The sequence below is a fragment of the Schistocerca piceifrons genome, chromosome 4, assembly GCF_021461385.2.
Source record: "Schistocerca piceifrons isolate TAMUIC-IGC-003096 chromosome 4, iqSchPice1.1, whole genome shotgun sequence".
Classification (NCBI taxonomy): domain Eukaryota; kingdom Metazoa; phylum Arthropoda; class Insecta; order Orthoptera; family Acrididae; genus Schistocerca; species Schistocerca piceifrons.
Window position 1 is genome coordinate 241,295,594 of NC_060141.1, and position 236,956 is coordinate 241,532,549.

General features: G+C 42.2%; 1 protein-coding gene across 1 annotated transcript; it reads right to left on the reverse strand.

Moving 5' to 3' along the window:
- Nucleotides 1-415: 415 nt before the first annotated feature.
- Nucleotides 416-129,845, reverse strand: LOC124795509. The gene is made up of 8 exons (XM_047259572.1): nt 129,549-129,845; nt 106,959-107,073; nt 74,587-74,754; nt 18,837-18,911; nt 8,967-9,171; nt 7,378-7,574; nt 974-1,143; nt 416-741 (listed from the first exon to the last, which is right to left on the reverse strand). The coding sequence occupies exons 1-8, from the start codon at nt 129,609-129,611 to the stop codon at nt 472-474; spliced, it is 1,263 nt and encodes a 420-aa protein (XP_047115528.1). The 5' UTR covers nt 129,612-129,845; the 3' UTR covers nt 416-471.
- Between the last annotated feature and the right edge of the window lie 107,111 nt (nt 129,846-236,956).

The following is a 236,956-nucleotide window of genomic DNA, read 5'->3' on the forward strand; positions in this document are numbered from 1 at the left end:
GTGTTTTAGCTCTGAAATCTGATTACTAAGTTGGTCCATCTGCTCTTTCACCCTGTCCATTTTACTATAGTTTCCTGTTCTTATATCAGTTAATTGATCATTAATGGCACTAAATTTGCTATTGCTATCTGTCTTTATTTCCTCTAGTTTTGCCAAAATTAACTGCAAAATATCAGTTTTTACTCTTTATTAACTGACTACGATTTCACTCACCTCAGGCATGTCCTGGCTCGGTTCTACACTTTCACTTCTATTTTATACCTTCCCTCGTCTCTATTCATTTTATTAACAAGCACATGAGTCCAGAAACAAATTAGCTTCACAGATTGTTTGTACTTATCTTTCCTTTTTGATGTCCCTGGTTGTAGTTGCATAACTGAGAAGAGAAACACAATTTTTTGTTACTGAAGCAGCTTTAATGTTTTTTAAAAAATTTTACATTGTTACAAAATGAACAACTTTGCCATCTTTCTAGTGGCTCTTTTGTTTTGATTTCAGATTGTGGTTACCACTCCTTTTAAAACTGGTAGATCTGATGTATATATTCCAAAATACTGTAGCAGCCAAGAAGCAGATTGTCATTATTATGGCTACATATTCAGTTCTGTTAGTGAAATGATTGCCACAAATTGTGTACCAAGAGACACCATTGGCTGGTAACTTTCCTCCAGGTAAGCAGTGGAAGTCAAAATATGCTTCATCATAATTGCTGGCACAGAGATACCGCTTTTTCTGCAAGACCTGTCAATGCAAGATCCAATTATTTCCTTAATCATTTCACATGAAATATTTGATTCTAGTTTTTAATTATCATAATCTCTTGGTGATTTGGAGATCTTAGATTTTAAAACTGCTATACATTTCTAATAAATATAACAATTCACTTTAATTTTAACTAATGTACAATTTTTTGACATTTTCTTTTTGGAATAGTATCCACAAATAAAGACAGTTTGATAGTTTTCTCGCTTACTAGTCCAAAAGCTGTCTGTACTGGAACTGTTTCATCACAAGGTCCAACACGTTCATGGAATCCTGTTGAAATCTCATTTTCTGGGTGGCCAAAAAGGACCATTCCCAAAAAGAGAGAGTAATGGGCCACTAGGTGTGCAAGAATTAATTTGTTCCAGCTGCAATCAGTTCCTGAAAGTTGTTTTTAATTGACAGTCAACATTAACAGGTTGATGATTTCAGTTTATTATACATTTGGATATCAGGAAATTTTGCAATTTACACCAATTCATATTATTCATTCACTTATCAATGCACTGTATGTCATACAACATACCACAGAACAGAACACTAAGGGATGAGCAATAAGAAAAGATATATATTGGAAACTATGTCATTATAAATTTGTCTTTTATTTACTCATACATATCATGTTCTATAAATCTCATTTTGAAGGAGAGCCTTCTGTGAGATTACACTAACTGTTGTAATGGATAGGCAGGTTATCCAGTTTTGGGAGTTGCAAGCAATTAAAATGGCACTTAAATTGCTTCAAATGTGTTTCTGTAAGTGTAAAAATTACAGTGTTTGAAACTTCCTGACAGATTAAAACTGTGTCCTGGACTGGGACTAAAAACTGGGGCTTTTGCTTCTGGCAGGTAAGTCCTTTACCAACTGAATTGTAGAAGCATGAGTCATAACCTACCTTCACAGATTTACCCTCACCAGTACCATTATTCTGTCTTCTAAACTTCTGAGAAATTCTCCTACATACATTACAACTGTACAATTTTTATACAGGACATGTCACAATTAGTTGTGGCCACTTGCAGCTTCAAGATGAGAAGGGTGCTAATGCAAGTGCAAGATCTTATGACAATTAATTGTGATAACTGATGTGGGTGAAAGTGTATGAGGCAGAAAGTGGGGGGAGCACCAGTGATAAGTCAGGGGATGGAAAAATGTTTGTGAACTGGTCCTGTGCATAGCTTAAGCTCCTAGAAGAAAGTGTGCTATAGAGAAATTCGTTAGCCGCAGCTGTGGTATAACATTCAGTAATTTGATTATGAACACTAAATTCCAGGGCTTTGAATACAATGGATGAGATACAGACTAGTTGGTAGTCAAAAGGTGACTATACATTTCTATTTATAGGGATAGGTTATGGCACCAAAAGATGAATGTTTGGCAGATAATTCAGAACTACACTTTGGAGGTAGAATCTTCTCATTGGGGGATTTAGGGAAAGAGGGAGTACTGAAAAAAAACTGACCTAAAAGAGGTTTATGTACAAGAAAGAGAGTTTTTGTGCTAACATAAACATTTTCTGTAAGTGTGAGACATTTTCACTTTGCCCTAGAATTACTGTGACCACTGTGGGCTGTTTCTAAAGACTTGGATCTGGTTATTCATGATCTACTGCTCAAGGAGTTTTACAAACAAGGTATCCATAGAGTACCTTCGTATTGGTTTAAGTCATATCTTTAGAAATACATCATGAAAACAGAAATTACTTTTCAGGATGTAGTAAAATTAGTTATAGAATACCTCAAGACACTATGTTACCCATCTGTTACACTTGTATCTCAGAAATGATTTACCGCACCACTTGGCTGCACCAGTGTAGATGATACTAGTCTTTTGAAGCTGATTTACAGCAGAAAGTATCAGTGACCAAAGAAAAAGAAAGAAGTTATAGAGACAACTGCATGATAGAAATGAAAATAAAACAGTATGGATAAACTTTAAAGATAGAAAAAAGCTGGAAATAACATAGTTTTTATGAGCATTAGTGAATGATTATTTAGGATGGGAATAGAATGTCTGGCTACTGAGAAAAGTTTTCAGAATGCTGAGAAGCTACTGCAACATTGAAATAGTGCTGTGCGCTTATTACAGAAATGTGCACAGCCAGTTACAGAATTGTGTGAAGTTCCGAGGAAATGCAAGTTTATCAAATTGATCATTAAAATTAAAAAATAGCAATGAACATAATGAGAGAGTTTACCAATAAGGATAGTGCAGGAACAGTATTAAGAATTTAAAATTATAACCCTTCTAGGACTATACATGTAAGAATGTATGTGTATTACCTGAAATCACTCTGTTAGTTTACTGCATTAAACAATAAACTTCACAATTATGGAAATATAAGTATGAATGATTTTCATAATAGGACCTTGCACCTGAAAAGTGTATGTTACAAAAAAAGGTAAAGTCTGTGACTGGACTATTGGTCTTATCACATATAGAGTACAGGCTTTCATCACAGCAAAACTAGGAGGGGGGGGGGGGGGGGTACCTGGTCCATCATCCCAGCTGATTTTTACTCCCAGGATAGGCCCCCAATACTCATTTGACAGCAGGCTGAATGGACGTGGGCGCATCGTGAAGGGAATGGAATGAGGAAAAATCTACAACCCTATCTGGGAATATACTTGGGTCCTCCAGGGCCAGCATCTAGTCATCTGCTCATTTTATACCCGTGGCAAGGCCACCCATATGATAGTATTTTGTTGGGGCGGGAGGGGGGGGGGGGGAACAAATGGTGACTTGTAAGTTCAGTTCTGACCCTATTAAGAACCTGCATAACACTATCTTTTAAATTATTTTCTTGAAAGAAAAACACCTGACTACACTATATTTTTCCTGTCCCACAATAGCAAGGGGATGGAGATTTGGGGGGGGGGGGGGGGGGGGCAGCCCTCCTTGACCCTGGGTATGAGTGCCCTGGTCCACAGTCACAAAAAGTATTTTATTTCAGCCAGAAATAATTTTCAATGTCTTGCATGCAGAAATAAAGGACATAAAACTATTAAGTTTATTGCATATGATGATGGAAAATCCTTGTTGGAATGTAAATAATGGAAGGAGTAGGAGTAACAACTCACCATTTACTGGGTGGTTATAATTAAAGTGCAACTACTCACTGTGGTCCTGTGTGGGCTGTAACATCTCATCAATGTCCCTTGTGCTCTTTCTGAACAAATTGTGTGTTCTGTTTAATAATAAAATCAACTTTTTGCCTTTTCTACATGTTTGACTCTTCTTGCTCGTGTCTCATTCCTAATCCATTAAATATGGATAGAATTCTGTATGTCGTTCTTGCATTCACAGTGGCAAATTCAGATCAGATGGTCAAACTTGGAACTAATTTATTTCCTGTGTAAATGGGTTCTGCATTAGAATATCTACCAAATTTTGTTGCCATACAATAATTACAGCTCACAATGAATGTCTGTGATTAGTTGCACTTTAATTATAAGCACCCAGTAGTTAAGATGTTATCATCAATAGGTACATAAAAAAGACTGAGAATACTTTGAAGAAGAAGAACTTCTTAGCTGAGATTGCTTTAAAAACATGATTGTAGGTATCAGTTTTGGTAAAACTAAATTACCATCTTCAGATGTGTAATAAAATTATAAGAAGCGATGCAAATTGTTATACAACTAATGCTTCATTAACCTGTAGATTATTTTTTCGTTCTTTTCTTTTCTTATGTATAAGCTATATGTAAACTGAATGAGCTATAGACACCGCCAAAGGGAAATTAATGAGTTGTTTTGTGGCAAGGACAATGTTTTGATACATTGTTAAATACATGTGTGAAACAAAGTAAGAAATATGCTCTTCAGTTTATTAATTCATGTATCTTTACCCTTATGATTTGGGAAGTGGTAGCATACGGATGTCTGCTTGAGTCTGTTGTAGCAGCATTGTTAAAAATGTGTATTTTCACCGTTCTTTAAAAGTGTTATAAAAAGTTATTAGAAAAGAAATATTTATTCACATGGTTATGAGGTCAACTCTTATCTGTTCATCATTTCACTCACCGCCGAGATCCTGCATCAAGAGGTTCAGTACAGACAAGAATAATTTATGCTTTATCCAGAGGAGCGTTCCTGCATTGACATTGTTACAATCAGGACTAAACACAATGGAATTAACATGAAGATCGACAAGTTCAATGGTTTCGGTGATTATTTGGTACCGTGTACTACTGGAAGCAGCAATAAGTAATGCAAATTACGTTTATTGACCTTGAATGTAATGATATTAAAGGTCTGTTGATATTGATATCAGTTAAAGTTCACCCAAGATTGTTGACAGATTCATGAATTACCATCAAATTTCTTTTCAACTATTCTTTACAATCAATATTTTCAATTATTCAGGCAATTATTAATCAATTTCCATTGCCACATACCTATTCAATAGCAACCGTTTAAAGGCTAGAGCTGAGTGAAATATGAACATACCTTTCAATTGTTGAGATAAAAATTTTTGAGGTTAATGATTCATATTATTGTTATAAGGAGCTGATGAAACTTTCATTGTATTTGTTACGTGTCTGTGAGATTGGGAATGATAAAAACACTGAAAAGCAAATTAAAATTAAATTGAGTCAACAAACAAGAAGAGCCAGGAATGCTGGCTTCAGCGGTAAAGGTAGGAAGCTGCTATGCTCTATGCTTATATGGCCACGCTTGGCACCTTCACTTTGGCAGTAGATAGTCTCTTTTCCTTCCAATTAATGTCCTTTATAGGAAGAGCATTTCTACAGAAAGGACAAAAAATTGTACGAAGTCGTCATTAAAGTGCAAGATAAGTCATTTAAATTCTATAAGACTGTGTCAGATAATAGTCAGGTTCATTAGTGAATACACAGCTAAATCTACTTTAATTGGAAAGTAGCAATACAGACAAAATTTCGTGTTTGAAAGAATTTTGTTCATAATTTTGTTAAAAGCTATTTACAATGGATTCAAATGAAATTGCCATTATTGGACATTTATTACAAAATGCAATATGCCAAGAGGTCGGAAATCCGAACTTGGCAACAGTTGAAGGTAACACGTCAACTCGTGAGCTGGCCAACGGCAACCAATACAGTGAGGTTGGCTTCCCAATATTAATAAATGATGACACTGGTAATGTAACTAATCATGATGTCACTTTTATTATGCTCGATGAGACACTTTCTCAGTTCTCATTGGGAAATATTTTTTCAAATAGTGAAACTGAAATGCGGAACAGCAAAAATTCCTTTGATTACTTGCTGGCGACATCGTGAATGCAAGAACAGGAAACGGTTCATAGAAATAATGTAAATACTAGTGAGATGCACAGTTTGACAAAACTCATGCAACAAATAACACAACTTGAGGGTATGACACAGCAGTTCACAAAACATCAGGAAAATATAAGGCAACAGTTTACTCAGCAAAATCAGGCATCTAACAATTTCAAGAATAATATTAGTCAACAGTTCAGTGAGATGAGAAAACTATATGCACTGAATTATCAGACAAACTATCCGGGAAGTTGACAGAACTAGATGAACAACTAAAACAAGAAATAATTACCGACATATCCTGCAAAATAAGTATGTTAGCGGAAAGAGTATCATCCATAGACGATAAACAGGAACAACTTACAGGTGAGTTACAAAACCTTAGTGAAGCATATTTCCAAATTCAGGAGACGCAGCCCCAAGTGGACATGTCGGTAAAAAATGTGACGAACGCAGTCAGCAAACTGCAAGCTGTGGATAAAAACTTACCTACTGAAGTACCAAAATTAAGTCTAAGAGTGGACCAGTTAAGTTTAGAGCCAAAATTTGCCATAAAACAAAGAGATAAGATATGTGCAGCTATAAAGGAAATAACTGAAAAAGCTGAAGCTGGGATGCTGGATAAGGGCAGCACCCTTGCTGAAAATATAGTGTCAGGGTGAAAAATTTCTATAGATGCAGTAGAAGAAGCTCTAAAAGAGAAGGAAAGTCAATTTCTAGCTAAAATAGATTCAGGTTTAAAGGAAGCAGAGGAAAGGTTACAAGGTGATATTGCTAAAACTACTGACATTCCATAACAACATTTGACAGAAAGCAAACCCATGTTTTTAGAGGAGTTAGATACTTTCACTGGTTACCCACAACACATGGCTAGCCTGCTGAAGGAAAATAGTGAAGGTTGCAGAATGCATCAACACTTGCTGGCGGCTGTAACTGTCGAGCAAGGCAGTTGCCATGCACTACGCTACAAGCGAACATAAACAGGCTTGTCACTGACAGTGCGGCGTTTGTCAACATTACTTGCAGATGAAGGATTACTTAGGTATCAACAATTTCTGGTATTTACCACTGAAGAGAACAAACCCCTGGCCTTTATCAGAGCATTTTGAAATGTTTTACCTCGTACCTAGACCGAATCCGAGAAAATTGGATTTGTTGTTGGATGCACACAGGGAAAAGTTCTACTATGGGCTATGGACATGGCACTGCATTGAACAGTTTGAGAGAATCTTTCAGGATAAATATCAACCTGAGGCAAAGCAAGTGGTCTGGTCAAAATGATAAACAAATGACACACAACAATTTTGTGAGAAAAATATACACAAAAAGTAGATTTTATAAGAGCTTACCTTGCATTTGTGGCTTTGGACTCCTCTCAGATGTCCATATAATTGCCAAGAAGACAGTGAAGATGATAAAGAATGTGACTTCACTGTGAATTTTTGCAATATCATGCAAAGGGTGATACAGAGGAAGGAATAGCAGGACTCCACCTGGAGTACCCAACAAAGCTGCCAGAGCGCAGTTTTTAATCTCTTGAAGGAAACTAGAAGGAGAAAGCAGATCTTTGGGTATGTTTAATTTCTTTCTAATTAGCTATCTTAAAATAAATCTCTTTCCTCCCCCCCCCCGCTTTCTCTCTCTCTCTCTCTCTCTCTCACACACACACACACACACACACACACACACACACGCACAGACCTCTTTTAGAACAAATTAAATTTTTTTCTGATGAATTATAGTTTTTGTTCATTAAATGTTTTCCTTGTAAACTCGTGATGTAAAATTGTTGTATTTTATGTAATGCTGCATAATTATATACGAGGGCTATCCACAAAGTACATTACGTTTTGGAATTAAAAATAAATAAAGTATTGGAATTTTTTTTTATTATATACAGATGAAAGCCACACTTAAATACTACTTTTCTACATAGTTGCCATTTAAATTAAGGCACTTATCATAGCGATGGACGAGCTTAGAAATTCCTTCATCGTAAATTCAGCCGCCTGCGCCTTCAACCACGTGGTTACCTCTTCTTGAAGCTGTGCGTCGTCATCAAAATGCTGCATAGCCAACCACTTCTTCATTGCTGGGAATAAGTGGAAGTCGCTCAGTGCCAGGTCGGGACTGTACGCCAGATGAGGAAACAACTCCCACTTAAAAGATTCGAGAACTTCACGAGTGGCATTTGCCATGTGGGCCCGGGCGTTGTCGTGAATCAGCAAGATGTTTGAGCCCAACTTTCCCCTGCACTTGTTTTGTATTGCTCTTCTGAGGTTGTGCAGAGTTTGGCAATACCTTTGAGAGTTTATTGTAGTGCCTCTTTCCAGGAAATCCACCAAAATCACACCTTTTCTGTCCCAAAAGAGGTAACCACGTGGTTGAAGGCGCAGGCGGCCGAATTTTACGACTAAGGAATTTCCAAGCACGTCCATCACTACGATAAGTGCCTTAATTTAAATGGCAACTATGTAGAAAAGTAATATTTAAGTGTGGCTTTCATCTGTATATAGTAAAAAAAATTTCCAATACTTTATTTATTTTTAATTCCAAAACGTAATGTACTTTGTGGATAGCCCTCGTACATGCAAATTAGAGTACACAATCTATTCTGCTAAATAATGTCAAATCCTTTTATTTTATATAATCATTATTAAAACATAAATTAGTGTATAGACTCATGGCAGAACATATCTGATATTAATGTCAAATTTTAAACTGGCTTTGGCTTGTCCTAGGTCTGTATAAGATATCACAGGACTAAATGTAAATAAAAAGTAAATATTCCTTGGAGGCTGAAAAGTATTTTTTACTGAAACTGGCAGCAGATATTCTAAATTATAGTAGTGGGTTTACTATCTACAATTAAAAATAAAAATTTGTCCAGAAGTGCAGTGTACCTTCACATGCAGCAGAATTGATAAGAAACACATACCTGCCAGGTTTCCACCTCGCATCACGCCAGGTAGTGATCCAGAAACAAAAGCTGGCAGCAAATGTTGCATGAAAATAATATGAATTCCAAGGGACCCAATAATGGCGATCAGCAATGTTTGGGTCTGTGTCATGCCATGACCAGTGGATAAATTTGACTGACACTATATCATACGGTATGTCAATTAATACAACCAGGAGTCCAGCTGCAAACAACATGATTTTAAGTTACCTGCATATTTATATCATTCAAACTGTAGTTAATTGTTGTTGTTCTTGCTATTTTATTATATTGTTGCACTAAATACTAAAGTCCTATAAATCAAATGGTTTTAATTACTATTCTTAATTACTATAACAATATATAACTAAACTGCTTTTACAAATAAAGAAATAAAATGAAAAAAGCCCCAAACCTTTACTGGATTACTGGCCAGGTGAGTACATGAGGAGACAGACTGAAGAGTGCCATTCATATCGAGTATTGTGTTATTCATGTCCATCTACTATTGCATATTTTACTTGGAGTGACGTGGCCTGATTGAACAGATAGTTCCTTTTTTCTGTTGTTAAATTACATTTTGAAAGTACTGACCTCATAAATCACAATTGTTTGTGACATCTAATATTGCAAAAAGGATGTATCACAATAACTCAGATTGTGCATCCCTGATTTAGGAAAAGATTATAATCAGTATTTTATCAAAATACATTAAAGAAAATTTCTCTTGTGTTTCTAAGCAGATCATGAGACAATAATAGCATATTGACCCTGATCCTGAACAAAGTCATAAATAGGCTCAGAATTACCAATTAGCACGCCCAGCCATTGTTGTTCATACACTACTTTATGATTCAATAGCTTAATACCATTTGCAATGACAATTTATAAAAGTCAACTATCACAAAAAACAGCACCTGCAAACTCATCTTTTGTTTGTCTGTAGTGGGAGCTGATTTCTGGCTTAAAATGTCAAAAATAGAAACACTTGTAGTTAATTAATGACAAACAAGGAAACAAAAAAGAATGGTCATGGCTGGAAGATCAGGAGGTTATAACTGGAACTATTCACATCATACAGACATGTATGTGGATGTTGTCAGGCTTGAACACCCTGTCAGATAGAGAAGTAGTTATGTATGGAGATATTAAATGTTATTACTATATAGCTAAGTTATAAATTTGATGAACAACAAGTTCTGGCACATTTGTAGGATAATGAGGGGAAAAAAAACATTTCCACCAAGATGACTTGCATGAAAAATAACGAAAATTGCGAGTAGCATATGAAATATCATCCATTCATTCCAATGGGACATAGTACAGCACCATAGAGTTGTAATGCATGTGATAAACACATTCTTCATTTCAGGTAAGAATGTTAAAGGATACTTGTACAATGTAAATTCACAATTGCACCTGTAAAAGTGGTGGAGGTAAGGAAATATTTACAAATACTCACAAGTTAAAATATTCTGGAATGACTTGCACATATGTTGTGGCAGGGCAGTGGAGAGAGGTTAGATTAATTACATGAACCAGCAAGTAATAGCATCACTCTGTCTGTATTAAACACGATGGGACAGGAAAAGCTGATTTATGTGGTGATGCAGTAGTATTACATATACCTTGCACTTCACAGTGATTTGCATAAGACAGATGTAAACCTATATATGACTGCAAAAGTCATTAATACTATAAAAATCCAAAATATTAAAATCTACACACATAATTTATCAAATAGTGTTGGAAAACCTAGGACAAATTACAGTAGTTGCAACAACAGTTGGCTTGACACTTCTCATATTACTTTGTACCTTTAATGACTACAGTGAGGTATGTGTAGGGATATATTAAATCTTTCATTTACCTGGTAGGAAAAAATTTCACATTGGGAGGAACATGGGGCAGCATGCAGTTTTGGCTTGTGTGGGGTCACCCTGGTATGGTCCCTTCCTCAAACCTATGAACTGACTGGCCGAATCAGTTATAGGGGTGGCTAAAATTTGATGTGGATTCTGAACTCTGCTGCAACTCTGCATTTTTCACATTAAAAAATCACTTGCAGAGATGAAAGAAGTGATAAGTGGCAGAAGAAATTCTAGGACAGACTGGGGATCAAATCCCATACCTTTGGATATGTAGTCTGACAGTTGCCCACCAAGTCAATGAGACATAAGTGTATTGTTTTTATAAGTCTATATAGATTAAATTATAGTCTAGCAGCTATGGAAGTACATGGATAGAAAGAACAAATGCTGATGCATGGGAGGAACATGTAACAGGAGAAAGGTATTACTAGTTTTTCAGCTAAAACTTTTTTTTTTTAGTTTAAGTAGACAGTCTCACAGAACATATCGACACAGACATCCAAACACACACTGACTTGTGGCCCTGGTGAAGCTGACTCATTACGAGAGGTTACTCCTGCTGACAACAATGGAAAGAGGGGAAAAGCATGTGGCTGAGGAACAGACAATTGGAGGGAAAAAAGTCAATATAGTGACGGAAACTGCTGCCTCTCAGTGGTAGTAGCAAGAGGACGACTTAAGAAACAGGAAAGCAGTCAGGTGGAAAATGACAGGATGGAGAAATGAGGGAAAGGGCAAGGGAGATAAAAGGGAATGAGCAGAGGTTTAGACCAAGGGGATCATGACAAAGGAGGGTATGCAGAAAGCACAGATTCTACACATATATTCAGAGAGGTTGCTAGTATGGGAGAGGATCCAAATGTTTTGGGATGCCTATTTACATAGATAGACAGCTTTTTCATTTGTCCATTACTCATCTTGCTCAATAAATACCACCAAGAAGAAGATCTACATCTACATCTGCATCTACATCTACACTACACTATGTGATCAAAAGTATCCAGACACCTGGCTGAAAATGACTTACGAGTTTGTGGCGCCCTCCATTGGTAATGCTGGAATTCAGCATGGTATTGGCCCACCCTTAGCATTGATAACAGCTTCCACTCTTGTAGTCATATGTTCAGACAGGGCTGGAGGGTTTCTTGGGGAATGGCAGCCCATTTTTCACGGAGTGCTGCACTGAGCTGAGGTATCGATGTCGCTTAGTGAGGCCTGGCATGAAGTCAACATTCTAAAACATCCCAGAGGTGTTCTATAGAATTCATGTCAGGATTCTGTGCAGCTCAGCCCATTATGGGGATGTTATTGTCATGTAACCACTCCGCCATAGGCCATGCCTTATGAACAGGTACTCGATCGTCTTGAAAGATGCAATCACCATCCTCAAATTGCTCTTCAGCAGTGGGAAGCAAGAAGGTGCTTAAAACATCAATGTAGGCCTGTGCTGTGATAGTGCCATGCAAAACAAAAAGGGATGCAAGCCCCCTCCATGAAAAACACGACCAAACCATAACACCACAACCTCTGAATTTTACTGTTGACCCCACACACACTGGCAGATGACGTTCACAGGGCATTCGCCATACACGCACCCTGCCATTGGATTGCCATGATTTGTCACTCCACACAACATTTTTCCACTGTTAAATCACCCAATCTTTACAATCCTTACACCAAGTGAGGTGTCGTTTGGCATTTACCAGTGTGGTGCGTTGCTTATGACCAGCCGCTCGACCGTGAAATCCAAGTTTTCTCACCTCCCGTCTAACTGTCATAGTACTTGCAGTGGATCCTGATGCAGTTTGGAATTCCTATGTGATGGTCTGGATAGATATCTACCTATTACACAATATGACCCTCTTCATCTGTTGGTGGTCTCTGTCAGTCAACAGACGATGTCGGCCTGTACAGTTTTGTGCTGTATGTGTCCATTCACTTTTCCACTTCACTATCATGTTGGAAACAGTGGACCTAGGGATGTTTAGGAGTGTGGAAATCTCACGTACAGATGTATGACACAAGTGACACACAATCACCTGACCATGTTCAAAGTCTGTGAGTTCCGCAGAGCACCCCATTCTGCTCTCTCACGATGTCTAATGACTACTGAGGTTGCTGCTAAGGAGTACCTGGCAGTAGGTGGCAGCACAATGCACCTAATATGAAAAACGTATGTCTTGGGGGTGTCTGGATACTTTTGATGACATAGTGTATAATCTGAAAACCACTGTGAAGTATATGGCAGAGGGGATGTCTCACTGTATCACGTATTAGGGCTTCTTCCTGTTCTGTTCATGTATTGAGCATGGGAAGGATGATTGTCTGAATGCCTCTATGCATGCTGTAATTATTCTAATATTATCCTTATGATCCATATGTGAGCAATACATTGGGGGTTGTAGGATATTAACAGAATCATGATTTAAAGCCAGTTCTTGAAACTTTGTTAGTAGACTTCCTTGGGATTGTTTACATTGATCTTTAAGAGCCTGTTAGCTTTTTTTTTTCAGCATCTCTGTAACACTTTCCCATGAGTCAAACAAACCTGTTACCATTCATGCTGCCCTTCTCTGTATACTCTCAATATTGCCTGTTAATCCTATTTGGTGTAGGTTCCACACACTTGAGCAATATTCTAGAATGGGTCACATTGGTGATTTTCAAGCAATCTCCTTTGTAGACTACACTTTCCCAGTATTCTACCAATAAACAGAAGCCTACCACCTGCATTACCAATCACTGAACCTATGTGATCATTCCATTTCAAATCTCCACAAAGTGTTGCATCCAGGTATTTGTATGAATTGGCTGATTCCAGCTGTGACTCACTGATATTATAGTCATAGGATGTTACATGTTTTTGTTTTGTGAAGTGCACAATTTTACATTTCTGATCATTTGAAGCAAGTTGCCAATGTTTGCACCACTATGAAATCTTATCAAGGACTGACTCAATGTTTATGCAGCTTCCTTCAGACAGTATTTTATTACAGATGGGTGTGACTTGTGCTTCCTTCCAACTAATGGGCATTGGTTTTTGTTCAAGAGATCTACATTAGATTATAGATAGAATAGGGACTAAGTCAACTGCAAATACATATAGAATCTGACAGGGATGCCATCACACCCTGCAGCTTTGTCCTTTTAATCATTTCAGCTGTTGCTAAATACTACTGACATCAATACTGATTTCGCTCATTTTTCCATTGCTACGAGGATTAAATTGGAGCAATTCTCTTGGATTTTCCTTTGTAAAGAAACATTTGAAAAGAGAGCTAAGCATCTCAGCTTTTGCTTTGATACCCTCAGTTTAAGTTCTTGTCTTATCTGATGCTCGGACACCAACTTTAGAGCCACTAACAGCCTTTACATATGACCAGAAATTCTTTGCCTTTTGTGGAAGATCATTTGACAATATTCTGCTACAGTAGTCATTGAAGGCTTCACACATTGCTCTCTTGACTGCCAAATGCATTTTATATGGCGTCTCTCTATCTACATTACTATGCTTTGTTTTACACTTATATGCAGTACTCTGTTTCTTTAGAAGTTTTTTTTTAAGTGACTGTATACCATGGAGGTTCCCTCCTATTAGGAATTGTTCTATGGGGTATATATCTGTCCAGTGCATGGTCAACTATAGTTCCTCTAGAAGCTCTTTCCCTGAGCTGAAAGTACCAACTTCCTCATTCAGAGAAGTCACTACTGATTTTTTTATCTAATTTATTGAATATATAAATCTTTCTGCTTGTTTTAGTTGTCTAGGCACTATGGTAAGCATTGTTGCCACAAACATGTCATGGTCACTGATACTAGTTTTGATATGGATGTCCTAAAAGAGATCAGGTCTATTTGTTGCCATTAGATCCAATTTATTCCCAAAATGAGTGGGGTACTGAACTATCTGTTCTGAATAGCTTTCAGAGAAGGCATTTACTAATGTTTTATAGAATCTCTTACCAAGCTCACAACTAACAAAACTATAATTTTTCCAATTGCTGGTTGGATGATTAAAGTCTCCAATGATGATTGTGGTATGACTGGGAAACTTATGTATAAGTAAACTGAGGCCTTCTCTAAAGCTTTTGGTTACATCAGAAGATGAGTCTGGTGAATAATAGAAGGATCCAATTACCATTTTATGCCCATCCCTGATATTGAGTCTTGCCCAAACTTTCTCAAGTGCAATTTCAATTTCTATTTTGGTTGATTTATGTTTCATGTCTACTGTGCCAAACACACTACCTCCATTTTCCATTAGCCTATCCTTTCAATATACAATTAAATTTTCCCCAAAAATCTCACTGCTATTAATTTCAGGTTTCAACCAGCTTTCTGTACCTAGTATTATATGAGCTTCACGGTGTTTCAGGAGCACTTCAAATTCTTTCACTTTGCTGTGAATGCTCTGGCAGTTAACCTCTAGGATTTTAACATTCTCACCTGCAGCAGGCATTTCTTTCAATTTTACACTAATCTGGGTTTCCTACAACTATCATTATGTGGAGTGGATGGAGAGCTGATAATAAAAAAAAATCATTGTGTGTACCCCACACTGTCAACTACATGGGTAACAGCCTCTGATGTATAGTGTGCATCTGACCCACTTAAGGGGCCCTACAGTTCTCAACTCTACGGTACAAGTCCAGGAAGTTGCAGCGTAGCTTGCCAAAAAACCTTCAAAGTCCCTGGTTCAATCTTTCCACTTGACTCAGCACCAAGGTATTTGTCAAAACACAAACAAACAATAGGAACTTAATCTGTACACTGCATTATCAATAAATGACCAGTATGCTGCTTATGCCAGCATAATTTAACTCAGTAAATTAGGAAGGTAGATGCTAGTCTGAGAAAAGCTGCTGCTTCTTCTTCATTTGTATTGGATGACCACTGCTTATTTCCTTCTGCTAGCTTAATATTTACTTGACTACATTGGTGGTTTATTTTTTATCTGATTCTTTTTAGAAAATAGTTCTCAACATATATAAATATATAAGTCTGTGTATTGCCATGCACATATGTGATGAACACTTCGACTTGCCATTTAGATAATAGAAATATTCAGTGTTGATTGTAGATAATCAGATAATTTGTGTGATTCCCTAATGAGGAATATTTGTAATCTTTTTTTGTCTGAACTGGTATGGTATCCTCATTTTGTGCATAAGAAGGAAATTGTTGAATATCTTTGTGCTGGAGTACAGAACTCTGCTATGAACCCTAAACATGGAAGCAGAATATATATGATAATCATTTTTGTGTCTTGTAAAGTGACTGTGCAAATCACAGTTCAGCTCAAACTGATTTTCATTTTGAGTATCAAGAAGCATTACATAGTAGATGGAAATGTACTGGGAAGCAAGCATAAAAATTCCAATATGCTTATATCTTTCTCCATATGAGTACTTTATTTACTTTAACTGCACTGCCTCAGAAAATAATCCCATAAAGCAGCAGGGAGCGATAGGATGTGAAACAAGCCAATAGTCTTGTTTTTAGAATAAAGCAATGAAAAATACTTTGAAGATTAAAACATAATGAACGAAACTTCTTGATTAGTTTATATACAGGGTGTCACACAAAGGAATTTATAACTTTAATGACTGAGGAGGTATTAATGATAACCTGATCTAATTGTGATTATATGGTGCTCTCATGGCTAGTGTGTGTAGTCGTGTAAATATCAAGATGGCTGTAAATGTGTCCTTGGAGCAAAGAAAGTTGATTTTAAAGTGTTGTTGGAAATGTGAAAACATGAAAGAAGTGCAGAGACAATGGCAGACAGAGTCTGATACTACACCACCATCACATGTAACAATAATGAAACTGTGCAACAAATTTGAGAGGAAGGGACAGTGTGGCAGAAAGAAATCAGTAGTGGATGAAGGAGGAGTGGATGCAGTGGTACAAAGTTTCACAAATCCCATAAGAAGTCCACACAGAAAGCTGCACTTGAATCAGGTGTAAGCAAATTAAGTCCTCACTGCATTTTAAAGCAAGCAGTGTGGAAACCTTATATTCCCAGGTTGCTTCACATGATAAATGAGAGTGATCTGAATAGGTGCCTCAAATTTTGTGAATGAATTTGCAATATTGAACATGGTTCAGTCTGATGAGGTGGCATTTAAACTGAATGGAACCATCGATCACCATAGCTGTATGTACTGGGCAAAAAATAACCCACATATTACAGGAGAATGAGCTGTTAATTTTCAAGTGATAGATGTGGAGTACCTTATCATGTTGCAGGAATGAATTGTACTTTTTTTTTTTTTTCATCAAGGTGGTGCACCATCATGTTAACATCATGACGTGTGGCAACTCCTCAATGAAACATCTGTTGAGAAGTGGATAATCCTATGAGGAAGTATTGAGTTTCCACGCAGATCTCCTGAGCTACTGCTGCTAGACTTAATTCTGTGCAGAACTCCGAAGGACACTATCTACACCATAAAGCCACAAATGTGTGTAAATTCCTAAGGGGCCAAACTGCTGAGGTCATTGGTCCCTAGACTTACATATTATTTAAACTAACTTATACTAAGAACAACACACACACCCATGGCTGAGGGAGGAGGGGCTGCAAAATCTATGACATGGTGCCTCAAACTGCTCAGATACTCCATGTGGCATACACAAAGCCACATTTGCAGTATGATTTGAGAGAGGTGATTGTGAGTGCCTGTGTATCCATTCCAGTGGCAACCACAACACTTGTGTATTGATCTGTTCCACAGCATTGCAGATGCTATACTGCTGTCAATGGAGAAAATTTTGAACATCTTCAACAGGAAAACGTTATCAGTAATGTTGTGACCATATGTGTGACTTACAACTTCAAAGTTTTATTTTAGTTATTAAAGTCCAAACAGTGTAAACTCCTTTGAGGGACACCCTGTGTTTGCTGACTGTGTGGATTGCATGGATTTTACACACAGTTTCATTCAGTGTATGACTGTTAATGTCTACTTCTGGCGCTAGTACATGTTTCTTGTTTGTTTGAAACTGCATAATATGTGTCTTTGTGATATTAAGACAGTAGACATGTTCTGTAATCATCAGAGCTGTATCTGGGAAGACTGAGATTGGACCTTTGATTAGTACATTTGTGTCATCAACAACCATTAGTTTTCAGTCCACCCATTAAAGCCATAGGAAGATCATTTATGTAGATTAAGAACAAATACAGACCCAGTGCTGCCACATGTTACATTTCCACATTCTGAGGTTAAGTTCATGTCTGTAACACAGTCTGTCAATGTGAATCTCTCCTCTGCCAATGTGAATCTCTCCTTGTCAAGTGTCTCTCCCACAAGAAACATTACCTGAGATGGAGCATTTCAGTCTCCAAATGAAGTAATTTTACTCACACAGCATTTTCATTGCCATAGGTGGCTGCCTGTTTCCCTATACAGAAGAGCTGTGCCTGCTTGTTGTTTATGACTAGCCATGCTCCTCTCTCCCCCATCTGCCCATCACTTATCTCCCTCTTTTCATCAATGTGCATTAATAGTTTTCTAAACAAAGTGAAAGTTTTATGAGCTTCATGAAATGCGAAAAATTGGACATATTAAACAAAACGTACATTTTGTAAGTACAGTTTATTCTACTTAACTTCCCAAAAGTGAAATTTAATAAGATATGCATGTAAACATATGATTACTTAGAAGTATTCAGTCTGAGAAATTGTTTTTAGGATTCTGTCACAGACACAAGTCATTGATGTGGAGAGATTATTTTAATACCCACAAGGTGACGTTTTCATAAATAAAAATTTGGTGGGTTACTTTGTAATTCCATCTTTGCTATGTTGTATTATTTGCACCATTTGTTTTCAATAATATCCAAAGAAGTTGCAAGAAAGTATATGATTGTAATTCCTAGAATATTGCAGAAAACAGTAAAGGACAGGCACAATAAACTGTAACTAGCAGCATTTCAGTGATGTAACCATGGCATTTATGTACCATTGATGTTGACACATAATACACATTACCTGCAAATGGCTCAGCCCAGCGATGTAAATTCATATGAGAGACGGCTACTACCGCATTGTAGATAAATACTGGGTCTGGAAAAAGAGAATGAAATATAATACATGAGGCAAAGATAACAAAACCTAAAATATACATTTACAGATTAAACAGATATTTAATGTAGATAACAATTTGACACCAAACATATTGTGAAAGAGTGTATGTAAGATGTGGGGGATAAATTAATAGTTGTCTCACGTTTTTACAGTTAATTCTGTCAAAGAGGTAATGAATGCAATTAAATATATCACAACATTCCATTTAAAAATGCATATTTATTGTGTTAATGGATATTTTAGAATTTTATAAGTGTTACTGTACTAACATAGCAAATTACTTGTCCCATTGCGTAATATCATTTGCCAGGAACATAACTTCAGTAGCAAGAACTACACTCCTGGAAATTGAAATAAGAACACAGTGAATTCGTTGTCCCAGGAAGGGGAAACTTTATTGACACATTCCTGGGGTCAGATACATCACATGATCACACTGACAGAACCACAGGCACATAGACACAGGCAACAGAGCATGCACAATGTCGGCACTAGTACAGTGTATATCCACCTTTCGCAGCAATGCAGGCTGCTATTCTCCCATGGAGACGATCGTAGAGATGCTGGATGTAGTCCTGTGGAACGGCTTGCCATGCCATTTCCACCTGGCGCCTCAGTTGGACCAGCGTTCGTGCTGGACGTGCAGACCGCGTGAGACGACGCTTCATCCAGTCCCAAACATGCTCAATGGGGGACAGATCCGGAGATCTTGCTGGCCAGGGTAGTTGACTTACACCTTCTAGAGCACGTTGGGTGGCACGGGATACATGCGGACCTGCATTGTCCTGTTGGAACAGCAAGTTCCCTTGCCGGTCTAGGAATGGTAGAACGATGGGTTCGATGACGGTTTGGATGTACCGTGCACTATTCAGTGTCCCCTCGACGATCACCAGTGGTGTACAGCCAGTGTAGGAGATCGCTCCCCACACCATGATGCCGGGTGTTGGCCCTGTGTGCCTCGGTCATATGCAGTCCTGATTGTGGCGCACACCTGCACGGCGCCAAACATGCATACGACCATCATTGGCACCAAGGCAGAAGCGACTCTCATCGCTGAAGACGACACGTCTCCATTCGTCCCTCCATTCATGCCTGTCGCGACACCACTGGAGGCGGGCTGCACGATGTTGGGGTGTGAGTGGAAGATGGCCTAACGGTGTGCGGGACCGTAGCCCAGCTTCATGGAGACGGTTGCGAATGGTCCTCGCCGATACCCCAGGAGCAACAGTGTCCCTAATTTGCTGGGAAGTGGCGGTGCGGTCCCCTACGGCACTGCGTAGGATCCTACGGTCTTGGCGTGCATCCGTGCGTCGCTGCGGTCCGGTCCCAGGTCGACGGGCACGTGCACCTTCCGCCGACCACTGGCGACAACATCGATGTACTGTGGAGACCTCACGCCCCACGTGTTGAGCAATTCGGCGGTACGTCCACCCGGCCTCCCACATGCCCACTATACGCCCTCGCTCAAAGTCCGTCAACTGCACATACGGTTCACGTCCACGCTGTCGCGGCATGCTACCAGTGTTAAAGACTGCGATGGAGCTCCGTATGCCACGGCAAACTGGCTGACACTGTCGGCGGCGGTGCACAAATGCTGCGCAGCTAGCGCCATTCGACGGCCAACACCGCGGTTCCTGGTGTGTCCGCTGTGCCGTGCGTGTGATCATTGCTTAACTAACAGCAACATTAAGCAATTTAATGCAGTGGGTCATGAGCTTTGCATATGATGTTTTTTTATTGGTAACTGAAAGATAAATGTTATTAGGCAGAAATCAGATGTAAGGTGACACATGCAGACTTTGAACTAATGGGTTTGCATGTGATAGTTTTCCCAGTGCTACAGTGGTAACATCACAGTTCACTTTTTAACACAATTACTTTATATTTTCCAGAAATAATGCTGTTTATGTAATTCCTTTTTGTTTCACTGAAACTGAAAATTGTATACACTGCCATGAGCTGTGGCATATTTAATGTGGGGAAGCAGTTAGCACTGCTGGCTAGCATGCTGTGGGTCACCAGGTCCAATCAGACCACTGGGAAATATTTGCTGTTAGTATTTATCATTTCTGGAAGCTTCTCAAAATTTCTTGTGTGTGCAATATTTGTATATTATCCATACTATTGATGGGTTGGAATGATGTTGGCACACAAAAGATTCTAATAGCATTTACCGGTGATGGTACAGGTAACAGGACCCACAGAACTCATCTCCTCAAAAAAGATACAACCTTACGATAAATGATGCCACCAACCCATATGCCACAGTCACCTTCACAGAATGAAGTGGTACTGGTTGATGTGTGTGCTGATTTTCCGTTGCCCATATTCTGCAATTCTGTGCATTGTCATGTCCTTGGAGTTGGAAATGGGATTCAACTGTTCCATTTTCGATGGCCATTCAAGTGATTCAAATGGCTGTGAGCACTATGGGACTTAACTTCTGAGGACATCAGTCCCCTAGAACTTAGAACTACTTAAACCTAACTAACCTAAGGTCATCGCACACATCCATGCCCGAGGCAGGATTCGAACCTGCGACCGTACCAGTCGCGTGGTTCCAGACTGTAGTGCCTAGAACAGCTCGGCCACTCTGGCCAACCAATGGCCATTCACTGTCCACTTCCATGCAAGCAAGAAATTCCAGAGCACACATTTGTCTTCCTGGTGGGACAGCAAAAAAGCAACTCCTGAACAAGTGTGATTTTATGTGGATAGCAAATGCAGGATGTTTCACAGGATTTTATGTACCTTGCTCACAGGTTGTCAGTGGCTTGGAGCAGGTATGGCTGGGTGCCATTGTTATGATGCAATTTCCAATTTCTGGTGGTTGCTGGGCTCACCTGGCTGACCCTTCTCTTCAGGATTCTTAACACTTCTAGGCAAAATACAACATTCACTGTCTGTCCCTGAGGCACAAATTCATAGTAACACACCCCCTTGGCACTGAAGAAAACGATGAGCATTGTTTTCATTCCGGATTTGCTCATTTGAGCCTTTTGTGAGTGAGGTGATGCTGAACTGTGCAATTTGGAACTTTGCTGCTTTGTTTCTCCGTCTTATTCAGATGTCGAAATTTCGTCTCCCATGATTACATTGTCCAAAAAGCTGAGGTCTTTTTCGATGCATGGCAGAAGATTTTCGCAAGCAGACACTCGCCTCTGCTTTTGGCCATCTCCCAAGGCTTTCACGACGAGATTAGTGCATATCTTTCGCATCACCATATCTTCAGTGACAATGGTGTGCACCGTCATCTTGTCAAGGCCAGTTGCATCTGTGACCATGCACAGACATTATCGATGGTCTGAATTCAGCACTTCTTGCGTACATTGTACATTGTCGTCCGTTATTGACGTCAATGACTGTCCAATGGGGGCTCGTTGTCCACACTCTCTCACCCATTTCTGTAGAGCATGTGCTGCTGTAAAACTGCAGTTCGTGACATGCGTTCATCCTTGGAAACTTGGTGAATAGAGACTAACGTCTCCATAACTGAGTTTTCCAGTCAAAAATAAAGTTCGATGGTGTACCACTGTTGAATCGTTCATTGCCTTTTGCACTTGCATCTATTCATTCAATAGCATTCCACCAAAAACTTGATCTTTCCTGAACGAATGCTCGCAGGCGACTTGCACTGGGTCGTGTTGTTGGTCACACCCGCACCATCCAGCATGTGAAATGGGAGCACGCGGCGACATACAGTTATGTCAGGAAAAACAATTTCCTGATACTTTTTTACAGACTTTGTATGCTGATCCAGTTACTGTTATCTAAGAGATGAAGGTTTTCTCCAGCCCACAGCAAATGGGCCAGTCTTTCCCTAATCGTCCTCAATGGGAGCAGGAAATGGCCAACGAAAATGCCTACATTCTGCTCCTGATTAGCTGAAAGGGATAAATGTTAAATAATTTATTGGAGCGGTTTGGAGCCAATGAAACTGAGGAATTGGTCAGCTTCCATCATGAAGTGTAGAAGTCGTGTGTCATCTGCGGCAGTGGTGATGTTTTCGTAATGTATTTCAGAAGTCGGGAGAATGCGATCTTTGCGATCTACCGAGTGTGTTTCTGTGCGTGGGCCATTCCAATTTTCTAGGGGATGTTGCGAGACCTCAAATTAAGTTGAGGCCCCAAGTAGCTAGCTGGACTGGGGTGTTAGCGTACGAGACGGATTAGGCAAGATTTTCATTAGAATTTTTTTCCGAGGAATTTTAAGTGTGGTGTTTTTGTGTGATTCTTAGCGTACTTGTATTTAACTGTATTTCTGTTTTGTTGTGGAGATTATGGGCGGAAGTAAGATGCGGTATATGAGGTGATAGCTGTGTTTACATTCCAGTTCAGTGGTCAGATCTCGGAATCTGCCTTAGAGTTACTGGGCTCCTAAGTAGTGAGAATCATCCCCCTGTCTCACAGGTCAAAACGAGGCCGGTAAACATTGTTTAAAGTGACTGGATAGTGTGACAGTGCAGAGAGTTAATCCAGAACCGCCAATATGAGTAGCAGTGCGTCACGAAATTTGTCTCGTATGTGTGGATTCTTCCCGCGCCTATCGACTTTGACACAACGGAAGCTCTGAGGACAGAGGGAAAGAACGTTCTTCCATCAGCCGGTCCTTTCTTTTAGATGAGTAGCGCCGTGAAGATCATTTCTCCCTGAATCGACTTAGTACTTCTCTCTTAGTCATCTGATCACCGGCTGTAATATTCGCCATTCTTCTTTACCTTTGTGTTACAAAAGCTTCTATTCTCTTTTTGTCTATACCATGTAATGTCCATGTTTCACTTTCGTATGATACTACACTTCATACAAATACATTTAGAAAAGAATTCCTAAAATTTATATTTGTTATTAGTATGAGATGTGGCTATAAAATAACGGGACTATTGCTGTAAAACTTATTATTTAAAAACTTACACTTTAGTTATTGTCATTCTCGATATACACCCTTTCTCTATCCCTACGGATTTTCCATTGACGGAAACAGTGCTGGAAGGCTTCCTCTGTGAGCTCCTTGACCACACGTACCGTTTTTTTTTTTCTTTCACTACATCAACGGACTGAAATCTTGCCCCTTTTCATGCAGATTTGATGCAGGGGAATCGATAAAAGTCATATGGTGCGAAGTCAGGCGAATAAGGTGGGTTGTCTAACACTGGGACGCCGTACTTCGCTTGAAACCTTTTAACTGACAAGCAGTATGAGCTGGTGTGTTGTCTTGATGCGGAACCCATGACTTGTTTTTCCACAACTGGTGTCGTTTTTTCCTCACAGAATTGAGTAAGAACCTCAAGGTAGTAGTTTTGATTAATAGTTTCACCTCCAGCAACCCAGTGAAGATACACAATTCCAGGAATAACGAAAAAAAAATCATCACTCCCTTGCATTTTGATCCGCTCATTCAAGCTTTTCTCGCTCTCGTTGAAGTTGGGCCCTTGCAATACATGGACTGGCGCTTAGTTTCTGGATCACAAGGGAAATACCAAGATTCGTCACATGTTGTCACCCTTTCCAAGAAATTAGGATCATTTTCAGTGGTATTCAAAATGTAGGTACAAACATTTTCACGAGCATCTGTTTGTTCTATCGTGAGGTTCCCGGCACCAGTTTCAAGCACACTTTTCTCATGTTAAATTGATTACGTAAAATTTGCCTTAAGCATTCTTGGTCAATTCATATAGTTCCAACAATTGATCGAATGTTCAACCGACAATCAGACTGAATCAGATTACCAACTTTTTCGATATTTTCATCCATTTTTGATGTTGAAGGGCGTACTGGGAATGAGTCATTTTCGACGTCTTCTCGGTCATCTTGGAAACTCTTGAACCTCTCAAAAACTCATTTATGTGATAAACAGTCTTCACCACACACTTCTTCTAGTAAAAGATTGCTTTCAGTAGAATTTTTTTCCAAGTTCCATGTGAAATTTCATAATAATTCGTTGCTCTATTGTTACACTTATAACAAACAACAAATCTTAAGGTAAACATAGGGCACGGGCACACTGATTTGTCTACAGACAGCATAGATGCCGCATTCAACTAAGAAGGCTTCACAGCTACTGGTCGTTCGTCTTTAGCGCAGGAGTACCTACTCTAGGACAGCATCAATCCAGTTATTTTACAGCCTCGTCTCGTATATTTTCTTATCAGAAATTTTTATGCTAATGCAACTCTACATTTTATATAGTTTTTACCTTATCTCAGTTATTTTGTTCCCCAAATTACAAAAGTCGTCCACTGCCCTCAGATCCTCATTTCCAAATCGAATTTCTTTGGCGTCATCTGATCTGAGTACGCTCCATATGTGCATGACTGTGGGAAAGATAGCTGCTGCGTATAGGAAGGTTTAAGAGACCCTTCGAGAAAAGAGAAGGAGATATAGGAGTATGAAGAGATCGGATGCTAGCCAGTACTAAGCAAAGGAGTGATTTTTTGAAACTTGTATTATGTGAAACGGAAGCATGCGACCTTATAAATGTGTATACAGCATGATTCCATGATGATGATACAGACTTTCAGGGATGATGGAGAATGGTAAATGTATCAATTTGAGGTAAACGATCCTGGCCCGGAAACGACCGAGTCGAAAGTTGTAAGCGAAACTCGTTCTGATACCTGCGACTGAGGAACTCTTCTACTGCAAGCTCTTCGCTTTCCATGTTTTTGGAGGAGGTAGTATGGACCAAAACAAGAAGAAATTCTACAGTGAACATGAACTCTAAAATACATACATCAAGAGCTATGAGCACTTGTTCAGTAGAAGAGATGTGTTTCACAGTAGCAAACATGAACAAGTGCTCTTAATATATGGGCCAACGGCCTTGCAGCAGTGGTAACACCGGTTCCCGTCAGATCACCGAAGTTAAGCGCTGTCGAGCTGGGCTAGCACTTGGATGGTGACAGTCCGGTCTGCCGAGCGCCGTTGGCAAGCGGGGTGCACTCAGGCATTGTCAGGTAATCTGAGGAGCTACTTGATTGAGAAGTAGCAGCTCCGGTCTCGTAAACTGACACACGGTCGAGAGAGCGGTGTGCTGACCACATGGCCCTGCTAACCCGCATACAGTGACGCCTGTGGTCTGCGAATGACACGGCGGCCGGTCGGTACCATTGGGCCTTCCAAGGCCTGTTCGGACGGAGTTTAGTTCTTAATATATGGGCTTTAGAGCTCACGTCTACTGGACAGTTTTTTTCTTGTTTCTGTCCATAGCCATACTACATCCTCACAAAATATGGGCTGGTCAGTGTGGTCGAGCGGCTCTAGGCGCTTCAGTCCGGAACTGCGCGACCGCTACGGTCGCAGGTTCGAATCCTGCCTCGGGCATGTCCTTAGGTTAATTCTAAGTTCTAGGGGACTGATGACCTCAGATGTTAAGTCTCATAGTGTTCAGAGCCATTTGAACCATTTGAACAAAAGATGGAAATCAAAGAGCTTGCACTAGAAGAGGTCCACTGCCAGAGATATCAGAACGATTTTCGCACATAACATTCGACTCGGCCGTTTCCGGACCATCCATCGTCCCTTACCTCAAATTGATACATTTACTTGTCTCCATCATCCCTGAATAGTTGTAACATCATTTCAGAATCATCCTTATTACGTTATGGTCGTGTATTTGCCTCTTTCGGCAATTTACCACCATCTGCAGATGTGATAATTAAACCACAAACAGTTTCGCACTGATATATAAACTCAAGTTATATGATTTATTTATACACATTCCGAACATCATGAAATGCTATAAACAAAATAAAATAGCAAAATAAAATATACATCATATCGTAGCATGTGATGTAATTACCCAGATTCCAAAAACAGGCAAGTTCTGACAGTTGTGAATATTACTGAGTTATCTGTTTAATAACTGATGGTTGCAAAATACTAACATGAATTATCTGCGAAAGATGGAATGGCTAGTAGAACCCGACTTGGGGAACGATTAATTTTGGCTCCAGAGAACTATTAGAACATACGGCACAACACTGTCCCAAGAAGATAGTTTTAAAAAAGGCAAACCTAAATCTATAGTATTTGTAGATATAGAGAATGTTGAGTGGATTACACTCTCTGAAATTATGAAGGTATTAGGGATAAATGCAGGGAGGGTAAGTTAATTACAATGTGTACAGAAACCAGACAGCAGTTATAAGAATTGAAGGACATGGAAAGGGAAGCAGTAATTGAGAAGAGTGTGAGCCATTGTTAGACTATCCCCGATATTATTCAATCTGCACGGAGCAAGCAGTAAAGGAAACCAAGGAGGCAAAAGAAATTGAAGTTGTATAAATATGCGCCCCTGGCCACCAAACTCCCCGGATTAAAGCCCTATCGAGAATCTGTGGGTCCTCTTCGATCGGGCCATGTGCGCCCTGGGTCCTCAACCTAGCACGGTTTGCCACGCTACTGGAGTCGACGCGGCACCACGAACCCATCGATACTTTCCAGAACCTCATCGACTGTCTTCCTGCACGTCTCGCAGTGCTCCGCGTTGCATAACATGGTTATTCAGGCTTCTGACGGATAGTCACGTTTATGTGACTGGACAGTGTATAAATAAATGTTTAGTATATAAAGCGTAAAGGTTGTTACCAAAAATCTCTAAAAGTATTTGACCAATTTACTTAAAATTTTTACGGGACACATTAGTAAGCATTCATGTGGACATAGGACATAGATTTCTTTAAACTACAATGTATACGTTTTCAGTTAAAACAGATTGTGAGATGGAAAATGCCGTGCTCTGCTCTGAGTAAGTGCGGTTTTGTTTTAATTTTCGCAATCAATTTTAACTACGACAGTTTAGAAAATAATTTTACCTGCCAGGGCAACCGAGCGCGCTAACGCGCTGCTTCCTGGACTCGGGTAAGCGCGCCGGCCCCGGGTCGAATCCGCTCGGCGGATTAACGACGAGGGCCGGTGTGCCGGCCAGCCTGGATGTGGTTTTTAAGCGGTTTTTCACATCCCGCTAGGTGAATATCGGGCTGGTCCCCACGTTCCGCCTCAGTTACACGCGTCGCAGACATTTGAAACTCGTCCGCACTATTTCACGATTTACACTAGATGCAGACAGTTGGGGTACACTGATTCCGTTCTGGGGGTATGAGGTGGTGGCAGGAAGGGCTTCCGGCCATCCCTAACACTAACACTGCCAAATCCGTTGTAACCACGCTGACCCTGCGATCGCAGTGGGACTATGGCGTCAGTGAAAGAAAGAAAGAAAGTTTAGAAAATAATTTTCTCCCGTACATATTCTTTCTCATCATCATCATCATCATCATATTATTGTTATTATTATTTGCGTCGAGACCCTATAGGATCATGCAAAGAATTTTGTCTCATTTGAGCATTCTTTCTGATCTTCCACGTTCTGTCATTTTTTTCTCTGTGCGGTCTCTTTCTATCCTCAGCCCACGTTGCCCCTGGTTTCTTTGTGACTTATTTCTCTTACGTAACATTCCACTTCTATGTCTTGTCTGATATTTTTCTGTGTTGAACTTTATTGGATCGATTTCTGCTTTTTCTAAGTCCAGTTTGACTTGAGTGATTCGTGGTATTGTTGACCAGACCCCTATGTCAGAATTCTGGTGGCTTCCTTTTCTCACATCTGCTGCTAGTTTTGACATCTTCTCTGTCGTTTTCCTAGAGTGTAATGTGTACACCTTTTCTGCCAGCTTTGAACCGAGAATTTTTCTCATAATTTTGCGTTCTTCCTTCATTATGCTTTCCATGTCTCTTTTCGTATTGAATGTTAGTGTTTCACTTGCATACAATATTTGAGGCTTGGTTACTGTATTGTAGTGTGTGGTATTTGTTTGAGTGCGCCTGCATTTCTTATATTTGTCTTGTGTTCTCCTGTAATCTCTCTTAATTTTTTGTGGACGAGTCTTCTATGAGATCTTTTCTCCTTATGTAGATTCGAGGATTTCACCTAGATATTGGAAATGTGTAACTCTGTTTATCTTGCTAGAATTTATATCCAATTTTTGTATGTTTCATTTTGAGCAGGAGAATTCAGACTTCCGGAAAGAGATTTGCAGGCCAACTTTTCCTGCACATTCATTTAGTATTACTATTTGTTTGGTCACTGTTCCTTTGTTATCTGAGAGCATAGCCAGGTCGTCTTCGAAAGCTAGTCTTGATACCTATCTTGTCCCGGGATCGTCCTAGTCGTTTTGGTTTCGAGTGTCCTTGGATTTTCAGCTATTTTTCCCATTCTCTTATTACTTTGTCCATGACTAGGTTGAACAATAGTGGGGATAATCCGTCGCCTTGGCGCACTGCAGCTTTGATCATGAGGGTGTCGGAGTTTTTACCTATGAATTTAACTTTTGGTGTTGTGCCGGCGTTGCCTGTCTGATTAGTCATAGTGGTTTTGGATCGATTCCCTGGTCTTCTAAGATGATGAATAGGGATTTTCGGTCAAAAGAATCATATGCTTTCTTGAATTCTGTGAAAGTGCAAATGATTGGAGTATTCCTTTTGGCCTTTTATTTTAGAAATGTTTTCAGATTGAAGATTTGTTCTGTACATGAATGACCGAGGTGAAAGTCTGCCTGGTATTCACCAGTTTTGTATTCTAACTGTTCTTGTGTTCTCTGGAGTAAGCACGCTGGCAAAATTTTGTAGGCGACATGTAGCAGGGAGATTCCTATGTAGTTTCTCATATTCTCCCTGTCTCCTTTCTTGTGCGGCGGGTGGATAAGCGCACGTTTCCAGTCGTCAGGTTTTTTCTGTTTGCCTGATGGGTGTGATTATTTGTGTAAGTTCCTGTAAAGACTTTGGTCCGAGATTCTTTAGTAGTTCTGCAAGGATGCCGTCTTCATTGGATGTCTTGTTGTTTTTAATTTAAGTATGTGTTTGTGGATCCATTTACATGTTTAGGGGAGTGATATGGGTAAGTGGAGGAGCAATCTTACGTTGGCAATCTTGTTTCAGATTCAGGGTATTTAAGGAGATCAGAGAAACAACGTAGCAGTTCTTGACAGTTCTCTTGATTATTTAGTACTACTTTTCCATCCGATTTTCTGATGCATAAGTTTTGAGGTGTGTACCCGTGGACATTCCTTGCCAAAGTCCGGCAAAATCCTGTTGTGGTTGTGAAAATTTTTCTCTGTAGCATCTTATTTTCTCTTGGTCTGCGAAAAGAGTTTCGTCGGTTTTCTGGACTCGTTAAGACGAACAGATTTACTGGAGATTTTTTACTGTTGTATTCCTGGAAGGCTTCTTTGCATCTTTCTAGTGCATTTTTACATTCTGAGTCCCACCATGGGTGTTCAGTGTTCTTTTTCCGTGGTATCGGTTATTTTGCTTTTCGTGTGATATTTATATACGAAAGTTGTATACGCGACAATGTGCAGTTTTGTTTACTTTCTCGCAGTCGGTTTTCACAGAAAACAAAAAAGCTGTATTGATACACACACCAAAAAAAGTTTTTCGTCACCTAGACTCCGAGAGTTCCGGAACCTATACAGAAAATTGGAATAGAGATCAACATAAACAATCATTTCAGCCCTTCTTATTGCTCATGAAAACCTTGCATTTCATGTTGTACCGCCATACAGAGAGACCTGCAGAGGTGGTGGTCCAGATTGCTTTACACACCAGTAACTGCAATACCCAGTAGCTTGTCCTCTTGCATTGATGCATGCCTGTATTCGTCGTCGCATACTATCCACAAGTTCATCAAGGCAATGTTGGTCCAGATTGTCCCACTCCTCAACGACGATTCGTCGTGGATCCCCTTTTAAATCTGTCCCAGACATGTTCGATAGGGTTCATGTCTGGAGAACATGCTGGCCACTCTAGTCGAACGATGTCGTTACAATGAAGGAAGTCATTCACAAGATGTACACGATGGCGGCGCGAACGGTCGTCCATGAAGACGAATGCCTCGCCAATATGCTACCGATATGGTTGACTATCGGTCGGAGGATGGCATTCACGTATCGTACATCCGTTACGGCGCCTTCCATGACCACCAGCGGCGTACGTCGGCCCCACATAATGCCACCCAAAAACAGCAGGGAACCTCCACCTTGCTGCACTCGCTGGACAGTGTGTTTAAGGCGTTCAGCCTGACGGGGTTGCCTTCAAACATGTCTCCGACGATTGTCTGGTTCAAGGTATATGTGACACTCATCGGTGAAGAGAACGTGATGCAAATCCTGAGAGGTCCATCTGAATCGCGCTGCATGGTGTCATGGTTGCAAGGAGGAACTTCGCCATGGAGGTAAGGAGTGAAGTTGCGCATCATGCAGCCTATCGCACACAGTTTGTGTCGTAACACGACGTCCTATGGCAGCACGGAAAGCATTATACAATATGGTGGCATTGCTGTCAGGGTTCCTCCTAGCAAATAATCCATAGATAGCGGTCCTTCACTGGAGTAGCAGCCCTTGGGCGGCCTGAGCGAGGCATGTCATCGACAGTTCCTGTCTCTCTGTATCTCCTCCACGTCCGAACAACATCGCTTCGGTTAACTCTGAGACGCCTGGACACTTCCCTTGTTGAGAGCCCTTCCTGGCACAAAGTAACAATGCGGACGCGATCGAACCGCGGTATTGACCGTCTAGGCATGGTTGAGAGGCGTGTACCTCCTTTCTGGTGGAGTGACTGGAGCTGATCGGCTGTCGGACCCCTCTGTCTAATAGGCGCTGCTGATGCATGGTTGTTTACATCTTTGGGTGGGTTTAGTGACATCTCTGAACAGTGAAAAGGACTGTGCCTGTGATACAATATCCACAGTCAACGTCTACCTTCAGTTCTGGGAACTGGGATGATGCAAATTTTTTGTTGTTGTGTGTAGCTTATCATGTTACGATTAGAATATTGTTATGGAATCTGAATTTGCAATTCCAATAAACAAAGCTCAAGGTCAGAGAGAGGGGTATGAGGAGATGGACAGAGAGAGGGGGAGGAGGAGATGGAGAGAGAGTGGGAGAGGTGGTGGTGGACAGAGAGAGAATGGGGGGGGGGAGGAGATCAGGACATATATATGATATATCCATTTCCCATACATATTTAGCAATTGCTAAGCATTGCCAGTTTCGCTAGTACAAAAATATATTTAGAGCAATGAAATCGTCAGGCTAGAGTATCCGGCACAGAGATGGAACCTGTGAAATGTCAGTGGCTTTCACGGCACAAAGCTGTTTGCTGTACGGCGAAAGGCCGGCCGGGGTGGCCGAGCGGTTCTAGGAGCTACAGTCTGGAACTGCGCGACCGCTACGGTCGCAGTTTCGAATCCTGCCTCGAGCATGGATGTGTGTGAGTGTGATGTCCTTAGGTTTAAGTAGTTCTATGTTCTAGGGGACTGATGACCTCAGAAGTTAAGTCCCATAGTGCTCAGAGCCATATGAACCATTTTGTACGACGAAAACAGCAACGTATGTGGAACAGGCCTGACTGCATGTCATGTTTGCCCGGAGCTGCGCTAACCCTGAGACGTTGCCATAGAAACGTGCATTACTTGGCAAAAGGAATGGGCGATCATTTGACGAAAGAAAGGGGACGGACATTGACACAGTGTATTCCAGAGTTCTTTCATTTGGTGCAGAGAAGCAGGTAAGTTGTATTAAAACTCATAGATATTTGTCAATTGTTATTCCAAAAATGCTTTGGGATTATCTGATGTTGCTTTGGTGGGTTGAATAACGCACCACCTAAAATAATGCGCCTTTTGTCAACAACAAAGTGCTTTGCCGAGGTATGACATTCTCAGACAACTGTGGATTGCCCTTCTGAGGATTTGAATGAAAGTGTGCGTAGATCAGGTGTAGTGGAATTTATGCCGAAGTTCATATAATTCATGCTGATCGTACAACATCTACCTATTGGCTGATGCAGCACTAACGTATGGAGAACGTCACTAAACGCACGGAGTGGCAGAACTGATGGATGATGATGATGTTTGGTTTGTGGGGCGCTCAACTGTGCGGCCATCAGCGTCCGTACAAATTCCCAATCTGTACGTAGTCCAATCTAGCCACTTTCGCGAGTGATGATGGAATGATGAGGACAACACAAACTCCCAGTCCCTGGGCAGAGAAAATTCCCAACCCGGCCGGGAATCGAACCCGGAACCCCGTGATCCGGAGGTAGCAACGCTAGCCACTAGTCCATGAGCTGCGGACGACTTGAGCGAGATCTACCATTCTGCATTCAAAAAACCACAGTTTTATCTGAAGGAAAAGAAAAAAAGCGAAGTTAAGAGCTGCACCTCGGTAGTTTGTAAGGTTATAAAAACATGCTTCTTTTATGGCCACATAGTGACTATTTGTCAAAGCGAAAATGATTACCAGCACATTTAACGTATCAGAAAGTGTCTGATGTGAAAGGGATGGCTTACCCTATGTAGGCCTATGAGATTCGAGGAAACGAAGCTACCGTGAGACCGTGGAGGCTGGCTGTTTGAACTTCCGTCACTCGGTGCTCAACTAGAGGAAGTTGTAGACAGACTGAAGTGGCAGAAGGCCTAGCCTTCGAAATCTCGGTTTGTGGCAGCGCTAGAGCTATATGTTTGAGATTTAACCGATGCCATTGATGGACAGTCTTTTGATTAGGAATGTTATGCTACCGAGCCTCCTTCCCTTTCAGGTCAGGTACTGGTCATGAAATTTTCTCCCTCCGCCAGGACTGGAAGACGCACCACAACGAAAGGAGTCGCACGAGTGGACTTTACTGACCACGACTACCGGAATGGTCGCCATTAACGCAGCAGGAATGTGCAACAAAGCCTAAAGGTACACCATTAATGGATCAATAATTGTTTTGGAATGTTTGAGGTAAACCAACCCGGCGTCCAGTCGTTAATCACATAACACGAACAAACAACGTGCAAGCGGGGCACGCGGCGACAGCGGGGTTCTGTACACCGCTTGTTTACAGTTACTACGGATGCCGTTACAGGTCCATTAATCACTGATGTTCACCCGTCGTGCAGGCAAGGCCGGTACAGCATGAAATGGTGACCGGTGCCCCAATAATACAATTACCGCTCACAGATGAACTCAGTTCTTTTAGCCACTGTTCGAGCCATTTTTCACATGTAGTGAACACACACACACACACACACACACACACACACACACACACACACACACACACAGACTTTTATACTGCAACACTGCAAGGGTCACCGTCTAAGTTTTTTCCTACCGGCCACTATATGACAATAGTGAAATATGAGGCGGCTTCTGTTTTAAAATGTGTCATTTGTATTCGCCGAAACAATGGCAGTCCAGAAATTGCCCGAGTACTAATCGCACGCTATAAGACAGTCCTTTTGCGGAGAATGCTGGGAGCAAAAGCTTGCGATCGGATAGTTGCACACTGGCTGCTGGGACAAGGACCTAGGCACGATTTTATGAAAATGGGGGCGGGGGGTCCGATTTATTAAAGAGGACCTTAAAAAGACATATGTTTATCATATATTCTGAAAATTTCTGTAAATAACGATAAACCATTCTACCCGACAATGATGTCCGAGTTTTCACAAAGCGTAGATATAATCCCTTTACTTAGGAGTGCTGTATGTTGGGAAACCACTAAGAAGCAGTCACGCTTCAACCTCCCTTCACTCTTTAAGGTCATTTCACACTCATCTTCTTTCAGTCTGGATTTAAACTGAAGAAGTGATCAGAAACGGACGAGCGCAAATTTTTTGAAACACCGTATTATCGATAGGGCTTTTGGAATAGAGAGATCTTCGTTCGACAGATAAGCTAGAACAATTGTTGGTAGCGAAAATGGGAAGGATCCAGAATTATTCAACCTTACATTTTCCCAATTTGCGTTATTTAAGTATGCATCTCCCTCTTCTTGCAATATAAGAATTATAATTTTCTTCATTAAAGAAGAATTTATATTATTATTTATTTATCATATGGCTTTTAGTGCTGGGAGTCTCCAAAGAGATGTTCGACTCGCCTTCGATGGAGCTCTTTTCATTTAAGCAGAGGCGCTGCATCTTTAAGGAAATTGGAATCTTTCAGGAATTGGCTGTGGCCTATAGTAAAGGAGCAACCCTGGCATTTGCCTAAACAAGTAATGGGAAAGAACAGAAAACCATTTTCAAGGTTGCTGGCGGATGGATTCAAACCAACGCGTTTCCAGAATTCAGGGACTGCTAGCTCAGCGACCCAGCACGCAGACCTACCTAAAGTCGGTAGAGAATTGGGAAAATCTGGTTGTTGTACATCGCTTTAAAATAAAAAAGTGCATCACAACAAAAGATTGAATTCTGACATTGCATGTTTCTCCTTTAATTGTGCGTGTTCAGTCATTTGATACTGCATGCAAATTTTAAAATATCGTTGTGCGTAGAACTACTGGCTTCATTTATTACAGTATTAGGAAGTAAACGGATTTTCGACGAAATGGGTAGGGAGGGATGCAGAGCGCAAACGGCTCGGACGAATTCAAGCAGCCCGCCGAAAAAATCTTTTAGAAGCGAACGAACTGTAGGATGTGCTGTCATCCCTCACCCCTTCCGCTCTCCGCAATCTCATCCCAGTCGTTCCGTATCGGAACTGGTTATCGTAATTCAATACCGCCCAGGTGACCAGACTGGGCGATATTTTTGTTGATCAGCGCTATTTTTGGGCGACTCAGACAAATCCAAGAGGATTTTCATGCACTGATTTTAATTTAAAGTTTTTTGTAATTGTATTTACTGCTCCGCTGCCTTGTGAATATACTGAAATATTGCAACCCCAAAGTTCTACCAGCCTCGAAATAACGTATCAAGTGCTAAAATTTAACTGCTACAGATGGATAATTGCGCTATTATAGCAGTGCATACATATTTTTAATTTAACATAACGCTAGCGGATGAATCAAAATCGATTTTCCTCGTCTTTCTTGTTACAAACTTACTCATAATTAGAAACTACCACAACAGCACACAGAACAAAAAGTGAAAGGCGGCACTTACATTAAATTCAACTGCAAGTAAGAAGTGAACTGGTTAACAAAACAACTGACAACTGAGCTAGTTTAAATCTATCGATGGCCTTGCTGACTATCGATAGTGCGCATCCCTTTTTCGCCACGTGACTGAAAACCGTAGTAGCATCCACTTTCACTACACAGCGACTAGGTTGTAGTAATAGGGAATATCTGGAGCCCCTGGACCCATCTTCCCCCCCCCCCCCCCCCCCCCCCCCACCCATTGGCTACGGCCTTGGCTGGGACAGACCCCCTACAGATCAGAAACGGAGCAAGTATGTGTCGATTGTTGTATGTTGCGTACTTCGCACATTAAAGCGCTGTTGTTACACCACTGCTAATGGACTTCCTGCGTTCCCACTGTAGTTGCACGAATATGAGGAGTGTTAAATGTGGTACTGCGGTCGCATCATGCTCGTCGACTCGTTCTTTCTTACAAAACATGCAGGAGATGTAAGGCTACTCGTGACTTATTGTTAGTATGGAAGATGACTAACCGATCTTGCTGCTGTAAAGTAGCACTGACATGGCGAAATGATCGATTACTGGGATCAGATGGCCTTTAACGAATCTGTGTTTCGTGAGACTGTGGAGGATGTAAGACGAAAATTAACTGATGCTATGTACACAACTGCAAACGTGTTGCATTACATTAGGAATGATTATTTGAATAAGTTTCATGCTATAGTCTATGATTCAGACGAAAAAACATATAAATTTCGTCCAGTACAAACAAAATTATTTTATTCTTGTTTATTATGCCTTCACCATGAGAAAACATACGCGCTGCGAAAACTGGGCCAGAGCGACTTCACTGTCATATCCCCGAGACAGAAAGGAGCGCTCTTTCGGTGTTCATTTGGTTATGGCAACTTGTGTTTACGGGCTAACAGCGAGTTGTGTAGTTTATCATTCATTTCTGTAATTTATTTTAATAATTGATGACGATTTAGAGATTGCACCTCATCTCCATGTCTGGTACTGTTGTTACAGACATGGTAAGGTCTCGAAAGTGTATGTGTCAACGTAAGTTTTGGTCGTTGTCTGTATAGATATTAAGTATTGCCATAAATTTTCAGCAGTCTTCAAAGATTTTTTATCTATGTAAGTGCATGTATAAATTAGAATAATATTCACTGTTGACCCATCAGTCGTTATATCGGTATATAATAATCGTCATGCCGATTGGTTGCGTATGTCATTTAGCCAGATCGGGCATGTTATGATATTTCAGTTCGCATTTGAAAATGGCTATGAAGCCGAAATCATGATTGTGTGAAATAATGGCAGCATTTTTTTTTCGAAACGGTTGCATATGTAGCAGGAACACCGTGAGTCTGCGGTTATGCTTGCGACCTCGTGTACTCGCTCTGCTTTCGGAACAGATGGAGCACACTTGTACAGTCCGCACAGAGTACGGTGGCCGATGCGCGTGACCAATTTTCGTCCAAAGAGCAGGGCGAGTTCATTCGTTTGTTTGGAACGGGAAGCCTTCAGTGTGTTCCAGCTTTCGGCCGGTCGGCGATGACAAAATCGAGAACAGGCCCTGCAGTCTTTCTCAAATGATTTTACAGAAACTATTCGGTAAAAATATCGTTTTTGCGTTACTTATAGCTTTATGTGTCAGGTTCAATGTGAGGTGTTATCATTTCGTTAATGGTTATAGTTATTGTGATATTCACGTGGAAGTAAGACACTGCTCGAAATTCGAAAAAAATGTTTGAAATAAAAAATAGTGGTGGATAATTTTGCGTTTGGTGTATGTTACACAATGTGTTGAAATTTAGCTAACATACTGAATTTTTCTTAGAGTTGGGTGGAAGTCTCTATCTGTCGAGAAAATTGACCTGTTGTAGCACACTCATTTGCCATCACGCCGCGCCAGCAATGAAGCCAGAGTGAAATATTCACAACATTCCTAATATTTCATAAACGGTGGCAGATATCGAAATGAGATTTTAGCAAATGACAACACGCAAACAGGAGAGTATTTTTCCATATGGTTATTATGCAAAACTTACAACTTTGCTTCCGCCCTTTTTCTCCCCAACATTTGAGGCTTTAATGAAACAAATTGGTTACACATGTATCATTCAAAGTATTTTCCATCGCTGGCCACTACTTTCTCCCGTATTTCGGGCAGTGTACGAATCCCGCGTCGAAAAAATTGTTCATCTTTTGAAGCGATCCACGAATCGATCCAATTTGTGACTTCTTCATAAGATCGGAAGTGTTGGTCAGCCAGGCCATGCGCCATTGGTCTAAACAGATAATAGTCAGAGAGAGCTGTCTGCAGAATACGACGGGTGGGTTAGGACTTCCCATTTTAACGTTGCCAAGTACGTTTTGACCTCTTTTGCAACGTGGGGTCGAGCATTGTCGTGCTGCAAAATCACTTTATCGTGCCTCTCGCTGTATTGCGGCTGTTTGTCTTTTAATGCTCTGCTCAAACGCATTAATTGCGTTCGATAACGAGCACCTGTGATTGTTTCACTTGGTTTTAACACGTCATAGTGCACGACGCCGAGCTGGTCCCACCAAATGCAGAGCGTGATCTTGGAGCCGTGAATATTCGGTTTGGCCGTCGGCGTGGAAGCATGGCCGGGATATGCCCATGATTTTTTGCGTTCAGGGTTATCGTAATGAACCCAATTTTCGTCCCCGGTCACAATACGATGCAGAAATCCCTTCCGTTTTTGCCTCTGAAACAACTGTTCACAAACACACAAACGCCGTTAAACGTCTCTTGGTTTCAGCTCACACGGGACCCAAGTTTCTGCTTTCTGAATCACGCCCATAGCCTTGAGACGTTTTGAAATGGCTTGCTGTGTCACTTTCTCTTGAGTTTGACGCGAGTCTTCACTCGGCAACGCCTCTAATTCTGCATCTTCGAAAACATTCTCTCTTCCACCACTATGCCGTTCTACGACGTTAAAATCACCGTTCTTGAAGCCGGCCGAAGTGGCCGAGCGGTTCTAGGCGCTACAGTCTGGAACCGCGCGACCACTACGGTCGCAGGTTCAAATCCTGCCTCGGGCATGGATGTGTGTGATTTCCCTAGGTTAGTTAGGTTTAAGTAGTTCTAAGTTCTAGGGGACTGATGACCTCAGAAGTTAAGTCCCATAGTGCTCAGAGCCATTTTTTGTAATTTTTAAAGTCTATTGATATCTGGTGAAACGAGGAATGCTACGGGCTTTGTACCAACGTAAGTGAAAACTTACACCTTTGATTTGTACCGAGGACGAGCTTTTTGTATGCTACTGACCTTACTTTTCCTCTGTTCCTCACTTAATAAACCACTGTTTCAGAATTCTCTCTCAACCGCACATGTTAGTGCGGCGAGACTGTGTAAACTCCGCTGTGTTATGGCAAAAGAAGCAAATTTTAACGTGGCAACAAGAGAAACGTGTAAGTTTTACTTAAATTTTCGCCACTCATGACGCTTCTCTGAAAGTTACAAATGTTACAATGGCCGGGCGAAAATAAATCGCTGCAGTTTGAGCGGAATTCGTTGTTGATACTAACCAAAGAAGAGGCGACGGATCTTTTTGAATGGTCACCATGCAAGTGTGGGCGTGGAGGGGCTCCACTTTAAATTTAGAAAGAAATGTGAGCTCAGGTTTCAGTTTAAAATGGCGTTTCCTCACCAGCTTCGGCATTTCCCCTACAGAACCTGCCGGTAACCCACACTACTGTCGGCTCCCTACGCATGTCCTGCTGACTGCCCATCTATCGGCCATTGTATTCCGCATGGGCTCTACCCGACAACAGACTCTGCTGACGAGTGGGCTGCGGCGGAAACTGATGAGTCGAATCTACGGGCACACGGAGACGGCGAGTTTGGAGATGACGTCACAGACTCGCTTGCTAGTTTAAAGCGAATTTAAGGAGCTCATTTCTGATCTCTGCAAGCCACGCCACCTCGCAAGGAAGCCAGTTTATAGTTTATGAAAGAGCGATCGGGAGCCGCAAAAAGGGTCAGGTACACCCTCTTCGCTTATTTATCTGAACGATAATAATAATCAAAGCGCACAAAGGCCCATACGAATCAACACTATTTTCGCAAGGGCTACTTTATTGCTACGGTGCAACGGGCGTAAACATTCCTTAGCGACTCAAAGTCGCACGTTTAAGTGTGCGATTAGTAATCTGCTTAGACTGATCTTTTAAAGAAGCAGTTTTGCGGAACACATTGAAAATTCATGTGAAAGTTTTCGTTGAATCATTTTTTACGATCTTCGCAAAGGTCTAACTTCATAAGAATACATCGAATCGCTTCGTTCAGTTTTCGGGAACCAATGACACCCAGAAAAGACTGTTTACAATCGGCTTACAAAACTTCAGCATGGACATGTTTCCATCACGAAGAATTTCGTGAAGGTTGACCAAAGTCGATTGTTGTTCCATAAACGTCGAACGTCGATGCTGTGCGCTACATGATAACGAAGTGTCGACATGTGGCTTTGTTTGAGACAGAGGCATCCTTAGACATTTCGAAGACTGCAGTACATTCTGCATTAACACTTAGCAATGATAAAGATCTGTTCCTGATGGATTCCACACAATTTTACTGAAAATCACAAGCAGTTACGTATCAGTGATGCAGGAGTTGTCAGTAGGGCCATACACTGACCAAACAGATTAACAAGTTCAGTATATCACCGATTATTGCGCAATGAATTACCAGCTGTACTGCAGCCTTGCCAAAAGACAAGGCCGGGTATCACTCCACTTTCTACTGAATGTGCGACAGTACCTCACCGCAACATTTCATGGGTTATGGTTTGGTCGAGGCGATCCTGTAACGTGGCTTCCCCGTCCAACAGACCGGAATCCGTTGGATTCCTGGTTATTGGGACATTTGAACTGAGGTAAAAAAGTCATGGGATACCTCCTAATATCGTCTCGGACATCCTTTTGCACGGCGTAGTTCAGCAACTCTATGTGGCATGGACTCAACAAGACGTTGGCAGAAATATCGAGACATGCTGTCTCCATAGCCGGCCATAATTGCGAAAGTGTTACCGGCGCAGTTCGTGCACGAACTGACCTCTCGATTTTGTCCCATAAATATTTGATAAGATTCATGTCGGGCGATTTGGGTGGTCAAATCATTTGCTCATGTTGTCCAGATAGTTCTTCAAAGCAATCGCGAACAATTGTGACCCAGTGACATGACACACTGTCATCCATAAAAATTCCGTCTTTGTTTGGGAACATTAAGTACATGATCTCAGTTGGTTCATTTGGATCAGAGGGGACAGTCCATTCCATGTAAACACAGCCCACACCATTATGAAGCCGTACCAACTTTCACAGTGTGTTGTTGACAACCTGGGTCCATGACTTCGTAGACTCTGAGCCACATTCGAACCCTATCATCAGCTCTTATCAACTGTAATCGGAAGTCATCTGATGAGGCCACAGTTCTCCAGTCGTCTAGGATCCAACTGATATCGTCACGAGCCCATAAGAGGCACTGTGGGCGACGTCGTGCTCTTAACAAAGGCACTCGCGTCGGTCGTCTGCTGCCATAGTTCGTTAACGCCAAATTTCGTAGGCTGTCCTTGTGTTTATTTCACGCGGTGTTGCTTGTCTGTTAGCACTGACAACTCTACGCAAACGTCGCTGCTATCGATCGTTAAGTCAAGGCCGTCGGCTACGACATTATCCGTGCTGAGTGGTAATGCCTTAAATTTGGTTTTCTGTGCACACTCTTGACAGTTTGGCTCTCAGAATATTGAATTCGCTAATGATTTCCGAAATGGAATGCCGCATGCGTCTAGCTCCAACCACCATTCCGCGTTGTGCGGCCTTAATCACGTCAGAAACATTTTCACATGAACCACCTGAGTACAAATGACAGTTCTGCCAATGGACTGCCATTTTATACCTTGTGTATAGTATCGCATGTATTCGACACTACCTCCGTTTGTATATGTGCATATCGCTTTCCCATGTGCAAAGGCATTGGCGAACGAGCAATACATTGACAATGTGCAGAAGTTACAGGAACATATGGCCGACACATGTGACACAGCGAATGGAGCCAGGTGTATCTGAAAGCGTGCGTGAATCACTGCTAAGAAGAGCTAAAAGAAGTGTTAGAATGTGTGATAATCACATGGAGCAGTACTACAGATAGAGTCTGCTGCTAGGTAAGACAGATGAGAATCAGAGGACAGATTGTCCCGTATATCAACAGGTATTGCTCTCTACACATATAATTTTGGTAACTTTTCTTCTAATTTTGACCAATACTGTCTCCTGTAGGAAAATATGAGACATCCTGTATAACACAGTAACAGGACAAAACGTGGGTGTAGCCTATTCATACGGATCGGAAGGTAAGCGGCAAACAACAGACGGGGTGTTGCAAGACGACAGATTCCAACAAAAGAAGTCCTTTCATGAAGCATTTTCAAGAAAATGATCGTTTATGTCTTTGGTTACATTGCCATATGGCGATAAGTGTTTTAGAGGATCGCAGAACAGATAACTTTGAATTGTGTGTTACAAGTTGTAAGTAGGCTGTTTATGTTTTCTTATTGGCAACGTTACATAGCGCTCTGTATGAAAATCACTGGGTGTGCTGTGTGCAATCTGTGGCTAGTTTGCATTGTTGTCTGCCATTGTAGTGTTGGGCAGCGGCAGCTGGATGTGAACAGCGCGTAGCGTTGCGCAGTTGGAGGTGAGCCGCCAGCAGTGGTGGATGTGGAGAGAGAAATGGCGGAGTTTTGATATTTGTAAGAATGGATGTTATGAACTCCTATATATTATGACTTTTGATGACTATTAAGGTAAATACATTGTTTGTTCTCTATCAAAATCTTTCATTTGCTAACTATGCCTATCAGTAGTTAGTGCCTTCCGTAGTTTGAATCTTTTATTTAGCTGGCAGTAGTGGCGCTTGCTGTATTGCAGTAGTTCGAGTAACCAAGATTTTTGTGAGGTAAGCGGTTTGTGAAATGCATAGGTTAATGTTAGTCAGGGCCATTTTTTTTGTAGGGATTTTTGGAAGTCAGATTGCGTTGCGCTAAAAAAATTGTGTCAGTCTAAGCACAGTCGTATATAAATTTTTAAAAAGGGGACGTTTCATATGTCGACCCTTAGCCTAGGATACCTCACTGGAATCTTCTGATTTTTTTCTTGTAGTTTGTGTAATTAGTGTAGCTATTGTTTATTGCTAGCGCGTAATTATAGAGAGAATTTCCTTTGTAGTTGCAGTCTTTCATTTGTTGTACAGTAAAACAGGTGTGGCACGCATGTAGATTTGCACCAAGTATTTCGCAGCTGCAATTAACTAGATATTATTTTCAGTACTATGTTAATGTGTTCTCTTATTTTTGCTCTTCAAATTGTGCTTTTCTGTGTTGTCGTGTGAAATATTGTAACAATAGTGGCCTGTGAAAAACGTAATACTAAGCTCCAAAGTAAACTGAGAAATGACAGTGAAGACGAAAGCAGTGTGTTAGCGCCACCGTGTAATGAATTAACTTATGTTCAAAGTAGTAATTTGGTAATTGTGCATAGGGAAATGGAGCGGGCGGCAAATAATGGCGTAGACAGTGAAACAATTAGTGAACAGGAAAGCATTATCGATCGATCGGTCGGCAACAGCTCGCCTCAGGAGTCCGAAATGACAGGACACTATCTCGCAAATACTGTAGATTCAGGTTTTGGGTCCTCACCGTTTTCTCAAATAAATCAAGACACATTTTCTGCTTGTCAAAATGTGAATGTTGCCGGTGCAAATTCACTGCCGAAAAGCACTGAGGAACATGTTTCAGACACCAGTGCATTGTTATTACAATTAATGCAACGAATGGGACAAAAGCTTCAAAAGTTAGACACAATGCAACAACACCAGAGACAAACACAGCAACAGTTAGACACAGTGGAACAAAATCTTAAAAAGTTAGACACAATGGAACAAAATCTTCAAAAGTTAGACACAATGGAACAACACCAGAGACAAACACAGCAACAGTTAGACACAGTGGAACAAAATCTTAAAAAGTTAGACACAATGGAACAAAATCTTCAAAAGTTAGACACCACGCTTGAACAAACACGTGAAGATTTAACTACTGAGTTACATAACATTGAATTGAAATGTCAAAAAGACTGTAATGATGTAAAAACACAAATTTGTGAGCATTTTCAACCTATTTTTTCGCGGCATGAAAATACAGGGCGTTTCAAAAAGAAAGAGCAGATTTCAAACATTTATTTCTCAAAAACTACAAATGATAGAAACACAATTCCAACGGTCCTTCACTCAATATGAGTACCAAATGTTACACAACAAATATCAAAACTGTACCTCAATATGAGCACCATTTGTTACACGACAAATATCAAACCGGTATCTCATTTCTTGCCACACACGACGCAACTGGTCTTTAGTTACCGAATTCACGGCCGCAACAATTCGATGTCGTACCTCTTGAAGAGTAGCGGGCATAGGTGGGACATAAACACAGTCCTTTATGTACCCCCACAAATAAAAATCGCAGGGAGTAAGGTCTGGTGACCTGGGAGGCCACAGACGATGACATTGATCTTGTGCTCCTGCTCTTCCAATCCACCGTCCTGGAATGGTGTTATTTAGGTACCGTCGTACAGGTTCAGAGAAGTGTGGTGGGGCGCCATCTTGCATGAAGATGAAGTGATTTGAATCTTCCTGAAGTTGAGGAAATAGCCAGTTTTCTAACATGTCCAGGTAAATGGTTCCTGTGATAGTTTTCTCCATGAAAAAGAAAGGTCCATAAACTTTGTTTACCGAAATTGCACAAAAGACGTTAACCTTTGGTGAGTCTCTTTCATGTTGAATAACGTCCCTCGGAGTTTCACTCGCCCAAATTCGTACGTTATGCCGATTAACTTTACCAGAAATGTGAAACGTTGATTCATCTGAAAAAATTAATCGTTCGGCAAAATTGTCCTCTTCCATGTCCTGTAGAATTGCAGTTGAAAATTCGAACCTTTTGTTGTGGTCGTCAGGACGCAATGCTTGCAATAACTGCAGTTTGTACGGCTTCATGTGCAGACGGTTACTCAGAACGCGCCATACCGTTGTTTTAGACATGTTTAGTTCGTGACTTGCCCGTGCCGTGGATTTTCTAGGGCTCCTTTCGTAAGCTGCACGGACACGCTCGACATTTTCATCCGATGTGCGTGGACGACCCGTGCTTTTTCGCTTGCAGATGCAACCATCTTCTACGAATCTGTGATGCCACTCATAAATTTGCTTATGACGAGGCGGCTGTTTGTTGAATTGACGGCGGAATGCACGTTGCACACCAACAATGGACTCTAACTTTGCAAATTGCAGCACACAAAATGATCGTTCCTGTGGTGTCGTCGCCATTTTCCTACAAACAAACGCCAGCGCCACTGCGGATTTGCATGGAACTTCTGCGCGGACCATTGAAAAACTTTGAACCTTTCTCTGACAAGAAACGTTTGAATTGTGTTTCTATCATTTGTAGTTTTTGAGAAATAAATGTTTGAAATCTGCTCTTTCTTTTTGAAACGCCCTGTACATTACAGAATCACGAAGCAGCCATAAAAGAACTGCAAACTATTGTTCATGAAAATCATGAGACCTTGCAAGCTAAAATTGACTCAGTTGCATCTACCGATTTGGTTACGCAACTTGCAAAATCTCAGGAAAACTTAAAGGACACAGTAGATACTCTGAAAATTGGTTCAGAAAGACACATGGAGGAAATTAGTTCATTATCAGAGAAAGTAGTTGAACTTTCGGATCAGCTAAATAATTTATCTACGAAGGTAGATGATAATCTGAATAACACAAAACCGGTAGTCTTTAATGACACAGAAGAGTGCGAACAAATTAGAAAATTCAAACAAAATCAAAATCAAATCAATACACAGTACAAAAGAGAAATCCGTGAAGTACAAGATCAGCTGACACAGGTAATACAAGAATTACGTATTTCAGAGGACACTTGCGCCTCAATACGGGAAGAGGGACATAGAAATACGGAACAGCCACAAAATAATAACACAGGGCATTTCGGAAGTTATGAAAGAAATTGGCAATGTGCACCGAATTTTGAGATTGAACCGCCGACACGACGTAACAATGACCGACATGCGACTCGCCGACATGATGATTTTGACTATAAGCTGTTCATTACTACACGTAAATTCAAAACGTTTAAGAATTCTGGCAACGACATTCATCCACAAGCGTGGCTCCATCAATTCTCTCATTGTTTTCCTCCCAACTGGTCATTAGAGCACAGATTAGAATTTATGTGTGGCTATTTAGAGAATGAACCAGCTGTAAGAAAGCGATCGGTCATTCACGATTGTCACAGTGAAGGAGAATTTTATCATGCCTTCCTCTCAGCATATTGGTCTCAAGCTACACAAGACCGAGTAAAACATAGCATCATAATGATGAAACATTTCGAACAATCTGAATTTTCCAGTCTTGTGAAATATTTTGAAGACATGTTGCACAAGAATCAGTACCTTTCAAACCCATACAGCCCCTCAGAACTCATCCGCATTTGCTTAATCAAATTGCCTGAACATTTACGACATATTATTTTAGCAGGATGTTGCAAAGACGACATTGAAGCTTTTCAGGGACTGTTACAAGAATTAGAAATTGACACAGACAGTCACGGGATGCGAAAACAGGAAAACAATCACTACAGGTCACATCCGTCACAATTCCGTGACGACAGAAACAATAATTGGACGCGACAAGTCTATTCTTACAACGCAAATCGTGACCAAAACAGACACCACCCATATGACAACCACTGGCAGAGTAATAATAGTTACAGAGAAAGATCGCATTTCCGTAGTAATGACTATCACAGAGACAATCAGAGAATCAGACTATATGGGAACCAAAATAATTATTATCAAGGGAGACAGAATAACTTTAGAAGCAATGGTCCAGCGCGCAGTTACGACTCCACCACGTGACCGACAAGAAAGAAACTATGGAATCTACCGACATGACGACAGACGATATGATCGTAACGACAGACCTGAACTGCATCAGAACTGGCGGGATTTAAACAGGGCAGGGCCCTCTCGTCATGGTGAATTTGTAGAAGTTAGGTCTCCTAATCCCAATAACGGCGCGCGCCAACAAAGAGACAGACAATGACTCGCACAGCAGGCAGCCGCGTGCGCCCGCTGGCTCCGAGAAAAATAACGTAAGCCTTGAGAAAAATTTTAGCATTCTTTACCGATGTATACAACATGATAATTGCTTTGAAGTTGAAACTCTGTGCACTAGGAAGAGTAAAGGTTTACACCACATTTCACATGTAAAACCGTTTATTGAAAGATAATCTGCTTTTTAACTTTGTCTTTGCCATAAAACTTTTCACTTCACATTTCTAGTATGCTTTGTCAGACTTAAGAAACTGTTAACATGCAACAATGTTTGAAGTTAAATATCCAGTCAAGAATCAAGAGAACTTATTTAAACAGAAATTACGAATGCATTGTTATTGTGAACAGACGACACAGTGTTATTGTGTGTGTGCATTCTTGCTTGTTTGTTGCACGATTACGTAACGACTATAAGGCTCACATACTTAGAACATTTACCAGTACTGCTAATGAGATATTAATGCAACATTTTGGTTTACTTGAAAATACATTCTGGATTTAAAGTACTTTCTGTGAGATACCAGATGACACAGTGGTTAGTTTATGTGACAGCTACACGATTTTATCACGATGCTACTAATGAGTGACAATATACAATGTTGCTTTTGCAGTGTTCCTGTTTTATTTCTGCACGGTTTTTCTGTATTATTCTGGAAAGTAAAACATGTTTTAGTAGTAACGTTTGTGGTATAGCTGTAGCACAACAATACGTTACATTATAGTACTTTCTTGATCACGGTAAGGTACGTAATAACTACGATATCTATACGCAAAGATTTTCACTTTCGTTTATGATGAGGTAAGTATATTGACTTCAGTAGAACTTTGCTTACAGAGGACGATAACTACGACACTTCCACAGAATTATCTTACAGCAAGACGCACATTTAGCGCTACATGAGACGCATTTGAGAGATTAATTTTGTACTTAAGCCATTTATTTTTGAAAAAAGAGACAGCATTGGTCGTATATTTTTTACTATTGCAAAATCGATTTTCTGTCACTGAGTGACCATCTTCAGTGCTAGAAGTTAAAAATTTTTCACATTACGATCAGAGAGTACAACATAGAAAATCACAATTACATCTGCATATGAACATAACACTTGTTAGAAACAAACCTATATTGTATAACTTAAATTGGGATGCACTGTTGTCACTAAACTTACGGCAATCACATAGACTGAGGTCGCTGTTTACCTGCACTTGTTCAGCAGACCTCGGTGTGACGGGGCTTGACACGCCCTCTATGTGACATGTGTCACGTGAAGACATAGTGTTATTGGTTTTGCGAATTATTAACACTAAATAACTCTTGTACTTTTGTGAATGGTGTAGTAATTCAAATTTAAAATGTGCGTACAACACATAGCAGACGCAGGAGAATATCTAAAATACATTGGCATATTGTTTTTTATAAACTATAAAACATAAAATAGATCGATGATAAGTTGTTAGAGTGCAGAACATATACAAAGCAAAAGATAATGCCAAAGAATAATAAATGAACAACATAAAAAGAGGCGCAACACAGGTCTTTCTTAAAAAACGTAACACCCACCATCTGGCGTGGGAAGTCAAAAGTACAACGTTCGTAATTTATGTAACAAATGTTAATACCAAGGAGTCAATATATAAAAAATAATAACGTTAATACCAAGGAGTCAAGTACATAAAAAAATAATCACAGTACGAAACTGCCGTTACTTAATAATTAAAATGCCGTGCAAATGTAAGATGCGAACATGTAGTATACATCAATCATCGAGAAACCATCATGAGGAAGGACAAGTAATAGTGTCACTTATACCAAAATGTACATTGTACTTTAGAGAAATTAAACATAGACTATGCACGATATCCAGCACTTATTAAAATAGCAAAAGAATTGTTAACATACATTAAAAATAATTACGTAAAGTGATAACCGGTTTGTATTACTTTGTGTCAACGCCTACGAGATGTCGACTGTCGTAAAATTATGTTCAGTAGGCGTCCATAAGTTCTGTAAATTACAGAACAAAAAAGAAAGAAGCATCATTTAAAAAACCGAAATTAGTAATGTTATTAAAACAAACTGAAAACATGTGTGTCAATGTGTTGAGATAGTTGAAATAGCGGCCATTGTACGTGTTCTCGTAGCGACTATGACTGAGGCGTTGTATATGAGGGATAACAAGCAGCTGACTATGAATTGCAAATTGTGATAAATGACCACAAGTGTGTAGACGACACGCTATTGCTTATTAATGGTAGTCAATCTGATATTGACGAAGTCGTCAGTACATTTAATAGCTTACACAACAAAATTGCTTTCACAGTTGAAAAAGAACAGAATGGAGTCATTAATTTTTTAGACCTAACCATTGGAAGGGTAAATGGAAAACATACATTTGACATTTACAGAAAATCAACATTCACAGATATCATCTTAGATTATCGTTCACAACACCCAGACCAACACAAAAAAGCGTTCTTCCACTTTGCATTTCATCGTATGTTCCGATTGCCATTATCTAAGGAAAACCATGAGAAAGAGTTAAACATAGTTAAACAAATTGCAAGAAATAATAATTACCCGATGAAATATGTCATGAACATTTATGAGATGACATCCAAAAAATATAGTAAAGACAATTTAAGGCGGAATGAGACAAGCAAAACTAGAAATCAAAAATTTATCACAGTGTCTTTCTATGGTCCCATTAGCAATAAAATTGCCAGTGTATTCAAGAAGAGAAATATTAATGTAGGTTTCTCGATGGCGAACAGACTGGGCGTGCTTTTAAGGAATAACATTCATGAGCGCAAAGTCTTACATGAATCAGGTGTTTACAAACTTGTGTGTGCCACGTGTAATGCAAGTTACATAGGGCAAACAGGACGAAAATTAGAAACAAGGTTCCGTGAGCACGTTGCACTTGAGAGGAAAGATATTGCTGAAAAATCGAATTTCGCAGCCCATCTGGTAGCAACTGGTCACACAACTCCAGATTTGACATCGCAATTGAAATTGTTGCACAAGGGTAAAAAAGGTCGCCTTCTCGACCTTATGGAAGAGATGGAGATCTTTTGTTATAATAAAGCTCCAGATATCACGCTGCTCAACGAGCAAACGATATCGAGAAGCACACATTTTTGGGAATGCTTCTCCGATTTACTATGAAATAAATTCAACTTGTGGTCATTTATCACAATTTGCAATTCATAGTCAGCTGCTTGTTATCCCTCATATACAACGCCTCAGTCATAGTCGCTACGAGAACACGTACAATGGCCGCTATTTCAACTATCTCAACACATTGACACACATGTTTTCAGTTTGTTTTAATAACATTACTAATTTCGGTTTTTTAAATGATGCTTCTTTCTTTTTTGTTCTGTAATTTACAGAACTTATGGACGCCTACTGAACATAATTTTACGACAGTCGACATCTCGTAGGCGTTGACACAAAGTAATACAAACCGGTTATCACTTTACGTAATTATTTTTAATGTATGTTAACAATTCTTTTGCTATTTTAATAAGTGCTGGATATCGTGCATAGTCTATGTTTAATTTCTCTAAAGTACAATGTACATTTTGGTATAAGTGACACTATTACTTGTCCTTCCTCATGATGGTTTCTCGATGATTGATGTATACTACATGTTCGCATCTTACATTTGCACGGCATTTTAATTATTAAGTAACGGCAGTTTCGTACTGTGATTATTTTTTTATGTACTTGACTCCTTGGTATTAACGTTATTATTTTTTATATATTGGCTCCTTGGTATTAACGTTTGTTACATAAATTACGAACGTTGTACTTTTGACTTCCCACGCCAGATGGTGGGTGTTACGTTTTTTAAGAAAGACCTGTGTTGTGCCTCTTTTTATGTTGTTCATTTATTATTCTTTGGCATTATCTTTTGCTTTGTATATGTTCTGCACTCTAACAACTTATCATCGATCTATTTTATGTTTTATAGTTTATAAAAAACAATATGCCAATGTATTTTAGATATTATCCTGCGTCTGCTATGTGTTGTACGCACATTTTAAATTTGAATTACTACACCATTCACAAAAGTACAAGAGTTATTTAGTGTTAATAATTCGCAAAACCAAAAACACTATGTCTTTACGTGACACATGTCACATAGAGGGCGTGTCAAGCCCCGTCACACCGAGGTCTGCTGAACAAGTGCAGGTAAACAGCGACCTCAGTCTATGTGATTGCCGTAAGTTTAGTGACAGCAGTGCATCCCAATTTAAGTTATACAATATAGGTTTGTTTCTAACAAGTGTTATGTTCATATGCAGATGTAATTGTGATTTTCTATGTTGTACTCTCTGATCGTAATGTGAAAAAATTTTTAACTTCTAGCACTGAAGATGGTCACTCAGTGAAGGAAATCGATTTTGCAATAGTAAAAAATATACGACCAATGCTGTCTCTTTTTTCAAGTGTACCTGTTACCTGGTCGTAGTGCACAAGACAACATGGAGTCGCCAATTAATAAAATTTTGCGTAGCTGGGCTTGTGCAGCGTATTTTAAATACAAGAAGTTAAAAATCAAGCTGGCGATCACAAGTCAACATATCCAGTTCAACAAAGAGTGTGTTAAGAAAAATGTTACCCCACGGTATGTACAGAGTTATTTTAATATACGACGACAAATGTGCGCAGTGACAATGAAAAAATGCGAACTGGTTTTGATGAGAAGTGAAATTAGGAAACTGTTTTTTAAAAAAAGTGTTATTAATTCACAACTGTTCGAAGCACACGCCAAGTTGGGTGAACTTGTCTCTCCTTTGATTTTAGATTTGCTACTCTCAAGAGTAAATGAGATTGTGTATAATGTAGTTAGTAAAGTAAGAGCTAAACATGTCAAAAAAATAGCTAAACTAATGGGACAAGGGAAAGGACAAATGTTAAATGGCGAACATAAATATAACTTCTATCCTAGAGTTAAAAATTTAACGGATATAGTATTTAATCAGGAAGAAAAGCAACTTTTGAATAAAGGTTTAAAGTACAACATACATAAACAATTAGATAGGAGGGCAATTAAGAATACACTAGTGCAGGTAAAATTTGGGATGGATAGTTGTAAAATAAATAAGGTAGAACAGAATAAAATGGCTGTAGCGGTAGAAAAGCTATTAAAGAACGAGGTAGAAAAAGAAAATAACCAAAATAGGAGGGACCATTTGACAGTGAAAAGTTTGAATAATAAATTACAAGAAAGTAATGCAATTGTCACAAAGGCAGACAAAGGGAATTCTGTTATTATTGTTACAAAAGAAATGTATGTAGAAAAAACTTTACAATTTTTTCAAAAAAAGGTATTACATCAATTGCGAGAGACCCAACGAATGAGAGCCAAAGAAAGTTAAATGAAAAACTTAAATCACTTTCAAATATAATAACCCCTCGTGAGATACAGTATCTCAAGATAATGAATCCAAAAATTCCTAAGTTACGATCACAATTCAAGGTTCATAAGCAATCTAATCCCGTTAGACCAATAGTTGATGGGAGAGGGGGCCCGTTGGTGAATGTTGCGAAAAAATGTCTAACTATTTTGAATAAGCATTATAAATTTGTGCAACAGTTCTCGGTTAGAAATAGTACCCAATTAGTAGAGAAAATAAAAGATATACCTATTACAGACATTATGACATTTCTTTCGCTGGACATTGTCAATTTATATACGAATATCCCGATTGATGAAACAATACAAATTATTGTCGCTAATTTCAGAAACCACAGTAATATGTCCAGCGTGGAAATAAACGAGCTCATAGAATTATTAACATTCTGCTTAAAATATAACTACTTCACATTTAACGATAAAGTTTATGTCCAAAAAGACGGACTCAGCGTGGGAAACTCTGTATCAGGGATTATGGCAGATATCTTTATTAACTATCTTGAATTGAAATTACTAAAAGATTTTCCAACAGTAGCTAAAAAGATCGTATACTACTATAGATATGTAGATGACACGCTATTGCTTATTAATGGTAGTCAATCTGATATTGACGAAGTCGTCAGTACATTTAATAACTTACACAACAAAATTGCTTTCACAGTTGAAAAAGAACAGAATGGAGTCATTAATTTTTTAGACCTAACCATTGGAAGGGAAAATGGAAAACATACATTTGACATTTACAGAAAATCAACATTCACAGACATCATCTTAGATTATCGTTCACAACACCCAGACCAACACAAAAAAGCGTTCTTCCACTTTGCATTTCATCGTATGTTCCGATTACCATTATCTAAGGAAAACCATGAGAAAGAGTTAAACATAGTTAAACAAATTGCAAGAAATAATAATTACCCGATGAAATATGTCATGAACATTTATGAGATGACATCCAAAAAATATAGTAAAGACAATTTAAGGCGGAATGAGACAAGCGAAACTAGAAATCAAAAATTTATCACAGTGTCTTTCTATGGTCCCATTAGCAATAAAATTGCCAGTGTATTCAAGAAGAGAAATATTAATGTAGGTTTCTCGATGGCGAACAGACTGGGCGTGCTTTTAAGGAATAACATTCATGAGCGCAAAGTCTTACATGAATCAGGTGTTTACAAACTTGTGTGTGCCACGTGTAATGCAAGTTACATAGGGCAAACAGGACGAAAATTAGAAACAAGGTTCTGTGAGCACGTTGCACTTGAGAGGAAAGATATTGCTGAAAAATCGAATTTCGCAGCCCATCTGGTAGCAACTGGTCATACAACTCCAGATTTGACATCGCAATTGAAATTGTTGCACAAGGGTAAAAAAGGTCGCCTTCTCGACCTTATGGAAGAGATGGAGATCTTTTGTCATAATAAAGCTCCAGATATCACGCTGCTCAACGAGCAAACGATATCGAGAAGCACACATTTTTGGGAATGCTTCTCCGATTTACTATGAAATAAATTCAACTTGTGGTCATTTATCACAATTTGCAATTCATAGTCAGCTGCTTGTTATCCCTTATATACAACGCCTCAGTCATAGTCGCTACGAGAACACGTACAATGGCCGCTATTTCAACTATCTCAACACATTGACACACATGTTTTCAGTTTGTTTTAATAACATTACTAATTTCGGTTTTTTAAATGATGCTTCTTTCTTTTTTGTTCTGTAATTTACAGAACTTATGGACGCCTACTGAACATAATTTTACGACAGTCGACATCTCGTAGGCGTTGACACAAAGTAATACAAACCGGTTATCACTTTACGTAATTATTTTTAATGTATGTTAACAATTCTTTTGCTATTTTAATAAGTGCTGGATATCGTGCATAGTCTATGTTTAATTTCTCTAAAGTACAATGTACATTTTGGTATAAGTGACACTATTACTTGTCCTTCCTCATGATGGTTTCTCGATGATTGATGTATACTACTTGTTCACATCTTACATTTGCATGGCATTTTAATTATTAAGTAATGGCAGTTTCGTACTGTGATTATTTTTTTATATACTTGACTCCTTGGTATTAACGTTATTATTTTTTATATATTGGCTCCTTGGTATTAACGTTTGTTACATAAATTACGAACGTTGTACTTTTGACTTCCCACGCCAGATGGTGGGTGTTACGTTTTTTAAGAAAGACCTGTGTTGCGCCTCTTTTTATGTTGTTCATTTATTATTCTTTGGCATTATCTTTTGCTTTGTATATGTTCTGCACTCTAACAACTTATCATCGATCTATTTTATGTTTTATAGTTTATAAAAAACAATATGCCAATGTATTTTAGATATTATCCTGCGTCTGCTATGTGTTGTACGCACATTTTAAATTTGAATTACTACACCATTCACAAAAGTACAAGAGTTATTTAGTGTTAATAATTCGCAAAACCAAAAACACTATGTCTTTACGTGACACATGTCACATAGAGGGCGTGTCAAGCCCCGTCACACCGAGGTCTGCTGAACAAGTGCAGGTAAACAGCGACCTCAGTCTATGTGATTGCCGTAAGTTTAGTGACAGCAGTGCATCCCAATTTAAGTTATACAATATAGGTTTGTTTCTAACAAGTGTTATGTTCATATGCAGATGTAATTGTGATTTTCTATGTTGTACTCTCTGATCGTAATGTGAAAAAATTTTTAACTTCTAGCACTGAAGATGGTCACTCAGTGAAGGAAATCGATTTTGCAATAGTAAAAAATATACGACCAATGCTGTCTCTTTTTTCAAGTGTACCTGTTACCTGGTCGTAGTGCACAAGACAACATGGAGTCGCCAATTAATAAAATTTTGCGTAGCTGGGCTTGTGCAGCGTATTTTAAATACAAGAAGTTAAAAATCAAGCTGGCGATCACAAGTCAACGTATCCAGTTCAACAAAGAGTGTGTTAAGAAAAATGTTACCCCACGGTATGTACAGAGTTATTTTAATATACGACGACAAATGTGCGCAGTGACAATGAAAAAATGCGAACTGGTTTTGATGAGAAGTGAAATTAGGAAACTGTTTTTTAAAAAAAGTGTTATTAATTCACAACTGTTCGAAGCACACGCCAAGTTGGGTGAACTTGTCTCTCCTTTGATTTTAGATTTGCTACTCTCAAGAGTAAATGAGATTGTGTATAATGTAGTTAGTAAAGTAAGAGCTAAACATGTCAAAAAAATAGCTAAACTAATGGGACAAGGGAAAGGACAAATGTTAAATGGCGAACATAAATATAACTTCTATCCTAGAGTTAAAAATTTAACGGATATAGTATTTAATCAGGAAGAAAAGCAACTTTTGAATAAAGGTTTAAAGTACAACATACATAAACAATTAGATAGGAGGGCAATTAAGAATACACTAGTGCAGGTAAAATTTGGGATGGATAGTTGTAAAATAAATAAGGTAGAACAGAATAAAATGGCTGTAGCGGTAGAAAAGCTATTAAAGAACGAGGTAGAAAAAGAAAATAACCAAAATAGGAGGGACCATTTGACAGTGAAAAGTTTGAATAATAAATTACAAGAAAGTAATGCAATTGTCACAAAGGCAGACAAAGGGAATTCTGTTATTATTGTTACAAAAGAAATGTATGTAGAAAAAACTTTACAATTTTTTCAAAAAAAGGTATTACATCAATTGCGAGAGACCCAACGAATGAGAGCCAAAGAAAGTTAAATGAAAAACTTAAATCACTTTCAAATATAATAACCCCTCGTGAGATACAGTATCTCAAGATAATGAATCCAAAAATTCCTAAGTTACGATCACAATTCAAGGTTCATAAGCAATCTAATCCCGTTAGACCAATAGTTGATGGGAGAGGGGGCCCGTTGGTGAATGTTGCGAAAAAATGTCTAACTATTTTGAATAAGCATTATAAATTTGTGCAACAGTTCTCGGTTAGAAATAGTACCCAATTAGTAGAGAAAATAAAAGATATACCTATTACAGACATTATGACATTTCTTTCGCTGGACATTGTCAATTTATATACGAATATCCCGATTGATGAAACAATACAAATTATTGTCGCTAATTTCAGAAACCACAGTAATATGTCCAGCGTGGAAATAAACGAGCTCATAGAATTATTAACATTCTGCTTAAAATATAACTACTTCACATTTAACGATAAAGTTTATGTCCAAAAAGACGGACTCAGCGTGGGAAACTCTGTATCAGGGATTATGGCAGATATCTTTATTAACTATCTTGAATTGAAATTACTAAAAGATTTTCCAACAGTAGCTAAAAAGATCGTATACTACTATAGATATGTAGATGACACGCTATTGCTTATTAATGGTAGTCAATCTGATATTGACGAAGTCGTCAGTACATTTAATAACTTACACAACAAAATTGCTTTCACAGTTGAAAAAGAACAGAATGGAGTCATTAATTTTTTAGACCTAACCATTGGAAGGGAAAATGGAAAACATACATTTGACATTTACAGAAAATCAACATTCACAGATATCATCTTAGATTATCGTTCACAACACCCAGACCAACACAAAAAAGCGTTCTTCCACTTTGCATTTCATCGTATGTTCCGATTACCATTATCTAAGGAAAACCATGAGAAAGAGTTAAACATAGTTAAACAAATTGCAAGAAATAATAATTACCCGATGAAATATGTCATGAACATTTATGAGATGACATCCAAAAAATATAGTAAAGACAATTTAAGGCGGAATGAGACAAGCGAAACTAGAAATCAAAAATTTATCACAGTGTCTTTCTATGGTCCCATTAGCAATAAAATTGCCAGTGTATTCAAGAAGAGAAATATTAATGTAGGTTTCTCAATGGCGAACAGACTGGGCGTGCTTTTAAGGAATAACATTCATGAGCGCAAAGTCTTACATGAATCAGGTGTTTACAAACTTGTGTGTGCCACGTGTAATGCAAGTTACATAGGGCAAACAGGACGAAAATTAGAAACAAGGTTCCGTGAGCACGTTGCACTTGAGAGGAAAGATATTGCTGAAAAATCGAATTTCGCAGCCCATCTGGTAGCAACTGGTCATACAACTCCAGATTTGACATCGCAATTGAAATTGTTGCACAAGGGTAAAAAAGGTCGCCTTCTCGACCTTATGGAAGAGATGGAGATCTTTTGTCATAATAAAGCTCCAGATATCACGCTGCTCAACGAGCAAACGATATCGAGAAGCACACATTTTTGGGAATGCTTCTCCGATTTACTATGAAATAAATTCAACTTGTGGTCATTTATCACAATTTGCAATTCATAGTCAGCTGCTTGTTATCCCTTATATACAACGCCTCAGTCATAGTCACTACGAGAACACGTACAATGGCCGCTATTTCAACTATCTCAACACATTGACACACATGTTTTCAGTTTGTTTTAATAACATTACTAATTTCGGTTTTTTAAATGATGCTTCTTTCTTTTTTGTTCTGTAATTTACAGAACTTATGGACGCCTACTGAACATAATTTTACGACAGTCGACATCTCGTAGGCGTTGACACAAAGTAATACAAACCGGTTATCACTTTACGTAATTATTTTTAATGTATGTTAACAATTTTTTTGCTATTTTAATAAGTGTTGGATATCGTGCATAGTCTATGTTTAATTTCTCTAAAGTACAATGTACATTTTGGTATAAGTGACACTATTACTTGTCCTTCCTCGTGATGGTTTCTCGATGATTGATGTATACTACTTGTTCGCATCTTACATTTGCACGGCATTTTAATTATTAAGTAACAGCAGTTTCGTACTGTGATTATTTTTTTATATACTTGACTCCTTGGTATTAACGTTATTATTTTTTATATATTGACTCCTTGGTGTTAACGTTTGTTACATAAATTACGAACGTTGTACTTTTGACTTCCCACGCCAGATGGTGGGTATTACGTTTTTTAAGAAAGACCTGTGTTGCGCCTCTTTTTATGTTGTTCATTTATTATTCTTTGGCATTATCTTTTGCTTTGTATATGTTCTGCACTCTAACAACTTATCATTGATCTATTTTATGTTTTATAGTTTATAAAAAACAATATGCCAATGTATTTTAGGTATTATCCTGCGTCTGCTATGTGTTGTACGCACATTTTAAATTTGAATTACTACACCATTCACAAAAGTACAAGAGTTATTTAGTGTTAATAATTCGCAAAACCAATAACACTATGTCTTCACGTGACACATGTCACATAGAGGGCGTGTCAAGACCCGTCACACCGAGGTCTGCTGAACAAGTGCAGGTAAACAGCGACCTCAGTCTATGTGATCGCCGTAAGTTTAGTGACAACAGTGCATCCCAATTTAAGTTATACAATATAGGTTTGTTTCTAACAAGTGTTATGTTCATATGCAGATGTAATTGTGATTTTCTATGTTGTACTCTCTGATCGTAATGTGAAAAAATTTTTAACTTCTAGCACTGAAGATGGTCACTCAGTGACAGAAAATCGATTTTGCAATAGTAAAGAATATACGACCAATGCTGTCTCTTTTTTCAAGTATACCTGTTACCTGGTCGTAGTGCACAAGACAACATGGAGTCGCCAATTAATAATTTATTTTTGAATTACAAAGAAAGTTTTCCATGATACATTTCATTCCATTGTTGTAATCTGTAACACCTGAGGGTATAATTACATTAATCCTCAGGGGGGTACACGCCTACTTTGTGTACCATGTGTTTGGCAAGCACAAGGAGCCCTAGGTAATATGGTATTTGCTTAAACAACTTTACACATCAGTACCATGTTTTGCTAACACATAATTACACAGCTACCTGATAATTTAACTGAGAGAGACAAACATTTTTTTTACTACATCAGTGACAGATGCTTACGTAATTACACAGTTGAATAACTTCACACTTCCGAAATTATATTTTTGTCTGTACTTTGTGAACTCTTTATATTTTTTCAGAACCATTGTGATACTATAAGAGATTTGAATGATGTATTTGGTGTGAGATCATGATTTTTAAGGTACGTTTGAGGTAGATGACACTATTGAAATGAGCAGAGAATATTTTTTAGGGTTTGAAATTATTGCAGAAAGCTATGACGTTTTCGAGATTTGACTGAGGTGTTATGATGTTATTTTTACGACAACAATGTGTATTATGCTGTTGAGGTATGTTTATGATCAATAAGCTGATGCTATATAAGGAATGTGATTACGTGTTTATATGTATATGAATAATGAATAGAAGTTAGGGACTCTGGTTTGTGAAAAAGGATGTTGGAAACCGAGAATCGTACTTTAAGATTTATGAAATGTATGTAAATGCGTGAGTGTATTACAATACCGACGAAAATTTCTTGGACACTGTTATATCAATAGGATTTTGTTTCTACACATTTGTAACGCAAATTCTCAACCTGTGATTTTTTTTTTATATGAGACTGCCACTGTAGCGGAAACTGCTGTCGTAAATATTTCAGTAAGAAAGGTAAGCGACCTTGACATAATGCGTTTTGGATGCCCAGCTGAGAGGTAGTCGTCTGACAAAAGAAAGCCATTAGGTGCAAAAAAAAAAGAGGCCATTATCCTCGCTATTGACATTTCTTTGTCGAAAGCATCGCAAATACGACACGCTCAAACTTGAAAACATATGATAACACTGTGGCGCTCTTAATTTATTATTTTTACTGAAACGACTAATGAAATGACGAGAAATATTTTATGTCTATACACCTGATTATGACTGCTGTCTGTCTAGTTGAGAGATTTTCTGTGCTACCTTATGAAATGCCATATGGCTAATGAATGATGTTTCATGCCTTCGTTTGTACATATTTGCTCATTTTGTTTAATATCAAGTTTCTAGCTGTGGCAGCTATAGCGTCCCCAGTGCTATATTACGAAAATACTTAAAACAGTATTTATAAATTTAATAATATATTATTATCATGTAGCCATAAAATAATAATTTATCTGTCCAAGTTTCAAATGCAAAGAAATAATTTATGACAAAATGATCTAAGAAGGTGACAAGATACACTCTTTGGTTAATTTTTTAGTCGTCATTACTTCTTCTCTTGTCTTTATTGTGTAGCGACGGACATCTTGCGAGTGCTGGCAAATGTAAGCATATTTGTATGAGTTAAGCATATAATATACTGATTTAATATTATTGTGCACTTTTAATTTGTAAGGGGTAATCCCGATTTCATGTCCGCCTTCCTTGAATTAACCTACATTCAAGTAATTTACAGTTCAACAATCGATGCAGCCAACGACGCCATTACGTGGCGATATTAACTTATGAAAAATTACCGGAAGCTGAAAACTCGCCCGCTATTAGCATAATATTAATTTTTCTCCACAGCCGCCCGACGTTGCAGAAAATACTTAGCTTTAAGATTCTTATTTTCAGTACCATAGCCGAGAGCCAGAGCCAGGACTCCGACTACAATACAAAGGTTAACGGAGGTAAGAAACATACTCTCGCGCGTGTGTGGGCCGCAATTTTAATTAATAACTAAAGATTTCTTGCTTTAAAGTGAACTGACTAGCCGAGGAAATTAATATGAAAAGTTTATTACATTGTTCAACTTAAATATCATTTTTATTAAGGCCCACCACGTAAGTCGGCAACAATCAAAAAATAATAATAACAATAATATATATATTAAATTACGACGGCCGACGGACGCGAGACAGCATTGGTTAAAATAAAATTTAATAGATGTACTAATATAAATATTTTATGCCTACAGATCCAGTAAATAATCACTTTGTGATGTACTTAAAAAAAAAACAAAAAACGAAGGAGTACAAAAACATTTCACAGGAATTGCATACAGAATTTACTTTTCAAGTACTTGGTAATTTATTTCGTAGAATAAGTTGTGGTGCACCACTTTAATTACATAGACATTAAGCTGTGATTATACATTTCCCTTATCTGCACTGTTGTCTTTACTGTAATATTTTTCTGCTTGAGCGTTGTCATGTTTAGATATAATTTATTGCTTTTGCTTCTGCTGTTTGCCAGGCATAGTGCTACTAAATTTCACTTTACATTACTCTGTTAAGCCAGTTTTACTACTGATTTATTTTTCTTGTTTGCTGCTCATTGCGTAATATTAGTTGTAATATTGCTGCTTGCTTGGCCAATTAGAATATTTTGTCATTGCTGTTTGTGTTAATTGTTTTGTACTGCTGCATTGCCTCGTCCCTTAGTTTAGCATCTGAGCTCAGTAGATTTAAGTTAGCTTAAGAGGGGATAGCCTATAACAGAATGAGTTGCGATGAATTTGAAGAAAGGCACTGAGAGGCTATACGAGAAAAATACAGAAAGCAGGTATAGAGAGGACTTTTGGAAATAATGAAGAACGTAGGGAGATCTCCGAGAAGTAAAGAAAGTTTTGTTTGCAAAATACTGCAGTAAAACAAACCCTGTCCTTTCCTTGTGTTATCCCACTATGTGTTTGTGTACCCTTGTGTATTTATGTTTTTCCTGTCTTTATATGTTTATCTGATAAGACTTATGTTGTAGAATTTTTCTAATACTCAGCTACATGAACTATGATGAGGAATACTGTTATCCTCAAATATAATTTGCATTAATAATTTGTTATTTACTTTGTAAACATGTTAGACATTATTAATTCTGTTCTGTTTTAATGCTCATGTGTGAAGTTGATGTGTCAATAATTATCCTGATCTCTTATGTATTTACTTATGTCATAATTCCTGTAACACTGATGTATATGTTTATTTCTATTATTTTGTAAAGCTTGTATTACTACAAATGTTATCTGTATTATTATGTTCTTTAATGATGTATTTTGTACCTTTGTTATTGTATTTTTATGTTATACAATTGTAATTGACACCAGTTCATCAGATTAAGTAACTTGTAAGTTACATTTCACTGCACACATTTCTGTTGGTCATAGTATATGGACAATATGTGAGAAGTAGGGACTGTTAGTGTTTGCACATATGTTAATAATTCAGCAAGGGACTGGATAACAGCATTGCTGGTTCTAAGGACAATTCCAAAAACTTTGTGAGTGCACAAGTGGTGGTTTATGGACTTGCTATATACTCCGCAAGACTCTTCTATGATGACTGTGCACCTGCACAGTCGCAACAGATGGCTGCTGGCCGTCTCTACAAGAACTACAGTGGGTCTGCATCTTTGATGGCCCACCAATACCATTATTTCTACAAGGACTGCACTGGGTCTGCACCTCTGGTGGCCCACCAATACCGTAATCTCTACCAGGGCTACAGTGGGTCTGCTCTGTGATGACCTACCTACCAATATTCTTCAAAACTTCGACTGACTCTGCGGTGGGTTTGCTCTGTTGCGGCCCATTACCTGTCTGCATGTCAAGAGGCAGCACTGTCTTTTCGTTGGAAGGACAACACTACTTCTTCAAGATTGCATGGAAATCCACTACTTCTGTGTGCATTTTCTTTTACTGCTCAGACTTTGAGAAAAACACTGCAATGTTACTGTGATGAATGATCAGGACTGTCTTTATGGACTGTGAAAAAATTTTAGCTTTTGACCAACATTGTATCAATAAGTGTGTGCCTTTGATTTCTTTCTTATTGTAATTATGAAAAATTTTATCAAATCATTATTGGCCACTGCCCAAAACAATTTGTAAAATTTTTTGTGGGGAGCATGGGAGCTATGTAAGTAGGCTCTTTATGTTTTCTTATTGGCAACGTTACATAGCGCTCTGTATGAAAATCACTGGGTGTGCTGTGTGCAATCTGTGGCTAGTTTGCATTGTTGTCTGCCATTGTAGTGTTGGGCAGCGGCAGCTGGATGTGAACAGCGCGTAGTGTTGCGCAGTTGGAGGTGAGCCGCCAGCAGTGGTGGATGTGGAGAGAGAAATGGCGGAGTTTTGATATTTGTAAGAATGGATGTTATGAACTCCTATACATTATGACTTTTGATGACTATTAAGGTAAATACATTGTTTGTTCTGTATCAAAATCTTTCATTTGCTAACTATGCCTATCAGTAGTTAGTGCCTTCCATAGTTTGAATCTTTTATTTAGCTGGCAGTAGTGGCGCTTGCTGTATTGCAGTAGTTCGAGTAACCAAGATTTTTGTGAGGTAAGCGGTTTGTGAAACGCATAGGTTAATGTTAGTCAGGGCCATTTTTTTTGTAGGGATTTTTGGAAGTCAGATTGCGTTGCGCTAAAAAAATTGTGTCAGTTTAAGCACAGTCGTATATAAATTTTTAAAAAGGGGATGTTTCAAAGTCACAGAAGTAATCAGTAAAAAGAGCCGAAAACGTGGCATCATTCTTCACCATGAAAATGCCAGTTGCCTCACGTACCGTAATGCAGTAGATTATTTGACGAGAAAAAACGTGGAATTAATGTCGTTTTGCCTGCTGTTTCCTGGTTCATCATATAACGCCTTCTTTTTGTTCCCTTATACCAAACAAAACAGAAAATGTGGACAGCTGTTTTGGTCACCTAAAGAGGCTGTTTTGAGGTACTTACATCATAGCGAAAAAAAATCTTTTTGGGGTTGCTTCGAACGGAAAACAATTAATACAAAAAAGTTTTTGTTTCGTTGCTTTTGTAAAAACTTGAAAGGCAGTTCTTGCACGCATTCAAAAATTCTTCTATTGGATGCAAGGAGTTGTCAAAATGTTCAAATCTGTGTGAATTCCTGAGGGACCAAAATGCTGAGGTCATCGGTCCGTAGACTTACACACTACTTAAACTAGCTTAAACTAACTTATGCTAAGAACAACACATACACGCATGCCTGAGGGAGGACTCGAACCTCCGGCGGGACGGGCCGCGCAATCTATGACATGCCGCCTCAAACCAAGCGGAAGGAGTTGTCAAGCAGACGATTAAAATTTGTTTCTAAAGTTAAATTGTATTAGCTGTTACCGTCTTCACATTACTGAGTAAGTGATTACGGACTTTGTTGGCTGAATGTGTCACTCCTATATGTACCACGCTGAAATCAAGTGATGGATTTTCATTTCTTCTTCTAGTATTATATACTATGTGATCAAACGTATCCGGCCACGTCTACGTAACGCGGAATTGAGCACCAGATGTCACGAGACGCAGCCCGCTACCATAAAAGGATGCGGGGATTATTGTGCTGTCAGTAGGAAACAATAACAGCGAAATGGGTCGGTCAGGAGAGCTCACTGAATCCAGTCATTGGATGTCACCTGAGTAACAAATCTGGCACGGATATTTCAACCCTTTTAAAGTTGCCCAAGTTGGCTGTTGGTGATGCGACTGTGAAGTGAAAACGCGAAGGAAGTTGCGTGCCGTCTTATGTAGTGGCAACACTGAAGTACAGAAGAGGTGGTATTTTACGGTATGGGGGTGTTTCTAAAGGTCAGGGTCTGGTCCCCTTCTTGTGCTTAAGAAAACTCTAAATGCGGAAAGATATGAAGTCATTTCAGCATTATGAACTGCACATGGTGGAGGAACAGTTCGGAGACGATGATTGTTTGCTCCTGCGTGACATGACCCTGTCATAAAGCAGCATCTGTAAGGCAATAATTTGTGGACAATAAACGTTCTTTAAATGGACGAACCTGCCCTTCTCTCCAGACCTGTGTGTGCTGCATCGCTGTCTTCTCTGGCTTCGCCTATTGAGGAGGAATGGGCTGTCACTTCTCCACAGACATTCAGATACCTTACTAAAAGTGTCCCCGGCAAAGTTCAAGGCGCTATAAAGGCCAAGAGTGGACAGGCAATATATTAAAGTTCACTGTTGGTGCCCAGATACTTTTGATTAGATTGAGGCATGTTACTGCTGTTTCCGAAATGCTGTTGATTGCTGACAACAAATTCTGTAACGGAATTAATGTTCCATGACGCTGGTGTATGCCCAACTGTTTGAGGAACTGTCTACAAGAACAAGAAGTTCTAGAGTGGACACCTAATATTATTATAGCTAAACGTCGCAGTGAAACGAATAGTTCCTTCTTCAACGAAAGGTTCCAACAGAATACAACATTAGTTGAGTGAAAACATAAGTTAATCAAGCTTTTATTTTTCACTTCCAAATTATGCTGTTATCTGTAAAGCATAAGTTCAAGAACTTAGAAGCTTAAGAAGAAGCATGTGACATGTATTTTGGGTTCTAATCAACCATCCAAGAATTTAGAATATTCTTTTCCATTTACTGATTTGCGCTCATACATTGTATCCAATTTTAGGATCAGGTCTTGTGTACAGAATTGCATGTTATTAATTTTATCTATGTTCAGCGACAGTTCCTGGAAAAGAAGCAGTTAATAATTTTTTCACAATTCAAATGTACAAATTGCTCCGTTTTGCTTGATTACAATCCTTGCGTAGTCATGAAAAATACCTACTGTAGCCTTTGGGATATTTATTGGCCGATCTTTTGTTCAGGGTGTTAAAAATGTACTCCACATTTTGAGAGGTGTAATGTCGACTAAAACAGGAAAAAAATGTCGAACAAACATGGGCTCTAAAATGCTATGAGCACCTGTTCATCTTCGCTACTGTCACATCTTTTCTACCGCAAGCTCTTCGCTATTACGAACAATCTACAGAATGCAGTAAACAAATGACAGCACATCATTCTGCTATCGTGAAACAGCAGAGCTCCTAACGTAATATGCTTGCTATTACATACGATCTGCACTTCCGACCCATCGCTATAGGAGATGGTCAGTATCGACAGAAACTTAAACGCTAACCTTCCTTTTTTTCTTGACGACCAAGACACGTTGATTTATTCACAGATATGTGATAGGTCTAAAATAGTAAACAACTGAAACTGTTGGTTAATGATATACTTCCAGGATATCAGCCTAGTTTTATTTCAATTTTTCTAAATTATTTCGAAGACGACCCGACCGTCTTCTTCAAATTGTTCAAATGCCTCTAAGCACTATGGGACTTAACATCTGAGGTCATCAGTCCCCTAGACTTAGAACTACTTAAACCTAACTAACCTAGGGGCATCACACACATCCATGCTCGTGGCAGGATTCAAACCTGCGACCATAGCAGCAGCGCGGTTCCGGACTGAAGCGCCTAGAACCGCTCGGCTACAGCGGCCGGCCGTCTTCAAGTGTTCGGAGTTAAGTTGTTTGTGTTCTTACTGCCAGCGCTCCAACCACCAAAACTCACAACACCTGAAGAAGACGAGTGGGTTGGTCGTCTAAACATTGTGCGAAAACGGAAATACAAAGTCGATTGAACTCTCAGAGGTAAATCAGTAATCAATCAACCACAACGAGGAAATCTGAATGATCGCAGAAGTTTTGTATTTTTCTTTTTCGAAAAGAAAACGAGACCCACAGAAGATGACACATAAGTATCGCAACATGTTTTAAGGAAGAAAATTCATAGCACGGCATGTTTCTGTCCGACGTCGTAGGGAATCATGCACTCTGTGAAACACTCCAGGTTGGTCATGGATGCACTGGGAGACACTGATGAGTGGTTCGTCTAGTGTTTGCACATTATTATTGTTGCTTGGATACACCAAAGATTTCAAGTATCTCCACAAAAAAAAATCCAAGGGACTGAGATCGGGAGAGCGAGCTGGCCAACGTACTGGACCTTCCCGACCAATCCAACACAGATCAAATGTCTGTGCGAGACGTTCTCGGACATTTCGGAGAATATGGGTTGGTGTGCCATCATGCATGAACCACATCGCCAGCCAATGTACGTCCTGTAGTTGGACAGGCAGGTCCGTTTGACGTGAACTGACGATATTGTGCATCAGTCAACGTGGTTGGTAGTATGTAAGGTCCCATTAGTTTATCGCTAATAACTGCTGCCCATACATTACTTGAAAATCGGCGCTAATGCCTTGCTTCTTCAACTGCATGCGGATTTACAGCAACCCACTCATGTTGGACGTGGAAATTGTCAGTCTCATCTTGCTTGAAACGAGCCTTATCTGTGAACAGATCTTTGTTGTGAAAAGTGTATTTTCACCACAACTTTGCAAAAGCCATGGGAAGAACTGCATTCTGGACGGTTGATCTTGTGGCTGCAAGGCCTGAACACGCTGTACGTGATACGGGTATAGCAACTGTACATGGCAGGATCGCCCTAGTTAGGGGATGTCTACCTCCGATAGATACTGAAATTCGACGTACACTAGTTCAAGGATCCTCTTCCTCTCGTTGCAATACCCTCTCCTCCATAACTGGAGTACGAATGGTGGTCTGCAATGACCCGCCGTTCTTGGAGCTATAGAACCAGAGTCTGCTGATAGCTGGAAAACACGACTGAGCAGCTGTGCTGGTGGTAACATGCGTACTGGATATTTTTCAGCTGCCCTTTGCTAGACCGTAATAGAAAGTCATGTCTGTCATTATCCGTGTGGAAAAATAGGCTACCTTTTTGCTAGTAAGTGCAAAGATAAAACTACAGCGTAAAAACATTTCACAAATTTAACAAAGCACAAACTGGTTCCGTTAGAACTAATGATGCGCTGCACTTACTCAGTACTGTGAATACGGTTTATAGCTAGTAACAACACTAACAGGCGTTACCGCATGCTGAATACATGGATAATAACAAAGGAATGTGTCTTTATTTGTTTACCGCATTCTGTAAGTCGTTCGTAATAGCAAAGAGTTTGCAGAAGAAGAGATGTGTTTCACAGCAGCGAAGGTGAACAAGAATTTATATCTCCTTAAGTATGCATTTTGCAGTTCATGTGTACTGGACATTTTTGTCTTGTTTTGGTCCGTATTACCAACTCTCAAAATATGTAATACTTTTTTTTAACACTGTTTATAACAACAACGGCAGTAGATTCAATACCGATCTCTGTGGTACAACTGTAGTGAGCATTCTCCATTCGGAAGGTACCGTTCAAGTTATACTCTCTTGGTGTCATGATCTGATACTCTGCATTCCTTTAGTAAGACTGGATGAAAACCTGTTACGAACAAGATCTCTGATACAATAATATCAGAACGCTGTAGGAGAAGACTGTGAACTGCACACCTACACTTTCTGGTATTTGCACCGACTTGTCTGTACAGAGAGTGTTTCTACAGACGAACAGTTGCGCGTGAAAGAATAGCCGACTGAAAAATTTCTCTGAGTTACTGTCTGCGTTCGGTCTGAACGGAATCTGGCGGCGCTTGAACTGACGTGGACCAGATGTGCAAACCAAATGAATTGCTTTAGTACTATGGATGTGGCACGAAATGTTTATGGGATGATGCGGCTCAACAATGCAGGTGATATCACATAAGAAAATTTGAGATCACCAAAGCTTCTGCCATTTTCCAAGTACCTCAACGTCACCATAAGTCTTTCATAAGCACTTATCGATTTTCTCATTATCTATATACACTCCTGGAAATTGAAATAAGAACACCGTGAATTCATTGTCCCAGGAAGGGGAAACTTTATTGACACATTCCTGGGGTCAGATACATCACATGATCACACTGACAGAACCACAGGCACATAGACACAGGCAACAGAGCATGCACAATGTCGGCACTAGTACAGTGTATATCCACCTTTCGCAGCAATGCAGGCTGCTATTCTCCCATGGAGACGATCGTAGAGATGCTGGATGTAGTCCTGTGGAACGGCTTGCCATGCCATTTCCACCTGGCGCCTCAGTTGGACCAGCGTTCGTGCTGGACGTGCAGACCGCGTGAGATGACGCTTCATCCAGTCCCAAACATGCTCAATGGGGGACAGATCCGGAGGTCTTGCTGGCCAGGGTAGTTGACTCACACCTTCTAGAGCACGTTGGGTGGCACGGGATACATGCGGACGTGCATTGTCCTGTTGGAACAGCAAGTTCCCTTGCCAGTCTAGGAATGGTAGAACGATGGGTTCGATGACGGTTTGGATGTACCGTGCACTATTCAGTGTCCCCTCGACGATCACCAGTGGTGTACGGCCAGTGTAGGAGATCGCTCCCCACACCATGATGCCGGGTGTTGGCCCTGTGTGCCTCGGTCGTATGCAGTCCTGATTGTGGCGCTCACCTGCACGGCGCCAAACACGCATACGACATCATTGGCACCAAGGCAGAAGCGACTCTCATCGCTGAAGACGACACGTCTCCATTCGTCCCTCCATTCACGCCTGTCGCGACACCACTGGAGGCGGGCTGCACGATTTTGGGGCGTGAGCGGAAGACGGCCTAACGGTGTGCGGGACCTAGCCCAGCTTCATGGAGACGGTTGCGAATGGTCCTCGCCGATACCCCAGGAGCAACAGTGTCCCTAATTTGCTGGGAAGTGGCGGTGCGGTCCCCTACGGCACTGCGTAGGATCCTACGGTCTTGGCGTGCATCCGTGCGTCGCTGCGGTCCGGTCCCAGGTCGACGGGCACGTGCACCTTCCACCGACCACTGGCGACAACATCGATGTGCTGTGGAGACCTCACGCCCCACGTGTTGAGCAATTCGGCGGTACGTCCACCCGGCCTCCCGCATGCCCACCATACGCCCTCGCTCAAAGTCCGTCAACTGCACATACGGTTCACGTCCACGCTGTCGCGGCATGCTACCAGTGTTAAAGACTGCGATGGAGCTCCGTATGCCACGGCAAACTGGCTGACACTGACGGCGGCGGTGCACAAATGCTGCGCAACTAGCGCCATTCGACGGCCAACACCGCGGTTCCTGGTGCGTCCGCTGTGCCGTGCGTGTGATCATTGCTTGTACAGCCCTCTCGCAGTGTCCGGAGCAAGTATGGTGGGTCTGACACACCGGTGTCAATGTGTTCTTTTTTCCATTTCCAGGAGTGTATTTAATCTTAATGGGTTAGGGCCTTCAGACCCACTATTACATCGGACAAGCGTTTCACAAATACAACATTTTTACCACATAGTTATCTAAGAAATAAATGTAATTTTAATACGACGGATAGTAATAAATGATTTGAGTGTATTAGAGACAATCTCTATAAACAGTACTGACTAAGAACTCTTAAAGTTAATACTGGAATTACAACAACTACTGCTGCTGCCACTAATAATAATAATAATAATAATAATCCGTAATTATTGATACATGTTCAATTACCCGAAAGTTCCTAAATGCAATATAACATATACCGTACAGTTAAAACGAAGTCACGCTTGATCAAGGTCCGCGTCACTTTCCATTTTTGACCAGACATAACGTCTGAGAAAAGAAAGGAAGAATAATAATGACAATGATAATAATAACGATAGTGGCAGATATAAAAAGTATCGATAGGCGCAGAAAATTGTTATTTTCTGATATAACGAGTTTCGGCGAAGGGAAATTTATGTAGACTGCACCAGCTAAGAGCACTAGATAATTGGGAAGATCTGGTTGGAAAAAGGGATGTAGCTGGATAACGAGTGTGTGCAGGTACAAAGGTAGACATTACTGTGGCTTAGGTAGATGTGGCATTAACTGTCTTTTGAAACTGGAGATGTAACATAGTTTTTTTTAAAACAATGAGGGAGATTTTTTTAGAGTCGGATCCTTGTTGCAGAAAAGGACTTTGAGAAAGTGGCTGCTTGATGGAATTTGCTCTGTGGGGAACGGGTGTTTCTTCCATGTTGTTCAGACAAGAGTGTTAAGGCCGAAGAGAGAGATGATGGTGTGTGTACGATGATAAGATAGTAGAGGAGACAGAGTGTATGGAAATCTCTGCTTTTGTGTGCTTACAACCGGGATAATTGTATGTATGATGGTGAAATGTGATCAAAACAGTCTAATGTTGCAGATATATCGAACACACGACTTTACAACCTTTTATAGGAGCCGTGAGCTTCCATGGACAGATCTAGCAGGGTAACATCGCTGTAATAAATAACTGAAAGTATAAGCGATTGTACAAATTTCTTTTTCAGCTCAAAAGAGAAGAGCTTTCTATATTTTTGTAGGGCATGGAGAGACGCAGATGCCTTCTTGCACATTGCAGTTATGATCTCAGTCCAATTTAGTTTCTCATCTATTATTACTCTTAGACTCTTTGCTGAGCGAGAGAAGTTGATGTCTATCCCATTTAGGATTAAAGATTGCAGGGATTCCCGATATTTAGGGCTAATGAGCCTACAATGACCAACCAGTAGGTCTTGAGTTTCGGATGGGTCGAGCTTTAACCCTATATTCTGTGCCCGTTTTGATAGTATACACAGGTCAATGCTGCAATTCTCAGAAGGCGTCCTGAAGTTTATTGGTTTTGCACTTACATACGACTGGAGGTCATCAGCATACATTTGGTGATTGCAACAGGACAGAATTTATGACACATCATTGATACACAAAGAAAAGAGTATAGGACGTAATGCTGAACAGTGGGGAACGCCTGATACTGTCTCCTTTGTGACTTTATGGTACCAGACACCAGATGTGATGCATTGCTGTTGACACGTCAGATACGAGTGGAGCCATTTTGTTGCACGTGATGAGAAATTTGAGCTACTGAGTTAGGCAAATAAAATGTCGAAGTCTACAGTGTTGAAGGATTTTCTGAAATCTAAGAAATTATGACAGTCGCCTACTGTCCATCCATGACAAACTTCAGGTCATCTTTTACCTTTAATAAGGTAGGTGTTGAGCTGCAATGTTTATGACAACATGATTGGTGTTCGTCTAGTAGGTTGTCTGCAGCTGGTTACCTGGACGTGGACTATATATTCCAAGTCCTTCTGTAAGGCGGCTTAATTATTCATGTAGCGCCACCCTACATAATTTTATTCATATTTCTATGCTCCCACAGTACTCTCCAGGTCTCTTAACATTATGAATGGGTAACCGAGATGTTCTTTTGGTAATACGTATAACTAATATCGTGTAGGGCCCCCGCGAGCACGCAGAACTGCCACAACACGACATGGCATGGACTCGACTAATGTCTGAATTAGTGCTGGAGGGAACTGACACCATGAATCCTGCAGGGCTGTCTATAAATCCGTAAGAGTACGAGGGGGTGGAGATCTGTTCTGAGCAGCACGTTGCAAGGCAACCCAGATATTCTTAATTATGTTCATGTCTGGGAAATTTGGTGGCCAGCGGGACTCTTTAAACTCAGAAGAGTGTTCGTCGAGCCACTCTGTAGCAATTCTGGATGTGTGGGGTGTCGCATTGTCCTGCTGGAATTTCGAAAGTTCGTCGGAATGCACAATGGACATGAATGGATGCAGGTGATCAGACCGGATGCTTACGTACGTGTCACCTGTCAGAGTCGTATTTAGATGTATCAGGGGTCTCCAACTGCACAGGCCCCACACCATTACAGAGCCTCCACCAGCTTGAACAGTCCCCTGCTGACATGCAGGGTCCATGGCTTCATGAGGTTCTCTCCGTACCCGTACGCGTCCATCCGCTCGATACAATCTGAAATGAGACTCGTCCGACCAGGCAACATGCTTCCAGTCATCAACAGTCCAATGTCGGTGCTGACGGGCCCAGGCGAGGCGTAAAGCTTTGTGTCGTACAGTCATCAAGGGTACACGAGTGGGCCTTCGGCTCCGAAAAGCCATATCGATGATTTTTTCCTTGAATGGTTCGCACGCTGACACTTGTTGAGGCCCAGCATTGAAAGCTGCAACAATTTGCGGAAGGGTTGCATTTCTGTCATGTTGAACGATTCTCTTCAGTTGTCGTAGATCCCGTTCTTGCAGGATCTGTTTCCGGCCACAGTGATGTCGGAGATGTGATATTTTACCGGATTCCTGATATTCACGGTACACTCGTGAAATTGTCGCGCGGGAAAGCTCCTACTTCATCGGTACCTCGGAGTGGCTGTGTTCCATCGCTCGTGCGTGAATTATAACACCATGTCCAACTCACTTAAATCTTGATAAACTATCATTGCAGCAGCAGTAACCGATCTAACAACTGCGCCAGACACTTGTCTTATATAGGCATAGTCGACTGGAGCGCTGTATTCTGCCTGTTTACATATTCCTATATTTGATTACGCATGCCTATACCAGTTTGTTTGGCGCTTCAATGTATGAGTCGGGGTGTAGTATTTGTTAACTTCGCGGAGTTAGTCGTTGTGGTAATTGATGACGGGAGTTAGTTGTTTGATTTGCAGGATGCGTTTTGCATTTTTGTACGGTGTTTGCTCTTCTGATTTCACTTTTTATCAGCACTTTCTGATATGCTTTTGGCTTGGACATTGACAATATTTATTACGTGATCCCAGAATTGGTATCAAGATTTAAGTTAAACATAAAAGTTTCTTTAACTTTTCACTCATGGTCATCTTGTTGAAGGTTTTCCCATCTGAACGCACATTAAGGAAGTTAAATAGCATTTTTCAATAGCGCACATTTTCATTCAAGAGTTAGGTGTCTCTCTTAACAAGTATGTGGTGCTGCGTGGTGGTTGACCTGTGTATTTCACGCATGGTTATTAATCTGTGAAGGTGGGCCTAACCCCGTTAAATTCAGGTGGACTATTTCATTACCTTCTGAAAAGTAAATTTGCATGATTGCATAGGGAGCTACACTCCGTTTTCTAATCAAAGGGACTTTAACTTCGTATCTCAGGGCTATAATTTTGCATCTGAGGGGTATGCACTACTACGACCACAACCACTCCACCTCACGCTTGGAGAGTGTGTGTGTGGCAATGTTACTTTTTAGGTACTGGCTTAACTATTCCTTTTTCTCAGGCCTCAGGGAAAACACTACACCGTCATTTCTCCTTGTATGAGGTGTAACATACTGCAACCACACAAAGAATGTTTATTTGCTCTAGGTAGTTAAAGAAATATTCTTTTTCAGTTTTAGACCCTTCTAAAGCTTAACGCGCGACAGCGTTACACGGTTTAGAAACCGCTCTTTTGTCCATATTATCTGCACTGGTCTTTTTCATTTTACTAGGTAGAATAGTTATAAACAAATTCACTTAATTTGGCCATACTCTATGTTCGCGGTCTACTGATTCAGGACTGTGCTAAAGCTGCATTGTGGTTGGAAGGTGTAAATGCGAATTGAATGCTCCAGACCAGATATGCAGACGATCGTTGAGAACTGGTCTGCTCCGACAGACCTGAGCTTGTGAAGGGCGGCTTAGACAGTAGCAGGTAATCAGCGGAGCAGAGCACGGGCAGTGGGCTTGGCTACTTACAGAGCAGGATGATGTGGAGGGGCAGGCGGCGGCCGAGGAAGATGACGAGCGCCTGCGCGTGCCAGAAGTTGTCCACGTCCTCCAGGCTGTACGACATCGCCTCCACCACCAGGCCGTGCAGGGCAGCCGCCAGCCACACGTACGGCAGCCGGCCGCCGTTCCTCAGAGCTGCAATCACAGACGCCCGCTTACTCACTACGAACTACTCTCAAAGGTATGACTGCATGGTGCCGGTTCTTTCGGACACGTCCGAAACAACACACCATGCGGAACCCGCAGCTGTGATACATGCTATGTACACTACTAGCCATTAAAATTGCTACACCAAGAAGAAATGCAGATGATAAACGGGTATTCATTGGACAAATATATTATACTAGAACTGACGTGTGATTACATTTTCACGCAATTTGGGTGCATAGATCCTGAGAAATCAGTACCCAGAACAACCACCTCTGGCCGTAATAACGGCCTTGATTCGCCTGGGCATTGAGTCAAACAGAGCTTGGATGGCGTGTACAGGTACAGCTGCCCATGCAGCTTCAACACGATACCACAGTTCATCAAGAGTAGTGACTGGCGTATTGTGACGAGCCAGTTGCTCGGCCACCATTGACCAGACGTTTTCAGTTGGTGAGAGATCTGGAGAATGTGCTGGCCAGGGCAGCAGTCGAACATTTTCTGTATCCAGAAAGGCCCGTACAGGACCTGCAACATGCGGTCGTGCATTATCCTGCTGAAATGTAGGGTTTCGTAGGGATCGAATGAAGAGTAGAGCCACGGGTCGTAACACATCTGAAATGTAACGTCCACTGTTCAATGTGCCGTCAATGCGAACAAGAGGTGACCGAGACGTGTAACCAATGGCACCCCATACCATCACGCCGGGTGATATGCCAGTATGGCGATGACGAATACACGCTTCCAATGTGCGTTCACCGCGATGTCGCCAAACACGGATGCGACCATCATGATGCTGTAAACAGAACCTAGATTCATCCGAAAAAATGACGTTTTGCCATTCGTGCACCCAGGTTCGTCGTTGAGTACACCATCGCAGGCGCTCCTGTCTGTGATGCAGCGTCAAGGGTAACCGCAGCTGTGGTCTCCGAGCTGATAGTCCATGCTGCTGCAAACGTCGTCGAACTGTTCGTGCAGATGGTTGTTGTCCTGCAAACGTCCCCATCTGTTGACTCAGGGATCGAGACGTGGCTGCACGATCCGTTACAGCCATGGGGATAAGATGCCTGTCGTCTCGACTGTTAGTGATACGAGGCCGTTGGGATCCAGCACGATGTTCCGTATTACGCACCTGAACCTACCAATTCCATATTCTGCTGACAGTCATTGGATCTCGACCAACGCGAGCAGCAATGTCACGATACGATAAACCGAAATAGCGATAGGCTACAATCCGACCTTTATGAAAGTCGGAAACGTGATGGTACGCATTTCTCCTCCTTATACGAGGCATCACAACAACGTTTCACCAGGCAACGCCGGTCAGCTGCTGTTTGTGTATGAGAAATCGGTTGGAAACTTTCCTCACGTCAGCAAGTTGTAGGTGTCGCCACCGGCGCCAACTTTGTGTGAATGCTCTGAAAAGCTAATCATTTGTATATCGCAGCATGTTCTTCCTGTCGGTTAAATTTCGCGTCTGTAGCACGTCATCTTCGTGGTGTAGCAATTTTAATGGCCAATAGTGTAAATTGAGGGTGGAGAGGGGAGAAAGGAAACGAAAAGGAATGAACCATTGATGTCAGCTACACCGGGATTTCATGAGGAATCGGCGGCGACGAGCGAAAATGCTTGCCAGACAAGATTCGAACTCAGAATTTCCGGCTTACAAGGCAATTGCCTTAACCAATTCACCATTCAGACACACGGTTTACCGCAATTGTGCGGACTATCTCAGCGCACCTCCCGGCCAATCCGCATTTCCACCCAATCCCGCCTATCCACAGTCCTTGTCCGTGTCCTCCATGTTCGCTACTTTGAGACTCCCGCAGGAGGTTGCACGTAACGGTGCATCGGCACTGAAGGTGGTGGATTCATTGATCGTCGAGGCGAATCAATTATATGAATGTATGGTTTCTGCTCTTTGGACTTTCCTGAGACAGCAGACACCACACATTTATATAATTGATTCGCCTTGAAGGGCCATGTTCGGATGAACAGACACCACGCACTCATATAACTGATTCGCCCTGATGGGTAATAAACACCACATTCAGTGCAGATGCATGATTACGTTTCACCTCCTGCAGGAATCTCACAGTAGCGATCATGAAGCACATTGACGGGGATTGCGGATAAGTGGCGCTATGTGGGAACGTGTGATGTCCAGAATGCGCGCCGAGATAGTTTGCACAATTGCGATAAAAACTGGTGTGTGTGGCACAGTGGTTAATGAGACAGCCTACTCAGCAGGAGATCAAGGGTTTGAGACCCGGTCCGGTACTCATTTTCACTCGTCGCTAACAATTCCAGATGAAGTCTCGATTCAGATTACATCAATAGTTCCTTCCCTTTCCTTTCCTTTCTCTGCCTCCCCCTCCCCTTCTACACGCTCAGTTTACATAATACTCTCAAAGAATCAGGTCGGCTCCAGAGAAACGCACCCGCATGGAGCACAGGGCCGGTTTAAGACCAAGCCGGAACTGTAGCACTGATGAAGTGTTGGGCGATTATTCAGAAATATGTACTCATATTTTTAAACGTGTTAATCCACGATCTATGTAATATACGAACATAACGTTTAATAAAATTTCATTGCACTAACAGAAGCACTAACAAAAGCTACAAGCTTATAGCTTTGAACTATTAACTCGTCTATATTATAAACAGTACTCATGACTCTAACAGTACCCCTCACTGTTGACTCTACTAGCTTCATTCAAATAACGAGGAGAATAACTATTTACGAAAAGTAAGACCAAACATCAGAAAACTGAAATATACACATCAAAAAACGTTTTGGATCACCTCGGTTCCCAGAGTCCCAGAACCTGTACGGAAAATTGGAATAGAGATCAACATAAACACCATTTCCGCGCTTTTTATTGCTCATGAAAATCACACATTACGTGTTGTACCACCATACAGAGAGACCTTCAGAGGTGGTGGTCCAGATTGCTGTACACACCGGTACCTCTAATACCCAGTAGCACGTCCTCTTGCATTGATGCATGCCTGTATTCGTCGTGACATATTATCCACAAGTTCATCAAGGCACTGTTGATCCAGATTGCCCCGCTCCTCAACGGCGATTCGGCGTAGATCCCTCCGAGTGCTTGGTGGGTCACGTCGTCCATGTCTGGAGAACATGCTGACCACTCTAGTTGAGCGATGTCGTTATCCTGAAGGAAGTTATTCACAAGATGTGCACGATGGGGGAGTGAATTGCCGTCCATGAAGACGAATGCCTCGCCAATATGCTGCCGATATGGTTGCTCTATCGGTCGGAGGATGGCATTCACGTATCGTGCAGCCGTTACAGCGCCTTCAATGACCATCAGCAGCGTACGTCGGCCCCACATAATGCCACCCCAAAACAGCAGGGAACCTCCACCTTGCTGCACTCGCTGGACAGTGTGCCTAAGGCGTTCATCCCGACCGTGTTGCTTCCCAACATGCTCCGACCATTGTCTGGTTGAAGGCATATGCGACACTCATCGGTGAAGAGAACGTGATGCCAATCCTGAGCGGGGCATTCGGCATGTTGTTGGGCCCATCTGTACCTCGCTGCATCGTGTTGTGGTTGCAAAGATCGACCTCGCCATGGCTCTCGAGAGAGACGTTGCGCATCATGCAGCCTATTGCGCACAGTTTGATTTGTAACACGACGTCCTGTGACTGCACGAAAAGCATTATTCAACATGGTGGCGTTGCTGTCAGGGTTCCTCCGAGCCATAATCCGTTGGTAGCGGTTATCCACTGCAGTAGTAGCCCTTTGGCGGCCTGAGCGAAGCATGTTATTGACAATTCCTGTCTCTCTGTATCTCCTCCATGTCCGAACACCATCGCTTCGGTTCACTCCGAGACGCCTTGACATTTCCCTTGTTGAGAGCCCTTCCTGGCACAAATTAACAATGCGGAAGCGATCGAACCTCGGTATTGATCGTCTAGGCGTGGTTGAACTACAGACAATACGAGCCGTGTACCTCCTGGCGGAATGACTGGAACTGATCGGCTGTGGGACCCCCTCCGTCTAATAGGCGCTGCTCATGTATGGTTGTTTACATCTTTGGGCGGGCTTAGTGACATCTCTGAACAGTCCAAGGGACTGTGTTTGCGATACAATATCCACAGTCAACGTTCTGGGAATTGGGGTGATGCAAATCTTTTTTTGAAGTGTGTAAAGTTTTTGGAGCATTACTTACTTAGGTTGTGAATTCACCGCAACTGACCAAGTGAGCTTTGTGTTGTCGCTCTTCTTTCTACTAAGTTGGGAGTGTATGGTTACCATTTTGTAGGTTTTTATACATTTGTAAGACCACATATATTATAAATTATTACACTTCATGTTAAAAAGTATAAATTGGAGAGTTTTACTATGAACGGAGCAAAATTTCCCGTCTTACCGGCGGTTTGAGAACATTTTTCTACGCAATAGATCTAAATGTAGTGAAAAAGAAATGGGTTGTTTTTCCTTCAGAAGAAGAACTACACAGATATTCCTCCGAAACGGAAATAAATTTCTGAATCTTGTTCCAATGTTCAACATTAAAAGAAGAAACTATTTATTTCCATTTAAGGTAATTCCTGAGATCTTTAAAGATTTTAGGGTAAGCAGAAACAACTAGATCTATTGCATTACTCTAGTTTCAATAAAAACGTGTTATCTATTAAAATCAGAGGAAAGCATGAAAGTACGTGTAAAATATCTGTGATTAGCTACGTTTTAAGATGATAGTGTACAAATTATTTCATTTTCTGTCGGAGAAAGTGAAACAGAAATACAAAAAAAAAATATTTTCTAATGCTATACTGACTTGTTAATCATAAGACACTGTTAAGCTGCCTAAGTTGTACACTATACGTGAAGAGAACTCACCAGCAAGTACTTAAATTTTAGAATATTTGACTTGATTCTAGTTGAAAATTAATAAAGACAGTCAACATTTTTATGTATGCAACGGAAAAGGAAAATATTTTGTGAGTGATACGAAAGAGAAATTACGGAGTGATTTGTGTTCACTTACTGATGGCAGCACTAATTTGAACTGAAATATGCGTCACTCATACCATACTAGTTAAAAATATTTGCATCAAGCTGTGAGCTATATGAAATTTATTATTTGTTTATGTGCAAGTAATTTACTAAATTTTTTCTTATTGTATTAGGGGGTTGGAAAGTAACGTCGCTTTTATAGATTAAATTTAAACAGGTAAACTGTTAACAAGTTTTGATTTTTAGTCAGTGATGTAATCACCCTGATTATGAACAACCTCGTACTACAGTGTGCAAATTTTCACTGATAGGTTGATAAAAATCAACTGGTTTTTGAGAAAAAATCTTAGAGATGGCATTTTGGACATCATGCAAATTTTCATATTTTTTCCACTTAGAAAATGTTGTAGCGATCGGAATAAATGTAAATCCGATGGCGCAATATCTGGAATATATGGGGGGTGAGGCGATACCTGCCACCCCAGTTTTCCAGAGTTCGTCTTGCACAGAGAGGCCTTGCATTATCGTGTTGCAGAATCTCACCTTTTCTGTTGACAATCACGGTGCACTTTTCAAGTAGAGATTAATTTACTCAGTCCACTTGTTCAGAGTTAAGATCTGCATTACGATACATCCATCAGTGGCCATTTTGATCGACTCTCAGCGCCAGAGGCCCATCACGAGGAGAAATTCGGACCTCATAGAGAGAGGGCCAGAGATGCATTCTGCAGACACGAAGAGGATAGCCTGGCGGATGGCGTAGCCTTGCTTAAGAAAGGACACTTTGCGAAGAGGCTGGCGCACAATGCGAACGTAGAGATAACTTAGGGGCCGCTGCAAGTAGTGGTATGGAGCGGATATACAAAGCGCCAAGAATTCGAACAGGGAGTATTGTGAAACTAAAGAACTGCAGAAGAAGTCAGTCTGCTTAAAGAAAGGTTTTATGGACACTAAGAAGGTTACTACATAAATCACGAAGGCCAGAAGATTCGTAGGCGAACTATTCGACCAAATCTGAACGTGTTCCGAAGCAGCATAGGGTGATTATGTATTTTCAGCCCTCCTGTTTCACACCCACCTGTGGCGTGATCACGAGAGATTGTGACATTGAGGTATGCGTGAATAAAAAGTGGCAAAGGATTCCTGTAAGAGCACCCCACCACCCTGTTCGACAGCACCCTTGGTGGCACCCATCCAACTTTATTGAGAATTTTACTAAGTTTACCTATACCGAGGCACCCTGTGAAATAGTCCGAGCCACCTGCTCGTAGGCAATCCTTCAATACACCTCCAATCCCAGATGCCTGCTTGTAGGCGCCTAGGACTACTTCAGAGGTTGTCTGAGCACAATTACAATTTTAAAACTCTCAAGAAACGTGGTGGGTGCCAGCGTGGGTGTTGTCATACTGGGGCAGTGTCTTAGATGGACCCTGTGTAGTTTTTCACATATGTGTCAGTGTCACACCCCCTTGTGATAACGCCTCAGAAGGGTGCAAAACAGGAAGACTGGAAATGTATAAACATTCTTTGCTGCTTCTGATCATATTCAAATTTTGTCTAATGGTTTTTAGCGATCTGTAGTGGTTTCAACCTGCAAATGAGAGCAAAAATTGCGGTCGCACTGCGCTCCAAAGTGGTGCGAGTACATTCAGTGGGAATGCAGCCTCACAATGTCATTAGAGAAAGGTAGAAACGTGTGGAAGGTGCCAGCACTGTTGTAGATAGTCAAGAACATGTCAGCAGTGTCATAGGTTGTCAAGAACATCGTCCTCTTGCTCATCGCACTGTGAACTGTTGTTTTCGACCAGGAAATCTATTGGAATCAATATCCCGAGGGAAGGAGTTGTTTCATTGATAACCTTTATGCCTCCCCCCCCCCCCCCCCCCCCCCACACACACACACTCCTGGCCTTTTCGTGTCGATTTCGAGTGGCGCTGTGTCTGAAATATTTTCCTCCGTCACCTATCAGAAAAGCATGTAATTGCAACGATGGGCGTCACGATTGTTCACATAGGCGTCATTAGACGGAGTTATGACGACCTTCACATCGTCTGACACGTTCACGGTGGCGTTGGGCAGAATTGTGATGAAATTTGGTGCCAATGTGATGTCATTCATTTACATCTCCAGTGAATTGTTTTCGCACGTGTCGACACCTTGCTGTTTGAAGCGACGTCGAGCATGAGGGTGACATCGCAGGGCGCCACGCTTTTGCACCATTACAGAGGAAGTTTGCGTCCAACTTTGAGCCAAATTTCAAGCTTCTGCATCGCAATGGGAGACAATTGCGGGGTTTCGAAAAAGTGATCTTTTAATTGTTTTGTGCAGTACAGTTGACGTCTGTTACAATATCGACTGGCGCTCGGTTAAAGGCGACACGCAAACACCGGGTCAGTTCTTTACTTTAAAAAAAAAAATAATTTTATGGCTCCTTACTTTTCTCATTTCTTTGGAAGAGTAAATTAAAGTTAAGGATTAAGGACACTTTGTTCCTAATGCGATGTTTATGAATTTTACAATTTTTTAAAAATTGTTATTTCACAAATGGGTTCGTAAGAGTAGGTCTGCTGTACGGAATCAAAAACAGCACCTATTGCTCTTTCATTTTTGATCGTCACCAACTTTGCATTAGTTATGAGAAAAGCACAAAATTTATGTAATAACATATTCTTTTCCTTCATTTTTACGCACATAGACAGTGTGAATGTTCAAAAATTATGCCGGCCGGTGTGGCCGAGCGGTTCTAGGCGCTACAGTCTGGAACCGCGCGACCGATACGGTCGCAGGTTCGAATCCTGCCTCGGGCATGGATGTGTGTGATGTCCTTAGGTTAGTTAGGTTTAAGTAGTTCTTAGTTCTAGGGGACTGATGACCTCAGATGTTAAGTCCCGTAGTGCTCAGAGCCATTTTTCCAAAATTATGTTGACAACGGTGATACATTCAATTTTTTCGTTAGGCATTTTTACAAATTCAAATAATGTACGGGAATGTAGCTGAGTGACGTCGTCGACAATCGACAATACTTCGACAGTTGCACACCCTGTCATTTTGAAGTCAGGAATGCAGCAAGGAAGAGCTGTGCAAGGGAATTTAAAACTTCGATTCGTAGAGTATATCCAGTAAGATAACACACACGGGCACACAGGAACGCACGCACGGTCGCGTCTACACACACCGACACACACGCACACACACACATACATACACACACACACACACACACACACACACACACACACACACACGCGCGCGCGCGCGCGCGCGCACACACACTGTAAGCACTAGCACCACCTCAGAAACAAAAGTGTGAAATCTCATAAATTACCGGAAGTGAGTATTAAAAAGCACAGTGTGAGGTAGCATTGACTCTGTCCTTCCGTTATCTGGCAAGGGAGAAAGCAGGGTTCCACTCTTAAATTCTTTGTGGAATCCTGCTCTCTCTCTTGTCAAAAAACAGAGGGATAGATTTAAAGCTACGTCACCTGGGGCTTCTTAACATTCACTATCGATAATTTCTGACATCGCTCACCTTTCGCTGTGTGGTAGCACTAATGTTTACAAGTGTGTATGTTGTGTGTGTGTGTGTGTGTGTGTGTGTGTGTGTGTGTGTATGTGTGTGTGTGTGTGTGTGTGTGTGTGTTTGTGTGTGTGTGTGTGTGTGCGTGCGTGTGCTCGTGTTTGTGTTATCTTTCTGGATATGATCTGTGAATCGCGGTTTTAAATTCCCTTGCACAGCGCTTCCTTGCAGCATTCGTGGCTTGAAAATGACAGGGTGTGCAACTGTCGAAGTATTGGCGATTCTGTAAGACGTCACTCAGCTACATTCGTGTATGCTATGTGAATATTTTATACACTGGGAGAAACTCAAGTTTCGCATTTTTACATATTTCACTATAATTACATGTTCTATCTACATATTTTAACTTTATGGCACATAGTATTGCATATTACTTACGCTTTTTTACTATCCTTCTGTTTCCCCGTACCTTCCCTTAGAAAAATATCAGAATCCGACGTACCATAATGGTTGAAGACAGGAAGTAAATTATGTTTAAAAATTACGTTATGGGGCAATAAAAAGTGGTTCATTGCACTATGAGTTAGATTATAAAGGGCGCGCTTTGCTTCATTTTCTAAAATTTGGAATTTAATTTCTCAGAAGCAAAGCAGATACACTGAGGTGACGAATGTCACGGGGTAGCAATGTACACATATACTGATGGCGGTAGACGGGTTGCAAAACCGTAGCTCGGTCTGATGAGTCTCGATTTCAGTTAGTAAGAGCTGATGACAACGTTCGAATGTGCCGCAGACCTCCGAAGTCATGGACCCAAGTGGTCAACGGGGCACTATGCAAGCTGGTGGTGGCTGTATAATTGTGTGGACTGGATTATCTGGTCCAAGTGAACCGATCATTGACTGGAAATAGTTATGTTCGGCTACTTGGAAACCATTTACAGCCATTCATGCACTTCATTTGATAACGACGGAATTCTTATGGGATCACAATGCACCTTATCACCGAGCCACAATTGTTCGCGTTGGTCTGAAGAAAACTCTAGACAGTTCGAGTGAATGATTTAGCCACCCAGATCATCTGACTTGAATCCCATTGAACATTTATGGGAGATAATCGAGAGGTCAGTTCGTGCACAAAATCCTTCGCCGGCAACACTTTCGCAATATGTACGGCTGTAGAGGCAGCATGGATCAGTACCTCTGCACGGGACTTCCCAGGACTTGTTGAGTCCATGCCACGTTGAGTTTGTGCGCTACGCCGGGCAAAAAGAGGTCCGACGCGATATTAGGAGGTATGTCATGACTTTTGTCACTTCAGTGCGTACTAACAATAGGGTGCGTGGCCATTGCTCTGTGTACTAAAGGGCTTCATGTGCTGTCGAGATTAGGGGCGGCATAAACAGAAGACTAGTAGACCAAAGTTTCCCCACTAATAGTGATTACCACCGATTCAGAATTAAGGAGTGCATGTGCCCCGAAAAGTAACCCAACTAGTACTTCTTTAAAGATTATGATCGTTTGTGTTCATAAGGCCTCTTCATGTATCAGAGTTATCATCCAAATTAAGATCCTGTGTTATGACGGATGACCCTTTCTCAACTGACAGACAGGTTGTTCCATGTTGAGTGTGCTACAAGCAGGTCGGTTGCTCTTTGAAGTCTCAACTTCAGCAGTGCAGTGATGGGCACTCCAAGAAAAGTTGTGCAATCGTCTGAAAAGCAAATGTTATTGACACAGGTGCGAAAGACTCCAGACTCCAAAAATCAGTATTACGATGATATATGTTGCGCTATTGTTATTGATAATATTCCATGGTAGAAACTTCTAGCCCCTGAATATCGCGCGTTTGTACAAAAAAAAAAAAAAAAACCGCAGCCAAAAGGTTCCTGAAGAATCTACATCAAGGAAAAACTATTTAGTTTTTTGTTACTATGTGGCTCTGAAAAGTGTGCAGCGTAAGTAACAAAATTAATTTTTTTAAAAATTTAATCGTATGGCTAGGGCCCCCAGTCGGGCAGACAGTTCGACAGGTACCGGTCTTTCAATTTGACGCCACTTCAGGGACCTGCAGTCGATGAGGATGATAGGATGTGATGAGGACAACACAAAACCCAGGCCCTGGGCGGAGAAAATTGCCCGACCCAGCTGGGAATCAAACCCGGGCACATAGGATTGACCATCCGTCACGCTGACCATTCAGCTACCGGAGGCGTACACAAAATGAAACGATCGTGTGGCATTCATGGCCGGGAGGCCCCAACCGCGGAAGTTCGGCCGCCGAGTTGCAAGTCTTAGTTTAGGTGACGCCAAAATGAGGACTACTTACGTTTCGGTGATGCTGATTAGGACAACACAGCACCCAGTCCACGAGCAGAGAAAATCTCCAACCCGACTGGGAATAAACCAGGGCCCGCTGCATGGTAGGCATACACGTTACCACTTGGCTAAGCAGGCGGACACTGCAGCGTAAGTAACCACTACATACACTATCTGATCAAAAGTTTTCGGACACCATTAAGTAATTCGAAATACACTCCTGGAAATGGAAAAAAGAACACATTGACACCGGTGTGTCAGACCCACCATACTTGCTCCGGACACTGCGAGAGGGCTGTACAAGCAATGATCACACGCACGGCACAGCGGACACACCAGGAACCGCGGTGTTGGCCGTCGAATGGCGCTAGCTGCGCAGCATTTGTGCACCGCCGCCGTCAGTGTCAGCCAGTTTGCCGTGGCATACGGAGCTCCATCGCAGTCTTTAACACTGGTAGCATGCCGCGACAGCGTGGACGTGAACCGTATGTGCAGTTGACGGACTTTGAGCGAGGGCGTATAGTGGGCATGCGGGAGGCCGGGTGGACGTACCGCCGAATTGCTCAACACGTGGGGCGTGAGGTCTCCACAGTACATCGATGTTGTCGCCAGTGGTCGGCGGAAGGTGCACGTGCCCGTCGACCTGGGACCGGACCGCAGCGACGCACGGATGCACGCCAAGACCGTAGGATCCTACGCAGTGCCGTAGGGGACCGCACCGCCACTTCCCAGCAAATTAGGGACACTGTTGCTCCTGGGGTATCGGCGAGGACCATCCGCAACCGTCTCCATGAAGCTGGGCTACGGTCCCGCACACCGTTAGGCCGTCTTCCGCTCACGCCCCAACGTCGTGCAGCCCGCCTCCAGTGGTGTCGCGACAGGCGTGAATGGAGGGACGAATGGAGACGTGTCGTCTTCAGCGATGAGAGTCGCTTCTGCCTTGGTGCCAATGAAGGTCGTATGCGTGTTTGGCGCCGTGCAGGTGAGCGCCACAATCAGGACTGCATACGACCGAGGCACACAGGGCCAACACCCGGCATCATGGTGTGGGGAGCGATCTCCTACACTGGCCGTACACCACTGGTGATCGTCGAGGGGACACTGAATAGTGCACGGTACATCCAAACCGTCATCGAACCCATCGTTCTACCATTCCTAGACCGGCAAGGGAACTTGCTGTTCCAACAGGACAATGCACGTCCACATGTATCCCGTGCCACCCAACGTGCTCTAGAAGGTGTAAGTCAACTACCCTGGCCAGCAAGATCTCCGGATCTGTCCCCCATTGAGCATGTTTGGGACTGGATGAAGCGTCGTCTCACGCGGTCTGCACGTCCAGCACGAACGCTGGTCCAACTGAGGCGCCAGGTGGAAATGGCATGGCAAGCCGTTCCACAGGACTACATCCAGCATCTCTACGATCGTCTCCATGGGAGAATAGCAGCCTGCATTGCTGCGAAAGGTGGATATACACTGTACTAGTGCCGACATTGTGCATGCTCTGTTGCCTGTGTCTATGTGCCTGTGGTTCTGTCAGTGTGATCATGTGATGTATCTGACCCCAGGAATGTGTCAATAAAGTTTCCCCTTCCTGGGACAATGAATTCACGGTGTTCTTATTTCAATTTCCAGGAGTGTAGATCACTAGATATCACGACAGGTGGGCCTGTCGGTATACGAGCGGGCGGGCAGTATTGTATTGACATTAGAGACTCTGCAACGGCGTAATATGCCGGCCAGGAGAGCTCATCGACTTCGAAAGTGGACTTGCAATTGTGTGGTGTGTACTGAGTAACAAACACATCAGGGACGTTTCAGTCCTTCTAAAGCTGCCAAAGTGGACTTTGCGTGATGTGATTGTGAAGTGAAAACGCGAAGACACACACTACAGCTATTCAAGATCAAGTGGATCTCATGAACCGATGGACAGGGACCGTTGAGCATTGCAAAGGATGGTTGTAAAAGTCGGATGAAATCAGCGGAAGAAATCACTCATTGGTTCCAAAGTGCTGTCAGCAATCAGGCTAGCACAATGACTGTACGTATAAAGTTAAAAAGAACGTTTTACAACGGTCGAGCAGTTGCTCATAAGCCACACATTTCTGCAGTCAGTGCTAACCGACATTTAGAGTGGTATAAAGAGCACTGCCACTGGGCAGTGGATGATTGGGAAAGTGAGATTTACAGTGATGAATGACGCTATAGGCTGTGCCAATCCGACGGAAGGGTTTGAATTTAGCAAGTGGTTAGGGAATGGTTCCTGGCACCATGTGTAGTATCGACGGCGAAGTACGGAGGAAATGATGTTACGGTAAGGAGGTGTTTCTAATAGTCAGGATGTGGACTCCTTATTGCGCTTAAGAGCACACTAAATACGGAAGCATATCAACACATTTTCCAACAGTGTATAATACGTAGAGCAGAGGAACAGGTCGGAGCTTGCTTGTAGTACGTTGGTGCACAAGTTCGTAGCGTTTTTGTTTTTCGTTCTGATATTCGAGTTGCTATGCTTCCTTTTAGCGAGTGTCAGTTTTTTATTTGTAGTTCATTTTTGCTATCTGAGTTTACAGCTTGTCATTTTGTCATTTGGAGATAGTGAATGGGGTTGTGGAGGCACCTGGTTGCTATTTTTTATTTTTAGTTCATTTTTTATTTTTAGTTCATTGTTCAAAATGGTTCAAATGGCTCTAAGCACCATGGGACATCTGAGGTCATCACTCCCCTAGAACTTAGAACTACTTAAACCTAACTAACGTAAGGACATCACACACATCCATGCCCGAGGCAGGGTTCGAACCTGCGACCGTAGCCGCAGCGCGGTTCCGGACTGAAGCGCCTAGAACCGCTTGGTCACAATGGCCGGCTAGTTCATTGTTGCTGTCTGAGTTTACAGATTGTCATTTTGTCATTTGGAGATAGTGAGTGGAGCTGTGGAGGCGCCCGGAAACATTTGCGTCTTGTTTGGGGATAATGCCATCGGACAGAGCACGGCAAGAGAATGGTTTTGTCGTTTTAAAGATGATCTTTTTGACATTAGTGGCTCTCCACGTTCAGGAAGACCTCTGGGGTTTGATAAAGGTCGTTTAAACTCGTTAATCCCCAACGATCCACGTCGGTGTACCCGAGAACTGGCAGACGTGATGAACTGTGATCATTCCACTATCGTGTGACATTTGCGTACAATTCGGGAAGGTTAAAAAATATAAGCCAAAATTCACAAAAATTGATGAGTGGCCATATGTGCATCTCTGCTTGTTCGTCATCAGTTGTCTAGTGAACAACACCGACCATTCCTATCCTGTACCTTTACTAGTGACGAAAAATGGTGTCTTTACGCTAACGTACGGAAAAAAGGAATGGTTGAGCCCAAACAAAGCAGTAACTCACCGTACAAAGACCTGCGTGCATCTGCAAATCTGCTATGTATCTGGTGCAACAGCGACGGTGTGGTGAATCACGAACTGCTTCCCCGATGTGTAACCATCACTGATGACATGTATCGTCAACAACTGCGATGTCCTGCAGATGCAATTCGAGAATAACGACCAGGAAGACTGTGTGAAGTAATGCTACTCCACGATAACGCCTGCCCGCATTCTGCTAGTCTGGTAACACTATACAGGAGTTGGGTTGGGAAGTCATTCGGCGCGCACATTATTCACCTTATCTTGCGCCTTCGCAGCTTCCTCTCTCTGTCGAACAGTACTCAAGGAACTTCCTTTCCGGATGAAAACGCGCTCTGAACATGGCTCGACGAGTTCTTCGCCACAAAATCACATGATTTCTACAGTCGCTAAATCAAAAAAGTCACCTCAGCATTGATAAACTTTTGTAAACTGTGAAGGGAAGTATAGTACTGGTGACTAAAGTCTCAGTTATGGGTATCTATGATGTTTATTAAATTTATGGAGAAACGCTACGAACTTACTCACTAACCTAATATTAGCACCACAAAACACCGTGTCACAAAGCGGCATCTGTGTGGCAATGGTTTGTGGACAATAACTTTTCTGAAATGGACTGTCTTGCCCAGAGTCCATACCTCAATCCAATGGAAAACCCTCGCAATGGTTTAGAACGTCGACTTGGGTCCAGGCCCTAGCATTCAACACCACATCCTTCTCTGGTTTTGTATCTTGAGAAAGAATGGCTGTCGTTCCTCCACAGACAATCAGATACCTCACTGAAAGTGTCCCAAACAGAGTTCAAGCTGTGGTAAAGGCGAAGTGTGGACGCACTTCATCTTGATATCTAATAATAAGTGTTCAGACACTTTACGCCGTGTACGACTTCGTACGCAAGGGTAAGGAGAACTGTGCTACAGAGCAGTGCGGCAACTGTAGTCATAGGAAAGTCGGGCAGGAGCAGAAATTATTAGCGAACAAGTCAACATGCAAAACAGAAGATTTACGTAACTTGTATTTCTCCAAGCATATGAAAATTCAATACAAATAATGCAGCAAGTCCAGTTTGTACAATAAGAACGAGGCTGAGGCTGAGGCTCTCTGAACTGAAGCACGAATGATGGTGTCGGGAGCCGCGGCTCGGTGGCTTCTGCGTAGTGCCCCATGGCGAAGCGGCTTCGAGTGCGAGTGGCTGTGTAGCTACAAAAAATGGTTCAAATCGCTCTGAGCACTATGGGACTTAACATCTGAGGTCATCAGTCCCCTAGAACTTAGAACTACTTAAACCTAACTAACCTAGGTACATCACACACATCCATGCCCGAAGCAGGATTCGAACCTGCGACCGTAGCGGTCGCGCGGTTCCAGATTGAAGCGCCTAGAACCGCTCGGCCACTCCGGCGGGCTGTGTAGCTACAGCCAGCCATCATACATTGTGGTTGCAGAGGGCACTCGTAGTATAAAGACGCTGGAGGAGTGGCGCAGCAGGCGTGCTCTGTTGGGTCCCCCGGATCCGGCGTGACAACTATTGGCGTCTGATGGAAACTTGCAATTCTGTTGCCAGCTTTGACACCTGTGGGGTGGTATCGATACATGATACCACACTTTGATCAGTTAGTGTATCGAAAACTGTCGACGAAACATCAGATGTGTGTGGACTTATGACTGGCGATCTCATTGTTGGCAAGCTTGGCAGAGTAGAAGCTCAAAACACTTATTGATTTTCTGCAAGCTGTTGAAACACACAAATCATTGAACAGTTACTCATTTTGTTAATGATGCTGTTAAAAGTCAACTGAGGGATTTCAAGACGAAAAAGTTATTGTCTTGTGTTTGAATGCGGTAGCCTGCATGCTGAAGGCGGCAGGCAACTGCCCTGTGGGTATTCTATGCTTATTTAATCCACTTCACCTGTCTGGACCAAGCTCTTCAACGTGGAAAAAGTGAGAGGGCGCTGTCTATAAGTAAATAAGCAATTTCATGGACCAAGAAATTGTTTCTTATAGGCCCACATCGTATGTCGCTCTATAGAGAGCTGCTGCTGAAACTACACTACCGGCCATTAAAATTGCTACACCAAGAAGAAATGCAGATGATAAACGGGTATTTGTTGGACAAATATAGTATATTAGAACTGACATGTGATTACATTTTCACGCAGTTTGGGTGCATAGATCCTGAGAAATCAGTACCCAGAACAACCACCTCTGGCCGTAATAACGGCCTTGATACGCCTGGGCATTGAGTCAAACAGAGCTTGGATGGCGTGTACAGGTACAGCCGCCCATGCAGCTTCAACACGATACCACAGTTCATCAAGAGTAGTGACTGGCGTGTTGTGACGAGCCCGTTGCTCGGCTACCATTGACCAGACGTTTTCAATTGGTGAGAGATCTGGAGAATGTGATGGCCAGGGCAGCAGTAGAACATTTTATGTATCCAGAAAGGCTCGTACAGGACCTGCAACATGCGGTCGTGCATTATCCTGCTGGAATGTAGGGTTTCGCAGGGATCGAATGAAGGGTAGAGCCACGGGTCGTAACACATCTGAAATGTAACGTCCACTGTTCAAAGTGCCGTCAATGCGAACAAGAGGTGACCGAGACGTGTAACCAATGGCACCCCATACCATCACGCCGGTGATACGCCAGTATGGCGATGACGAATACACGCTTCCAATGTGTGCTCACCGCGATGTCGCCAAACACGGATACGACCATCATGATGCTGTAAACAGAACCTGGATTCGTCCGAAAAAGTGACGTTTTGCCATTCGTGCACCCAGGTTCGTGTAATTGTGGGAGGGGACCTCAACTCGAAGCATAGGGCCTTTGGCTGCCGCGCCGAGAACAGTAGTGGTGTGAGGTTGCATAGACTCGTTGAGGGGCGTGCCGCCCTCAGCGTCATCGCACCCGACGAGCCTACGCACATCCACGCAGACACGACAAGCAATCCTGACATCCTGGATATTTTTGTCGTAAAAAACTTCGCTCTCGATGCGACGGTCACTGTGCACCACGATCTGAACTCCGATCATAATCCGGTCGTTCTGGACATAGCCAGTGTCGAAGACGATGCCGGGAGGATGGCAAGAACAGAAGTAATTACAAACTGGGAGCGATATAAATACCTGGTGGGTGAGCACGTGGAGGAAATCCCGCAGATGGAGACAACAGAAGAAATAGACGACGCGATAGCGAATTTCACAGACGTCCTCCACGCCTGTGCTCGCGCTACAAGCGTCAGGCTCACCACAGAGCCAGGCGCCAGGGACCTGCCCCTTGACATCTGGGACCTCATAGTCACCAAACGCAGGCTGCGTAAGCAGTGGCAGCGTCACCGCGACCCCGCTGTCCGCCGCCTGCTGAGGAGGCTTGAGGACCAGGTGAAACTCCGACTGCAGGAACACAGGAGCCGCTGCTGGGAGGAGATGTTACAAACCGCCGAAACAGAGAACAGCAAACGCAAGATCTTGCAAATAGCTCGGCAGCGGAAAGCCCCCACCAGAGGGCACAGGCCACTCCACGGCGAAAACGTTCTAGCTTATGAAGACCAAGAAAAGGCGGAAATAATGGCAAAATCACTAGAATCACAATTCCGAACTAACGTCATCGATGATGACGAGAGTGAGAGGCAGGAAAGAATAGTCATCGGACGAGTGACTCAGATAAGAAATTCGCGCCCAAACACATAATTCGTGCCCGTTAACGAGCCGACAATAAGTGCACTCATCAAGCGACAGGGAAACCACAAGGCTCCTGGTCCTGACCGCATCCGCACCCCACTCCTAAAGCACCTTCCGCCTCCCGCCATAACATTTCTGGCAAGCGTCTTCAACTCACCTACTTCCCCTCAGCGTGGAAAACTGCTAAGGTAATCACCCTCCCCAAGCCTAACAAAAACCTTCTCCTACCCGAAAGTTACAGACCAATTTCCTTACTCACTGGCATGAGTAAAATCCTTGAGCTGCTAATACTCACAACCCTCCAGCAATTCCTTACTGACAACAACGTCCTGTTGCCTGAACAGTTTGGATTCCGCGCTGAGCACTCCACAGTCCAACAATGCCTGCGCTTGGTAGAGCACGCTTGTCTAGCCAGGGCAAAGAGAGAATCCACAGGAACAGTATTCCTGGACATAGAGAAAGCATTCGACGGAGTCTGGCACGATGGCCTAATATTCAAACTAGATCACATAGGGTGCCCAGGACATATCATAAAGATCATTGACTCATTTCTTGCGGAGCGTCACTTCTTCGTAAGAAATGGGACAGGATCGAGCCAGATGCGACCGATTGCGGCCGGAGTTCCGCAAGGTTCGGTTTTAGGTCCCGTCCTATACTCCATTTACACGAACGACATACCTAAGCAGGTCGGCGGAGAGATCGCTCTCTACGCCGATGACACTGCTATCTACAGGAGTAGCCGCAACCTTGACTTCATACGACGAAAGCTGCAAGCCCACCTCGACTGCATAACGCAGTGGTGCAATTTATGGAAAATTAAAATCAATCCGAGTAAAACCCAGGCCATATACTTCACAACCAGGCTAAAACTCCCAGACCAACAACTAACAATTGGTGGTCGGGACCTAGCCTGGCGAAATTGTATCACCTACCTCGGGATGGAGATCGACAACCGCCTCACATGGAGACAACACATAAAGAAAGCGGCAAACAAGGGGTGCGCGCTCCTGTCCTAGCTATACCCTCTTCTGAAGGGTGAAGGACTCACCTTGAAATGCAGAATGCTTCTCTTGCGCCAACTCATGCTTCCGGTCATCCTGTATGGTTCGGAAGTGTGGTCAATGGCGTCAGACACCTCACTTTCAAGACTACAACAGCTACATAATAAAACCTACCGGGTAATCACAGGTGCTGACAGATACGTCCGCAACACACAAATCAGAGATTTCCTAGAACACCCCACCATCTATTCCCTCATAAAGGAAAAATCTGCCAAACTTTATGAGAGGACACAAACATCGCCCCATCACCTCATTCGAAACTTAGGCTGCGATCATCCAGACCTTCAACATAAGAGACCTAAACTAACCCTTACGCGCCACTTTAGGGACATTTAAAACACACAAACACACACACAAAACAAACATTTACTCAAAAACACGCACACAAACCAAACCACCATCTTCATGAACCCCCTAGCGCATTCCTAGAAGTCAGACGGGCACAGCCCAGTGGTACTTCAGTACAAGAGTGCAAACAGAAGGCCTGTCCCAGGTTCGTTGTTGAGTAACCATCGCACGCGCAGCCATGGTCTCCGAGCTGATAGTCCATGCTGCTGAAAAACGTCGTCGAACTGTTCGTGCAGATGGTTGTTGTCTTGCAAAAGTCTCCATCTGTTGACTCAGGGATCGAGACGTGGCTGCACAATCCGTTGCAGCTGCGCGGATAAGATGCCCGTCATCTCGACTGCTAGTGATACGAGGCCGTTGGGATCCAGTACGGCGTTCCGTATTACCCACCTGAACCCACCGATTCCATATTCTGCTAACAGTCATTGGATCTCGACCAACGCGAGCAGCAATGTCGCGATATGATAAACCGCAATCGCGATAGGCTACAATCCGACCTTTATCAAAGTCGGAAACGTGATGGTACGCATTTCTCCTCCTTACACGAGGCATCACAAGAACGTTTCACCAGGCAACGCCGGTCAACTGCTGCTTGTGTATGAGAAATCGGTTGGAAACTTTCCTCATGCCAGCACGTTGTAGGTGTCGCCACCGGTGCCAACCTTTTGTGAATGCTCTGAAAAACTAATCATTTGCATATCACAGCATCCTCTTCCTGTCGGTTAAATATCGCATCTGTAGCACATCTTCTTGGGGTAGCAATTTTAATGGCCAGTAGTGTAGCATTGGTGCCTGAGCCAGTTCTAACAAAGTAGGTACATGGACTGAAGGTGTCGGTTTTTATAATGAATATTGTCAAGCCATGAAACCTACGATTGATTCTTTTACGAGAGGATCTTTAGTTTCAATATGAGTTGCATAAATTTTGATGAATTTATCAAGTTGCCTCTGCATAAAAACACTGCTGGAAAAAAAATTAGTACACACTTTTAGCTGTTTCCAATTCAAATAGATTTTTTGTTGCTACAGTGCATATGGAGTTGATGAAATGATTACATTTACAGATCAATAGCACAAGCTGTTCTGAGGTACCAGGCATCGACCCATGCTGAAATACCTATATTAGTACGTGATGTAGCCTCAACAGGTGTCAATGCAGACGATTACACAGATGGAAAATTCTGTCCTGGGATACGTTATTCCACGCTGCTCGACCTTTCATGCAGTTGTGTAAGAGTTGGTGGTTGAAGAGGCGCAAGACTCACTTCTCGCCCCATCATGTCCCACACGTGCTCAATTGGAGACAAGTCCAGAGACTGTGCTCACCAGGGAAGTTGCTGCACGTCTTGTGCAAACGGCCATCACTTAGAGGGTAGACGCAGTTGGCGCTCTAGCAGTTATGCCATTACGCTGCGTGTTGGTGGACGACGTTGAAACCAGTATCAGTATATCCTCTATTCCCCAGCAGGCATATGCCATCATCGGATCGGAATCGATGCGTCTTTCAAGGTATTCTAATTTCTCTTTCCGCCAGACTAGTGAGAAAATTTTGAGAATGCTAAATCTAAGTTGACTGGGTTGAGAGGTAATATTGGGTAGAGGGTACTGAATACATTTGACATTATTTTGGCAAAAAGTCCAGGCTGCTCAACTTTTGTTACCACCTGCAATATTCCCAAAGATAGAGAAGAGGACGCTTCAGCAAACATCTCTCCAGGGATACGAGGGCTATTCGGAAAGTAGGGTCCGATACGGCGCGAAATGGAAACCACAGTGGAAATTCTATGAAGCTCTGCACAGATGCGTTGGGCAGTGTCTCTAGTATGCCCATCGATCGCATCACTTTGCTCTTATCAGTTCTGAGATTTCAGTGAGAACGTAAAGATGGCTAGAATGCTGTGTCTCCTGCCAATCATGAATGCCTGGAGAAAGATTTCTCCTGAAGCTAATCAACCCACATAAAATAATTGTCATGCGTTTCGTTCTACCCGACAATTCTTGCCCGCACTCTGCAGGGGCAATGAAGATGCTACTGCAGAGTTTTCGATGGTAAGTGTTTGATCACCCACAATACAGCCCATAATTGGATTTGCCTGAGGTTAATCTCTGCTCACATGAACCGCTGGCAATGAAGACAACCTTTTGGCACAAACAACGAGCTATAGACCAGCGTAGAGAATTGGCGGAAAGCACAGGCGACTGCCTTTTATGAGGATGGTATTGGAAAGTTGGTACAACGCTACGACAGATGTATTAGTCAGAACAACGTCTATGTAGATAAGTAGCTGGAAGTTGTAGCAAACTGTTGCAAATAAAACATTTTTATTTTTACAGTGGTTTCCATTTCGCGACCGATCGGACCTTACTTTCCGAATAGCTCTCGTATTTCATGCCTGTGCTGTGAAGAGATCATTTTCTCCTTCAGAAACATTCTTTCTGATTGGGGACATACTACGAATACAGAGAATTTCGAACAATACTTGGTTGTTCCTTTTGCTTCAGAATGAAATGTACGGTAGGGTACCTTAGTTATTTCAGTGAAGCTGGACATTTTAGTAAACAAGAGTGAACGAAAATAATTTTATTTTACTACCGCACTGTAGACTTTCAAAATAAAAAACAAAACAGTTAATGTAAAGTGTAACTTCTTAATATCCTATTCGTGTTCCTGATAAGTTTTGGTGCACATTAATTAAAATAACGAAGTAGGTTATGGTGTTATTCAGAAGTTGACTTCAACTGAAGTAATTCTTTTATGGCAATACTTTATAAAACATTGTCGTGTTATTACAAACACACTCCGTCCCACAGGAAAGGCGACTGACGTGAAATAAAATATAAGTCGTTGTTAATTTTTAGTTTAATTGAAATTTTTTATTCAAATTAGGGTCCTTGTCGGTCAATACACAACTCTAAGCGCTGGAAAAATGTTCTAAACTATTGTGATACTCAAGCTTTGAAACTACCTGCAGTACCATAGTCATAGCCTTCTGGAGATCTGAAACCGTACCGAAACGCTCCCTTTTCACTCCATTTATCAGTTTTGGAAATTTCCAGAAGCCGCCTGGAGACAATCAGGAGAATGCGGAGGGTCTTCAAGTACCACGGTATATTTTTGAGCCAAGAAATCGCATACGATCTTGCTTTTGTGCGCCATTGCAATGTCGTACAACTAACACCACTCTTCTTTATTCTTTTATTCAAGTAGAACACGAACAGTCCTGTCTCATAAACAATTTAAAACAACCAGGTAATAATCCGCACTCATCATTTGACCTTCTGAGGCGAATCATTTATGGATAATTCCTTTTGAATCAAAGAAAAGAATGAGTATTGTCTTGACACGGCTTTCCATTCCGAGTTTTGGTCCTTTGTAAGTGGCTCGTACTGAAAATGCCATGTTTCATCACTTGTTACGAAGCAAGATATGTAGTTAGGTCCCTACCGTCTGATCTTTTCATGTTTTTGCAGTGTTCCGCTTTGCAATTTTTTTGATCGTCATTTAGTGACTGGGGCACAAATTTCAGTTAGAATGCGACGCACAATTGTTTTAGGAATAGCGTTGTGCTCCTCAGTTAACCTTGTAGATGCACACGAAGAATTTTAGCCACTTTTTGAACATTTTCTTCTACTCGAACTGTCGATGATGCTCCTCGACGTGGATCATCTTCTATGATCTCTTGAACAGTACGAAACGTTGGATATCACTTAAAATCGTTTTTACGACTCATGCCTCCCTACGATAAAAAGACTTTGTCATTTCAAAAGCGTTCATAGCACTTTTATCCGATTTAAAACAAAACTTAATGTTTGCACATTTCTCCATTGGTCCATTCACAACCGAAGTACAAAATCTCTGTTAAAGTTTCGATTATTACGAGCAGTCTTTGATGCCAGCGCTGCTAAATTTGCACATTTCTCCATTGGTCCACTCACAACCGAAGTACAAAACATCTGTTAAAGTTTCGGGCATTACGAGCAGACTTTGATGCCAGCGCTGTTAAATTTAAGATGAAAGATAGTCGAAACACCACGGTGGTTAAGTCATGCATCAGTTCACTGATGGCGTTAGTAGTTAGGCGACTATGAAACTGTTACCTTTCCTGTGGAACAGATTGTGTATATTACACACTTTCATTACATAAATGCCGGCCGGAGTGGCCGTGCGGTTCTAGGCGCTACAGTCTGGAGCCGAGCGACCGTTACGGTCGCAGATTCGAATCCTGCCTCGGGCATGGATGTGTGTGATGTCCTTAGATTAGTTAGGTTTAATTAGTTCTAAGTTCTAGGCGACTTATGACCCCAGAAGTTAAGTCGCATAGTGCTCAGAGCCATTTGAAACATTTGAACCATTACATAAACATGTACAAATTTTGCGTGTTGATATCACATAAAAATCCACGCTCTAGTTATGAGTGTACCGTTGTGGGAGTACAGTATGTGTCAGAGTCTACTGTGTCTGTGTACTCCCAGACGATAGACTCATGACCACTGGAAAATGCCATTTGCCGCGAACTGTTGTGGTGATCGAAAGCAGACGTGCATCTGGTTCTGTTACACTGACGGAAAAAAGTCGCAGTACCAAAAAGGAATTTTGTGTCGTAAACGAAAGTTGTTGGCGTGTTTCTACATCTCAAGGAGATGATATTTATTCAGATTTCGTGCCAACTGCATAAGAGTGGCGCAGGTAGCGGCCCTATACGGATGCAAATCAGTTTGCTTTAAATACACGCTGTAACGTTCGTGAGCGTTTGTTACCTTTGACAGTGGACGCGGTGAGTTAATGTTAGTCAAGAATACCTTTAAGGCGCCAAAGACGACATTGTCAACAACTCACTGAGTTTGAACGAGGTCGTGTAATAGGGCTACAAGAAAGTGGTTGTTCCTTCTATGATACTGCAGAAAGACCAGGAAGGAATTTAGCCATTCAACATGACTGCACCGCAGTGGTCACGAGAATGTACGATCGCAAGAAGACCGGGCTCCGAGTGGTCAGGGGGAGCAGCCGACGGGGAAGAGCGCCGTGTTCAGCGTATGGCTATGGCTCATTGTAGGGTATCTGCAGCAGCATTCTGAGCGGTAGTTGGCAGCTCCGAGTCAGACGCCATTCCACCGATCTCCAAACTATCACCAGTGATGTCAAACAAGGGCCCATTGGAGGCCAGAGTGGAGGTCGTTTGTGGTTTTTGATGACAGCTGGTTCTGCCTCGGTGCCAATGATGGCCGTGTGTTGGTTAGAAGGAGGCCAGTCGAATATCTGCACCTAACCTGTCGCGTGCTAGGCACACTGGACCTACACCTCGAGTCAGGGCGTGATTTATTATGACAGAAGAAGCACTCTCGCTGTTATCCCACGCACTCTGACTTCAAAATTGTGCACCAGTCTGGTGATTCGACGTATTGTACTGCCATTCATGAACAGCATTCTACTGCGTGTTTTCCAACAGGACAACGGTCTCCTACATACCATCGTTGTAACTCTACACGATCTACAGAGTGTCGACATCTTGCCTTGGCCTGCTCGATCTCCAGATATGTCTCCAGTGGAGCTCAAAAGGAACATCATCGTACGACAATTCCAACGCCATTCACAACCAGCATTAACCGTCCTTGGGGAAGTGGAGCAGGTATGAAACTCTATCCCACAAACTGACATCCAGCACCAGTACAACACAATGCACGAACGGTTGCATGCTTGCATTCAACATTCAGGCGGTTACACGGCTTATTAATGTACCACCATCTCACATTCGCAATGAGTTACCTCGCGCTTACATTAATCTGTGACTTTGCAATATTAGTCACTTAAATACATTACCTAGAGAAATGTATTTCCGAAATACTCTACATGAACAATTTTTTGGTGTTGTGATTTTTTTTCCATCAATGTGCTTGATTCCATGTAACTACTGCAGTTGCAGGCCATATACTATAGCGTTCCATGTGCTGGGCAAGAAGTTAACGAGGCAGTTATCCTTACAGCAAATGACATTAATGAATGGAATTATGCAAATTAATCCATCTATATGTTGATTTCGTCAATACAATCAGGAATCCAGGCGTTGACATTGAAAAGCATGTAACTCAAAAAATTGAAAATCAATTTTTTTTTGCTCATAAGATATTAAGAATCCAGGTCAGAAACATCTTGAAGCCAGTCAGCTTCTAAACTAAACTAAACTCCTCCCGAACAGGCCATGAAGGCACAACGGTACCGACCGGCCGCCGTGTCATCCTCAGCCCATAGGCGTCACTGGATGCACATCGCATTTCCGGCCGTATTTCAGTTTCCGAGACCGGAGCCGCTACTTCTCAATCAAGTAGCTCCTCAGTTTACCAACAGTGCTCGGCAGACCGGATGGTCACCCATCCAAGCACTAGCCCAGCCCGACAGAGCTCAACTTCGGTGATCTAACGGGAACCGGTGTTACCACTGCGGCTAGGCCGTTGCCCAGTCAGCTACTAGATGGAATAATTTATATCGGCAGCTGTCCATGATTTGCATTTGGGCAAGTGTGAGGTCATTGGCACAGAGGAGGCAGTTAAGTTCATGTCACAGAACAAAATTCTGGCAGTGTGAAATCTTTACGTTTTTCATTACTTAGCTCTCGGCTGTGTTTTGATAATTTGATTTCGTAGACACTTCTTATTATCATGTAAAGTAACTGTCTCTTTGTGGCTATGATCCTCAAGAAATGGTGGTTTCTTGTCTTTTGCAAGGCTGCATACAAGTGTCAGTACAAGACTCGAGACGTAAAAGAATTCGAAAAACAGGAATTGTAGAGTCAGTTTTTGAGAGAAACACTGGAAAATCACGGTAATTTTCTTTTTGGGCTAATACACCACGTGGCAACGAAGAGCAAACGGCCGCTCGCTGATGAAATCAATCTCAACTTTCTAGAATACAGATGTCAGTCAACTGTACTTGTAAGTAGGCTGTTTAGGCTCTGTATGGAAATCACTGGCTGTGCTGTGTGCAGTCTGTGGCTGGTTTGCATTGTTGTTGGCTATTGTAGTGTTGGGCAGTTGGCTGTTAACAGCGCGTAGCGTTGCGCAGTTGGAGGTGAGCCGCCAGCAGTGGTGGATGTGGGGAGAGAGATGTCGGGGTTTTGGACAGAGATAGTAAATTTGTAAGACTGAATGCCATGAACTGATATATATATCAGGGCCATTCTTTTGTAGGGATTTTTGAAAGTCAGATTGCGTTGCGCCAAAAATATAGTGTGTCAGTTTAAGCACAGTCATATATAATTTTTCTAAGGGGACGTTTCATACTTTACCAAGAAACTTGGTTTCCTTCATAATGCTTTACATGTTTTAGGATCCTCTAATGATGCCTCTCATAAATCCAGATAGAGAGCTGCCAACCGATCGGAAGTTTGATGAAAATAAAGAAAGAAGGTAGTCCTTTTCATTCGACGGGCTGGAAACATGGGAGGAGATAAAGATTAAGAAAAGAGAAAATTCGTCGCGCTACATCATTAATATCGGACTTTTTTAACTTCACAAGAACATCGCTTAGAGCGCCTAAGAAAAAAGATTTATTGCTCGTTTTTTTAATTTTGGATGAAAAATCACGCATTTTACAGAAACCTTTGCGCTTCACTTTAGCAAGCATACCTTGCTCGCACCATTTAACGTTTTACTGTCGACATCATGCTGTCATTTAACTGATATTACTTGTGTTCCATTGTTTCACAGGCGTTTTGTATGTTCCTCTATCAGTTTATACAAATAAAAATACACAACTCACAACCGTTTTTCGCTTCTTCTATAAAATCTATATTTTATGTCTTACATGATTTGCGCTATGACGCCTCAATTACATTCATCAAAAAAAGTTTTACATCACCCCAGTTTCCAGAACTCCTGAAGATAGACTTTGACTGTGGATATTGTTTCACAGACACAGTCCCTTTGACTGTTCAGAGATGTCACTAAACCCGCCCAAAAATGTAAACAACCATGCAAGAGCAGCGCCTATTAGATGGAGGGGGTCCGACAGCCGATCAGTTCCAGTCATTCTGCCAGGAAGGAGGTACGCGGCTCGTGTTGCCTGTAGTTCAACATGCCTAGACGATCAATACCACGGTTCGATGGCGTCCGCATTGTTACTTTGTGCTAGGAAGGGCTCTCAACAAGAGAAATGTTCAGGCGTCTCGGAGTGAACCTACGCGTTGTTGTTTGGACATGGAGGAGATACAGAGAGACAGGAATTGTCAATAACATGCTTCGCTCAGGCCGCCAAAGGGCTACTACTGCAGTGGATGACCGCTACCTACGGATTAAGGCTCGGAGGAACCCTGACAGCAACGCCACCATGTTGAATAATGCTTTTCGTGTAGCCATAGGGCGTCGTGTTACGTATCAAACTCTGCGCAAGAGATTGCATGATGCTCAACTTCACTCCCAACGTCCATGGCGAGGTCCATCTTTGCAACCACAAAATGTTTCAAATGACTCTAAGCACTATGGGACTTAACATCTGAGGTCATCAGTCCCCTAGACTCAGAACTGCTTAAACGTAACTTACCTAAGGACATCACACACATCCATGCCCGAGGCAGGATTCGAACCTGCGACCGCAGCAGCAGCGCGGTTCCGGTGTGAAGCGCCTAGAACCACTCGCCCACAGGGGCCGGCGTTTTGCAACCACGACACCATGCACGGTACAGATGGGCCCAACAACATGCTGAATGGACCGGCATCACGTTCTCTTTACCGATGAGTGTCGCATATGCCTTAAACCAGACAATCGCCGGCGACGTGTTTGGAGGCAAAGCGGTCAGGCAGTACGCCTTAGTAGTTCTGAGTCTAGGGGACTGATGAGCTCAGATGTTAAGTCCCATAGTGCTTAGAGTCATTTGAAACATTTTGTGGTTGCAAAGATGGACCTCGCCATGGACGTTGGGAGTGAAGTTGAGCATTATGCAATCTCTTGCGCAGAGTTTGATACGTAACACGACGCCCTATGGCTACACGAAAAGCATTATTCAACATGGTGGCGTTGCTGTCAGGGTTCCTCCGAGTCATAATCCGTAGGTAGCGGTCATCCACTGCAGTAGTAGCCCATGGACGGCCGGAACCAGGCATGTCATCGACACTTCCTGTCTCCAGCGAGTGCAAGAAGGTGGAGGTTCCCTGCTGTTTTGGCATAGTACTATGTGGGGCCGACGTACGCCGCTGGTGGTCACGGAAGGCGTCGTAATGGCATTAATATACGTGAAAGCCATCCTCCGATCGATAGTGCAACCATATCGGCAGCATATTGGCGAGGCATTCTTCTTCATGGACGACAATTCGCGACCCCATCGTGCACATCTTGTGAATAACTTCCTTCAGGATAACGACATCGCTCGACTAGAGTGGCCAGCATGTTCTCCAGACATGAACCCTGTCGAACATGCCTGCGATAGATTGAAAAGGGCTGTTTATGGACGACGTGACCCACCAACCACTCTGAGGGGTCGACACCGAATCGCCGTTGAGGAGTGGGACAATCTGGACCAACAGTGCCTTGATGAACTTGTGGATAGTATGCCACGACGAATACAGGGATGCATCAATGCAAGAGGACGTGCTACTGGTTATTAAAGGTATCGGTGTGTACAGCGATCTGGACCACTAACTCTGAAGGTCGCGCTTTATGGTGATACAACATGCAATGTGTGGTTTCCATGAGCAATAAAAAGGGTGGAAATGATGTTTATGTTGATCTCTATTCCAATTTTCTATACAGGTTACGGAACTCTCGGAACCGAGGTGATGCAAAACTTTTTTTGATGTGTGTACATACAGAACAAATGTTTTTAAATCAGGCGTTTGAGAAAATGCATACTAGGAATATGTGATTTACAGTTCATGTACTGATCAATATACGCAGCTAGGAAGTATGAAAACCAGTTTGACATATTACATTTCTCCCGTTCTGTATATCCCAGTTAATAGGGAACTTAATGAAGAGTCATTATATTAGTAGGAAATGGAATAGCTCCTATATCGAACCCTGTGGAAGACCATCATAATTTGTCTCCACTCAGAAGAAGTTTTACCAAGAAAATGGCAACTGGTATCTAACGTAAACCTTTGCTTCCAGTAAGTTAAATGTGAAATAAATAACTCATTGTTTGCGCAGTCACTGGATAAAAATATGGAAACACAGCGGGAAATGCGTGATTGAGTACAAATGAAAGTGCTAGCCAAGTCTGCCAGGTGGCGCTGTTGTATTTGACCACGAACGGCGCCTGTGTAGTGCACTCAATAAGTTGTAAGCTTCAGTCGTGTTCAGAACAGTGTTGTGTATAGTTGTGATTGTATTATGTCGGAGACAAGTGAATGCGAGCGTGAGCAAATTGCTGGCTGTCATGTAGTGGCAGCTTCCGCAACCAATACAGCTGACGTGTTTGGTGTTTCAAAGGCTACCGTATCGAAGATTTATACGGCATGCAGGGAGGGCAGATAAACATCATCCGCTAAGTCTCAACACGGACGAAAGCGTGTATGGAGCGATCGTGACAGACGGTCATTGAAGAAGATTGTGACGAAAAATAACAAGGCGAAAGATGCAAAACTCACTGCAGAACTCAATGTGACATTCGCGAACCCTGTCAGTACCAAAATAATACGAAGAAAGCTCCATAAGCGGGGATTTTCAAGGCGAGCTTGAATTCCCAGACCACTCATCAGTGATGCAAATGCCCACAACAGGAAAGCGTGGTGCTGAAGACAAAAACCTGGACTAGGGGGCAATGGAAATAAGTCACTGGGTCGGCTGAGTCCACTTTTCACATAGTTGTCAAGTTCTGGCTGAGTTTAAGTGTAGTGTAGAGTGAAACATTGCGAATGTTCGGTGATGATTTGGGTAGCCAATTACTGCTGAGGATTCATAGGACCACTTTGGGTCATCAGGTCCATCCGATGGTAAAACGTTTGTTCCCCTGTGGCGATGCTGTGTTCCAAGATGACAGGGCTCCTGTTGACACAGTTCGTATCGTCCAGGACTGGGTTTGTGAGCGCGAATATGAATTGTCGCATATCTCCAGGTCAAAACAGTCACAAGATCTCAATATTTGGAAAGAAGGGTGTGTGGTTACTATCCACCTCCAACATCGTTATTTGAACTTGCTACTATTTTGTAGGAAAAATGATGTAACATCCTTTGAAAAGCATACAAGGTCTTTATTTATCGATTTTTTGTTTATCCATTCCGAGATCACTAGAAACTGTTTTGAATGCTAACAGTTTTCCTACACCGTATGAGACAAGTTAATGTTTTGTGTTTTTGGTGTTTCCATATTTTTGTCCACCCCTTGTACCTTGGAGGCTCTAAAATGTAAGATCTTCCCAAAGTTAGGATCAAAGCAGGTCGCTAAAACTCATGCAAAAGTCTAACGGAGACGTTCGAAGAACTTGAATCTGAATCTTTGGAAGAAAGGCGATGTTGTTCTCACGAACCACTGTCTGGTAAATTTAGAGAAACAGTATTCAGAGATGACTGAGCGACGTGTGTAGTGTACGGGTAGTGAGAATGAGACGAGGGAAACTAGTCCGCGTGTTGAGGCATACGGACAGGCATTTTTCCCTACTTCACTGGAAGGGGACACAAACTGAGATGACCAAGGTCATGTGATAGCAATATGCACATATACAGATGGTGTATCACATACACAAGATATAAAAGGGCAGTGCATTGGTGAAGCTGTCATTTGTACTGAGCTGATCCATGCGAAAAGGTTTCCGACGTGATTGTGGTCGTTCAATGGGAATTAACATACTTTTAACGCGGAACTATACTTGGAGCTAGGCGTATGAGACATTCCATTTCGTAAATCGTTAGGGAATTCAATTTTACGAGATCAACTGTGTCAAGAGTGTGCCGAGAATACCAAATATCAGGCATTACCTCTCACCACGGACAACGCAGTGGCCGAGAGCCTTCACTTAGCGACCGAGAGCAACCGCGTTCACATAGACTTTTCAACGCTAACAGACAAATAAAACCGCGTGAAATAAGCGCAGAAATCAATGTGGGACATACGATGAACGTATCCGTTAGGATAATGCGGCCGAATTTGGCGTTAATGGGCTATGGCAGCGGACGACCGACGTGAGTGCCTGCAGCGCCGTTCCTGGGCTCGTGACCATGTCGATTGAACCCTAGACGACTGGAAAAGCGTGGCCTGGTCAGATGTGTCCCGACTTCAGTTGGTAAGAGTTGATCGCAGGGTTCGAGTATGCCGCAGACCCCACAAAACCAAGGACCCAAGTTTCCAATAAGGCACTGTGCATGTTGGTGGTGGCTTCATGATGGTGTGGGCTGTGCTTACCTGGAATGGGATGAGCCCTGTGGTCCAACTGAACCGATAATTGACTGAAAATGTTTATGTTCGGCTACTTGGAGACAATTTGCGGCCATTCATGGGCTTCATGTTCCCAAACAATTATGAATTTTTTATGGATGATAATGTGCCACCTCACGGGGCCATAATTCTTTCTGTTTGGTTTGAAGAACATTCTGGACAATTCGAGCGAATGATTTGGCCACCCAGATCGTCTGACCTTTATGGGACATAATCAAGAGGTTAGTTCGTGCAAAAAATAGTGCACCGGCAGCAATTTCACACTTATGAACGGCTAGAGAGCCAGCATGGCTCAATATTTCTGCAGGGTACCTTGTTGAGACCGTATCACGTAGAGTTGACGCCGGGCAAAAGGAGGTCCGACACAATATTAGGAGGTACCCATGACTTTTGTCATGTCAGTGTATAGTCGCTAATGCTGGCACTAAGTCGTCTCCATCGCTCTATGTAGAGTGACTTAAGGAGTGTACTATTTATATCTACTTGTCGGTATTTGTGAAACTTACCGTGCACCAGGGTGATGAGTCCGCCGAGGATGTAAGACAGCTGAGAGAGCACGTACGTCGGCTGCGCCCTCCACATCGCCACTGGGTCATTCACCTTCACGAACCAGTCCCAGAACTGGAAAACACCAAGACAAAACTTAAAGCTTCTAAATCTTTCTTTTCATCCTCCTCAGTCTGATAACTTGTCTCATGTTGGTCCACTACGAGTTCCTATTCGGTGCCAGCCTCTTCATCTCAGAGAAGCCCTTGCATCCCATGTCCTCAATTATTTGTTGGATATATTCCAATCTTTGTCATCCCCTACATGTTTTGCCCTCACGTACCGAGGAAATTATTCCCCGACGTCTTAACGAGGGTCCTATTGTCCTGACCTTCTTCTCGTTTTGACTTGTTTAGCCTCTCTGCCTGTACCTTCCTCCCCCAGATTCTGTCCATCTCCTCCCCTATCTCTCGCCATCTCTTCCTCCTGCTATCTGTACCTATCTCTTCCTTTTTCCCCCTCGCTATCTGTCCATTTCCTCGTCCTCCCTTCTCTCTCCACGGTATCATACTCATCTCAATGGGAGGCTATAGTATTTCGTCCCAGATTGTAACTAATATGTGTTCCAAATTTGATTGAAATATTTACAGGGGTTTAACGATGAGCCTTTTACACATGGCTTTGCTCGCATTCGCAATTGTCAAATATATTTCACTTATATTTACTGTATTTCACACATATTTGTAGACAAATTTCACCAGTATGTCTACCGAATTTCTGTATCTACATCTACATCATATTCCGCAAGCCACCTAACGGTGTATGGCGGAGGGTACTTTTTCTATCACTAAATGAGCCCTCAGACCCTGTTCCACTCGCGAATAGCGCGTGGGAAGAATGATTGTCGGTAAGCCTCTGAATTGGGTCTAATTTCTCAAATTTTCTCCTCGAGGTCATTACGCGAGACGTTTGTGTTGGGAAGTAATATATTGTCCAGCTTCTCCCGGAAAGTGCTTTCTCGAAACTTTAATAGTAAATCTCTCCGTGATGAACAACGCCTCTCTTGTAACGTCTGCCAATGAAGTTTGTTGAGCATCTCCGTAATGCTCTCGTGCCGACTAAACGATCCTGTGACGAAACGTGCCGCTCTTCGTTGGATCTTCCCTATTTCTTCTATCACTCCTATCTGCTAGGGATCACAGGTAGATGAACAATACTCAAGAATCGGTCGAACCAGCGCCTTATAAGCCACTTCCTTCGTGGATGAGTTACATTTCCTTAAAATTCTTCCTGTGAATCTGAGTCGGGCATCTGATTTTTCCACTATTTGTTTTATGTGGTCATTCCACTTAAGGTCGCTCTGGATAGTTACTCGTAGATATTTTACGGCAGATACTGTTTCCAGCGGTTTGTCATCAACAGAGTAGCTGTACAGCAGTGGAATTCTTTTCCTATACGTGCGCAATATATTATATGTGGTTCTGGGTCAACTGGGAGATTCTGCACCATTCATCAGTTCTCTGGAGGTCATCCTTCAAATCTTTACTACACTACTGGCCATTAAAATTGCTACACCACGAAGATGACGTGCTACAGACGCGAAATTTAACCGACAGGAAGAAGATGCTGTGATATGCAAATGATTAGCTTTTCAGAGCATTCACACACAGTTGACCCGCGTTGCCAGGTGAAACGTTGTTGTGATGCCTCGTGTAAGGAGGAAAAATGCGTACCATCGCGTTTCCGACTTTGATAAAGGTCGGTTATAGCCTATCGCGATTGCGGTTTATCGTATCGCGACATTGCTGCTCGCGTTGGTCGAGATCCAATGACTGTTAGCAGGATATGGAATCGGTGGGTGCTGGATCCCAGCGCCCTCGTATCACTAGCAGTCGAGATAACAGGCATCTTATCCGCATGACTGTAACGGATCGTGCAGCCACGTCTCGATCCCTGAGTCAACAGGTGGGGACGTTTGCAAGACAACAACCATCTGCACGAACAGTTCGACGACGTTTGCAGCAGCATGGACTATCAGCTCGGAGACCTTTGGCTGCGGTTACCCTTGACGCTGCATCACAGACAGGAGCGTCTGCGATGGTGTACTCAACGACGAACCTGGGTGCACGAATGGCAAAACGTCATTTTTTCGGATGAATCCAGGTTCTGTTTACAGCATCATGATGGTCGCATCCGTGTTTGGCGACATCGCGGTGAACGCACATTGGAAGCGTGTATTCGTCATGGTCATACTGGCATATCACCCGCCGTGATGGTATGGGGTGCCATTGGTTACACGTCTCGGTCACCTCTTGTTCGCACTGACGGCACTTTGAACAGTGGACGCTACATTTCAGATGTGTTACGACCCGCGGCTCTACCCTTCATTCGATCCCTGCGAAACCCTACATTTCAGCAGGATAATGCACGACCGCACGTCGCAGGTCCTGTACGTGCCTTTCTGGATACAGAAAATGTTCGACTGCTGCCCTGGCCAGCACATTCTCCAGATCTCTCACCAACTGAAAACGTCTGCTCAATGGTGGCCGAGCAACTGGCTCGTCACAATACGCCAGTCACTACTCTTGATGAACTGTGGTATTGTGTTGAAGCTGCATGGGCAGCTATACCTGTATACGCCATCCAAGCTCTGTTTGACTCAATGCCCAGGCGTATCAAGGCCGCTATTAAGGCCAGAGGTGGTTGTTCTTGGTACTGATTTCTCAGGATCTATGCACCCAAATGGCGTGAAAATGTAATCACATGTCAGTTCTAGTGTAATATATTTGTCCACTGAATACCCGTTTATCATCTGCATTTCTTCTTGGTGTAGCAATTTTAATGGCCAGTAGTGTATCTTCTGGCCTTGCTACTTTGTTATAGACAACCGCACCATATGAGACCAGCCATAGAGTGCATCCGACGCTTTCTACTAGATCATTTATGTGTATTGTAAACAGTAACGGTCCTATCACACTTCCTTGAGTCACTCCGAAAATTACCTTTACATCTGTCGATTTTGTTTCGTTAAGAGCGACATGTTTAGTTCTGTGTGCAAGGAGGTCTCGAATCCAGTCGCAAACTGTTCGGATATTCGATAAGCTCTTTTTTTTTTTTTACACTAAACGGCGGTATGGGACGGTGTCGAATGCGTTCCTGAAGCCAAGGAACATGGCATCAACCTGAGCACTGTTGTCTACGACGCTTTGGATCTCATGGAGGAATAAAGCGAGCTGAGTTTCGCGGGCTCTCTGGTTTGCGGAATCCATGTTGATTTTTATAGAGGAGATTTTCCTTCTCCAATAACGTTGTAATTCTTGAGCATAAAACATGTACCGTAATTATACAACAGGTTAACGTCAACAATATAGCTCTGTAATTGTGTGCATCTGTCCTACAGCCCTTCTTAAAAACGGGAATAGCCAGCGCTCTCTTCCATTCGCTAGGTACCTTTCGATGCTCAAGCGATCTACGATAAATTACTGCTAGAAGGGGAGCAAGTTGTTTCGCATAGTCTTTGTAGATTTTTATAGGTATGTCATATGGGTCTGACGTCTTTCTACTACAAAGCGATTGTAGTCATTTTTCTGTTCCGCGATTGGTTATCTCAATATGTGCCACTTCGACGGTCGTAAGACGATGGAAAGGAAGGACCGTGTTACAATTTTCCGCTGTGTAACAATTTCGGAAGGCCGAATTCAGATTTCGGCCTTCTTTCTCTTATCTTCCGTATCAGTGCCAGTATGGCCACTGAGCGAATGAATAGATGATTTTGACCCACATAGTGCTTCTACATAATACGAAAATCTCTTAGGGTTTTTGCTCAGATCGGTTGACAAAGATTTACTTTCAAAGTCACTGAACGCTTCTCTCATTGCTCTCATTACGCTCATTTTCGCCTCGTTCAGCTTTTGTTTGTCAGCTAGGTTTTTACTTCCCTTGAATTTGAGATAAAGATCTCTTTGTTTACGTATTGATTTTCTAACGCTGCTATTAAACCACGATGGGCCTGTCCCATCCCTTAAGACCTTACTTCGAACATACTTGTCTAGGGCATATTGCACGATTCCTTTGAATTCTTTCCATTCGTTTTCCACATCTTCGTCCTCATCACTGAATGTTTGATGCTGACAGCTCATATACTCTGAAATTTGTATCCTGTCACTCTTGCTAAGCAAAAATATCTCCCTACCTTTCTTAACATTCTTTGTCAGAACCGTTGCCATAGAAGCTATCACAGCCTTATGGTCACTGATACCTTCCCCTGCTTTAACCGATTCGATAAGTCTAAGGTCTAAGACGTTACCCTCACGAGTTGGTTCTCTACCTACCTGCTCAAAGTAATTTTCGGACAAGACATCCAGACCAATGTCACGCGAATCCCTGTCTCTGGCACCAGTTTTGATAGCGTGACACTCTCAATTTATACTTGGCAAGTTGAAGTCATCCATTATTGCAACAGAAAATTACTAACGATATACAGCAAGTTCTATCTGAAGCACTCTCTCAAGAGGGTTCCTGACACATGCGGTCTATAAAAGCATCCTCTTACCATTTTTGACCGATCTTTGATACCAGATTAATTCACAATCGGAATCCATGTTAACCTCGCTAAATTTTATCGAATGCTTTGCTGCAATAAACGAAGCGCCGCCACGGACGACTAACCTATCCTCACGATAAATATTCCAATATGAACATAGGATCTCGTTGTTATTAATGTCTGCTTTCAACCAACTTTCTGTACCTAATACTATCTGTGCATTACAACCTACAGTAAGCGATACTAACTCTGGGACCTTTACTTGGATGCTCCTGCTGTTTACTAAACTCATATTAACCAATCTATTGGTTATGAACTGTAGATTAAAACTGTAGAAACTGCAAGAATGTGGGAATTTAAGGAGATGGGACCCGGATAAACTGACTAAACCAGAAGTTGTACAGAGTTTCAGGGAGAACATAAGGGAATAATTAACAGGAATGGGGGAAAGAAATACAGTAGAAGAAGAATGGGTAGCTTTGAGGGATGAAGTAGTGAAGGCAGCAGAGGATCAAGTAGGTAAAAAGACGAGGGCTAGTAGAAATCCTTGGGTAACGGAAGAGTTACTGAATGTAATTGATGAAAGGAGAAAATATAAAAGCACAGTAAATGAAGCAGGCAAAAAGGAATACAAACGCCTCAAAAATGAGATAGACAGAAAGTGCAAAATGGCTAAGCAGGGATGGCTAGAGGACAAATGTAAGGATGTAGAGGCTTATTTTACTGCTTACAGGAAAAGTAAAGAGATCTTTGGAGAAAAGAGAACCACTTGTATGAATATCAAGAGCTCAGATGGAAATCCAGTTCTAAGCAAAGAAGGGAAAGCAGAAAGGTGGAAGGAATACATAGAGGGTCTATACAAGGGAGATGTACTTAAGGACAATATTATGGAAATGGATGAGGATGTAGGTGAAGATGAAATGGGAAATATGATACTGCGTGAAGAGTTTGACAGAGCACTGAAAGACCTAAGTCGAAACAAAGCCCCGGGAATAGACAATATTCCATCACAACTACTGACAGCCTTGGGAGAGCAAGTCGTGACAAAACTCTACCATCTGTATGAGACAGGCGAAATACTCTCAGGCTTCAAGAAGAATATAATAATTCCAATCCCAAGGAAATCAGGTGTTTACAGATGTGAAAATTACCGAACTATCAGTTTAGTAAGTCACGGGTGCAATATTAGCGCGAATTCTTTACAGACGAATGGAAAATTGGTAGAGGCTGATCTCGTCGAAGATCAGTTTGGATTCCGTAGAAATGTTGGAACACGTGAGGCAATACTGACCCTACGACTTATCTTAGAAGATAGATTCAGGAAAGGCAAACCTACGTTTCTAGCATTTGTAGACTTAGAGAAAGCTTTTGACAATGTTGACTGGAATGCTCTCTTTTAAATTCTGAAGGTGCCAGGGGTAAAATACAGGGAGCTAAAGGCTATTTACAATTTGTACAGAAACCAGATGGCAGTTATAAGAGTCGAGGTACATGAAAGGGAAGCAGTGGTTTGGAAGCGAGTGAGACAGGGTTGTAACTTGTCCCCGATGTTATTCAATCTCTGTATTGAGCAAGCAGTAAAGGAAACAAAAGAAAAATTCGGAGTAGGTATTAAAATCCATGGAGAAGAAATAAAAATGTTGAGGTTCGCCGATGACATTGTAATTCTGTCAGAGACAGCAAAGGCCTTGGGAGAGCAGTTGAACGGAATGGACAGTATCTTGAAAGGAGGATATAAGATGAACATCAACAAAAGCAAAACGAGGGTAATGGAATGTAGTCGAATTAAGTCGGGTGATGCTGAGGGAATTAGATTAGGAAATGAAACACTTAAAATAGTAAAGGAGTTTTGCTATTTGGGGAGCAAAATAACTGATGATGTTCGAAGTAGAGAGGATATAAAATGTAGACTGGCAATGGCAAGGAAAGCGTTTCTGAAGAAGAGAAATTTGTTAACATCGAGTATAGATTTAAGTGTCAGGAAGTCGTTTCTGAAAGTATTTGTTTGGAGTGTAGCCATGTATGGAAGTGAAACATGGACGATATAGTTTGGACAAGGAGAGAATAGAAGCTTTCGAAATGTGGTGCTACAGAAGAATGCTGAAGATTAGATGGGTAGCTCACATAACTAATGAGGAGGTATTGAATAGAATTGGGGAGAAGAGAAATTTGTGGCACAACTTGACTAGAAGAAGGCATCGGTTGGTAGGACATGTTCTGAGGCATCAAGGGATCACCAATTTAGTACTTGAGGGCTGTGTGGAGGGTAAAAATCGTAGAAGGAGACCAAGAGATGAATACACTAAGCAGATTCAGAAGGATGTAGGTTGCAGTAGGTACTGGGAGATGAAGAAGCTTGCACAGGATAGAGTAGCATGGAGAGCTGCATCAAACCAGTCTCTGGACTGAGGACCACTACAACATCCACCTTTTCTGTCTCTGATCTGCGACGACGAACGTTCTTTGATGACATTGTGGCTAATTTATCAGGCAAATCGTCTTTAATGCCAAGGGAGGTTTTCTCTAACCTAAAATAGCCCCATGTGCACGCCACACGTACTCCGCTACCGTAGTAGCTGAACCCTGCGTGCAGTGCACACCTGACCTATTAAGGGGAACCCTACAATTCTGTAACCGATAGCAGAGGTCGAGAAATTCGCATCCGATACCGTCGCAGAGTCGTTTGAGTCTCTGGTTTAGACCTTCCACTCTGCTCCAAACCAGAGCATCGCGATCAACCCTGGGAACGATGCAACAAATAAGCAGCTTAGCCTGGACAGCGCGTGCGATGCCATTTTCCTTCACCATATCAGCCATCCGCCGAAAGCGCTGAGGATGCCCTCAGAACCCAAGCGGCAGGCGTCATTCGTGCCGACATGTGGCACTATATCCAGCCGGTTGCACCCAGGTCGCCCGATAGCCGGTAGGGCCTCCTCGACATGACGGAATAGAGCCCCGCCCCCCAGGCAAACATACCGAGTGTACACTGACAATCTGGCATTCTTTCCCGTCTTGCCTACTATTTCCCTGAGGGGCTCCATCATCCGCCTAACATTGGAGCTCCCAACGACAAGCATACCCACCCTCTGTACTTGTCCGGACTGGGCAGGAAATTTGGCCGCTGGCCTAACAGGAGAGGCAGAGTTATCAACACTGGGTAGCACCTCGTACCTGTTGCTAAGGTGTAGGGAGCCAGCCGCGCGGCCTGCTCCCTCTTTCGCCTTCCGCCTTGCGACACGTGAACCCACCGCCGTCTACCACCCACTCTCGAGTGAGGATGGATCGATCAGACGTTGCGAATCAGAAGATGCAGCGACATATGGTTCACCAGGGGGATTCCAAAGACACCAAAGATGTCGCAGGTCTCGTTCACAGCGCCCCGATGTCGCCGCAACTTCGACGGTAGCCAACGCAGCTTCCAGCTGTTTATGGACAGCAGCCAGTTCTCCTTGTGTCCTCTCACAACAAGCACAGCCCCTAGCCATATCGTAGTGTGTAAAACATAGATATGAGATCTCAAATGTCTCTACTGAGTTTCGAATGTACGCTAAACGTAACTAGGAGAATAAAGAAACACTAAAAACTGCTCTGCAGATTTCTCACAAGGCCCTGAGACGGCAGCACAAACGCGGATTAATCAGAAATAAATTTCTCTAGCAAAGCGGCTGTAGCTACTGTTACTTGTTACTAGAAACTCTGCTTACCCGAAAGATACTGCACAAGATAAATATGCTAAATAGAATGCACTGGGCTAAACTATATGCTGTGTACCAGCACGAGGTTTAAAATTAAGTGGCGTGACGTGGCGATCTGACGGCAGGAAAATTACACTACGAAGCCTCGTGAACAAGGATATGCACCCAGATTTACGCGAAAATAAAAACTAACAGAAACTGGATAACCGCTAGTCTACAGAGTAAAATACAGGTGCGTTGCTACCTCTGCTGGTGCGTCTCCACGGGCTCATGTCAGCCTCTCCCGGTAAACTGACTATGGGAGCCCTGTAGTCATCGGTCATCTGATTTCGTCCTACAGTTCCATTTACACGCACCTCAATGTACGTCCTAAACTTTGTGTTGTACATTGATGCAAGGTTGCACGTACATCTAGTGATATACACTACTGGCCATTAAAATTGCTACACCAAGAAGAAATGCAGATGATAAACGGGCATTCATTGGACAAATATATTATAGTAGAACTGACATGTGATTACATTTTCACGCCATTTCGGTGCATAGATCCTGAGAAATCAGTACCAAGAACAACCACCTCTGGCCTTAATAGCGGCCTTGATACGCCTGGGCATTGAGTCAAACAGAGCTTGGATGGCGTATACAGGTATAGCTGCCCATGCAGCTTCAACACGATACCACAGTTCATCAAGAGTAGTGACTGGCGTATTGTGACGAGCCAGTTACTCGGCCACCATTGAGCAGACGTTTTCAGTTGGTGAGAGATCTGGAGAATGTGCTGGCTAGGGCTGCAGTCGAACATTTTCTGTATCCAGAAAGACACGTACAGGACCTGAAACATGCGGTCGTGCATTATCCTGCTGAAATGTAGGGTTTCGTAGGGATCGAATGAAGGGTAGAGCCGCGGGTCGTAACAGCTCTGAAATGTAACGTCCACTGTTCAAAGCGCCGCCAATGCGAACAAGAGGTGAACGAGACGTGTAACCAATGGCAACCCATACCATCACGCCAGGTGATACGCCAGTATGGCGATGACGAATACACGCTTCCAATGTGCGTTCACCGCGATGTCGCCAAACACGGATGCGACCATCATGATGCTGTATACAGAAGCTGGATTCATCCGAAAAAGTGACGTTTTGCCATTCGTGCACCCAGGTTCGTCGTTGAGTACACCATCGCAGACGCTCCTGTCTGTGATGTAGCGTCAAGGGTAACCGCAGCCGTGGTCTCCGAGCTGATAGTCCATGCTGCTGCAAACGTCGTTGAACTGTTCGTGCAGGTGGTTTTTGCCTTGCAAACGTCCCCACCTGTTGACTCAGGGATCGAGACGTGGCTGCACGATCCGTTACAGCCATGCGGATAAGATGCCTGTCATCTCGACAGCTAGTGATACGAGGCCGTTGGGATCCAGCACGGCGTTCCGTATTACCCTCCTGAACCCACCGATTCCATATCCTGCTAACAGTCATCGGATCTCGACCAACGCCGCAATCGCGATAGGCTATAACCGACCTTTATCAAAGTCGGAAACGTGATGATACGCATTTCTCCTCCTTATACGAGGCATCACAAGAATGTTTCACCAGGCAACGCTGGTCAACTGCTGTTTGTGTATGAGAAATCGGTTGGAAACTTTCCTCATGTCAGCACGTTGTAGGTGTCGCCACCGGCGCCAACCTTGTGTGAATGCTCTGAAAAGCTAATCATTTGCCTATCACAGCATCTTCTTCCTGTCGGTTAAATGTCGCGTCTGTAGCACGTCATCTTCGTGGTGTAGCAATTTTAATGGCCAATAGTGTAGCAGTCTGGAACCGCAAGACCGCTACGGTCGCAGGTTCGAATCCTGCCTCGGGCATGGATGTTTGTGATGTCTTTAGGTTAGTTAGGTTTAACTAGTTCTAAGTTCTAGGGGACTAATGACCTCAGAAGTTGAGTCCCATAGTGCTCAGAGCCATTTGAACCAACCAATAGTGTATTTGCCTACCGTCTGCGAAATGTGTTGTGAAAAGAGTTAGTAGTAAAGAAGTAATAATTTGAAACGGCAGTTTCTGACGCATTTCAGTGTTTATGACGTCATATCTTCTGAACCGCGTCGTATAGTGATATATTTTTGTAGGTACATTCAGCGGCAAATATGGATACTGTCTGTGAAAAGTGTAGCAATTAGAGTTAGTAGCAACGAAGTAATGAATTTCGACGTCTTGCATGATGCGGTGGTTTTTCACGCATTCAGTGTTTATAATGTCGTATCTCCTGAACTAAATGTCGTTCAATGATGCAATTTTTCTCGGACATTCAGTGGTAGATGTGAATACTGCTTGCAAATTGTGTCAGTGTCACGAACACAGTTAGTAGTAAAGAAGTAATAAATTAAAGTGTAGCGCTTCATGAGGCAATTTTCCTGCACGAACGGCGAAAATGTAGTAAGCGAGAAACTTTTTTCCTTTCATCAATTTGAGCGGTCGTCAGCGAGAAAAAAATTTCACAAAGGTTGAAAATTATGATTACAGTTGTTGCAAGTCTGTAAGTGCTCTCACTGGATAACTGAAGTATGGGTATTCGTGCATCGTGGGCAACATTGCTTTTTCACCCTCAGCCCCACACTTTGTAGATGGATGGTTAGTACCGCCACAGTGATTCTTTGCAGTCGGTAAATGATATGTGTAAGAAAGTGTGTTGACATCGGGCCACTGGTTTAGGAGGAGATGTGAAACATACGTACGTCCATTTTTGTTATTTAAATGCATTTGTCTTTTTATTTTTGCGGCGATCAGCATAGTTCTATGGAATCAGAATATCTTCTCAATGATTTGGATACGAATCAGTTACGTGCAAGCAAAGTTTCGTTGTTCTCTCATTCTCCTGACAAATGTTAGATTTAGTACTTGGAACATTTTCCATTTTCATTTTTGGTTGTCCCGACAATGCCCAACATTCCGCGCTGCTATTCGAAAGAGTTTTTAACAAAACCCCAGAGTAAATTCTACGCAACCTACACATCTGTAGGCGGGCCACTTACAAGCGCTGGCTGCGTTGGGTTTAAAAACTCCTCTGGGAAGCCGGAAACATTTCTGGTTTACCGTGCACTGTGGCATTTTGTGCTACTGCCGGAAAGGGTAGAGAGAGGGCAGCCGCGCGTACTGCGGGTCACACAGGTTACCGTAACTTCATACACTTCGATTCCGAGCTGGGCTAAGCATATACTCAACGAAGATGCCGTGGGGGATAAAAAAAAACCTACCGGTTAAAACCGATGCCGCTATTTTAGTTCTAAATGACCGGTGTTTTTGGTATTTGGTCTTGGTTCTAACGGGCATTTCTATTTTTTGCTGATAGATATATATCGGTACATCAATTTGCCATATGGCACTAGAATTTTTTGTTCTTAAATGAATTTCTTTTTAAAAAGCGACTTTGTTGCGAAGTTCTGTGACTTTTGAAAGACTGTTATCAACTCTGAATGATATGGTTGTTTCTGATGATATGAGCCAACTTACAGATTACCTCGTTATAGAACGTGTATTTACAACAGAGTGGACAATAAATAATGGCCAGTAGATTAATTCATTACTGAAATTTTACTATTGTCACGTAATTATTCATGGTAAATGTCGTATTTTGCTTACTATCTAAATTGTTCATTTGAACTTTTTTGAAAGACCATTTTCGGATTTGTCAGTAACAAATCTTTTGCATTTAAATTCTTGTGTATAAAACAAGAATTTAAATGAAAATGCTTCAGCTGGACGGAATTTGCCACGATATCCCCCAAGAGGACATTCAACAACTGCATCAATCAATGCCAAGGCGAAGAATTGCTTCCATAAGGGCCAGAGGTGTAGCAACACGTTATAGACTTGAGCAATTTATGAAGGTCTTTCTCTTGAATAAATTATCCAATTTTTCCGAAAATGTGATCATTACTTTTTCTGTATATGTACACCACATCTTCCAGTTTTCGTCCCCTCCTGGTGCGTTTTTTTTATCTTAGAGTATATCTTGCACACGAGGTGGTGGAATAGCTTCGCCACGGGTGTCTCTCCCAAGAATATGAATAATTGTGAGGAAATGTCGTCTACTGCAGAGGTCTTGTTTCGACTTAGGTCATTCAATGCTCCATCAATTTCTTCTCGCAACATCACTTGTCCAATTGCATCTTCATTTACTTTCTCTTCCCTTTCTTAATGTTGTTTTCAAGCTCATATTCCTTTATATAGTTTTTTTACATATTCATTTGAGCTCCCAGTTTTCCCTTCTTTGCTGAGGGAGCAAAGCTGAGCTGTTTATATTCATGCAGATGCTCCTGTTTTCTCCAAATGTCTCTCCAAGTTTTCTACGCATGGCATCTATCTTTCTCCTAATAATGCTTGATTCTACAGCCTCGCATTAGTTTTCCAACCGTACTTGCTTAGTCATTTTTTACTTTCTGTTAACATCATTTTTAGATATATGTATCCTCTTTCTCCTGCTCTGTGTGTGTACTTTTACATTTTCTCATTTCGTCAATTCAATTAAATATCTCACGTGTTATCCATGAATTTTTACAGAGCCTTTTCGCCTCTTCGGTCCTCTGCTCCCTACACTATTACAACTCTTAGAGGAGCCTATTCGTATTCTGTTGTAATCCTATCCCCTGTTTCAGTCAACCGTTGCTTAATACTTCCCCTGAAGCCCTTAACATTCGATGGTTCTTTCAATTTATTCATGTTTCATCTAATTAATTTTTTAATTTTCTGAAATTTCTTCAGTTTTAATTTGCACTTCATAATAAATTACACTCGGAGTCCACTTGTGCTCTTGAAAAAGGTTTTGCATTTAAAAATCTGGATTCGAAATTTCTGTCTTACCATTCTATTATTATTTCGAACCTCTGTATGTAATTAAAATAATGCAGACTGTCACATTAGGAATGTACTCTTCGCTTTGTGAAATACTTCGCACTAGTTTTCAGAATACTGATGTAGGTGTGCAGAAACAGTGAAACATCAATATTCTGGAAATAACTAGACTGCATTACTAAAATTTAAGTGATGAGCTAAAGTAAACATTATAGGGAGCGCTACTAAATCTAATAATTTATTTTGCATCATAGTAGGACTGTCGTTATTCTTGCCAGTGTTTTATACTACTATTCAGTATCAGCCACGGATAGTGGCAGGAAACAAAACACTCTCAGAGAAATTCAGATATTTGGGAAAACGTTTCTCATGTTTTACTCAAAAATTATATTTAGAAAAAAAAATAGGGCCAGAGTTTCACCGAAGTTGGCAACTTGCAATGCTTTCAGATGACTCATTTCTTCCACTGTCTCAGCGAATATGCCACTGCCGCAAGTTTGAAACCATCTTTCCAAGTCCTACTCTAAACTAGGAAACTAGGTGAGAACCATAACAAATTCAACTTGTTCATTCCGTGCATAGCACCTTGCAGACGACACTGCGCGTATGCTTTGTGAAGCCAAACAATGCTCTAGGCAGCGCTGAGTTTAGCCATTGCGATTATTTAAGAAGACTTTGGTGTAGTCTTCAGTCTGAAGACTGCTTTCACGCAGCTCTTCTCTCTAGTCCGTTTTGTACAAGACTCCTCATCTGCAGTAGCCGCTGCAACCAATATCCATTTGAACCCTCTTACTGTTTTGAACTGTTGGTCTACCTGTATAGTTTTTTTCCGATTTATTTTATATACAGAAAAGATGCATATTGTATTTGCTGAAAAATGCTGTCTTCTTCTAACAGGTCCATAACAATTCTAGCATAGTCTGCGTAAAATATGAGTGATAGTCCCTCTGTTCTGAGTTCTTACCAAAAACTGAAAAAGTGGCTCTTTGCATTTTGTGCCATGACTTCAGCCTTGGTTTGATTTCCGTCGGCCAATTATTTCGGCGTTTTGTGCGTGTGTGTGTGTGTGTGTGTGAAAAATTTAAACAAGAGGTTTCCTATTCGAGGGCTTAAGAAAATTAGTTCAAGTTTAAATTAATATACCTTGCGCATAGAATTAGCCCCGTGGCGCGTAGCACCCACTACAGCGGACAGCTGTTAATGGTCGCTTCTCTGAGGTTTTCAATCAGTCATGAGGTTGTAAATGCACACAGTCCACTGCAGTGGGCAGTCTCTACTGGTGTTGTGCTCTGCGCGCATTTGCTGCATCGTGACTGATTGAAAACGTCAGAGAAGTGACCATTAATATGGTGCATCACAGAGTTAACTTAAGAGATTAAAAGTGCATAGAATGTGAATGTAAACCATCCATAAAATAACGGAGCGAGTGACAAAAGTTACATATTAGCAAATTTTGCAATTTAGAAATTACTTGCTGATTGGGAACATGCATTTTAATGGAAGCTGCCTTGTGTACACATCAAAGGGTTTACTGAACGCGTTATTTGTTTACTATGTCCACATTACGTTTAATGAGAATCTCGCACCAAATATAAGAGCAGAAACAGTGTAGCACATAAAAATTTCAGATCAAAGCTAATACAGGTGTCACTGAACGTTTGCCATCAGGTACGCTTCTATAAACGGTCTTCACTTACATGAATACTCAGTTTGTTTCATTAGCCTCCTCCTGTAACAATATCGTGTTTATAGACGAAAGCCGAGATGCTGAAAGAAAAATTCGTTGCCTACCTTTGTAGCCTCACGTGATTCGAAGCTGTCGCTGCGTGAGCGGTTCTCCAGAAAGGTTATAAAAAGCTATTTAAAGGACAGTATAATTATTTATTTACATGTCTGGGTGAACAGACATGAATGATGATAGACAGCCGTCCGTCCTGAATGTAGGGGACTATGATATAGGGATGTACATAGTGTGATATAAGGAAGTTTGAATCGGACCAGAAGGCGAGTACATAAAGTCGAAGTGTTTTTTTTTCTTTCTTTTTTCTTTGTTGCAGATCGTTGTGTTTGGTCGTTGCGGGGACGTCACATGACATCCGTTAAAGTTCGTTTGTTGACCCTTCCACTCAGTTTTTTAATTACAGATGACAGCTCGCGATAAGCAGGAAATCGGGGTTCGAGTTCTGGCACGGCACAAATTTTCATGTGTCACTAATAGATACTACATCTTTACCTAACACAGCTGACGCCAAGATAGTAGCAGATTTATTGCAAAACGATTTAGTTAGTTTCAGAACAGAGAACAGCTTAATATATCTAATGTGACACACCACTAATAAATTGGAACTGTGTGCTAAATTAGCTAAAATCGATTGCAAGACATGCGTAAGAGATATATGAATATCAAAAAACGGCTCTAAGCACTATGGGACTTAACATCTGAGGTCATCAGTCGCCTAGACCTAGAACTACTTCAACCTAACTAACCTAAGGACATCATACACATCCATGCCCGAGGCAGGATTCGAACCTGCGACCGTAGCAGCAGCGCAGTTCCGGACTGAGGCGCCTAGAACCGCTCGGCCACAGCGGCCGGCTATGAATATCAGACTGGGAGATTCAACATCAGATGTTTCAAGCCACGAGTGGTAATGACCCAATGGTACGTGCATGATACCGCGAATCAGGACATAATGTTCGAAACAGAGCTCATAGTTTATAAATTCTACGTATCGCGAGGTTAAATGCCGCCTGGTATTGTTTCGGACACATGACGCACTAAGGAACAGAAGCAGAAACGAATGGTGTATCATTCTAGCAACGATAAGCGCCGTGGATTTGGAAATCCACTGGTATAAGCGACGTTGACGAATAGCAGAATTGTGTCCTCAGATTTTTAGCGGTAATTTGTCCGAACAGAATCTCCTCGGTTTTCAATCTTCGTCAATTCGAATAAATTAAATACACGAAATATTTTCAGGCAGTGCTCAGCTATCGGCGATTTGTCAGGTTCTGTTTGTCTACAATGTCACTTGTGCTAGATAAAATGTTCTGCAACTGTGCGAATAGTATGATCTATACAGACGCTGCAGTATTCGCAATGGACACCATAGACACCGGACACACGGAAAGCAAATCTCGCATCTTGGGGGCTGTCGAAACAGTCCTCTCAGTCCATGTATATGCAGCACACGCCCTAACCTACTGCTTATCGCCCCACAGCCCCACAGTATGCCGATTCACAAGGCGTCTGTGGCACCTGAAAGCGTTTTTAATGTCTCCCTTGCTACAACCATTCTCTCTGAACACGTCTCTCAAAGTCTACAATTCAAATTGTAGATGGTAGTCGTAAAAAATAATCTTTACTCTTCGTACTTGCGCGTTCAGGACCGCATTCTTGTGTAACAGAGGGTGAAAACTATCGGCGCTAGAGTATCGATCAGTGTGCGTTGGCATCTACAGATTTCACTCACACGACAGACTGATATGGTCGGGACACTGGGAACGAACCTTTTGAAAATGCCGTAACTGGGCGGTTTTTAGCGTGCTTGTGTCGCGAGCTCATAAGAAAAGTGATTGAAGAACGGGGAAACTGCGAATAGGCGACAAGGTGTTAGACGTTCACGTGTCATCACAGACCGTGGTGGTTGGAGGCTTCCCCGCTCTGCGAAGCAGCAGAGGAGGTGATCTGTGGCAGATCTGACGACATAGAACGCTAGTGCAGGCCCAAGTGCTTCGGAGCACGCCGTTTTGCGCACATTGTTGAACATGGGGCTCGGCTGTAGATGACCTACATCTACATCTACATCTACATTTATACTCCGCAAGCCACCCAATGGTGTGGCGGAGGGCACTTTACGTGCCAATGTCATTACCTCCCTTTCCTGTTCCAGTCGCGTATGATTCGCGGGAAGAACGACTGCCGGAAAGCCTCCGTGCGCGCTCGAATCCCTCTAATTTTACATTCGTGATCTTCTCGGAAGATATAAGTAGGGGGAAGCAATATATTCGATACCTCATCCAGAAACGCACCCTCTCGAAATCTGGACAGCAAGCTACACCGCGATGCAGAGCGCCTCTCTCGCAGAGTCTGCCACTTGAGTTTGCTAAACATCTCCGTAACGCTATCACGCTTACCTAATAATCCTGTGACGAAATGCGCCGCTCTTCTTTGGATCTTCTCTATCTCTTCTGTCAACCCGACCTGGTACAGATCCCATACTGATGAGCAATACTCAAGTGTAGGTCGAACGAGTGTTTTGTAAGCCACCTCCTTTGTTGATGGACTACATTTTCTAAGGACTCTCCCAATTACTCTCCCAATTACTCTCGCCCTACCAACAATTAATTTTATATGATTATTCCACTTAAAATCGTTCCGCACGGATACTCCCAGATATTTTACAGAAGTAACTGCTACTAGTGTTTGTTCCGATATCATATAATCATCCAATAAACGATCCTTCTTTCTATGTATTCGCAATACATTACATTTGTCTATGTTAAGGGTAAGTTGCCACTCCCTGCACCAAGTGCCTATCCGCTGCAGATCTTCCTGCATTTCGCTGCAATTTTCTAATGCTGCAACTTCTCTGTATACTACAGCATCATTCGCGAAAAGCCGCATGGAACTTCCGACACTATCTACTAGGTCATTTATATATATTGTGAAAAGCAATGGTCCCATAACACTCCCCTGTGGCACGCCAGAGGTTACTTTAACGTCTGTAGACGTCTCTCCATTGAGAACAACATGCTGTGTTCTGTTTGCTAAAAACTCTTCAATCCGGCCACACAGCTGGTCTGATATTCCGTAGGCTCTTACTTTGTTTATCAGGCGACAGTGCGGAACTGTTTCGAACGCCTTCCGGAAGTCAAGGAAAATAGCATCTACCTGAGAGCCCGTATCTAATATTTTCTGGGTCTCATGAACAAATAAAGCGAGTTGGGTCTCACACGATCGCTGTTTCCGGAATCCATGTTGATTCCTACAGAGTAGATTCTGGGTTTCCAGAAACGACATGATACGCGAGCAAAAAACATGTTCTAAAATCCTACAACAGATCTATGTCAGAGATATAGGCCTATAGTTTTGCGCATCTGCTCGACGGCCCTTCTTGAAGACTGAGACTACCTGTGCTCTTTTCCAATCATTTGGAACCTTCCGTTACTCTGCGTATTCCCATGCTGTCTCAACGATATCATCACTTACGATAGCAGTGGACACGGGACATCGAGATTGGACAGCGGTTCGATGGAAACATGTCGCCTGGTCGGGTGATACGTTTTTTGTTGGACCAGGTCGATGGTCGTGGGGGCATGTACCTGGGTTTCCACGAGACCTGTGGCAATAATGGACGGTACGATGATGGCCGTGGACTAGGTAGGACCACCTGCATCCTTCATGCTTGATTTCTTCCCCGACGGTGATGGCGTCTTCCAGCAGGATAACTTTCGCAATTTACAGGAAATGCGTGAACAGTGCATAGAAGTCAGGTGCCACATACATATGGAACCCTATCACTGACTTGTCAAAAGAATTCATCTCTGTATTGAGTTTCAAAGGCGAACCAACGCGCTGTTAGCCAGCTGGTCACAATGTTCTGGCTCATCAGGGTATCTCGCTGACGTTATTTTGTTGTACAGTTACGGAACATATATTTTGCTTCTGGGAGAGCGTTCAATAAGCAATACAACACCTTTTTTTCTCGGCCAGTTTCGGTTGAAAAAACGTAGAATTTGTTGTGAGACGTCGAGATATATTCCCGCTTAGCCTCTATAGTTTCCTAATGTTTCGATAGTTGGTGGCACTAAACCTTCTGCGTTCTAAGCAGAGAGCTGTCATGGAGTTTCTTTTGGCAGAAAACTGGGGCATTACAGATATTCATAGGCACTTGCAGTATGTCTACGGGGACCTGACAGTGAACAAAACCACGGTGAGTCGTTGGGCGAGGCGTCTGTCATCATCGCAACAAGATCGCGCAAACCTGTCCGATCTCCCGTGTGTTGGCCAGCTGCACACAGTTGTGATCCTGCAATGTTGAAACGTGCGGACACTCTCATTCGAGATGATCGACGGATCACAATCAAACTCCTTTCTGCTTAACTGGACCTCTGGGTTGATGGTGCTGGCATACTTTTCCACCAGTTGGGGTACTCGAACGTGTGTGCATGCTGGGTCCCTTGCCTCCTGCTTATCAGTAGACCATAAAGAACAACTAAGGACCAACTATGCGAAACTGCTTGCGCGTTACGAGGCTGAGCGTGATAGTTTGTTGTCGAACATCATCACAGGCGATGAAACATGGGTTCATCATTTAATTATCATATTATGACACGATTACAGAACAATCACTGGAAACAGTGACAACCCCGGAGTATGGATACCGAGTCATTTACAGTCGAATGGTGTCTTCTAACTCATTTTTTAGCAATACGTTATATTGTTTATGTTGAGGGTCAACTGCCAATTCCTGAATCAAGCTTCAATCCTCTGTGGATGTTCTTGCATTTTGCTACAGTTTTCTGGCTTTGCGACTTCTCTGCATATAACAGCCCGCGAAGAGTTCCGTGTAAAGTAACTGCTGGGAAGGCAGATGATAGACTGAGACTCATTGTTCTAATTCATCTGCATCTACATTTATACTCCGCAAGCCACTCAACGGTGTGTGGCGGAGGGCACTTTACGTGCCACTGTCATTATCTACCTTTCCTGTTCCAGTCGCGTATGGTTTGCGGGAAGAACGACTGCCGGAAAGCCTCCGTGCGCGCTCGAATCCCTCTAATTTTACACTCATGATCTCCTCGGGAGGTATAAGTAGGGGGAAGCAATATATTCGATACCTCATCCAGAAACGCACCCTCTCGAAATCTGGACAGCAAGCTACACCGCGATGTTGAGCGCCTCTCTTGCAGAGTCTTCCACTTGAGTTTGCTAAACATCTCCGTAACGCTATCACGCTTACCAAATAACCCTGTGACGAAACGCGCCGCTCTTCTTTGGATCTTCTTTATCTCTTCTGTCAACCCGACCTGGTACGGATCCCACACTAATGAGCAATACTCAAGTATAGGTCGAACGAGTGTTTTGTAAGCCACCTCCTTTGTTGATGGACTACATTTTCTAAGGACTCTCCCAATGAATCTCAACCTGGCACCCGCCTTACCCACAATTCATTTTATATGATCATGCCACTTCAAATCGTTCCGTACGCATGCTCCCAGATATTTTACAGAAGTAACTACTACCAGTGTTTGTTCTGCTATCATATAATCATCCAATAAAGGATCCTTCTCAGTCCACTGACAAAGGAGGTAGCTTACAACACACTTGTTCGACCAATACTCGAATATTGCTCGTCAGTATGGGATCCCTACCTGATAAGATTGGTAAAAGAAAAGTGAAGATACAAATAAGAGCAGCACGTTTAATTGGGACAAAAGGGTAACGAAGATTCTCATCCAACTCCAGTGGTATGCGCTAAAAGAGAGACGTTGTGAATCGCAGTGTCGTTTACCGTTAAAATTCCGAATGCGTACTTTCCCAGGAGACTCAACCGGTATATTGCTTCCTCCTACGTATATCTCGTGAAAAAATCATGAAGATAAAATCAGAGAGATTCGCGCTTACTCTGAGGCTTAATCGTTCTTCCCACAGACCATTCGCGGTTGGAAACGGAAATGGGGGATATGACAGCGGCGAACAAAGTATCCTACACCACACACCTTAAGGTGCCTATCTGATTATACACTACCGGAAAAATGGAACATTATCAAGGTAGATAATGTGTTCCTGCTGACGGGTTGGATTTGTCACACTCATGGGCGTTCTGATGGCTCCCAGAAGGCCTGTCTGTGCACCCTCTGTTTTGACTCTGGAGACAGTATTTTGCTAAATTAAGAGGTGAACAATGTTTACAGTATTCCTTCTTGGGTAAAATCATGCCCCACCGAGGACTACATATTCCTGTTGAACGGCTTCAGCCATTTGAACGGGGTCGCATTGTGAACACTCGAAAAGCTGGATGGATGTATCGATGGACTCCTGTACATGTTGGGCACAATGTATAGGTGTTAATGTCGCTGCTTTCAACAGTGGTATGTGTGGCACATTCCCACACCTATAGTCTAGCTTCTGAATGTCTGCGTAGTACAGCAGACGCAGGATGAGACCGATACATTGTGCGAGCAGCGGCGGCTGATCGAACATCATCCAGAGATGAAATCCGTATACATGTTGCACCTGCTGTGTCATCAGGGACCAATGGCAGCCGTCTCCTTGCACCAGGAATAAGATCACGCGTACATTCTGGTCAGGCTACCACTGGCACCACGACACTATCAAGCATAGCTGGTCTGGTGTCGTGAAAGAACTGACAGGAGAGTCGAAAGGCGCTGTGTTGTCTTCAACGATGAGAATGGGTTCTGTGTGTAAGCGAGTGATAGATGTACACGTGGATGGTGCAGACTGGTGAGCTGCCTTTTCCACACTGCTTTCGCCCACGACACACATGCGAAATACTGGCTTCATAGTGAGGAGACCCATCGGTTACAACTCGCGGTCACATTTGATGTTTCTACAGGGTAAAGCAACCAGTGCCCAGTACATTGTGCATCCTGTTATCCCCGCGCTAATGCCGTTTCTGGAAGATGATGTGCTTTTTCAGCAGGACAATGCACGTCCACATACGGCTGCTGCATAGAAGTGTGTTCTTCGTGGCGCAGAACATGTGCCCTGGCCAGGGCGATCACTGGATCTCTCCAAATTAAACAAGCATGCGACATGATAATGTGGGAGCTTACTTGTTCTTCGAGGCCTTCAGGAACCATTACCGAATTGGAACAAAAGGTGGAAGATGCTTGGGACATTCTATTGCAGGATGCAATCCGGCAGCTTTATGATTATTTGCGTGCTAGAGTACACCCCTGCATTGTCACCAGAGGGGGGGGGGGGAGGGGCTGGGTATTGATGCGACTATTTTGGCACCCTTTACTGTGACAGGTGTGTTTCATTTGGTCTCAATTTATTATCGTGTACACCTACAAGGAGAATTACCTGTGACCTAACTTGTCAATAAAATGACCTTATCGTTGAGGATGTTACGTTTTTTCCGACTGTGTAGAATTAGTTACAGGTCTTGGACGTTTGCCAGAGTGAATTAACGGAAGAGATAAAGAAGATTCAAAGAAGAGCAGCACGATTCGTCACTTGTTTGTTTATTCAGCATGAGAGCGTCATTGTGTTTCCCAAAGCGAGTTAAGAAGCATACTATTTCCTTCAGCATACATATCGCTTAATGATCAGGACGCTACAGTCATAGTGATTCGGGCACATTCTTCCCGCGTACTATCAGTGAAAAGAACAGCTAGGGAGGGGGGCATATAATAAAGCCTTCACCACACAGCGATGGTTTGCGGAGAACATAATGCCTAAATAGTCACTTATTACTCAGTCGTCTTCAAGTTGTCTCACTTGATGGACACACATGCACACACATATTCAGGGGTTTAAAAGAAGAAAAGAAAACTCACGTCTTCGTACTGGAGGTCGACCAGTTCCTGGCCGAAGCCGGGCAGATGCTTAGCGGCGGCCATCTTGCAGCAGTAGCGCTGTCGTGGCGACCTTGCCAGCAGGGAACGCGCCGCAGCTCTGCGGCTGTCTCGCACGCCCAGATAGTACAGACGATTACTTTTCTCCTTTCCTTGCGCTCATTCAGCGCAAAGCTTATCGCGGGGCCAGCTGGTGTCGCGCGCCAGATAAGTTAGCACACGTGGCCGGACGGGCGCGTATGCTGGCCTCTGCCTACGTGTGGCGGCGTGGCCTCAGCTGTGAGAGTAATACCAGGCAGCTAGCTTCCTGTGCGCTCCCACATAAACAACCCGCTAATAACTCAGTCTCGCCGTATCTGGTGTACACCTGGGCACACACCAAACAAGAGGACACTCCTCGGTTGCTTGCGGGCTGTTTCCGGACTCATTCTGTCAACTTCGTAGAGCACGATGCTATGAAAAATGTATAATTCAGCGTTCATTACAAGGAATTTACGTCGTTCACAAAGCGTTTCGAAGGTCAGACCGTCATCACCAGTCACTATCAATGGCAAAGATCGGTGATTTCTTGCTATAGCATATGGTGTTGCCGAGAGGCTAGGTTGCAGTTTGTGCTGTTAATAATTAACTGAATTAGCCACAGCGTCTACATATTAACGTACATGATACTTTAAAAAAGAATAAAGGGTACTTGGAGTGCAAGAAGAACAGTACGTACATCAGTCGTACAATTTTGTGGTTGTGTAGCAAAGAAGTTACATTTTTGACCAAAGATTTTAAGATTAAAGAATTTACATAACGGAGTCATAGTAAGCAGAAGAAGGTTTAGGACATATATGTGCATTTCCCGTCAAGTTACCACTCAGAGTCAGTGATGATTGTTAATTATACATTTGACATAATTAGGATATTATTAAGCTTCATATGAATACCGCAGCACCCTGTTACGATTATTTTGTGATTTAAGATGATACTAACTGTTTCTGCTGGTTTTAATTTAGCACAACTGACCGTGGCCACGAAACACCTTTTGAGAATTCCCTGCAATGGAGCCTCTAGATCAGGGCCGCACTAGGTGCATGCACCGGTGCATCGCACAGTGCAGAGTGCAGAAGACGGTTGCGCTATGTTGACGACGGTGCAGACCCCCCACCCCTCGGCTTTGCGCAACAGCGCTGCCTCTCACTTCCTTAGTCGCTCGCGCCGCCTGTCTCGACCTGTTTCAAAGCTTTTACCCTGTTGTCTTCGTCATTGCCAAATACTAATGTACACTAGGTGCAGAGCTTAGTTTGGTATACCGGTACAAAAGAGATTTATATAATAACTGTAATGGTAACAATTTTAAATTTGGTTTCAACACAAATGTATCTTCCTATGTGCTCTTTATTTTATTTGCCATTATGCTACTAAGATCTGGAACAAGAGATTGGCCTGACAACAATTCTGAGAGAATTTTTTAAATTACAATTAGAAATACTCTCACGCAATCTAGTTTTTGTACAAGACAAAACAGAGAAAAACCTTTCACATACACAAGTGGAACCAAACATATAAATAATCTTCGCTGCTTCTCTGTATAACTTGGGAAATTATTCCTTCGGAAAATTCTGGTAGATTTGGAGCAAACCTTTTGTATTGTAAAACAAAAAATGGTTCAAATGGCTCTGAGCACTATGGGACTCAACTGCTGAGGTCATTAGTCCCCTAGAACTTAGAACTAGTTAAACCTAACTAACCTAAGGACATCACACACATCCATGCCCGAGGCAGGATTCGAACCTGCGACCGTAGCGGTCTCGCGGTTCCAGACTGCAGCGCCCAGAACCGCGCGGCCACTTCGGCCGGCTTATTGTAAAACACATGCTTTCGGTGAACATCGCTTTGTAAATCAGTTAGTTCGAAATGTAAATCTGAAGGCGCCCTTTCAATATCCATCGAAAAACGTTTCACAAAAACATCGAGCATTGGCTGCAGTAATGTAAGCCGTTGTTTCGAAGTACTAAAATGCGATAGATTTTAATAAACATATAATGTGTACGTTTGGTTTTAATGTAATGTTACACTTGCATATGTAACGCAATCTCCTTTATTTAGCTGTATGTCATATACTGGTACATTACCTGGAATCGGTCGTTAAACGCATTTTCAAGGGATTGTAGCACCTCGACGTATTTTTCAAAGCGCGCTCCTTCCTGCACAGATGCTGTCAAACAAAAACATAGTACCGTTTTGATTAGAGCGGTTATAAAAATCAGGCTGTTTTAATAAAGGTACAATTTATATCTCGCTTACCTAGTTCAGGAAAGTGTTGCGTATTTCTCTGGAAGGTTGTTTTTAGGAGCTTCAGTTTATACTGGAAAGCGTTTATTTTGCTGATCATATCGTTGATGAGATTGTTTTCTTTTTGGAGTTTCAGACTTAAATCATTTAGGAGAGCCATAATGTCTGCTAAAAATCCTAAATCAGCTACCCATTCAGGGTCATGAAAAAGTGGCTCCGGACGTCCTTCGCTCTCCAAAAACTGATCCACAGTGTGGCGTAGTCGAAAAATTCGGGAAATCACTTTCCCTTTGCTCAGCCAGCGCACCTCAGCGTGGTAGGGAATATCTGGATACTCCTTTTCAAAGGAAATCAAAAATTCTTTGAATTGATGATGAGTGAGTCCATGAGAACGAATGTAGTTCACGATGCGCACCACTACCTTCATCACATCTTGAAGACCGATAACTTTCGCACAAAGAGCCTCTTGGTGTGCAAAACAATGAACGGAAGGTAAATTCGGCATGTTAAGTTTTTTTCGCAGTAGGCCAATAAACCGTTTTGCTTTACCGCACATTGCTGGTGCCCCATCTGTGGTTACGGAAAACAGCTTTTCCCAAGGGAGTCCTATTCCTTCAGCTGCCATTTCAACAGCTGCTAAAATATCCGCCCCTGCAACAGTGTCCTTCAACGAAATCATATCCAGGAGCTCTTCCGTTACATGTAGGTCGTCGTCCACGACACACAAAAATATTGCTAACTGAGCCGTGTCGTTAATATCCGTGGACTCATCAAGTGCGATGGAGTACGCTAGGAAGTTTTCAATTTTGGCTGCCAGTTGTTCATGCAAATTCTCAGCAATGTCGTTGATTCTCCGATGTATTGTCATTCTGGAAAGTGGTATTCTGCTGTACGCGAGAGCTAATGTGGGATTCATTGTCTCCACTACGTTCAACATAATGTTTTTTATTAATGGCCCGTCCATAAATGGCCTCCCAGCTCTTGCTAAACGTAGAGCAACTTTGTAACGAGCTCAGAGAGTCCTTTCGCAACACCCCTCATCTTCTTCACCCTAAAGTAGAGAAAAAAAGATATGTTAGAAATAATTTATGTGAAAACGAAAACTAAGGAACTAAACAAATTTTATTTCGTTTCGCATGACCTTTAACCAAAATATACATGCTAAAGTACTTGCAACAAACCTCGTTTGTAGATACAGAATTCTCTTCTGCAAGAGTTTGCAACTTCCGTAATTCTTCCTCTCTGGCATCCCCTGTTATATCACTATACTTTTCTGAATGCAATTTGCTGTAGTGCCTTTCAATAGACGATATTCTGACACAAGTAACTAGTGTACCGCAGATTAGACATTTGGCTTTATCGTCACAACGCACAAAAAAGTAGGAGAGTTCCCATTCCGGTTTAAATTGACTTTCGGCAATTTTCCCCTTTTTTGGAGCAGATGGTTCCATTTTTCCGGTAATTGTCTTGCGCTTACGTATTCCAATGTTGACTAAGCCGTCTGGCAGCGCATTCGGCAGCGCACAGCGTCGGCCTCACCTAGCAAGCCGATTTGAGGCGAAGTACGCCGAGTTGAACCGATGCACTGTGCAGGCACTCGCTGCACCTCGCTTTGCACGTGTGCGGTTTTCCGTGTTTGTGCGGCCCTGCTCTAGACGGTTCCTCGCGTAGCAACTTCTACTACAGAGATGAATCGTGTACTGTGGTTACGGGTCTGTGACACAGGTGCTTCCAGTACGTCAGGGGGACAGAGCGCTGCGCTTTGTCTTCTTTCAAGAGCTTCGCACATCCTCAGTGGGTATGTCGTCCAAGGTGCGCCTGATGCAAACAATCACTACAACATAGCTGGCCGGGGTGGTCGAGCGATTCTAGGCGCTACAGTCTGGAACCGCGCGACCGCTACGGTCGCAGGTTCGAATCCTGCCTCGGTCCTGGATGTGTGTGATGTCCTTAGGTTAGTTAGGTTTAAGTAGTTCTAAGCTCTAGGGGACTGATGACCTCAGAAGTTAAGTCCCATAGTGCTCAGAGCCATTTGAACCACAACATAATATGACACGTCTGCGCGCGATATAATGCCAGGTCGTAGGGTTCCACAAATCATCCCTGCGCTGCAGACTATCTGTAGATTATAATTCAGATCGAGATTTAAAGTATAACAATTTTACACGACACCGGTGTGTATTACAAGTTGGGGTGGTCGAAATTGAACTGTCAAACCAGCTTATCTGGAATTAGATTTTCGTTAAAACTGTCATCAACTCGAAGGTTGGTTTCAACAACACAGCGATTAATTTGGCATCGGAAGTGGCATGCTCTGGCCTTCTTCCGACTTTTGACCTGTCTGGCTCAGCCAGTTGTAGACATACCCGCGGTTTAGTTGGTATTCGGAACAGCAGCGAAAATTGAAGATCTTCACAATTAAAAACCACTGAAATAGGGCAAAGAAGCGACAAGTGACATGAAAAACTGTAGGACAGAACTACCGACTTTTGCAGCCTCGCTCGTGCCTGTTTAATCACCAAAGCACATTAAGTTAAAATTTCCACTGTTTACAGAAGGCGATCTGGAATTATGTATTGTGTTTCTTTCATCATGTATTCAGGCTGTTTCCAATGTTATGTCTTGCACTGCTTACTGATGATGTTGGTCTGCTCATCTCTCCCGTAGCTTCCGGAAGATATTTGCTGTCCATGGCTCATGCAGATTCAATATTTTGAGAATACAAAGGCGCTGCATACGATTTTAGTGATTTGTTCATCTGTTATGTAGCCTTAGACGTCGTCTCTTACTCTGCGTATTTCCAACTTTGTCCTTACTTCTACACTTCTTTTGTTGTCTTGACTTATGTATGTTGGCGCTCATGTCAAAAACATCGTATCTGCTACAATCCGCAATCAACTACACGTGCTCGATATCATGTCATATCCAGACATTAACACATTGTGGAAGACGACAAGGACCCTTTTAATGTTACGTCTTCCCTGCTTATTGGTTCCTATAACAAGATGAACAGTGAAGTCCGAGGAAAGAGATTCCATTATGTGTAACCTCGGAATCATCGTACTCGTTCCTACTTGCAGACGTGAATCGAGCGCTGTAATCTTACATTCATTAGTGAACGTTAAGAACGGACTGTACGATTCTGGATGCCAGCGGTTCAAATTCCCATCTGGCCATCCACTTTAAGGTTTTTTTATTTACTTAAAATCACTAAAGCAAATTCCTTTCAAAGTGTACGACTGATTTCTTTTTCCAATACGAGCTTGTTTTTTCGCCTCCAGTGATCTCATGGTCGACGACACGTCACACAATGATCTTTCTTGTTATTGGAGAAGTCCGTGAACAGATGGTGTAATAATATAAACGCCTGCCGGTGTGACCGAGCGGTTCTAGGCGCTTCAGTCTGGAACCCCGCGACTGCTACGGTCGCAGGTTCAAATCCTTCCTCGGGCATGGATGTGTGTGATGTCCTTAGGTTAGTTAGGTTTAGGTAGTTCTAAGTTCTAGGGGACTGATGATCTCAGAAATTAAGTCCCATAGTGCTCAGAGCCATTTGAACCATTTGAATAATATAAACATACCAACGGAGACAGTACAAATTTAGTACGATACTGCAAACGTATTGGGCACCAGGAACATAAATTTAATCCAGCAGAAAAGACTGAGAAATATAGTGATGAGCAAAAACATGACTAGTGTCTGGTGGACTTGCCAGCACGTGACACGTAAGGGTGGTACAGAGAGCTTATAATTAAACTTTCGGTACTTGAGAGAGCCCCTATTAATAACTAGTGATCATAGGACAATAACTTTGTGGAAACATTTATAAGGACATGGTGTAGAGAAATAACGAATAAACAATTGAAAGAAACACATTTAGTTTCATTATGAGAAGGTGACATTTGTTAACTGCGTACCATGTTTACATTCCAGGTTACGAAATGTTGCTCAGTGTGACGACCATCTGCATCTACGACAACTAGGAATCGTACTAGAGATTACTCTACTACTACCGAAGTAGCTCACGTGTGATGTTGACTACCTTCATGCTATGCTTATCGTCAACTTCCAACGTGTGTTAGGGACCCTTTGGTAAACCTCGCACTTCAGGTGACCCTAAACTCAGATATCTCACAGGTTCACACCCGGTGATCTTGACGGACACGCCTTTTGGAACTTCTGCCAGTGATTTGATTTTCTCCAAAAGCATGACCTCACGACGTGAAGTGGAACTTCATCGTGCATCAAAACAGCTGAGTCCAAAGCACCTCTGTAAGAGGTCCATGACTAAGGAATTTGTCGCTAGCGCACTCGAGCAGATGTAATTTCGATGGATTACTCACGCGCTGAATGCGATATGTAAGCTATAAGAGAATCTCAGACCAGAGAGCAGTGTTCTGTGTAGTAGGATCTGTGTGGCAGTAAGTAGTAGCTAGCAGTCTGGTGTATGGAGTTGGCTGGGCCGGACATGTGGAGCGATGGCGGTGCCTGAGCGTTATAGTATAAGGTAAAAGCAGCCTCGCGCATATGTACTATTGTAATATCAAGTCCCATGTAAATGTTTTTCAAAAAATCTCTTAATAATAATCCTTTTTATAAAAATTAACTTTTGACAGTCATTCATCTCAGTTTAAAGAATTGACTAATTTCTCCAATCCATGATAATCCCGATTATTGTAAAGGAAAATAAGTTGTTTCCTTTTATACCTGGCAAATCTATCGGCCAGCATTGCACTGGGCTGTGCCAGAAAAATTTCTTATAGGAGCAGATGTATACGCGTTATCCGGCGACTTGATTGAGGTAAGAATTTTTAATTTATTCAGTATGATCTTTCAGGGCCATGACGCAGCACTGCTGACGTCCAAAATTTAACAGTTTAAATTCACAGTCAATTATTGAAAGGTTATATATGAGCCACAATTTTATTGAGAGATTAGTCACATTTTACTATCGGGAGATTACGGAATTTTTCTGTTGGGGAGGTTACACTAAATGTGAATGTTATACCTATTTCTTCTGTTGCTAGGTTACGCTAAATGTGAATGTTAAATAATTATATTTTTTACTGTTTGGAGGTTATTATAAATATTATTTATCTGTTGGGAGGTTACACTTCTCTCCCGTAGAGTAGGGATAACGTGTTGGCGAAGCAGATCACACTAACGTCTGCCGTTCACGCTGCATGTCCTTGGTTGGGATCTGAGTTCCTCAAAGAAAAATGGAACAATCATGGGCTGTGCCGTGAGAGCACACCACACAGTGATGCGTTCACTGTGCAGTGAGATTTCATGAACGTTCGTTGGCGGTGACTATCACAAAAGGCGACAATTGTGTGTTCATTGCCCAAGTGAGCGTAGAGTGTACTTCATCGCTCGATTAAATGTTCAGAGACCACATGTCATCAACTTCGTTCAGCGCTTGCAAGAAACGAAAGAGCGAAATCTATTCGAACGTCTGCGTCACGTGACAGAAGTTGGTGAGTAATTTGCAGTTCGTGCGGATACCACTTCACAATAACTGTTCTCAGCACTTTTCGAACGGTGGCTCGTGGAATGTTTAGCTGTCGTGACACAGCTCGTGCACTGCTTGCAGATCGCACATTGCGTCCAGCATTCTCAGCCGTGGCAACAGTAACTTCTTCAACAATTTATGGCGCAATTGGCCGTCGGCCTCTCCCAGGAACAATCCTCAAATCGCCACTTAATTCGAAATTCCGAAGCATGTTCCTCAAACTCCGGTGCGGAACGAGAATCTCTCAGATTCCTTTAATGCGTCAATATCACGAAGAGCAGCAGCACTTGTTGTTAACGATAAAACAAGTTTACTAGCAAAGCCCTGCTCACCTTCTACAGATCCACGCTGACTACAACTGTAGTGCACCATCATGCTTGTGCTTCAGCCCTACGTCTCCGTACCAGTAGCGGCACCTTACGGCAAGTCATGACACAAACACTGCTAACAACACAAATCCTGTAGCGCACAGCCTGAACATCATTCCTATAATGTTGGGTACTCATTCGGTAAATAGGTTTCCTTCTACACCGATTCAAGTAGCGAAAGTTTAATCTCTGTACACAGCGTGTCCCAGAAATATTACGACAAACTTCGAGGGGTTGTAGAGAGTGTCTTGAGGAACAAATCGAGGATAGGAAACTGTGTCCGGAAACATCCAAAACACTACAGGGAGTCTTCTCTACCTCTTATACACGGCGGACATGCCGCAGCCCATTACCTGTCCATCTCCTGCAGTATGCCGATGACACCGCCTCCCTTGCTCTTGTCCCCTCCTTCCAACGTTCCCAGCGTCTCTTCTAGTCCCACCTCGACCAGTTCACCGCATGGTGCAACCAATGGATGCTTAAGATCAATAGATCAATCCCTCCAATACCCAGGCAATCATCGTAGGCTGCACCACCCCATCCTTCCATCTCCTAGATTTCTACCTTACTATCTATGGCCGCCCCATTGCCCTCACTCCCACCGTCAAGTACCTTGGCATCACCATCGACCGCCACCTTTCCTGGACCCTCATCTCCTCACAGTCCAAGCCAAGGCACGTAACCATCTCCGTCTTCTCAAATTCCTCTCTCGTCGAACGTGGGGATTAGACCCTTCCACAATCCTACATACCCATAAGTCCCTCATCCGCCCCATCCTATGTTATGTCCACCCAACTTGGATCTCCGCCCCCCCCCCACCTACTACAAATACCTCCAAATCCTTGAGCGCCATGCACTCTGCCTCGGTCATCGCATCCGTCTCCCATCACCCACGTGGATCCTTTATGATCTGATTCCTTTCCCCCATCTCCTCCTGTTCCTAGAATGAATAAAGATCCTATATGTCTCCCAAAATCTGGATCCCATCCATCTGTTGGTTTCCCCCATCCTCTCCCACCCCAGTCCGCTGCTGCGCCTGTTCCACAGTGTCCCGCCTGGTCTCGATCTCCACACACTTCATACCCTCGCCCAAGGTGGCTTCCGCCAACTCCCCCTCCCAGATGATGTCCTTGTGCCTTCCATCTACCCCTCCTACCAGATCTAATCCCTCCTTCTCTCCCCCTCTTCTCAGGACTCCCTCTCTCCCTCCCTCTCCCCATTCCCTTCTTCCTCCTTTTCCCCTTCCGACCACCTTCTTTTTCCATTTCACCCTCCCCCCTGCAGTCTTCCAGCTCCTTTCCTTCTCCCCTCCACTGCCCCCCTCCTACCCCTCTCCAGTTTCCCCCTACCATCTCTTCCTCCTTTTCGCCGCCCCCTCCTCCCTTCACCCAGTGGTAGGTACCCCTCAGTGCAGTGATTTTTAACGTTTTCATTGTGGTGTCAGTGTTACTCCAGTGCCATGTGCAGTGCTTCGTTCCACCAGCACAAGCAATGTCGCCACCGTCATTCTTTGTGTTCCCACTGTGGTGTTTCTTTGTTTTTGTGTCGACTCACAATGTTCATTTTCCGCATGTGTGTATGGCTCTAGTCTATGCTGTTTTTAAATCTACCGTTTCTACTCATCTCTGTTTGTTCTTGTTAATTCACCATTTTATACCATTCTACGTTATATGTTATTTTCTCATTAGCCTATGTTTTCACTGTAACTCTCTTGGCTGAAGAGTGCCGTATTGTGCCACTGCCAGCCTGCCCCTTTTTGGGGAGTGAAATGACAATAAATAAAATAAAAGCAGGGAGTCAAAGTCACAGGCGCTGGTGCCTGCCAGTAGGCTACCACTTCATCAGCATACTGTATGTGACCTTTTACGCAGGCTGACAATAGGCTTAACGTCTCGTAATGACATTTGTTATTCAGTAATCGGAACTGACTGCCACGGTCGCCAGCTGCTGCTTAGAAAGGCCTTGTCTCCTAAGAATCCGATGCTCTGTTTGTCTCGGTTTCGGATACGGATTTCCATCCACAGTTAATTTTTCTCCTGGAACCCTCTAAAAACCCAATGTTTTTCGGAACACAGTATAAAAATAAAGTGTAGATGGAAACGCCTGTCCGAACCCATCATCCTCCAAGGCAATAGAGCATCGCGTTCATAGCATACAATGCTTGTCTAAGCAGTAGCTTGCTCCATCTACACCGCTGGCGCACATGGCAGTCCATCGCGATCATTGAATAGCAACCGAAATTGCGAGACGTTCTGCCTATGGCCTGCAGCGTGCAAAGTCACTTTTGCTGCCGATGGAGTGGCCTAGTTGCAGGCGCCGACATCTATAACTTAGATGCTTTGTAGCGTCATTGGATATTTCCAGAGATGGGCCCCTATCCTTGATTTGTTCCTTGAGACACCATCTACAACTCCTCGCAGTTTGTCACCACATTTCTGTGGTATCCTGTATAAGTGGAGCAGAGACGAATAGGGAATCATTCTAGCAACGATATGGTCCGCAAAGGGGGAAATTCATTCGCTTAGGCAACTTTGACATAGTGCACGTTGTTATGGCCTAATGCCTAGGACAGAGCCTCTCGGAAAGGGCGAAACTCGTCGGCTGTGTGCGTGTTACTGTCGTGAACATTCACTGTGCAGTCACAGTAATGTGACCGCCATTCAGAAGCCTGAATAACGACATTTTGCACCGCCGACTGCAGCAAGGCATGCAGGAAGAGAGGCAATGAGGTTTTGGAAGGTACTGAAAAGGATGTGGCGTCATACCAAATCCAGAGCCATGACCAGCTGCACTAGGTTTCTAGGTTGAGGATCCATGACGTGTACACTCGAACGAGGAGGTCCCACAGATTCTCGATTGAGTTTACAAAATTGGCCTTTTCGGAAATGCTTCCACCCTTGGCCTGAAAGCCAATGCTCATGCCCTTTTTGTCGTCAAATAAATCGCTCCGTTCCGCATTACAACAACGACTGCACTGTTATCTGTGTTCCCCGATAGGCTTCATATACCTTCCTCTGCTAGTGCTGCCACCTGACGTCTACGTGTGGTTATTGCACGTTGACGTCGAACATAGGGTTGGTCACATGAACGTGACTGGACGGTGTATATGGGAAGCGGTTGCAGGACAGTGGCACCATGGGTAGGCGATAAGATGTTGGACGTGCACGCCTTATCACAGAACATGGAGGTCGGAGCCTTCGCCCCTGCGTAAAGCAAAATAGAGTGAAATAGGCGGCGATCTGCTGCAGATCTGACGATGGAGTACAGTGCTGGTGCTGGCATGAGTGTGTCAGGGCGTACTACTGTGAGCATATTGTGGAACATGAGCTTCCATCGTAGACAACCCCTACGTATTTCCAAGTTGACTGAACGACATCGCCAATTGCGAATGAAATGCGCATGGGAACATCGAAATTGAACCGTAGATCAATGACATCGTGTCATCCAGTCGGACGCTAAACGTTTCTTGTTATATCAGGTCGATGGTCGTGTCCTAATACGTCGTCATCCAGGCGTACGGCTGGAAGTATGCAGCTGTGGACAACGCGAACAATACTGAGGACGTGCTGCGTCGCTTCATGCTTGTTATTCAACAATGGCATCTTCCAGCATGAAACAGTCCTTGCCACAAGGTCATAATCGTGCTACAGTCGTTTGAGGAGCCTGATAGTGAACTCAAGTTGACGTCTTTGCCAGCAACTTCACCTGATCTGAATCCGATGGAACATATATGGGATGCTGTCGGGAGGCAGCTCTGCGTCCACGAACCACCACACCGTAATTTACGGGAATTTTGTGACCATAGCGTAAAAATCTGGTGTCACGTACCTCCGGAAGCTTTCCGATTTGTTGAATCCATGTCGTGGGGAATCGCTGCTGCATAGCGTTACAAGGCTGGACCAACATACTATTAAGGAGTTGGTCATAATATTTTGTCTCATCAATGTATGAGGGGCGGTCAATAAGCAATGAGATACTTTTTTTTTTTCTGTGCCAATTTCGATCGAAAAACTGCTTCAGCCCATATAATTTCATGACGTTCCGATTGGTGGCGGCGCTATGTGTAGCCATCAAATTACTTCTGTAACGGAGGTTCGTTCCAAGTAGAGAGCTGTCATTGAGTTTCTTTTGAGGGAAAATCAGAGGATCGCAGATATTCATAGGTGCTTTCAAAATGTTTACAGAGGCCTGGCAGTGGACAAAAGCAGGGTGAGTCGTTCATGCGAGCTGTATGTCATCATCGCAACAAGGTCGCGCAAAACCTGTCCGATCTACCGCGCGGTGGTGGAACGTGCGGACACACTCTTTGGAGGTGATCGACGGATCACAAACACCTCGCTGCTCAACTGGACCTTTCTGTTGGTAGTGTTGACACACTCGTCCATCAGTTGGGGTACTCAAGGGTGTGCGTTCGCTGGGAGCCACTCTACAGTCCGGATGTCGCACCTTCCGACTTCCATCTACACTCCTGGAAATGGAAAAAAGAACACATTGGCACCGGTGTGTCAGACCCACCATACTTGCTCCGGACACTGCGAGAGGGCTGTACAAGCAATGATCACACGCACGGCACAGCGGACACACCAGGAACCGCGGTGTTGGCCGTCGAATGGTGCTAGCTGCGCAGCATTTGTGCACCGCCGCCGTCAGTGTCAGCCAGTTTGCCGTGGCACATGGAGCTCCATCGCAGTCTTTAACACTGGTAGCATGCCGCGACAGCGTGGACGTGAACCGTATGTGCAGTTGACGGACTTTGAGCGAGGGCGTATAGTGGGCATGCGGGAGGCCGGGTGGACGTACCGCCGAATTGCTCAACACGTGGGGCGTGAGGTCTCCACAGTACATCGATGTTGTCGCCAGTGGTCGGCGGAAGGTGCACGTGCCCGTCGACCTGGGACCGGACCGCAGCGACGCACGGATGCACGCCAAGACCGTAGGATCCTACGCAGTGCCATAGGGGACCGCACCGCCACTTCCCAGCAAATTAGGGGGACTGTTGCTCCTGGGGTATCGGCGAGGACCATTCGCAACCGTCTCCATGAAGCTGGGCTACGGTCCCGCACACCGTTAGGCCGTCTTCCGCTCACGCCCCAACATCGTGCAACCCGCCTCCAGTGGTGTCGCGACAGGCGTGAATGGAGGGACGAATGGAGACGTGTCGTCTTCAGCGATGGGAGTCGCTTCTGCCTTGGTGCCAATGATGGTCGTATGCGTGTTTGGCGCCGTGCAGGTGAGCGCCACAATCAGGACTGCATACGACCGAGGCACACAGGGCCAACACCCGGCATCATGGTGTGGGGAGCGATCTCCTACACTGGCCGTACACCACTGGTGATCGTCGAGGGGACACTGAATAGTGCACGGTACATCCAAACCGTCATCGAACCCATCGTTCTACCATTCCTAGACCGGCAAGGGAACTTGCTGTTCCAACAGGACAATGCACGTCCGCATGTATCCCGTGCCACCCAACGTGCTCTAGAAGGTATAAGTCAACTACCCTGGCCAGCAAGATCTCAGGATCTGTCCCCCATTGAGCATGTTTGGGACTGGATGAAGCGTCGTCTCACGCGGTCAGCACGTCCAGCACGAACGCTGGTCCAACTGAGGCGCCAGGTGGAAATGGCATGGCAAGCCGTTCCACAGGACTACATCCAGCATCTCTACGATCGTCTCCATGGGAGAATAGCAGCCTGCATTGCTGCGAAAGGTGGATATACACAGTACTAGTGCCGAAATTGTGCATGCTCTGTTGCCTGTGTCTATGTGCCTGTGGTTCTGTCAGTGTGATCATGTGATGTATCTGACCCCAGGAATGTGTCAATAAAGTTTCCCCTTCCTGGGACAATGAATTCACGGTGTTCTTATTTCAATTTCCAGGAGTGTATTTAGCCCAATGAAGGATGCACTCCGCGGGAAACAGTAAGAGCATAATGGGGAGGTTATTGATGGAGCAAGACTTTGACTCCGACGTCGACCAGTAGAGTGGTACAGCGCGGGCTACAGGCCCTCCCATTATAGTGGCGTAAGGCCGTCGTACTGAACGGAGGTTATGTTGAAAAATAGAATTTTGTAGCCAGAAGAGTGGTGAATAATATGGTGTATTGGAATCCGCCTTAAAAAAAAGTGTTGCATTACTTAATGAACGCGCCTCGTACTTTGCGCTGCAATCAGTGGGAAGAGTGCATTATTATTGGCTGTTGGGTTTCGTGATTTAACAAAGGTATCAAACTGGGAAGGGTTACTTCTTTGTCTTTTCTCATTTCGCTCATGGAATCGGTATTGTTATATGGATTTTGGCAATGTTAGTAACAGTGGCTAAATGCCTTTCGTGATGCCACGACTCCCTACGGGACGGAATCTGTGTATACCATCTGTTCGCCTCATGGTCAAACGTGAGAACGTCTTCTAAATGTTTGCGTCGCGCATATCTGAAGCGGGACGTGGGTACCAGTCCTACATTCGTTTACTTGCATGCGGAAAACACCTAATAACCACATCCAAGCTGGCCGGCTCACCAGTCGACGTCTTCAGTCCGCAAGGCCGATGCGATTCGGGCCTGGCTCTGCTTCCCGAATCTCGGAAGCGGCGCGTTAACACGCAAGGGGGATCCGGCCAGGTCATAAGGTTACAAAGTGAATTTCTTCTGATATATAGATAGGCACTATAGGGGTCAGAGTGAGAAGTGCTAGCAGCGAGAAGCAACAGTGGACCATGGTGGCGTGTTTGCAAGACTGTAGTATTGGCGGCAACATTTCCTGCGAGCCCGCGGTTCATCTCCCTGTCATGTGGATTACGAAGCTAATTTTCACCTGGCGAACCATAAACGTTACTATCTCTGATGGAAGCTTTTACTACTCATGGAAGTGCGTGAACTCTCTGCACACGATGAAATGATCAAGAAAGGAAAGAAGAAGTACACGCCGACAGGTGGTGCTGTGTATGCAGCCTTCATCTGTCACCAACGAGAATCTGTATGAGTATGATACATTGCTAACACATACCGCATTTTTGGGTTTTTTATTTGGTTTGGTTTGGTTGTTTGGGGGGAAGTGACCAAACAGCGAGGTCATCGGTCTCATCGGATTAGGGAAGGATGGGAAGGAAGTCAGCTGTGCCCTTTCAAAGGAACCATCCCGACATTTGCCTGGAGCAATTTAGGGAAATCACGGAAAACCTAAATCAGGATGGTCGGACTTGGGATTGAACCGTCGTCCTCCCGAATGCGAGTCCAGTGTGCTAACCACTGCGCCACATCGCTCGGTTTTTATTTGGATGTAATTTCCTGGCGCTTGGAAATTTTGGATTCCGTTTCAATTTATGATTTGTCGTCCACATTGCTGATGAACTGATTAGACACGAAAACCCCAGCGTAAGGTATCTGCTGTTAACTGTGGCATGACTGCTCAGAACGGAAAATACATTTGCCACAAACTCAGACTTCGTGCCCATAGGATACAAAACTGGTGACTTTAATGGTTGGTATCGTGTGCGATATTAAACTATGCAATGCACTCCTCTTTATGTCTTGACTGTTAAAAATTATTGGGGTTCAGCGCAAATCTGTGTAATAGTCGGACACAAAAGGTAGACGTCATTTTACGCTCCTCCTGTACTTAGCCGTTTCCTACTCAGTCAGTCACGTATTCAGGGAGCGGGAATTACGGACAAAGTGGCAACTTTGCAAAGTACTCGTGGAAGTGGTTCGCTGTCAGTGTTCTCTGAGTTTTTATCTGTCATTTGTGTGTCTGTCACGTGTGAATGATTGACTGCTTCTGTGTTCTGTTTCTGTTGTTAGGAATTATTGTGAAATAAAATGAAGCCAGGTGGTGGAATCGGGTAGTGACACATAGTTTAGGTCTGAAACAGCACCAAGGGATCTGCCGATCTTAACATCTCCATACGACGGACGTATCTCTATCCAGTGTCAGATGCCCTCACTGCAAGAGACACTGCGGAGAGGCTTGGAACCCGACGCAGGTCTGGTGATCAGGAACTGTACGACACCACCTCTCCAACCACTCTGGTGATGGTGATTTCCCCCGCCACTTGAGTTCGAGCCTACAGCCGCCTAGTAGACTGTCGCATCACTAGACTATGTTAGCTGCCTGGGCTGCGGAAGCTGGAACGTAAAACGTACAAATACCTGAAACCTGTCGTAGGACCAGTCAGTTTTGTTTGTGTTGAAAAGCCATGTTATTGTCCTTCCCCGCTTCTCCTTTCCTCTTTTCTTCTTTTTCCTTTCCTCCGATATTACTCTCGTTGTCTGGGTCCCCCGTTCATTGGTAATATCCCATTCCGGTTGGATTTGTTATTAACTATCTTACGGATCACAAAAACTATTTCCAGTGGTCATATATGAAGTTTCAGTTGTTAAACAGGAAATGAACACGTGTTAATCGAATATACATGAATCATATTCGTTTCGCTGGTGACAGTGATGGTACTGTTTATTTTTAAAGCAGAAAAACTCCAAAACAAAGTGGAAAAATTTGAGAACAAATTTGAAGTAGACCTGAAAAATAAATTAAAATGACACTGTAAAAACCTGTCGAAAATAAAACACTACAGATTAACAATGCATTAGTAGAACCAGTTATGAATTTTTGTATTCAAGGCAGTTCAACACGGCATCTGCATCAACAGCAAAAGAAATAAACAGAAGAATAAAAACGCTTTGAAGCGTTGTCGGAAAGCGAAACTCTCAGTGGGTCTGAAAAAAAACTTACAATCAGTGTTTATTAGTAGTTTTGCACTTATAGCGGTGGGACGTGGGCTTTCAAGAATAAAAACGACTTGGAGCGCTGATGATAAAACTTTCAGTGGGTGTGAACAAAGAGCTTACAGTCAGTTTTCTGTATTAGTTTTGACTTACAGCGGTGAGACACGGGCTTTGAAAGCGAAAACTATTTAAAAATTCTGTGAATAAAGACGAGATGCCAGTTGGCATTTATTAGACGAGACAGGAAAACAAACAAATGGGACAGGGAATACAGTGTAATGGAAGATGAAATTATGACCGTAATGGAAACAAAATGCAGGCAGGTTGGACTTGCACCAGAGAGAAGGTTGGTAGACTGAACGAGAAAGTACTTTGCTTGCTTCTAGGAGATAAGAACAGGCCAAGAATATGACCTGTTTTGAGGTGGGCAAGTGATGTTATAAAACCTACAGGCTGCATATAACTGAGGACTGTAATGCAGTAGGCGTTTGGAGAGGGTCGTTAACCTAGCAGTGGATGTTAGATGTCTGATGATGATGATGAAGATGATGTGTTTACACTACCCTAGTCGCCACATGGCTGTTTGCCCTAAGATGGAAACTGGGGAAGTGTCTATATTCACCAACTGTTTGCGCATCATCTAAGCTTTCTTCCGAATGTTATCGCATTATCACTGTCTACGTAGAGGGGCGTGGAAAACCATCGGAATACGACAGCCAGGTAACATAAACACCGACAGTCGAACTCCAGTTGCCCCTCGAACGTCTCCCTGGCCCTCAACTTAACATTCTGCACTTTACACTGCACAAACAGATCATTATTTAAAGATGTCTCTCAAGATATAGTCTACATTTATGAACTGACTAAACCAGGATATTATTCACCCCGCTACTTCGGTAAAGTATTATATGCTAATCATCTTCATTCAGAACTATTTGCGAGGTTTTACTGTCGCTCGGTGCTCAATTCGGCAGTCATGAGCTATGTTTTTCTTCCAAATCTGGTTTCGACTTGTCCTTTATCTCTGTAGCGTCTCAGGAGTTACGAGTGGCAGGTGTGCGCGACATTACGCCGATAAAAAAGACGAAGAATCATATAGATAAGAGCCAGGTATACAGCTGTGAGAATCCGATAGTTAAAATTCCTGATGCTCTGCTTTTATTCTCCACCGGAAATCGAAACTGAACAGCACAGAGACGGATCTTTTCCCCAACAAGGAAAAAATATCGCCGTGACGGGATAAAACGTGACGTGGATTGAAAATATTCGTTAGAGTGCTCTCAAGAGCTGAACTACGACGTTTATTATGCTTAAGGGCAGACAGCTTTAGTATGTCCCAGAAGAAAACAAAAGTTGAAAGTACCTTTCCTTTCATCACGTGTTTATGCTGTGTATCTCCCATTACATCTTACACATCTTGCTGATGACGCTGGACTTCCTAACTGAAATGACCAGCTGTGCTTACACTTGTTGACGGCGATGCTGGATTTACCAGCTGAAATGACCGGCTTGTGCACTGACGATTGTGACATTGCAGCAGCTAGAAACGACGGCTCGAATTAATTCAAAGTTACTGCTGTACCAAAGTCTAAATTTGCATAGAGAAAGCTTACGCAATTAAAATGGTTCAAATGGCTCTAAGCACTATGGGACTCAAGATCAGAGGTCATCAGTCCACTAGACTTAGAACTACCTATACCTAACTAAAGTAAGGACATCACACACATCCACGCCCAAGGCAGGATTCCAACCTGCGACCGTAGCAGCAGCGTGGTTCCGGACTGAAGCGCCTAGAACCACTCGGCCAGACGGCCGGCGCTTACGCAATTCTCCCTAGTAAAACACCACTCTTATGCAACGGTTAACAACAAGCTGTATATTTTTAATCTAACAGCAGATGTGACACGAACATCCGTAGCATCAGCCCTCCTTTATTTCTCATACGTAGCCGACGTCCCAAAACCAGCCCCACCCATATATGTAATACAACATGTTGACGACAACACCCTCTTTGCCGTCCGTATCGCCATCGATTCATCCCAAAGGTGGCTCCAACTACACCAGTCAAACAGCTAGAACACCATGGCCTGTCCAATAATACTCCGCACTTGAGGTCCAACAGCTCATAGTCTCCCCCATCCTTGGGATTCCAGCACAAGTATTAGCTACTCGTTACTCCAGACCAGACAGATGGGTTTACTAGGCATGGCTTTTATCTAAACAGGACTAGGCAGAGAAGATTGGTACTGTTTATTCATGGAAGTATAGGGGGTGGATCTCGGGCTACATATAGTCGAATACCCCTGGCCGTGGGTGGGAGGACGACGTCTATTTTTTGGAATGAATACAAACAACCAGTTCCCTTGCCTAAAGATTGTCTTCAGCAGTTAATTAATAACTCATAAGATAGTTTCTAACACACCAAATGCTAAAAATACTACATGCGAAAGAAAAGAAAAAAAAAGAAACATTGGAGAAAGTAAAATACGAAAAGCACTCGCAAAAGAATGCAACATTTTTTCCAGGCCAATTTCGATTGAAAATGTTGAAATTTGTTCCCGCTTCAGCCCCTTTAGTTTCATAAAGTTCCGACAGGTTGTGGCGCTATACAAAGCCTTCAAAACAACGTCTGTAACAGAGGTGCCTTCCAAGCAGTGAGCTGTCACTGAGATTCTTTTGGCGGAAACCCGGAGCATTGCAGATAATCATAGGCGCTTGCAGAATGCCTACAGAGACTTTGCAGCGTCTGTCATCATCGCAACATGGTCGCCGAAACGTGTCAGATCTCCATGGCGTCTGCCGGCCGCACACAGCTGTAACTCCTGCAATGTTGGAACGTGCGGACACTCTAATTCAAGGCGATCATAGGTTCTCAACCACACAGCTCCCTGATCGACTGGGCGTCTGTGTTGATAGTACTGACACGCTGCTCCACCAGTTGGGGAACTCAAAGCCTGTGCCCGCTGGTTTGCTCGCCCGCTAATAAAAGACCATGAAGGATAACTAAGGACCATCTGTGCGGAATTTCTAGCGCGCTACAAGGCTGATCATGACAAATTTTGTCGAATATCGCCATAGGCGATGAAACATGGGTTCATCACTTCGAACCTTAAACAAAACGGCAATCCGTAGATTGGTGCCAGACCACGTCTGCTCCAAAGAAAAAACTCGAAACCACACCCTTAGCCGGTAGCCGGCCGGGGTTCAAAAATGGCTCTGAGCGCTATGGGACTTAACATCTGAGGTCTTCAGTCCCCTAGAACTTAGAACTACTTAAACCTAACTAACCTAAGGACGTCACACACATCCCCGGCCCGGCCGGGGTGACCGAGCCGTTCTAGGCGCTACAGTCTGGAACCGCGCGACCGCTACGGTCGCAGGTTCGAGTGCTGCCTCGGGCTTGGATGTGTGTGACGTCCTTAGGTTATTTAGGTTTAAGTAGTTCTAAGTTCTAGGGGACTGAAGACCTCAGCAGTTAAGTCCCACAGTGCTCAGAGCCAATTTGAACCTCAGCCGGTAAAGTCAAGGCGCCGGTCTTCTGGGCTCTGAAGGAGTTATTCTTTTTTATGTCCTCACTCATGGTGTAACTATGAACTCGAAAATACTGTGATACCTCCAGGAGTGTGAAGAAACGACTTGAACGAGTTTGTCGCCGCAAAAAAGCAAACGAACTTCTTCTCCATGACAACGCAAGTCTGTGCACCCGAGAGAAGCTCACAAAACTTCGATTGTACCTCCTCATCCACCCTACAGCCCAGATCTCGCACCTTCCGACTTCCATGATGGATTATTGAGAGGTGACTCATGCTGCAAAACGTTGGCTCCGACGTCGACTAGTAGAATGGTACCATGCGTGAACGGAGATTATGTTGAAAAAATACGGGTTTCTAACCAAAAAAGTGAGGATTAATATGGTGTATACGAATTCTGAATAAAAGCAACCTGCTTTCAAAAAAAATGTGTTGCATGAATTATTGAACATCCCTCGTAGTACATTTCACAGAGTTACCAATGCTCCATCACAACATACAATCAATAAAAAATAAAATGCAACTATTTGAAAGTGAACTCTAATCTTTGAACTGCACAGTAGTTCGTATCACTGAGCAATGGTATAAGTACACAGAAATAAAGAATGTAGTATTATCGTTTTATGGAAGGACACAGTCTCACTATAGGACTACTTCAAAGGGTGGAGGGTCATGCAGCTGTATCAGAAGGGGAGCACAGTTTAGATAAAGATGTGAAGTTAGTGCAGTTAATGAAGACAAAAAATTACTCTGAGCACTATGGGACTGAACATCTGAGGTCATCAGTCCCCTAGAACTTAAAACTACTTAAACCTAACTAACCTAAGGACACCACACACATCCATGCCCGAGGCAGGATTCGAACCTGCGACCGTAGCGGTCGCGCGGTTCCAGACTAAAGCATCTAGAACCGCTCGGTCACACCGGCTGGCCTAATGAAGACAAACTTTTTGAAACATCAGTTGTTGAATTAACAGGATTTGGCATCAACAAGAAATTGATCATTTTGTGTGTGTATCGATCACCCAGTAGGAGTATAGACACTTTTTTCAATAAATTAAGAAATGTTCTAGATAAATTACTCGTGTCTCATATTATAACGTTGAGATAAGAATTCTCCTTGGTCTCTGATATATGAAGTGGGTCTTTCTGAGGTTCATAAGATGAGAGGAGGTAAGTCGTGTGGAAAATTTCTCTCTTCCGGTAGGTAGAACAAATAAGCACGAATCTCGGTTGGCCGAAGCGGGTTTTTGGCGGAATTATTTTTGTTGTGATGCCAGAGTTTGAAAAACGAAAAAGTAGAGAGAACATTAGGTTTCGGGCAACGGCAAAGAGAGGATTCTGTTTCCGAGAACGGCAGAGAGAACTTTTTGTGTCGGAGATCTGTGGAGGACAGCAGCTTTCCTTGCTGAGATCGACGGAGAGCAGACGGTGTTCGTTCGAGATCTGAGACGGCACCCCGAATGGTGGGTGTTCTCGCTGCGGTTTTAGGATGTGACTGAGGTCGGCATTATGTGAAGTTTAGCAACATTGCACTCAAGTTCAGTCGCTTAACAGCCATTGTCACGATTCTTAAATTTATCATTTCGATTCATTCTCGGTTCTAGACTCAACGTTGTTACAGTGAATTTGGAGTTACCATTGACTTGCTCGTTAACTTGCCAGGTGCACATATTAATTGTGGTCCACGTCTAACCTCTCTTTAATACTGCGGGTAATACAGTTATTTCTGCCACATCATTTAAAGTCTGTGCAGTCACGATCTCTGGAAGTAACGCCTCTTTTATACTGTGTTCCCCAGTACCTTGCGGACGCACCATACGTGTGTTACTTATAGCTGAGACTTCATGTGGTTCTTGTTATTTTAAATGATGACGTTCGTCATGTTTAGTTTTCCCACGCGCCTAGACCTCTGTGAAATAAATGTGCCGGCCGCTGTGGCCTAGTGGTTCTAGGCGCTTCAGTAAGGAACCGCGCTGCTGCTACGGTCACAGGTTCGAATCCTGCCTCGGGCATGGATGTGCGTGATGTCCTTAAGTTAGTTAGGTTTAAGTAGTTCTAAGTCTAGGGGACTGATGACCTAAGATGTTAAGTCCCATAGTGCTTAGAGCCATTTGAACCATTTTGAAATAAATGTGCAGTAATCGAATTGCTGTTGATTTCCTTTTGGCAGTTAGTTAACCCCATGTCAATTGAATACAGATTAACCAAGGCCATCAGCCATATTTAGATGTGAGAGACGTTGTTTCTTTGTTTTTGATGACAGTTACATGGTGCAAGTCTTCCTTCAAGTAACAGATTGCTTCCGAACAGCCTACTCGCCTACAGGCTAATCATTGACGCTCAGGCATCTGGCGACCTTTGTGCTGAATCATTTGCAGAATCAAGCAGCAGCATTCACAGTCCCCCAATAGATATATTTCACTTACCGCACATAGTCAGGATGCTTAGTTCCTCCCCATTTACTTTCAGTCTCACCCATAAAAGGTAACATAATTTTGTGTGGAGTCATAAAAATCAAGTGAAATATCATGAATGATACTAGTGACACCCTCACAAATATCCTTCCGAGTTTTGGCATGTCCCTGTTCGCCAGCAGTCCAACAAAGGCTAATGCAATGTCTACATCAGCAGTAGACCATGTGGCCCCAACTATGGACAGGGAAAAATGTGATGTAGCTGTAAAAGTCTTCGAGTCTCAGACCACTTTTGCCAAATAATAACAGTAAAATTGAGCATGAAAGGAAATCCCTAAACTGCAGGCCTGCAAAAGACATTTATCAAAAGATTTTTCAAGAGAAGTAGCCAACCAAAGTTGTAATGAATTGTTCAGAGAGACTGATGTAAATGTGTAAGTCTCTAATTTCTCAACATTATTTAAGTGAAACTTTGAAAAGACATTTCCCAAAGTATCCACATCAGTACCAATTTCTCACAAAAGCAAACGGGTAACAGTAGGTATTAGGAAGTTCTATCAAACCCTAAGTATCTCATTTCCATGGAAAAGAGTCATAATGACCTAGAGTTTTTCAATTTCTATCATACGTACAAAAAGATTTATAGGAAGGTGCTGATTGCTGCAAAAAGTCATTTAATGACAAAATATTATCTAACGAAAAGAAAACAAAATAGTCCAGGATGTTGTTAACAGGACATAAAGGGACAAACAAAAGCATAGTAACATACTGATGAAGAAGGGCAATAAAGTAATGAATATCACCTAGTCAGCTATATGGACAAGAAATTTTCATATATTACAGAGAAATTAAAACGAGAATACCCAAAACAAATATAAGACCTGTCAATAAGTATACCTTGTACAATGATATTACTGCCAACAATAGAGCTTGATGTCAATAAAACTGTAAAAAATCTAAAAAAGTAAGAAGTCAGTAGGCTGAGACGAAGTGTTTGCAGGAACAAAGAATACAAAGTACGCAAACTCCATTAAGAAACATAATAAGCGACTCATTCACATCAAGCAAACTTCCAGGTGTGTCTCTACCAAAAAAAAGGAAATGCAAAAGATATGGAAAACCACCGACCTGTGTCGCCTGCTGCCACCATTCTAAAAAATAGCCGACTCGTTTATAAGAGATGCAAACTTCTCACGTCAGTTACAGTCTGGTTTCCAAAGTGTTAGAAGTATAGAATCAGCCAAGATAGGGATACCCAAAGTTGCCAGCAGGGACCGAAGGGGAAATTCCGATTGCTGGAGGGAAGTTCCGTTCTAAGCTGAGACCTACGCTCATATTTTTTTGTAAATACACACCAAAGAAAGTTTTGCATCATCTCGGTTCCGAGAGTTCCGGAACCTGTACAGAAAATTGGAAACCAGTTAGTTACACTAGTTTCAATAGAAACGAGGGTGGCGTATGATACGTAATAAGACTTGTAATGCTCTTAACAAACATAAGCCGTTACACTGTTCTTTAACGATGTTGCCACTGGACGATACTAAGGACATGCAGAAAGACCAGAGAAGACTTTGTAATGCTCTCAACAAACATAAGGCGTTACACTGTTGTTTAACGATGTTGCCACTGAACGATACTAAGGACATGCAGAAAGACTGCAGAAAGACCGGAGAAGACTTTGTAATGCTCTCAACAAACATAAGCCATTACACTGTTGTTTAACGATGTTGCCACTGAACGATACTAAGGACATACAGAAAGACCGGAGAAGACTTCAGCTTAGTGTAATGAGGAGAAGCTCTCTTTAAATATAGGTAGATGTCTGATAATACCTGCAAGAAAGAGAAAGGTCCGAACGATAGCCGATCACAGGATTAGGTGTGAACATCTGGAATACGCCACACGTGAGTATCTAGGGGGGCTGGGATGAAGCGGTATAAAACAGGACGAACACCTGAGATCTGTAATAGGTAAGGCGAATGAAAATGTTATGTTTTTGAAAGGGCTCTCGAAAAATGCAGTGAATCTGTAAAGGAATGCGTATAGTGCGACCAATTCTAGAGTACTTCTATAGTGTTGGAGTCCTTATCAGTTACGCACAACAAGAGAGATCAAACGAAATCGGAGGCGCGCTGTTAGGATAGTAGCAGGTAGGTTTAGCCCATACGAAAGTACAACGAAAATATTCATAGATCTTAAATGGGAATCTGCGAAAGCGCGGTGACTTTGCTATCGCGAAACCATGTTGGGTAAATTTAGAGACTTGTCATCGAATAATATTGAACGAAAATTCTACTGATACCATTGTATAAGAGGTGATCAAAAAGTTTCCGTTCGATGGGCATACAGTCCAGCATCGGTATGCCAATCAGGCAGAGTCGTGAGCAGTGAGGCAATGCTGCGCGGAGTGGCCGCGCGGTTAGAGGCACCATGTCACTGATTGCGCGGCCAGTCCCGTCGGAGGTTCGAGTCCTCGCTCGGGCATGTGGGTGGGGGTTGTTCTTAGCTTAAGTTAGTTTAAGTTAATTTAAGTAGTGTGTAAAACTAGGGACCGATGACCTCAGCAGTTTGGTCCCTTAGAAATTCATACACATTTTTGAGTGAGGCAATAATCCCACCGATACGTGAGGCTGAAGACTCCCGTTCCGTGTCCCGCTGCCTTAAGACTTCCGTAGCTGTCCGCTGCACATCCTCGTCCGACAGGAATCGTCGGCCCTTCAAGGTCTTTTTTAAGGGACGGAAGGCGTGATAATCGCATGGGGAGAGATCAGGACTATATAGAGTGGGTGCTCAAATGTCCCGCTCTTGAGCTGGGGTAGCTTATGCGTTAGGACTATGAGAGTTGCAGTTACAACATCGCTTTTACAGCATTCTACGTAAGCCTGGTGACAGATATTGGTCACTGATGGGGTCGTGTATACGACTGGAGGTCAACCCCTCAGCATTACTTACGGCTTTAAGACGATGTACTGAGTCACCGAAACTGGTTGCAGTATAATAAAATAACATCAAAACGACGGTTGCAGGTGTTTCATTTTATTACAAATGTAAATATGACACAAGGTTGATATATTTGTTTCCATGATCAGCAATTATAAGGAGAGCAAAAATAGCTGAATTTAATATTTTGAGAAGTTCAGTAATATGCTTTTTCCAGTTCGAGCTTTCATCAACATATACACCCGAAAATTTGAAGCATTCTACCATGCCAACTACTGCTCATGTGCTACGTCAATTGTTATTATGACCCTTATTTGTTGTACTCGACCGATGTACCCAGTTCTTTTTAACTCCCTACGCACAGTCATCGTACTAGCCGAACCACTGGTAGCACTTTGGAGCCAACGAGTAATTCGTTCCGTTGATTTCATGCTACCGACATCAAAAAAATTTTGCAACACCTCGGTTCCGAGAGTTCCGGAACCTGTACAGAAAATTGGAATAGAGATCAACATAAACATTATTTCCGCCCTTTTTATTGCTCATGAAAACCACACATGCGTGTTGTAGCACCATACAGCTAGACCCTCAGACGTGGTGGTCCAGACTGCTGTACACACTAGTACTTCTAATACCCAGTAGCACGCCCTCTTGCATTGATGCATGTCTGGTTTCGTCGTGGCATATTATCCACAAGTTCATCTAGGCACTGTTGATCCAGATTGTCCCGCTCCTCAACGGCGATTCGGCATAGATCCTTCAGAGTGTTTGGTGGGTCGCGTCGTCCATAAACAGCCATTATCAATCTATCCCAGGCATGTTCAATAGGGTTCATGTCTGGAGAACATGCTGGCCACTCTAGTCGAGCGATGTCGTTATCATCAAGGAAGTCATAAACAGGATGTGCACGATGGTGCCGCGAATTGTCGTCCATGAAGACGAATGCCTCGCCAATATGCTGTCGATATGGTTGCACTATCGGTCGGAGGATGGCATTCAGGTATCGTACAGCCGTTACGGCACCTTCCATGATCACCAGCGGCGTACATCGGCCCTACATAGTGCCACTCCAAAACATCAGGGAACCTCCACCTTGCTGCACTCACTGGACAGTGTGTCTAAGGCGTTGAGCCTGACCAGATTGCCTCCAACCACGTCTCCGACGATTGTCTGGTTGATGGCATATTCGACACTCATGGGTGAAGAGAACATGATGCGAATCCTGAGCGGTCCATTCGGCATGTTGTTGGGCCCGTCTGTACCGCGCTGCATGTTGTCATGGTTCCAAAGATGGACCTCGCCATGGACGTCGGGAGTGAAGCTGCGTATCATGCAGCCTATTGCGCACAGTTTGAGTCGTAACACGACGTCCCGTGGCTGCACGAAAAGCATTATTCAACATGGTGGCGTTGCTGTCAGGGTTCCTCCGAGCCTTAATCCGTTTGTAGCGGTTATCCACTGCAGTAGTAGCCCTTGGGCGGCCTGAGGGAGGCATGTCATCGACAGTTTCTGTCTCTCTGTATCTCCTCCATGTCCGAACAACATCGCTTTGGTTCACTCCGAGACGCCTGGACACTTCCCTTATTGAGAGTCCTTCCTGTCACAAAGTAACAATGCGGACGCGATCGAACCGCGGTATTGACCGTCTAGGCATGGTTGAACTACAGACAACACGAGCTGTGTACCTCCTTCCTGGTGGAATGACTGGAACTGATCAGCTGTCGGACCCCCTCCGTCTAATAGGCGCTGCTCATGCCCGATTGTTTACATATTTGGGTGAGTTTAATGATATCTCTGAAAAGTCAGAGGGATTGTGTCTGTGATACAATATCCACAGTCAACTTCTGTCTTCAGGAGTACTGGGAACTGGGGTGATGCAAAACCTTTTTTGATATATGTATTTTCTACAACCACGCTCCGCAGTTCTCTGCTACCCCGTCCGTCACCACATGAGGCCTGCCTGTTCTTCGATGAGCTATGGTTATGTCTTCGCGTTCGTATTTCGCAAGCACGTCACCAGTAGTCAACCTGGGCATCTTTAAATGGGTTCAAATGCCCCTGGTGGATTTATTGGTTAGTTGGCATTCAATGACTGGTCCACGTTGGAAGTGACAGTTCTCTCCTGGCCGACCCATTCTGCTGTTCCTCTCCTTCACTACTGACAACACAGTACTTTTCGATGTCATTTATACTGGCGAGTCCGCCTCTCGTGACATGTAATGCTCAGTTCTGCTGTACATAGGGGTGTCCAGACAGTTTTGGTCAGATAGTGTAGATGCTAGCCCAGCAATCTCTACAAAACAGCCTTAGAGCCCCATGTGCGGTTCAAATGGTTCAAATAGCTCTGAGCACTATGGGACTTAACTTCTGAGGTCATCAGTCCCCTTGAACTTAGAACTACTTAAACCTAACTAACCTAAGGACATCACACACATCCATGCCCGAGGCAGGATTCGAAACGGTGACCGTAGCGGTCGCGCGGTTCCAGGTTGTAGCTCCTAGAACCGCTCGGCCGTCCACATGTGCAGGCATGACAGTGATGGACAATTCGATTCAAATCACTCCAATACTTTGAATGTCGAATATCGTTAGCAAAATCATAGGTGGAACTAAACCTGTTTAAAATTTCGTTACGTGCCTCTTTTACAGCTTTGTTATGTATGGAATGCCTTCAAAAGGAAATGAGTTGGAGGCTGTAAAATAATAAGCGATGAAGGGATCGAACTGTCATTGCCTACGGAAGAGGATGTGGTCCCTATAAGATCGCTGAAGCCACAAATTATCCTCTAGATGGCGACGTCAAAGTGAGCTCTTGCTCGCGACTACCATGCGCTGCACTCTATAGTGTTGAAAACAGAGAAATGGGCGCTTCAAAAGAAGAACAAAGTGGTCTAGTGTGTTTCGTTACAGCGAAAAGAGTGCGGGGAGCGGATACTCACCGTAGAATGGCACAACAGTACGGAGTGGATTGCACATACGTTGCAATTACGACACTCAGTCCGACCTCTTGGTCGGTGGCTACCTCCACAATTCGCCGGTCTTCAATGAAGACATCCACCTGCTGGACAATTGTATCGGTAACGTGATGTGGCGTTCCAGATAGTGCACCTTCGGCCAACGAAATCCGTCCATCCTAGAATCGCTTGTTCAAATGGTTCAAATGGCTCTGAGCACTATGGGACTTAACTTCTGAGGTCATCAGTCCCCTAGAACTTAGAACTACTTAAACCTAACTAACCTAAGGACATCACACACACCCATGCCCGAGGCAGGATTCGAACCCGCGACCGTAGCGGTCGCGCGGTTCCAGATTGTAGCGCCCAGAACCGCTCGGCCACTCTGGAATCGCTTGTGATCGGTCTTGATCCTTGCAACGTATTGCAGTGCTCTCCGTATATTTGTGCCATTCTTTGATGAATTTCCGTTGCTTACACTCCTTCAGCAGTAGGGAAGCGCACTCAGTCATGTACTCTTCTTTTTAATCTTCCAGTTCACTGTCTTCAGCACGACTGAGTGCAGTGGACGGTCAACGCGTGCACGTGCTCGCTCCATCGTCACGTTAATGTGCGTCCATATCCCTACTTTATTTATTTATTTATTTATTGTTCCGTGGGACCAAATTAAGCAGAAGTCTCCATGATCATGGAACGAGTCAATACATGAAATTATAACACGATAGTAGAAACAGATAACGTGAAACATAAGAAACATATTCAGGCGACAATTCGTAAGTTTAAATAAAGAAAATCAACAATGCAACACTGGAATTTTCTTAATTTTTCAGTTCTTCCAGGGGCTCTTCGGCTGAATAGAAGGAGTGAGCCATGAGGAAACTCTTCAGTTTAGATTTAAAAGTGTTTGGGCTACTGCTAAGATTTTTGAGTTCTTGTGGTAGCTTATTGAAAATGGATACAGCAAAATACTGCACTCCTTTCTGCACAAGAGTCAAGGAAGTGCATTCCACATGCAGATTTGATTTCTGCCTAGTATTAACTGAGTGAAAGCTGCTAACTCTTGGGAATAAGCTAATATTGCTAACAACAACCGATATTAAAGAAAATATATACTGTGAGGGCAATGTCAGAATCCCCAGACTATTGAATAGGGGTCGACAAGAGGTTCTCGAACTTACACCACACATAGCTCGAACAGACCGTTTTTGAGCCAAAAATATCCTTTTTTAATAAGAAGAATTACCCCAAAAAATAATACCATATGACATAAGCGTATCAAAATATGCGAAGTAGACTACTTTTCGTGTTGAACTGTCACTTATTTCAGATACTGTTCTAATGGTAAATAAAGCAGCATTTAGTTTCTGAACAAGTCCTGAACATGGGTTTTCCACAACAGCTTACTATCTATCCGAACACCTAGGAACTTGAACTGTTCCGTCTCGCTTATAATATGCCCATTCTGTCTGATCAAAATATCGGTTCTTGTTGAATTGTGAGTTAGAAACTGTAAAAACTGAGTCTTACTGTGATTTAGCATCGAATTATTTTCCACAAGCCACGAACTTATTTCATGAACTACATTATTTGATACTGTTTCAATATTACACACAAGATCCTTCACTACCAAGCTGGTGTCATCAGTAAACAGAAATATTTTTGAATCACCTGTAATACTAGAAGGCATATCATTTATATAAGTAAGAAACAGCAGTGGCCCCAGCACCGACCCTTGGGGAATGCCCCACTTAACAGTGTCCCATTGGAACTGAACATCACTACCACTCTCGGTATTGCGGAGAATTACTTTCTGCTTTCTGTTCTTAAAGTAAGAGGCGAACCAATTGTAAGCTACTCCCCTTACCCCATAATGGTCCAACTTCTGCAGTAATATTTTGTGGTCAACACAGTCAAAAGCCTTCGTTAAATCAAAGAAAACACCTAGCGTTCGCAACCTTTTATTTAATCCGTCCAAAACCTCACAGAGAAAAGAGAATATAGCATTTTCAGTTGTTAAACCATTTCTAAAACCAAACTGTACATTTGACAGCAAATTATGTGAATTTAAATGTTCCAGTAACCTTGTATATACAACCCTCTCGATAACTTTAGCAAACACCGATGGCATAGAAATAGGTCTATAATTGTCAACATTATCCCTTTCTCCCTTTTTATAAAGTGGCTTCACTATTGAGTACTTTAATCGGTCAGGAAACCGACCACTCCTAAAGGAAAAGTTACAGATATGGCTAAGTACTGGGCTAACATACATAGAACAATACTTCAATATTCTGCTAGATACCCCGTCATATCCACAAGAGTTCTTGGTCTTTAGTGATTTAATTATTAACTCACTCTCCCTCTTGTCAGTATCATGGAGGAGCATTTCAGGTAACTGTCTCGGAACACTTTTTTCTATGAGCGCTATCTGATTTCCTGTTGGGACTAGGTTTCTATTTAGTTCACCTGCTGTATTCAGAAAGTGATTATTAAATACTGTACATATAAGCAACTTATCAGTAACACGAACATTCCCACTACGCACTGATTCTATATCCTCGACCTGTCTCTGTAGACCGGCCACTTCCTTTACGACTGACCATATGCTTTTAATTTTATCCTGAGACTTAGCTATTCTATCTGCATACCACATACTTTTTGCCTTCCTAATAACTTTTTTAAGCACCTTACTATACTGTTTGTAATGGGCTGCTGCATTTAGATTGTGGCTGTTTCGAACGTTTTGATATAATTGCCACTTTGTTCTACAAGATATTCTTATCTCCCTAGTCAGCCACCCAGGCTGCCTGTTTGTGCTAGTACCCTGTTTTAACGTTCTAACGGAAAGCAACTTTCAAAGAGCACGAGAAAAGTCTTGAGGAAAGCATTATATTTATCATCTACTGTATCAGCACTATAAACATCTTGCCACTCTTGTTCCTTGATAAGGTTTACAAAGGTCTCTACAGCAACTGGATCAGCTTTTCTAAAAAGTTGATAAGTGTATTTAACATGTGTTACAGTACAAAAATCTTTTAGAGTTAAAATTTGTGCATCATGATGTGAAAGGCCATTCACCTTTTTGCTAACAGAATGCCCTTCTAATAGTGAGGAATGAACAAAAATGTTGTCTATGGTTGTTCTACAGTTCCCTTGCACTCTCGTTGGAAAGAATACGGTTTGCATAAGATTACATGAATTAAGGAGGTCTACCAGCAACCTTTTCCTTGCACAATCACTTATACAATTAATATTGAAGTCACCACATATAACTAACTTTTTGTATTTCCTATAAAGTGAACCAAGAACCTGCTCTAGCTTCAGCAAAAATGTTGTGAAATTGGAGTCTGGGGATCTATAAATAACAACAGTTAGAAGTTAGTGGTGAGTATGGGATATCAGCGCTCTTATAAGAGCCTTCTTCGGTAGCCGTGTCATTACGCTTTAATGCACCTTATACAGACAATCTATGTATCTAGTGCGCCATAAGAAACTATTTCAAAGCCTCAGGCATCTAGATATCAAAACATTGTGGTTTTATTGTGTGTATATTTATTTATTTGTGAATACGCTCTTTAAGGTTCCACAACGTATTTAGAGGTGGAATTTGCCTTCCTTCGTGCCCATATTTCTTTTATTCTCTTCCTGAGGACTTTCTTTCCGTCTTCAGACCATGTTACTCTACTCTTGTTTTGTTTTTGCTGTGGTCGGCTTGCTACTTGTGAATTTGAACATTAAAATTTCGTGGTTTTGGGCGTCTTGATTCCTGACAGTTTCAGGCCGGTTTTGGTTGTCCATTTCTCTGCACTCATCCATTTCGTCGTAACGGTTTTGGCTTTACTGCTAGTGTCAAAAAATGGTTCAAATGTCTCTAGGCGCTATGGGACTTAACATCGGAGGTCATCAGTCCCCTTAGACTTAGAACTACTTAAACCTCAGGATCACGCACATCCATGCCCGAGGCAGGATTCGAACCTGCAACCGTAGCAGCAGCGCGGTTCCGGACTGAAGCGCCTAGAACCGCTTGGTCACAGCGGCCGGCTCCTATTATCAAAGACGTAAACTATTTGTTTTGTACGTCTGTTTAGGTTCATTCTTTTAGTACGTGCATAACATCTTAACCAGCAGTTTTTAATTATAATTATGGATATTTGTGTATTGTTTGATTTCCTATTTATTTATGAGTGGGTAAATTGTTCTTCTACAAGTTTTGGATCTGGAATTTTTCTTATGATTTTATGTTCCTTACTCTCGATGTTTTCAATATCTGCTTTCCTGTTAAATATTAGCCGTTGTAATGCATTGAGGCATTCTGCTTTAATTACTTTATTGTAATGTCTTTAGTTTTATGTGTCTCCCTGTTTTCAATTCCATTTTCCTGAATGGTTTCACCAAGGTATTTAAATTGTGAACTCTCTTAATTTTGCCACATTTCGCTTCCATGAATTTGGATACTTGTTTGTTGCAGGTCATATATTCCGTCTTTTCAAAAGATATCTGGAGACCGACTTTTTCTGTAGTTTATTTCAAGAATCCAATCTGATTTTGGGCAGATGAAATGTTTCGAGTTGAGACTGCTAAATGATCTGCAAATGCAGGGCCATCTGTAGGTAACTTGACACTGCGCAAAGTGACTGGATGATCTACGTTGACTACTGATTTCTGTTTGCGTCATCCTTGCTTCACTTTCTCATGATCACAGTTGAGAATTAATGGAGGCAGCTCATATCCTATTACTCCAGTGTTGATTTCGAAAGGATCTGTAATTTCTCTCACAAATTTAATCTAGGGCTTTCTGCCTGTCAGTGTCTGTTGATGATTGCAAGTGTTTGCAGTTGTATACCTTTCTCTTTTAATATTTGGAAGAGTGATGTGAATGCATTTAATTATTATCATTTAATAAAATGTTGTACATCTTTCCCGAAATGTGTATGTATAATAATGTATGTACCATACAACACGAAAAAGTCTTGTAAGTGATGTGTCAAATTATAGCTGTCGTAATGGTGTACTTCGCAAACTAAATAAATACAATATAATGATGAAATTTTCATCCCAAAGCAGCAAAACTTACGTGCGCAGTACTCAGGGCATACACAGAACACTAAGTAGAGCACCAGATAATGAAGAATAATGGCCAGTACACGACACGACCTGCGCCAGTCTGTGCCTCCTCCCAGCGCGAGAATGTTGTTGACAAGTCGCGCAGCCGCCCCCCTCGCTACCCCGTAAGTGAAATTTGCAGCTCCCCGGGGTCAGGATAGGGTCGCGAAATACGCAGGGCTGTCGGCGCATGGGCTCTGCAGCTCAGGTCCCACACGTATCCAGGACGTGTAATCCGTGACGTAATGGTGCGAGTAATAAAATTTCAGTTTAAAAAAAAAATCATCAATCTCCTGACTGGTTTGATGCGGCTCGCTATGAATTTCTCTCCTATTCAAACCTCTTCACCTTAGAGTAACACTTGCGCCCAAATATTTGCTGAATGTATCCCAATCTCTATCTTCTTCTAGTACCAGGGAAGTTATTTCACGTTCTATCATCCTGTCTGTTCTTCTTGTCAGTGTTTCCCGTATGTTCCTTTCCTAGCTTAACCTGGACAGACCTCCTCAGTCCTTATCAGTCCATTCAGTTTTCAACATCCGTCTACGTCATTACATCTCAAATGATTCGCTTCTGTTCTTTTTCAGTTTTCCCATCGTCCATGGTTCATTCACTGTCATCCAATGCTGTGGTTCAAACGAACATTGTCATAAATGTACTCCTCAAGGCCGATGTTGGGAGCATTACGTGTTGCCACCGCCCGCTATATGTGGGCACGTCCAGAGTCAGTACTCAGACTGTGTCTGCTCTCATACTCGTCGGTCCAGTCTCTGTGTTCTGACACTATCGCAAGTCTCTGAACACTCACTGGTCAACTTTTTTGTGACAGTGTTCTCCTCCCCTGTGTATTCCTTTCAGGTTGCATTCACCGTGAATTCATTTTAATGGATCACAATGCGCGACCGCATCGTCCAGCAGTACCAACCACGCTGGATGAGGATTGGAATACACTTCTACACTACCACAAGAACTACTTACCAGCCTTGAGGCATGAGTGCACGTTGCGGAGCATGCAATGCAGTTAGTGGTGATCACACATCCTGCTAAGAACTGTGTCATGCCTTTTGCAATGTCTAAGGGACCATCGTAAATCGAGGTGACTTCAGTATAATTCCTGCACTTCAGTAAAAGAGTCATTTCTGCTCGTCTCGTTGCGTATTTCATTCAATTACCTTCTGTACTGTAAGTTGTACCTCGAGTGGTCTCAATACTAAATCGTCGACTAGGAAGCAGGAGACAGACGAGGGTAGCTGAGCACACTACATAATGCCAATAGACAGAGCTATAATTGAATACTCGAACACATTTTTGTCTTTAGAGAAGCAGTGATGTAGAACATCAATTGCAGTGGGACGCCTATATGGCTAGACAATTTTCTGAGGTAATATTACGCTGGCCAGTGAGAGAGAATGAGCGCAGGATATTTTTCGTTATTTGTGAATCCAGTTTAGCATTCTCCCTGGAGTGGGCATAATGGCTTCCCTCTTCCCTCGTTGATCGTTACTGTAGGGGGCATGTGGGACCAGTTTGAATGCTATGTAGTGGACAAACTTGTCCCCCTTCCTAGTCTTACAAATTGTATTGCCAATCCTGAAGCTTAACTTCTTACTCCCTTTTAACGTTGCAAAATAGCCTTCCTGACGAAACTCTGGGCGTCTTCTGACGAATTTTTCGGTGTTCGGGCGGCTAGCCATAACGGCATCGTGTTCCGTGGCAATCTCCTGGCCTGTACTTGGTCGGGTTAGGGGCGTACCAATGCTCGCGACCTAATGCTTCCAGCTATCCTTTGGAGACGTGGAACCTCGGGCAGTTCTGTTCTGTTCCTGCTCGCTGGTGGAGGCGAGGTCGCGATGCTAATGTCGGTAAGCCTGTGTGTCGTCAGTGAATGCCAACTTAGTTGGTTATAATGCACTTAGAGCACTAGGTTGGTTGGTTGGTTTTGGGGAAGGAGACCAGACAGCGAGGTCATTGGTCTCATCGGAGTAGGGAAGGACGGGGAAGGAAGTCGGCCGTGCCCTTTGAAAGGAACCATCCCGGTATTTGCCTGGAGCGATTTAGGGAAATCACGGAAAACCTAAATCAGAATGGCCGGACGCGGGATTGAACCGTCGTTCAAATGGCTCTGAGCACTATGCGACTTAACTTCTGAGGTCATCAGTCGCCTAGAACTTAGAACTAATTAAACCTAACTAAACTAAGGACATCACACACATCCATGCCCGAGGCAGGATTCGAATATGCGACCGTAGCGGTCACGCGGTTCCAGACTGAAGCGCCTTTAACCGCACGGCCACACCGGCCGGCTTGAACCGTCGTCCTCACGAGTGCGAGTCCAGTGTCTAACCACTGCGCCACCTCAGAGCACTAGGGATTCGTTAGAGAGAGAGCACTATTTTCTTTTCGTTTCTAATAAATTTTGTTTCGTAAATTCGATAATTCGAGAGTAATGTTGGACTTGACGTCTGACGTTTCTCCGTTACGAGCGCGAGGTCAGCTATGGGTCATATCAGGGTTCTTGTCCTCAAAGTTGCAGTATCGCCTTCGGCATCTTTTGTTTAGTCTTTTTCTTGTGATGCGCGTGTGAATTTAAGTTTCTAGATTGTTAACTCAAGGTCCTTAGTGGTAGAACAAGCAACCACATGGCGAGCGGTTGGTCTTTCGTAGTGCTAATTGCATAGGCACTTCTTAACCTTACTGTGATCTTATTTTCTTCGCTTAAAAGAGGCGGTGCGATGACGGATATTCACGTGAGTTACTTGATTTTCGGCGGGGAGGCCACTTTGGGACTTTCTTATTCTGGTATTTATCCCTTACTCTGTTTAGTCTACAGTAGTGGTGAGTGCTTGACGATAATTCCACTCTCTTGTACAAATGGAAGCATATCAATTTAGTTACAACGTTAACGACTCTTATTGGCTCTGAGCACTATGGGACGTAACATCTGAGGTCATCAGTCCCCTAGAACTTAGAACTACTTAAACCTAACTAACCTAAGGACATCACACACATCCATGCCCGAGGCAGGATTCGAACCGGCGACCGTAGCGGTCACGCGGTTCCAGACTGAAGTGCCTAGAACCGCTCGGCCACACTGGCCGGCGACCCTTATTCCTCTTCCCGCCATATTCGCCATTGTGGAGAGGGTCGACTGGTAAATCAATCTTACGTTCCTTCTGCAAAATTATGTTCAATAGTATCTGAAGGATCGGAAATAACGATCTTATTTTCTTTGTATTTATGCAAGTTCTCGTTTACGCTCCTTTTGTAATAAGGATGTCATGCTAATGTCTGTCTGCTTTCATCAATACAATGAAACTCCCCTCCCACATGAGAGAAGCTTGCAACCCCCCCCCCCCCCCCCCCCATTAACCCTTACGGGCCGGCCGGAGTGGCCGTGCGGTTCTAGACTCTACAGTCTGGAGCCGAGCGACCGCTACGGTCGCAGGCTCGAATCCTGCCTCGGGCTTGGATGTGTGTGATGTCCTTAGGTTAGTTAGGTTTAATTAGTTCTAAGTTCTAGGCGATTGATGACCTCAGAAGTTAAGTTGCATAGTGCTCAGAGCCATTTGAACCATTTGAACCCTTACGGTCACCAAATTGACTTATCAATAAATGCGTTGCATAGTAGGTTTGTATAACGTCGTGCAGATCTCGCGCTTCTCTTTGTTGAGGCCGAGTTTGTTCTTGCAGACCCGTTGTAACCATTTCACTTACCTAACTGCTTATAACTAATTAAATTCTTCCCTCCCGAGTAAGGGAAGAGTCATGGCTCGCTGCGATTGATGAACAAAACTCCACTTGATGTGGTGAAAGTTGGTTGCCTTGTCCCGAATAAAGGAAACAGAGTTTGAATTAAATAACTATTGCCTATTTACTAAATTTATTTGTTGAAGAATCTTTCCACAGTTCTCATAAAAAAGTACTTAAAACAGACAAGGCACAGATTTTAAAGCATTTCCAATCTCTGAATAAAGTTTTTTGTCAACTCAAAAGTAAACTGTCCTTTTAGCTGTGCTGGTTCTAGCAGACCTAACTATTTATGACGTCGCCAGCCGCTCTCCCTTGGAGGTGAGCTGTCGGTCTGAGAAGACGATCTGCGCCGACGAACTGGCCCTCGAGCGCTGTCGTTGGCGTCCTTCATGGCAGCGCGGGAGGGGGAGCTGGTGTCGTGTCGTGTTCTCGGAGAGGGCAAGTGCGACGCCTGATTTGAGTAGACTGGCACGCTGGCACCACCCCTCGGGGTCCGCAGGTACTGACGTTCGCGCTGGCGTGCTTTTGACGGCCAGCGAACGAGTGGTGTCTTACGTTGCCACTACACTATACTGTAACAGTGCTTTCTATATACATTCCAAATTTCGTCCAGTTATGTTACTTAGCAGTGAAACATCAAATATGAAAGTTATTTTCGTCCTTAAGATTGGCGTAACAGTCTACAATACTCATCTTTCCCTGTAGCTTACTCCTCATTTTAGCTCGTAAAAATAAAGTTACGTAATTAATTGTTTGTTTAGTTGCGGGTAAAAGTCTACAGTGGCGGTACATACTGATATGCTCGCACCGAATAACCGTAGTACACCGCTACGGGAAACAAATCGAAGTGGCGCAGTGTATCACCAATTTTATCAGTAGTGTGCGCCATTTTGTTCAGGTTCCTCGAACGGTGGACTACGGCACTGCGGCGCGATGATTTCAGTATGTACCAGCACTGCAGGGAAACACTGTACACTACACAGGCGACAGTCCGACGTCGTTTATTACAGCATGGGTTCCGGCTGCCTTTGACGAATGTGCAGTAACATGCTGAACGGCAATGGTGTATGGAAGACGTCACTGGGGTCAGGAATAGCATCAGACAGTGATTACGGATGAATCCAAGTTCTGTTTGTTTGAAACGTAACTTTATTTTTACGAGCTAAAATTAGTTAAATAGTTTTATTTTTTCATCTTGATAATTGAAACCTTACCACCGGTCCTCGTATCCTCCTGCCTCACCCTCAGCTGCCTCAGAAAGGAGGGCGCCTGTGTGGAGAGCACTCTGGGAAACCGGGACATGCTGAATACTGAGCAAGGAGCTCAAGTCCAGGACGCGTTCCCTACAGGGACGAGGGAAACAAACAGAAAAGTTGATAGCAACATAAACCCGGAAATGACTGGCGAGACTGCAATAACGCAGTAGTACTGGTTCAAATGGTTCAAATGGCTTTGAGCACTGTGGGACTTAACATCTATGGTCATCAGTCCCCTAGAACTTAGAACTACTTAAACCTAACTAACCTAAGGACAACACACAACACCCAGTCATCACGAGTAGTACTGGTACAATACGTTACATGGTATTAATTTGTTATTATTACCGTTTGGGCCCTAATGGGCGACGCTATATACAATGTGTAGCGTTTTCAGAGTTCTGTTTTGGCTTTTATTTGTCCCTGTATTACTTTCATTCTCTCAGAACGGGCTATTTTTCTCTCGCCGGTGTCCTTGGGTTTTATGCCAGACCAACTGTCTAGTGGCGAATTTTCTACCTGCAGTGTTTTTTTGTTTCTGGTGCATCAAGTTGTGCCGGCCGCGGTGGTCTCGCGGTTCTAGGCGTGCAGTCCGGAACCGCGCGACTGCTACGGTCGCAGGTTCGAATCCTGCCTCGGGCATGGATGTGTGTGATGTCCTTAGGTTAGTTAGGTTTAAGTAGTTCTAAGTTCTAGGGGACTGATGACCACAGCTGTTAAGTCTCATAGTGCTCAGAGCACTATCTACCGATATTTGTCCTTTGGCAGCCATGAAAAGAATGACCGCACGTTGTTCCTGTATGGAGGGATTTGGTAATAACCTCACTATAATTCACGTTTCGCCATTTACCGCACGTACGACAGAAAAAGGCGAATGACACACTAATCTCCTGCCTACATGTCGGTGCTTATATAACCGCATCGGAGTCACGCTACGTTGCATTTACACTGCAGCAATGCCCTCAAGCGGAAAATTTTTAATCGCACCTTATGAAAACGAATTTATCTATGTATGTGTGTCCACCTTCTCCTCCTACAAAACTAAAACGTTTCAACCAACCTTGGTACACATATCACTTACTGCCTGGAGAGAACCACTGTGGGTTAAGAACCAGCTACCTCTCAAAGGGATGAGGAGTAGATCACGACGCCCAAATAGCCACACTTAATCCATGCAGTACTTGGGAATGAGATCAATTAGTGACTTGTAACCAATTTTACATTTTTGCTGTTACAGCAGTAAAACTGATTCCTTAAGCGTGACCTTTTAATTTATTACTCCTATACTACTGACTTTATTTGCAACAAATTTTGCAGACAGTATTAACATATACCATTGCATTTACTTGCAAAAATATATACGAGGGTTGGAACTTTAGTAGTGGTAACTATTAATTTACAGCTCGTACAAAATAGATACGTGTTTCAGACGTGTTACTGACCTTCAAAGTAGTCACCAGCATTGTGTATAACCCGTTGCCAGCGATGTGGAAGTCGTAGGATGGTCTTAGCAGTACCAGTTGTGTTGACAGTTCGAGCCGCGCGGTCTATTGCACGACGAATTTGTAGCAGTTCTGAAGTGAATGCCGTGAAGTGCTTCCTTCAGTTTGGAAATCGAGTCGAACTCACGAGGGCTTAAGTTAGGGGAGTGCAGTAGGTGGTATAGCACTTAGCAGCCCCATCAGTCAAACAAATCAGTAACAGCTTGCACTGTACGTGCTTGAGCATTGTCCTACAAAATTATGGTTAGGTCCTGCAGAAAGCATCATCACTTCTGTCTCTAAGCTGGTCGTAGGTTGGGTTCCAAAAATGAACAGCGCAGAGACAGAAGTGATAACACTTTCTGCAGGACCGGACCATCATTTTGTAGGACAATGCTCAAGCACGTACAGTGCAAGATGTTAATGATTTGTTTGACTGATGGGGCTGCTAAGTGCTATACGCGCTACTGCACTCCGCTGACTTAAACTCTCGTGAGTTCAACTCGATTTCCAAACCGAAGGAAACACTTCACGGCTTTCACTTCAGAACTGCTACAATTTCGACGGCAATAGACCGCGCCGCTCGAACTGTCAACACAACTGGCATTGCTAAGAGAATAAAAATTAGTTCAAATGGCTCTGAGCACTATGGGACTTAACATCTTAGGTCATCAGTCCCCTAGAACTTCTGAAACCTAACCTAAAGACATCATGCACATCCATGCCCGAGGCAGGATTCGAATCTGCGAACGTAGCGGTCCAGACTGAAGCACCTAGAAGCGCTCGGCCACAACGGCCGGCGCTGAGAGTATCCTACGACTTCCACATCGCTGGCAACCGGTTATACACAGTTCTGGTGACTACTATGAAGGCCAGTAAAACTTAAACACGTATCTGTTTTGTACGAGCTGTAAATAAATAGTTGCCACTATTAAAGTGAGCTCGGCCTGAGCCAGCGAGGTGTGCGCATTGCTGCCGCTGCGCGCTACGCTTTCTCGGCCGAGGAGAGCTCCAGAAGTAGTTCTGTGCTGTGGGTGCCGCGAAAAGCAAATTGTCGTGTGGTTTTATCACAACGTCAGCAAACTGTCGTGTTCTGCGCCCCACAGCATGGGAAAGAAGAACGCGCAGAAGAAACCTGCTGCCACGAGGGGACCTTCGGTTGTGCGACTCACTCAGTCTGACGACCTAGCAAGGAAGACTCGAGAAGATGAGTCGCAGCCTGTTCCCCCTTTATACGTCAAGTGCAAAGGCGCGTGGACGGTGCTGTTCTACTTAATGACGTATTGCGCCAAGAACGAGGTGGTCTACGAGTCTGTCGACACAGACTCGCTGATCTGCGTTCTGGCAGAAAACCTGGCCGACCACAGGGCGGTCAGAACTGCTGTGGCCGCCCACATCGTCGACGCGCCGCCGTCACGTGAGAAGGCTCCTTCCGATGGAAGGAAGAAGAAGGCCAAGGCACTCCTAAAGGGGTTTTCTCGGTGCTGTGACGAAGCAGCGGTTCGGGAAGAGCTGCTGCGAGCCGGTTTCGGTAACGCAACCGCCAGGTTGCACAACCGGACGAACAAGAATAGGGCGCCGCTCTATGCCGTGACCGTGCAAACGGCCGACTGCGAGGGCGACATCTTCGGCTTGCGGAAGCTGCTGGGCTTCCCGGTTACGACAGAGGCTCTCCCGACCGCCATGGACCCCAGCCCCAGTGCTTCAAGTGCCAGCGCGAGGGCCATGTCGCGAAGTTCTGCCGCAACGCAGCGCGGAGCGTCAAGTGTTCCGGCGAGCACGACAGCCGCGCCTGCGACCGCGGCAGAGATGCTATGCCGACTTGCGCCCGGTGTGGCGGCCCTACTTCGCCAGCTGGTGCGGCTGCCGGCTTTTTCAAGCTACAGTCGCGCCGAAGCAACACCGACTCAGAGGAAGGCCTCGGCGCTTGTTGGTGACGTCACGTCAGCTAGGCACGGCCAACGCCAGGTCTGTTGCAGAAATACTCATAATCGTGGTGTCTCCGACACAAGAAAATGTGAAACTATTGGCGGTAGTTGACCAACACACATTGTTCTGAGAGATTTTTGCAATAAATTAATTGTGCGATTCATTACACTTCTTAACAAATAGTGTACTCCTGAACTTAAATTTCCACCTGTTTTAAGGATTGACATACTAAAACAACTTCACGGTCCAGCAGCAACAGAATTCGTGCTTCTTTACCTTATTTGTAAATCTGAGGAAGTTATGTTTGTACTGGGTTTGTTTTGCAAGAAACTGTGAACATATTGCTGCACTTCTTTAGGTATCTTGGTTGACTATGGGGTGAGGGGCACTGAATGTTAATGAAATATCTTGCGATTGTACACGTTGGAGGAGGAAGTGGGGGTGCGGGACAGAAGAAGAGGCAAAAGAGAGATACTTGTTTTATCAAATAAAATTTTTTTATCTTATAAAGTTTCTCCTTTCAGTTGCAAGAGGGGAATATTTATCTTTTCTAATGTGCATGTTTAAAAAAGTTTAAGCTCAGCAGTAATTTCGATGTATGAAGCTATTTCGTTTCATGTTTAGAATTCCTTTCGTTGAAAACGACTGTAATCTAATGAGTGGCAACAGTTCGACATTTACACACGTAAATTAGTTCACATTTCCAGTGACGATGTCAAACGAAAATAAATAAATAAATAAAAGAAACGAGTTAATTGTAAGAAGGTTGGGGTAAGTTTCGATAACAAAATGGATCAAGTAAATATAGTTACTTGAATGTAAAATTTCCGAAGCTTGCAATGGGGCAAACCATCTTCTCATATTGATCTACGTTTGTTTCGACAGGATTCAGTAATACAGAACTATGATCTTCATTTGTAGCTTTACGATAGTAAGAAAATCTTTCGTCTAAATAAAACTGCAGAATCAAAAACAATACCAAACATTTCGTCCAAAAATAAGAGATTTACAGTGATAAGCACGCCCAGGCGTTTCTGACTGCAACAGACCTGGCGTTCGCCGTGCCTAGCTGACGTGACGTCACCAACAAGCGCCTAGGCCTTCCTTTGAGTCGGTGTTGACCGAAGGCGGTTGCGGCCGCACCGACGCAGCGGAGGAGACGACGACGTCGGCGACGACGACGGGTGCCGACCAGCCCGGCACAGCTGAGGGACAGCGAAGAGGCAGCTTCCTCCGCCAAGAGTTGGGACGACCGCCCGGAGGCGGAAATTCGGGATGCAGCCCTCGCCCCTGAGAAGAGCAGCGGCGTCGACAACAGCACCGCCGTGGAGGAGGCCACAGCAGCCCTCAAAGCCGTCATGGCGGCAGAGAGCCTTCGCAGCTGCCGTGGCTACAGAGAAGGAAGAGCCTTCTAACAGCCGTGTACCGCAAGTCTCTAGAGGAACGGGAGGTTCCAAATGATTGGAAAAGAGCACAGGTAGTCCCAGTCTTCAAGAAGGGTCGTCGACCAGATGCGCAAAACTATAGACCTATATCTCTAACGTCGATCTGTTGTAGAATTTTAGAACATGTTTTTTGCTCGCGTATTATGTCGTGTCTGGAAACTCAGAATCTACTCTGTAGGAATCAACATGGATTGCGGAAACAGCGATCGTGTGAGACCCAACTCGCTTTATTTGTTCATGAGACCCAGAAAATATTAGATACGGGCTCTCAGGTAGATGCTATTTTCCTTGACTTCCGGAAGGCGTTCGATACAGTTCCGCACTGTCCCCTGATAAACAAAGTAAGAGCCTACGGAATATCAGACCAGCTGTGTGGCTGGATTGCAGAGTTTTTAGTAAACAGAACACAGCATGTTGTTGTGAATGGAGAGACGTCTACAGACGTTAAAGTAACCTCTGGCGTGCCACAGGGGAATGTTATGGGACCATTGCTTTTCACAATATATATAAATGACCTAGTAGATAATGTCGGAAGTTCCATGCGGCTTTTCGCGGATGATGCTCTAGTATAGAGAGAAGCTGCAGCATTAGAAAATTGTAGCGAAATGCAGAAAGATCTGCAGCGGATAGGCACTTGGTGCAGGGAATGGCAACTTACCCTTAACATAGACAAATGTAATGTATTGCGAATACATAGAAAGAAGGATCCTTTATTGTATGATTATATGATAGCGGAACAAACACTGGTAGCAGTTACTTCTGTAAAATATCTGGGAGTATGCGTGCGGAACGATTTGAAGTGGAATGATCATATAAAATTAATTGTTGGTAAGGCGGGTACCAGTTTGAGATTCATTGGGAGAGTCCTTAGAAAATGTAGTCCATCAACAAAGGAGGTGGCTTACAAAACACTCGTTCGACCTATACTTGAGTATTGCTCATCAGTGTGGGATCCGTACCAGATCAGGTTGACGAAGGAGATAGAAAAGATCCAAAGAAGAGCGGCGCGTTTCGTCACAGGGTTATTTGGTAAGGGTGACAGCGTTACGGAGATGTTTAGCAAACTCAAGTGGCAGACTCTGCAAGAGAGGCGCTCTGCATCGCGGTGTAGCTTGCTCACCAGGTTTCAAGAGGGTGCGTTTCTGGATGAGGTATCGAATATATTGCTTCCTTCTACTTATACCTGCCGAGGAGATCATGAATGTAAGATTAGAGAGATTCGAGCGCGCACGGAGGCTTTCCGGCAGTCGTTCTTCCCGCGAACCATACGCGACTGGAACAAAACGGAGGTAATGACAGTGGCACGTAAAGTGCCCTCCGCCACACACCGTTGGGTGGATTGCGGAGTATAAATGTAGATGTAGATGTAGATCTGCATGCAGTCCTTGCCCAAGGCCTCCGGGCATCAGAAGGGGTTCGAAGCCTTACGAACTCTCCTGCAAACTCCCAGAAGGGCGTTCGGGTGCCTGCCCCGCGGGCCGCCCCAGCAGCGCCGCAGAGGAAGGGTGCAAAGAAGACAACCTCCGCCCCAACGGTATCAGCGGCGATGCCGACCGACGTGTAGGCAGCCCCCGCAAGGGACCGAGAAATCAAAGGGGCAGCCTACATCGCGCATGCGCGAGAGAACGGCATGCAGTTCTCCGATTACACGACGCAGTACGCCGAGTAAGCGGAGCTGCTCGAGCAGTAGCAGCGGCAGAACTGCGCCACGCAGTAGCAGGGGACGCCGACCGACAGCGAACTGCCGCCGTTCAGCACCAGCCTGATGAAGCTGTGCCAAGTCACTGACGACACGGCACATCAGAGGGCGCAAGGCAACGCACTGCGTTGTCGCACCGGACTCCTTTTACACTACTGGCCATTAAAATCGCTACACCACGGAGATGACGCGCTACAGACGCGAAATTTAACCGACAGGAAGAAGATGCTGTGATATGCAAATGATTAGCTTTTCAGAGCATTCACACAAGGATGGCGCCGGTGGCGACACCTACAACGTGCTGACATGAGGAAAGTTTCCAACCGATTTCTCATACACAAACAGTTTACCGGCGTTGCCTGGTCAAACGTTGTTGTGATACCTCGTGTAAGGAGGAGAAATACGTACCATCACGTTTCCGAATTTGATAAAAATCGTATTGTAGCCTATCGCTATTGCGGTTTATCGTATCGCGACATTGCTGCTCGCGTTTGTCGAGATCCAATGACTGTTAGCAGAATATGGAATCGGTGGGTTCAGGAGGGCAATACGGAACGCCGTTCTGGATCCCAACGGCCTCGTATTACTAGCAGTCGAGATGATAGGCATCTTATCCGTATGGCTGTAACGGATCGTGAAGCCAGGTCTCGATCCCTGAGTCAACAGATGTGGACATTTGCAAGACAACAACCATCTGCACGCACAGTTCAACGACGTTTGCAGCAGCATGGATTATCAGCTCGGAGACCATGGCTGCGGTTACCCTTGACGCTGCATCACGGACAGGAGCGCCTGCGATGCTGTACCTAACGACGAACCTGGGTGCGTGAATGGCAAAAATGTCATTTTTTCGAATGAATCCAGGTTCTGTTTACAGCATCATGATGGTCGCATCCGTGTATGGCGACATCGCGGTGAACATACATTGGAAGCGTGTATTCGTCATCGCCATACTGGCGTATCACCCGGCGTGATGGTATGGGGTGCCATTGGTTACACGTCTCGGTCACCTCATGTCCGCATTGACGGCACTTTGAACAGAGGACGTTACATTTCAGATGTGTTACGACCCGTGGCTCTACCCTTCATTCGAACCCTGCAAAACCCTACATTTCAGCAGGATAATGCACGACCACATGTTGCATCTACATCTACATCTACGTCCATACTCCGCAAGCCACCTGACGGTGTGTGGCGGAGGGTACCTTCAGTACCTCTATCGGTTCTCCCTTCTATTCCAGTCTCGTATTGTTCGTGGAAAGGACTGTCGGTATGCCTCTGTGTGGGCTCTAATCTCTCTGGTTTTATCCTCATGGTCTCTTCGCGAGATATACGTAGGAGGGAGCAATATACTGCTTGACTCTTCGGTGAAGGTATGTTCTCGAAACTTCAATAAAAGCCCGTACCGAGCTACTGAGCGTCTCTCCTGCAGAGTCTTCCACTGGAGTTTATCTATCATCTCCGTAACGCTTTCGCTATTACTAAATGATCCTGTAACGAAGCGCGCTGCTCTCCGTTGGATCTTCTCTATCTCTTCTATCAACCCTATCTGGTACGGATCCCACACTGCTGAGCAGTATTCAAGCAGTGGGCGAACAAGCGTACTGTAACCTACTTCCTTTGTTTTCGGATTGCATTTCCTTAGGATTCTTCCAATGAATCTCAGTCTGGCATCTGCTTTACCGACGATCAACATTATATGATCATTCCATTTTAAATCACTCCTAATGCGTACTCCCAGATAATTTATGGTATTAACTGCTTCCAGTTGCTGACCTATTTTGTAGCTAAATGATAAAGGATCTATCTTTCTGTATATTCGCAGCACATTACACTTGTCCACATTGAGATTCAATTGCCATTCCCTGCACCATGCGTCAATTCGCTGCAGATCCTCCTGCATTTCAATACAATTTTCCATTGTTACAACCTCTCGGTACACCACAGCATCATCTGCAAAAAGCCTCAGTGAACTTCCGATGTCATCCACCAGGTCATTTATGTACATTGTGAATAGCAACGGTCCTATGACACTCCCCTGCGGCACACCTGAAATCACTCTTACTTCGGAAGACTTCTCTCCATTGAGAATAACATGCTGCGTCCTGTTATCTAGGAACTCCTCAATCCAATCACACAATTGGTCTGATAGTCCATATGCTCTTACTTTGTTCATTAAACGACTGTGGGGAACTGTATCGAACGCCTTGCGGAAGTCAAGAAACACGGCATCTACCTGTGAACCCGTGTCTATGGCCCTCTGAGTCTCGTGGACGAATAGCGCGAGCTGGGTTTCACATGACCGTCTTTTTCGAAACCCATGCTGATTCCTACAGAGTAGATTTCTAGTCTCCAGAAAAGTCATTATACTCGAACACAATACGTGTTCCAAAATTCTGCAACTGATCGACGTTAGAGATATAGGTCTATAGTTCTGCACATCTGTTCGACGTCCCTTCTTGAAAACGGGGATGACCTGTGCCCTTTTCCAATCCTTTGGAACGCTACGCTCTTCTAGAGACCTACGGTACACCGCTGCAAGAAGGGGGGCAAGTTCCTTCGCGTACTCTGTGTAAAATTGAACTGGTATCCCATCAGGTCCAGAGGCCTTTCCTCTTTTGAGCGATTTTAATTGTTTCTCTATCCCTCTGTCGTCTATTTCGATATCTACCATTTTGTCATCTGTGCGACAATCTAGAGAAGGAACTACAGTGCAATCTTCCTCTGTGAAACAACTTTGGAAAAAGACATTTAGTATTTCGGCCTTTAGTCTGTCATCCTCTGTTTCAGTACCATTTTGGTCACAGAGTGTCTGGACATTTTGTTTTGATCCACCTACCGCTTTGACATAAGACCAAAATTTCTTAGGATTTTCTGCCAAGTCAGTACATAGAACTTTACTTTCGAATTCATTGAACGCCTCTCGCATAGCCCTCCTCACACATTTCGCTTCGCGTAATTTTTGTTTGTCTGCAAGGCTTTGGCTATGTTTATGTTTGCTGTGAAGTTCCCTTTGCTTCCGCAGCAGTTTTCTAACTCGGTTGTTGTACCACGGTGGCTCTTTCCCATCTCTTACGATCTTGCTTGGCACATACTCATCTAACGCATAATGTACGACGGTTTTGAACTTCGTCCACTGATCCTCAACACTATCTGTACTTGAGACAAAACTTTTGTGTTGAGCCAACAGGTACTCTGAAATCTGCTTTTTGTCACTTTTTCTAAACAAAAATCTTCCTACCCTTTTTAATATTCCTATTTACGGCTGAAATCATCGATGCCGTAACCGCTTTATGATCGCTGATTCCCTGTTCTGCGTTAACTTTTTCAAATAGTTCGGGTCTGTTTGTCACCAGAAGGTCTAATATGTTATCCCCACGAGTCGGTTCTCTGTTTAACTGCTCAAGGTAGTTTTCAGATAAAGCACTTAAAAAAATTTCACAGGATTCTTTGTCCCTGCCACCCGTTATGAACGTTTGAGTCTCCCAGTCTATATCTGGCAAATTAAAATCTCCACCCAGAACTATAACATGGTGAGGAAATCTACTCGAAATATTTTCCAAATTATCCTTCAGGTGCTCAGCCACAACAGCTGTTGAGCCAGGGGGCCTATAGAGACATCCAATTACCATGTCTGAGCCTGCTTTAACCGTGACCTTCACCCAAATCATTTCACATTTCGGATCTCCGTCAATTTCCTTCGATACTATTGCACTTCTTATCGCTATAAACACGCCTCCCCCTTCACAGTTCAGCCTGTCTCTACGGTATACATTCCAATCTGAGTTTAGGATTTCATTACTGTTTACGTCTGGTTTCAGCCAACTTTCTGTCCCTAGTACTATATGGGCATTGTGACCGTTTATTAATGAGAGCAGTTCTGGGACCTTTCTATAGACGCTCCTGCAGTTTACTATTAGTACATTAATATTGTTATTCCCTGTTGCATTTTGCCTACTCTTACCTTGCCGCGTCTCAGGAGGCGTCTTGTCGGGCCTAGGGAGGGATTCTCTAACCTAAAAAACCCCCATGTGCACTCCACACGTACTCCGCTACCCTTGTAGCCGCTTCCGGCGTGTAGTGCACGCCTGACTTATTCAGGGGGACCCTACATTTCTCCACCCGATAGCGGAGGTCGAGAAATTTGCACCCCAGATCTCCGCAGAATCGTCTGAGTCTCTGGTTTAAGCCTTCCACTCGGCTCCAAACCAGAGGACCGCGATCGGTTCTGGGAACGATACTACAAATTGTTAGCTCTGATTCCACCCCGCGAGCGAGGCTTTCCGCCTTCACCATTTCCGCCAACCGCCTGTACGAACTGAGGATGACCTCTGAACCCAGACGGCAGGAGTCATCGGTGCCGACATGAGCAACAATTTGCAGTCGGGTGCACCCAGTGCTCTCTATCGCCGCCGGTAGGGCCTCCTCCACATCTCTGATGCGACCCCCCGGCAAGCAGACAGAGTGAACACTGGCCTTCTTCCCCGACCTTCCCGCTATTTCCCTAAGGGGCTCCATCACCCGCCTAACGTTGGAGCTCCCAATAACTAATAAACCCCTCCCCCCGTGTGCCTGCTCGGACCTTGCTGAAGGAGCGGCCACATGTCCACTCACAGGCAGAGCGCGCGATGCCACACGGCCAGCCTCCACATTGACCCTCCGCCTCGTGCGCCGCGAACGCCGCTGAACCCGCCACTCCCCTTGGGGAGAGGGTGGCCCAACCGCGCCCGGTACCGGCGAAGATGTCTCGACAGCAGGGACAGTGTGTGAAGCATGTAACACCTGGGGTGTACCTTGCGACGCACCAGACTCCCCACTGCCGCTACACTCCGAGGCAGCAGCCTGAAGACGGCTGACCGCGGCCATCAACACGCTCAGCCGTTCGCGAACAGCGGCCAGCTCCTCCCGCGTCCGTACACAGCAGTCACACATCCTATCCATCCTAAGGAATCAATTTACTGAAGAGAGTTGTTCAACCTTTAACTAGACTGCTAATTCACTAAAGGCGGCTGTTTATTCACTAAACTGGGGTTGCTAGCCACTTCTTGTAGAAAACAATGAAAATTGCACTACCTGTCTCTGGACTGTATTGAAAACAAACACTAGCACTACTGGCACTATGGTTGACTAAAGGGACTCTCTGACTATTCAAAACAAACACGAAATCTATGGAACACTATTAATAGCACCAGACAAAGCTTCCTAAAAGCAAATACACACGGAAGAAGAAGTGACAATTGAGAAAAATACAGTTAATACTTAAATTAAGGTAGCTCGCTGCACAGCAGACGTGAAGCAGACGGCAGTTACGACGACACTGACTCTACTGGCACTATGGCTGACTAAAGGGACTCTCTGACTGTATTCAAAACAAACACGAAATCTATGGAACACTATGAATAGCACCAGACAATTAAAGCTTCCTAAAAGCAAATACACACGGAAGAAGAAGTGACAAGTAAGAAAAATACAGTTAATACTCAAATTAAGGTAGCTCGCTGCACAGCAGACGTGAAGCAGACGGCAGTTACGACGACAGTACGGGCCATTCTGGATACAGAAAATGTTCGACTGCTGCCCTGGCCAGCGCATTCTCCAGGTCTCTCACCAACTGAAAACGTCTAGTCGATGGTAGCCGAGCAACTGGCTCGTCACAATACGCCAGTCACAAGTCACAAGCCTTGAGGAACTGTGGTATCGTGTTGAAGCTGCATGGGCAGCTGTACCTGTACACGCCATCCAAGCTCTGTTTGACTCAATGCCCAGGAGTATCAAAGCCGTTATTACGGCCAGAGATGGTTTCACTTTAGTGAAAACTAATCCTTGTGCAGAGATTACAGCAGATCTTTTGAGCTGGCCATCAAGCCGGTGTGGGCGTGGAGGGGCTCCACCTCTTTACAAAACTATTAAAATTCCAACCCTCGTAATTGTACAACAGATATTTCAGGAGATACGAAACACTCAGATGCGTCGAAAACTGCCGCATCATGCGTGGCGGTTTAATTTATTACTTCTTTACTACTAATTCTATTCGCAACACAGTTCCTAGACAAAATTCACATACAGTACTGAATATATTCATAAAATTATACCATTGTGAGACTCATAATTCGAGAGGTGTGACGTCATAAACTTTTAGCTGCGTGAAAACGAAATTGCAGGCCGAAATTTGCTAGAGATGCAGGAGAAATGTGTTTACAAATGTGTATCGAATACGTTAAATATACGTGAAATATACGTGTCATATGCGTATGCGGGCAAAGCCACAGGTAAAACACTGCTTTGAAGCCCCTGAATCGATTTTCACTAAACTTGGCACACGTAACATTTACTAACTGTTGGTGGAAGAAACAACACCGTCCTATTGGGATGGGGATGATGAGGTAGAGAGAGAAGGCGGGAGGATGGATAGGTATACAGAGAGGGTTAAGAAGGAGAAGGACAGATGGAAGGGAAGGAGGAAATGGACAGATAAAGATAGGAGCAGAAGACAAAAAGAGAGTGCAGTGAAGAGAAGGTGGACAGACAAAGGAAAGAAGAGGAGATTGACAGAAGGAGGGAGAGGCAGAAGCAGGAAATGGACTTTGAGGGGGTGAGCAGGAGATAAAGGGGAAGGAGGAAATGGACCTAGAGGGATAAGGGAAAGGTAGAGGGGGAGCAGGAGGTGGACAGAGGTGAAGAGCAGATGAACAGGGAGGGGAAGGAGCAGACGCACTGAGACAGGAAAGATGGAGAGACAGAGAGAGACAGAGGGAAGGAAGAGATGGACAGAGAAAGGGGGAGGAGATGGAGAGAGAGAGGGGAGGAGGAAATTGACAGAGAGAGGGGATAGGAGATGAACAGAGAGAGGGATCAGGAGGAGCTTCACTGAGAGAGTTGGGGTGGATGAGACGGACTAGTAGATGTTTGGAATAAAAGTATATCGTGGCAATGTCGGATACTCGGCTGGTTGATGAATATTTGCCGATGTAGATGGCACAGCTGAACAACAGTAGTCTCCGTGGCGCAGAGTATGTGATTTGAGCTAATTCGAAGCACAATGGTCTGTCATTCATTCTGTGAGTATTTTGATAACCTGGATGACAATGAAGTGAGGTGCAAAATGTGTTAAAAATATTTGAAGTTTTCGGGAAACGCCTCAGACATGAAAAACTATTTAAGCAAACGCTTCATAACAACAGGAGGGTAAAACTATAATATTTACCGCACTTAATAAGATAATAAGACAGTGAATAGAGCGTCCCAAAACAATCACTGTTTGATTTAATGCTCGTGCATGGCGCGCAGAATAAAACTGACCCTGAAAATACACTCATGTTCAGAAAAACGACTAGATACAGGACCTCCACATTCACATAGTAAGCACAGGGTCCGCCATGGGCCCTGATAACTTGTTCCATGCGTGATGGCTCGACGCGTATAAGGCGCAAATGTCGTCGCGTTGTATAGCCACCCAGGCTGCATTCAGCTGGTTCCAAAGTTCATCTGTGGTGGTTGGTATTGGGTCACCTGCACCTGTTGTTTCACCATATTTGTGTGTTGATCTGGCGGGTCAGGGCAAAAGGCTGACATCCTGTGACACCAAGAAGGCACGTGTTCTTCCAGCAACATGTGGTCGTGCATTGTCTTGCTGAAAAATGGTGCCTGGGATGTTGTACAGAAAGGGTAGGGCTACGGGTTGCAGGATGTCATTCAGGTAGGTTAAACTGGTCACAGTACTCTGGACATGCACCAACTGTGATTTGTAGCTATACCCAACAGCACCCCACACGATAAGCCATTGAGTTGGCGCTCTATGTTTTGTGCGAGTACAATCATTGTGATGCCCCTACCTCTGTCTGCAGCGAACCAAAATGCGGCTATCATTTTCAAACAAACAGAACCTGGATTCTTCCGTAAACATTGTCTAATGCCATTCCTGCCCCGGTGACGTTTTCCATACACCATTGCCGTCCAGCACGTTTCTGCGCATTCATCAAAGGCAGGCGGAGAATTGGACGACTTGCACGGAACCCATGCTGCAATAAACGGCGACGGACTGTCACCCCTGTAGTGAACGACGTGTTACAGTGTTTCACTGTTGCACCAGAGCCGAGGAGGACGCAGAACTGTTCTGCAATGCTATTTTGATGGGGAGTCGATCATCTCGGGGGGTGGTCTGTGTGGTGCGACCTGACCCATCTCGCCGTGCTCTGCGGCCTTTCGTGAACCATTCTGTACACACCCATAGCACTGCCGAAACACTGTGTCCCACACGAGCAGCAATTTCCCGGATGGATGCATCACGTTCTCTCATGCCAATAATCTGCCCTCTTTCAAGGTCACTGATTTGACGGTACGGTTCGCGCTTACGTCTGCGAGGCATCCTGCACGTCTGCTCAAGTCACAATGAAGTCACAATGATCCATTACCTTTCGTTTGTAGCGACAACGAGAGCCACAGGAACATTTGTGCGGCAGATGGCGTTGCGCCGCGATATCAGTGTTGACCTTGAACCCGCGGGGCGACATGTCCTGTGAATGTGAACATCGTATCTCCAGTCGTTTAAGGTGTTTTGTTTCTTCTGAACATTTAGAAGACTGGCGCGGAATTTAGCCTTGTTACTGAACAGGAGACCTGCCCATCACAGAAAACGATGGAAACCGCGATTTCGATGCACCAATCGGGTGCTGTCACATGTCTGCGCATGCGCATGCACTGTCCCGAGTACTTCACTGGGTCATTAAGTTTGTGTGAGTGAGAAGAACATACATGTTTAGTGACTAGTTGAATGCAACACAAAATGGTGTTTACGATAAAACAGCGAGCCTTCATTGTCGAGTGTTATGCGAGGCACAATCCGTGGGAAACGAGTGCAGATCTGTTTGCGCAAGAGTTAAAGACTGGAAGTGTTCAAAATGGTTCAAATGGCGCTGAGCACTATGCGACTTAACTTCTGAGGTCATCAGTCGCCTAGAACTTAGAACTAATTAAACCTAACTAACCTAAGGACAGCACACACATCCATGCCCGAGGCAGGATTCGAACCTGCGACCGTAGCGGTCGCTCGGTTCCAGACTGAAGCGCCTAGAACCGCACGGCCACTCTGGCCGGCACTGGAAGTGTTCTGACGAAACCTACAGAAAAGTCTGCAATGAAAAACTTGATGGCAAATGGTGCAAAACGGGTTCCGTACCGAAAAAAACGTAAAATCTGAAGAGTGTTGCAGTAGCAGGAAACACTGATCGAATGAAGGAAAACCTAGAAAAAGTCCAATGAAATCCAATCGCCGTTTATCTGTTCAAGTGGGCATTAAGAGATGGTTGTGCTGAAACATTATTAGAAGGGACGTGCATCTATATCCTTACAAATTCACTCTTGTGTGAGTGTTAAAGTGTCGAGACCAACGTTCACACGTTGAGTTCTGTAGGTGGTTGCTGAATGAAGTAGAATCAGGACTTCCGGATTCCTAATTTTTCATTTCTTCAGATAAGGTCTGGATGAGCCTGTCAGGTTACGTGAACTCACAAAATACATCTACATTTACATAGATACTCTGCAAGCCACAGTACGGTGCGTTCCACTGCTAGTCCTTTCCTTTCCTGTTCCACTCGCAAATAGAGCGAGGGAAAAACGACTATCTATATGCCCCGTATGACCCCTAATTTCTCGTATCTTATCTTCGTGGTCCTTACGCGCAATGTACGTCGTCGGCAGTAGAATCGTTTGGCAGTCAGCTGCAAATGCTGGTTCTCTAAATTTTCACAATAGTGTTTCTCGAAAAGAACGTCGCCCTCCCTCCACGGGTTCCCATATGAGTTCCAGAAGCTTCTTCGTAACACTCACGTGTTGTTCGAGCCTATCGGTAACAAATGTAGCAGTCCGTCTCCGACCTGCTTAAATGTCTTCCTTCAGTCTGGGGCTGGTACGGATCCAAAACACTCGAGCAGTGCTCAAGAATGTGTCGCACTGGTATTCTATATGCGGCCTTCTTTACAGATGAACCGCACGGTCCTAAAATTGTCCCGATAAACGAAAACCGACCATTCGCCTTCCCTGCCACAGTCCCCACAGGCTCGTTCCATGTCATATCGCTTTGCAACGTTACTCCCAGATATTTAAACGACTTGACTGTGTCAAGAAGGACACTAGTAGTACTGTACCTTAAGGGGAAGTTTACTATCTTTTGGTTCAAAACACCGACTTTTAATAGCATTTTTGGATTCATAAAAGTGTTTAGAATACACGTCTAAAACGGGTTTTCCGAATACGGAACGAAAATGTTTCTTTTTCGTGTTTGAATAAAAAAATGCACCCGCCTGAAATCGGCGTTTTTCACGCACCAGTTTTTTTCTTTCGGAGGACGAGTTATTGTACCGGTGCTTGGCAGGAAACACACAAAATTCAAATGAAAGTTTGAACGAGTGTGTTTGGAAGTTAGCCCCCAAGCATTTGCATTCTGTGAGATCTAAGTTTCTCCTGGCGTGTACAGCTTTCAAATAACTTCCGGGAATTCAGCCAGGTGACACTTTCAGCGACCGCCGATATTTCGGCGGGAGAACACTCCGCCATTTTCAAGGCAAACTGCAACGGACAGGCGACGTACATGCAAATTTAAAACCTCGGTTCTCGGACTGAAGCAGGAAAGATAACACACACACTGAACACTAGTGCCATCAAAGATGACCAAAGTCAGAGCTATCGATAGTGAGACTACGGATTCGCAGGTGAGGTAGTATTGACTCTGCCCTCTGTTTTTTGACAAGGGAGAGAGCCGGATTCCAAACAGAGTTTAAACAGAATCCTCCATCCCTGTTAACGAGGATTCTCGCTAATTTAATCTCAACTGCCTCCTTAATAACACTGTCCCGATAGCTGGACGTGCATGCCAATATCTCGGTGTTATTATATAACATGGGGTGACCAGTATCCAAGCAATGTTCGGCAATAGCAGATCTATTTGGCTGCTGTAATCGTGTGTGCCGTTTATGCTCAGTACATCGGTCCTCCACGATCCTGATAGTTTGGCCAATGTATGCCACGCCGCAGCTACAAGGTATACGATATACACCCGCCTTACGCAGTCCGAGATCATCCTTAACGGAACTCAAAAAGCTCTAATGTTAGATGGAGGTCGGAAAACACATTTCACATCGTATTTCCGTAAAATACGACCTATCTTGTTGGACGTGTTTCCTACGTAAGGCAAAAAGGCAGTAGACTTAGGTGTTGACTCAGAATTATCATGTCACCCGATATACAGTTGGTCGATAGCGCAACGCACGTTCAGTCTGTCTATCACTACAACCATTTTGACGAAATGTAACTTCAAGATGGGACAGCTCAGTTGGCAAAGTCTCAGCGTCAGAAACGACATGTGCCCTGTGTACCAAGGTACGAAGTATTCCTTCACGCTGAGCCGGATGGAGACAACTATTAGCCTGTAAGTACAAGTCGGTGTGAGTACGTTTCCTGTAGACTGCATGTCCCAATGATCCATCATCCTTCCTCCTAACCAACGCGTCAAGAAAGGGAAGGCAACCATCTTCTTCCACCTCCATCGTGAAACGAATGTTCGGGTGGCTCGAGTTTAGATGTTCTAGAAAGACATTCAAATTATCCCTACCACGAGGCCAAACAACGAAGGTATCGTAAACGTATCTAAAGAAACAGGCGGATTTCAAAGGCACCGACTCCAATGCACGTTCCTCGAAGTCTTCCATAAACAAATTTGCGATCACAGGAGACAACGGACTACCCATCGCAACTCCATCTGTCTGCTCGTAATACTGGTCATTAAATAAAAAGTAAGTGGATGTCAACACATGCCGAAAGAGATTAGTTAATTCACCACCAAACATGACCTCAATTAACCGCAACGAATCAGACAGAGGTACACGAGTGAAGAGAGAGAGACCACATCGAAACTCACTATAGTGAGTAATATCGGCGCTCCGACATATCGTGTAGCCAAGCATCTTGCTTCTCTGTTGAGTCCACAAGTAGGTCGGTGTGAACATCATATCAGGAACTCGGCTGATTTTTTACGTCGTTTGGAGGGACTGTGGTTGAATGACTCTGATATTTTAGTGAGTTTCGATGTGGTCTCTCTCTTGAGCTGACGAAAAGTCCACATATTGAATTCCTTTGAGACAAGAGTTTTCACTATTGAGAAATAACTGGCTTTGGCTTCTTATTTTCGCGATGGCGAAAGTTTGGTATACCTTAGATGCGCCGATATTGTTCGTACTGGGCAATCGAACTCCTTTATTAAGCGACGAACAGGTTCTAAGTAATCACTAAAATTCGTAGTTATCTCGGTGAGGTAGCCGCAGTGGGGGCTAAGCAGGTATAGCCCAAGTCGGTTACTTTCGTTCATACAATAAGATTCACCCGCACTTCTACTTTAAAACCTGTCAATAACATACCAAGGTAATTAATGGTAAATAAATGAGTGATTATTCTCACTTAAAGAAATTTTCATTAATAAATGCGTCTTAAGATCATGGCTAGGAGGAGGGAAGGTAAAAAAGGAAGCGACAAGAAAAGTATTTCAAACAAACGACGGATACTGCTTTACAAAGATAACTTCGTTAGTAAACCTGTTCTTCCAAACATAAACCACCACGACTTTACGTTTTATGTGTATGAGTCTTTTCTTCATGACAGACAGTATGCTTCGTAGTCAGACTATTTTATTTGCTGTAGAAGGGAAATTTTTATTAAAACAGGAAAGAAAGAAAAATACGAATATGCCGTTATAATGTCCCATTTGATTAAGGCAAGGAAATGATCATATTTACTTGACGAAATCAAACTCAAAAGTCTTTCACTGATGCCAAATGTCCAGAAATCATAAATATTCAGTATCTTAAATACACCAAAAGTTCAAATAAGGATCTATTTGTGGACAAAAATTAAGTGTTGCTCTATTTCTTTATAAAACCTACGCATTGTACAAAAACATATAGATAAAAAAATAATCCTGTTCTTCATTATGCTGAGTTGTCAGATCGTTCAACAGCGTTTTAAAATTTTCAAGCGTCACATCAGTTAGGCAACTATCACAGATAATAGTTGTACACTACACTTAATTATTTTGATTATTCAATGCATGACACCAAAACAGCTGATGACTTGGTCACTGTTATAGTCCTTTCTTTAAAAAAATTAGATAGTAATTGATGGCTTATATCATTCATGAGAATTTTAAATGGGAGATTCAGTTGGATAAACTGGCGTGGGCGCTGCATACGACGAACCAGGTGCGTAGGACTGCACACACGATGGTGTAATGTCTCGGGACCCACCTATTCAGGAAGGTCTTCCCAGAATTAATGGACAGGATACGTCGAGGACGTTCAGGACAAGTTTTCCACATTCGATGGATTACATGAAAAATAGATGGACGCCTATTAGAATAGATGCGCACACGAGATACCTGCTTGTGCGGTAAGAAAAATTTTATTTTAGTGTTGATTTACTTTTTTTCTCCTCATCCAATAGTATCCATTGTTACTGGCATTAGCATTTATTTATATAAAATTCTCATGAGTATAATTTGAGATCGAAATGTTATTGCGTGACCATGACAGCTTTTGCTTTGGCACAATTCATTTACGGAATAATATAGACAGTTTTTTTAAATCGTCTTTATCAGTCAGTTACTAGTCTAGAAATAACTAAACACAGGTACAGTATACAGTGTTTCTGTGCATTGTATTGTCAGCTTTAAATAACTTCTTATTTGTCAATTTCATTGAACATTAAGAATGGTGGCCTCTAAACCGGAACATCGATCAGTTGAGTTTTACGCTACCACACCGGGCGACCTGCAGTTTGAATTGCGCCATGCTGCCACATTGATCGGTGCTTACACGTACATCGTTGATTTAGTGAACATCCAGGGCGTATGTGCCACCAGAGGTTTTACTGCCTTTGGCACTATTCTCTGCACGAAACGAAGACTTCTTTTGCGACTGGAAGTGTCGTTCGCCTCCGCAACATCTCAGAGGGCGACACTGTTATCTCGCACTACTATCTATCACTGTTTTACTTCTTATTCATCAAAAATAATTCTAGATGCACATGTCACAATTATCTGTTTAGACTGGATCAAATAGGTTTATTCTCTACTTCTTGCCTTACTTACAGAAACTTTAATCGCGTTTATGCCTTACTCATGAGTAGTTTAATTATTATTTAACTAATAATTCATCTGATGCTTTTACATGCCATTACAATTTTTTATGTATTTACAACTTTCCTTCTCTGTGTGGGTAGATCAACCGATTGACCGGAGTACCAGACTAATATTTCGTGTATCGGTTCCACTCAGACGGGAACACGGCTTAACACATATAGTGTCTTGTCAGCTGTACTTAACGAAGTAATACCACTCATTTATTCATTGAAAAGTGAATGCAACAAATTGCTAACATGCGAAATGACTCTTGACAAGCACCAATGTGTCCAGAAATCAGTCTCACCAGCGGAGACCGAAAAAAGAAAATTCCAACTGCGGAGCTCATCGAAAGAAAAAAATGGAAATAAATTCTATTAAATTTGAGACTTGTAGATAGACTTCAATAGCACCTCTCATCTACTTAAGTGTTCATGGAAACAAGTAGAAAATATTAGTATAAATATATTTTTTCTGTCATTTCAAATCCATTACTTTGGTTTCTCACTAAAGTATCAAATAATATTTTAATAACTACTCTGTTGTGACACTACTTACTTTCTAACTACAAACATGTATATGCACTTTTACAAAATTTCATGGATATAAGAGATAAATCAAATATCATATGATATTCAAAATTCTGTATTTCCTTGAAAATCTTAATCAGAGGCATGTTCATAGCATACCAGACATCGTGTCATTATTTACTAATTAACAATAATTGATAAATTTATTATCACCTACTATATACATGACTGAAGGTCAGATTACCTAGACAATGTATCTCTCTCAGTTCATGACATCATGTCATGGTCAAGATTTTTTGGTAGTATATTGTGCTCATACTATATGGTTTTATTTTTCTAGGAAGAGAACAGCTCATTTCCAGTTATACTGATGACTGAAGTCTCTTTATTTCATTACTAGCACAAACGGTTTATTGTCGAAGTTCTTTACAAATACTTTTACAGCGGTTAATGAAATAAATCCCCAGATAATGTACTATATTGAATTTCCTTAGTTAACTTACATCCACCGTCTTCAGTCCTTTACTCTTATCCTCATGAAGTGAAAAGTTCACTTTAATCTACAGAATACCAACAGAATATTTTTTCATAAAGTGCTTGAAAGTTTACCAACTAAGCTTCAGGCTAGAGCACAGATACTTATTCTGTTAGTCAGGACAGTTAAATTTCTGCTTTTATAGACGTTAGCCACAGCATCATTTATTCATAGAGAACCCTTAGAATACTAATATTTATGCTTTAGCTAATATAGATGATACTATTCTTTCCATTTCTTCTTATACTGTTTTACCATATACTTGTTCACAAAAATTCTTACACACCTCTTCACTTGCCCATCAGTCAAATTCCATTCCTTACGGAAGATCGATTTCTTCGCCCCCTCCAAAAGTTTCGTACTTCCGACCAAACTGCATATAATTACTTATGTGGGTCGTATCAATTGACTCTTGATTCTCTTTTTTAAATCCATCCTAAAATTGCAGTGGTTGTAATACCTGTATTAACTAACCACAAGTGCATACCTACTGAATGACAGCCACTAACAACTATGTATCCTAGTTAATTCTAAAACAGCATTAATATTCACGTAGTAAAACCATAACCAGAGTATCTCAGAGATAAAATAGGACGTTATTCAATTCTTAGCAGTGAGACTGCAATTGTTCGCTTTTATTTTACATTAATTCCATCATAGTTTGAATGTATTCAGTGGTCCCTAACTGAGAAGATACTAAAGATAATTCCTGAGCATGTTGTTTGCTTTCTACCTCTCAGTTGCTTACATGTACTTTGGGAAATGCACTATCTCTTCTGATTTTTCTGAACATTTGTGATAACGATCTGTTAATTCGTTTTGAATATGTTTTTAAGTCATCATTATATCTTAACAAGTTACCTGATGGATTGACGTTACCCCCAGTAAACCCAGTGGTCACCATTGGGGACCTAAATGAGGCTGAATCTAATACGTTGACTTTACAGTCACAGGACGTACCTCGTCTGTGACCTTAACAACAATGACGCGGGATTCTGATTTGGCCACTGCGTGTCAACATTGCGATCCGGCCGAGAATTCGTTTACTGGTAAGTGTCGTTTACCTTTCAGGATGGCTGATTCCTTTGGGTAGAATGCCACTGGTTATTTGAGTTAACATGACCCACAATAAACCGTGACTGATGTTTCAGCACCGGAATGCCAACGATTATCATCGTTGTGGCTATTTCAGGGATGTTCTTCATTGCTGTGATAGCCAAGGTGAAACCCATCATCAGTTCTGCATCTCTTTTTATGGTTCTGAGGACTACAGTTTACATATCCACCACCATCCGACATCTGAGAAGCCAGCCTGAGAGCAACTAAGCCAGAGGGAACATCAGCTGGTCTCTCGTGACTGTTGCCGTGCTGCTAGCATGGCGGCATGGCCATTATCATTTTGATAATTAATACTGCTGTTGCTAGCTCTTACTCTTACGTCTTTGTTTCTCAAATCAGTTGAGTCTAACAGAGACAAGAAATACGCTAAATTTATCTTAGGGACTTGTACTAGCTTTTCTCTATATTAATCGGCAATTTATCTTTCAGAAAGCGTAGTACAGCTTTGTGGCATTCGACCTCATCCTAGAAGTGAGTTTCATTCAGATACTTTTCAAAGCACTGTCTTCAACTTCCTTGCTTGGTATTATATGGTCCAGGGTAGAACAGGTCTTTTTGCGATCTCTTCTGAATTCATTTAACCCATATTTTGACAAAAATGAATTTTCAAACATTTCTTAAGTCTGAGAATATTCTGGAGTTGCGGTAGTCCAGAGAGCTACCCTACTATGGACAAAACCCGTGTTAAATTGAATCTTTTGCTGGTCAGACCATGATTTGAAAACACGCCTTTAAAAGATTTAATAAAAATGACAGTATGTACACTTATCCTTTCTGGTGTGAATACCTGAAACTGCTCGTGTCTGAGGAAGCTCTCTTCCAGTAAAACAGAAGAAAGAATAGGTTCTGCCCCCATACTCCTAACTTCGCTGTTTTGTGGCAACTCGTTGCTACAATGTACTTAAGTTACAATGCACTAAAGTTGTCATATGTATATTCATTGGTCATTGGAATACGACAAACATCACAAGTCTCGGCTACACGAGCTACAGGTGATGTGCCATTCCTAACCTGTTTCTTTACCGCATTTAATTCCTTTTCCAAGTTATCCACCTTATTATTAAGGTGAGTTTCAATGTTTTCTTGTAATTTTTGCAAATTCTGTGTCCTAATTCATCTTTAACAGCTCGTACTACAGTGCTCTGTTCGGAAGATACCTCAGTAACAGTTTGCTGTACTACTTTCTTTGATTCTCTTTCTATTATTTTTGTAATTTTATAGTCCTTTTCCTTTAAAAATTCATCTGTTTTCTTTTATGATCAGAGGAGAGTTGTTCTGCTCGGGTTACTACCTGCTGAAGGGTGGATTCCAAAGTATCTTACTCTAGCTGTGCATCACTAATGTTTCCAGTTCACTCTTCTACAGAGTCAGGAATACCTCTGATAGCATTTTTTAAGCCTGAAGTTTGGTCACGTGACTTGCAACGTCGGTTTTTAATTGCTCAGTTTGATTCCTGAGCTGGTCAGTAATTTGCACAAGCTGACTGGATAAACTATATTGCTGTTGCTTCACAGAAATAAAATCATTAGCCATACGTTCTTGCCTTTGATTCATACTGGACACATCATTAGTCAACTTACTAATATTACTATCCACAGCAACCAATTTCTGTTATATTTATGGCATTCGTTGCTGCATTAATGGGTTCAGCAATAGGTTCATTCATAGCCGGCGACGTAACTTCACTCATCGGAGCTATTATTTTATTTAAATTTGCAGCGGCGAATTCACCCTCTGGTATCTGATCAGACCCACTTCCTGGATTTTAAGGAGCCATCATACTGAATTGTCTTCTGATGATTGTCATTTTAACGTGCAATATAGTTTTTCGAATCCACTGCTGATCGTAATGCAGTGAATATACAAACAGCTCACAGATGGTATTTGTGCACAGCGCATCATCGCAGATAAAAGATTCTTTCTTGAGAACAACTGTAGATTGCTACTGCAAGCTGCACGCACTCGACTGTTACATCGGCCATCTTGACAGCCTTTTACAAAATGTACAATAATTACGTAATATTTAGAAATTTTGCAAATTACTAATTTTTTCAAGCTGTAGGCTCAAAACATTGATTTTACATAAAATGGAACTATTATTTACTATGGAATAAGTGATATATTGCCTTACCTTTTGTTGCAGTCGTCGTTAGCAATGATGTATTCATAAGAATTTACCAATTTCTGACTTCTTGCGATTTTACACATTTTCATTTGATTTGACCTCTTTTGAATAAATTTCGTTCATTTATAGCCTACATAAGGTTTTCAATCCTTCAAATAATCATAGATTAGTTGAAACTGTGTGCCAGACCGAGCCCATGAAAGGCAAAGGTCCCGAGTTCGAGTCTCGGTCCGACACATAGTTTTAATCTGCCAGTAAGTTTCATAATAGCACACACACTGCTGCAGAGTGAAAATTTCATTCTGGACGCGTAGATTAGTTGTTTGACACCACACGTCTCTATTGTTGGCATATACGAAAAACAAAACAGTTATGAAACAGTCATATTTTGAAATAAACTTACATATACACCATAATAATGAACTATTTCAGCGGTCCTAGGAGCGGTCGCCAGTTAAACTCTCCCGTTATAGACTGTAAGTTGAGCTGAATAAAGGTCTACAGATTTTCACTACCGCGAGAGATTGGAACATATGAAGTGCTTCAATATTATTTGCAGTGGGCAGTCGGACTTAGTTAATTGTCAGACAGGTTCTAAGTAATTACTTAAATTGATAGTTATCTCGGTGAGGTGACCACAATGGCGACTAAGCAGATATCGCAAAAGGCGGTTATTTCCGTTCACACAATAACAGTCACCCTCACATCCACTATAAAAGTTGCGAATAACATAACAAGGGTATTAGTGATGCAAAAATGAGTGATTATTCTCAGTTAAAGAAACGTACATTACTACATGCGTCTTAACAGATCATGGCTACGAAGAAGAAAGGTAAAGAAGGAAGTGACAAGAGAAGTATGTCAGATAAAGGATGGATATTACTTTTCAAAAATAACGTAGCTACTAAACCTATTCCTCCAAACATAAGCATTATGACTTTATGTTTTAGATGTGTGAGTCTTTTCTTCATCACAAACAATATGCTTCACAGTCAGACCATTATATCTGCTATATAATTTTTTTATTAAAACAGGGAAAAAAATTCTAATTTGTCCTTATAATAACATGTATGCTCAGAAATAATACACCGAACATAGTATTTCTATAAGGAAACGAGGACTTTGGCACATCTAGTCAAAAACGTTTAATTTGTTTACATTTCTGACATCACAATGCTCAACCTCTTATCTGTGATATCATATTGTGCTGCCATTAAGATAACGGACGTCAGAAAATTGAAAAACTAAAGATGGGGGATGGCGGGAAATTTTTTAAAAAAATATTGATGGGACATGACAGTAAATTTAAAAATTAAAGTTGGCGGGTGGGAGGTCATTTAAAAATGAAAGATGGCAGATTTAAAAACCAAAGATGGTGATGGTGGTAAATTTAAAAACATGCAAGATGGCACTGGTGAGAAATTCTTTTATCCTCCATTAAAAATGAAACAGACAACCATAGTGCTTAAAAACGCAAGATGGCGCTGGCGGGTTCATGCTGTTGATGTAACTGATAACGATTTTCAGGACTCCAAAGCTGATTGTTCTGCTGGTTCTTTGCCTACCTGATAAATGTAATTTTGCTTCATCAGGAAAAAATAGCTTGTGGCGAGCCACCTATTGGTCAGGCACACTTTGTATCAGCCACTTGCAGTACTGTCATAGAGCAACAGTATCTCAGTTGATCAGTCGATGCATTATGCAAGGGGTGCTACTATCGATAGTGGTATGATGCAGCCAATCGTGTCTCTTAAGCGTCGCTGGTTATCCGGAGCATTCGGGGCTGAGAGCGCCTATTCCGGCAGAAGGCACTGTGTAGCTGTTTCGTTCAACAACACCTAAGCGCTGCCGCTCACGCACCGTTACAGGAGGCAAGGGCAGTCGTCGTTCAGGTATCACATGCAAAGGTCGTATACAGTCGAGTCGCACCAAAACTATAAGAACAGTTTGCAGATGTTGATAAAATATTCGCTTGGAAGTTGATATTGCGGAAGATGCACGTCAGTATTCGCGAAATTCGTAGTGAGCATATCAGTATCGTCAATCTTTGTCGGTAGCAACAGTTGACGAACTTTTTATTATCTGAAAAATTATTAAATTATTTTGACAATAACAGATAGCCATAGTTTGAACTAAAGAAATGCTCGATAAATACTGATTCCTTATATTGTGTAAAAGGAGGTCTTACATGAACTGATGATTCAGAATTAAAAAAGAATTGTAATTAATGTATGTAGTGCGAGCAGAGCATCGAATGCAGAAAATGTAGAGCAAAGTTTATTTAACTGCACAATGATTCAGAAAAATCAACAAGGAGCTAAAACCAAAAGTGCAGTTTCCATTATCATTCGCGACGTAAAACGAAGTTCGTTATCCTCAATACATATGAATATAAATATCAACTGCAGCAAAAAAATACACTTCACAACTGCCCCAGATTCTGTAAGTAGAGTTCGTATAACTACGTAAAATCAACATTCGAAAACACAGACAAAAAATCAAAGCCCAGTGAAAAGTTAAAATTTGTAGCTCACGCTCACAAAGTTATGCCAAGTCCAAGGAAAAGTTAAAGTAACTCCAGCGTCTGTTCGGCTGCAAAGCCTCTCGACAAAACAACTTACTAACGCCAACCTTACGTACCCTACCACTCGCCTTTAAATACTTTCTGTGATGTCACACACTAATGAATACGAGTTTGACACTTAAATAATGACTGCCATTCAGATGCAAAGCTAATTGTACATACATATAAGATACTAGAAGACAGAGGAAATTTTTGTGACCTCTTACTAAAATAACAACACAATACTGAACAAATTATTGACAAAGTTCGTAAAGCATGGCCTTATCCAGTTTTACAACGTGACGAAGCATATGAATTATAAATTCATATGGAATAGTAAATTGTGCTTGCTCATCCATACGGAAACTCAGCTAAGAACCTGGGAAACTTATGCTGCCTTCATACTAAGATAATATTCCAAGAAAATATTGCCATTTTTCTGTATGTCAGAGGAGCTATTTTATCAGTGGTCGCAATGTAGAGTGCTGGTAGTGTATTGCTATCACTTGCAAATTGTCTGTGTGTTGAAAGTTGAATACTGAAACTGCGTCTAACTGTGTTTCTCGGTAACGATGTGAAACCTGCCTGACTTCTAAATTCAGATTACATATTCTAATTCAGAATTAAGTGGCTACCCTACTTTTGATCATGAACTTATTTATGCAAGCTTTTCAGGATGTGATTCAAATTAACCTGAAACACATCGGACTGTCTGCAAATTAGATTGCATAAAAAGAACGGTTCACCAGTATATTCAAAATGACTGTTACATAATTTAAATGTGCTCTATTACAAAAAAACGCAACTATTGAATTTACATGATATTTCACTAACTGAGAACTGTTCCTAGTATTCTGTCAAAATGTTACTGAGGCTCAACGACAAGTTCTCATCTCGCAGTGGATAACGTAATTCTGCTCTGGTTGTATTGCAAGAAAGATGAACTGAAATAAATCACTGCACAGCAGTTTGCCTCCTTATTATTTCTTTTAAATTGCTTTTTTAGAAAAATAGTTTTTGATTCTCTTTTCAAAATTATTACTGTCCATGCAAAAACGCGAGGAGTGACAATGCAAATTTTAATTACTTGTGGCTATACTGGCTCCGTTTGAGAACCGTGACTATCTGGAATAATTACTTATTTGTGTTTTCTGCTACTAGTCACTTTTATTTGTATTATGTTTAATTTAACGTTTTGCAACGCGTTTTGAGCATGCTCTGGTCAACTTCAGGCGTTTATGCACACAGAAACTTGCTAGTTAATAATAAAATATCTTAAACTAAATTAACATAGGAGTTATAGCTCGACACCAGCAGAAGACGTCACTGGACGTCAGTTTCTGGGCAACCACAGTCCCAAACCATCCCTTCACATACAGCGACAGCCACACCAGCAGCGAACAGTGAACAAAAAGTCCTATATTAATGTGGTTTAGGACATTTTATTTTTAGATAACAATTTCCTGTATGTATAAACGCCTAGAGTTGAGCAGAACATGCTCCACATGCATTGCAACGTGTTAAATTAAACGTAATATAAATAAAAGTGATTGGTATCAGAAAATACTTATAAGTAATGCAAATTTTACCGAACACAGTTTTCTTTGAACACTCTGGATACGCTTCGTGAAATATTTATAAATGACGAAAGAAAGTAATTTGAAATTATATTCAATTATTTAAAAGACGAAAGGTAAACTCAGAATAATATGAACTATCAGCATTGCATTTCTCCACATTGTCATATACCATAAATTCTGTTTCTATAATATAATTCTATTACAAAATTTGTATCCTTTGGTTCCCAATGAAATACTATTTAACTAATGTAAAAGGGGGAATGCTAATTAGAATACTGGATCAGAAATAAAGTTCCATATAGCTTGGTGTGTACCATGCACCACTATGATATACCAACAAAAAAGCTGTTGGCTCCCTACACCGTTAGACATTATATTTTTCTTCAAGACTGTTCCTATTTAATGACATCTCTTCTTATTCTATAGTACTCTCATCACATCTGTTATGATCCTTATTTACGATTTCTCTTGTCACTTCATCTCATTCTTCACAGGAATTAACAGCAGAAATGCTTGCATCTTCCGAATAACAATTTTCAAATTCTCTTGCCTCATCATTACACTCTTAGTCCCGTGAATAGCAATAATACTCTTATCTTCCCATTCACTAGCATCACGTTCTGTTTTTCCTATCTCTGCATTGCACTCTTCACTCCCATAACTAACAGTAATATTCACATATTCCCAATCTCCACCCTCGTCTTCTAACACACTATTCTCTTTATTTCGCTCTACCATCTTGTAAATACCAATGATCTCATGCTGCCAATAAAAAATATCAACTTCGTGTTCTTTATTACTGTCATCACGATCTCGATTATTTCGTTTATCCCATGTTTTACGAGTAACTACTCTCGTATTTTTTGTACTAAGCCTCCTACTGAAATTATCTCGGGTCTGTTTCATTTCATCACTTATCTCTCCCTCTGATAAAACTATTCCAGTGATACACTTATTTAAATTATAGCCCTACTTCTCTGGTTTACAATGTCTTTCTTCCCATTCGTTAATTCCCATGTGTTTCATTTTACTTGCAACTTTATTTCAGCTTATATTAATTTTTTATACATATCTTGACTCGTCATTAAGCATGTTCCATGTGTACATTTTTGGAACGTATGTATAAACTGAGTGCCATCCGTCTCACCCATAGGACAAAAAGTCTTTGGTAAAGTAAGGCTGGTGTTTTCTGAATGTACTATATTTAATAAACGGTGACACCTCGAAGTTATATGTTTGTTGAAAGTTGTAGTCTGAAACTCTTTCTCTGAAATTCTCCCTAACAATCTGAAAACTGCCTGGCTTCTAAATTCCGATTACAGATTCTGATCTACAACCGGCATAACTGTTCTGGTTTTGACCATTAGCTTATTTATACAAATTATTTTTATGACTGTGATTTTAATTAATCTGAAATGCATATAACTGTAAATTAGATTGAATGATTCACAAGAATGCTTAGAATGATTGTCATATAATTTAAATAGTACAAAAAACGCAATTGTTGAATTTACACGAAATTTCACTGATTGAAAACTGTTCCTAATATTCTGCCAAAATGCTATTCGATCTCTACAACAAATTCTTAGCTTGCAACAGAAAACTTCATTCTACTCTGGTTGTATTGCAAGAATGATGAGCTGAAATAAATCCCAGAATGAGAACAATAGTAACGTCCATGATAACTGTAATGTTCAAAATAGAAACAAATATCAGTGTAATAACAATTTTCAAAGGTAAAATGGAAATGAGAATTTTCAGGCCGGATATAAAAACTGGGAACGAGGATTTGAGGGGTAGAAGCCTCACGAAATGCAACGCCAGAATACGAGGTCTGGAGCCCGGAGGTGGCGAAATAAACCACTGTTGAAAAGGACATGTTATTTTAAAATTCTGAGGACGTCAAAAAATCGGCAGAGAAGTGTTGGAGATGGAGAATATAACAAGTAAGAATAAAGTGGAGAATAATTTTAAGCAGCACAACCGTAAAGAGGGCGCAAGAAAGGTTGTAAAATATGTGTAGAAACTTGATAATAAGGATGTAGGGATGTAGAAAATTGCAGTAGGGGCAATTTTATGGATTATCAGTGGAGGCTGATGGAGCTATTGGTAATTGTTTCTGTAATATCTCAATGGATATAATGGATGTTTTAAGGAAAGAAGTTTATGAGCTATTGGTGGATGTTAAAGCAGCAATTGTGATAAAGTTTGTAGTGTTTTGGCGGAAATAAGTAATATATAATGAGCCAAATACTAATGATAAATGCAACATATTACTTGATAAATTTATATCCCTCTTTGAACATTGTTGTCCAAAAAAGTTACTAAATGTAACACCAAACTGTTTTCAAAGAAACCTTGGATTACTACAGGTAATAAAGTGTCTTCAGGAAAGAAAAAGAGAACTGTATGAGACAGCAAGAATTAGTTAAGTTCCAGAAGTAATACATAAAATTACTGTAAAATACCGAGAAAAGTTGTCAGAAAATCAAGAAATATGTATATTAGAGATGAAATTAACAACTGGGGCAATACAATCAAATCAGTATCGAATGTTGTTTGAAGAAGACAGGAAAAGTAACCACTGGGGTAGGTAATATTACTGTTAAAGAGAATAAGACCATCTAACCAATAGTGGTCTCGCTTCCCGAGCACGGGGTCCCGGGTTCGATTCCCGGCGGGGTCAGGGATTTTTCCTGCCTCGAGACGACTGGGTGTCGCTGTGTCGTCTCCATCATCATCATTCATCCCCATTACGGTTGGAGGAAGGCAACGGCAAACCACCTCCATTAGGACCTTGCCTAGTAAGGCGGTGCAGGTCTCCCGCATCGTTCCCCTACGCTCTGTAAAGAAGCATGGGACTTCATTTCCATTTTTTTCCAACCAATAGTGCACAAGTAGCTAATATATTCAACAACCATTTCTTACATGTAGGTGAAAAAATTGGTGAGAATAGTTCAAAAGAAAAAAACCAAGCACTACATGGAAGAGTCAGTTTTGAGAAATCCTGGTCAGATTAATTTTGACCTAACAAGCCCTTGTGGAATAAAGAAAATCATTAAGTCTCTGAAAAATAAATGTTCTGTTAGAGTAGATGACATGTCAAACGAGATATTAGAACAATATTGAGGAGTTACAGCTGATGTTCTGAGTCACATATGTAATGCATCACTAACTCAAGGTATTTTCCCAGACAGGTTAAAATACGCCATTGTCAAGCCACTCTACGAAAAAGTGGACACCACAGATGTCAATAATTACCAGCCAGTATTCTTGCTTATAGCATTTTCTAAAATCGTGGAGAAACTAATGTACTCAAGAGTTGTTAGTCATCTCAACAGTAAAGGACTACTTAGTAAATCACAGTTCAGATTTCAGACATGCTGTTCCACAGAGACAGGAATATAAAATGTCACTGCCAACATAATAGAGTCTTTAAATAGTAAAATATCACCGACAGGAATTTTCTGTGACTTTTACAAAGCATTTGATTGTGTTAACCATGATATTATGTTGCAGAAATTCCAATTCTATGGTATAAATGGAAAAACATGTGAGTGGTTTAAGGTATATTTACAGAAAGGAAGCAAAAAGTTTTTTATACGGTTTAAGTGATTTAAGGAAGTTTCCCACATCATCTGACAGGGGTAAAATTACAATAGGTGTTCCACAGTGTTCGATCATGGGTCCCCTTCTGTTCTTGATGTATGTGAATGACCTCCCTCCTTATCTGAAACAATAAGCTAAACTGACATTGTTTGCTGATGATACAAGCATCATTGTTAATCCAGTAAAAGAAACATCAATAGAAAATGATACAAATAATGTCTTCAGAAAAGTTATTGGTTGGTTTGCCGCGAATGGGCTTGCTCTGAACTTTGAAAAGACGCAGTACATCCAATTTTGTACTGCAAGGAGTGCAGTTCGTTCAATAAATATAACACATCAACAGAAGTCAGTAGCCACCGTAGAGCATTCTAAGTTTTGGGTGTACATATAGATGAGAATCTTAATTGAGAAATTCATATTTTGGATCTCCTAAAGCGACTAGGTTCAACAACTTTTGCAATCAGAAGAATTCCCAATTTTGAGGATATAGAACTTAATAAGCTAACATACTTTGCATACTTTTTTACTCTCTGATGTCATACAGAATAATATTTTGGGGTAACTCAACACTTAGGCAAAATGCTCAAAAGAAAGTGGTTAGAACAGTGTGTGAGCCTCATACTTGCACATGTTAAAAAGGTTAGGAATTCTTACAACAGCCTCACAGTACATTTACTCAGTAACGAAATGACCAGTTTAAAAATAACAGTGACATTCATGATTATAGTACCAGAAGAAAGAAAGACTTACACTATCCTCTAATTAAACTATCTTTGGCACAGAAAGGGGTAAAATATGATGCCATAAAGCTTTTTGGTAAATTACCGGATGAAATAAAATGTCTAACAGACAGCAGTAATAGTTTAAAAAATAAACTGAAATTATATCTCCTTGACAACTCCTTCTACACCATGAATGAAATTTTGAATGGGAATAAATAAATCTATAGGCATAATATATGCATTTTGTGCCATTTAGGGGGATGGGGTATGTAAAAAAAATAGCTTAAAATCCTTGATTTATATGTGCATTTCTTTTGCACCTGGCACGTTCCATATCACAATGGTTACTGTGAGAATGATCAATGGAATAATTAACTAACTAACTAAGAGAGACAAAGTATTAAGTTGGGTGGTTAACTGAGAGAATGTAGCAGCTACCGATACCTTTACTTCGGAGGAAAGGACCATTATATTTGACGCTTACGACGGTGACGAAAAGGAATACTTCGAGGACGATTCAGAGCCTACAGATGAATCAGAGGTAGATCGGGCGAATATACAAGTGTATAACAGAGAAAGTATTTATTTAGGAGACGAGTTAGTACTGGATGGCACGGCAAGGAAGAAAGAGACTTTTCTATTAATGACTGGAAATGGTATAGAAAAATATTGATGACAATACTGCCTCACTGGTGGGTTCGGGAGAAATTTAAATTATCAAGAGAACTTGAAGGGAGGAAACACGATACCAGGGTGAAGGAAGTGTTTAATGAATTACTTGATGTTAATAATGAGGTTGAGGGTTGGTCTGATGTTGCAATGTGTACAATAGATATGCAGGAGAAAGGAAGGGATACTGAGGACGATATTTTGAAGGAACAGTGATTAGACAGGGGTGAAATTAAAAATGTGTGGCAAGTAAGTAAATTGATCGATATGACGAAGAAAGAAAGTGTGTGTCTCTCGAAGATAAAAATGGTGTTCTAGTCACAGTCACAAAAGTAAGAGTCCATTGGTGAACGAGGAAAGAGGCCTTGATTTGAGCATTTCAAAAAACGTAAAGAAGTGAGATACAACAAATACACTGGCGGGATAAATGAAGTGGCAACGGTGGCAGAGTTGCACCTTGTGAATTAAGAACTTGATGTGAAAAAATATATGCGTAAATAAGGGTATTTTCATGTGTGGCTTACAAGAATTTTGGGGGCTATTTCTGTTTTGTGTAAGGGGTGATCTGGTAAATTTAAGGTGCAATTGATAAAATATGGAGGCACAACTTAGTGCAAGGAGTGAGCTAATACTGACCGCATGTGTCTTGATGCCCGGAGATCGGCAGAACGTGATTATTTCGTTATTGGCGCAAGAGAAGAATGGATAATTTGCAGGGAAGCTTTGGGGAAAATTTCAAGTAGTTATTTAAATGTCTTACTTCTAGTATTATGGATTGGTTTGTGTGTAATACTTGTCGTTTATTTTTTTATTGATTACAAAATTTTTTGCTGCGTGAAGGTCGTAAGACCTCATTGAAAGTTTTAATTGCTTTTGCGAGTGAAATACGTACGCTGGTGTCCAAAATTAAAGCAACAAACGGAAATTTAGCAAGGTAGCGTTTATTTCGTCATAAAACAGTATAAAGAGGTGATGGTAAAAAAGAAACATTGTAAATAATACAGAACGTAAACGACTGCAACATGCATAACGGTAGACGAAATTGTTCTTCTTTTTTCCAATTTAACGGATTTGCATACACATTCCGACAACTGGTTAATGTACTCAATGTGGGGTGTGACCATCCCTGGTAGCAATACAGGCTTGACAACGATGGTGCATAGTGTGAATGATGTCATCAATCTAATGTTGAGGCAATAACGCCCATTTTTCCTGCACTGCTGCTCGTAAGTCTCAGAGTGGTTGGTTGATATTGACGCGTTGCAAACCGTGTCCCTAGCGCATCCCAGACATGCTCTATGGGATTCAAAGCGTGAGAGCGAATAGGCCACGTCATGAGTACGTTTTCCAAGGAAGCATTAACTACCCGTGCTGTATGAGGTCGAGCTGTATAGTCCTTCATTATCATATCTGGGTCCACAGCACTTCGCAACAACCACACAAGAGGTCCACAGATCTCGTCACGGATCCTGACACAAGTTAACCTTACCGATTCACCCATACAATTTCATAAAGAGGCGTTCATGTTGTCAACATGATCTCTACCCACTCCATTAGGGATCTTCCTCGATATCGGTCTCTTTCCACAATGTTTGGATCCCGAAATCGTGTTTCATGTTCACTTCAGATGTGAATCTGCCGAGAACTGCTCTCGAGACCAAATCGATCCACATCCGTGATAACATTGTTCCCACTGTTCGACCGTCCAAGTGGCATGTTGACGACTGCACTCTAGACGTTCCCTTCTGTGAAGACGTGTCAGAGGCACACATACAGCAGGTCTCTGACAGTAAAGGGCACTCTGTGGAAGCCTTTTGTTCACCGTTTGCCTCGATACAACACATCCAGTTGATGTTGCGAGGGCAGATACCAGTTGCCGTGCAGTTCTAAGGCGGTACCGCTATGCCCTTACAGCCAAATAACGGTCCTGGTCTTCGGGGTACAGTTTCGAGCTCTATAAACTGTCGCCACATCCGAGAAATAACAGAACGATTCACGTTAAGCCATCAGGCCACACCAGGTTGCGACTGTCCTGCTTCCATGGCCCTCCACTGCAGGAAGCTTAGTAGGCGTCTTCTCTGTGCCATACTGCACAGTCTGTGACTGTGTACGTAGCAACTGTGGATGTGGGACTACCCAGCAAACACTACCTCATTTGATAGGTATTGTGACACCACCGTTGGCGTGGCTGTTCGTTGACTGAAATGCCATCTTCCGTGCAGAACAGGATCATACAGAGATCTGTTGACAGTTTGTGTGATTATACCGTAATTAGGCACAAGACGGGGAAACAGCGGTTTATTGCTTTAATTCTGGACATTAGTGTAGTTACGTGCAAAGTATGAGCTAAGTTTCTTGGGGTATATTAAGTGGGTTAATTCTGTGATGTATGTTATTTTGGAAGGTTTTTGGATAGATTTGTTTTTAAATTTTTGGGGACAGCTTTGTAATATGTTTAAATAATTCTAGGGATAAGTGTTTTATTTTAAAGATAAGATATTGATGAATTTAGAATGCAGCTATCTGCTGAAAAAAGGAGACATAAATGGGCGATTTCTGCACAGAGGAGTCTTATTTTAAAATTTCTGATTAGACGCGGTAAAATTGTAGAGAAATGATAAAGTGTTAATTGATTTATGATATCAAACAAATGTCGTAGCACGAAAGACGTGATTTCTAGTGGGAGGATGGTCAGAGTGTTTAAAATTTCGAGCTGAAGCAAATGTGTTTTGCCTACGCTGTAAATCAGTTTTTCCTTGCTATGCTGTTTGTGAATGTATCGATGCCACTGGGGGAGGGGGGGGGGCGTTCAGTGCCTGATCTGTGGGTATTTTAGAAGACATATGATTTTCGGTAACTACACCACAATCGTATTTTCACCAGCTGTCGTTCTTCAGCACTGACGGTGACTGGGGATTGACGCATGTATGTGGACAGGTGGGTCAGGAAATTCTGCAGAGGTGGCTGGACTGCGAACAATCAACAGCTCGATGCCAGAACACCGATCATGTGCTGTGCCTGTGAAAGTGAAGTACTACACTGTAGGGGTCAAAACGAAAGGTACTGTCAAGTAAGCATAGAAGCGCTAAAAACTTTTGAAAAGAAAGAGGTGACTCGAGAGTTTATTTAAATTTGTGTTTCTATTTTGGCATTTAATTAATATGCTGTAATTTTATAATGTATGTTACATTTAGTAAATTTAAGCTGATAATATAACATATCCTAGGAGTTACATGCTGTTTCATGCACCACCACAAAGGAACTTGCACTATTGTTCTTACACGCAAGTAGGGTATTCTGTTTATTATGGTATGTATTCATTTGTTATGTTATGTAAGTACGTGACATTTAGTGCGACTTAATGTGCAACGTTAGCAAGCTAATGTGCCACATTCAGTGGAGACGTAACGTTACGCGTCTTTAGGCGAGCTATTCAGCTACCCAGTAATAGTACGTCAGAGACAACAAGACTTGAAAGAAAGTTGAACAGAATGGATAGTGCCTTGGAAAGAAGTTATAAAATCAACATCTACAAAATAAAATAAAGATGATAGAATGTGCTCGAATTAAATCAGCTATGATGGAGGAATTAGATTAGGAAATAAGACACTAAAAGTAGTATATGATTTTTTTTATTTTGCTAGAAAAATAGCTAGGAGTGATGAAATAGAGAAGATATAAATTGCAGACTGCCATACTAAGAAAAATTTTCTGAAAAAGAATTTCAAAAATAAATTTAAGTTTAGGCAATCGACAATGAAACTATTTGTGTGGAGTGCAGCCTTGTATGGAAGTGAAATGCGGACGATAAGCAGTTCAGACCATAAGATAATATAAATTTTGTTATTTGGTGCTACAAAAGAATGCTGAAGATTAGGTTGGTAGATCAAAAAAACTAATACTTAGGTACTGAATCGATTTAGGGGAAAAAGAAATTTATGGCACAACTTGGATAAAAGAAGAGATCAATTGAAAGGACACATCATGAGACATCAAGGAATTATCAATTTGCCAATGGTAGGACGTGTGACATGGCTGATCGCTAGCGTACAGCCCCAGGGCTGTCAAAGCCCCGCAGCCAGTCCAAAGGCAGCGACAGTTGCTGGCGCTCTCAGACGCGGACAGAAAGGCTTGGCTAGAAATGGGGAAAATCCCAGTAAGGAGAATTTTGACGCTTAAGATGACAGACAATGCTCCAAGAAATGGCGGAGTGTCAGACAGGCTGGAAGAAGGCTTCTTACAGTTCTTTAAAAAGGTAGAAAAATTTACATTCAAATGGTAATGCAAATCTGAATACATCTGCAATTTCAGAAAGATGAGAAACATCCAGTGACACAACGATATAACTACAGAAGTTAATATTTCACAGTAAATAAACATTTTCAAAATGAACATCTGAGTTTACAACTTTTAAATGCTTCGTGCGATTTCAACATACAGTATTTCAGATAATAGTACTGTACTACAGCTATCACCTCAGAGAGCTACATATCTGTATATATTTTATTTTTTGATTTATTATGTCTTTTATATCTTCTTTATTAAGCAAATGTTTTTCAGAACATTCTCCACAACTACAAAGCAAATGAACACGGCAGCAATACTTCATATTATGTCACACTTGTGTTTTTATTTAATGAACAGTTTACTATTTTGTCAGTAACTTTATTTAAAGATTGACTTTAAGTGTCATTAAAAACTGCTCTAATTTAAAAGTGGTCAATTGCATGTGTTAGCGGACACCACAATTGAAGAGAGAACCAAAAGATGCTTCTTTCAATAAGGCATAAGTAATTGTTTAAACAACATTTAACAACAGTCTGCTGTCATTTATCATGATCACACTAGTCCAAGAATGTCGGCTTATTTATTTATGAACCAACTGATACCTATATTTATTACAAATAATTTGAGTGTAAACAAATTTTTACGATATTTTTTGTTTAAATATTATTGTAATATATTAGCTTAGTCCAAGAAGTGATCATGTTGAGTCTGCTCATGTCTCCAGAGCTTAAGACCAATATATTTTTGGTAAGATTGGCCTTCAGTCAATGTAAAAGCAGACAGCAGTGCAACACTGTGAGAGTCAAGTGGAGACTGGAGCTTCTCGAATCAAGAGCTCAAGGGAGCGATTTTGAACACTTGGATGTTCGTTCTGTAAGAAGGCAGACCTGCCTGTGGTTTCGTCTGGCTTTTGAAGGAGAGGGTGATAGATTCTGGGCGGTGAACAGCCACTACCATACTTCAACTCTGAGGGGTCTCAATGTGATCCACAGTAGGACTCTAACATTTTCCACTTGTATTACGGAACTTAGGGTAGACAAAGTATAAGTTTCAGTTCATCACCTCTCATGTGTTAATTTGTAAATCATCATGTTCAACTCTGAACTGTTTTGAGCTGGCGAATCCATTCTGTATTTTAATTATGCACTGGAATTCGTTTTTTCATGTCTTTGATGACTTTTAGTTTGGGGACTTTGCTACCATTCTTGTAATGCTCTGAACGAAACTTTACTACATTTGATAAAAGTATTTTCTATCTCTATTATTCTTTATTGTTGTAGGTACGCTTCCCATTTGTCTGAGATACTCTTTTTTGAATAAACATTATTCAACATCATTCTGTGTCGTCTACATCAATTACAGATGTTAGAATAGAACTCTTCTTATTAAATTATCAATTTATTTTTTATTTTGTATTTCTATGTATTTTAGTGATTCGATATTCTAGTCAAAGCGTAGAGTATTTTACCATACGATCACAGTTACAGATTACTATTTGCAGCGAGATGGGTGTGGGACATGGAAGCAGATGTGCACGGCTTGACCCTATGATTACATTGAGATACTATTTTAAATACAACCATACATGGCCCAAGTACCGAAAGTGTGAATAACCACAGGTAAAGATGCAAATTGTTTGCTAATCTGGGATGCTGTTTGGAAGAGAAACTACTCAGCTGTAACCGTTAGGTACTGTCCCAAGGCCTTGGTACAAATTTTCATTCGTTGCTTCAATCTGCATGTATACAACTTGGTGTGTTGTTGTCACTGTCTTCACCCTGATGACGGGTTTGATGTAGCTCTCAAAGCTTGTTTATCCTGTACAACTCTCTTCATCTCTGCATAACTACTGCAACATACGTCCAGTTGAACTGGCTTGCAGCATTGGAGACTTGGTCTCCCTTAACAATCTTTACCTGCCACACGTCCTACCATTGGCAAATTGATAATTCCTTGATGTCTCATGATGTGTCCTTTCAATTGATCTCTTCTTTTATCCAAGTTGTGCCATAAATTTCTTTTTCCCCTAAATCGATTCAGTACCTAAGTATTAGTTTTTTTGATCTACCAACCTAATCTTCAGCATTCTTTTGTAGCACCAAATAACAAAATTTATATTATCTTATGGTCTGAACTGCTTATCGTCCGCATTTCACTTCCATACAAGGCTGCACTCCACACAAATAGTTTCATTGTCGGTTGCCTAAACTTAAATTTATTTTTGAAATTCTTTTTCAGAAAATTTTTCTTAGTATGGCAGTCTGCAATTTATATCTTCTCTGTTTCATCACTCCTAGCTATTTTTCTAGCAAAATAAAAAAAAAATCATATACTACTTTTAGTGTCTTATTTCCTAATCTAATTCCTCCATCATAGCTGATTTAATTCGAGCACATTCTATCATCTTTATTTTATTTTGTAGATGTTGATTTTATAACTTCTTTCCAAGGCACTCTCCATTGTGTTCAACTTCCTTTCAAGTCTTGTTGTCTCTGACAGAATTACAATGCTAGACTCCACATAGGATGATGTGGATGGCGTACAGTGACCAGTTATCGCCAAAAGCACTAGGCGAGTTCATTCGTATGTTCAGAAGGGGAGGACAACATTGGCTGCCCGCTATCAGCCAGTCAGCGACGTGCTGTGATGACAGAACCGAGGCGCATGCAATCGTTCTCAAACGATTTTGCAGAAACTCTCGGTAAAATAAACATTTTTGCGTTACATATAGCTTTATATGTTGACTTCATGATGATATTCCCATCATTTTGTTAATGGTCACTGTTGTTGTAATATCTGAATTTAAGTAAGATACTCTGCGAAATTGGAAAGAGTTTGCATTGGAAAACAGGGAACGCTATGATTTTGTGTTTGGTGCATATTAAATAATATTTTGCTGTGTATTAAATTTAGCTTATATACTAAATATTTCTTTAGGCTTGAGTCTTCTTCTTGGAATAATTTTGCCTTGGCTGGTTCTCCCAAGGATCTCAATAAATCAAGAAATGTCGTCTACTCCAGGGATCTTGATTCGATTTAGGTCTTTTAATGTGCTGTCACTTTCTTCTCACAGTATCATGTCTTACATATCATCTTCATGTACTTCCTCTTCCCTTTCTACAACATTGTCTTCAAGCGCATTTTCTTTGGCTAGCCCTCCTATTTATTCCTTCCAGCTTTTAGCTTTCCCTTCTTTGCTTAGTACGGGATTTCCATACAAACTCTTGGCAGTTTTACATATGCTCCTTAATTTTCCTATAAGCGGCATCTATCTTAACCCCTAGTCATGCATGCATCTACATCCCATTTGGCTTCTTAGCATATCTGCTTAGCCATTTTGCACTCTTTGTCAATATGATATTTAGATGTCTGTGTTTCCTTTTGCTTACTTCATTCGTTGCTTTCAGATTACTTTCTATTACTTAGCTACAAAACGATGTTTGTAACAAGTGACATTAGACTGCACTCTTTTCCGGTAACAGGAAACACATCTGTGATGCTTGTTTCAGAGTCGAACACACCGTCCTGCTCCAGGCAATTCCGTAATACCCTGTCACGTGCGCTGAGTAAGGGGAGACCTTGTTCAAATAACTGTGGGCTGCGGTTACGGCTTGTACATTTACTTGGCATGACCTTTCTTTGACACCACATACGTCGTTGGATGACATCTTGTTTGTCACAGTTACACAGGCGACCACTGTTTACGCTTTGTGGACTCGCGTGGAAGTCAGTGGAGAGGGATAGGATGGATGGGGGCATTAGCCGGCATAACAGGCCACACGGCGCCCGTGGACGATAATGTGGGCTGTCTGGACAGTGGACAACCGCCTGTTTACTCTCAACTGAAGCGAAACCTGATTTATGCTTTAATAATGAACATTAGCAGTCACTGTACACATTTTGCATTTTGTTTCTTGAAATGTACTATTAAATTGCTTCAAATCAGGAATACAAAGTTCTAAGCAATTATGGATGTAAAACCGCGTTGCCATTTCCTGCCGGCCGCTGTGGCCGAGCGGTTCTAGGCGCTTCAGTCTGGGACCGCGCTACCGCTATGGTCGCAGGTTCGAATCCTGCCTCGGGAATGGATGTGTGTGATGTCCTTATGTTAGTTAGGTTTAAGTAGTGCTAATTTCTAGGAGACTGATGACCTGCGATGTTAAGTCCCATAGTGCTCAGAGCCATTTGTCATTCACTGTTATTTATTTATTTCGGCGTATGTTTTATAACAGGAATGTAGGAGAATTTTCTGTCTATAATTTGTGCACAGTGACTTACCTTCTTTCTTATAAGTTGGATATATTAGGGCTTCATTCCACTATTCTGGTACGCATCCAGTGTGCTGACAGGTTTAAAGTCTACGTAACAGAATGTTTGATTCTTATTGATGTATTTCACAATGATACTGCCAGCGACTGGCGATTTCTTGTTTTCCTTTGTTTACTGCTTTCTTTAGTTCATTTATTGAGATGGGATCCAACGTGTCAAGTTATTTTATTGCAGTTTCTTCTTCATCACAACAGAACAGCGAGACCTAAATACCAATTCTGGACATTCGAAGCATGGTGCAGGTTTAGTGGTGCAAGTACAACAAAACGGCAGTGAGAAATGGCATAGAAAAACGTCCACTGGATGAGTTGTGGTAGACGTTGGGTCAAGCGAGTGGCAGGATACGAGTATGTGGGTAACCATGCGAGACGACACATGTCACTCGTTAACGTGGCACAGCACAGGTATGTGTTGGAGGTGTTATCATGTTGGGGGATACTTACACTGAATGAAATGAAATGGGGACTCTGGCACCGTCTGTCACTCACGAGCAATACAGAAACCTACTCTCCAGTCACTTGCAGAATTTTTTTGACTTCTTTAGCTGTAATACCAAGAATCCGCAAGGATGCTGTGCTTTATAAAGTGCCAGTTCTGGGACGGGGAGATGCGCCGGTCTGGGATCGAATCCGCTCGGTGGATTAATGAGGAAGGTCGGTGTGTTGGTCAGCCTGGATATGGTTTTTAGGCAGTTTCTAACATTCCTCTACGTCAAAACCGGGCTGGTATACAACTCCCGCCTCAGTTACATGATTTTCAAACGTTTCGAAAACTTTGCCTCTTTCACCTGAATAACAACACTCAACCAGTTGGAGTACTCAAACTTCGTCCGAGGGGAGGGGGGGGGGGGGATGATGTGGCATGTGGCGACAGGAAGGGCATCCTGCCATCCCTTAAACTAAATTTGCCAAATCCATTAATAACCATGGTGATTCTGTGCCATGTGGGACAAAGACACAAGAAAAGGATGAAGAAGCAGTTGTAATACCAAGACATGTCAAATGTCCTTGTAAAAGTGACCCACGGATGAATAAAATTTATGCTGCTGCTGCTGCTGTTATCTCCTGTGTCCTGCAGGCGACCTGCGCCTTCATCAGGACAATGCACTCATTCATCGCCTTCGTTTTGTGTCACAGTGATCTGCGGAATACTGGACTACTCCAAAGACGAGTGTATTGTTATCTCATGTCCACCCTCACCACATTTGTTCTTTACACTGAATGTCATGTGACCTCGATTCCCTGTCCTGCTGAGCACACCTGAGTCGCCTTTGAGCGAGACCTGCGTACCTTATACCTAAGTGTGACTAACCTCCACAACTTGGGCTATCTCTGAGCCGTCGAGACGTGTTGCTGCCGTCACCAGAGCGAAGGCGGTGAGCCACACGCTCCCTGCACGCGTCTGTAATTCAGCTACTGACGAGGACAGGTGCCATGAAACAGTTTGCTGGAAGTTGTTCATATTCACCAAGTACTTGTCGAGTTACATTTGATGCACCACTTCTGACTTATTAAGACCTGTAGGTGCCAACATATGTACTGCAATATATTGTGAAATAACTGTACTGACATTGTGTAAGCCAACTACTGTTTTCCAGTTTTGTTATAACACTGGATGAAAGAAAAAGTGAAAAAATGTGCCTAGTATACATACAATTTGTTACTGGGTCTGATGTGCCATATGACGTACTTGTTCTACATCAGTATTGTTTAATCCACTAAATGACTGACTCACCTCATTAAAAGACCTGATATAATCTATCATAGTTTGGACTTTGTAATGTAATTTCTAATATTACATGTGGTATGATATATGATGTACGCGTTTCGCTCCACTACTTTTAATAACATAGCACATGTGAGACTAACGCACATAATATGCCAATGAATATGAGGCTGGTCGCTTACTTAACGTTATCGATTATCCACAGTTAGGACTCTCAACATCTTTGTTTATACCACAACAGCTGCCCCTATACTATGGTACGGCAACTTTCTGTTTTCGTCGTCTAATGGACGTAATCACGCACAACATACATCAATACGATGTATACCTTTCCACATGTCCCAGTGAAACAATGGTGGAAGTTTAATATATGTAAGTAATTTGAATTATAAAGTATATGTATGTGCGAGAGCTTGCAGACAATTGATGTCTAAACCAATGAACGGGCAATGGAGTAGATGTTATCGTACAACTGTCTGATAAAAATTCAAGGACATTTCATTAAACCGGTGCATGATATTTTGTTTAATGCGTGATATTTTTATTGGTAAGTGACAAAATGTCAATTGTGATCTTGTCCTGCTTCCCTGTAGGAGAGAGGGGAGGAAATTAAATTTTTATGTAATTAAAAACGGAAATATTTTCTATAATATTATTTTTTGTTATGTGACAGCTTCAATTTACTTTTCACCAACAGGACGGTGACGGTTAGAAAGATTCCTTTGTATGAAGGAGAAAGGCGTGAGCACAAAGATATCTCCGTTCGACGGTAGTTCGTAGCAATGCCAACCTAACAGATGAGCAGATTTCCCTCAGAATTTAATTGTAAAATGGATAGGTGGCAAAAGAGATCTTGCACACCACGATATTACACTGTTTACTCGCCGAAACCAGAGTCTTTGAAATAGGAGAACCCAAAAGGATCTCAGCCTTCCTACCTTTTTCAGAGCAGCCACTGTACGTGGTGTTTGAAAATCATTGCGTCAAACGTCAAGGGTGATAGACCACATCATGGAGGACAAGTTTCGTTGAGACGAAATGTTCGCTGATGCATCCCAGCAACGCTAGACATCTTTTTATTGAATACACAGGCCCTGGTACGATGAGATCTCACCAAGACTGTAGGGTCTACTAACCAGGTGTGCTGCAACTGAATGCTACCTACTCTATAGTTCAATTCTTTTATCTTGGCGGCTCGCGCATGCCTGTCTAGACGTGGGAGATTGCTGCATTGCCAGTTGCACACGACGCACGCGTCAAGAGAAGCAGCGCCATGGTATAACATAGTTCGCAAGCTTACGTTTAGGGGGGAGCGCGCAGTTCATGAAGTAAAGCCACCAAGGCCGCATTAACCCTTTCGCTGCTACAAAGACGTGCTCCGTGCATTCCGCGCTGTGCGCGATTTTGTCACTGCACTGCTAGCCTGTGCAGATACATGGTGTTCCGACTGCTTTGACATTCTTATCATTCGATTCTGCAAAAACTATTTGGCCCAGAAATTTGATTTTTACACATCTTCTTGACTGATACCTTCCCCCCATAAATGACTCAATTTTGTTTCGATGTTCAACGCAGTTATTATGCATCATTAAATATAGTAAACCATTGCACGAAATTTTGAAGAGTTTGCAGAGGTAAAAGTCCATAGAATATACTTTCCGTATGGTCGATTTTAGTTGCCACAATGTTGAGAATGAAATGTGGACAATATACCTAAATTTAATATAAAATTTACTGTATAACAATACCTCATTTAATTTAAGTACCACATAGGTGTCGTACGTAATATTGAGAAATATTCCATCTTTCGCGACTGTAACAAAAGTTTTATTTACACCAGACTCGTTTGGCTTTATTTTCAAGCACTTCAATCAAGCAAAAGGAAGTAGACAAAATACATTAAACAAAACTGTGAACTAACAAAAACATTAGGACCTGAATATACCATCTATCAGTGAAGTGGTCTGAGCCATGTCAAATATAATTTTTGTGTGTGGCACCTACAAACTGCATTTATTTTCTAAAACACTGATCAGCCGACAAAAACGTTGAATATTGTGTTACCGCATCACAAAACTACGAAAGGTGACTTGGCAATGGAGGAGACAAAATACTGTCCACTGAAAATGCTTCAAAAAGAGAGAAACGCGTCTGGTCTAAATAAGCCACTTATTACAGTTGCAGAAGAGGAATATATTTCAATACCATTCGTAAAACTGCGACTGTGGAACAAAAACAAGAAAGAGAACACGAGTACCATTGTGTATGTGCCATACCTTTCATTGATTGAAGTGCTTTAAATAAAGCAAAACGCGCCCGGAGTAAATAAAACTCTTATTACAGTCGCAAAATACGGAATATTTCTCAATATTACATACGACACCTATGTGGTACTTAAATTAAATGAGATATTGTTATACAGTAAATTTTATATTAAATTTAGGTATCTTGTCCACATTTCATTCTCACCATTGTGGCAACTAAAATCGACCATACGGAAAGTATACTCTATAAACTTTTACCTCTGCAAACTCTTCAAAATTTCGTGTAATGGTTTACTACATTTAATGCTGCACAATAACTGCGTTGAACATTGAAACAAAATTTACCATTTATGGGGGGAAGGTATCAGTCAAGAAGATGTGTAAAAATCAAATTTTTGGGACAAATAGTTTTTGTGAAATCGAATGATTGAGAGGTGGCATGAGCCCCCTCTCATATTTCTATCTTACGATTTTCCTCTCCAATTGCATGCGGTGTAAAGTTGCTATTCCTTCACACGCGGACTTCCCACGCAGCCTCTCTCGTCACCCGGGTGGTCCGGTGACAGGTGGGCTCTGCTGATCTTGAAAGGGTAAGCCGACGGGTGTGAGGGAGTTGAGTGAATGCTTTCCAGACGCCGACATGGTAGAATAGCGGAGGAGACACGCTCGGAGGGGCCTGAAGTAGCGGCTGGGCTAGAGGTCCCGTTACTTCACAGAAACTTAGCAAAACACTTTCTGGCGGGCTACCAGCGAGGCGTGGGAATGACTTGTGTACCCAGGAAGTTTTGGCGGGCAAATTCCCGCGCTTTCTGCAAAATCGTAACTGTGATTGGCTTGCTCAGGGCATAGCTCTGTGACGTAGCAAAATCGGCGCAGAAATTGGCACCAAGAATCTCCATTGGTGGAATGGTAGTGCTCTGGCAGTAGAGTGGAATTTTCCGCCGGTTTTTTCGAGTTGCTGATTGGAACGGTTAACCACGGTCACTGTCGTGGGTGTGGGAATGTTCTGTGTTCGGTTTGTACGGGTGTTCTTGTGGGTAGTCGGCTCTCGCCATTCGGTCGAAGTATGTTACAAGACTGAGCTCTCACTGCGCGGGTCAGCCTGCCTTCCGTTGGCTGTCTAATATACTTTTATTTAATTGTAACTGTTTGACGAAGTTGCTGAAGTTTCAACTTCAACGTAACTTTCCGAGTACAGTTGGCAATTGAGCGTTCTGTGTACAAGAGGCCTATGTTGTCTGACTTGAGCAGTTTTGGCTAATGTTGACTGTATCGGAGTTACTGGGTGACTTCGCTTGTTAAAATCAATCACTGTATCGTCAGTGATTGTGTTTCGAGCCTTCTTCATCTCTCTCAGAGGCGCATTTGTATTGCTAGAAAGTCTTTAGTCTGGAACAACCAGGCCAGGATAATTTGTTTCGGGCTATACTCGCGACATTATTATCACCACGACGGGACGTCGAAGCAACCAGCCATCGCTTCCAGTACGCCAGATCGTGTCCTTGCAGCTAAGAAGACAGCTTGGTAATGTACGTCCGCAGCACCGGCAAAGCAGGCATTTTTGCTAGGCGATAATCAGAGCTCAGCAGAGCGCGCCTGTTCGTCTTTTCTAACTTTGTTCTATCTTGGGTGTTCATTGTCTGAGTTCTCACTAATGTAGCAGCAATTAATGTTGGGTTAGCGGTGTGTCTCTCTTAAGATTTGAGTGGCAAGGAATTGGCTCCATATACCACTTTGTCATAAATGTCACAATCTAGTTTAGGGACAACTTCACCTTCACAGCGTTTGTTTGAGTATCCAATTTGAGCCAATTTGACGTATTGTAAATGTTTCATGTGTTTTTGTTTATTATTTTGTGTTTAGTCTTAATAAATCATATTGTTATTTTGGACAGAACTTTCATTCTGTTAATCAGTAGAGCAACCCTATCACTTCTCACTACGTTAGTGAAACCTTCCTTTATTTAACTTATTTATCAAATTAAATTATTGCAGGTGCCAAACTCTTTTCTACTCCACTTGCAGGGTTGATTACAGTCAGTTCGCGTATCTTTGTAATCCATGTGCAGCAGCAAAAGTCGGAGTTAGAATAGGGGGGGCTTAGAGCATCATTTACATATGTAGATTCTAGAAGAATTTAGTGTTAAATACACTGCTAGCCCCGGCACCTCGCATAAAATGGCGACCTTTAGCCTCGGATCTTTCCTGTGAATCACTGATAAGCAAACAGTATTCTTAGTAGGAACATTCAAATTTTATCTCTCTACTTTTTTTTAATGATTAACACCCAAGTTCTTTTTCTTATAGTTCCGTGATTAGTTTTAAGTAGCGCCGCATGATTACAGTTTTTGTTTTAAGTATATATTTTTGTTTGTTCATTGTTTTTTTGTGTTTCTTTTATGTGGTGTCCGTACCATATCACACTTTGTCGGGTTTGTGTGCGGTTTCTGTACCACAACAAATAGTGCATGTAATTATAGCGTTGGAACGACGTTGTTGAAGTTTTATGTTTATGTGTAAAAGTATTGGGAGTAGATTATTTTTATTGTGCATTTTTTAGATAAATTGGTTTTTCATGAATGATCACGAGAAATAAGGCACGACTATTATCGAGCGAAGCTAAGACGAAAGAGGATAGCATAATGGATAAGGGGCAGTTTACTGAAGGGGATAGGTTCGGAGATGAGATGGGCACATTTTTAGCAGGACAGGACGCCGGGGTCATTGATGAGGAAGGTGATTTGGACGCGATCTTAGAGCAGCGTCGCGGCCGTGATTATGATAGTGAGGTAGAGGATGAAACAGAGACAGGCACACAAGTCGAGACGGTAGCAGAAGTTTGTAATCATTCGAATGAGAGCAGACAGGGGCCAGCTCGGCCACGTCAGAGCTCTAGCGCCCAGGTGTCCAGAGTTACATCGCCCATGTTTGAAGAGGATCAAAAAGATGACGTAAACCCAATACTGAGCTTCCTACGATCAATGAAAGAAGAAGCTGACGAACAACGTAAGAAGGAGAAGGAAGAAGATGAGAAACAACGTAAGAAGGAGAAGGAAGAAGATGAGAAACAGCGTAAGGACACAGAGGCAATAATTTCGCATATAGGGGAAATTCGTGGGGAATTACTAACAATAAAGAAAGAATGTGGAGAAGCGAAACAAATGTCAATGGTAGCACAAAAAGTAGCAGGCCTAGCCAAAGCGGCAGCAACAGGGGCAATGAAAATCGCAAAAGTAACTTCTCAACTTGCAGGTCACTTGCGACGTGCGACACAAGCCCACTCAAAATCCCTAGCGTTCTTAAAAACTCAAGGTAATATTGCGGCTACGAACATCACGAAACGAATGAAAGAAGTAGAGAGTCGGATACCAAAACTAGAGCGAAACGGGCACACGAACACTGCGCGTTCGGATACGAATGATGGAGTACACAGAATTGTGTCCCCGAGGAAAAGCCCGCAGTGCACTAGCCCAGTGACGGAGTGCGGAACTAACAAGGCACACGCAGAAACACCTTGTAGTAGCTCCAATAATTGTAGCCCACTTAGGAGAATGAATTCGGAGTGCCACTTCCACTGTGATACAGAGGTAGCACATCACAGTTATCAGCAAGATAGATCAGGACATTCAGCAGACGCGTAAGTATCGGAAACGAATGACAACACCAGTGCGAGGATCGGACAGGATTTTGATCAGAATCACTTCCTGTCGATACTAAAATTCCAGAAGTTCAAAGATAATGGAGGGTCGATGCATCCGAAGAGCTGGGTGATGCAGTTTACAAGTTCATTACCATCGTCATGGCCAACCCAGGCAAAATTAGAATTCATGTGTGGACACATCGAAGGCCAAGCCGCGGAAAAGATGCGGGGTGTGGCAGCGACGTGTCGGACTTATGAGGAATTTGTTGGTGCATTCCTGCGGACCTACTGGTCAAAGGAAACGCAAGATAGGATTAAAGAGGAAATAATATTTTGTCCTGAACTGGAAGTGTTCGGGCATAGGAGCGCAACCAAATTTTTTGATGATTTACTCAAGAAGAATCAGTTTTTAGATAGTCCATATAGCAACGGAGAAGTCATTAAATTTTGCTTTTCCAAATTGCCAGTTAGGTATCAACAGACACTCGTCGGGAAGTGTGGATCTGACATAGACGCATTCAAGAGTCTATTGCGCTTTCTATAGGACCACACTTCCAGAATGTCAGTGCCCCGACAGGAGAACATCTGAAGTAACTGATCGTCGTCTTAGAGAGTATAGTACGTTTAAACCTACTGCTCGCGACAGTGACCCAGAAGGATGAGGAAAGGTCAGCTGGACGAGAAACTTCTTTGTCAGTTGACGACAACCCTAGCTTCCCTGTGCGACGGTTAGGTGCAACAAGTAATACTGACCACATGACTGTCTGGAGAGTGATACGTTAGGACCTGTTGCATCCGTACCATGTAGCATGTATAGCGTGTCAACCCTCACATAAATGCAAAGGTACTATTCACGGATGAGTCTTCGTTTAGACTCCTCATCACGAAATTGTGCACTTACGTCAACAACAAAGATTTTCTGTCAAAGTTTGGGCCGGCATTGTTGGTGAGTGTTTGTTAGGACCTCGTGTTTTCCCACCCAGGCTCAACGTAGAGACTTACTACGTTGTAGAAAATGAGCTTTAACATGAAATAAAGCGTTTCTGGACCCACGTCCATATAACATATTTTCTTCCTCTACTTGTGAGGAATGTTTCCTGAACTTATGGCTATATCTTTTTGTTACACCCTTCAACGTCGGCATCATGTAGCCAACGGACCTCTTGCAAAAGTCCTGTGCTAAGACCTGACGAACTTATAAGCGGACGGCGCCCACTCGTCATCATCCATATCGTCCAGATTTATGGTATATGCAGGTCAGAAATGAAAGTGATGGAAGCGGGAGCGCCGGATGGCCAAGGGTTCAGAAAAAAGTACCAATTTTGGCCCAGGTCGGATGAGATATAAGCCATTTATATTAGCACGGAGAATGGCTAGCGTGGTGGAAGGACTACCGGACGCTAATCCATGGGTTCTGCGATATAGTCCCTATGCGGAACCCTTTCTTATTTTCAGCTTCTCGGATTCTTACATCGCAAATAAACCGATATCATGCTTCATATATGGTAATTATTATTTTTTTCACAAAAGGCTTGAAAACGGAAGGGAAAATTTGGGATTGCAAATAAATCTCGAGGATGGGATTGTAAGAGGTACACGAGAATTTGATATATAAAATTGGATACTTTCAACGTTTTACAGTTGCTGACTTACACATGATGGGGTAATATTCTTCATAAAAACAGAGGAAGCGTAATTTTCTCAGTATCTTGCACATGTCTTAGACACCGCATTTTTATAATTACTTGGTTGTTTTACAGTTTCAAATCAGAAACGAACCTGCTTTACACTTATAAAAGATTTTCTCTCGTCGCACAATTTTGCAATAAACTACGCATAACACATCATTTCGCCAAATATTGGCGAGGATAGCGTGAGCTGTGTAATGAAGTGTATTTTTAAACACTCTTCTCGATTTGCGATTTCTATATCTCTGTAGACGACACAAGAGCAGTTTTGAGGCCTTCTGATCAAACTCCTCTACAGGCGATAAAAACTAGCCACAGAAGTATTCTTGTGTGAAAGGAGATATATACATATTGACTGTAACTAATTGTGCTCATGCCAGATGTAGATTGACTGACCTGCCCTAGTTGCATTTACCTGTATAAGTACTATAAGAAAGTAGCCACAGAAGTATTCTTGTGTGAAAGGAGATATATACATATTGACTGTAGAACATTTATATGGTTTTAACTAGGGCAATGTTTAAGATGAGTCAAACAGAGCAGAGCAACACGCGACATCGCCGAGATCCACTAACGGTGTGTCTTTGTGGGGAATCACTTTAATACTGCACGATGGCAGTTCTTCTTCATCTTGAAAAATCTCGTCTTACAACTTTAGACTTTTTTGTCCTCCCTTCTCCTCCCCTCCAAGAGTCGATAAATAGGAGAAATTTGTTCTCGTGCCCATAGGGTTTAGTCACGTCATATATTCCGGTTTATTTGCAGTTTGAATAAATTAAACTTCCTGGCAGATGAAAACTGTGTGCCCGACCGAGACTCGAACTCGGGACCTTTACCCTTCGCGAGCAAGTGCTCTACCATCTGAGCTACCGAAGCACGACTCACGGCCGCTCCTCACAGCTTCACTTCTGCCAGTATCTCGTCTCCTACCTTCCAAACTTTTCAGAAGCTCTCCTGCGAACCTTCTGTAAAGTTTGGAAGGTAGGAGACGAGATACTGGCAGAAGTAAAGCTGTGAGGACCGGGCGTGAGTCGTACTTCGGTAGCTCAGATGGTAGAGCACTTGCCCGCGGAAGGCAAAGGTCCAGAGTCGGGTCTCGGTCGGGCACACAGTTTTAATCTGCCAGGAAGTTTCATATCAGCGCACACTCCGCTGCAGAGTGAAAATCTCATTCTCAATAAATTAAAATTTGAAATTAATAAAAAATCTTCGTACGGACTCGATCCTACAACCTTAGAATTACCGTTCTGGACTCTTTCCCCTGCGCCAACCGCTGCTTGGAAACGTAAGAGACTTCCGCCTCACCTAGCCCGCGTCAAAAATACAGTGTTTTTCTAAACGCTTGGCCGTCTGGAGATCTCACTTTCTTCACTTTCAATGGTGGCCAAGACTTAGGTACACCATAAATTTTGATGATATGGGTGAAGACGAGTAGGCACGGTCCCCTTGTCAGTTGACTATTGAGAGCTCCAGTTGCATATCTGTAGGTTGTCTGAACACTTTATGCGCCTGGAGAGACTTAAGTTTCATCCCTTAGTTATTTTCGCTATGGCGAAACGAACCGCCAGCCAGCAGTCTGGAGTTCCTGGTGGAGACGCTGCCGCTTACACTACAGGCTGGCTCACACTCTGCCATGTTCCACTGTCTGTCATACCTTGCAGTTCCGTCTCTTCCTCGTCTCAACTTTCTAAATATCAGAGGATATTTGTTTGTAACCTGTTTATTTCTTTTCGTGTTTTTATGAATCAGAGAAGACTGATGACCAATTCTAGAGCACTCTTTTCCTCTGTTTTCACTGAAAACCTTAGTTTACTTATGTATTTGTAAATATTTGGTGCATATATATTTAAAATATCGGGTGTAATTTGGGCCCCTTCCTGTCCACTACCACCCATACGATTAATCTTCAGTAATCAATGTACCTACTAACTGCTTGATTCACGTTTCTAATCGTGGACAGCATCAAGTATGATACTCCGATGTCTAGTGTGATAAAAAAATTAAATATTGATATATTTCAATTTTTCAATTTTAATCTAATACTTATATAGGTGTTGTATTTCATACTAGAATGTCGTGTTCCCAACTTTGTCACGGGAAACACGAATGAGGCCGAAGACGTCCGTCTTCTGGTCGGCTCCTGATCGTTGTCAGAAGGAGGCTAGTTTTTGATTACGCAAAGGCTTCTATTACGAGGAAAAGAACAACCCGGATTCTTTTACGTAATCAGTATGAATTTTATAATTATCTAAGGGACCTTTAACAATGAACAATAAAAATTGCATTTGCAAATGAAATCATTAATAAATGGGGCGTCTTTGAGTTGTATAGAAAACAAGGAACGCGGCCTTCTGTCTACGACCAGGACGCCGCAGTATTCTCTGCTGTAGTGAAGGCTGATTGACATTTATAAAAATAATATGACATGTAGGTAAAAAAAGGAAAAGAATAGAATAAGAATTCTGGTAAACACTAAATATATTCAATTAATTCGCACATGCAATTAGGGCTTATTTATAAACAGTATAACTTACATAAGTAATTTTCTGACTATGTTGGTGCGATAAGATTTCAGCCTGTCCTGTGATAGCTTATTGGTTCACGTCTGTATCACAAATTGCACTCATTATCTTTCTCTTTCTTTCGGTGCAGTTCTTTCACTGTTTAACACTTTTATAATAATAACTTGCCGATTTACAGTATTGAAAATAAATTACTTGAATTTTACCATTTAATAACGGTTGTCTGCACGCTGGCAAGACCGCTCATTTTTATGGCTCACAATGGACCTTTATCACCCTTTCACATTACAAGAAGAAGTGCGATAAAATCTGAAGATCAACAGAAATTTTTACCGTCGTATTTTTTATTTAGATTGAAGCGGACGCTCAATTCAGCTTCTGTTAAAATGTTTCTCTGACTATGCAGTCGATGTATTAGCGTTTGTGCTAGATGCACATCTTTACAGTTACGTAAATTATATAAACAAAATGTCTTTCAAAGAATAGGACTCATCTTATAAGTTGATCATTTAATACGTAGCTTGGTGAATGCCTTTCCAAGGATACTTATAGCTTTCATACGACGGAAAGCCCATTAATCTTACAGATGCTATAAGGCCCGTAATCTCTTTTTCGGAGTTCCTCTTGTTAACAGGGGGCATGTTATGTCTACACTCAAAAACTTTCTGTGCTTCTATATTATTCTATATTATGCGTAATTAATGGCCTTGCAGTAGATGTCAATGTTATTCTACATCTACATCTACATTTATACTCCGCAAGCCACCCAAAGGTGTGTGGCGGAGGGCACTTTACGTGCTACTGTCATTACCTCCCTTTCCTGTTCCAGTCACGTATGGTTCACGGGAAGAACGACCGCCGGAAAGCCTCCGTGCGCGCTCAAATCTCACTAATTTTACATTCGTGATCTCCTCGGGAGGTATAAGTAGGGGGAAGCAATATATTCGATACCTCATCCAGAAACGCACCCTCTCGAAACCTGGGCAGCAAGCTACACCGGGATGCAAAGCGCCTCTATCGCAGAGTCTGTCACTTGAGTTTGCTAAACATCTCCGTAACGCTGTCACGCTTATCAAATAACCATGTGACGAAACGCACCACTCTTCTTTGGATCTTCTCTATCTCCTTCGTCAACCCGATCTGGTACGGATCCCACACTGATGAGCAATACTCAAGTATAGGTCGAACGAGTGTTTTGTAAGCCACCTCCTTTTTTGATGGACTACATTTTCTAAGGACTCTCCCAATGAATCTCAACCTGGCACCCGCCTTACCAGCAATTAATTTTATGTGATCATTCCACTTCAAATCGTTCCGCACGCATACTCCCAGATATTTTACAGAAGTAACTGCTACCAGTGTTTGTTCAGCTATCATATAATCATACAATAAAGGATCCTTCTTTGTATGTATTCGCAATACATTACATTTGTCTATGGTAAGGGTCAGTTGCCACTCCCTGCACCAAGTGCCTATCCGCTGCAGATCTTCCTGCATTTCGCTACAATTTTCTAATGCTGCAACTTCTCTGTATACTATAACATCATCCGAGAAAGCCGCATGGAACTTCCGACACTATCTACTAGGTCATTTATATATATTGTGAAAAGCAATGGTCCCATAACACTCCCACTCCCCTGTGGCACGCCAGAGGTTACTTTAACGTCTGTAGACGTCTCTCCATTGAGAACAAAATGCTGTGTTCTGTTTGCTAAAAACTCTTTAATCCAGCCGCACAGCTGGTCTGATATTCCGTAGGCTCTTACTTTGTTTATCAGGCGACAGTGCGGAACTGTATTGAACGCATTCCGGAAGTCAAGGAAAATAGCATCTACCTGGGAGCCTGTATCTAATATTTTCTGGGTGTCATGAACAAATAAAGCGAGTTGGGTCTCACACGATCGCTGTTTCCGGAATCCATGTTGATTCCTACAGACTAGATTCTGGGTCTCCAAAAACGACATGATACGCATCTGCTCGACGACCCTCTTGAAGACTGGGACTACATGTACTCTTTTCCAATCATTTGGAACCTTCCGTTCCTCTAGAGACTTTCGGTACACTGCTGTTAGAAGGGGGGCAAGTTCTTTCGCGTGCTCTGTGTAGAATCGAATTGGTATCCCGTCAGGTCCAGTAGACTATCCTCTGTTGAGTGATTCCAGTTGCTTTTCTATTCCTTGGACACTTATTTCGATGTCAGCCGTTTTTTTCGTTTGTGCGAGGATTTAGAGAAGGAATTGCAGTGCGGTCTTCCTCTGTGAAACAGCTTTGGAAAAAGGTGTTTAGTATTTCAGCTTTACGCCTGTCATCCTCTGTTTCAATGCCATCATCATCCCGGAATGTCTGTATATGCTGTATCGAGCCACTTACTGATTTAACGTAAGACCCGAATTTCCTAGGATTTTGTGTCAAGTCGGTACATAGAATTTTACTTTCGAATTCACTGAACGCTTCAAGCATAGCCCTCCTTACGCTAACTTTGACAACGTTTAGCTTCTGTTTGTCTGAGAGGTTCTGGCTGCGTTTAAACTTGCAGTGAAGCTCTCTTTGCTTTCGCAGTAGTTTCCTAACTTTGTTGTTGACCCAACATGTTATTGGTTCAAACGTGTCCGAAAGAACAGACACCACGCATTCATGTAATTGATTCGCCTCGATGGGCAACGGACTCACCTTTTCCGATGCTGTTGTATAACTACGTCTGACCTCCTGCTGGAATCTTACGGTAGCAGGCACGGAGGACGCGAACAGGAACTGCGGGTGGGTGGGGCTAGGTGGAAGTGTGGATCGTCCTAGAGACGGGCCGAGGTAGTCCGCATTGTGGGTGGCACGTGGTTAACGCAACTGCCTAGTAAGCAGGAAATTCCGGATTCGAATCCCGGTTTGGCGCACAATTTCACTCGTCGTCAATGATTTCACGTAAAGTCCCGATGCAGCTGATTGATAGTTCCTTTACTTTCTCCCTCACCACCTTCAATATACACATAATATAAATTTTGTTTTAACTTGAATCAATAACTTTCTGAAACTCTATGAAGCCCAAGCAAAGCGGTTATTGATACTCATTGTTCCATTCTGCATTTATTGTGAGTTACAAGAAGGGATAACAGTTGGCAAGTAACTCCGCAAGTCATGTTCTGCATCCAGTTCGATGTGGAATGGTCAGCAGAGAAAGCTCTGAGGGCGCTCTGTAGAGGGATAGGCCAGTGGGCGCAGCCGGCTTAAGTCCCAGAGCATACACTGGGAAAAGGCTTGAAAGACTCTGCATGTGCTCAGTTTTCACTCACACCTCTAAACCACAGATTTTCAATGCCAAAATCATTGAATAGTTTGGTTCCGTAAGCTAGCAATAGAGAGAAGCATATTACAAAAGACAGGGAAAGAAATGGATGTGGGAACAGAATGGATTGGTGGACGTGATTTCGACTGCAATGAAAATGAAATGGAGGTGGTCGGGGCACGTAGCTATGCGAACAAATGGTAGATGTATCAATGAAGTTCGCTGCTGCATACTATCTGTTTTCTTTAGGGCTGATGAGTAACGAGGTTCTTTTCTGTTTTTGTTTTTCTTCGCGAGCGGACTACCAACGCAGATGCACAGCTGCCAACCTAGAGGAGCTGTTAACTTGTAACAGAGAGTTTCTTCCCCAGATTTTGCAAGCCAACACCGTAGTTTAAGCCAGCAACTTCTCTGTTCATCATCCCTACAGAGATGGCTGCTACTTCCGTTCTTTGAGCCATGGTGGGTGTCTGTTGGACGTACTTTGTTTGGCTGACCGATATAGTTTTCATTATAACCCCGCCAAAGGGCCTTTAAGAGATTCTACCAGCTAGAGCCCGTTGCGCCAATGTTTTTGAAAAAGGAGTTCCTCCTCATTCCTCCTACATTTCCAGCTGGGCTGGAGATTGGCTTCGGCAGAACTGGATTAAAACGAAGCGTCGAGACGAAGGTCGTCTAATGGAAGGTAGGTGGATGGCATTAGAAGACATACAGGAGTGACACGAATGCGTATAGTTGAAGACCATAATGAATGGAAAAGTCTGTGATGATGATTATAATGACACACAGAGAATACTTTGTTTTGAGCAGACAAATAAAAAAAATCTCGAAACAAGGGCTTATGAAAAGCCTTATTATATCGAGAATTTGTCTGAATGACAATGTTTGGGACTGATGTCAAAGCACAGTGACACTGAGAACCAAAACTACATGAGCTGGAGGAAGGTGGTCACTGCAATATAAACGAGGCAACTGTTCCACATTGGAATAGAGAGAACAGTGCCAGTGTATTACTATGCCTTCGACATTAACTGTGAACTGGGAAGAGGAATACCATTTGCCTATAGGACTACGAGTGGTGGGCACAGGTTACATATTGCTCAGTGGTCACACACGGCTTGGCCACCATAACATACTCAACAGAGATGCACTAGCTCAATGTTCTGCTGCCAAGATGAGGTTGCAGGCCAAAGGAAGGAAGGAAGGGAGGGAGGGAGGGGGAAGGGGGGAGGGAGGGATGGGGATGGGGGGATGGGGGATGGAGGGGGAGGGAGGGGTAGGGAGGGGGAGGGAGGGGGAGGGAGGAGGTGGGAGGGAGGGGGAGGGAGGGGGAGGGAGGGACGGAGGGTGAAAGGAGGGGGAGGGGGGAGGGAGGAGGAAAGGAGGGGGGTGGGAGGGAGGGGGGAGGGAGGGAGGAAGGTTGTGTCACTAGTGTAAGCTCCGTCTGAGGTGCAATAGGATGCAAGTCCTATTCACACTGCAATGAAGTGATGGAGCAGCAGCCAACACCAACACCAGTACTTACAGGACGGCCATTTCTGTTTCAGGTGGTGGGTGCTGGATCTTTGGGATGGAATCTTCCAATACTGCAGCAAGCGTGGAGTTACGTGCTGATTCCATATAGGAGGTCGATGACTGTGTCCAAGAGTCGGGCGGTAGGTACAGGTGCTGAGGCAGCGGTGCACCACTTCTGTTAAACAATGGCCAGCAGTGTGTGTGGCTTTGCCGATGCAAGGCTAGAGTCAGCTTGGCCACACTTGTACGGTAGAGAACTGCAGGCGGCCAGCAACGATTTTCAGGTCTCTTGTGTTAAACCCAAAACCCTTCGAGTCAGCTGGAGCGTCAGGCGATGACACGCAGATAGAAGCCTCATTTCAGCAGTAATCTTCGAGACGCAGAGTCATGAGGTATAGCTGATGGCTCGTAGACCAGGGGATCCACCTAACTGATGATATGAATCAGTGAGATTGTAGCTGCTCTGCCACACTTTTGACCAATGTCTGGCATAGAGACTGTCACGGCACTGGCAGGAATAGGAAGACCAAGAATAAGTGCTGCTAATGAATGAGTGAGGAACGTTTATAGTCGCTCTGTCCATGTGTGTTGTGGCGGGAGCCCGTAGACAGTTGCAGAAGCACAGCATTGTGTCATGACATTTTCTAACGCAGCCCACTACCATGGTAGACTGCTGTATTGAAGAATGCCACGCCAGCACCGTTTTAGCAACCAGCAATAGGACTCGTATGTGGTGGGCATGCACACACCTCAGCTCTCAACTGATTGTAAGATTTACCCGAGACTGATGGCAGAACATTAATCTTCCTGGCATCTGCCTTTCGTGATTTATGGAAACCAAATGAAACCTAATTCTGGATAGATGGACAGGGATTTGAACCAAGATCCTCTGAATGTGTATCTGCCTGGTCTCAACTGCTGGGCCATATAAAATAAAATAAAAGTAAAATGGTATGTGGGCAGACTGAATAACTGAGAGAGTGTTTCATCAGATCAAAGTGCATTTATTTAACGGAGTAGTCCCATATCAAAAAATGTAAATCTGTCATCAACCAAACATTGACAGAGATACCACAGAGTATTACTAGATGTGATCTTATTGGTAGTAGCATGCAATTATCTTTTACCAACTTCTGAACTGACATAGTTACATAACTATAATGGGACCTACAGTTCAACGTGACCATTCAGCCACTTTGAAATCTGAACTTTTAACATGAAGAAATTACCGCCAGCAGTGAAATAAGTGACATGTGAAAAAAAAATCTGATGTCCAAATAAAAATCAAACCCAGACCATTGGAATGGTAGCGTAACACTTACCCATTGAGCCACACAGTCACATAAGTTAAATATCGTTTGTGCAACGTTTCTCCTGCAAGTAGATTCCACTCCTAAAGTTCGGTTCTGGTAGGCCATTTTTATTTATTTATTCATCCATTCTTCACAGTTACAGTCATATATTAGGTTAATCATATTTGTGAATTACAAGTAATGTACATAATGATAATTACTTGCTGTTAACTAATATTACACAGGCGAAACAGTAAAATAAAGAATAAATTTCTAGCACTGCAAAACTACTGTCGTCCCTTTCTTGGGGATATAGTCCATCTAATACAAATAAATGAAAGGCTGTGTTGTACCATGTATGTTTCGCTTCTTTTTATTTATGAAGCATCTTCAATGGCCTGTAATATATGTATGTTTTTGTGTATAATAATTACAGATTTGTCATAAAATTTCAGTTTTTTGTCATTCTCTCGCTGTTAGGTGAGAAACAATTTTCGTGATATTAAATTAATATTTGTACTTACTTAAGATTTGTGACATGAATATAGCGTCCAGGTGTTATACTTAGTTGGTCTGCATACCCAGCAGGTCCGATTTTCGGCGTTTTACGAATACATTTTGACTTAACACCTCACTTACATATTCAGTATGTGTTTGTTTGCTGTGTAACTGTATGTAGTGTAGCCATCTGTCACTCTGTTGTTTAGTTCGCCTTTTCTTTGTGTAATCTATACACAGTTTTATATTCTTTTCTTTGTTGTGATTCTTCATTTATTCTGGTTGTGTTGTACATCATAGTCACAAGAGCTGATAATGGGAACACCAGAGTACTGATCAATAAAGAACAATACACGAAAAAACCAAACAATTCATCTCCTGAAACAACGTCACAAAGCTGAAATGTGATCAAACAGCACGTTTTCAGACACATAAAAAGGACTGTATGGACATCAAACATATATTTTCTTACAAACAGAAACAACATATCATACAAAATAACTCAAAATTACTAAACTCAGGTGCGACCCCAGATTTCATAAACCAAATATTCCTATGAAACCTGTAATGAATTTCATGACTGCACCATCATACCATGAGGCGAAACACACAAAGTAGACTATAATAAACAATATGAAATGAAGAACAACAGAAAAATGAAAAATTTAAATGAACTTATAACACAAATAAAAAGCCATCACATTCTGCAAGAAGATTCACTTACCTTCTTTTAACATAGAGAGCATATACACCTCAACACCAATTGCAGATGCAGTAAAACTAATAGAAGAGAACATACTGACACATAACAAAATACCTGTAATTAAAATTAGAGAAACAACCAAATTCCTTAAAGTAATCACATCTCAAAATTTCTTTCAGTTTGAAAAGGAAAATTACTTACAAAAAGATGGCTTTCCAATGGATTACCCCCGTCAGGAACATTGGAAAACATATTCATTTACAACATAGAAAATGCAGTCTTTGATATAACAATCACAGAGAAAGGAGACCAAACTGTTTACTGATACAGATTTGTGGCTGATATAATCTGTATGATAGATGAACCAATGGAGAAAATGAAACAACCTCACGCAGAAATAGTTTACAAATAAACACAAAAACAAATTCACTCCTTGGTTATCACAATAAAGATAAATAACAGTAAGCACAAATTCGATATTTACAGAAAGTGAACAGCAATAAAGAATTATAGATGCGACATCAAACCATCTACAAAATAAAAAAGCAGTTTTCCAGTACATGCTACATAGACGGAATAAAATCCAACACAATGGAGAAAACTATGAGAAATAATTGGGAACAATACAGCTCATAGGCAAATACAATGGATTTTACACCCGTGTAAAACAAAAAAATCAACTGCAAAATTAAAACAAAACTACAGAAAAATGAAAATAAAGAGGACACAAGCACCACAACACTCCACAAAAAATACGGACCTGACAGTACACAAACACAAGGAACAGGAATACCCATTACGCCACAGACAAAAAAAATGGCACACTTTAGCATGCAAATACAAATCAACAAACAAAATAGTAAATATACAGTAGCAATAGTGGTTACACATTGCTTTCAGACCAAAAAGCACAACCTAGTCACATTTACAAACACCAACAGAAAAACCACAAAAATACCATGGAGTTGCTACACATCAGTTAGAATATCTAGACCGACCAGTGTACCTGGGAATGACAGGCAGAAATTCGAAAACTAGATATAAAGAACAAGTAAGAAGTTGGAAATACAGAAACAACCCTTCTATTTTTGCTGAACATCTAATAAAGTGTATATATGAACCATATATCATAGAATAAGATATGAAAATTGATAGAATGAACAATCACAACAGAAAAATTTTAACCTCACAGGGAAACTTTCACACACAAAGAGTCCTTGCAATGAACTAGGAAGTAACAAATGTTCAAATCAATATAAGTGACTACTCATTGATCCCGTTAGCGATTACAACAGTAACAAATAAAGATGTGCAACATAAACGTATGAAATAAATAATACAACAAACAAAAGAATATAAAACTACATACAGAAGCAATGACACAAACAAAAAGACGAACTGAACATCTGTGTAACGTTGGCTACACTGCATACAGTAAACACAACAAACCGACACACTGTGAATAGTGGAAGTTGTAATGTATTCGTAAAACGTCGAAAAATCGGACATCCTGGGTACATAAACTAAGTTTAGCTCCATGACGCGACAGATGGACCAATAATATCACAAATCGCAAGTAGATACAAATATAAATTTAACCTCACGAGAGCAGTGTTCCAAAAAAGAGAATGACAAAAATTGTAATATTATAACAATATTGTAATTATTATATATAAAAAGAATATATGTGCAGGCCACTGAGATTATTCACAAATAAAAAGAAGCAAAACGTGTATGACAAAATTCAGACAATCTTTCATTTAGCTACGTTTAGTCGAATACGATCCCTAAGAATACAGCAGCAAGTAAGTAACGACAGAATGCATAAAAGTGATGACACTATTTTCCCCTCAAGCAATTGTCCAAATACTAGTATTACTGCTTGTATGTTTCTATGACAACTATCACTACACTTCTCTCATTGTTTATTCATCAGTGCAATAGTTTCCTAGTGATACTAGTATATCTAAATTCTTGAACGTTGTTTTCCACTATGGGATCCAACAAGAAACTATTGCAGGATACAGCCATTGGGCGTAGAATAGCATGTTGCTACCATTTCTATTTCGGCAGTTGATTTCACAGTTCACTGTACCATCTCATAATCTACAATTGCACTTGTCTGAGGACAACAGTCTTGAAGATCTTTACCTTGAATGCGCACCTACATCAGCTGTCTTCTGCCATCTGAATGGAATGTTGACCGGCAGGGAGAACAGCATATCCAGCTTTCCTGAATACTAGGGCTGCAGTAATGTCCAAGACTACTGAGATTACACACATTCACCTACCTGCACCATATGATTGCCCATCTTGCACACGCTTAGCTTCCTGTGCAGTTTGAGATTGTTACCTTAGTACCTGAGCCACTCTCTGTATTCAGCTGCTAGATCTTGGTTGCCGAATATAATATGTAGTGTTTCTCCGTTTTTTAGGTTCGTTTTTCCTTTAAGGATACAGTGTACTTATAAATGGTGGAAAAATCGAATTTTTTATGACTTTATTAAATTCTATAGTCATTCCTGATTACATTGACATATATATTACAGGGTTTCAAATGAATAATGACTTATATATACCAAATTTCAAAGTTACGATCATGTATACCGCCACGCCCCCTTTATTTCTGTTACAGAAACCAGTATTATTTCGAAAAGAACTATGAACGTTCTGTTTCCAGCGATTATACATGTAATACATTGTATATGTTGGTAACAGTGCTTGGTTTTTATCGTCTGTAAATGATTATCTTTGCTACTATTTACTTTTTTTTCGCCGAAGTAGTTTGTTTACGTGTTACTGAATGTTTGTTGCCCAAGCGCTACATATATTTTTTGGAAGTACATATCCTTTAGTGTGCAATAAATACGAACTATGCTACGCATCAAGAAGCTCAATAAAAGAAAATTCCGTGGTAACCAGTTCACAAACAAAGCAAGCCACACTGTTGAAAGTAGCCTATGAATCAGTTCTTCAGGGAAGAAACTCCCACATGGCATGCCTACTGGTGATTCAAATTTTTGTTTAAACAATAACGTTGTTTGTAGTGGATTTGTTGTTGTTGATGTAGGCATCTTATCTTATTTGATAAAGGAAGTGGCGAAATGTAAACAGTGTGATGCTGTAGGCTGTCTGGAAATGGCTGAACAATAAAGTAGCAGGAAGGGTTTAGCGTCAAAATTACTTGGTCTGTGTAGATCCTGCAATAAATCTACCTCGAAAATGACTTCGAACATTGGGCATAATTCATATGATGTGAATTTGAAGTTAGTGTATGCAATGCGTGCAATAGAAGGAAAAAAGACTGCTCGAGCGTTTTGTGGTTTGATGGACCTTCCTCCTCCTCCCAGTAGGTTCAGCAAGTACATACAAATACTTGTAGGTGCCTTGACGGCTGTGTCTAAAGCATCTATGAAACGTGGAATAGAAGAAACTGTAAATGTTAGTGGAACCAGGGATATTGCTGTTGCACTTAATGGGACTTGGTAACATTGAGAACATTGTTCCTTGAATGGTGTTGTAACTGCTACTTCTCTGCAGAATGGAAAAGTTGTTGATGTTGAATGCTTATCTAAGTACTGCCACACCTGCTATGGTAACACTGAAGGACATATTGAACGTCAGTGTTCCAGGAACTATGATGGTTACAGTGGAGTGTGATGGAGCTCTAAAAATATTTCAGAGGTCGGTGCCTGTTTATAATGTAGATATACGAAGTACCTGGGCGATGGGTTCAATGTTTGTGGGGATACTTTGGTAACAAAACCGGAGTGCTGTGGACATGTGCAAAAGAGGATGGATGCTGGATTGAGGAAGCTACAAACAGAAATGAAAGGAAAGTTGCTATCTGATGGAAAATCTCTGTCTGGCAGAGGCAGATTGACAGAAACTGAAATAGACCTTCTTCAGAGGTATTATGGACTAGCCATTAGAACAACTGCACCTCTGAATGATGTTACAGCAATGAGAAAAGCTGTATGGGCCACCTACTTTCATAAGTTGCCCACAGATGACCACACTGTTCACGGACTATGCCCTAAAGGAGCAGATTCTTGGTGTGGTTACCAAAAAGCATTCTCTTTCTGAGCCTGTTATGAATGAAATAAAACCAATTTTTAAAGACCTGAGTGACCCTGTTTTGCTTAGTAATTGACTTCATGGGGGCACTCAGAATACAAAAGAAAGTTTCAACCATTGCACATGGGAAAGATTACCCAAGAATGTTTTTGTAGGACTAAATACATTAAGAGTTGGTGTACTAGATGCAGTGATATGTTTCAATGATGGAGTGATAGGAAGTTTGGAAGTCCTGAGAAATTTAGGCATAAAATGTAGCTCTAATATGGAAGATCAATTGCTTGCATGTGACAGACAATGGGTGCATGAAGCTGAAAGATTCGCTCTCCAAGTTACCAAAGAAGCAAGAAGAGCTAAAAGGAATGCCAAGAGGAAGTCTGAAAATGAAGAAATGCTTCAGGATGAAGACTATGCTCCAGGAATCTTCTGAGGCACAGTTTAATAGGACTCATATCTTCATTCGCAATTTCCTGTAAGTTGTATTTTTCAGAATTCAGGCACAAATATTTCCTGAAGTTCATAAAGCATTGCTCTAATTTTTTCTGTAACTTGCAATAGTCCATACTTATGTACGAGGCCTAAGCTTTATTGCAGCCTCAACTAAATTATAGAAAAAATAACGTTTTTATTAGGAAAAAAGTTATGAAAATTAAAATGTAAGATGTGTTATTTTTGTATCTTTTTAATATAGATAACAGGTGGAATTAATTATGTCATGCATATCTGGTAAAAATTGGGTCTCCTTCAAATGTATAACATTGGACTAAATGGTACCTCAATTTGAGAAAGCATTTTCGAAAAAGTGCATCAGTTTCTTCGTAATTTTTTTAATAATCCTAAGCGGGTTCAAAAATATTCAAAATACCTTTAATTTGTTTAGAAAGTGTGCTCCATTACCCGATATCAACAAAAGATCTGTAAAACATATACGTTATAAACAGTGCTTGAAAGAAATAGATGTTGATTTTTACATAATTTTGAGCCAGAAGAGTAGCCTATATCTTTATAAGCCTTTACACTGGTCTTTGAAATTGTTTTTGTTATTCTAGTGCAGCTCAATTAGTTGAAGTGTTATCCCTCAGTTTGTTTCTCCAAGGAGCTGTGTAAACTGCTGGATCATTATTAAGCCCTAAAAAAGTAACAGCAAGTTTAAACAACTTTTTAGATAAGGCGAGAAGCAAAGTACTTGCCTCTATCTCTTGCTACCTGCCTCGGTATCACACCACTTACAGGGGTCAAGAGTGAAAACATGAAATTAACTAGCAGATGTTGACCGATACAGGTACCACCACCTGATGACCTAATGTTTTAAAATCAAACGAACATAACGCTAAACATTTTGTCTTTGAAGAGAAACACATTTACTGCTCTGACAAAATGGTTTATTTAAATACGTATAAATAGTTGGTTTCAACTCTCAGTCCACCAAAGTCATCTACATATAAACTTAAGAAAACGAAAAAGTAACGTTTCTAACTTAAAAGTCAAATATTTATGGTTGTAATAGAGGAGTCCACAGAAAAAACGCATCTACAATGAGTGGAGTATGATGACGAACTATAATGCACATAACGCCAAGTATTTTTCGGTATTTTCAATTTTTGGTTTTTCATTTTAAAAACGGCTATTAGATACTGATTACATGTATGTCCTATTAAGGATTAAAATAACTTGCATTAAAAGTGTGTATTTTAATTATATTATCTCATCATGACTCACAAAATGTGTGGATACTGACATTCAATATGTAATTAAAATTAGCATAAGTTGCAAGAAATAAATAATCTGTAATAATTTTGTAAATAACCTGTCTAGAACTGAGATGCAAATCTCTGTGCACTGAAACAAAGCAGCAACAGTTTGTCGCTATCCTACAATTTTTAGGGGTCTATAGACCATGATGATGTAACACAAATCAACATATTAAACAAATATTTGGTAAAACTTTATTAAATTCGTCTCAGAACAAATGTACCACATTCGCAAGTAACACATTATTCCTATAGAACTGTTAAATTATTGTATAGTACAATATATTTATACATCTGCATAAATTCTATTCGGTAGGATTACACAAAATAAATCATGTATGTACACGTATATATATAATTTTTTGACAGCGCGAGAACAGTTACTTTTCAGTTAAAATATAATCTTTGTTTAGTTCATTAGTGGATGGACTTCCAACTTGAAAGAAATAAATGCGACTTAGTGGTGCAATGCTCCAGTAACTCGAAACTATATTAAAATGATAAATGTTAAGAGCATAAGAGACGAACTTCTCTGTAGGGCTGTAGCTCTCTAGCTCTCATTTACACAGAAAGCTACCCCCCCCCCCTCCTCCCCCCGCCCTTTTCCCTCTTCTTCCTTGATATGACTGTATAGCTCTCGTTTGATTACTTTTAACAATACCTCTGCTTATTAACTCTTTATTCTGAAGACAACTTCATCCATACATTACAACATTTCGTAAACATGTGCCAATACAAAAGTTAAAAAAAAAGAGAAAAAGAAAAAGAGTTTTACTACTATGAACTACTGGATGAAATAAAGTAAATTATTTTACGGTTTCTGC

Bases quoted from the DNA above. Each gene is read 5' to 3' on its own strand.
- LOC124795509 (XM_047259572.1), bottom strand. From the start codon at position 129,611: ATGGCCGCCGCTAAGCATCTGCCCGGCTTCGGCCAGGAACTGGTCGAC. The intron at 7,575-8,966 runs GTATGTGTTTCT...TTCTCCTTCTAG, and splicing joins GCGAGGTGGAAACCTGGCAG to TTTCCTTCAAGAGATTAAAA. The intron at 742-973 runs GTAAGCGAGAAA...TTGCATTGACAG, and splicing joins TACAGACAGCTTTTGGACTA to GTCTTGCAGAAAAAGCGGTA.